The following is a 288,358-nucleotide window of genomic DNA, read 5'->3' on the forward strand; positions in this document are numbered from 1 at the left end:
TACGTAGTTCCACCGGCTTGGTGATCCACGAGATGGTGTCAGAGAGGGGTCTCCCATCTACTGAGGCAATCACGAGGGGTTTGTCGAGTGGAGTAACAGGCACCTGGTACTTGTCCACCGTGGCCTGCTGGATGAAATTGCCTGCTGCCCCAGAATCGAGGTACGCCTCGGCCGTGAACCGCGTCTCTCCCGTTGTCACTTGAACAGTCCACGTAACCGGGTCTGAGAGAGTCCCAGCACCTAGGGTGGCCTCTCCTACCAACCCTAGGCTTTGGAGTTTCCCGGCCTCTCTGGACAGGAGCGTAGAAGGTGTGTACCCTCTCCGCAGTAGAAGCAGAGACCCTTGGCGAGCCGTTCTGCTCGGCGTTGTTCGGACTGCCGCAAACGGTCAATCTGCATGGGCTCGTGGACGGAGACACCAGACGACGTTGACTGAAGTACGGCGGGCTTCTGCGGAGAAGAGGAATGCCGTATCGGACGTCTCTCACGGGACACCTCTTTGGATCGTTCCTGAAAGCGAAGATCCACTCGAGTCGCTAGGGCAATCAGGGCATCCAGGGTGGACGGCATGTCACGACCAGCCAGCTCATCTTTAATTCGACCCGAGAGTCCTTCCCAGAAGGCGGTGGTTAGAGCCTCATTGTTCCACCCGAGTTCCGAAGCCAAGGTGCGAAAACAGATGGCATATTGGCCCACCGTCAGAGTCCCCTGACGTAGCCGGAGGAGAGATGAGGCAGACGCGGAGGCGCGTCCGGGCTCGTCAAAGGTGCCACGAAATGCCTGCAGGAATTCCTGGATGTTGGTGGTCACCGGATCCTCCTTCTCCCACAAGGGGTTCATCCAGGCCAGTGCCTCTCCCTCCAGATGGGACATCATGAACGCGACCTTGGCTTGGTCGGAGGCAAACAAGTGTGGCAGCAGCTTGAAATGGAGAGAGCATTGATTGATGAATCCCCTGCAGGTCTTGGGATCTCCGGCGTACCGGAGTGGTGAGGCCAAACGAAGACTGGAGGCATCCGAAGAGGCTGCCACGGGAGCAGTGGCCGTGGATTGTACAGTGGAAACCCGAGATGCCGAGGATGTGGCCGCTGCTTGTAGCGCGTTCAGGCGGGTATCCACAGAAGTCATGAAGTTCAGCATGCGGGTCTGGGTCTCACGCTGGCGTGTGAGTTCCTGCTGCAAGGCCGCTAGTGCTTCGGCGGGATCCATGGCCTGTTCTTACTGTTAGGGCCAGGTGGACGGGCAGACCCAGGAGGTGGATCCACTGGGCCGAACACCTTACTGAAGGCAAGGGGTCCGGTAGCCGGAGCACTACAGGTAGCAGGACAGTCCGTTCAAAAGAGTGGAGTGGAGAAGTCCCTGGGACCACGGAGTCACTGATGGTAGTCCGGGTGACGGAGCTCAGGTTCGGAGGCCGAGATGTTGTCAGGCAGATTCCGGAACCGATGGAGCGAGAGGACGGGTCACCACAGGGATCAGAGATGGTACGGACTGACGGGATGGCAGACAGTCAGCGTTCGGGGTTCGGGAATCGTCAGGACCGGATGGCGAGGCAGGAGCGTCTCTAGAAGAGAGATAGGTAAGTATACCAGCAGACGCAAGGAGACCTGACTCCTAGCTTAGGAAGGCACGAAGAACAGGCCCCGCCCACTTGGACACTAAACCCCTTTATACCCTGTACCTGTGTGTTCAATATCCTGTCAGTGGACGCTGGCCCTTTAACCCCTTCACGACCGCGGGCAGTAAAATTACGTCCTATTTTAACGTGACTTAACGACCAGGGACGTAATTTTACTGCCTAAACTTCATTTGATTGCCGTGGCCATAGCAACGGCTTTCAAATGATGTCCCCTGCTGTTTCTTACAGCAGTGGACCTTTGCTTGACCCCAAGGGGGGTGGGCAGACACCGTGGCCCCCCCCTGCAGCACTGATTGGAGCGATCGTGCGATGACGCGCAATCGCTCCAATCAGTGTGCAGTGGGGCGGTCTGATCTGCCGGTGGCCGCCCTCCCCAGGCCTGTGCTGGTCTGGGGACCCTCCCCCAACATGTCTGCAGCGTGCAGCACTGGCTGGTACTAGTGGTACCACGCCACCGCTGCTGCTGCCGCTGCTGTCACGTCACGTCGCAGGAGCGGTGAGTATTGTGCTCACCTTGCAGCCCCTGCGCGCGCCCCCCTGCGATCTGCCCCCCCCCGACATCCCGATCTGCCCCCCCGACATCCCGATCTGCCCCCCTGACATCACGATCTGCCCCCCCGACATCCCGATCTGCCCCCCGCCATCTCTATGCTGCAGCTCCTCCGGTATCCCTCCTCCCCTGCTCTCTTGCAGCCCCTGCGCGCTCTTGTGATTTGCTCCTGCGCGCTCCCGTAATGGCCCCTGCCCGTGCCCCCCTGCGATCTGCCCCCCGCCATCCCGATCTGCCCCCCCACATCCCGATCTGTCCTCCGACATCCCGATCTGCCCCCCCAGACATCCCGATCTGCCCCCAGACATCCCGGTCTGCCCCCAGACATCCCGGTCTGCCCCCAGACATCCCGGTCTGCCCCCCGACATCCCAGTCTGCCAGCCTCCCCCGTGATCTCTCTTCTGCAGCTCCTCCGGTATCTCCCTCCTCTGCTCTCCCCCTCTGCTCTCCCCCTCCCCCTCTGCTGTCCCCCTCTGCTGTCCCTCTCCCCCTCTGCTGTCCCCCTCCCCCTCTGCTGTCCCCCTCCCCCTCTGCTGTCCCCCCAACATCCTCTTACCTGTCTTCACTGGCCGATCACATCTGCCTCCATCGCTGGGTCCTTCTTCCTGGGTCTTCTGCTGAGCTGTCCAACTTCCTGCCTGCTGGCTGCTGCTGTAAAGCTGTTCCTTGCCTTCTGTTCCTCCTGCTAATCCTCTGGGTACTGTGAGTATAACTTTTTTTTTTTTTCTTTTTTTTCCTCTATCCCCTTTCTATTTTTACACCTCATGCGTCCGTGCGTCCCGCCAAGCGCTGATCAGGGATGCAGATAACGTATCTGCATCCGTGGTCAGTTTTCGGCGGGACTTTTTTTCCCGTATTCCCGACGCTTTTTGTATCGCATCTGTCCGTGCGTCCCGCCGAGCGCTGATCAGGGATGCACATAACGGATCGGCATCCCTGCTCAATTTTTGGCGTGACAAAAAGCATCGGGGATACGGAAAAAAAAGTCACGCCAAAAATTGAGCAGGGATGCCGATCCGTTATGTGCATCCCTGAACAGCGCTCGGCGGGACGCACGGACTGATGCAATACAAAAAGCGTCGGGGATACGGAAAAAAAAGTATCGCATCTGTCCGTGCGTCCCGCTGAGCGCGGATCAACATCCCTGCTCAATTTTTGGCGTGACTTTTTTTTTTTTTTCGTATCCCCAGCGCTTTTTGTATCTCATCCGACCGTGCCTCCTGCAGCGGCCGATCAGTGCACTGCGTCTGTGCGTTTGAAAAGTCAAATGGCATTCCTTGTCTTCTGAGCCCCGCCATGCGCCCAAACAATTGATTTCCACCACATGTGAGGTATCTGCGTACTCGGGAAAAATTGCACCATACGTTTTATGGTGCATTTTTTCCTGATACCGTTGTAAAAAGAGAAAAAAAAAAACTACCTTGTTGCTGCAAAAATTTAAAAAATTTTTTTTTAAAAAAATAAATAATTTTCACGGTTCAACGTTATCAACTTTCAGTGGAGCCCCTGGGGGTACAAGGGGCTCACTAAACATCTAGATAAATTCCTTGAGGGGTCTAGTTCCAAAATGGGGTAATTTGTGGGGGAGCTCCACTGTTTAGGCACCATGGGGGGGGGGTCTAAAAACGTGACATGGCGTCCGCTAATGATTCTAATCAATTTTGCTGTCAAATGGTGCCCTTCTCTTCTGAGCCCCGCCATGCGCCCAACAAATACTTTCCACCACATGTGAGGTATCTGCGTACTCAGGAGAAAATGGACAATACGTTTTATGGTGCATTTTTTCCTGATACCCTTGTGAAAAAAAAAGCTACCTAGTTGAAGCAACAGTTTTGTGGTAAAAAATTTTTCTTTTTCTTTTCACGGCTCAACGTTATAAACTTCTGTGAAGCCCCCAGGTGTTCAAAGTGCTCACCAAACATCTAGAAAAAATATTTGAGGGCTCTAGTTTCCAAAATGGGGTCACTTGTGGGGGAGCTCCATTGTTTAGGCACCTCAGGGGGTCTTCAAACCTGACATGGCGTCCGCTAATGAGTGCAGCTAATTTTGCATTCAAATGGCGCTCCTTGCCTTCCGAGCACTGCCGTGTATCCAAACATTTGATTTCCACCACATATGAGGTATCTGTGTACTCAGGAGAAAATGGACAATACATTTTATGTTGCATTTTTTCCCGATACCCTTGTGAAAAAAAAGCTACCTAGTTGAAGCAACAGTTTTGTGGTAAAAAAATTTTTTTTTCTTTTCACGGCTCAACGTTATAAACTTCTGTGAAGCCCCCAGGTGTTCAAAGTGCTCATCAAACATCTAGAAAAAATATTTGAGGGCTCTAGTTTCCAAAATGGGGTCACTTGTGGGGGAGCTCCATTGTTTAGGCACCTCAGGGGGTCTTCAAACCCGACATGGCGTCCGCTAATTAGTGCAGCTAATTTTGCGTTCAAAAATTCAAATGGCGCTCCTTGCCTTCCGAGCACTGCCGTGTGTCCAAACATTTGATTTCCACCACATATGAGGTATCTGCGTACTCAGGAGAAAATGGACAATACATTTTATGTTGCATTTTTTCCCGATACCCTTGTGAAAAAAAAAGCTACCTAGTTGAAGCAACAGTTTTGTGGTAAAATTTTTTTTTTTCTTTTCACGGCTCAACGTGATAAACTTCTGTGAAGCCCCCAGGTGTTCAAAGTGCTCATCAAACATCTAGAAAAAATATTTGAGGGCTCTAGTTTCCAAAATGGGGTCACTTGTGGGGGAGCTCCATTGTTTATTCACCTCAGGGGGTCTTCAAACCCGACATGGCGTCCGCTAATGAGTGCAGCTAATTTTGTGTTAAAAAATTCAAATGGCGCTCCTTGCCTTTCGACCTCTGCCGTGCACCCAAACAATTGATTTTTACCCCATATGGGGTATCAGCGTACTCAGGAGAAAATGCATAATAAATTGTAGGGTGCACTTTCTCTTTTCTCCCTTGTAAAAATGAAAATTTTATGGCTAAAGTAACATTTTTGTGTTAAAAAGTAAAATTTTCATTTTTTCCTTCCACATTGCTTTGGTTCCTGTGACGCACCTAAAGGGTTAATAAACTTCTTGGATGTGGTTTTGAGCAGTGTGAGGGGTGCAGTTTTTAGAATGGGGTCACTTTTGGGTATTTTCTGTCACCTCGGCCTCTCAAAGGCACTTCAAATGTGATGTGGTCCCTAAAAAAAATATTTTGTAAATTTTGTTGGAAAAATTAGAAATTGCTGATGAACTTTGACCCCTTCTAACTTCCTAACGAAAAAAAAAATTCTTTCGAAAATTGCGCTGGTGTAAAGTTGACAAGTGGGAAATGTTATTTAGTAACTATTTTGTGTGACATATCTCTCAGATTTATGGCCATAAATTTTCAAAGTTTGAAAATTGCGAAATTTTCCAAATTTTCGCACAATTTCCTAAATTTTCACAAATAAACGCAAAAAATATCGGCCTAAATTTACCACTGATATGAAGTACAATATGTCACGAAAAAACAATGTCAGAATCGCCAGGATCCGTTGAAGCGTTCCAGAGTTATAACCTGTCAAAGTGACACTGGTCAGAATTGCAAAAAATGGCCCGGTCATTAGGGTGTTTTAGTGGCCGGGGGTGAAGGGGTTAAGAGAGGGTCAATGACCGCGCGCGCGCCCTAATGCGCATGCGCGAGGCCCGGGTGCCAGAAGCCAGGGCAGGGAGCGGTGAATAGGAAGCAGGGGAGCCGGCCTGGAGCAGAGCTGCCGACGGGCGCCGGGAGCGGGGACCGGGCCGCCTGGGGACCGCAGGTGATGGGGGCTGGAGGCTGTGGAGCGGGGGACGCCTAACAGAGGAGCCGGGGAGCGTGACAAGTACAGGTGGCTGCAGTGAGTGAGCGGCGCGGAGCCGGGACTGACGGGGAAAAAGTCTGGACAAAGTAGCAGGAAAGTGGGCTCGGCGGGGAGCGGGGACCCCAGGGGTTGGAGCGACCGGTGGTGGGCGGCGCAGTCGGACCGGGAGCGTGACAAAGGACCGGGTCCTTCTGCCCACTGGGATTACTACTGCTCTCTGTCACACTCCCCGGGTCCCGGCGTCGCCTGTCACTCACCGCTCCGATCCCCGGTCCTCCTGCCCGCGATGGTCCCTCTCACTCCCCCTCCTGTGCGTCCTCCGTGCCTTCCGTTCGCCGGTCCTGGCGTCTCCCTGCGACCCAGGGCTCTCTGCCTGGCTCCCCTGCATCTCCCTCAGCTTCCTCCTCGCTTCCTGCACTGGTCTCCGGCACTCGGGCATCGCGCATGCGCATTAGGGCGCGGGCACGCTCATTCACCTCTTCTTAAAGGGTCAGCGTCCCGAGAACAGGAAATGGCTGATACAGTTACAGGGTATATAAGACTTCCCTTTCCAGGTGGGCGGTGCCTGTTCAACGTGTTTCCATAGCCAGGTGTTCAGGTCCCTCTGTGCCTTGTCTCCAGAATAACACTGTCTTTTCCACAGAGCCAGTCTGCCGTCCTGACCTTGTCCAGATTGCTGATTCCCCAGGAAGTGTCTCGGTGACTGTCTGCTGTGGATCCCGCCATCATCCGTTAGCCTGATCCCGTCACCGGTCCCACCTGGTAACTTCAGCCTGCACATCTCGCTGGATCCGGATCCCGTCTGCTGTTCCTACTCGGCACCCGAACCTGGTTCCAGTCATCCTTCCTGCCTACGGTCCCTTTGGACTATAGACATCTCCTGTGCAGACTTCTGAAGGACCCGTACTCTGTACCACTAGTGTTCCGGCTACCGTGCATCTAGGCCCTCTGGTGGGGTGATCGGACAGTCCCTGTATAGGGGTTAGCTCCGGGTTGCCTCTCTGGGGGAGTCCGGTGCACGGTCCCGTGAATCCACTTCCAGGACGTTACACTCTCTATGAGTAAGCAAAATTGTAGTGGGCTAAAGGACTAAGTCCCAATTAATGTTTTTTAAAATAGACACACTTGGCTAAAAACCATGTCACCATGCCAATTGGGATTCATTCTACTGTATCTGTAGATTATCTGCAGTAGAATCATAGAATGTTATAGTTGGAAGGGACCTCCAGGGTCATCTGGTCCAACTCCCTGCTCAAAGCAGGATTCACTATATCATCCCACACAGGTGTCTGTCCAGATTCCTTTTCAGAGATCCAGTTCAAGTGATTTTTTATCAACTACCGGCAGCGAGGCAGATATCGGACCCGCAGAGGTGGGCGCTGTCGGCGCAATAAATCGAAGAACGACCAGACCAAGAAAACAAACGGGGCCATACAAGACCAGCGCCCGAGTCAGACGATAGATGAGTCCATAGAGAGCACCCAACCCAGTCATATGCAGCAGGTGAGAGATGATGCTTTACAGATCATTAATTTGTCTACCCATATACTTTCGGAACAAGAGACCAGGATACTAAAAAGGGGACTAACTTTTTCTCCCACAAATGGGTTGAATCACCTTGTCTTCCAGGTGATTCATCACAAACCAGAAATGTTGAATGACCTTTCAATTGATGACCAACAAGTCTTCCGTGACCTCTTGGACCTATTGGAAGAAAATGACGACACCCCAGGTAGAAAAAGATTTCCCTATAAAAACAAGTCCACAGTATTACCATGCTTCTCCCTAGTTCCATCGGTTCGTATATTCTTTGAACTGGCCAAAAAAGACATACTCCAACTAAAGAATGCACCCTTAACATCTAATCTAACATATCAGGAAAAAGCAGCCATCAGAAGCCTTAAACAGAACAACACCTTTGTAATAAAGGAGGCTGATAAAGGGGGCAACATTGTACTGTGGCCCATAGAGATGTATTTGGAGGAAGCCAGGCGGCAGCTTGGCAACCCCAAGTTTTACAATCGGTTGCCTTCTGACCCAACCTCGGTGTTTACAACTAAACTTCACAGGATCTTGGATACTGCTTATCATCATGGGATCATTAACAACACTGAGAAAAAATATATGTGGGTGGAACATCCTGTGATACCCACATTCTATATGCTCCCTAAAGTGCATAAGTCTGTGGAAAACCCTCCAGGGAGACCAATTATTGCCAGTATTGGTAGTCTATGCGAGAGGGCAAGTAATTATGTGGACTTCTTTTTACAACCCATGGTCACATCCATCCCTTCATATGTTCGTGACACCTCCAACTTTATAAAGATCTGCCAAGATGTACAACTCACATCGCAGTCACTTTTGGTGACCTGTGATGTTGAGTCACTTTATACCAACATTGGACACAATCACGGGATGTGTGCAGTTACGCACTTTTTGGATAAACAAACACACTCAGACCAGATGCATGATTTGATCATAACTTCTACAAACAAATCTCTGGAGTGGCCATGGGAGTGAAATGTGCACCCGCGTTCGCCAACCTATTTTTAGGATGGTGGGAAGCATTATGGGTATACAGGTTGGACCAGTTCAAAACCCGAATAACACATTGGTCCAGATATATAGATGATGTCTTTTTTATCTGGAATGGGACGGAGGAAGAGTGTCAGGAATTCATAACAAAATTGAATGACAATGATCTTAATATATATTTAACCTGCACTATATCATCTTTCAAGGTCAACTTTCTGGATTTGGAGATTATAAGAAATAACGACAAAATCATAACCAATCTATACCGGAAGACGATGGCGACAAATAGCCTGCTTGAATTTAACAGCTTTCATCCGATGCATACAAAGACTGGTGTACCAACAGGTCAGTTTCTCAGAATAAGACGGAACTGTACCAATGATGAAGAATTTCGTTCACAAGCTCAAAATTTAACCCACAGGTTTCGGGCACGCGGATACCCCAAAAATGTGATCTCGAGGACATTTCAGAGGGCGAATCAGGAGTCTCAAGCGTCATTGATTGTGACGAATTCAAAGAAACAAGATCGGCAGGTGAGACTTATTACCACATATAATAATCAGTGGGATAAAATAAGAAACATCTTACAAGATCACTGGCCCATTCTGACCACAGATCTCCAGACGTGCAATGTGGTCGGTGAACGCCCTCTTTTGACTGCACGGAGGGCACCGAACCTGCGAGATACTCTGATGAGCAGCCACTTTGTGAAACCACAAATTAAACTTAACAGAGGGTACAATCCCATAGGTTCTTACCCCTGTGGAGATTGTAACATCTGCCAATTTATGCAGATCACTCGAAACAAATTTTGTAACCCCCGGGATAACAAGGAACATATACTAACAACATATATTAATTGTAAATCGAAGAATGTCATCTATGCTATAATTTGTCCCTGTAATCTGATATATGTGGGTCAAACGTCACAAGAGTTGAGGAAAAGAGTCCAAAAACATGTCTCCACTATCAATCTGGCAGTTTCGGACCAAAGGAAGGGTAAGTCGCTTACCCCTATAGCTACCCACTTTCTTCAACATCGTAAGTCCAATCCTAGAGGGATACGCATATTGGGGTTACAAAAGTTTAAGGGCAATGGTAGAGGGGGATCTTGCCATAAATGGTTATTGCAGACGGAATCCAGATGGATATTTGAATTAAACTCTATCACACCGTGTGGACTAAATGAAGAACTTCTCTTCACAGGATTTTTGGGATAAAACAACATATATGCCCACTTGGACGATGGATACCATCGGAATATATCTGGATATGACTGTCGGAAATGCTGTATGGATCACATGTCTCATCTGAAGAAATTAGAGAAGAAAGATATTCTTCGGTCAAATATAATGGACTATATTTGTTTGTCTACTTGATTCTGGACGTAGAACAGGAAAAGAAGATAACGGACGATACTTATATAGAACATCACGCTTGGAATTTGAAGGGGAAGTGTGCACTACTGGATCACAAATGCACAATGTGTTATATGCTGGACATTATAACTCTGTCCTATAAATTCAAGATGAGTATGTTTACAGCATCTCATCTAATGTACCTAATAGAGTGTTTGGAGGGCATGGAATGATGTAGATAATTGCCCATACTATATGGCAGAACTATGGCCATTATGTAAAATAATAATCTAGGACTGCATATACATATATTTTTTTGTGCAGCAGGTAAAACCAATCTATGGATATATAGGAAAGAAATATGACATGAGTCGGCTCCATAGTTTACTTTCTTTGGACATATGAGCATAAGCATTTAGAGGTTAATTACCTACAATGCTGTGCTGGCGATCTATTATATTTCTTTCCTCTTCGGTTTGCCATAGTATTCTGAGATCCTTTTCTGAAATCCCCTATGTTATGATTCCGGCGATACTGCGCATGCGAGCTCTATGGCTTTCCTCCCCTCCTCGTATTCATCTTGTCTCCATAACGACTATAGACGCTGACTTTGTGACGGGTAGGAAAGCGCATGCGCGACATACAAGACCTCTCACACGAACCGGAACTTGATTTTGTGAAACAGATGCCTGCGCAGCATCTGCCATGGACTGGAGTTACCATGGCCGGCGGTTTGCACACGTGGGGCACTATTTGCTCCGAACTGGTCCGGACCAGAGCACACAGGTGACGTTTGGCCACATGTAATTATGTTTGCATATTATATAAGAGGATTGGGGTTTGAATTGTTACCACTGTCTGTCCCTGATGAAGCCTAGCGGCGATACGCGTGGGGCGTATCCCGGGGTCTCCATGAAGTGAGGTCGCTATACTCAGCTGGGTCCACCATTGGTCTGTAAAGAAATTGACTAGGGCCGTTTTATCAGCTTTCTCCCATAATGGGAACATGCATTGACTCTCTATTTTAGGGATTACATTATGGCCTGATATATCGGATGCATTGGTGACCCTAACCTTAGTAACAATATTGAGTATTGGGGTGTTGTGATTTATACTGCTTTGTATTATTGATTTATTGCAAGTGTACACTCCATGTAGATAATTGTGGCTTATGGAGATACCCAGGTGTGGGCTATATGTTTTTTAACTGTTTTTAATCTCCTTTTGCAATTCAATAAAATCCTATTTATTCACATGATTGTTAGGTGTGCTTCCCGTTATAAGCAGTACTTTTTCTCTTTCCTTGTGACTTATGCCTATACTGCTTGTGGCAGCACCCTGTTATGTTACTCATGTCAATACTGCTGTGCACCTTTTTTCTTAAAATAACAGATTCCTTTTTACGACTTCCATTGAAGGGGACCTCACTACCTCTTATGGTTCCACTTATTGATCACCCTCACTGTCAAAAAGTTTTTATTCTATAATCTAATCTGATTGATTGCTCTCAGTGAGAGAAACAAAATTAAAATGTTGTAGTTGTGATACCTTTTAATGGCTAACTAAAATAAAAATAAAATATGATGTTATAAAGCAAGCTTTCGAGACATCTCAGGTCTCTTCCTCAGGCATGGTATGACATAATATGAACAAGATATTATAGATAACATCATATATTATTTTTATTTTTAGTTAGCCATTAAAAGGTATCACAACTACAAAATTTTAATTTTGTTTCTCTCACTGAGAGCAATCAATCATTTTTCATCTGGCTAACACGGTACCAAAACCTTTTTCTTTTAACTAATAATCTAATCTGTAACTCCTCCCAATCAGTTTAATTCCATTGCTTCTATTCTTTCCTTGTGCAAATGAAAATAGGGCTGACCCCTCTACAGAGTGACAGCCCCTCAGATATTTGTAGACAGCTATTAAGTTTCCTCTCTGTTTTCTTTTTTGCAAGCTAAACATTCCCAAATCCTGTAACCATTTCTCATAAGACATGGTTTGTAGACTGGTCACCATTCTGGCTGGTCTCCTCTGAACTTGCTCCAATTTGTTGATGTAGTTTTTAAGACGTGGTGCCCATAATTACAGATGAGGTCTGATCAAAGAGGAGTAGAGGGTGATAATTACTTCATGTGATCTGGACTCTGTGCTTCTGTTAGTACATCCCACAATTTGGTTTGCCTTTTTTGCTGCTGCATCACACTGTTGACTCATGTTCAGTCTGTCATCTATTAGTATACTATTAGTATATTAGTAGTTCTAGATTTGATATTGTTGACATTAATTTTTTCCCATAGGCAAAGTGATGTGAAAGACTACAAACTAAGCTGTTAGGTTGCATGTACAGCAGCTGATGCAGTATCAGCTCGCCTGTGGGAATGCGAGTGTGCTCCGCAGGCGAATGCAGCAGTCCGTGCCTACAATTAGGGTTCGGCGCGCTACCACCTTTTGCTTTTTTTTTCTCCCTGTGGAGAACACTTGGGCCACAGCAACAGAAATTAACATGCTGCGGCTCGGAAAGCCGCGCCGCATGTCAGTTTATGGAGCAGAGCAAAGAAGCACCGGAGATTTCTATTAATCCATCCACTGTGCTTCTGCTGTACAACACAGCATTCTGGACACAGAAAATCACGCTACTTCCAAAACGCTGCAAACACTGACTGTGCACATTACCCTTACAGTCCCAAACCAGATTGAGCATGGTCTTCACTTCTGTCATGTTCTATGCTGTTTGGCTGCAGCTGTGACATCACTTCAACATTGCTGCAGTCAATCACAGCTCTGATGGAGCTGGAACGAGTTGCTGAGGTCAGTGATTGGCTGCAACAGACCAATGTCTTGATGAAGACACACTTCTGAACTCATGTAGTGGTTAATAAAGTTTCTTGTTGTTGTGTTACACATGGGATCGAAAGAAAAAAAAAAAAGAGTGAATCGGGACAAGACCTTTAGTTGCAGGGTGCCCTTTGCAGATTTTTATTTTCTTTCAACTCACTATTACAAACTTTGCTATGTAAGGGGATTTTTCCTTTTAAAGTGGTTATTTTATCAAATAAATCTATTCACAATGATGTACATGCTGCCATTATTATCATATAGGTCAAATGTGTCTGAGCGCAGCTTGATAGTAATGTATTCAATGCTTCATAACTTCTGTCGGGGGCCATCAATCACTAGCGAGTAACATTATGCCAGACCAGGTAATAAAATGAAGAGCTACGGCTGTGGTCAGGTCAGAGGCCGTTCTCATACCTCCTGTCCGTCTGCCACACATTACACACCGGCCACTGTGACAGGTCTTGCAAGTTGACTAGCAGCAATTCAATCTTTAGGCCCTGTGCGCACGCTGCGTTTTTTGCCACGTTTTTACTGCATGCATTGCCTTCTGCAGCAAAGTCTATGAGAATTCAGAAAGGCTGTGCGCACGTTGTTTTATTTCCTTGCAGTTATTGATGAAGAAAAAATAAGCAGCATGTCAATTCTTTCTGCATTTTAGAGAATTTCAGATCAATCCCCGCTGACTCGGGGTCATTGGGGGATTGATCCCCGGTATCCGGCAAGATGCTGGTCCCTATATAAAGTCTATGGGGACCAGAATCCGGCACTAAGGGGTAGGAGCAAGCACTTCATACTCACTGATCATGGGGCGGCTGTCACACTGCTCCCGTGGCCTCTCATTTGTCTTCCAGGCCCACTCATTAGGTTCATTCACTGCTTCCCCCGCTCACCATTGGCTGTGATTGGTTGCAGTCAGATGCGCCCCCACGCTGAATGACACCTGGCTGACTGCAACCAATCACAGCCGCGGATGGGTCTATATAGTACAGTAAAATAAATAACAGCGTGCAATCCCCTCGATTTTGATATCCAGCCAAGATAAAGCCTCACAACTGAGGGCCGTTATTCTCATATTGGGGAGGCCTATGATTATTAGGCTGACCCCCCCAATCTAAAAATATCAGCCTGTAGCCTCCCGGATCCCCACATCTATTAGATGCGACAGTCCCGGCACTTTAGCCGGATCATCCCGATTATCCTGGTGTTTTGGCAATCGAGGAGTTAATAGCAGCCCATAGCTGCCACTAAGTCCTAGATTAGTGATGGCAGGCATCTATGAGACACCATAGAAGAGAGGAAATCCAGTAACCGCTTAGGCTAAGTTCACATTTCCGCTAAAATGTATCAGTCACAATCCGCTGCTCTTGTAAACAACGGAATCCATTTAGCGGATTCCGTTGCTCCCATAGACTTGTATGAGCAGCGGATTGTGACTGATGATGCTGCGTTGCACCCTCCGCCTGACTGATCAGTCGTGGAACGACTAACCGCCGGGCGGGAGGAACGCAGCATGTAACGTTTTTTGAGCAGCGCGATCCGTTGGATTTCGCTGCGCATGCTCTCTGGCTCCCTGCACACGTCACCAGCTTTGGTTGGTTACCCGATATTTACCCTGGTTACGGTGCAAGGAGCCAGCGCTAAGCGGTGTAAGCCCGTAACCAAGGTAAATATCGGGTAACCAAGGTAAACATCGGGTGCTTTGCTACCCGATATTTAGTCTGGTTACGTGTGCAGGGAGGCCGACACTTCCCCGCTCGGCCCCGCCCCCTCCCGCACTCCGCACATGTGTGTGTGTACACACACACACACACACACACTCACACATACACTCACCTGTCCCCAGCCATGCAGACTGCAGCACTGCCACTGACATCCTCAGCGCCTGGCCCCGCCCCCTGCTTGGCTCCGCCCCCTCCCGCATTCAGCATGTGTATACACACACACACACACACACACTCACCTGTCCTGCAGTCCCTGCGGCACTGACGTCCCCCCCCCGAACTCCGCCCCCGAACTCCGCCCCCCCCGCACACAACGGAATCCGACAAAGAATTCTGTTCTTTGTCATCCGTTGTACAGCGTTGAACAGCGCATCAGTCACATGCGTCAAGCGACGCATGTGACTGATACAAAACAACGGAAATGTGAACTTAGCCTTAATTAAAAGAAACTTTAACAAAGACAGTGAAAAAGCATGATTGTGAAAAAAACGGACGCACTGTCCGTCAACGTGTTTCACACAGATGACTGCTCTTAATCATGACAATATCAAAGTGAATGCGGCCATTTCTAAAACCCACACAACCTTTGAGGGTGGGAACAAACACCGTCAATGAATTAACAAATTACCAAGACATGAGCAAATGACAACTTACAAAAATAGAAGATTACAAGAATGCATCAATACAAGCATTAATATAATTACACACTATATAATACAAAAGTACAAAGAATATATACATATAGAAATATTCTCTCTTATTTCACTTGTGGGATTCTTTCCAATAGATGAAAAACATTCATATTCAATGGATGAGGAATAATTCTTTCTTGGACCAGATTTTGCCCCGAACTCTATAAAGAAAAATGACCAATAATTAATAATAATAATGCTACAAATTAACATAAATTGTGTATAATGAATACACTGAATAATAACCTGGTAATAAACATATCAACATAAGTAACACAGATCAATTTTATAATACAGGACTTTGGGATATCTAGTTCCAGCTTTAATATCCAATGGGCTTCCCTTTTATATAGTAAGCTACTCCAATCCCCTCCTCTTGGAGGTCTATCCACCAGCTCCATGCCTCTAATGGAAAAGGACGAAAGGGACCCCAGGTGCTGCTCTCAAAGTGCTGGGATAAACCTGACATTGATCCCTTCGTAGAAAGAGGCTGAGGAGCCGCATCCCGCACAAGAGGCCTAGGAGCCGCATCCCGCACAAGAGGCCGAGGAGCCGCATCCCGCACAAGAGGCCGAGGAGCCGCATCCCGCACAAGAGGCCGAGGAGCCGCATCCCGCACAAGAGGCCGAGGAGCCGCATCCCGCACAAGAGGCTGAGGAGCCGCATCCCGCACAAGAGGCCGAGGAGCCGCATCCCGCACAAGAGGCCGAGGAGCCGCATCCCGCACAAGAGGCCGAGGAGCCGCATCCCGCACAAGAGGCCGAGGAGCCGCATCCCGCACAAGAGGCTGAGGAGCCGCATCCCGCACAAGAGGCCGAGGAGCCGCATCCCGCACAAGAGGCCGAGGAGCCGCATCCCGCACAAGAGGCCGAGGAGCCGCATCCCGCACAAGAGGCCGAGGAGCCGCATCCCACACATGTTCTGCAATGCAGTACAACTTAATATAACTTACAGATGCCACAGGAAGCGAGATATATAAGAGGAGTCGTATTACAATTAATAAATTGCTTGATAACAGAAGAACACGTGCCGTCAAAATTACTAAAGGGATTAACACACTAAATACCGGCGCGAGCTCCACGTGTTCTGACCACACTGGAAATTACCATTATGGCTAGATGGATTCACCAACTTAGTATAGGAAGAAACAAATAGACTGGGAGACAGGCAGTTCTTATTGCACTCTCTCCCCCTCCCCCATAGACAGAGCATCGCACTCTCCCCCTCTCCTCCCCGTAGAGAGAGTATCGCACTCTTCCCCCCCCCGTAGACAGAGCATCGCACTTCCCCCCCCGTAGATAGAGCATCACACTCCCCCCCTCCTCCCTGTAGACAGAGCATCGCACTCTCCCCCTCTCCTTCCCGTAGACAGAGCATCGCACTCTCCCCCTCTCCTTCCCGTAGACAGAGCATCGCACTCTCTCCCCCTCCCGCCATAGACAGTGCATTCCACTCTTTCCCCTCCCCCGTAGACAGAGCGTTGCACTCTCCCCCCGTAGACAGAGCATCGCACTCTCCCCCCTTCCCCCCCGTAGAAAGAGCATCGCACTCTCTCACTCTGTAGACAGAGCATCGCACTTGTACCACCCTACAGAGCGTTGCACTCTCCCCCCCGTAGACAGAGCATCGCACTCTCCCCCCTTCCCCCCCGTAGAAAGAGCATCGCACTCTCTCACTCTGTAGACAGAGCATCGCACTTGTACCACCCTGATGTTAGTCGGTCTGCTCTGATCCGGGATCGTCGTGGCTCGAGGGGTCTAAACCCGGCTTGGCGGACACTCTGATCCGTGAAAGGGGAATATTTACAGGGGAAAAGTTTGTGACACCACTTGCGGGTTGTGGTAATGGGAGTACTGTCGCTGCTGGAGAGAGTACCGAGGCAGATGGTGTGAAGCAGCAAGGTGTCAGTCTCTCCGCAGATAGGGAAGGCCCCGGGCTCAGGGGGATGGCAGATTTGGGAGGACAGGGTGCAGGAACCAGGGTACTCACTGCGGGTAGTCGTGGTGTTGGATACACAGGAGACACACACTGTAGGTAAACCAAAGTCTCTGCATACAGCTGCCGCTGCCGGGAGCTCGTCCAAGTACCCGGTCCCACCGGTGTCACTTAGTGATTCGGAACCTGCCTTCGTGCACAATTTGTTGTCCGTTGATGGTCCCCGTGGCTTGAAACTGTTGGGGGCCCTGCTCACTATGTGTAGTGTAGCCGTGCTCTTAAGGGTTAGCACTTAGGATCTCAGTGGGTTGCTTTGTCTGGAAAAACCCTGTCCCTCTCATTGTGCTGATGCCCTCAATCTCTGAGTGTCTAGGGAAGTTCTTGAAGATCCTCTCCCTTTCAGGTGAATTGTAAGGACACTGAATCGGCTCCTAACCTAGGGTCCTGTACCCCATCGTGCTCGGTACCAGTCAGTTCTGTTGGGCCTTTCTGGTGCCGACAGTCCCTCCAAGACTACGTCTGTCACACCCCTGTCCAACGTCCCTGCAACCGGTCCCCGACTATTCTGGACCCGGATCACTGCTTGCGACCCAATCAGTTTCCCTTAGCTCCCCAGGCGCTACTTCTCCCAGCTCCTCTCTCTCTGGAACTCACTTCTCATCTCCTCTCTTTCAGTCTGCTTAGTCCGCCAAGTGGCTGGCCCATTTTCCAGCTAGTCCAACACCCCTGGTGTGTCTGGCAGTGACTGATGTGAGGTGATTGGGTTTTGTGGTGCAGATGGGAGTGACACCGGTTTCCTAGTTACCTGGAACCATGGGGGGTAGGCCCTGCACCCTGGGTAAGGATGCAGTTCCCTGTGGCACCCTGATGTATTTAGGGGCGCCACACACCCACACACTCTCTCCCCCCCATAGACAGAGCATCGCACTCTCTCTCCCGCATAGAGCATTTCACCTACTGCTGCACACTATTGCACCAAGAGGCATTGACCTACAATACCTTTTTATTTACCCCTGAAGCTCATATGTGAAAAGCTTTCCATCAGATATAACTTACCTCCTCTTATATCATAAATTTAGGGCTGAAAAAACACATGGAAAACAACCCTGGTGCTTGAACAGCAAATTGTAGACCGACTGGCGGCAAACTAAAGGCTCCTGCCAAGAGTCCATGGGCATGACGTCAGCAGAGGTCCCTCTGGCCACTGGGATTTAGACTATCAGCACCAGACAAGGGTTGCGGCTAAATTCTAGTGGCTAGAAGGACCTACCTGTGTAGTGGGCGTGACCGGCTTTGTTAGTGGGCGTGGTCATGTTTCCTCCCGTCCACTATAATCATGCAGGCATCCCCCCCTTCCCCCCTCATTTGGGGGTCTTACCTCAGACCCTTGCTTCTATTATAAACAACTCCAGGACCACGTGGAGTTTCTTTCTGGTATCAGCTGTGTTGGCTGAGGCTCCGCCCCTTCTGATCACATGAGCATGACGTCACCACAGGTCCTTTGGCACACTGGGAATTACCATCAAACAAGTCTATGGACCATACGGGAGAGAAGAAGAGAGAAGAGTCACCCAATCATCAAAAGTAAAAGCCCCCCAGTGTGTAGGTGTCTGAGTGCACAGGATTGTGCCTGTCTTTGTGTATGCTTATTTGTATGTGAATGTTTTCAAATATGTATATGCTTCTATGTGACTATACCTGTGTGTGTGTGTATATACGGCTGTACGCTGTGTGTAGGTGTCTATTTATTTGTATACGGCTGTACCCTGTGTGTAGGTGTCTGTGTACATATGTGTATACGGCTGTATTCTGTATAGGTGTATGTGTATACGGCTGTACGCTGTGTGTAGGTGTCTCTGTATAAGACCCGCAACACACATCCGTGTAATTTGTACGTGTGCGGTACGTATTTGCACGTACCGGAGACACGTACACACGGAGACACGTTATTCAATGGAAGATGGCACACGTACGTAAAATCACACGGAACGTGTGTCCGTGTGGTAAGTACGTGTGTGCGCTTTTCTACACGGACGACATGTCCGTTTTTGGCCGGCAGCACGCAGGCACGGACCCGCTTTAGTCTATGGGTCCGTGCCTGCACGGACCGCGCACGGAGTATGTCCGTGTTCAGCACGTATCGTCCGTGTCCGTATTTCATCACAAAATTGGAAACACTTGTTACCAATCTATTGGGTCAATTGAAGGCAAACAACAACACCAGGATCTCATGATGAATGATTAAAATCGTTAATTGGGTAAGAATACGGATCTGAAAAAACGGACAGCACACGGACTACACACGTACGTAGTTTATGTCAATACGGACATTCCACACATACACACGGCTCGCATATCACCCGGATGCCATACGTACCGGAGAAACGCCCCAAAAATACGGAACACGGACCCGAAAAACGGACCGTGTCATACGGACGTTTTTTTTGCGGAAGTGTGTTTTAGGCCTAAGGCTGTACAATGTGTGTAGATGTCTGTGTATGTGTATAAGGCTGTACGCTGTGTGTAGGTGTCTGTGTATAAGGCTGTACGCTGTCTGTGTATGTGTATACGGCTGTACGCTGTGTAGGTGTATGTGTATACGGCTGTATGCTGTGATTAGGTGTCTGTGCATGTGTATACAGCTGTACACTGTGTGTATGTTTTCACCGACTGCTGAATGAGCCTTAAAGTGAATCTGTCAGCAGGTTTTTGCTCCCCCATCTGAGAACAGCATAATGTAGAGACAGATACCCGGATTCCAGCGATGTGTCACTTACTGGGCTGTTTGCTGTCATTGTGATAAAATCAATGTTTTCGCTGCTGCAGATCTAGGAGTGATACAGAGCTCATGAATATGCTGGACTACCTTCAGCATGCCAAGTAGTCCTGTAATGATAATCTGCTGATTAACCAGTGATATTATCAAAACTACACTAAGCAGCCCAATAAGTGACAATCGCTGGAATCAGGATCTCTTCCCCTAAGTTATGCTGCACTCAGATTAGGTGTTAAAAACCTGGTGACAGATTCCCTTTGAAGGGGTTGTCAGGTCTAAATTCACAAGTCTGCATTATCACAATTTGGTTTCAATTAGTTTAAAGACTGTATGTGACACATTCCCTTAAAGAAAAGAAAAAAATATACCAAAAAGGTTAGATTTAAAAAAGTAAAACAACAACAAACAAACAAAAAAAAAGTTAGAGTAGAATAGGGCCCTGCCAAAAGAGTCGTGTCGTGCCTGCCACCTTGTCGTGGTGGCAGGCTTAAAAAAATCTTTTAGCCACAACAAAATCTGATGGCTGCGTGTGTGATACGGTGTTCAATGTGAAGGGTTAATGTGTGATTGGTGAGGTTGTAGTGCAGAAGTAAAGTTTATCCAAGAGTGGCGGTGGGACTATGGAAGATTCGTGGGGTGGAGGCGGAGCTGGGGTGGAGCCTTAAGGGGGCCCCGAAATTTTGCCGGTATGGGGCCCTGAAATTCCTAGTGGCAGCCCTGCAGGGCAATGGTTTATGAGGAGGATGTCAGTTGTGTACTTTAAGCTGGCATAAAACCGAGGGGTTAGTAATGGAGAGGTGTCCATCAGACACCCCCATTACTAACCCAGTAATCCAAAAACACAGACACACACACAAAAAAAAAATAACTTATTTCAATAAACACCCCTTGAAACATATACAAATATGTAATTATATATATATATATATATATATATATATATATATATATATGCATATACATATACACATACATATATATATATATATATATATATATATATATATATATATATATATATATATATATATACACACATTATATAATATATATATACATACAGTACGGACCAAAGGTTTGGACACATCTTCTCATCTCTAGAACAACTGTTAAGAGGATACTTGTGCAGCAGACCTTCATGGTAAAATAGCTGCTAGGAAACTACTGCTAAGGACAGACAACAAGCAGAAGAGACTTGTTTGGGCTAAAGAACCCAAGGAATGGATATTAGACCAGTGGAAATCTGTGCTTTGGTCTGATGAGTCCAAATTTGAGATCTTTGGATCCAACCACCATGTCTTTGTAGAAAAGGTGAGTGGATGGACTCTACATGCCTGGTTCCCACTGTGAAGCATGGAGGAGGAGATGTGATGGTGTGGGGGTGCTTTGCTGGTGACACTGTTGGGGATTTATTCAAAATTGAAGGCATACTAAACCACCATGTCTACCACAGCATCTTGCAGCAGCATACTATTCCATCCGATTTGCATTTAGTTGGACCATCATTTATTTTTCAACAGGACAATGACCCCAAACACACCTCCAGGCTGTGTAAGGGCTATTTGACTAAGGAGAGTGATGGGGTGCTACGCCAGATGACCTGGCCTCCATAGTCACCAGACCTGAACCCAATCGAGATGGTTTGGGGTGAGCTGGACTGCAAAGTGAAGGCAAAAGGGCCAACAAGTGCTAAGCATCTCTGGGAACTCCTTCAAGACTGCTGGAAAACCATTTCCGGGACTACCTCTTGAAGCTCATCAAGAGAATGCCAAGAGTGCGCAGAGCAGTAATCAAAGCAAAAGGTGGCTACTTTGAAGAACCTAGAATATAAGGCAAATTTTCAGTTGTTTCACACTTTTTTGTTAAGTATTTCATTCCACATGTGTTAATTCATAGTTTTGATGCCTTCAATGTGAATCTACAATTTTCAGAGTCATGAAAATAAAGAAAACTCTTTGAATGAGAACGTCTGTCCAAGCTTTTATATATATGATTTTATAAACCATGCAGCTCTGCCATAGTCCAGGGAATGCCCACCAAAAAATATTAACACAAATAAAGCAAGGCACATGATAATAATAATGATAACAAAGAATATTTTTATAGCGCCAACATATTCCGCAGCACTTTACAATCAGGGGGGGCTTGTACTCACAAAAACAAAACAAAATACCACATAGTTCAGCAGCTACATTAGGAATGAGGGCCCTGCTCGAAAGCTTACCCTCATCAAGTCCCAGCTGATTCTATGTAGTCCAAAGCGAATCTGACAAGCAAAGTCTATGAAACATCAATCTGACACTCTGTAGCAGGGGTCTCAAACTCGGCTGGGTGTATGGGCCGCACAGAGAAAAAAAAATAATTTGGGGGGCCGCATTCTTTGCAGGACAAAGTGACATTTTTATTGGTACCATATATAATATATTTTATTGTTTTTTTACACACCTTGGGATCACGGATTTTGAACATTTTCACTTGTTCATTATAGCTAACGTGCACATTCTTTGTTTAAATATAAACATTTTTTTTATATTTTATTCCTTTCTTGTAACTAATAGTCTTACAATTAGCACTATATAGAAATTTTGACCAACATCTTTTAGTAATGTTCCCCATATTGTTGTAATGTACCCATCCTTTTCCCCTTGTAGTATTGTGCCCCATCCCACAGTAATGTGCTCATCCTTGTCCCCTTGTAGTATTGTACCCCATCCTAGTCCCCATCCCACAGTAATGTGCCCATCCTTGTCCCCTTGTAGTATTGTACCCCATCCTAGTCCCCATCCCACAGTAATGTGCCCATCCTTGTCCCCTTGTAGTATTGTACCCCTTCCTAGTCCCCATCCCACAGTAATGTGCCCATCCTTGTCCCCTTGTAGTATTGTACCCCATCCTAGTCCCCATCCCACAGTAATGTGCCCATCCTTGTCCCCTTGTAGTATTGTACCCCATCCTAGTCCCCATCCCACAGTGATGTGCTCATCCTTGTCCCCATCCTAAAGTAATGTTCCCCATCCTTGTCCCCATTTTGTAGTAATGTGTTCATCCTTGTCCCCATGTTATAGTAATGTGTTCATCCTTGTCCCCCATCTTATAGTAATGTACCCATCCTTTAGTAATGTGCCAACCTTGTCCCCACCCTATAGTAATGTCCCCAGCATTATCCCTATTCTATAGTAATGTTTCCCATCCTTGTCCCCTTGTAGTAATGTCCCCATCCTACAGTAATGTGCCCATCTTGTCCCCATCCTGTAGTAATGTTCCTATCCTATAGTGCTGTGCCCATCCTATAGTAATGTCCCCAGCCTTGTCCCCATTCTATAGTCATGTGCCCATCCTAGTCCCTATCCTATAGTAATGTGCCCATCCTAGTCCCTATCCTATAGTAATGTCCCCATCCTATAGTAATGTGCCCATCCTAGTCCCCATCCTATAGTACTGTGCCCACCTTGTCCCCATCCTATAGTAATGTGCCCATCCTAGTTCCCATCCTACGGTAATGTGCCCACCTTGTCCCCATCCTACAGTAATGTCCCCAGCCTTGTCCCCATTCTATAGTCATGTGCCCATCCTAGTCCCTATCCTATAGTAATGTCCCCATACTATAGTAATAATGTCCCCATCCAATAGTATTGTACCCATCCTTGTAATGTCCCAATCCTATAGTAATGTCCCCAGCCTTATCCCCATCTCATAGTAATGTGCGCACTTTTTCCCCATCCTATAGTAATGGGTCAGCAGCCCCCCTCACCTTCCACAGACGCCAGAGAGAAGCTGAGGGGAGTGGTCTGCGGCCCCAGATCCACAGTGATTGGAGAGATCGGTCACAAGGCCGGTCTCTCCAATCAGAGCTGGGGGCGGGTGAAACACAGGTCACCCAGCTCCAGCCAATAATCAGGGCTACAGCTGCACTAATCATGGCTGGATTTCAATGTTTCAGCGATTTTCAATGGCTGAAACATTAGTGGCTATGATTGGCTGAGCGGCGTTCGTCAGCCAATCACAGCCTCCGTAGGTCCGGGGAGGAGACACCACCCCTCCTGAGGTCAGGCAGAGGTCCCCTCCTCCCCGAATCTAAGGTATTTGCAGCGATCGCAGCCACCGGGGCTGCGATTTCGCCATGACGTACTGGGTACGTCATGGGTCCTTAAGTACCAGAAAGCCATAATGTACCCAGTATGTCATAGGCCGCTAAGGGATTAACCACACACACACACACACACACACACACCATTCTTCTCACCTGTCCCGCGCTCCCTCGGCTGCCTCATCTCTGCTTCGTGCGGCCCCCAGGCCCGTGCCCCCGGTCACTATCGCGGCAGGTGCAGTGTCACTGTCAGTGATTTATGTGAGATGATTGTATTGCCGGCACGAAAGCGCAGCGCCGGCAACACATTCATCTGACAAAGTGCAGACAGTGGCTGCGGCCCCTGCACCTGCGCGACAGTGAACAGGGGCACGGGCATGGGGGCCACACGAACTAGCCTGAGGGGCCGCATGCGGCCCGCGTGTTTGAGACCCCTGCTCTATAGCCTTTGCTTACAGGGGATTCCATTGTACATTACAACGCACATTATTACGCTCACAGCCTTCCCCCCCCGCTCGCTCTCACGAGCCCGCAGCCTTCCCGCTCCGCTCCCACGGGCCCGCAGCTTCCCCCTCCGCTCCCACGGGCCCGGAGCTTCCCCCTCCGCTCCCACGGGCCCGGAGCTTCCCCCCTCCGCTCCCACGGGCCCGGAGCTTCCCCCTCCGCTCCCACGGGCCCGGAGCTTCCCCCTCCGCTCCCACGGGCCCGGAGCTTCCCCCTCCGCTCCCACGGGCCCGGAGCTTCCCCCTCCGCTCCCACGGGCCCGGAGCTTCCCCCTCCGCTCCCACGGGCCCGGAGCTTCCCCCTCCGCTCCCACGGGCCCGGAGCTTCCCCCTCCGCTCCCACGGGCCCGGAGCTTCCCCCTCCGCTCCCACGGGCCCGGAGCTTCCCCCTCCGCTCCCACGGGCCCACAGCTTCCCCCTCCGCTCCCACGGGCCCACAGCTTCCCCCTCCGCTCCCACGGGCCCACAGCTTCCCCCTCCGCTCCCACGAGCCCACAGCTTCCCCCTCCGCTCTCACGAGCCCACAGCCTTTGCCTCGCTCTCACGAGCTCACAGCCTTTGCCTCGCTCTCACGAGCTCACAGCCTTTGCCTCGCTCTCACGAGCTCACAGCCTTTGCCTCGCTCTCACGAGCTCACAGCCTTTGCCTCGCTCTCACGAGCTCACAGCCTTTGCCTCGCTCTCACGAGCTCACAGCCTTTGCCTCGCTCTCACGAGCTCACAGCCTTTGCCTCGCTCTCACGAGCTCACAGCCTTTGCCTCGCTCTCACGAGCTCACAGCCTTTGCCTCGCTCTCACGAGCTCACAGCCTTTGCCTCGCTCTCATGAGCTCAGAGTATTCCCGACATCACCCTCCCCTGGTCTCATGAGCTTACAGCTTCCCCCCCCGCTCTCATGAGCTCACAGCTTCCCCCCCCCCGGTCTCATGAGCTCACAGCTTCCACCCCCCACCTCATGAGCTCACAGCTCCACCCCCCACCTCATGAGCTCACAGCTCCACCCCCCAACAACACCCCCTTCGCTCTTATGAGCTCACAGCTTCCCCCACACCACCACCCCCCCTGTTCTAACGAGCTCACAGCTTCCCCACATCACCCAGCCCCTGCTCTTCAGCTCACACCTTCTACCCCCTCACTCATGAGCTCACAGCTTCCCCCCCACCATCACTGCCCCACTTTCATGAGCACACAGCTTATTTCCCACCATCACTCTCCACTCTCATGAGCACACAGCTTCTTTCCCACCATCACTCTCCACTCTCATGAGCACCCAGCTTCTTTCCCACCATCACTCTCCACTCATGAGCTCACAGCTTCTTTCCCACCATCACTCTCCACTCTCATGAGCTCACAGCTTCTTTCCCACCACCACTCTCCACTCATGAGCACACAGCTTCCCCCACACCACCACTCATGAGCTCACAGCTTCCCCCACAACATCACTCTCCACTCTCATGAGCTCACAGCTTCTTTCCTACCATCACTCTCCACTCTCATGAGCACACAGCTTCTTTCCCACCATCACTCTCCACTCATGAGCTCACAGCTTCTTTCCCACCATCACTCTCCACTCATGAGCTCACAGCTTCTTTCCCACCATCACTCTCCACTCATGAGCTCACAGCTTCTTTCCCACCACCACTCTCCACTCATGAGCTCACAGCTTCTTTCCCACCACCACTCTCCACTCATGAGCACACAGCTTCTTTCCCACCACCTCTCCACTCTCATGAGCACACAGCTTCCCCCACACCACCACTCTCATGAGCTCACAGCTTCTTTCCCACCATCACTCTCCACTCATGAGCTCACAGCTTCTTTCCCACCATCACTCTCCACTCTCATGAGCTCACAGCTTCTTTCCCACCACCACTCTCCACTCTCATGAGCTCACAGCTTCTTTCCCACCACCACTCTCCACTCTCATGAGCACACAGCTTCCCCCACACCACCACTCATGAGCTCACAGCTTCCCCCACAACACCACTCATGAGCTCACAGCTTCCCCCACAACATCACTCTCCACTCTCATGAGCTCACAGCTTCTTTCCTACCATCACTCTCCACTCTCATGAGCACACAGCTTCTTTCCCACCATCACTCTCCACTCATGAGCTCACAGCTTCTTTCCCACCATCACTCTCCACTCATGAGCTCACAGCTTCTTTCCCACCATCACTCTCCACTCTCATGAGCTCACAGCTTCTTTCCCACCATCACTCTCCACTCTCATGAGCTCACAGCTTCTTTCCCACCATCACTCTCCACTCTCATGAGCTCACAGCTTCTTTCCCACCATCACTCTCCACTCTCATGAGCTCACAGCTTCTTTCCCACCATCACTCTCCACTCTCATGAGCTCACAGCTTCTTTCCCACCACCACTCTCATGAGCACACAGCTTCTTTCCCACCACCACTCTCATGAGCACACAGCTTCTTTCCCACCACCACTCATGAGCACACAGCTTCTTTCCCACCACCACTCTCATGAGCACACAGCTTCTTTCCCACCACCACTCTCATGAGCTCACAGCTTCTTTCCCACCATCACTCTCCACTCATGAGCTCACAGCTTCTTTCCCACCATCACTCTCCACTCTCATGAGCTCACAGCTTCTTTCCCACCATCACTCTCCACTCTTGAGCTCACAGCTTCTTTCCCACCACTACTCACATGAGCTCACAGCTTCTTTCCCACCATCACTCTCCACTCTCATGAGCTCACAGCTTCTTTCCCACCACTACTCTCATGAGCTCACAGCTTCTTTCCCACCACCACTCATGAGCTCACAGCTTCTTTCCCACCATCACTCTCCACTCATGAGCTCACAGCTTCTTTCCCACCATCACTCTCCACTCATGAGCTCACAGCTTCTTTCCCACCACCACTCTCATGAGCTCACAGCTTCTTTCCCACCACCACTCTCATGAGCTCACAGCTTCTTTCCCACCATCACTCTCATGAGCTCACAGCTTCTTTCCCACCATCACTCTCATGAGCTCACAGCTTCTTTCCCACCATCACTCTCATGAGCTCACAGCTTCTTTCCCACCATCACTCTCATGAGCTCACAGCTTCTTTCCCACCATCACTCTCATGAGCTCACAGCTTCTTTCCCACCATCACTCTCATGAGCTCACAGCTTCTTTCCCACCATCACTCTCATGAGCTCACAGCTTCTTTCCCACCATCACTCTCATGAGCTCACAGCTTCTTTCCCACCATCACTCTCATGAGCTCACAGCTTCTTTCCCACCATCACTCTCCACTCTCATGAGCTCACAGCTTCTTTCCCACCATCACTCTCCACTCTCATGAGCTCACAGCTTCTTTCCCACCATCACTCTCCACTCATGAGCTCACAGCTTCTTTCCCACCATCACTCTCCACTCTCATGAGCTCACAGCTTCTTTCCCACCACCACTCTCCACTCTCATGAGCTCACAGCTTCTTTCCCACCACCACTCTCCACTCTCATGAGCACACAGCTTCCCCCACACCACCACTCATGAGCTCACAGCTTCCCCCACAACACCACTCATGAGCTCACAGCTTCCCCCACAACATCACTCTCCACTCTCATGAGCTCACAGCTTCTTTCCTACCATCACTCTCCACTCTCATGAGCACACAGCTTCTTTCCCACCATCACTCTCCACTCATGAGCTCACAGCTTCTTTCCCACCATCACTCTCCACTCATGAGCTCACAGCTTCTTTCCCACCATCACTCTCCACTCTCATGAGCTCACAGCTTCTTTCCCACCATCACTCTCCACTCTCATGAGCTCACAGCTTCTTTCCCACCATCACTCTCCACTCTCATGAGCTCACAGCTTCTTTCCCACCATCACTCTCCACTCTCATGAGCTCACAGCTTCTTTCCCACCATCACTCTCCACTCTCATGAGCTCACAGCTTCTTTCCCACCACCACTCTCATGAGCACACAGCTTCTTTCCCACCACCACTCTCATGAGCACACAGCTTCTTTCCCACCACCACTCATGAGCACACAGCTTCTTTCCCACCACCACTCTCATGAGCACACAGCTTCTTTCCCACCACCACTCTCATGAGCTCACAGCTTCTTTCCCACCATCACTCTCCACTCATGAGCTCACAGCTTCTTTCCCACCATCACTCTCCACTCTCATGAGCTCACAGCTTCTTTCCCACCATCACTCTCCACTCTTGAGCTCACAGCTTCTTTCCCACCACTACTCACATGAGCTCACAGCTTCTTTCCCACCATCACTCTCCACTCTCATGAGCTCACAGCTTCTTTCCCACCACTACTCTCATGAGCTCACAGCTTCTTTCCCACCACCACTCATGAGCTCACAGCTTCTTTCCCACCATCACTCTCCACTCATGAGCTCACAGCTTCTTTCCCACCATCACTCTCCACTCATGAGCTCACAGCTTCTTTCCCACCACCACTCTCATGAGCTCACAGCTTCTTTCCCACCACCACTCTCATGAGCTCACAGCTTCTTTCCCACCATCACTCTCATGAGCTCACAGCTTCTTTCCCACCATCACTCTCATGAGCTCACAGCTTCTTTCCCACCATCACTCTCATGAGCTCACAGCTTCTTTCCCACCATCACTCTCATGAGCTCACAGCTTCTTTCCCACCATCACTCTCATGAGCTCACAGCTTCTTTCCCACCATCACTCTCATGAGCTCACAGCTTCTTTCCCACCATCACTCTCATGAGCTCACAGCTTCTTTCCCACCATCACTCTCATGAGCTCACAGCTTCTTTCCCACCATCACTCTCATGAGCTCACAGCTTCTTTCCCACCATCACTCTCATGAGCTCACAGCTTCTTTCCCACCATCACTCTCCACTCTCATGAGCTCACAGCTTCTTTCCCACCATCACTCTCCACTCTCATGAGCTCACAGCTTCTTTCCCACCATCACTCTCCACTCTCATGAGCACACAGCTTCCCCCACACCACCACTCTCATGAGCTCACAGCTTCTTTCCCACCATCACTCTCCACTCTCATGAGCACACAGCTTCTTTCCCACCATCACTCTTCACTTTCATGAGCTCACAGCTTCTTTCCCACCACCACTCATGAGCTCACAGCTTCTTTCCCACCACCACTCATGAGCTCACAGCTTCTTTCCCACCATCACTCTCCACTCTCATGAGCACACAGCTTCTTTCCCACCATCACTCTCCACTCTCATGAGCACACAGCTTCTTTCCCACCATCACTCTTCACTTTCATGAGCTCACAGCTTCTTTCCCACCACCACTCATGAGCTCACAGCTTCTTTCCCACCACCACTCATGAGCTCACAGCTTCTTTCCCACCACCACTCATGAGCTCACAGCTTCTTTCCCACCATCACTCTCCACTCATGAGCTCACAGCTTCTTTCCCACCACCACTCTCATGAGCTCACAGCTTCTTTCCCACCACCACTCTCATGAGCTCACAGCTTCTTTCCCACCATCACTCTCATGAGCTCACAGCTTCTTTCCCACCATCACTCTCATGAGCTCACAGCTTCTTTCCCACCATCACTCTCATGAGCTCACAGCTTCTTTCCCACCATCACTCTCATGAGCTCACAGCTTCTTTCCCACCATCACTCTCATGAGCTCACAGCTTCTTTCCCACCATCACTCTCATGAGCTCACAGCTTCTTTCCCACCATCACTCTCATGAGCTCACAGCTTCTTTCCCACCATCACTCTCATGAGCTCACAGCTTCTTTCCCACCATCACTCTCATGAGCTCACAGCTTCTTTCCCACCATCACTCTCCACTCTCATGAGCTCACAGCTTCTTTCCCACCATCACTCTCCACTCTCATGAGCTCACAGCTTCTTTCCCACCATCACTCTCCACTCATGAGCTCACAGCTTCTTTCCCACCATCACTCTCCACTCTCATGAGCTCACAGCTTCTTTCCCACCACCACTCTCCACTCTCATGAGCTCACAGCTTCTTTCCCACCACCACTCTCCACTCTCATGAGCACACAGCTTCCCCCACACCACCACTCATGAGCTCACAGCTTCCCCCACAACACCACTCATGAGCTCACAGCTTCCCCCACAACATCACTCTCCACTCTCATGAGCTCACAGCTTCTTTCCTACCATCACTCTCCACTCTCATGAGCACACAGCTTCTTTCCCACCATCACTCTCCACTCATGAGCTCACAGCTTCTTTCCCACCATCACTCTCCACTCATGAGCTCACAGCTTCTTTCCCACCATCACTCTCCACTCTCATGAGCTCACAGCTTCTTTCCCACCATCACTCTCCACTCTCATGAGCTCACAGCTTCTTTCCCACCATCACTCTCCACTCTCATGAGCTCACAGCTTCTTTCCCACCATCACTCTCCACTCTCATGAGCTCACAGCTTCTTTCCCACCATCACTCTCCACTCTCATGAGCTCACAGCTTCTTTCCCACCACCACTCTCATGAGCACACAGCTTCTTTCCCACCACCACTCTCATGAGCACACAGCTTCTTTCCCACCACCACTCATGAGCACACAGCTTCTTTCCCACCACCACTCTCATGAGCACACAGCTTCTTTCCCACCACCACTCTCATGAGCTCACAGCTTCTTTCCCACCATCACTCTCCACTCATGAGCTCACAGCTTCTTTCCCACCATCACTCTCCACTCTCATGAGCTCACAGCTTCTTTCCCACCATCACTCTCCACTCTTGAGCTCACAGCTTCTTTCCCACCACTACTCACATGAGCTCACAGCTTCTTTCCCACCATCACTCTCCACTCTCATGAGCTCACAGCTTCTTTCCCACCACTACTCTCATGAGCTCACAGCTTCTTTCCCACCACCACTCATGAGCTCACAGCTTCTTTCCCACCATCACTCTCCACTCATGAGCTCACAGCTTCTTTCCCACCATCACTCTCCACTCATGAGCTCACAGCTTCTTTCCCACCACCACTCTCATGAGCTCACAGCTTCTTTCCCACCACCACTCTCATGAGCTCACAGCTTCTTTCCCACCATCACTCTCATGAGCTCACAGCTTCTTTCCCACCATCACTCTCATGAGCTCACAGCTTCTTTCCCACCATCACTCTCATGAGCTCACAGCTTCTTTCCCACCATCACTCTCATGAGCTCACAGCTTCTTTCCCACCATCACTCTCATGAGCTCACAGCTTCTTTCCCACCATCACTCTCATGAGCTCACAGCTTCTTTCCCACCATCACTCTCATGAGCTCACAGCTTCTTTCCCACCATCACTCTCATGAGCTCACAGCTTCTTTCCCACCATCACTCTCATGAGCTCACAGCTTCTTTCCCACCATCACTCTCATGAGCTCACAGCTTCTTTCCCACCATCACTCTCCACTCTCATGAGCTCACAGCTTCTTTCCCACCATCACTCTCCACTCTCATGAGCTCACAGCTTCTTTCCCACCATCACTCTCCACTCTCATGAGCACACAGCTTCCCCCACACCACCACTCTCATGAGCTCACAGCTTCTTTCCCACCATCACTCTCCACTCTCATGAGCACACAGCTTCTTTCCCACCATCACTCTTCACTTTCATGAGCTCACAGCTTCTTTCCCACCACCACTCATGAGCTCACAGCTTCTTTCCCACCACCACTCATGAGCTCACAGCTTCTTTCCCACCATCACTCTCCACTCTCATGAGCACACAGCTTCTTTCCCACCATCACTCTCCACTCTCATGAGCACACAGCTTCTTTCCCACCATCACTCTTCACTTTCATGAGCTCACAGCTTCTTTCCCACCACCACTCATGAGCTCACAGCTTCTTTCCCACCACCACTCATGAGCTCACAGCTTCTTTCCCACCACCACTCATGAGCTCACAGCTTCTTTCCCACCATCACTGTCCACTCATGAGCACACAGCTTCCCCCACACCACCACGCTCTCATGACCTTTCCCAGGAGCCAACTGCTTCCTTAGTGATTAGGTGAGATACCCAGAAGGCTTTGTGTACGGCCTGACCTTTGACCTCACAGCACAAGGAGCCCGGGCTGTGTGACTTGCCGCCTCCTGGGAGCAGGTGGTAGTGCGCATCATGCAGTGCCGCGCAGTGGTCGCCGCCATAGCTCTGCTCCTGTGGCTGCCTCGTGTGCTGGCACTGCGGGTATACACGAATAGCTGGGCAGTGAGAGTGCCCGCGGGTGCAGAGGAGGCGGAGAGGATCGCCAGGAAGTTTGGCTTCATCTATATGGGGCAGGTGATCAGTACTGGAAAACGGCCGCTAGGGAGCGATGTGTGACTGACACTAGCGGACTGCTGGCCCATACACACGCAACATGGGCTGTTTATCACGATATATCGGACGCCAGCTGCGACATGGGAAGGGAGAAATCGGGGCTTTGCCCATAGCACCTGATGAAAGTGTGGAAAACTGGAAGCTTGATGTTGTTAAGAGCAACAGGATGGTTTTAAAGTGGGAGTGGGCTCCTGGTATAATGTCCCCCTCAGGTGGGGACTGATGCCATGCTGTGATACCAATGCCACTCCCCTCTCAGACCCTTATTGGGGGTAGAAGCATGTCTGCTCCAGGGTCTACATGACAAATCGCTCCAAAGACGCTTGGAAATGATGTGGCCTTAGGCTGCTTTCACACATCCGGCTTTTGCAATGCGGCACAATCCGGCACTTTGCAGGAAAACCGCAACCATTTTTTTTTGCTGCCGGTTGCGTTTTTCCTGCATAGACTTTAATGAGTGCCGCATTGTGCCGCATGGGCTTGCATTCGGTCCGGTTTTTGCCGCATGCGGCAGATTTAGCCGATGCGGCGGCCGGATGGAACGTTCCCTGGCACGTTTTTTTGCTCCGGCAAAAAAAAAACGCATCGCGCCGCATCCGGCCGATGCGGCGCTTTCCCCAATGCATCCCTATGGATGCCGGATGCGGCGCGATGCGGCAAAACCCGCATCCGGCCGCCGCATGCGGTTTTTGCCACTGCGCATGCTCAGTAGCATGCCGCAAGCGGCAAAAACCGGACCAGCCGCATGTAAAAAACTTATGCAAAGGATGCGGTGTTTTCACCGCATCCGTTGCATAGGCTTCACAGCCGGATTGAGCCGCACTGCTCAAGCCGGATGTGTGAAAGCAGCCTTAGAAGCCGCTTGCTTCACCTTCACATGAACGCCCATTCCTTGCTTCACCTTCACATGAACGCCCATTCCTTGCTTCACCTTCACATGAACGCCCATTCCTTGCTTCACCTTCACATGAACGCCCATTCCTTGCTTCACCTTCACATGAACGCCCATTCCTTGCTTCACCTTCACATGAACGCCCATTCCTTGCTTCACCTTCACATGAACGCCCATTCCTTGCTTCACCTTCACATGAACGCCCATTCCTTGCTTCACCTTCACATGAACGCCCATTCCTAGCTTCACCTTCACATGAACGCCCATTCCTAGCTTCACCTTCACATGAACGCCCATTCCTTGCTTCACCTTCACATGAACGCCCATTCCTAGCTTCACCTTCACATGAACGCCCATTCCTTGCTTCACCTTCACATGAACGCCCATTCCTTGCTTCACCTTCACATGAACGCCCATTCCTTGCTTCACCTTCACATGAACGCCCATTCCTTGCTTCACCTTCACATGAACGCCCATTCCTTGCTTCACCTTCACATGAACGCCCATTCCTTGCTTCACCTTCACATGAACGCCCATTCCTTGCTTCACCTTCACATGAACGCCCATTCCTTGCTTCACCTTCACATGAACGCCCATTCCTTGCTTCACCTTCACATGAACGCCCATTCCTTGCTTCACCTTCACATGAACGCCCATTCCTTGCTTCACCTTCACATGAACGCCCATTCCTTGCTTCACCTTCACATGAACGCCCATTCCTTGCTTCACCTTCACATGAACGCCCATTCCTTGCTTCACCTTCACATGAACGCCCATTCCTTGCTTCACCTTCACATGAACGCCCATTCCTAGCTTCACCTTCACATGAACGCCCATTCCTAGCTTCACCTTCACATGAACGCCCATTCCTTGCTTCACCTTCACATGAACGCCCATTCCTAGCTTCACCTTCACATGAACGCCCATTCCTTGCTTCACCTTCACATGAACGCCCATTCCTTGCTTCACCTTCACATGAACGCCCATTCCTTGCTTCACCTTCACATGAACGCCCATTCCTTGCTTCACCTTCACATGAACGCCCATTCCTTGCTTCACCTTCACATGAACGCCCATTCCTTGCTTCACCTTCACATGAACGCCCATTCCTTGCTTCACCTTCACATGAACGCCCATTCCTTGCTTCACCTTCACATGAACGCCCATTCCTTGCTTCACCTTCACATGAACGCCCATTCCTTGCTTCACCTTCACATGAACGCCCATTCCTTGCTTCACCTTCACATGAACGCCCATTCCTTGCTTCACCTTCACATGAACGCCCATTCCTTGCTTCACCTTCACATGAACGCCCATTCCTTGCTTCACCTTCACATGAACGCCCATTCCTTGCTTCACCTTCACATGAACGCCCATTCCTAGCTTCACCTTCACATGAACGCCCATTCCTAGCTTCACCTTCACATGAACGCCCATTCCTTGCTTCACCTTCACATGAACGCCCATTCCTAGCTTCACCTTCACATGAACGCCCATTCCTTGCTTCACCTTCACATGAACGCCCATTCCTTGCTTCACCTTCACATGAACGCCCATTCCTTGCTTCACCTTCACATGAACGCCCATTCCTTGCTTCACCTTCACATGAACGCCCATTCCTTGCTTCACCTTCACATGAACGCCCATTCCTTGCTTCACCTTCACATGAACGCCCATTCCTTGCTTCACCTTCACATGAACGCCCATTCCTTGCTTCACCTTCACATGAACGCCCATTCCTTGCTTCACCTTCACATGAACGCCCATTCCTTGCTTCACCTTCACATGAACGCCCATTCCTTGCTTCACCTTCACATGAACGCCCATTCCTTGCTTCACCTTCACATGAACGCCCATTCCTTGCTTCACCTTCACATGAACGCCCATTCCTAGCTTCACCTTCACATGAACGCCCATTCCTAGCTTCACCTTCACATGAACGCCCATTCCTTGCTTCACCTTCACATGAACGCCCATTCCTAGCTTCACCTTCACATGAACGCCCATTCCTCGCTTCACCTTCACATGAACGCCCATTCCTCGCTTCACCTTCACATGAACGCCCATTCCTCGCTTCACCTTCACATGAACGCCCATTCCTCGCTTCACCTTCACATGAACGCCCATTCCTCGCTTCACCTTCACATGAACGCCCATTCCTTGCTTCACCTTCACATGAACGCCCATTCCTTGCTTCACCTTCACATGAACGCCCATTCCTCGCTTCACCTTCACATGAACGCCCATTCCTCGCTTCACCTTCACATGAACGCCCATTCCTCGCTTCACCTTCACATGAACGCCCATTCCTCGCTTCACCTTCACATGAACGCCCATTCCTCGCTTCACCTTCACATGAACGCCCATTCCTCGCTTCACCTTCACATGAACGCCCATTCCTCGCTTCACCTTCACATGAACGCCCATTCCTTGCTTCACCTTCACATGAACGCCCATTCCTTGCTTCACCTTCACATGAACGCCCATTCCTTGCTTCACCTTCACATGAACGCCCATTCCTCGCTTCACCTTCACATGAACGCCCATTCCTCGCTTCACCTTCACATGAACGCCCATTCCTTGCTTCACCTTCACATGAACGCCCATTCCTCGCTTCACCTTCACATGAACGCCCATTCCTCGCTTCACCTTCACATGAACGCCCATTCCTCGCTTCACCTTCACATGAACGCCTATTCCTCGCTTCACCTTCACATGAACGCCTATTCCTCGCTTCACCTTCACATGAACGCCTATTCCTTCCCCATCACCCCCCGGGGATTTTCCGCCCCCCCCACCCCTTTTCTGAGAGCCATAACTTTTCTATTTTTCTGTCAGTATAGCCCTATAAGGGCCTGTTGTTTGGGGACGAGTTGTACTTTTGGACGACACCATTCATTCTGCTCCATATTGTACGTGAAAATGGGAAAAAATTCCAAGGGCCGTGAAATTGTAAAAAAAAAAAAAAAGTGTAATTGCATGATTGTCTTTTGTTATTCACCGTGTTCACTGTATGGTAAAGCTGAGCTGATATTCTGATTCCCCAGGTCAGTGCGGGTTCATAGATACCAAACGTAGTTTTCTCTAAGTGGTGAAAGAAATTCAGAAGTTTGTGTAAATGTGTTTTTGTCACCATTTTCCACGACCCGTAGCGTTCTCAATCTTTGGGATCTGGGGCTCTTGTGTAGCTGCGATGTTTTGGTCGCCTGTTATTGCACTTTTATGCAATGTTACGGCAATCAAAAAAATGTAATCTGCGGTTTGGAAATTTTTTTCTCCGATCAGAAAGTGATTTTTATATGTTTATAGATTTCTGAATGCGGCGATACCAAATATGTATATTTTTTATTTTATTTTCAATGAGGCAAAAGGGGGGTGATTCAAACTTTTTTTTTTTTACCTTAATATTTTTTAAGACTTTTTTTTTTTTTTTTACTTCGTTTTACTAGTCACCTGAGATGACTTTATGATTACGCAGTCCGATCATTTGTGTATGTATATGTATGTATGCTGGTGTAATGTGAAAAAAATGTGTAAATGTTCACAGGGAATGAATTCTTTTTCAAGGCCACACACACCCTTAAAAAAGTATTCAGACCCTGTGAGCTTTTCCTCATTGTTTTTAATGTTACACCGACAAGCTTACATTTATTCTATTGGGAGTTTGTGTTATATACCAAACACTATGTAGCAATTGTGACGTGTAAAGTAAATTATACATGGTTTTCTAAATATTTTACAACTATATATCTGAAAATTGTGACATGGATTTGTATTCAGCCCCCCTGAGTCACTACTTTGTAAGGCCATGTGCGCACGTTGCATAATTTCATGCAGTTACGTTGCGTATTGTACTGCAACGTAAACTCATGCGTCCTGAGTCCCCTGCACAAACTATGAAGATTGTGCATAATCCATCCGCACGTTGATTTTATGAATGCAGTGATTTGAATGCTGAAATATTGATCCAAATCGCTGCGCTCAAAAAAGCAACATGTCACTTCTTCCGTGCGCTTTGGATGCGGCTCCCGCTCTGTTTATGGGAGAGGCTGCATCCAGAGCGCATGAAATCGGCATCTATTCTGCAGACACACTGCATCCATTACACAGTGTTTCTGCAGCGATTTGAAGCGCACATGCACTGCCAAATTGCAGATTTTTCAGCATGGACACTACACAATGTGCACACATAGCCTTTAGGCTGTGTCCGCACTTTGCTTTTTTTCATGCGTTCTGCAGCGTTTTGAGCTGCAGCGTTTTCATGCCAAAATGCATGCGTTTTGATTTTCCAGCAAAGTCTATGGGAAATGGGGATTTCTTGTCCCCACTTTGCTGTTCAAAACGCAGCGTTTAATTTGCATAATTTTGGGCAAAAACTGCGTTCAAAGAAGCAGCATGTCAATTGTTTTTGCCATTTCCCATTGAAATCAATGAGTTGTTGAAAATCGCTGCCAAAATGTTAAGCAGTGCAGTTTGCATTGCATTATTATTGCGATCAACATGTTTTTTTTAACATAACAAAGGCAGGTCTTTCGTCTTTCTCTCTCGGTCGGTCTCTCTCTCTCGGTCGGTCGGTCTCTCTCTCTCTCTGTCCATGTCGGTGTGACGCCCTGGCACAGCCAGGGTGTCACAGAAAGAGTTAATCCTCCTTGGTAATCTGATCTCACACGGTGCAGCATGACAAAGCACAGCCCCAGTGTAAGGGAAAAGCAGAGGAGAGGGGAGGGGCTGGAGCAGACAGTGTGTGGAGGGCAGACAGGACGGAAGTCTGAAGTGTAGCTCCCGGCTGGGAGTGAAGGGGCTCCAAGAGGGCCGGGGCAGGCCGTAGTGAGGAAGGGGCCAGAACAGGTAGCCGGAGCCGGGCGGTGGCCCCTCGGTACCTGGGTACCCGGATCACTACAGGGGAGTGAAGTCCCCGTCCCCGGCTGAGGAGAAAGAGGAAGAGAGAGAGGAGAAAAAGGCACTTTACTGCAGGGAAAGAACAACCAGGGCTGCTGCACTGTGTGTGGGATACAAACACCCCCGTACCGAAGGCTGCGGACACCGGCAATTCTTAGTTCACCAGTGACTCCGTGTGGCTTTATTGTGAGTACACTCGTGCCCTCGGGCACTGCACTGCAGCACTGCGCCCTGCCGCCCCCTGCTTACCCCATCATCGGGCCCCGGGACAACCAACCCCCCTACCCACGGAGGGGACATAACAACTACGCTGCTCCCTGTCATCGCTCCTGGGATCCCCTTCCAGAGCAGCGGTGGTGTTCCACCATCACCACAACCGTGGGTGGCGTCACGGACAATCTCCCCTAACAAAACCCCTTTTACTGTGGAGCCTGGGATCACAGACCGGGTCACGCCACCGTGATACCCGCAGAAGTGACTCTGTGGCCCGGATCTGAGTACCCCTGGTCCCCGGGCGAAACATTTGGCGTCACGAACAGGATCGAACCCATCCAGTTATCTGGAGGAAGTGCGCCTTATTCTGGACTGTCAGCGGTGATCCGCTGCAAAAATCTTAAAGTCACCATCTTTGCCGCCATTTTGGGCGCGAAAATCTCCCGCCCAGCACCTTCTTCCCCAAGCGTTGGGCGCGAAAAAGAGGCTCCGCCCCCCGAGAACGCGGGCGGAAGTGAAGCTCCGGAGGACCGGAAGCGAAAGGGAAACTTTAAAAGTTGCTGGAAGGACTGCTCCCGAGTACCAAGGGGGAGCAGTAGAAAGGAACCGCAGCTTATGTGACAAGGACTGTAAGGGCAGGGACGCCAGGACTCTGCCAGCATTTGGTTCCTGGAAGAGGCCGCCGCAGCGATGCACCGAGCCGTTACCCCTGTTACCGGTAGCGGAGCCCGCAGCGCCTGTTGGGGAGGACCCAGACCTGGGGTCCCCAGGCCTCACCTTTGTCACCACCCTGCCACCGGCCCCGGCAGTCCGCCCGGCCGCGACGGAGATGACGACGGCTCCGGCAGTCCGCCCGGCCGCAACGGCAGCAAAGTACCGGTCCCGTTGACCAATCTGGAACCGTGTCTGGACTGGGGTCAAGGGGTGCTGCCTGGGTTTTAGGGGCAGCACCAAGGCTAGGTTGTTTGGGTGGGTGACTGAAGGAACCGTTACCCTGTTATTATTAAAAGTGTTGGACTGTTACTGCAATGTTAAAGTGATGTGCATCCCGTTTTGGGAGGATTGAAAATGTTTGATGTTTTATCTTTTCCAGTTTAATAAAATGTCGGTGCCTAGCCGGCCCGAGGACGGGCCGTGTTTTACCAAGGGGGTGTGTGACGCCCTGGCACAGCCAGGGTGTCACAGAAAGAGTTAATCCTCCTTGGTAATCTGATCTCACACGGTGCAGCATGACAAAGCACAGCCCCAGTGTAAGGGAAAAGCAGAGGAGAGGGGAGGGGCTGGAGCAGACAGTGTGTGGAGGGCAGACAGGACGGAAGTCTGAAGTGTAGCTCCCGGCTGGGAGTGAAGGGGCTCCAAGAGGGCCGGGGCAGGCCGTAGTGAGGAAGGGGCCAGAACAGGTAGCCGGAGCCGGGCGGTGGCCCCTCGGTACCTGGGTACCCGGATCACTACAGGGGAGTGAAGTCCCCGTCCCCGGCTGAGGAGAAAGAGGAAGAGAGAGAGGAGAAAAAGGCACTTTACTGCAGGGAAAGAACAACCAGGGCTGCTGCACTGTGTGTGGGATACAAACACCCCCGTACCGAAGGCTGCGGACACCGGCAATTCTTAGTTCACCAGTGACTCCGTGTGGCTTTATTGTGAGTACACTCGTGCCCTCGGGCACTGCACTGCAGCACTGCGCCCTGCCGCCCCCTGCTTACCCCATCATCGGGCCCCGGGACAACCAACCCCCCTACCCACGGAGGGGACATAACAACTACGCTGCTCCCTGTCATCGCTCCTGGGATCCCCTTCCAGAGCAGCGGTGGTGTTCCACCATCACCACAACCGTGGGTGGCGTCACGGACAATCTCCCCTAACAAAACCCCTTTTACTGTGGAGCCTGGGATCACAGACCGGGTCACGCCACCGTGATACCCGCAGAAGTGACTCTGTGGCCCGGATCTGAGTACCCCTGGTCCCCGGGCGAAACATTGGTCTCTCCCTCCCACCCCCTCTCTCATACTCACCGATCCACGATCACTGGCGCGGCGCTGCACGGTGTTCTCACTGTGGCGGCTTCTCTTTTGAAAAAGCCGGCCGTTCATTAATCCATCACTTATTCCCTGCTTTCCCCGCCCACCGGCGCCTATGATTGGTTGCAGTCAGACACGCCCCCACGCTCAGTGACAGCTGTCTCACTGCAACCAATCACAGCCGCCGGTGGGCGTATCTATATCGAGCAGTAAAAATTAAATAAATAAATAAATGAACAAAAAACGATGTGCGGTCTCCCCCATTTGGATACCAGCCAGGGTAAAGCCATACGGCTGAAGGCTTGTATTCTCAGAATGGGGAGCTCCACGTTATGGGGAGCCTCCCAGCCTAACAATATCAGCCAGAAGCTGCCCGGAATTGCCGCATCCATTAGATGCGACAGTCCCGGGACTATACCGGCTCATCCCTAATTGCCCTGGTGCAGTGGCAAACGGGAATGGGATAATGAGTTAATGGCAGCAGCCCATAGCTGCCACTAAGTCCTTGGTTAATCATGGCAGGCGTCTACCAGAGATACCTTCCATGATTAACCTGTAAGTTAAAGTAAATAAACACACACATCCAAAAAATTCTTTATTTGAATGTAAAACACCCTCTTTCACCACTTTATTAACCCCTCAAAAACACCTCCAGGTCCGATGTAATCCACGCAACATCCCACGACGCTTCCAGCTCTGCTACATCGGAAGCTGACAGGAGCGACAGTAGAACACCGCTCCTGTGAGCTCCATGCAGCAACTGAAGTGAGTCACGCGATCAGCTGTGCTGTCACTAAGGTTACTCACGGCCACCGCTCTCAGGTGGAAGACTGCAGCTGTGGCCGTGAGTAACCTGAGTGAAAGCACAGCTGATCGCGCGGCTCACTGCAGTCACTCAGGGGATTTGCGATCACAGGTGAGTCCTTCACGTGTAACCGCAAATCAAGCCGCGGCACACGCACAGAGCTGCGCGATCACAATGAAGTCAGGTGAAGTTCATCCGAGTTCATTCTGATCGCGTGGCTCTGTCCCGCAGCCAGCCATGACAGTGCGGTCCCACTCGGCTCTGCTGCAAGTCTATGGGGATGCTGCAGAGCCGAGTGGGTGCGTACTGTGAAAAATGTGCGTTCTGGATGCTTTTCCCTCTCTGGCTATGGCAGAGCAAGCATCCAGAATGCATGAATTCTCTCCAGGAATGTCCGCACTTTGCGTTCTACCGAATGCATCTCAGAACGCAGCTTTTTCGGCTGCGTTCTGAGACGCACACGCAGTGACTTTCACGCTGCAGAATTGAACGTAAAGTGCGGACATAGCCTTAAGCCTGCTTTACACGTTGCAATTAGTTGTACAATCGCATTTGCGATGTGACACGCCCAGGTCGCATACGGGATCTTATGAGATTGCACGTAGGTCGTTCATTTGCTGTCACACGAGCGTTAGTAGTCTATGTTAAATTGATCAATTTTATGTGCGATCCTTTAGATCATGTGTTCTGTGACGTATGCATTGGGCACCTTTTTTTTTTTTATTTATTGACTTGACAAGCGTGTGTAATGTGTAGGGATGCGTTTTTACTATGTCATCTGCCATTCAGCTCTGCTACATGGCCGCTAACAGCAGACACAGACAGCCATGTAGCAGAGCTGAATGGCAGATGACAGCAGACACAGACAGAGCCGCACTGTTAGAATGAACTCTGGTGAACCTCACCCGACTTCATTGTCATGCTGCGGCTCTGTCTGTGTCGCGCCCTGATTAGCGCTCACCCGTGAAGACTCACCGGTGACCGCTAAACTCCTGAGTTTAGCAGCCCTCTCTCATATACTCACTGATCCCCGGCTCTGCACGGCATTCACACTGCTCCGGCGGCTTTTACTGTTTTGAAAAAGCCGGCCGCCCATTAAACAATCTCGTATTCCCTGCTTTCCCCGCCCACTGGTGCCTATGATTGGTTACAGTGAGACACGCCCCCACGCTGAGTGACAGGTGTCACACTGCACGCAATCACAGCAGCCGGTGGGCGTGTCTATACTGTGTAGTTAAATAAATAATTAAATAATTAAAAAAAACGGCGTGCGGTCCCCCCCAATTTTAAAACCAGCCAGATAAAGCCATACGGCTGAAGGCTGGTATTCTCAGGATGGGGAGCTCCACGTTATGGGGAGCCCCCCAGCCTAACAATATCAGCCAACAGTCGCCCAGAAATGCCGCATATATTAGATGCGACAGTTCTGGGACTGTACCCGGCTCTTCCCGATTTGCCCTGGTGCGTTGGCAAATCGGGGTAATAAGGAGTTATTGGCAGCCCATAGCTGCCAATAAGTCCTAGATTAATCATGTCAGGCGTCTATGAGACACCTTCCATGATTATTCTGTAAATTACAGGAAACAAACACACACACCCGAAAAAATCCTTTATTAGAAATAAAAAACACAAACATATACCCTGGTTCACCACTTTAATCAGCCCAAAAAAGCCCTCCATGTCCGGCGTAATCCAGGATGCTCCAGCGTCGCTTACAGCTCTGCTGCATGGAGGTGACCGGAGCAGCAGAAGACACATCCGCTCCTGTCACCTCCACGCAGCTAATGAAGACAGCCGCGCGATCGGCTGAGCTGTCACTGAGGTTACCCGCTGTCACTGGATCCAGCGGTGGATGCAGCGGTGGCCGCGGGTAACCTCAGTGACAGCTCAGCTGATCGCGCTATTGCCTTCATTAGCTGCGTGGAGGTGACAGGAGCGGCGATGTATTCTGCAGCTCCGGTCACCTCCATGCAGCTGCGCTGGAAGCGACGCTGGAGCATCCTGGATTACGCCGGACATGGAGGGCTTTTTTGGGCTGATTAAAGTGGTTAACCAGGGTATATGTTTGTGTTTTTTATTTCTAATAAAGGATTTTTTCGGGTGTGTGTGTTTGTTTCCTGTAATTTACAGAATAATCATGGAAGGTGTCTCATAGACGCCTGACATGATTAATCTAGGATTTAGTGGCAGCTATGGGCTGCCATTAACTCCTTATTACCCCGATTTGCCAACGCACCAGGACAAATCGGGAAGAGCCGGGTACAGTCCCAGAACTGTCGCATCTAATGTATGCGGCAATTCTGGGCGGCTGTTGGCTGATATTGTTAGGCTGGGGGGCTCCCCATAACGTGGAGCTCCCCATCCTGAGAATACCAGCCTTTAGCCGTATGGCTTTATCTGGCTGGTTTTAAAATTGGGGGGGGGACCGCATGCCGTTTTTTTAAATTATTTAATTATTTATTTCACTACACAGTATAGACACGCCCACCGGCTGCTGTGATTGGGTGCAGTGTAACACCTGTCACTCAGCGTGGGGGCGTGTCTCACTTTAACCAATCATAGGCGCCGGTGGGTGGGGATAGCAGGGAATACGAGATTGTTTAATGGGCGGCCGGCTTTTTCAAAACAGTAAAAGCCGCCGGAGCAGTGTGAATGCCGTGCAGCGCCGGGGATCGGTGAGTATAGGAGAGAGGGGGATAGACTGACATGGACAGAGAGTGAGGGACAGAGATAGTGACCGACTGACAGAGATTAGTGAATGACAGACATTGTGAGGCGCTTCAGAACGCAGCTTTTCAGCTACGCTCTGAAGCAGACCTTTTTTAAGCTGCGGTGCAGAGCGCACACCTGCACACATAGCCTCAGACACCAAAATCGTATGAGGGATGTCACACGTTACAATTGACTAGGTTCGTGCAACAAAACGCTCAATTCTAGACAAAGATACGATGTGTTTGCGATCAACGGTTTTGCGTTCAATCCTGATCGCACGTAGATGTCACACGCAGATACCTCACAAACGATGCCGGATGTGCGTCACTTACAACTTGACCCCAACGACGGATTGTGAGATATATTGAAGCGTGTAAAGCGGGCTTTAGACCAGCTTTCACTGCAATTACTGCTGCAATTTCTTGCAATGTCTCTGCCAGCTTTTCACATCTAGAGGCTGGCGTTGTTGCCCATTCTTCTTTGCTAAATAATTGATGCTCCGTGAGATTGGATAGAGATCTTCTGTGAGCAGCAATTTTTGCACCCATCCAAGCATTAACTGTCCCTGTATACACTAGCATAGATAAAGAGATCTTTAGAAAAAGGATTTCTAAAGAACTTTTATCTTATCTTAATCATACCTCCCAACCGTCCTGGATACAGCGGGACTGTACCGGATTTCAACGGTTGTCCCGGTGTCACGATCGTGAGGCTTTTGTCCTGTGGCTCCACCCACCCGCTCTCTCCCTGTTTGACTTACTCCCCCTCCTAATGCAAATGAGCCGAGCAGAGCCGAGCGCTGCTTCACTGCTCTGGCTCTGTGCTGCCGCTGTTATGGGTGGGCGGCAGCAGCACTTTCCTGGCTGCCGTCGCTTTAAATCGGCACCTGCAGCTCAGCGTGCACTGCTCTCAGCTGAGCTGCTTGTGTACGGATGTGCATCTGTGGGCGGAGGTACCGAGCAACATGCTAAGCTCTGTCCACAGATAAAGAGACTGCAGGAAGAGGAGTTGAACACCAAGGAACGCTGTATGTGACCCCCCCACCTACCCAGAGCTGTATGCCCCAACCCCCTCCTCACCAGAGCTATATGCCTCCAGTCACCCCCCTCACCACATCTGTATGGCCCCCTCACCAAATTTGTATGCCCCCCCACCAGATCTATATACCCCCCAGCACCCCCCAGCTCTGTATGCCTCCAGCCCCCTCCCACCAGATATGTATCCCCCAGCCCCCCCTCACCAGATCTGTATGCCCCAGCAGCCCTCTCCTCACCAGAGCTATATGCCTCCAGCCACCCCATCACCAGATTTGTATGCCCCCCAGCCCCCACACCAAATTTGTATACCCCCCAGCCACCCCACCAGATCTATATGCCCCCAGCTCTGTATGCCTCCAGCCCTTTCCCACAGATCTGTATCCCCCAGCCCCCTCTCACCAGATCTGTATGCCCTAGCCCTCTCCTCACGAGAGCTATATGCCTCCAGCCACCCCCCCCCTCACCAGATCTGTATGCCCCCCAACCCCCACACCAGATTTGTATGCCCCAGAGCCCCCACACCAGATCTATATGCCCCCCAGCACCCCCCAGCTCTGTATGCCTCCAGCCCCCTCCCACCAGATGTATCCCAGCCCCCCTCACCAGATCTGTATGCCCCAGCCCTCTCCTCACCAGAGCTATATGCCTCCAGCCACCCCCCCTCACCAGATCTGTATGCCCCAGCCCTCTCCTCACCAGAGCTATATGCCTCCAGCCACCCCCCCTCACCAGATCTGTATGCCCCAGCCCTCTCCTCACCAGAGCTATATGCCTCCAGCCACCCCCCCCTCACCAGATCTGTATGCCCCAGCCCTCTCCTCACCAGAGCTATATGCCTCCAGCCACCCCCCCCCCCCTCACCAGATCTGTGTGTCCCCAGCCCCCCCATCAGAGCTGTATGTGCCCCCAGAGCTGTATAAGCCCCAACACCAGAGCTATATGCCCCTTAGTAATATCTATGCTACCAGTTATTTATATGCCCCACAGTAAAGTGTATTTCCCCCAGTAATGTGTGTACCCCTTAGTAACGTGTATGCCCCTCAGTGAAAAACACAGACGTTCTTCACTGACGTGTTAAACACGCATATGTCCCTTCATACTCCGTGATTCACGGCACACAGTGGTTGTCCATGTGCAATCCATGATACATGATCCGTACTCTGTGATTGCACATGGACATATACTCACCTGCCCCCGCTCCTGCTCTCCATGGTGCTGAAGAGTCCCGCGATTCAGCATCCATCCACCGCTCTCTCACCTCTGCAGCTACTTCCGGGTCGGCTCTAGCTGCATAAATAAATATGCATGCCATAATGAGCCAGGCAGGAAGAAGCAGAGAGCAGCAGCCGAACTCCGCATCACTGGAGAAGGTGAGTTGAAAAAGCTTTTTATTTTAAATGTCCATGTTTTTCTGGTACGTGTTTCACGGATCACACCATAGTGTGGTCCGTGCGACATCAGTGATGCCAGAAAAAAAAGACATGTTTCTGTGCGTCAATCACGGATACGCATGTAAGCCACACGGAGACACGGTCAGTGAAAAATCACTGATGTGTGTGCAGACCCATTGATTATAATCAATGCGTAGGTCAGTGATTCTGGTACGTATAAAAACTAGCACATACATACCAGAATCACTGACATCTGAAACAGGCCTAATATGTATGCCCCTCAAGTACTGTCTATGCCCCCAGCCCCTCCTGTGCTGAATATACTGTAGCCCCCAGCCCCTCCTGTGCTGTGTATACTGTAGCTCCCAGCCCCTCCTGTGCTGTGTATACTGTAGCCCCCAGCCCCTCCTGTGCTGTATATACTGTGTGTATGTGTGTATATATATATATATATATATATATATATATATATATATATATATATATATATATATATATATATATATATTATGAGTATATAAAACCCCCACCCTCCCTTGTGATACATACACAGCGGTGTCAGTGGGCACTGTGCGTGGCTAGGTCTGTTAAAGTGATGCCAAGTGATCACATGCCGAGGAGGAGCTGGATAGAGACAAGCGGGGTAAGTGAGTGCGGCTGCTGCCGGCTTCCCCATATTATTACCTCCAATGTGTGTATATGTATGATGTATATATCTATGTATGTCAGTGCAGATGACTGTGTATAGATTTGTCTGTTTATATGTATTTTAGGGAATTTGTCTTCAAATACCGTATGTACCGTATATGTGCGTATGCCTTTGCCCACGATCAGGACTCAATGTGTCCTGGAGGCAGCGGGTCCTGACCTGTGAGGCTGCACGTCTCCTCCGCAGGAGAACACAGCTGTCTGTGCCCACGATCAGGACTCGCTGTGTCCTGGAGGCAGCGCGTCCTGACCTGCGGGGCTGCACGTCTCCTCCGCAGGAGAACAAAGGAGATCGCAGCTGCCTGTGCCCACGATCAGGACTCGCTGTGTTCTGGAGGCAGCGGGTCCCGACCTGCAGGGCTGCACGTCTCCTCCGCAGGAGAACGCAGCTGCCTGTGCCCACGATCAGGACTCACTGTGTTCTGGAGGCAGCGGGTCCCGACCTGCAGGGCTGCACGTCTCCTCCGCAGGAGAACGCAGCTGCCTGTGCCCACGATCAGGGTTCAGTGCGCTGTGGTCTCCTGCTGTGTTCTCCCTACGGAGGACGCATGCAACTGCAGCAAACAATTGATATGCCGCAGTCTGGAAAGATGCTCCACAGGTCAGTGTTTGCTGCAGAAAAAACAAGCACAATGGGCAGGAGATTTCTAGAAATCCCTCCACTGCTTGTACTGTACAATGCAGCGTTTTAGACACAGCAAAAACACGCTACATCCAAAATGCTGCAAATACTGATCGTGGGCACGCAGCCTTAAACAATGTGATCAGCAGTGCTGAAAAGGATTGGATGTGGGCGTGACAGATTGCAAAATGGGTGTGGTTAGGGGCGTGGCTTAAAATTGCCGCGGCACGCTACGCGCGCCACATTCTTTGTCCCTCTTTCTCATCTTTAAATGTTGGGAGGTATGTCTTTATGAGCACAGGGACTAGTCTCAAGGGTGTTATATCCCCCGACTAGCCACCCTCTTAGCATGTTATCCCGCCCACAGGGGTGTACTAACATGTTATTCAGTGCAGTGTCACGAGCGGTGATGTTCGTACCTGTGTTTGCTGAGACTGGGCTTCTGAATGCCTGGCACTTTCAGTCAGACCAGGGGCAGACACTGACAGCTTGGGGTCCCTGTAAAACAAATGTGTTTGGGCCCCTCTTCTAGTGACCAAGCTACAGATTATACAGTGTGTATATATATTATATAGTCTCTCTTAGTATGTATATTACCTCCTCTTATTACATAGTGTTCTCTCTTATCTACAGCGCTGTCCCTTAGATATCAGATTCTTCTTATTTTTGTTACTAATGAAATGACTGTTGATGGAATATGGGAAGCCTTTTCTGGAGGAGGCTGGTGGACTGGTCTCATCAAATGCTTGTCCATCAGCCGTTATTTTATATCTAACTAAAAAGCACTCTATGTAATAGAGAGGGCGGTATGAATAACAAAACAGAATACACTCTGCAAGGCCCACTACACATGTCCGTTTAAAAAACGCACATGTTGCACAGGCCATTTTCTCCCTCCGTGTATGATCCATGTGACATGTGTTGGAAATGGACACATGACACGGAGATGAATGGTTTGGATATGTAAAAGGTGTGCAAAGATAGATAAATGATTGATAAATAATAAATATATAGCTTGTACAGCTATTTAGCTAGATAAATAATTAAATTGAAAAAACGGCGTGAGCTCCCCCGTATTTTTGATAACCAACAAAGTAAAAGCAGATAACTGTGGTCTGATATTGTCACACTGGGAAGGTTCGTGCTTATCACACCCTTCCCAGCCTAAAAATAACAGCATGCAGCCGCCACTTTGCCCAGCTCTTCCATATTGTCATGGTGTGTTGGCAATTGGGGTTATGGTTGAGGTCAGCTGTCAAGCCCAGGGGTTAATAATGAAGAGCTGTCTATCAGACAGCCCCATTACTAACCCAGTAAGTGTCAAGAGGAAAAACACAAAAACATTTTGGCTAACAGCTGGTATTTTTAGGCTGGGAAGGGCCCAATATGCATTGACCTTCCCAGCCTGATAATATCAGCCCACATATGTCTGCTTTACCTTGGCTGGTTATCAAAAATAGGTGGGACCTCTTGCCATTTTTTTACTTAATTATTTATTTGGCTAAAGAGCTGTACAAGCTATGTAGCCATGTATGCATCTGCCTGTCTGTCTATCTTTGCACATCGTTTACACATAAAAAACGTAATTTGTGTCATGCGTTTTTACATGTATGTGTCACACGGATGCCATCTGTCTGCTGTATGTGTTTCATCCATGCTGCTGGTAAAAAAATGGATATGTGTGAAGATACCCATTGATTTTAAGTAGTATGCGCATGAATGTATCTCCAGTGCATGTGAAAACGGACACCACGTACTCGAGACACAGATATGACAAGGGGGCCTAAGGGACAGTGCTATACATAACAAGAGATATTACTGTGTATTAATGGGATGGCACTGTGCATAATAGACTACTCACAAAAAGTTAGAGAGATCTGGCTTTTGGGTGAAATTTATGGAAAACGTAAAAAGTTAACGCCCCCACAGGGCCGAAAAATCCATGACGACATCCCATGATGATCCTTGGCTCTGCTACATCCAGGGGCCGCGGTGCGCAGTGACATTAAAAAATGAGCTGCTCGCTGCGGCCACTGGAACAAACTGAGGGCAGCAGGGGAGCCGCCAGCTGTGTGAAGTGGAATGGTCAGTGAGGTCACCAGAATTCACTTTCATGCTGCCCTGTGCTTGTGAGCCGGACAGCTGTTAACTCCAGTAACCTTACGAAAGTCACTACAGTTCACAGGTGGCTGGCATGAACTGCGGTGAACTCACTGACGTCACCGCAAGTCACATGGTGGGCCAGCCTAGCTCAGCCATGCCGGTATTTGGCATGGCTGAGATGGGGACTGAGGGGCCTACAGCCTGTGTTCTTGTTGAGGTGTCCGGTACGAACCCTGAACATTACCGTTCAGGTTCAACCATCGTTACTCCTCAATGAAAAATTCTCCACACTGCACCCCTGATTACAAATATGTACGACACACAATATACTATTGGCCACTCGCCATTCAATTATAAATGGATAAGCAAGGCCTGTGCCTCCAATTACCTATAATTTCTGCCACCCTACAAATATAAACTAATAAATCTCTGTGACTCTTGCTCCCAATGTATTTGAAAGCTATGTGCACACATTGCATTTTGTTGCATCTTTCTGCACGGATTTGTTGTACAAAATATGCAGCAATTTACAGTACAAATTGAATGAGATTCCTGACGTGTCATGCCTACGTTGCCTATTTTTTCTTGCAGATTTGCAGAACATTAAAATCTGCAGCATATTGATTCTTGAGTTTTTGCTGTAAATTTCACAGATATTAATAAGTGGGGAAAAAATATGTAAAAAAAACCCTGCAAAAACGCATATTTTATTCAGCATTTTTCCTGCCAACATGTAAAAATTTGTAGCAGTATTTTTTGCTCCAAATTTTGAACATGTGCACTTATCATTAGTCCCTGTTCATAGTGTCCCCCTGCCACCCCCCACACCTAAATAAATTCATTATAAGTCCCTGATAGTGTCATAAATTAGGGTCTGGGAGAAGATGTTATCAGGGTCTTATAATGAAATGGAGGTTGAGAGAGGGTGCTTAGCAAAATTTGGACCTGGAAACCCACCTGCAAGTTGGTCAGATGTATGAGCCCTTTTACCATTCTAGATCCTGTAAAGATGTGTTAGCCCCCCATATAATGATGTCCCCTGCATATTGGGCCCTTTCCTGATATAATGTCCTTCATTCTGGGCACTTTCCACTAATAATGTACCCCATACTGGGCCCCTTCCTGGGATATTTTCTACCAAACTCAGCTCCTTCTTGGTATACTGTGCCCCATTCTTGTCTTCTTCCTGAGATAATGTGCCCCATCCTCATCCTGTTCCTTGCATAATATACCCCATCCTGGTCCCCTTCCTGGAATAATGTGCCTCACGCTGGTCCTCTTCCTGTGATAGTATGCCTCATCCTTGTTCCCTTCCTAATATAATTTTCCTCATCCTGGTCCCATTCATGAGATAATGTGCCCCATCATATTCCCCTTCATGGGATAATATACCCCATCCTGGTTCCCTTCCTAGGCTAATGTTTCCCAACCTCGGCTCCTTCTTTGTATAATGTGCCTATCCTGGTCTCTTTTATGGGTGCTCCATCCTGGTCCTTTTCGTGGAATAATGTACCCCATCCTGGTCCCTTTTCTGGGATAATGTACCCCATCCTGGTCCCTTTTCTGGGATAATGTACCCCATCATGGTCCTTTTCTGGGATAATGTACCCCATCCTGGTCCCTTTTCTGGGATAATGTACCCCATCCTAGTCCCTTTCCTGTGATAATGTACACCATCCTGGTCCCTTTCCTGTGATAATGTACACCATCCTGGTCCCCTTCCTGAGCTAATGTATACCATCCTGGTCCCCTTCCTGAGCTAATGTATACCATCTTGGTCCCCTTCCTGGGCTAATGTATACCATCCTGGTCCCCTTCTTGGGACAATGTGCCCCATCCTGGTCTGCTTCCTGGGACAATATGCCCTATCCTGATCCACTTTCTGGGATAATGTGCCCCATCCTGGGCCCCTTCCTGTTTATAATATGCTCCTTCCTGGGCCCCTTTTTGGTTATAATATGCCCCTTCCTGGGCCCCTTTTTGGTAAAATGTGCCTCACCCTGGGCCTCTTCATGATATAATGTGCCTCATTCTGGGCCCCGTCATGATACAATGTGCCCCATCCTGATCATCTTCCTGGTATAATGTGCCCCATCCTAGTTCCTTTCATGGAATAATGTCTCCCATCCTGGGCTCCTCCCATGAATAATGTTCCTCATCCTGGATCCCTTCCTTTTATAATCTGCCCCATCCTGGACCCCTTCCTGGTATAATGTGCCTCACCCTGGTCCCCTTCATGATATAATGTGCCTCAACCTGGGCTCCATCATGATATAATGTGTCCCATCCTGGTCCTCTTTTTGGTATAATGAGCCCCATCCTGATCCCATTCCTGGTATAATGTGCCCCATCCTTGTCCCCTTCATGGAATAATGTCTTATCGTGTGCCCCTCCCTGGGATAATGTTCCTTATCCTGGGCCCCTTGCTGGTATAATGTGCCCCATCCTGGGCCCCTTCCTGGTATAGTGTGACACATTCTGGGCCCCTTCAAGATATAATGTGCCTCAAAGTGGTCCTCTTCCTGGTATTGTGTGCCCCATTCTGATCCCCTCCCTTGTATAATGTGCTACATCCTGATCCGCTTTCTAGGACAATGTACCCCATCACGGTCCGCTTTCTGGGACAATGTGCCCCATCTTGGTCCGCTTTCTAGGACAATGTGCCACATTCTGAGCCCTTTCCTGGTATAATGTGCCCCATCCTAGTTCCCTTCATGGAATGATGTCTCCCATCTTGGCCCTCCCTGGTATAATGTTCCTTATCCTAAGCCCCTTACTGATATGATCTGCCCCATCCTGGGTCCTTTCCTGTTATAATGTCCCTCACCCTGGGCCCCTTCATGACATAATGTGCCTCAACCTGGGTCCCATCATGATATAATGTGCCCCATCCTGGTCCTCTTCCTGGTATAATGTGTTCCATCCTGGTCCTCTTACTGGTATAATGTGCCCTATTCTGATCCACTTTCTGGTTTAATGTGCCCCATTCTTATTTGCCTTCATGGAATAATGTCTTATCGTGGGCCGTAATGTTCCTTATCAAGGGCCCCTTCCTGGGTAAAGATACCCCCTTGTGATCCCCTTCATGAAATAATGTCTCCCATCCTGGGTCCCTATATGAGACAATGTGCCCCATCCTGGTCCACTTTCTGGTACAATGTGCCCCATCCTGGTCCGCTTTCTAGGACAATGTGCCACATTCTGGGCCCTTTCCTGGTATAATGTGCCTCACCCTGGTCCCCTTCATGTGCTACAGTTACAGGCATGCAAACGTTAGTTGCTGGCCTCTGTTTGGTCAGTGGCAGCTCAGGGACATGGCTAGTTCTCTGTGCTGCAATACATTTCAGCTGAATGTGCGTGATTGGATGCAGATCTAGGTGAAATAGTCGACATTGTCGGTGGGCCCCCGTCGTCGTCGGGGCCCCATGTGGCTGCACAGGTGGTATGTCCGCTCGTGCTTTAATCGTAACTATTCCATTGTAGTGCTGACAGTATGTTTAGAGTTGTTCTCCTGCTGGAAGGTGAACTTGCGCCCCAGTCTCAAGTCTTTTGCAGTCTCTAATAGGTTTTCCTCTAGGATTCTCTGTTTTCAGCTCCATCCATCTTCCCTTAAACTCTAACCAGTTTCCATGTCCCTGCTGAAGAAAAGCATCCCTGCAGCATTATGCTGCCACCACTTTGTATGACGGTGAGGATAGTGTATTCAGGGTAATGTGCGGTGTGAGGCCATGTGCGCACGTTGCATTTTTTTTTTTGCATTTTGGTTGTGTTTTAAACTGCACTGTGTCATTGAAAAAAAAAATGCATGCCTTTTGCTTCCCCAGCAAAGTCTGAGAAGTCAAAATTTCCATCTGTATGTTATTTTTTTTTACGCAGCGTTTTGTTTGACAAATATTTGTCAGTCGTTGCCTAAAAAAAAGCAGCATGTCACTTCATTGCGTTTTGTGAACATTTTCCACCCATTGAAATCAACGAAGTGTGTCAAAACGCAACCAAAATGTTTAACATTTTGATTGCATTTTGGATCTGTTGTCAACAAAAATGCAGGTCACCAACTCTTCTCCATTCTCTTATGTCTCTTCTCTCTCTACCTCTCTCTCTCTCTCTACCTCTCTCTCTCTTCCCCTCTCTCTCTCTCTCTCTTCCCCTCTCTCTCTCTCTCTCTCTTCCCCTCTCTCTCTCTCTCTCTCTCTTCCCCTCTCTCTCTCTCTCTCTTCCCCTCTCTCTCTCTTCCCCTCTCTCTCTCTTCCCCTCTCTCTCTCTCTCTTCCCCTCTCTCTCTCTCTCTTCCCTCTCTCTCTCTCTTCCCCTCTCTCTCTCTTCCCCTCTCTCTCTCTTCCCCTCTCTCTCTCTCTCTTCCCCTCTCTCTCTCTCTTCCCCTCTCTCTCTCTCTTCCCCTCTCTCTCTCTCTTCCCCTCTCTCTCTCTTCCCCTCTCTCTCTCTCTTCCCCTCTCTCTCTCTTCCCCTCTCTCTCTCTTCCCCTCTCTCTCTTACCCTTTCTCTCTTCCCCTTTCTCTCTTCCCCTTTCTCTCTTCCCCTTTCTCTCTTCCCCTTTCTCTCTTCCCCTCTCTCTCTTCCCCTCTCTCTCTTCCCCTCTCTCTCTTCCCCTCTCTCTCTCCCCCCCCTCGCTCTCCCCCCCCCCTCTCTCTCTCTCTCTCTCTCTCTCTTCCCCTCTCGCTCTCTCTTCCCCTCTCGCTCTCTCTTCCCCTCTCTCTTCCCCTCTCTCTCTCTTCCCCCCCTCGCTCTCTCTTCCCCCCCTCGCTCTCTCTTCCCCCCCCTCTCTCTCTCTCTCTCTCTTCCCCTCTCTCTCTCACTCTCTTCCCCTCTCGCTCTCTCTTCCCCTCTCGCTCTCTCTTCCCCTCTCTCTTCCCCTCTCTCTCTCTCTTCCCCTCTCTCTCTTCCCCTCTCTCTCTCTTCCCCTCTCTCTCTCTTCCCCCCCTCGCTCTCTTCCCCCCCTCGCTCTCTTCCCCCCCTCGCTCTCTTCCCCCCCTCGCTCTCTTCCCCCCCTCGCTCTCTCTCCCCCCTCGCTCTCTCTCCCCCCTCGCTCTCTCTCCCCCCTCGCTCTCTCTCCCCCCTCGCTCTCTCTTCCCTCCCTCGCTCTCTTCCCCCCCTCGCGCGCTCTTTCCCCCCTCGCGCGCTCTCTTCCCCCCCTCGCGCGCTCTCTTCCCCCCCTCTCGCTCTCTCTTCCCCCCCTCTCGCTCTCTCTTCCCCCCCTCTCGCTCTCTTCCCCCCCTCTCGCTCTCTCTCCCCCCCTCTCGCTCTCTCTCCCCCCCTCTCGCTCTCTCTCTCCCCCCTCTCGCTCTCTCTCCCCCCTCTCGCTCTCTCTCCCCCCTCTCGCTCTCTCTCCCCCCTCTCGCTCTCTCTCCCCCCTCTCGCTCTCTCTCCCCCCTCTCGCTCTCTCTGCCCCCCTCTCGCTCTCTCTGCCCCCCTCTCGCTCTCTCTCCCCCCCTCTCGCTCTCTCTCCCCCCCTCTCGCTCTCTCTCCCCCCTCTCGCTCTCTCTCCCCCCTCTCGCTCTCTCTCCCCCCTCTCGCTCTCTCTCCCCCCCTCTCGCTCTCTCTCCCCCCTCTCGCTCTCTCTCCCCCCTCTCGCTCTCTCTCCCCCCTCTCGCTCTCTCTCCCCCCTCTCGCTCTCTCTCCCCCCTCTCGCTCTCTCTCCCCCCTCTCGCTCTCTCTGCCCCCCTCTCGCTCTCTCTGCCCCCCTCTCGCTCTCTCTGCCCCCCTCTCGCTCTCTCTGCCCCCCTCTCGCTCTCTCTCCCCCCTCTCGCTCTCTCTCCCCCCCTCTCGCTCTCTCTGCCCCCCTCTCGCTCTCTCTTCCCCCCCTCTCGCTCTCTTCCCCCCCTCTCGCTCTCTTCCCCCCCTCTCGCTCTCTTCCCCCCCTCTCGCTCTCTTCCCCCCCTCTCGCTCTCTCTTCCCCCCCCTCTCGCTCTCTCTTCCCCCCCCTCTCGCTCTCTCTTCCCCCCCTCTCGCTCTCTCTTCCCCCCCCTCTCGCTCTCTCTTCCCCCCCCTCTCGCTCTCTCTTCCCCCCCTCTCGCTCTCTCTTCCCCCCCTCTCGCTCTCTCTTCCCCCCCTCTCGCTCTCTCTTCCCCCCCTCTCGCTCTCTCTTCCCCCCCTCTCGCTCTCTCTTCCCCCCCTCTCGCTCTCTTCCCCCCCTCTCGCTCTCTTCCCCCCCTCTCGCTCTCTTCCCTCCCTCTCGCTCTCTCCCCCCCCCTCTCGCTCTCTCTCCCCCCCCTCTCGCTCTCTCTCTCCCCCCCCTCTCGCTCTCTCTCCCCCCCCTCTCGCTCTCTCTTCCCCCCCCTCTCGCTCTCTCTTCCCCCCCCCTCTCGCTCTCTTCCCCCCCTCGCTCTCTCTTCCCCCCCCTCGCTCTCTCTTCCCCCCCTCGCTCTCTTCCCCCCCCTCGCTCTCTCCCCCCCCCTCGCTCTCTCTTCCCCCCCTCGCTCTCTCTTCCCCCCCCCTCGCTCTCTCTTCCCCCCCCCCCTCGCTCTCTCTTCCCCCCTCGCTCTCTCTTCCCCCCTCGCTCTCTCTTCCCCCCCTCGCTCTCTCTTCCCCCCCCTCGCTCTCTCTTACCCCCTCGCTCTCTCTTCCCCCCCCCCCCCTCTCGCTCTCTTCTTCCACTCTCTTTCGCTCTCTTCTCCCCCTCTCTTTCTCTCTCCTCCCCCTCTCTTTCTCTCTCCTTCAAAAGCACCGATCACTGGCGCGGCTGTCACACTGCTCCCGTGGCCTCTCCTGCTTCTGAAAGTGCAAGCCGCTCATTAGGCTCATCTCATTTTCACTGCTTCCCCCGCCCATCGGCGCCTATTATTGCTTGCAGTCAGACGCGCCCCCACGCTGAGTAACAGCTGTCTGACTGCAACCAATCATAGCTGCCGCTGGGCGGGTCTATATCGTACACTACAATAAATAAATTATTAAAAAAAATGGTGTGTGGTCCCCCTCAATTTTGATACGCAGCCAGGATAAAGCCTCACAGCTGGGGGCTGGTATTCCCAGGCTTGAGAGACCCACCTTATTGGGAGTTCCCCAGCCTAAACATATCAGCCAGCAGCAGCCCGGAATTGCTGCATCCATTAGATGAGACAGTCCCGGGACTTTACCAGGCTCATCCCCATTGCCAATCGGGCAATTGGCAATCGGGGTAGTAAGGAGTTTATGGCAGCCCATAGCTGCCACTAAGTCCTAGATTAGTCATGGCAGGCATCTGAGACACCCTCCATCACTAATCTGTAAGTGAAAGTAAATAAACTTGCAAAAATCCTTTATTTGAAATAAAAGACAAAAAAAAACACCCTCTTACACAACTTTATTAACCCCCCAAACACCCCTCCAGCACTGTCACTCACATGATTTCCGTTCACAGCTGGAGTCTTTCACCTGTGACTGCAAATCAGGCTGTGACTGCAAATCAGGCCGCGACACAGACAGAGCCGGGCGATGAGAATGAACTCAGGTGAATCTGAGTCACAGCTTCGGGCCCTGCACTACTGCCTGTGTCGCAGCACTGACATCAGAGGTTCACCCGAGTTCATTCTCATTGCGCGGCTCTGTCTTTGTTTGCTGTCAGCGGCCAGTCATGCTCTATGGTGCCGCTGTGACAGGACAGGTATGTAGTAGAGCTGAATCGCCGTGGGACTGCACTGTCAAAAACGCATCCAAAACCATACGTTTTGGATACTTATTTTTGTCAAATGCAGTGTTTACAGTTGTCAAAGTCTGCCAGAGGGTGCATTTTTTTGTTAAATAAAGAACGCAGCATGAGGACATACTCTTAAGGCTGCTTTACATGCAGCAACATCATTAGCGATGTCACTTGTGAAAGCACCCGCTCCTGTCGTTTGTGCGTCATGGGCAAATCGCTGCCCGTGGTGGACAAAATCGCTAATACCCGTCACACATACTTACCTGCCTAGCGACGTCGCTGTGGCCGGCGAACAGCCTCTTTTCTAAGGGGGCGGTTCGTGCGGCATCACAGCGACGTCACACGGCAGGCGTTCAATAGAAGCGGAGGGGCGTAGAGCAGCCGCATGGAAGTCACGCCCACCTCATTGCCGGAGGACGCAGGTACGTTGTTGTTCGTCGGTGTCACACGTAGCGATGTGTGCTGCCTCAGGAACGACGAACAACCTGCGTCCAAAATCAGCAACGATATTTCGGAAATGGACGACGTGTCAACAATCAACGATTTGGTGAGTATTTTGCATCGTTAGCGGTCGCTCATTTGTCTCATACGCAACGACGTCGCTAACGAGGCCGGATGTGCGTCACGAATTCCGTGACCCCGACGACATATCGTTAGCGATATCGTTGCGTGTAAAGTCCCCTTTAGTCTTCCACCACACATAGCATTTTGCATTTACGCCCAAAAAGCTTTGTTGGCTTTACCTGACCAGAGCACCTTCTTCCACATGCTAGCACTGTCCCCTTCATGGCTTTTTCCAAGCTGCAAATAGGGCTTCTTTGGCTTGCTTTCAAAAATGTCTTTCTTCTTCCCCCTCCTCTTATAAAGACTATTTTTGTGAAGTATATGACTGAGGTTGGATTCACACGATAGTATGGCATCTGATGTGAATGCATCGGATGCAATATGTTAATAACCCTCAGCTCCCACTGTGCTGCCAGCATGAGCCGAGTGTCATGCAACTGTGATCGGATCACAGCTGCGGAGGAAAGGGAGAGATTAATCTCCCCATCTCCTCCATTGTCAGCTGATGCAATTATCGCACTGCACTCGGATGTCATCCGAGTGCAGTCCGATGTTTCACTTGCACCAATAGACTTGTATAGGTGCGAGTGACACGGCTCTAGCTGACAATCGCAGCATGCTGCAACTTTTCTTTCATCCAGAATCTGGTTGAGAAAAAAGTTGACCATCTGCTCTCCCTCCGAGTGCAAAGCAAGGTTTTCTCACATTACACTCTTCCGATTCATACGTTCATGTGAGCGAACCCTAATAGTTGTCCTGTGGACAGATTTTCCCACCTGAGATGTGGATCTCTGCAGTTGCTCTAGAGAGACCATGAGCCTCTTAACTTCATCTCTAATTAGTGCTCTTCTTGCTTGTGATGTCCATTTACGTGGACAGTGATGTCTTGGTAGGTTTCCAGTTGTGCCATACTCGTTCCATTTCTGGATGATGGATTGAATAGTGCTTAGTGAGATGTTCAAAGCTTGGGATATTTTTTGTAACCTAACCCTTCTTTAATCTTTTCCAGAACTTTATGCCACACCTGTCTAGTGTGTTCCTTGGTTTTGATGATAGCGTTTGAGCCCTAATGTTCTCAAACAAACCTCTGAGGCTTTCACAGAGCAGCTGTAGTTATACTGAGAATAAATTACACACGTGTGGACTCGATTTGCTAATTAGGTGACTTCTGGAGGCTGTCACTCAGGATTATATTTAGAGGTATCAGACTACAGGGATGCATACAAATGCACATCACAATTTTTTATATTTTAAAATATTTAGAAAACCATGTATGCTTTGATTTACACTTCACAGATACTTGCTACTTAGTTTTGGTATACCACATAATATCCCAATAAAATACATTTAAGTTTATCGGTGTAAGAAGAAAGACAGAGGAATAGTTCGCTGGTTTTGACTACATCAAGCCTGCACTAGTCATATCATATGCATGGACAATGCATGCACATATGAGTGTTTTATAATGTGGGTGGATATATATTTGTATGTACAGTCATGGCTGAAAGTGTTCCAGAAAATGAAATACTGTATTTCCCGAAAATGTTTCCAATTACACATGTTTTGTTATTCACATATTTATTTCCTTTGTGTGTATTGGCACAACTCAAAAAACACAGACAAAATGGCAAATTGGACATCACTTCACAAAAAATTCCAAAAATAGGCTGGACAAAATTGTTGACAGGCTCAACTTAATACACCCTTTGGAATAAATCATTGCAATTAATCGCTTTCTATAGACATCAACACAAGATTCTCCACTGGAATTTTGGACCACTTTTTTGCAAACTGCTCCAGGTCTCATATTTGAAGGGTGCATTCCCCCAACAGTAATTTTAATATCTCTCCACAGGTGTTCAATGGGATTTAGATTTGGATTTATTCCTTGCCACTTGAGAACTTTCCAGCGCTTTGTTTCCACTAATTTCTGGGTGCTTCTTGACCTATGATTGTAGTCATTTTCCTGTTGGAAGCCATGAACCCATGACCTAGGATGCAAACCCAGCTTTCTGACACTGGGCACTACATTGTGACCCAAAATCCCTTTTGGTAATCTTCAGATTTCATGATACCTTGCACACTGCCAAAGCACCCAGTTCCAGAGGCAGCAAAACAACCCCCAAAACATCTTGATCCTCCACCATACATGACTGTAGGTACTGTGTTTTTTTTTTCTTGTAGTCTTCATTCCATTTTCAGTAAACATTAGAATGATATGCTGTACCAAAAAGCTCTAGCTTGGTCTCATCTGTCCACAAGATGTTTTCCTGGAAGAATTTTGTCTTATTCACATACCTTTTGGCAAAGTGCAGTCTAGCTTTTTATGCCTCTGTGTCAGCAGGAAAGTGTTCCTTGGTCTCATGCCATTGCATTTAACCTTCCCCCGGCTGAGTAAGTACAATTGTAACTATTCCGTTTTAAAATTGCAATAAAATTTTTTTCCCAAAAGCCGTAGAGGGCTGAAATTTCGTGACATCTCTGCAGTTTTGGTCCAGAATACTTGAATATTTATTGAATTGGCCAAATTTCAATAAAATATCTCCACCCCCTTCCGAGATAAGGGGTCGCTGTTAACGTTGTAAAATTATGCAGCCTGACGAAGGTTAATTTCATTTAAATATCGATGGATAGTTTGCGCTTATACTGATGTACCCTGAGGCTGCAGGACAGCTTGAATTTCGTTGTACCTTGATTGGGGCAGCTTATCCACTATCCGGTCTATCCTGCATTGCAACCTTTCATCAATTTTTGTCTGCCGTCCACATCCAGGGAGATTAGCCATAGGTAGTAAACGTCTTGATTATGTTGCGCACTGTGGAAAAAGGAACATCAAAATCTCTGGAGATAGACTTGTAGACTTGTAAACGTGAAATTGTTGATATTTTTCAACAATTTTGGTTCTCAGACAGTTCTTTTCTCCTAATTCTGTTTTTCATGTTTAAGGTGAAACACAGTCACATAATACAAAGATAGTCAACTTCTCCCCTTTTTATCTGGTTTAAGGTGTGACTTTCATATTGCCCACATGTTACTTGCCACAGGTGAGTTTAAACAAGCATCACATGCTTGAAACAAAGTTTTTTACCCACAATTTTGGGAAAGGTGTCAACAATTTTCTGCACATTTTTGGGACTTTGTGTGATATTATATCCAATTTATCCTTATACTTAGGGGGGTTTTTTTCCCTGTTGTTCCAGTACACATAAATTAAATGTAAGTGTATTACAAAACATGTAATTGCAGTAATTTTCTGGAAGAATACTTTTGGCCATAGTATATTCTATATACAACAGACAAGAAAACAAGGCCAGCTGCTCAACTATGCCCGAAAAAATGGGAAGTGGGGTAAAAAAATAAAAAATGTCAGTCTGGACTGTGATGAGTCAGAACGTGAAATATTTGGCTCAACAGTGCTGGAGAGCAGTACAGTGAGTATTTGCAAGCAACACTGAAGGTTGGTGGGGATACCTGCAAGTTTGGAGCTGAATTTCAGGAAACAGAGTTGGGAAATTAAACAAGTTTAATAGTGTCCTCAACGTTGAGAAATATAGACAGATACTATCCATCATATAATATAAGGAGATGCTTGATGGGCTCAAAATTCTGTGCGAACAGTACCCTATGCAAGCCATTTGTGTGCAATTTTTATACTAAGCAATTACTCCCTCCATGGAATGGCAGTGTGTGAGTGATTGCTCCATCAGTGTTTTTTGCACCTGCTGCCTCAATTTTTATTAACCCCTTCACCATCGGCCAATTTTCCGGTTGTTGTTTTTGTTTTTTTTTTTTGCTTCCCTTCTTCCGAAAGTCGTAACGTTTTTATTTTTGCATCAGTCTTGCCATATGAGGGCTTGTTTTTTTATGGGATAAGTTGTACTTTTAAAGGAAACCATTAGTTTTACCATACTGTTTACTGGAAAATGGCAAAAAATTCAAAGTGCAGAAAAATTGCACAAAAAAGTGCGATTGAATTATTGTTTTTGAGATATTTTATTCACGGTGTTCACTATATGGTAAAACTGATGTGTTGGTGTGATGCCTCAGGTCGGTACGAGTTCGTAGATACCAAACATGTACAGTATAGGTTCACATTTATGTAAGGGGTTAAAAAAAATCAGAGGTTTGTCCATAAAAAGTGACGCACGTTTTGCGCCATTTTCAGAAACCAGTAGCGTTCTCATTATTCAGGATCTATGCCTCAGTGATGGCTTATTTTTTGCGTCTCGAGCTGATGTTTTAAACTGTACCATTTTTGCGCAGATGCTACATTTTGATCGCCTGTTATTGCATTTTGCGCAAAATTTGCGGTAACCGAAAAAACGTAATTTTGGCGTTTTGGAATTTTTTTACACTACACAGTTTACCAATCAGATTAATTCATTTCATATTTTCATAGATCGAGGATTTCTGAACATGGCAATACCAAAAGTGTGTATTTTTTTATTTTTTTAACCCTTTAATTTTCAGTGGGGCAAAAGGGGATTGATTTGAACTTCTAGGTTGTTTTTTTTTATTTATTTATTTTACTAGTCCACCTAGGGGTCTGCAGGCTGATCACTCATTAATTTCTCCCGATCAGAGCACTGCCACTCAAATCAGGAGAAATGCTCATTTCCTGCAACCTGCAGTACTCTGCTGCTTGTTACAGGACCTGAGTCATGTGAGCTACAGGAGTCATAACATGACCCTGTGCTACCATAACAACCATCAGCTCCACGTGATCACGTCACTTGTTTTCCGGTGGAGGCCGGTGAGTACAGATCTACCGCGATCATCAATAAAATGGTGCAGTCACATTTTGACAACGCCATTTAAGGGATTCACAGGTATGGGTGGATAGCGATTCTACTGGTGCCTGCAAGGCACACATGTCAGCTGTAGAAATCAGCTGACGTGCGCGGATCCCCCCTGGCTGCTTGCGGCAGCCGGTGGGGATTAACACTATGACCGCATGGATGTAATATTACTGCCCGCGGTCGTTAAGAGGTTTTGCTGCATCCTGTTAGTGCATTTAATTCTGTAGCCTGGACAGGTTTACACTGTTGCCCTTTGTTGCTGTGAATTTTTCTGAAATTTTTGGGGAAAATTTAATTCCTCTTTTTGTGGTTCAGCTCCAAATTCTGCAGCAGTACAATGACCCCAAACATACAGCCATTGTTATTAGAGGGGTTGTCCATTCTAAATCCACAGGTCTGCAGTCACGCTGTGTGACTGCAGGCTTGTGAATCCTCACATCGCACGTACTTTAAAATTATTATTATTATTATTATTACTTGGTGTGGTGAGGATTCACCAGTGTCAGAGCTGGAAATAGCAGTCACTCCTGGCCACATTCCGACTAGATAATAATATTTATTCAGTTATATAGCGCTATTCCATAGCGCTTTAAATACAGTGCCTTGCGATCATATTTGGCTCCCTTGATTTTTTTTCAACCTTTTTCCACATTTCAGGCTTCAAACATAAAAATACAAATATTAATGTTATGGTGAAGAAGCAACAACAAGTGGGACACAATTGTGAAGTTGAACGAAAAGTATTGCTTATTTTAAACTTTTTTAAAAAATAAATAACTGAAAATGGGGGCGTGCAATATTATTTGTCCCCTTTAAGTTAATACTTTGTAGCGCCAACTTTTGCTGTGATTACAGCTGCAAGTCGCTTGGGGTATGTCTCTATCAGTTTTGCACATCGAGAGACTGAAATTCTTGCCCTTTCTTCCTTTGAAAATAGTTCGAGCTGAGTGAGGTTGGATTGAGAGCGTTTATGAACAGCAGTTTTCTGCTCTTTCCACAGATTCTCGATTGGATTCAGGTCTGGACTTTGACTTGGCCATTCTAACACCTGGATACGTTTATTTGTGAACCATTCCTTTGTATATTTTGCTTTGTTTGGGATCATTGTCTTGTTGGAAGACACATCTCCGTCCCAGTCTCAGGTCTTATGCAGACTCCAACAGGTTTTCTTCAAGAATGGTCCTGTACTTGGCTCCATCCATCTTCCCATCAATTTTAACAATCTTCCCTGTCCCTGCTGAAGAAAAGCAGGCCCAAACCATGTTGCTGCCACCACCATGTTTGACAGTGGGGATGGTGTGTTAAGGGTGATGAGCTGTATTGCTTTTACGCCAAAGATATCGTTTGGCATTGTGCTCACATATTCCGATTTTGGTTTCATCTGACCAGAGCACCTTCTTCCACATGTTTGGTGTGTCTCCCAGGTGGCTTGTGGCAAACTTTAAACAACACTTTTTATGGATATCTTTGAGAAATGGCTTTCTTCTTGCCACTCTTCCATAAAGGCCAGATTTGTGCAGTGTTCGACTGATTGTTGTCCTATGGACAGACTCTCCCACCTCAGCTGTAGATCTCTGCAGTTCATCCAGAGTGATCATGGGCCTCTTGGCTGCTTCTCTGATTAGTCTTCTCCTTGTTTGAGATGAAAATTTTGGGGGACAGCTGGGTCTTGGTAGATTTGCAGTTGCATGACACTCCTTCCATTTCAATATGATCGCTTGTGATGTTTAAAGTTTTGGAAATCTTTTTGTAACCAAATCTAGCTTTAAACTTCTCTACAACAGTATCACAGACTTGCCTGTTGTGTTCCTTGGTCTTCATGATGCTCTCTGTGCGTTAAACAGAACACAGACTATCACAGTGCAGGTGCATTTATACGGAGACTTTATTACACACAGGTGGCTTATATTTATCATGATCAGTCATTTTGGACAACATTGGATCATTCAGAGATGTCAATGAACTTCTGGAGTGAGTTTACTGCACTGAAAGTAAAGGGGCCGAATAAATTGCACGCCCCACTTTGCAGTTATTTATTTTTTTAAAAAGTTTAAAATAAGCATTACATTTCATTGAACTTCACAATTGTGCCCCACTTGTTGTTGATTCTTCACCATAACATTACATTTTTTATCTTTGTTTGAAGCCTAAAGTTTGGGGAAAGGTTGAAAAATTAGGGAGCCAAATACTTTCGCAAGGCACTGTACAATGGAAACACTGTCCCAATTGGGGCTCACAATCTAAGTTCCCTATCAGTATGTTTTTGGACTAGATGGGTGCAGCCTCGCTCAGTGCAAGTTTATTGAGCGAATCCATGCCCATCTAGTTGGAATCTGGTTGGGACTTTGCATATCAAATACTCGCAGCCACTTGACCGCCGTTCACTGCTGTGATACAGGCGAATCCTCACAGCGCACAGTGTGTGTGATGGAAACTTACTTTTGAGGCACAATGCAAAGTGAAGGGAAGGAGCGCCATATTGGAGTTCAGATTTAGTTGGAATGATTTGCGGGTGCCATGTAACATTGGCAGAGCCGCTTAGAACAGTAGAAATCCCCCACAAGTGACCCCATTTTACAAATTGAATCCATCAATGAATTAATCTAGGGGTGCAGTGAGCATATTGGCAGCACAGGTGTGTCATAAACTTTTATACTATAGGGTGGTGAAGAAGAAATAAATATATTTTTCCACTAAAATGTTGTCACACGGCAGGCGGCCAATAGAAGCGGAGGGGCGGAGATGAGCGGAACGTGAACATCCCGCCCACCTCCTTCTTTCTGCATAGCCGGTGGAGGCAGGTAAGAAGATGTTCCTCGCTCCTGCGGCTTCACACACAGCGATGTGTGCTGCCACAGGAACAACATCGTATCTCCTGTTGGTGCGACATTATGAAAATGTCCGACGCTATACAGATCACCGATTTACGACGCTTTGCGATCATGTATCGGCGCATCTAGGCTTTACACGTTGCGACGTCGTTACTGGCGCCAGATGTGCGTTCCTTCGATTTGACCCCGACGATATCGCAGTAGCGATGTCGTAGCGTGCAAAGTACCCCTAAGTCTCTGAAAAACACTGATGGTGTCAAACGACAGTGAATGTTGCAGGAATTAAAAATTGCAGATAAGCCCTGTCATGGCCAGTACATTGTTGTGCCCGGTCATTGTGCTCAGCCCATGCTTCTTGGGACATACACATACACACCATAAACTAAGTGGGTTTTCCTCACTACAACAATGCCAAACGTGGATGCTAACTGTGGTATAGGTACATTTTGGGGCCCAGAAGATAGGAGGGCATGTGGATTTGGGAGCACAGATTTTGCTGGATTTCTTTTTTGACAGGGGAGCCATAGAGCTTTTTCAGAAACTTTTGTGATACCAGTAACATTGAATCCCCTATATTTCCATTAACAGATGATGGTCCGGAGTGGTAACTTGTGTTTTTGTGGGTTGAGTTTGAATGCTAATTGGTGGCGATTTGGGTACAAAACATTTTGGATAAGTTCACGTTTATTCTGTGCTCTATGTTGAGCACTTACGTCAGGGTTTCCATCTACATCTACAATGGGTACGGAAAGTATTTAGACCCCTTTAATAAATTTTTCACTCTTTCACTCTTGCAGCCATTTGGTAAATTCAAAAAAGTTCATTTTTTTCTCAGTAATGTATACTCTGCTCCTCATCTTGACAGGAAAACCAACAGAAATGTAGTCCTTTTTGCAAATTTACTAAACAAGAAAAACTGAAATATCACATGGTCATAAGTATTGAGTAGAAGCAACTTTTGAGCTAGTACAGCCATGAGTCTTCTTGGGAATGATGCAAAAAGTTTTTCACACCTGATTTTGGGGATCCTCTGCCATTCTTACTTGCAGATCCTCTCCAGTTCCGTCAGGTTGGATGGTGAATGTTGGTGGACAGCCATTTTCAGGTCTCTCCAGAGATGCTCAATTGGGTTGAGGTCGGGGCTATGGCTGGGCCAGTCAAGAATGGTCACAGAGTTGTTCTGAAGCCACTCCTTTGTTATTTTAGCTGTGTGCTTAGGGTTATTATCTTGTTGGAAGATGAACCTTCGGCCAAGTCTGAGGTCCAGAGCACTCTGGAAGAGGTTTTCTTCCAAGATATTTCTGTACTTGGCAGCATTAATCTTTCTTTCAATTGCAACCAGTTGTCCTGTCCCTGCAGCTGAAAAACACCCCTATAGCATGATGCTGCCACCCCCATGTTTAGCTGTTGGGATTGTATTGGGCAGGTGATGAGCAGTGCCTGGTTTTCTACACACATACTACTTAGAATTATCACCAAAAAGTTCTATCTTCGTCTCATCAGACCAGAGAATCTTATTTCTCATAGTCTGGGAGTCCTTCATGTGTTTTTTTGCAAACTCTATGTGGGCTTTTGTTTGTCTTGCACTGAGGGGAGGCTTCTGTCAGGCCACTCTGCCATAAAGGCCTGACAGGTGGAGGGCTGCAATGATAGTTGACCTTGTGGAACTTTTTCCCATCTTCCTACTGCATCTCTGGAGCTCCACCACAGTGATCATCTTTGGGTTCTTTACTTCTCTCACCAAGGCTCTTCTCCCACGATTGCTCAGTTTGGCAGGACAACCAGGTCTAGGAAGAGTTCTGGTGGTCCCAAACTTCTTCTATTTAAGGATTACGGAGGACACTGTGCTCTTAGAAACATTGAGTACTTCAGAAATTCTTTTGTAATTTTGTGATCTGTGCCATGCCACAATTCTGTCTCTGAGCTCCTTGGGCAGATCCTTTTTACCTCATGATTTCCATTTGGTCTGACAGGCACTGTGAGATGTGAGATCTTATATAGATAGGTGGTGTGCCTTCAAGTTCTATCAGTTTAATTAAACACAGCTGGACTCCAATTAAGGAGTAGAACCATCACAAGGAAATGGACAGAATGTGACTTAAATATGAGTGTCTGGGCAAAGGTTCTGAATACTTATGACCATGTGATATTTCAGTTTTTCTTGTTTAATAAATTTGCAAAAATGTCTACTTTTCTGTTTTTTTTCTGTCAAGATGGGGTGCAGAGTGTACATTAATGAGAAAAAATGAACTTTTTTGAATTCACCAAATGGCTGCAATGAAACAAAGAGTGAAAGTGTTTTTAAAGGGGTCTGAACACTTTCTGTACCCTTTGTATGTCGATAAGGGTTTAAAGGGAAAGTGTCGCAAAAAAAAATGTTTGCAATAACTCAAATATAAAGTATTAAATTTTAATGTTATGTTTAAATAATATTTGTTTTTAATTAAGAAAAATATAAAAAAAAATATTAAAAGTTTGATATTTTCCACTCTTAAAGACTAGGAGGAGCAGCTTCTGAAATCCTGCTGTATAGCTACTGTAGAACTAGCTCACATTACAAGGGCAGTAAGGCTATGTGTGCACTAGAAATGTGAAGTTTCTCAAGAAAATTTCTTGAGAAACTTCTGGGAGTGAAAGATTTCCGGACCTCCGGAAAAAATCCGCACCAAATCCGCATGCGGATTTGCCGCGGATTAGCCGCGGAATAACCGCGAATTTGCCGCAATTTTCCCGCGGGTGGTTCCCTGCGGATTTTGCAGGTTGTACTGCCGAAATCCACAGGGTACCTGCGGAAAAGAATTGACATGCTCATTTTCTCAAGAAATTTTCTCGAGAAATTCTTCTCAAGGAAATTTCTTGAGAAAAATCCGCATAGTGCGCACAGCTATTTTTTTTTCCTCATAGAATTTGCTGGGAAATGTCTGCACAAAGATTGCAGACATTTCTCAAGAAATTTCCGCGGCAAATCCGCGGGTAAATCCGCGGGTAAAACGCACTAGTGCGCACAGAGCCTAAAAGTGGGCAGAATCTGCTCTCCTGTGTGTGATGTCACCTCCCCCTCCTCTTCTGAGTGTTTCCAAAAGGATAAGAGAGAATGAAGTTTAGGATCGCAGTGCGGAGCCATTTTGATGGTGACCGCAAAGTGATCCTAATATGTCTAAAGTGTCACTAAAGCCAGCTGCATAGTGCACCACTGTTTTCCAATACCCCACTGACTGTTTTCCAATGCCTCACTGTATCCCGAGCACCCATATACTGTACTGCCGGCCGGGTTCGGAGGTCCGAGGTGACATGCGGCGAGGAGTGGTGCTCTGTAATGCAATGCCGCTCAGGCTGCAGATCACCGCTTCCAGCCGCATGCACTAACTTCAGACCTGCGCCCCCCGGCAGCCCGTCCTGTCAGTGAACACAGTACAAAGCAGCAAAGAGGAGAGCCCTGAGGTTAGCACACGCGGGTAGGGGGGTGAGCAGCTGGGGAGAGGGAGGGTGAGCAGGGAGGGAGGAAGAGGAGTGGGTGTGAGCGGGGTGGGAGGGGGGTGAGCAGCAGAGTGTGGGGGGGGTGAGCAGCAGAGTGGGGACAGCACACCCGGATCAGTTATGGTGGAATCACCGCTGTCTGGCACCGATACCCCATCCATCCTGGCGGGTGACATGGGGAAAGTGGAGCACACCGCATACGGTGTGAGCTCCACAAAGATGGCACTGATCTCCTCCCTCTGCTGTGATCTGGACAACCCAGGGAGGTGAGTAACTGTCGTTACACACAGCAAATTCAAGATGGCAGCGCCCAGTGCTTCAGTAAATCTAGAATTAAATGAAAACTAAATAAACAGTGAATTTAATTTTGTATTAAAAATACTTGATTTCATAATCACTATTATTAATACAAAATAAAAAAATGCGACACCTTACCTTTTAGGCTAGTAGTTGTTGAATTCTTTACATTGCGCTTACCTTCCCAAAGCTTGCTGCATAGTCCTTGGCTGTACATACACCACTCTGCTCATAGCCATATGACAGTCATGTAGACTGTAATTGAAGTCTGTGTGAGCAGGGAAGGTGTCTTTCCAAAAGCAAGAGTGCATCCAACAGCAGAATGGCCACATTTTTCCTTCGCAATATGGTTAAGGCTATGTGCACACAGTATTTTAAGACGTTTCAAGCATAAACCGCTTCAGGAAAAGCTTCTCTGACTGGCAGATTTTGGAATGGTTCTTCTTTTCCTGAGGTTCCTGAGGAGACTTTGGCTTTGAATATTTAAAACCAGCATTTTTTCATAATCTTGATGAGGGGCGTGGTAGAATCAGACACTTCTGATCCATTAAGAAATCTAGCACCATGCCACACGTTATATTCCAGTCAGGTACTGAAGTAAGATTTCTGGTGAAAGGTACGCCATAGCTTATCAAAATTAGATGAGCTGTGGCGTCACACCCCTGTCCGACTTCACTCCACCGATTTTCATGGAGTTGGGAGAAACTGCTGTGAATATGTCAAAATTCTCCAGTTTTCTGACTTAAAACCTTTGAGTTTGGGCCTTAGAATTTTGGAAGAATTTTTTTTTCTGAATCATTTTTGCAACCTTTTGATTGGACAGTGCGTAGTTTTGAGATATTGACTTTGGGATTTGCTTAAAATAAGTGACATGCACTTTCTTTTCGTCACCAGGCATTTTTCAAAACCTCTTCATAACATACACAAATGCTGAAAAAACCTCCTCATAAAAAGATTAAAGTTGATTTCCCATAAAAATGAGAAGCAATGGTTTTTCAAGAGTTTTTGAGGAGGATATTGAAGAGAATCTGTTCCAAAACACTCCTCACAGTTTGGGGCAGTGTTGTAGCTGAAAACGTCTGATGAATGGTCTCTGCTGGCTTCTTTTAACCGCTTTTGATTACCTGAAGCTGTTTAAAAATGTAAAAAAAGGTCAATCTGAACATATGAGCAACAAAGTTGTTTTTGCATATAAATTAATAGAAAGAGTCAAGTATTTTTGGAGCACATTTTAGTTATTTTAGGTATTATTACCTCTTTTAGGCCTTCAACACACATCTGTGCCGCCGGTACATGTTTGAGACTTTTTGACACGTACCGACGGCACGAACACACGTGCACCAATGTTACCCTATGGTAACAGGCACACACACACGTAAAGCCACACGGAACGTGTGTCCGTGTGGTTTGTACATGTGTGCGTTTTTTTACACTGATGACATGTCCGCGTTTCGCCGGCATCACACAGACACAGACCCACTAAAGTCAATGGGTCTGTGTCTGCACGTACGTGACACGGACCATGTACGTGTGCTGTCCGTACGGTCCGTGTGCGTTTTTTTATTTTTTATAATGGTGATATGGCTCAAGACACACGGACTGCACACGGGCATGACACGTACGTTTCTCACGCATACACTGACATTCAACATGCACGCACGGCAAGCATACGCCATCACATTGATGTCATACATACTGGAGAAACTGACATCAAAAATGGAACACGGACCTGAAAAACGAACCGCGAGACACGCACGTGTTTTCTACGGACGTGTGTTTCAAGCCTTAAAGGTATATTCCCAACTCAGACATTTTGTCATACATGTCTGAGAAATGTGAGTCTCACCTTTTGGATATGCTTGATCGTTTTTGATGTAAGGCCTCATTCTCATGGTAGAAAGAATCAGAAATTTGTAATGTGGTTATTAAAGAGCAAAATATATACTGATGCCCTAAGTGAAGCGCTCATATGTCTTTTGTACAGGTAGTACACGACAGTCATTTCTACCATTTGCAACATCGAGGCGTGCAAAAACAATCTCATAGACCTCACTGGGGAAGACAAGTCCGGCTTAAAAAAGAACCTCAGGTAATTTTGCCTATGGGCATTTTACGGAATGTGACACTGTGAATATGAAATGCTTGAAACATGTCAAGACATCGGTTGTGACTGTCCAGCTGTACATGGCATTACAAAGTGGTGATGATCAGTCCCATGAGTATCACATTTCTTATAGAACAAAAAAATAAGAGAAAAAAGGCAGTACAAGTATTAATGTGCAGTCTTATTGTTAGTATGGTGTATGTATATCCAATTATCTAATAATAAATATAATGTGTGCATATAAGGCTGGAGTCACACTTGTGTGTGACTCGTGCAAGTATCGAATTGCACTGCTTGGACCGACTAGCGGCTTTCCTGACCTAGATGTGTCAACAGCAAAGAAATACATGAAGCTGACATGCTCCTGCCAGAAGAGCCGTTGGCCGGTGAGGGCAGTGCGAACCTTATGCGAGTCACACCCAAGTGTGTCTCCAGCCTAAACAAAATAATATATAAGGTGCATGTGCCTGTGAATAGATGTAAGGTGCTAAGACACAATAATGCCAGATACAAGTGCTTCTCAAATTAGAATATTATCAAAACGTTACTTTATTTCAGTAATTCAATACTAAAAGGGAAACACACACATTATATATATATATATATATATATATATATATATATATATATAATATATATATATATAAAATCTATTTCAAGTGTTTACTTCTGTTAATGTTAATGATTATGGCTTACAGCCAATGAAAAACCAAATGACAGTATCTCAGAAAATTAGAATATTGTATAAGACCAACTGAAAAAAAAAATGATTTTTAACTCATAAATATTGGCGCCTACTGAAAAGTCTGTACAGTAAATGCACTCAATACTTGGTCGAGGCTCCTTTTGCATGAATTACTGCAGCAATGCAGCATGGCATGAAGGCGATCTGCCTGTGGCACTGCTGAGGTGTTATGGAAGCCCTGGTTGCTTTGATAGCAGCCATCAGCTCGTCTACATTGTTAGGTCTGGTGTCTCATCTTCCTCTTGATAATACCCCATCGATTCTCTAAGGGGTTTAGGTCAGGAGAGTTTGCTGGCCAATCAAGCACAGTGATACTGTGGTTATTAAACCAGGTATTGGTACTTTTGGCAGTGTGGACAGGTGCCAAGTCCTGCTGGAAAATGAAATTTCCATCTCCAAAAAGCTTGTCAGCAGAGTTAAGCATGACGTGCTGTAAAATTTCCTCTTAGATGGCTGCGTTGACTTTACTCTTGATAAAACACAGTGGACCTACAGCAGCAGATGACATGGCTCCCCAAACCATCACTGATTGTGGAAACTTCACACTAGACTTCAAGCAGCTGGATTGTGACCTCTCCACTCTTCCTCCAGACTCTCGGACCTTGATTTCCAATTGGAATGCACAATTTACTTTCATCTGAAAACAACACCTTGGATCACTGAGAAACAGTCCAGTTCTGTTTCTCCTTGGCCCAGGTAAGATGCTTCTAGTGTTGTCTATTGGTCATCAGTGGCTTGACACAAGGAATGCAACAGTTGTAGCCCGTGTCCTGGATACAGCTGTGTGTGGCTCTTGAAGCTTTGACTCCAGCAGCAATCCACTCCTTGTGAATCTCCCCCAAATTTTTGAATTGCCTTTCTTAACAATCCTATGAACGCTGCAGTTATTCTGGTTGCTTGTACACCTTTTTCTACCACACTTTTTCCTTCCACTCAACTTTGCATTAATATGCTTGGATACAGCACTCTGTGAACAGCCAGCTTCTTTAGCAATAACCTTTTGTGGATTACCCTCCTTGGGGAGTGTGTCAATGACTGCCTTTTGAACATCTGTGAAGTCAGCAGTCTTCCCCATGATTGTGTAGCCTACTCAACCAGACTAAGGGACCATTGTAAATGCTTAGGAAGCCTTTGCAGGTGTTTTGTGGTAATTCTAATTTTCTGAGATAATGATTTTTGGGCTTTCATTGGCTGTAAGCCATAGTCCTCAACATTAACAGAAATAAACACTTGAAATAGATCCCTCTGTGTGTAATGGCTCTATATAATACGTGTTTCACTTTTGTATTGAATAACTAAAATAAATTACATTTCTGATGATATTCTAATTTATTGGGAAGCACTTATATCTCGTTTCTGATGAAGCTGCCCTCAGAGCGATACGCTCTTAGGGCTTGTTCGCACGTAAATGCTGAAATTTCTGCAGCGATTTGACAGCACATGTGCGCTTCAAATCGCTATAGAAACACTGCATAATAGATGCAGTGTTTCAGCAGATTAGATGCCGATTCCATGCGCTACGGATGCTGTTTCTCCCATAGACAGAGCGGGAGCCGCATCCAAAGCATACAAATTAATTGACATATCAATTGAATGAAAAAACTTTGTAAGATCATTTTTTCAAAAAAGGAGAAAAAAGTCCTGAGTAATCGATACAATCTTTATTTAATATATATATATATATATATATATATATATATATATATATATAAAAAAATATATCAACACATACTTTAAAAAGAGATATATACAGCAACAGAACAGACTAGCAGCATAATATTATTGCACATGTACCCAATCCACTGTGCAAAGTGACTCGTGCTGAGCAAAATGCAATTAACTCCTATCTAGTGCCAATACATCGGACTTTATACCTAAACTAATTTCCAAACATGGAATAACCAGCAGGAGGCCCATAAATAATCTGGCAACAATGGAGCTTAAATTATCACCGCACAGAAAAATTTATTGAAGTCACTGCATTATGTGAACATATGAATACTATACCATGTAACCCAGTTGCAAATGAATGGTGGAGTTGTTACCCAGTTGCATCCATAGATGGCGCTAAAGTCCAACTTATAAGCGGGACCGGTACAAGTAAATACTAAGCATATAATTAGGTCAGCTGGCAGCTGCAGACAGCTCCCGAACGGGAAAAAGTATCTTGTCTAGCAGACGCCACGCTGACAAATTACTGGGACGATATCCACCACTCATAAGCATAAAGTTACCTGGGTATATTGTAGTAAGAAGCCGCCAGTCTCTTACCCCGACGTACGTTTCGCTACCCGCTTCAACGGGATGCTTTTGACTTTATGCTTTTGACTGGTGGATATCGTCCCAGTAATTTGTCAGCGTGGCGTCTGCTAGACAAGATACTTTTTCCCGATCGGGAGCTGTCGGCAGCTGCCAGCTGACCTAATTATATGCTTAGTATTTACTTGTACCGGTCCCACTTATAAGTTGGACTTTAGCGCCATCTATGGATGCAACTGGGTAACGACTCCACCATTCATTTGCAACTGGGTTACATGGCATAGTATTCATATGTTCACATAATGCAGTGACTTCAATAAATTTTTCTGTGCGGTAATAATTTAAGCTCCATTGTTGCCAGATTATTTATGGGCCTCCTGCTTGTTATTCCATGTTTGGAAATTAGTTTAGGTATAAAGTCCGATGTATTGGCACTAGATAGGAGTTAATTGCATTTTGCATTTTGCTCAGCACGAGTCACTTTGCACAGTGGATTGGGTACATGTGCAATAATATTATGCTGCTAGTCTGTTCTGTTGCTGTATACATCTCTTTTTAAAGTATGTGTTGATATTTTATTTTTTTTTATTTTTTTTTATATATATATATATATATTAAATAAAGATTGTATTGATTACTCAGGACTTTTTGCTCCTTTTTTGAAAAAATTATCTTACAAAGTTTTTTCATTTAATTGATATTGCTATAAAATGGGAGTGTCCACATATATAAAGTCAATTAATTTGTTAACACAAAAACGGTCATGCTGCTTTTCTGAACGCACGGATTTGGGTCAGAATTTTAGCATCCAAATCGCTGCTTTCAAAAAAGCAACATGTGCACGGATTACGCACAATCTTCATAGATTGTGTAGGGGACGCGGGACGCATGCATTTACACTGCAGTGCAATACGCAATGTAAATGCATGCTATTACGCAACGTGCGCATGAGCCCTTACTCTTACATTTCAGCTATTTGCTGTATTCTCCAACTGCTTGGGTCTCATGTTATGGGTTCATTATAAATCTTTTTGTGATTGACATTAGGGCATTATTTTGTCTTGGCATCTTACATTTATTCACTAATGCTTGCACTTCATTATTTTAGATATAGAAACAGAATCCTAATAATCCTTTGTTTGCTCAGCTCTGATGCTGATATTTTGTAATTTTATCTTGTATGTGCAGCTATTTAGTTGAATTGTTGCCAGATTATTTATGGGCCTCCTGCTTGTTATTCCATGTTTGGAAATTAGTTTAGGTATAAAGTCCGATGTATTGGCACTAGATAGGAGTTAGTTGCATTTTGCATTTTGCTCAGCACGAGTCACTTTGCACAGTGGATTGGGTACATGTGCAATAATATTGCACTCTATATCTATAATGTCAGTGATGGAGTATCTTTATAATTGGTTTTAATTATGAACTGTTGATTTGCTGTTTATTAATAAACTTTACATATATTTTTTTGGTGTTCACTTTGCTATTTTTATTGCCTTTTTTGACTTCTTTCTTTTTATTACACATCTTGTTACTGTTGTAGCACCCTTACTAACATTTGTACATATCATGGCCATAATATATGTATAATGTATGTATGTAATACAGTACACACCAAAAGTTTGGACACACCTTCTCATCTCTAGAACAACTGTTAAGAGGAGACTTTGTGCAGCAGGCCTTCATGGTAAAATAGCTGCTAGGTAACCACTGCTAAGGACAGACAACAAGCAGAAGAGACTTGTTTGGGCTAAAGAACACAAGGAATGGATATTAGACCAGTGGAAATCTGTGCATTGATCTGATGAGTCCAAATTTGAGATCTTTGGATCCAACCACCGTGTCAGGACTCTACATGGCTGGTTCTCACCGTGAAGCATGGAGGAGGAGGTGTGACGGTGTGGGGGTGCTTTGCTGGTGACACTGTTGGGGATTTATTCAAAATTGAAGGCACACAGAACCAGCATGCCTACCACAGCATCTTGCAGCGGCATGCTATTCCATCCGGTTTGCGTTTAGTTGGACCATCATTTATTTTTCAACAGGCTCCTCTCCGAAAGCATCAGCTGATTGTTTAGCCGGCCGGGCGGTAAAAAGCCGGCCTCACCGCTCGACTTATAGTGTCAGCTGATTCCGTCAGGTGACCGTATCAGCTGATCATCGCCAGGTCTGAGAAAGAGAGAAAGGAAAGAGAGTGAAGAGAGTGAGAAGAGAGAGGGAAAAAGAGAGACGGAGAAAAAGGGAGAGAGAAAAAAAGAGAGGGAGAGAGTAAGAGAGAGAGTAAGAGAGAGAGTAAGAGAGAGAGCAAGAGAGAGAGCAATGCAGCCTAATTCTGTGAACTGCTCCGATTTTAGAGGTGTGTCCCGTGGCTCACAGCTGATGTCTGGCTCCTCCCCTCAGTGCATAATTACATTAAATTATAATTATTAATGAATAATTATAATTTAAAAATAAATTACATTTTTTACCGGGGCTGCCGGGACTTGAACTCGTGAACTTATGCTTCTTAGGCGAGAGCTCTAACCATTGAGCCACTGGCTCTAATGAGAAACATAGGAAGATTTGGTTATCTTGACCTTTGCATTGCAGAGTGAAGTCCAGTGACAGCGCGGCTCACTTCAGGTGCTATGTGGAGAGGACACAGATTGCTCCCTGTCATCTTCATGTAGCAGAGCTGACTGTCGTGTGGATTACTTCAGACCTGGATTGTTGTTTGGGGATTAATAAAAAGGTAAATGATGTGTTTTTTTTGTCTTTTATTCCAAATAAAGGATTTTTCGTTGTGTGTGTTTCTTTACTTTCACTTACAGTTTAATCATGGAAGGTATCTCGGGGAGACGCCTGTCATGATTAACTCCTTATTACCCCGATTGCCACTGCACCAGGGCAATTCGGGATGAGCTGGGTAGAGTCCCGGGACTGCCGCATCTAATGGATGCGGCAATTCCGGGCTGCTGCCTGCTGATATTGTTAGGGTGGTGGGCTCCCCATAATGTGGTGCTCTCCATCCTGACAATACCAGCCTCCAGCCGTGTGGCTTTATCCTGGCTGGTATCAAATATGGGGGGAACCGCATTTTTTTTATTATTTATTTATTTATTTTACTGCACGATATAGACCCGCCCGCCGGCGGCTGTGATTGGTTACAGTGAGACAGCTGTCACTCATCGTGGGGTCGTGTCTAACTGCAACCAATCATGGGCACCCGTGGGCAGAGAAAGCACGGAATAACTAATTGAATAATGAAGCGGCAGCCATTTTCAAAAGAGGAAATGCCGCTTGATATTTGTGACAGCTGTGCAGTGACACGACTGTGATCGGTGAGTAGGAAAGAGAGAGGGATTGTGCTGGGGACGCATGCAGATATGCAAGGTGCGCACATACTTACTGTGAAAAGCCACACTTTTGGTGCTCGAACCGTTCTCGAACGCAACTCAAACTGCTGAACTTTTAGCAAATCGTTCGAGTTCGTTGAACAACTCGAACACACCCAAAAATCACTCGAACGTGAAATTGGCGAACCTCGAACATCGCTCATCTCTATTCATAGTACGCAACAGAGCAGATACAGGCTACAAGGCACACAGACGCCCATGTGTCCAGATATGAAGGCAATGGGTGGTCTGGCTATATGGCCATGAACTATAGGGTAGGGGCTTTTTATACTTGGTTAGACAAAGAGCTACATATTGCAAAAAAAGGTGTACATAAGTTACATCATACTGTAGCAGAAGGAGCGTATATTTTAAGACAAGGCACAAGTCCAATATGTCGATATACATGAACATTAATACCTAATTCCATTATAAACCCTAAATCTCCATGTTCTTATCCACTAACATCATTAATCACATCACTGCTCTTAGTATGCTCCCATTACTCTTAATATTGACAGGCTTATGGTTCTGGTTCTTGTATTACCCACTATATTCACTATTTTCTACCATATAATGCCACATAATTAGTCTGATAGTCCTGAGGCTGTGTCAGTCATGGATTTTTTTCTATTCTTGCTAAATGGCACTGAGGTCATTTTATGGCTCCATTCTGTGGAGAAATTTCACTTATGCATCTCATTAGCTGCAAAGTTAGTCTGTTCAAATTGTCCCATAATCTGAGTACAACATGGCTGCTCAGTACAACATGGCTGACCATCCTCTCACATAGAGCAGGGCAGGTAATAAAATGAATTTGTTTCATTCCCATTGGAGGCAGTTGCAATTTAGTTTTTGAGTAGAATTGTTAAATTGATGATTCCTGCAGACTAACTTTAGAAAAGGTAGAGATGCAATGCAACCCAAGCTCTGATGTCCCCTCGCACAACCTTACACCTCTGCACCCCCTTCAGTGTTGTAATGTTGCAGCCAACTGGACTGTGTCTGTTCTATCATTGCGACCAGCCAGCACCACCTTGAGCAGTAGTCATATGTGTTTAATACAGGCTATTCCGCCACCATCTGCCTCTAGGATAGTTTCTTCAGCAGAAAACAAGAAAACCAGGATTGAAAACAAGAATCATCCATAAGGTTGCAAAGAATTGATTTTTTATTTTAGAAGACTCCCCTTTGTTTCAAGTCTGTGGTATAATCTTAGTATTAAAGGGAACCTGTCATCACTTTTTTTTGGCTATAAGCTGCGGCCACCACCACAGGGCTCTTATATACAGCATTCTAACATGCTGTATATATGAGCCCAGGCCAATGTGAATACATAAAAAACACTTTATAATACTTGCCTAACGGTCGCTCTGCGGTGGACTTGGGTCACGGAGGCGTCTCCATTGTCCGGTGCCAGTACCGCCTCTTTCGGCCATCTTTGTCCTCCTTCTTCTGAAGCCTGTGTGCATGACGCGTCTACGTCATACACACTCCCTGGTCCTGCGCAGGCGCACTACAATACTTTGATCTGCCCTGCTGGCATAATATCTATTCTAAGATCCAGCATCACTCCTCTTATTTATTAAGCACTAGGCACTTTATTTTTGGTATAAATATTGGAATTACGCTGGATTAAGACTATTTATATGCTTTTTTACAATCCCTATTTATACTCCTTGTCATTGCCCCTCATAGATATTAATTATGAATAAGCTGTGATATATAATGGACTTTTTTTTTTACTATTTATGAGCATCATACTTGATATTCTATAACTGTTTTGCCTTTTTATAGTAGTCCCTCTGGTATTTTTTTCGCATAAAATGTCCCACAGATTTACCCTTTCTATTTACATTTTTTGCTTCCTTATTGTTTTTAATTGTCAATTTTTAATCAATTTGTGAATAAAATATATTTATTTTATCTTTATACGGTGTTTTGATTTTTAAAGGCAAGTCTTCTGCCTTCCTCGCCTTAGGGAGTCTTTTTGAGGTATATATAGGGAATAACGCAAGTAGCATATTATGTGCGTTTCATTGCGTTTTCCTGCGTTATTCCCGCGGTATTTAGCGTTTTTAGGGACTTAATGATCATCACTACCCTGCGTTTTGCAAGGAAGTGATGTCATTAGGACAGGAAGAGGAAGTTAAGCAGCGGGTAAACACATACACATCACACTTACACACAGACACATACATGTATAATACACATAGGCATCAGAAACGTACATATTAAAAATAAAAAACGAAAAAAAAAAAAACGTGGGCTCCGCCATATTTTTACCGTCCAGCCAAGGTAAGCACACAGTGGTGGCCTGGTATTCTCAGGCTGGGGTGGTTGAGGGCCATGGCTATTGCCCCCCCTCCCGCAGCCAAGAATATCAGCCTGCAGCTGCCCCAAGAATGTCGCATTCATTATGCGACAGTCCTGGCGTGTTACTGACCCTTCCCAATTGCCGTGATGCGGTGGCAATCGGAGTAATAAGTAATTAATAGCAGCCCATAGCTGCCACTAAGTCCAAGATTAGTAATTGCAGCGTCTATGACACGCCATTACTAATCTGTAAGTGAAAGTGAATAAACACATACACTGAAAAATCCTTTATTTGAAATAAAAAACAAAAAAGCCCCCTCTTTCACCACTTTATTATTTCACCAAACACCCCTCCAGTTCCAACGTAATCCACACGAGGTCCCACGACGCTTGCATACTGATCAGGCGGCGTCTGAGACATTGTACTCAATGCAGCCCCGTGGTGAACGCGGCTGCAGGGGTAACTCCAGGACATTTCTCAGTCGGTGATGTGAACACATTACCACTCGCGAGAACTTCAGGGCCTCACAAGCGGTAATAGAGTGACGTCACCGACCGGCAGTGACCCTGCAAGAACTCAGAGTCAAGGTCACGCAGGGTCACTGCTGTATGAGAAATACTGTCGGGGGGGGGGCAGGAAACACATATATATTTTTTTTTTTCAATGTGTTTTATTGCATTGAATGCATAAAAACAGAGGTACCAACCTGCGGCCAAACCGCGGTAAAACCAGATATGGTTTTTGGGTGCGGTTTGCTGCTGTTTTTTTTACCACAGGTGCGGTAATCTTTCAGAGGGTGCGGAATTTTCTTAAGAAAATTCTATTTTCTAGTGCGCACAGGGCCATGGTAATTTTCAAGTTCTTTAATGCGTAAAATAGCTAAGTTGTTGTAAAACAAGCAACTTTTCAATTTACTTATTATTAAAAATCCTCTCTATTCACAGGAACAGAGGGATTTTTATTTTGTTTACTGCATGTTGACTATTTTACCAGCCATTGCATCAGTGGCCATCAGTCATGGCAGGTTTCCTAGGAAAGCAGTGCAGTGCTTACAAGCTCTTTGCAATACAGCTAGTAATCATTGCTCTGAAGCTAGCTTAGGTCACTGGATCTGGCCAGCTTCAGTGCCACTGCACTCCTATGATGCTTCAGGGGCAAAACTCCCTGATATAGCAGAATTGAAGAATGCACAATTCAGACCAGCAATGCGACAATTTCACTAGTCTGAATTGTCAGTGAGCTATGCGTACACCACACTCTAGCAAGCAGGAAGACAGGAGGCGCAGAACTGGTGAACTACGTAATCATGACACAACCCCTTTAACATGTTTTCCTTTAACCTCCAGGTTCATTGGTTTGAGCAGCAGACTGTAAAGAAAAGAACAAAAAGACAGATCAATGTGATACCCACAGATCCCTTGTTCCATAAGCAGTGGTACATGGTAAGCAATTTTTTTCTGAGTTTGAGATTTTAGAGGGTTCAAATGTTTTAAAAGATTAAGTGATCACAGGTTGGAGTTAGAAAACCATAATGAACAGTACTAGCATAAGCAACAATAAGCCATCCATTTTCAATAAAATTCAAATTATACTGCCGAAAGCAACTATTTCTTTGAGACACCGTAATTCCTTTGTACATGTACATCAGGGTCAGGGTGTGCGTGTATGGAGTATACAGTGCAGGTGCCAACTGTGTTATACAGCCCACATCTGCCTCTAAGGGGTGCTTCACACACACAGCGAGATCGCTGCTGAGATCGCTGCTGAGTCACGGTTTTTGTGACGCAGCAGTGACCTCATTAGCGATCTCGCTGTGTGTGACACTGAGCAGCGATCTGGCCCCTGCTGTGAGATCGCTGCTCGTTACACACAGCCCTGGTTCCTTTTTTTATTGTTGCTCTCCCGCTGTGCACAGATCGCTGTGTGTGACAGCGAGAGAGCGACGAAATGAAGCAAGCAGGGAGCAGGAGCTGGCGTCTGGCAGCTGCGGTAAGCTGTAACCAGGGTAAACATCGGGTAACCAAGGTGGTTACCCGATATTTACCTTCGTTACCAGCCTCCGCCGCTCTCACGCTGCCTGTGCTGCCGGCTCCTGCTCTCTGCACATGTAGCTGCAGTACACATCGGGTTAATTAACCCGATGTGTACTGTAGCTAGGAGAGCAGGGAGCCAGCGCTAAGCAGTGTGCGCGGCTCCCTGCTCTCTGCACATGTTGCGACGTTATGATCGCTGCTGCGTCGCTGTGTTTGACAGCTAAGCAGCGATCATAACAGCAACATGCAAGGTCGCTGTTAAGTCACAGGAAATGGTGACGTAACAGCGACGTCGTTGTCCCTGTCGCTATGTGTGAACCCAGCCTAACAAGACTGGCTGGAGATAAAAAGCAGTGATTGGTACTATCTGTTTAGAAGTCAGTCATTGATGTTTTCATTTATAGGTTTGTTTTCTGATGCATGAGTATACCAGCATCCATTTTTCTCGCTTTCCAAAATGTGATTGCCGGTTTCCTATGGGTTGCCATTGACCTATTGTTGGGTTTCATAGGAGATTGTCAATTGCGGTATTGAAGTATATTCTTCATGCGATTAAATTATCTCCGCTTGAAGTTCCCTAGGAGGGCTAAAAAATAGGCAATGTTTATAAAAACATAATATTTCTATCTCCACAGCTGTGAAAGTTCATATTATGGCCGGTAAATAATTTAAAGGGAACCTGTCACCAAATTTGACCCCTATAAACTGCGGCCAGCACCAGTAAGCCCTTATACAGAGTGGCCTGGGTACTTACATACAGTATTCTAGAATGCTGTATGTACTGTAAGTACCCAGGCCACTCTGTATAATGTAAAAAAAGACCTTTATTATACTCACCAGTGGGGTGGTCAGTCTAATGGGTATTGCTGGTCTTGATCTGGTGCGTGCTCTTTTCTTGCGATTGCCGTCCTCCTTCGTGCTTCATCTGGATGACTCATCCTACGTCATTCATACGAAGGCCTCCATCGCGCTCCTACACACATGCACTTCTCTCTGTCCTGCTGAAGGCAGAACAAAGTATTGTACTGTGCATATGTGGGCGTTCTTTGACCATTCTCTGCACCTGCGCATTACATTACTTTGCTCTGCCCGGAGCAGGGCACAGAAGTGTCTGTAGGACGTGTCAACCACACGAAGCAAGGAGAATGGCGATCGCAAGAAGATAGGAGGTGTCGGACCGAGATAAGTGACGCCCATCAGACCCTATTGCGTCGCAGGTGACAGAGTGTCCTGGGCACTTATATACAGTTCAAAACTAAAACTTGTTGTACAAAAATAAGCCCTAATATAGCTCTATCAAGGGAAAAGTTACAAAATTACACTACTCACAAAAAGTTCCCCAACTTAACCTACCTTTAACTTCATGAATCATGAACCAGGGTGCTCAGGATGAGCAGATCTCTGTGCCTGCGATGTTTCCTCCTGTCCACTATAATCATGCAAAGGGGGGTTGAAGCACTCTGGCTTAAAGTACGGGGCCGTGCCCCACACTCCGCCAGCCCTTTAACACTGACAGTGCCGGCCGGGGGTTGGGGAGTGCAGCCCACACCCCCCTGCTGGTTCTGTCACTTTTAGGGTATGTGCGCACGTTGCTTTTTACCTGCTTTTTACCTGCTTTTTTGCTGCTTTTTCTTCTGCGCTGTTTAATGCCAAAATGGATGTGTTCTTCTATTCAAGCAAAGTCTATGGGAATTTGGGTTTCTTGTTCACACTATGTTGTTCAAAATGCTGCCTTTTTGTGGCAGAACTTTGGTCAAAAACTCAGCTTTGCAGTGCAAAACCCAAATGGCAAAAACAATTGACATGTTGCTTCTTTGAAAAGCTGAGTTTTTGACCAAAGTTCTGCCACAAAAAGGCAGCATTTTGAACAACATAGTGTGAACAAGAAACCCAAATTCCCATAGACTTTGCTTGAATAGAAGAACACATCCATTTTGGCATTAAACAGCGCAGAAGAAAAAGCAGCAAAAAAGCAGGTAAAAAGCAGGTAAAAAGCAACGTGCGCACATACCCTTAAAGTGCTGGACATCTATTCATGAACCAGGAGACTCAGGATGAGCAGGTCTTTGCACCCTCGATGTTTCCACTTGTCTACTATAATCATGCAAGAAGTTCCGCCCCATCTAGGAGTCTTACCCCCAGACCCCTGCTTCTTTTATAAAAAACTACATGCCCACGTGAATTTAAAAAAATGTTTATTCCGTCTGCAAAATATCGGGCTGCATTTTGAACACGCCCCCTCATCACGTGACACATCACATCATACCTGAAAGGAGCCCGCACATTCTACACTGCCACATACACACTGCCCTTATCCAAAATATCCCCCCACACAGCCCCTCTTCATAATAAACCCCAACATTTCATCTTTGGCTCCTCTCGCTTACCGCTGTCTGTGTCTCAGCCGCTCCCACAGCAGTGTGTGTCAGCAAGGTGCTTCACGTCTGTGCTTCACTGCTCAAATGTATTTATGGCTGAGAGACACAAATATATTTGATTAGGGAGGAGGAAGCTGCGGTCACCGCGGTCACAAATTGTGACAAATTGTCTAGCGTGATTCCATAATGATTTTTATACTTTATCAACTATGTCTATGTAACAATATATTATCATGAGTTCTATATCTCTCTATATATGTTTTTAAACACATTTGTATGCTACTTACTAATTGCGGACCTTTCAGGTGAGCAATTAGTAGTGGGTGGACTGCCTTCTTTAAGAAGGATCTGTTCAGTTATGGTTCAGACCATGATTAAGACAACTTGTTGAAACGCGTCGCTCTGAACTGGGGCTAGAATTTACTTTTGCACGTCCCTGGATTTTTTTATTCATTCTATTATTCTAATAAAGAAAGAAAAAACTTTTTTATTCAATACAAGTCTGCGCTGGATTTATACATCTTTATTGCTATTGCTTGGTATTCCTAACCATCCGTGCGCTGGATTTCCACTGCGGGACTGCAATATTGGTGAGCTGAACAATTATATTCTGTTTCTATTATAAAGAATTGGTCCGTTTTTCATCCAGTAAAGTGGGACCATTTTTTTCTCACTTGTCCTCCATATGCAGTCCGTTCATTTACAGTAGCAGTTATAAATAATCTACTGGACTATTTACAGTTTCCTGTGCTACAGAATTGTAATGTATCTGTATTATTCGGATGCCATACTGTGCATCTGGTTTTTTCTCTCATATTCATAGACTTCAATGTGCGAGCCTCATCTGATTTTTGGTAGATTTGTCAGCAAAATAAATCCTTCATCTGCACTGCCTCATTGAATAACATTGACCCAAGTGTGAGCTGTTTTTTTTCACGGATAGCACTTGGACCTAAAAATATATTTGTGTGAACCTGGCCTTAGAGTTGCAACATGCTTTTGGGTGAGGGCAGAGCTAAGGAGACTGCCTGAGCATGGATGAGTAAGAGAAATATCTTATGCAGGGCTGCAACTAGGAATTTCAGGGCCCTATACTGGCAAACTTTTTTGGCCCCCTTGAGACTCCGCCCAGGCTCTACCCCAGCTTCGCCTCCACCACTCAAACCTTCCACACTCTCGCCACCATGCTTGGAAAAAATGTATATGTATGTTTGTATGTATGTGTATATATATATGTATATGTATATATATATGTAATGTGTATATATATAAAAAAATCACAGAGGTAAATGATTAGGTTAGGACAGTGAAGAAGGTGGGTGTCACCGCCGAAACGCGTAGTCCCATCTGCGTTTTTGTCTGCCGATACTAATTGTTCCTGTTCCTACTGGGCCTTTGTATTCTCAGCGGAATTTGGCAATAAAAATTTGGATTACTTCGATCAGCAGCCTGCTTCTACCTTGTCATTGCTGGATCAATGCACCATTTTTATATATATATATATATATATATATATATATATATATATATATATATATATATATATATATATATATATATATATATATATATATATATATATATATATATATATATATATTATTTTTATATATATTTTTATATATAATATATATATATATATATATACATACATACATACATACACACACACACACACACACACACACACACACACACACACACACAGTCATGGGCAAAAGTGTTCGTGCCATTGAAGTTGTTGCAGAAAATGAAATATTTCCCTCAGAAAATTAATAATACACCCTCTACACTGCCCCTGTCCATAATATACCCTCTACACTGCACCTCTCCATAATATCTTGCCAACACTGCCCCATGTATAATATCCCCCAAATACTCTGCCTCTCTGTATAACATACCTGCACACAATGCTCGTGTATAATATCCCCACATGCACACTGCTCTATAATATTCCCTCCACACACACTGCTCCTCTGTATAATATCCCTAACACACACTGCTCCTCTGTGTAATATCCCCCACACACTGCTCCTCTGTATATCTCCCCCACACACAGCTCCTCTGTATAATATCCCCACATGCACACTGCTTCTCTGTATAATATTCCCTCCACACCCACAGCTCCTCTGTATAATATCTCTCCCACACACACACTGCTCCTCTGTATAATATCCCCCCACACACTGCTCCTCTGTATAATATCACCCCCCACGCACACTGGTCTTCTGTATAATACCACACAAACACACACACACACAAACACACACACACACTGGTCCTCTATATACGCATGTGGTCAAAATTGTTGGTACCCCTCATTTAATAAAAGAAAAACCCACAATGGTCACAGAAATAACATGAATCTGATAAAAGTAATGCATAAAACTATGAAAATGAACAAATAAAAGTCAGACACTGCTTTTCTGCTTTCTCAGAATCTTTAAAAACATAAAACTCATGAAACAGGCCTGGACAGAAATTATGGCACCCCTGAAAATAATGTGACAAAAGGGACATGTTAAATCAAGGTGTGTTCACTAATTAGCATCACAGGTGTCTACAATCTTGTAATTAGTCAGTGAGCCTGTATACAGGGCTACAGATACTCACTGAGCTGTTTGGTGACATGGTGTGTACCACACTCAGAGAAAGCAAAGGAAAGAGATGTCTCAGGAGATTAGAAAGAAAATTATAGACAAGCATGTTAAAAGTAAAGTTTATAAGACCATCTCTCCAAGCAGCTTGATGTTTCTTTGACTACAGTTGCACATATTATTCAGAAATTTAAGACCCATGGGACCATAGCCAACCTTCCTGGGCGTGGCTGCAGAAGGAAAATTGATGACAAATCAAAGAAATGGATAATATGAAAGGTAACAAAAAAGCCCATAAAAATGTTTAAAGAGATTAACGGTGAGCTTCAAGCTCAAGGAACATCAGTGACAGATCGCACCATCCGTCATTGTTTGAGTCAAAGTAAACTTAATGGGAGACGACCAAGGAGGACACCATTGTTGAAAAAAAAATCATAAAAAATCCAGACTGGAATTTGCCAAACTACATGTTGACAAGCCACAAAGCTTCTGGGAGAATGTCCTATAGACAGATGAAACAAAAATGCAACTTTTTGGCAAGGCACATCAGCTCTATGTTCAGATACGGAAAAATGAAGCATATCAAGAAAAGAACACTGTCTCTACTGTGAAACATGGAAGAGGCTCTGTTATGTTCTGAGGCTGCTGTGCTGCACCTGGCACAGGGTGTCTTGAATCTGTACAGGGTACAGTGAAATCTCAAGACTGTCATGGGATTCTAGAGAGAAATGTGCTGCCCAGTGTCAGAAAGCTTGGTCTGTTTCAGATCATGGGTGCTGCAACAGGATAATGACCCAAAACACACCGCTAAAAACAACCAAGAATGGTTAAGAAGAAAACATTGGACGATTCTGAATTGGCCTTCTATGAGACGTCTCATTGACCGTTACAGGAATCGTTTGATTGCAGTCACTGCCTCAAAAGATTGTGCAACCAAATGTTAAGTTAAAAAGGGTGCCATCTTTTCTGTCCAAGCCTATTTTATGAGTTTTATTTTTAGAAAAAATTCTGTGGAAGCTGAAAAGCAGCAATACCTGATTTTCACTTGTTCATTTTTTCAAATATTTTTTATTTATTATTGCTTTTGTCAGATCAAGTTATTTCTGTGACCATTGTGGGTTTTTTCTTCATTAATCGAGGAGTATCAACAATTTTGACCACGTGTATAATATCTCCCACACACGTTGCCCCTCTGTATAATATTCCCAAACACACACTGCCGCTCTGTATAATATCCCTGAAGTACACTGCCTCTTTGTATACTATTCACCAAACAACTTGCCCCTCTTTATATATCCTCACACACAAACTGCTCCTCTGTATACTATACCCCCACACATATTACCCCTCTGTATAATATCCTCCTGGTATATATGTCCCCATCCTGGTTTATTGTCCCCTTCCTACCATATATGTCCTCCTCCTGGTATATATGTCCCGATCCTGGGACCCTCCTGGTATATATGTCCCCATCCTGGAATATTTATCCCATCCTGTTATGTATATCCCCTTCTGGGCACATTCTGATATATATGTCCCCATCCTGGTTTTTATCCCCTTTCCTTGTATATATGTCCTCCTTCTTGTATATATGTCCCCTTCCAGGGCCCCTCCTGGCATGTATATATATATATATATCTCCCTTCTGGGCACATTCTAGTATAAAGACCCCATCCTGGTTTTGTCCCCTTCCTCGTATCTATGAACTCCTTCTTGTATATATGTTCCCCTCCATGGCCCCTCCTGGCATACCTGTATATATCCCCCTCCTGGGCACATTCTGGTATATATGTCCCCATCCTGGTTTTTGTCCCCTTGAATATATGCCCTCCTTCTTGTATATATGCCCCCTTCCAGAGCCTCTCTTGGTTTATATATATATATACATATATATATATATATATATATATATATATATACATATATATATATATATATGTATATATATATGTATATGTATATATCCCCTCCTGGTCACATTTTGGTATAATGTCGTTCCCATCCTGTTTTTGTCCCCTTCCTGGTATATATGTCCTCCTTATTGTATATATCCCCTTCCAGGGCCTCTCCTTTTATATTTGTCTGTCGCAAAAAATAAAATAAAACCTTTTACTCACCCTCCCCGGATCCCACATTGCGCGGCATCCTCTCTGAGCCGCCATTCGTTTAGGCTGGATGTGCACTCTCCGATGCGCATTCAGATAAAGCAAGGCAGTGGCTGGGGACTGTGGGCTCCCACCACCCCTGGTGATCTTCAACTCTTTAATTGCCTACTTTTCCCTGCCAGATACCGCGTCCTTGCCACCTCCACATTGCCCGCAGCACTGTGATGAATTGCAGAGTGATGACCTCATCACGCTGGACTGCGGGATGACGCGCTGCCTCCCTGCTCTGCTTCACTCACCTTGCTTCCGGCCACTTGGCTAATTTGCATGCGATGCCCTAGAAGGGCTTTGCATGCACAGTAGTCCTATGTAGTGGCTAAAGCAACACCGCCGGGCCCCCCTGCTGCGGCTGTGACTGGGGCTCAGTGAAGAGAGGGGCCGAGGCTTCATAAAGCTAATTATCCCGGGCACGGACGGGCCCCCCATCTTCACCGGGCCCGGTACACCAGTCATGATTGTAATGCCCTGATGGCGGCCTTGATCTTATGTGTGAAATGTGCTGGACACCTGGACAGAAAGCTGACACAGCACATTATAACTACTGGGGATGGTTAGGCTCGACTTCTGAGTGAATGAACAAAAGAATTTAGCAGTATTGTCAACATCATCTCAAAGGGTTATCCATCATTTTCTAGTATTTTTCTTATATAGCATGGGTGTGGTCAGAAGATGAGGCCCAAAATTGTACTTCCTTCTGTCTGTCAGTGATATGCTGAAGGCAATTAAAGTGCCTGCCAAATATAAAGAAAATATTCACAGTTTAGTTACACTCAGGTTTTGTAGCAATGTGTACCACACTGTGAAAATGTAAGACTAGTGAGACCCTGCTGTAAAGTAGATGCATCCAATACTGTATTGATGAAAGCCGTACATAGCTAGAAGTTCAGACTTGCATCAAAGCCTCCAAAAAGAAACAACTTTACAAGTTGTTTTTACTATATTGGTAAAAAAGCCGTATGCCGCCCACAAGACCAAACAAACCTAATTATTCTCAGTGGGTTCAACACAGACACAGTGGACACAGACAACGAAGGACTTCTGTGCAGTGGCGTAACTAGAGTTTGATGGGCCCCGGTGCAAAGTTTGAACCTGGGTTCCCCCAACCGTACACAACAGTCGGGGTATGGGATAGTGTCTCTGACACTTGGCTCTTTCCTTCAGCACCCAGGCTTCCCATGATCTGAAATCTCTCCATCAGCAGCTTTCCTATGTTCTGCTATGCATCTTGTCCTCATCATGTACCTTCCCAATGCTCTGCTATACAGCTTTCCCTCAGCACCCAACTTTCCCATGATATCAGAGCATGAGAAACCTGGGTGCTGAGGGAAAGAGCCTCTTTTCCTTAGCACAAAACTTTCCCATGTCATGCTTTATTTTTGTCACCCTCGTGTATAGTTATCCAAATACTATAATGACCCCACAAAGCCTTCCATATAGTATAATGGGTCCCACATAACCCTTCATATATTATAATGCACCTCCCATAGTCCTCCATTATTATTATACACTTCACATAGTCCTCCATATAATATAATGTAGAGCATAGTCCTCCATATAATACACATCCCACAGTCCTCGATTTAAGATAATGCACAGCCCATAGTCCTCCATATAAAGCACACCCCAAAATCCTTAATATAGTATAATGCACACGCCATAATCCTCCATATAGTATAACGCACACACCATAATCCGCCATCTAAATGCACACACCGTGATCCTCAATATGGTATAATGCACACTCCATTATCTATATATATAATTGCCTTATTCTGTCTGTCTGTCTGTCTGTCTTGCTCCAAAATTGTGTCCTTACGGTGACACAAAGCTGATTGGCCTCTGGGCTCGCCATGGCCCCGCCCCCCCCGCACGGATTGGCCGCTCGCCCAGGCAACTCGCCCACGCCCCGCCCCCCTCACGCAATGCACGCTCGCTCTGGCCCCGCCCCCCGCACGCATTTCCCGAACCGACCGACACGGAGCCACGACTCCCAGGTGAGTACTGTACCCCCGGGAGCCCACATCAGGGTACGCCGCCAACCCAGCCGACACATACCCTCGCATGGCTGGGGTTGCCGCCGTATGCTGGTGTGGGCTCCCGTGCGAGCGGGGGACGGGATACGCTGGTAACCATGGTAGCATAGTTACCAGCGCATCAAGGTCCTGCAGCGGCGGAACATGCACACACGCATGCACACGCACGCACGCACACACATCAGATCACACTCACTCTCACACACACACATCACATCGCATCCACACACTCACAACATCCTGGGATATCGCTTGCTTCTCGGCGGCGATACTGTGCAGTGAGCTTCCAGGACCTGCCGGAGGATCACATGGCCAGAAGCATGTGGTATCTCCGGATGTTGTGAGTGTGAGCGCGTATGTGCAATATCGTCAATGTGTGTGTGCGTGAGTGTATGCGATCGGGTGTGTGTGAGTGTATGCGATCGGGTGTGTGTGAGTGTATGCGATCGGGTGTGTGTGAGTGTGTGTGAGTGTATGCGATCGGGTGTGTGTGAGTGTATGCGATCGGGTGTGTGTGAGTGTATGCGATCGGGTGTGTGTGAGTGTATGCGATCGGGTGTGTGTGTGTGTTTGCGATCGGATCTGTGTCGGCAGAGGAGCATGGCGTGCTGGAGGAGGCTGGGAGGAGAGAGGCTGATCTTGGGGAAGGCTGGGAGGGGGAGGCTGAGAGAAGAGAGGCATATGCTGGGGGAGGCTGAGGCTGGGTAGGCTGGGAAGAGAGAGGCTGATGCTAGGGACAGAAAAGGCTGATGCTGGGAGGAGAGAGGCTGATGCTGGGAGGAGAGAGGCTGATGCTGGGAGGAGAGAGGCTGATGCTGGGAGGAGAGAGGCTGATGCTGGGAGGAGAGAGGCTGATGCTGGGAAGAGAGAGGCTGATGCTGCGGGCAGAGAGGCTGATGCTGCGGGCAGAGAGGCTGATGCTGCGGGCAGAGAGGCTGATGCTGCGGGCAGAGAGGCTGATGCTGGTGCAGCATGGGGTATGGAGCACGATGGGGGGTGCGCAGCATGGGGGATGGAGCACGATGGGGGGTGCGCAGCATGGGGGATGGAGCATGATGGGGAGTACGCAGCATGGGGGATGGAGCACGTTTGGGAGTGCGCAGCATGGGGGATGGACCACGTTTGGGAGTGCGCAGCATGGGGGATGGAGCACGTTTGGGAGTGCGCAGCATGGCGGATGGAGCACGTTTGGGAGTGCGCAGCATGGCGCATGGAGCACGTTTGGGAGTGCGCAGCATGGCGGATGGAGCACGTTTGGGAGTGCGCAGCATGGCGGATGGAGCACGTTTGGGAGTGCGCAGCATGGCGGATGGAGCACGTTTGGGAGTGCGCAGCATGGCGGATGGAGCATGTTTGGGAGTGCGCAGCATGGCGGATGGACCACATTTGGGAGTGCGCAGCATGGCGGATGGAGCACGTTTGGGAGTGCGCAGCATGGCGGATGGAGCACGTTTGGGAGTGCGCAGCATGGCGGATGGAGCACGTTTGGGAGTGCGCAGCATGGCGGATGGAGCACGTTTGGGAGTGCGCAGCATGGCGGATGGAGCACAATGCGGAGTGCGCAGCATGGCGGATGGTGCACGATGGGGAGTGCGCAGCATGGCGGATGGTGCACGATGGGGAGTGCGCAGCATGGCGGATGGAGCACGTTGGGGAGTGCGCAGCATGGCGGATGGAGCACGTTGGGGAGTGCGCAGCATGGCGGATGGAGCACGTTTGGGAGTGTGCAGCATGGCGGATGGAGCACGTTTGGGAGTGCGCAGCATGGCGGATGGAGCACGATGCGGAGTGCGCAGCATGGCGGATGGTGCACGATGGGGAGTGCGCAGCATGGCGGATGGAGCACGTTTGGGAGTGCGCAGCATGGCGGATGGAGCACGTTGGGGAGTGCGCAGCATGGCGGACGGAGCACGTTTGGGAGTGCGCAGCATGGCGGATGGAGCACGTTTGGGAGTGCGCAGCATGGCGGATGGAGCACGTTTGGGAGTGCGCAGCATGGCGGATGGAGCACGTTTGGGAGTGCGCAGCATGGCGGATGGAGCACGTTTGGGAGTGCGCAGCATGGCGGATGGAGCACGTTTGGAAGTGCGCAGCATGGCGGATGAAGCACGTTTGGGAGTGCGCAGCATGGCGGATGAAGCACGTTTGGGAGTGCGCAGCATGGCGGATGGAGCACGTTTGGGAGTGCGCAGCATGGCGGATGGAGCACGATGCGGAGTGCGCAGCATGGCGGATGGTGCACGATGGGGAGTGCGCAGCATGGCGGATGGAGCACGTTTGGGAGTGCGCAGCATGGCGGACGGAGCACGTTGGGGAGTGCGCAGCATGGCGGACGGAGCACGTTTGGGAGTGCGCAGCATGGCGGATGGAGCACGTTTGGGAGTGCGCAGCATGGCGGATGGAGCACGTTTGGGAGTGCGCAGCATGGCGGATGGAGCACGTTTGGGAGTGCGCAGCATGGCGGATGGAGCACGTTTGGGAGTGCGCAGCATGGCGGATGGAGCACGTTTGGAAGTGCGCAGCATGGCGGATGAAGCACGTTTGGGAGTGCGCAGCATGGCGGATGAAGCACGTTTGGGAGTGCGCAGCATGGCGGATGGAGCACGTTTGGGAGTGCGCAGCATGGCGGATGGAGCACGTTTGGGAGTGCGCAGCATGGCGGATGGAGCACGTTTGGGAGTGCGCAGCATGGCGGATGGAGCACAATGGGGAGTGCGCAGCATGGCGGATGGAGCACGATGGGGAGTGCGCAGCATGGCGGATGGAGCTCGTTTGGGAGTGCGCAGCATGGGGGATGGAGCACGTTTGGGAGTGCGCAGCATGGCGGATGGAGCACGTTTGGGAGTGCGCAGCATAGCGGATGGAGCACGTTTGGGAGTGTGCAGCATGGGGGATGGAGCACGTTTGGGAGTGTGCAGCATGGGGGATGGAGCACGTTTGGGAGTGTGCAGCATGGGGGATGCAGCACGTTTGGGAGTGTGCAGCATGGCGGATGGACCACGTTTGGGAGTGCGCAGCATGGCGGATGGAGTACGTTTGGGAGTGCGCAGCATGGTGGATGGAGCACGATGGGGAGTGCGCAGCATGGGGGATGGAGCACGATGGGGGGTGCGCAGCATGGGGGATGGAGCACGATGGGAGGTGCACACCTCCCCCCAACAGACACGCGCACTGCACAACACACACACACACTGGGAACCACAAACACCGCCCTACACAGACACCCACACATACAGACAACGCTGCAAACACACAAATACCGCGGCATACATAAATATACGCACATACCGCACAACACACACATTGCACAAAACATACCTCCCCCAAAACACACCACACACACACAAACCGCGCAACACACACACACACACACACACACAACGCTACAGACACACAGCGCTCCACAAACAACGCAACACACATACAACACCGCTCTCACCCCCCGCCACACCCAGACAACACCCAGAACATGTACAGCGCCTACACAAACACTTGGTAAGTACACACAACAACATCTATATATATATATATATATATATAACAAAAATCATACATTAACTACACAATACATAAATTCTAGAATACCCGATGCGTAGAATCGGGCCACCTTCTAGTCTTCTATATAAATGCACACACCATGATCCTCAATATACTATAATGCACCTCCATAGACCTCTAGCCACTGTTTATTCACTGATTAAAAAAAATAAAAACATGTCCTCACCAGAGGCGTAACTAGGGTTTCAGCTCAGAGGGGCCAAAACTTCAGAGTGGCCCCTAACCAGGTAAATATTTTTACAACTATGGTGTCACACCATAAGAGCTTGTGTAGACACCTGTATTTTTGGTCCAAGTGCGATCTGACAAAACATTGGATCGCACTCGGACCAATGTTATCTAATGAGGCAATGCACGTGTTCAATTTTGTCATCGGACCAAGTGGTCTGAGAAAAAAATATTGCAGTGTTCCTGTGCACAATGATATAGTTAAGTGTAGTGGCAGGGCCGTAGTTGGGGTTCATGCTGCCCCTACCAGTATGTCAGTCTAAAGCCTCATGCAGATGTGGCCAGAAGTATGCAAATCGCACACTTGTGGTCACATGACGGCCCACTCTCACCACCGGCACTGAAAAACCCTGACAGCTCGCTGTGTGCGTGCTATGAGGATTCACTAGTCTGCAGTCACAGGCCATTAAACAACTGCCAATCGGCTTCATATAACCAAATGGTCAACGATCATTTAAAAGGAATCTGTCGGCAGGTTTTTGCCCTCTAATCTGAGAGCGGCATAACATAGGGGCAGATATCCTGATTCCAGCGATGTGTCACTCACTGGGCTGCTTAGTGTAGTTTTGATAAAATCAGTGATTAATCAGCAGCAGATTATCATTACTGGACTACTTGGTCTGTTGTCAGGTAGTCCAGCATATTCAAGAGCTTTTATCTGCAGCAGAGAAAACATTGATTTTATCAAAATGACAGCAAACAGTTCAGTAAGTGACACATCGCTGGAATCAGGGTATCTGTCTCTACATTATGCTACTCTCACATGGGGGAGCAAATCCTGGTGACAGATTCCCTTTAAAGAAGGCGATTGTCCAGTATAAATGCTCCTTTAGATCCAGGTACCTTATTGGTGACTTCTCAGATTGTAATGGTCTCATCCCATTCTTCTTCATCTGGTCCAGATGCCATAATGACCTTGGACATCCACAACTTGTCTCCGCAGACTTCCATTTTCTCTGGTTTTCCACAACATATCCTAACACGATGCCCTAAAAAATAACAGTGTCATTATTACACCTAAATAAAAAATATATATACATGCTGTGCACTAAATAACCCGTATACTGTGCACTAAATAACCCGTATACTGTGCACTAAATAACCCGTATACTGTACACTAAATAACCCATATACTGTGCACTATATAACCCGTATACTGTGCACTAAATAACCCGTATACTGTACACTAAATAACCCGTATACTGTGCACTAAATAACCCGTATACTGTACACTATATAACCCGTATACTGTGCACTAAATAACCCGTATACTGTGCACTAAATAACCCGTATACTGTGCACTAAATAACCCGTATACTGTGCACTAAATAACCCGTATACTGTACACTAAATAACCCGTATACTGTGCACTAAATAACCCGTATACTGTACACTAAATAACCCATATACTGTGCACTATATAACCCGTATACTGTGCACTAAATAACCCGTATACTGTACACTAAATAACCCGTATACTGTGCACTAAATAACCCGTATACTGTACACTAAATAACCCGTATACTGTGCACTAAATAACCCGTATACTGTGCACTAAATAACCCGTATACTGTGCACTAAATAACCCGTATACTGTACACTAAATAACCCGTATACTGTGCACTAAATAACCCATATACTGTGCACTATATAACCCGTATACTGTGCACTAAATAACCCGTATATTGTGCACTAAATAACCCGTATACTGTACACTAAATAACCCATATACTGTGCACTATATAACCCGTATACTGTGCACTAAATAACCCATATACTGTGCACTAAATAACCCGTATACTGTGCACTAAATAACCCATATACTGTGCACTATATAACCTGTATACTGTGCACTAAATAACCCGTATACTGTGCACTATATAACCCGTATACTGTGCACTAAATAACCCGTATACTGTGCACTAAATAACCCGTATACTGTGCACTAAATAACCCATATACTGTGCACTATATAACCCGTATACTGTGCACTAAATAACCTGTATACTGTGCACTAAATAACCCGTATACTGTACACTAAATAACCCGTATACTGTGCACTATATAACCCGTATACTGTGCACTAAATAACCCGTATACTGTGCACTAAATAACCCGTATACTGTGCACTAAATAACCCATATACTGTGCACTATATAACCCGTATACTGTGCACTAAATAACCCGTATACTGTGCACTAAATAACCCGTATACTGTGCACTAAATAACCCGTATACTGTGCACTAAATAACCTGTATACTGTGCACTAAATAACCCGTATACTGTGCACTATATAACCCGTATACCGTGCACTAAATAACCCGTATACTGTGCACTAAATAACCCGTATACTGTGCACTAAATAACCCGTATACTGTGCACTAAATAACCCGTATACTGTGCACTAAATAACCCGTATACTGTGCACTAAATAACCCGTATACTGTGCACTAAATACCCCGTATACTGTGCACTAAATACCCCGTATACTGTGCACTAAATAACCCGTATACTGTGCACTAAATAACCCGTATACTGTGCACTAAATAACCCGTATGCTGTGCACTAAATAACCCGTATGCTGTGCACTAAATAACCCGTATGCTGTGCACTAAATAACCCGTATACTGTGCACTAAATAACCCGTATACTGTGCACTACATAACCAGTATACTGTGCACTACATAACCCGTATACTGTGCACTACATAACCCGTATACTGTGCACTAAATAACCCGTATACTGTGCACTAAATAACCCGTATACTGTGCACTAAATAACCCGTATACTGTGCACTAAATAACCCGTATACTGTGCACTACATAACCCGTATACTGTGCACTACATAACCCGTATACTGTGCACTAAATAACCCGTATACTGTGCACTAAATAACCCGAATACTGTGCACTAAATAACCCGAATACTGTGCACTAAATAACCCGTATACTGTGCACTAAATAACCCGTATACTGTGCACTAAATAACCCGTATACTGTGCACTAAATAACCCGTATACTGTGCACTAAATAACCCGTATACTGTGCACTAAATAACCCGTATACTGTGCACTAAATAACCCGTATACTGTGCACTAAATAACCCGTATACTGTGCACTAAATAACCCGTATACTGTGCACTAAATAACCCGTATACTGTGCACTAAATAACCCGTATACTGTGCACTAAATAACCCGTATACTGTGCACTAAATAACCCGTATACTGTGCACTAAATACCCCGTATACTGTGCACTACATAACCCGTATACTGTGCACTACATAACCCGTATACTGTGCACTAAATAACCCGTATACTGTGCACTAAATAACCCGTATACTGTGCACTAAATAACCCGTATACTATGCATTATATAACCCGTATAGTGTGCACTAAATAACCCGTATACTGTGCACTAAATAACCGGTATACTGTGCACTATATAACCCGTATACTGTGCACTATATAACCCGTATACTGTGCACTAAATAACCCGTATACTGTGCACTAAATAACCCGTATACTGTGCACTAAATAACCCGTATACTGTGCACTACATAACCCGTATACTGTGCACTATATAACCCGTATACTGTGCACTACATAACCCGTATACTGTGCACTAAATAACCCGTATACTGTGCACTAAATAACCCGTATACTGTGCACTAAATAACCCGTATACTGTGCACTAAATAACCCGTATACTGTGCACTAAATAACCCGTATACTGTGCACTAAATAACCCGTATACTGTGCACTAAATAACCCGTATACTGTGCACTAAATAACCTGTATACTGTGCACTACATAACCCGTATACTGTGCACCTGGAAAAAAATAATTCCCCCACTATGCACCTGACAAAATAGTGACCCCTACACTGTCCCCCTTATTTACATGGCCTCCACACTGCCCCACTCATGTACTATGACCACTGCACCATTCCTCCACCATGAATTATGCCCCCCACACTGTCTTTCCTTATGAAAAATATCCGTAAAACCGTCCCACCTCATTAACCCCTTCACCCCCGGGCGATTTTCCGTTTTTCTTTTTTGCGCCCTTCTTTGAAGAGCCGTAACTTTTTTATTTTTTCAATCTTGCCATGTAAGGGCTTATTTTTTGCGGGACGAGTTGTACTTTTAAATGAAACCATAAGTTTTACCATATAGTGTACTGACAAATGGGAAAAAAATTCCAAGTGCGGAAAAATTGCAAAAGAAAGTGTGATTGGACAATTGTTTTTAGGATATTTTATTCCTAGTGTTCACTATATGGTAAAACTGATGTATCTATGTGATGCCTGAGGTCAGTGCGAGTTTGTTGACCCCAAACATGTATAGGTTTACTGTTATCTAAGGGGCTAAAAAAATCAGAGGTTTGTCCAAAAAAGTTGCGCATTTTTTGCGCCATTTTCCAAACACCGTAGCACTCTCATTTTTCAGGATCTATGGCTCAGTGATGGCATAATTTTTGCATCTTGAGCTGATGTTTCTAATGGTACCATTTTTGGGCAGATGCTCTGTTTTCATCGCCTGTTATTACATTTTGCACAAAATTTGTGGTGACCTAAATATATAATTTGGCATTTGGATTTTTTTGCCGCTACGCTGTTTACCGATCAGATTAATTGATTTTACATTTTGATAGATCGGGCATTTCTGAACGCAGTAATACCAAATCTGTGTAGATTTTTTTTAACCCTTTAATTTTTAATGGGCGAATGTGGAGGTGATTTGAAGTGTTAGGTTTTTTGTTTTTTTTTTTTACATTTGTTTTATATAAATATTTTACTAGTCCCCCTGCTGCATTGCTCTGATCTGCAGAAAAGCTGCTCTCCTCTTACACACGGTGGTGGAACTGACTCATGATAGCTGCAGGAGTCATCACATGACCCTGTGCTACCATGACAACCATCGGCTCTACGTGATCATGTCACGTGACTCCCGATTCAGCCGGGTAATAGAGAGCTTACCGCGGCTGGGATGTACAGCGCGCTGTGACATTGACAGCACGGTGAAAGGGGTTAACAGGCACGGGTGGAGAGCAGATCCACTCATGCCTGATAGCCGCACATGTCAGCTGTTCAAATCAGCTGACATGTGCAGAACTCACCGCTGGCTGCCCGCAGCAGCCACCAGGGAGTATACCGACATGAGGCAAGACCTGCGATATAAGCAATGGCCTCCACACGGTTACATTTTCCGTGCCCCTCGCCACATGGCCCCCTCTCCATATTGTGCCCTCTTTTCACACCATACAGCCTCCACAATGTGCACTCACATTGTGCTTCATATACTGTTCCCCTCATATTATGGCCTCACACTGTGCTTACTGATTCCCATAATGTGCCATCACTTTGGATACGTCGTGAACACCCCTATTCCCCTTCCCACACTCTACAGTAAACGTCCCTTACATCTCCAGCTCCACGTTATCCCTCATCTTCACCTCCTTTGTGGTGTTCTATCCCACACACCCTGCGCCTCATACAGCCTGCACCCCCCATATGACTCACACTACACCCCCATATGTCACACACCCTGCTCCCCGTACAGCCTGCACCCCCATATCACACACACTACACTCCCATACACATCCTGCCCCACATATCTCACCCTGCCTGTACCCCAACTTACCCCTCTCAAACACTCTGCACCCCTTCACATTCTTCTGTCACAGTCTGCAGCCCTCATATGCCACTCACGCTGCACCCCCCTCCCCCTCATGGCCCCTCTTTTCTCATTACCAGTCATGTGTCCAAATCTCCTTCAGGAATTGATATCTTCTCCTGCTTTCTGCCGGCAAACCTGTGTCTCCTCCCACACAGTCACATGGGCATGACCTCATCGCAGGTCCTGGCAGGATGGATTCCGTCTTCTGTGCAGGAGCACTTCTGCTCTGCCGCAGCTCAGAAACGCCTGGTGGGCCTCTACAGGTCAGGGACCCCTCTGCTGATACCGGGCTCCCCTGACTCACAGGCCGCCCCCCCTGGCGGTCGCGCGGTTGGCCACTGAAGAGCACATCTCTTCTCTTACAGAGAGGAGCCGGCTCTGCAGAGCGGCTGCCAGGCCCCTATAACCCTGCAAGCCCGGTCGCAGTGGCGACCTCTGCGACCGCGGTCGTTACGCCCCTGCTTCTGTGCAAGAACAATAAATGGGACCTTTGCAGCCCAAGACCTCATTATAATGCATAATTCCACCTGCTTTGGAGGTAGAAATGGGATCCTTATCTTGGGCCCCTGTGCAACTCTACCAATGATATGTCCGCTACTGGTGGCTTCCATCTGATGATGTTTGTGTCTGTCATCGAACAAAGCCATTTTGTTTGGGAGTTCTGTTTTTCTGGTCCTATAACGGAACAGAAACCCAGAACTCCAAACACACACTGATGTGAACGTAGTGTAAGCTGTTTTCTACCTTCCAGAACAATGAATTAAGCCCCGACCTGAATATACTTTCTGCTTGGGATCATGGCTTCACTGGACATACAGTGGTGGTGACTATCCTTGATGATGGCATTGAAAAGGATCATCCTGACCTGGAACAGAATTTTGTAAGATATTTTCATGTACATTACATTTCCATTGCCTTTATGAATATCCTGGTCCAGTGAGACTTTGAAACTAGAAGAAAATGTGAAAAGCATGCCCAACTACCGACTAGAAGTATAAACACATAATTTTTATGGGGAGCTTGGTATCAAGCTAATTACAGTCCTGAAAAATGTAAAATCAAAGGGCTGGAAATGAAAATTCATCTCTTTATTTACAAAAATGGTCAATATATACAAAAAGTCAATAGTTAATTATTCAATGACTGCTGCCTATAATGCCACCATTTTACTTACCCTAAGGATGTGAATAATATGTGTGAACTGTATGAAATTACAAACAAGTCAATGGGACAATGCAATGTAACATACTCATCACTGACCATGTAAATAGAGGATTAAAGAAGGCTGTTATCACATAGAAAAACAAACCTGAGCTTTCTCATGTTGCTTACCCGACGCTATAATCCAGCATTACTTCAGCTGTTTTCAATGAGTCGGAGTGCAGTGAATCTGCAGGCTTGGCAGGATAACACATGGCAAAGTGAAGAAGTTCCATAATAACACAATCCAGCACTTACTTTAAAATGTTCACAAACATGTGAGTGGGGTAGAAAAAATCTTACTCTTCTCCAATCTAACTATGGTATGACTTAACTATGAATAAGAACTAGTTAAGTTCGAGATGTGTAGGTTTTGTCAGATGTCCTCATCCCCAAAGTCCTATGTCGTCATCCCTTGTGGCTGACATTCTTAACGATTTGTTTCGACCTGTATGGACTTTCTCAGGGGGTGACAAGTGTATTAACACTATATATTTGCATGTGGTGTGCTTATATTTTCAGACACTGAATTTTTGCTTAGTAATTAGTGCTGTTGCAGGTCAGCCCCTAGCCCGTCTGTAATTTCATTGAGTTCACACATATATGATGGTGGTATTATCGTACTCCGCGAATAATGAATGCTCTGTTGGGATAATAAAGAGATTTGATTTTATATATTCTGACTGGTCTGCTAGGTACGGTTCAACAGTATTTCTGCTATAATTTTGCAATAGTTTTGAGGGCTTAAAAATTACATGTGTAACTTCAGGTTTTTTTTTTTATTTTCCTTAGGATCCTTTGGCAAGCTACGATTATAATAATGATGACCCTGATCCCCAGCCTCGATATAATCCATCTGATGAAAACCGGTAATTATTTCTGCATGCATATACAGTATATCACAAAAATAAATATTTTATTATATCTTTTCGTGAGACAACACTGAAGATGTGACACTTTGATCTAATGTACAGTAGTCAGTGTATAGCTTGTATAACAGGGTAAATTTGGTTTGCCCTCTAAATAACTCCATATAGCCATTAATGACTAAACCGTTGACAACAAAAGTGAGTACAGTCCTAAGTGAAAATGGCCAAATTGTTCCCAAAATGTTGTGTGATCACCATTATTTTCAAACACTGCCTTAACTCTCTTGGGCATGGAGTTCGCTAAAGCGTCACAGGAGCCACTGGAATCCTCTTCCATCCTCCATGATGACATCACAGAGCTGATAGATGTTAGAGACCTTGTGCTCCTCCACCTTCCATTTGAGGATGCCCTACAGATGGTCAATGAGGTTTAGGTCTGAAAACCTGCTTGTCAGTCCAGAATCTTTACCCTCAATTTATTTAGTAAGGCAGTGCTCATCTTAGAGGTTTGTTAAAGGGGTCATTATCATGTTGGAATACTGCTCTGCGGCCCAGTTTTCAAAGGAAAGGGATCATGCTCTGCTTCAGTATGTCTCAGTACCTGTTAGCATTCATGGTTCCCACAATGAACTGTAGCTCCCCACAGCTGGCAGCACTCCTGCAGCCCCAAACCATGACACTCCTACCACCATGCTTGACTGTAGGCAAGACACACTTGTCTTTGTACACCTCACCTGGTTGCTGCCGCAATACAAGCTTGACACCATCTGAACCAATTAAGTTTATCTTGCTCTCATCAGACCACAGGACATGTTCCAATAATCCATGTCCTTAGTTGGCTTGTCTTCAGAGAACTGTTTGCAGGCTTTCTTGTGCATCATCATCTTTAGTAGAGGTTCCACCTGGGACGACAGCCATGCAGACCAATTTGATGCAGTGTGTGGCGAATGTTTTGAGCACTGACAGCCTGACTCCCCCTTTAACCAGAGGCAGCAATGCTGGCAGCATTCATACAGCTATTTTGAAAAGACAACCTTTGGATATGACACCGAGCACGTGCAGTCAGCTTCTGTGATTTGACCATGGTGAGGCCTGTTCTGAGTGAAACCTATCTTGTTAAATTGCTGTATAGTCTTGGCCACCATGCTGTAGTTCAGTTTGAGTGTTGGTAATCGTCAAGGCTAGTCATGGCAAACCTTTCACAGGCCGAGTGCCCAAACTGTAGCCCTAAACCCAATTTTTTTCCGAAGTGCCAACATGGCAATTTAACCAATTCTGTTATGTAAATAATTGTTTTAACCTTACCTTTGCAGTGTTCTCTTCTCTTCAGCAGGGGGACATCACGCTTATGCGTGCTTACCACACATTGAAGCTGAGCCACTCAAATTGCCCTTTCCAGACACAGCAGTTGGATTGATCTTTATGGAAAAAGAAAATGCAGAATATTAGACAGACAGACAGATTTTAGCACGGAATGCAATCAGATTTCACCCTGAAATCCACATCTATATTTCAAAGTCTGAACATCTTGAAATCCCATAAAGAGATACGCGTTTCTCCCCTCCCCCTTCATTATGTAGTTATGACCCCCTTCATAGGCCACTTCCTGGTAAACTTGTCCCCCATCCTGATATATATTTCCTACATTCTGGTATATTTGTCCCCATCATGGCCCCATCCTGGTAAATTTACCCCATCCTGCCAGTTTCCCCCATCCTGGCATGTTTCCCTCATCCTGGTAAGTGTACCCCTCCATCCTGGTAAATGTACCCCCATCCTGGCATGTTCTCCCCATCCTGGCATGTACCACCATCCTGGCAGTTCCCCCATCCTGGCAGTTCCCCCATCCTGGCATGTACCTCCCATCCTGGCATGTTTCCCCATCCTGGCACTTTCCCATTCCTGGCACTTTCCCATTCCTGGCACTTTCCCATTCCTGGCACTTTCCCATTCCTGGCACTTTCACCACCCTGGCATGTACCACCATGTTGGCACATTCCCCATCCTGGCATGTACCACCATGTTGGCACATTCCCCATCCTGGCATGGACCACCTTTCTGGCACTTTCCCCATCCGGGCATGGACCACCATCCTGGCACTTTCCCCATCCTGGCATGTACCACCATCCTGCACATTCCCCATCCTGGCATGGACCACCATTCTGGCACTTTCCCCATCCTGGCACTTCCCCATGCTGACATGTACCACCATCCTGGTACTTTCCCCATCCTGACATGTACCACCATCCTGGTAAGTGTACCCCTCCATCCTGGTAAATGTACCCCCACCCTGGCATATTCTCCCCATCCTGGCACTTTCCCCATCCAGGCATGTACCACCATCCTGGCACTTTCCCATTCCTGGCATGTACCACCATCCTGGCACTTTCCCCATCCTGGCACTTTCCCCATCCTGGCATGTACCACCATCCTACACATTCCCCATTCTGGCATGGACCACCATTATGGCACTTTCCCCATCCGGGCATGGACCCCCATCCTGGCATGTCTCCCCATCCTGGCATGTCTCCCCATCCTGGCATGTACCCCCCCATCCTGGCATGTCTCCCCATCCTGGCACTTTCCCCATCCGGGCATGTACCCCCCCATCCTGGCACGTCTCCCCATCCTGGCACGTCTCCCCATCCTAGCACGTCTCCCCATCCGGGCATGGATCACCATCCTGGCACTTTCCCCATCCGGGCATGGACCACCATCCTGGCACTTTTCCCATCCTGGCACTTTCCCCATCCTGGCATGTACCACCATCCTGGCACTTTCCCCATCCTGGCAAGTATCCCAAATCCTGGTACAGCCGCACACAGTTTACAATAAATAAATAAAAAAACATTCTTACCATCCAACACCTGCTCCACCGCTGTGCGCCGCTGGGCCCTCAGTTCACACGCGGCCACCAGACATCATTACGCTGGCGCTGCTTACTGACGCTCCCGCCGTCTCCTAGACAGCAGACCTGCGGCCTAGGAGAGGAGTGTCAGAGCGAGGAGAGAGGTCTCCTCCACTCCAACACAACTTTGAACTGCTAGCGCGGTCACACCAGCAGTTCAAAGCAGCTGGATGAGACGACAGCGCGCGTGCCCACAGAAAGGGCTCTGCGTGCCCTCATGTGCCATAGGTTCGCCATCACTGATAGGCCATCTTTATATAGAGTAACAATTCTTTTTTTCAGATTATCAGAGAATTCTTTGCCATGAGGTGCCTTGTTGAACAAAATGTAAAACACCTGGGACCTTGTAACACTAATGAGTCACATTACATCAGGAAGGGAAAATGGCAAATTGTGCACAATTTTCCCATTTTTACTTTGGGGTGTACTCACTTTTGTTGCCAGTGGTTTAGACATTAATGGCTGTGTGTTGAGTATAGAGGGCACCCCAAATTTACACTGTTATACAAGCTGTACACATTGTATCACAGTGTCATATCTTCAGTGTTGTCCCATGAAGAGATAGAATAAAATATTTGCAAGAATGTGATGGGTGTACTCACTTTTGTATACTGTACTTAAACATCATATTAGTAGATACGAGGGGCTGCTGATAAGTCTTTGGCTTTGTGATCTTTTTTGTTTCTATGGTAACGAATGTTACATCACATGAAAGCCTTATGTGTCTAATATATATTTTGTGTTTGTTGTTTATGGCAACAGTGTTCTACGCACGCGGGGAAAACAAAATGGTGGAGTCTAATGCGATATTCACAGCAACTGAGAGCAGAGGAGGGATAAAATTCTTGTTTCTGCAAGGAAAGTCTGCAAAGGACACTCATGGTGATATGTCGCAGACATTGGGGGATCAATGACCTCCATATTCCACAGTTAAGAACTGGACTGCCAAATTTAAAACGGGCCGCTTCAGCACCAATGATGAGGAACGTCCTGGACGACCAAAATTGGTTGTTGTTTCGGAGATTGTCGATGCTGTGCACAACCTCATACTGGAGAATCGATGAATTTCAGCTAAAGCAATAGCAGACATCATGGGGATTTTCCGTAAACATGTTTGTGTCATTATCCATTGGACATGAGGAAGCTATCTGCAAAGTGGGTCCCCAAATGTTTGACAACAGATCAGAGAAACATGCGAGTGGAAACTCCCCGGTTCACTTGTCACTGTTTCCGGACTGATAAGACCTTCCTGGATCGACTGGTCACTATGGATGAGACCTGGATTTATTTGTAGGACCCTGAAAACAAGAAGCAGTCAAAAGAGTGGAGGCACAGTGGTTCTCCTCATCCAAAGAAGTTCAGTGTGCAAAAATCAGCCACTAAGGTGATGGCGTCTGTGTTCTGGGATAAGGAGGGCGTGCTGCTAGTGGACTACCTTCAAAAGGGTTCCCACATCAGTGCAAGGTATTACATTGAAATCTTAGACCAATTGAAGGCAGCACTGAAGGCCAACAGGCACGGCAAGCTGTCCAAAGGAATCTTGTTCCTGCAAGACAACACCTCAGCTCACACTGCACAAGCGATCACGGCAAAACCGGCAGAGCTGGGCTTCCAGCTGGTTGACCACCCACCTTATTCACCAGATCTAGCTCCCTCCATCTATCATCTGTTTCTAAACCTGAAGAAACACCTCAAGGGTACCAAATTTTACACCATTTCTGACGCCATGGCTGCTACGGATGCCTAGTTTGAGGCACAACCAAAATCCTTCTTCTTGCTAGGCTTACAGAACTTGGACTACCAATGTAAGAAGTGTGTTGACATCATTGGAGAGTATGTGGAATAAATGTAAAGTTTCATAATCCTATCTCATTTCTTTCTGGGTAAAGCCAATGACTTATCAGCAGCCCCTCGTATTTATGGGATATATTTCAGAATATAGCTTTCCAGCATTTTTTTTCCTTACCTTTTCTACAGGTCAACATATTGTGACCTACGGGTTATTTTTATACACTTCTTAATTACAGTAGAGGATGCTATGCAAATTGCGATGATTGTAGATATAGAAGAGGAAATGGTGAACAACTTGTGGAATTAAAAACTACACAAATCACCATGATCAATAGAGAACTCTATTATACAGTATATGTTATTTCGCCTAATTATGTTACCTTTATTTATCATCAAATGCCCTAAAAATTTAGGATGTTGGTTATAATAATGTTGCTCTGCTAATAATAAAATGGCAGATAAGGTAGTGTTGAACAGTTTGCTCATCAATGTTTCTTTGTAAAAATTTAGATTTTGTTTTTTTTATTTATTTATTCCCTCTGATTCCAGTCATGGTACACGTTGTGCTGGTGAAGTAGCAGCAGTTGCTCATAACGACATCTGCGGTGCTGGGATTGCATACAATGCAAGGATAGGAGGTAATGTATAGGAGACTAGATTACCTACTTACTTTGTGCTCACATCAGTGTTCCTAAATATACTGTATAAATCATCTATTTTCAATAGGGGTGCGGATGCTTGATGGATTGATTACTGATGTTATAGAAGCTCGATCATTAAGCCTGAATCCACAGTACATACATATCTACAGTGCCAGCTGGGGGCCAGAAGATGATGGCAAGACTGTGGATGGCCCAGGCACACTGGCCACTGAGGCTTTTTACAAGGGAATTGTAAATGTGAGTTTTGTAAAATAGAGTCCATTCTCTAATTTATATTCTTAGTGCTCGCTGACCTTAAAGTAAATCTGTTATTATATTCATTCTGCTCGAACTATGGACAGCATGCATCCGAGGTGATGAAAATTCCTTCACATCCATATTTCATAAAAAGTAGCTTTATTCAAACATCCATAGGTGTATTAAAAACATCAATCTTTTGGCCAACATGGCATGATCCCTCCGTGTTTTGAACACGTCCTTTCTCATAGGCTTGGACATGTTCCGAAATGCATAAGGTAGGGCCATGTTGGCCTAAAGTTTGATGTTTCTAATACACCTATTTGTGTTTGAATAAAGCTACTTTTTAATGGAAGATCAGTGTGCCCTGATTTTCATCACCTATTGCTTAGTGTGGCTGGCAGCCACTTTCCGTGCACCTGTGGATCCTTTGGGTATTTTGGTGATCTTTCTAACTTCCCTTATCTCACTTTCTTGAACTAGCATGAATCCGAGCCTGGCTGTGCGACTGCAGCCAGGTATGTTTTGTTCTGATATGCTGCAGTCTATCAGAAAAAAGATAGTTTGAAAAGCATGCCGGGATCTGGACCCGTTACTTTTCCTTGCCCCTCTCCCCATTACTAACATGTCTCTCCCTATATATGCACAACAGAGATATCTGTTAATCATCTGGAGTGGGGCAGGGATTCGACAGTTGGGGGCGTCATTGGACTAGTCAGTTTTCTCCCTATAGTCCAAGGCCAGCTTTTCAAACTATGGCCCAAATTCATCAAGACCAGTAATGATCACAATTGTCTTTAAAGGGGGGGGGGCATGTTGGAGTCAGATGTTCTTGATTCATTGAAACGCATGCATAATAACCATAATTTTGATCAGGGTTGCTCAAACTTTTGCATGCCACTGTAACTCATCTAATTCATGACGAACTGTAGCATTCCTTATGCCAGAAATCTTACTTCTGTCTCTAGAGTAAAATCTGTGGTGAGGGGCACACCACTTATCAGATGCTCCTGTTTCATTAATGCTTAGAGATGTAGTAGGTTCTTCTCACCTCTGTTCAGTAATACTCCGGATCTTCAGTCGCTAGTCCTGTGCCTCTCTGGGTGTGACAAACGGTTCATTCTCTCACTCAGAGCGCAGTTCAAATCCAGGGACAACAACAGAGGGGCAGAGTAGAATGAGAGGTGTCTCACTGATCGTGTGTATCACCTCCACAAAGAAGCGGCCTCAGCTCCTCATTTGCTGTCTGCAAGTCAATGACAACCGCTCCTTCCACCTGGCAATTGCCAGGCAGCTGGCACACCTGACCGCTGCTGCGAGACCGCCCACTCCACCTTATACGGGAAGCTGAATGAACACACAAAGGTCATAAAAAAATGGGTCTCCAAGTCTTGCACTGCAGGTCAGGAGTAAACCAGAAAAACTCATAAAAATAAAAGTTATTTATTAGAACACTAGAAAACATAACAGCACTACGCGTTACAAGGGCGGTCCACCTCCTTCTTTACTCCTTACCTGCAGCGCAAGACTTGGAGACACCATTTTTCTTCTGACCTTTGTGTACACTTCAAAAGGGGTATCTATAGTGCAGGGGTCAGTGGTCCACTTCAATGGGGATGATGGAAACTCTTCCTTAGGTGGTATGGAGTGCACAATATGCACCAGACAAGGTGTGGGTGTGTGGGGCTCCTTCCGACTCTTTTAGGAGCCATCAGATTGCAGGTGCCCATGTTGCCTGCACCCATAACATCATGATATGGAATAACTCTGCTGCCTCATTAGTGAGTGGATCCCTTCAGGGGTTTCACCTGAATCATGTTTCATGTTTTTCTACTTTAACGTTTATCCCCATTTAATAGGTGCTCCATGGACAATGCTACCAGGTGTGTATCTTGTCAGATGTATGCATGCCTTGAGCAGCCGTTTGAGGGTGAATATGTCTGCACTCGATGCAAGCATGTTGCGTATTTGGAATCCAAGGTAACGGATCTAAATAAGCAGCTTGCAACACTCAGGGGCATTGCAAACCTTGAGAGGAGTTTAGAGCTCACTGAGCTTTCTCTGGCTGGGGCCAGTGATATGGAGGAGGGTGGAGGTGGAGAAGATCAGGACCCAGAGGTAGGTAGTTGGGTAACAGTTAGAAGAAGAGGTAGGGGGAAAAGTGTCAGGGAGCCTAGTCCTGACCTGGCGCAACCTAGTAAATATGCCTGTTTGGCTGATATTAGGAATGAAGGGCCAGGACTAGGGTCACTACAGCAGGACGTTGCTCCTAGCAACCAGGAAAACAATTGCTGTAGGAAGGAGGGAAATAGGAGTGCAGCAAAGCCCAGACAGATGTTGGTGGTAGGGGACTCTATAATTAGGCGGACAGACAGGGTCATCTGTCGCCGAGACCGTGAATGCCGAACAGTGTGTTGTCTGCCGGGTGCTCTGGTTCGGCATATTGCGGATCGGATAGACAGATTGCTGGGTGGGGCTGGGGAAAACCCAGCGGTCATGGTGCACATTGGTACTAATGACAAAGTTAGAGGCAGGTGGAAGGTCCTTAAAAATGATTACAGGGAACTAGGAGAGAAGCTGAAGTCCAGGACCTCCAAGGTGGTGTTTTCAGAAATACTACCGGTGCCACGAGCATCACTAGAAAGACAGCGGGAGCTTAGGGAGATAAATACGTGGCTTAGAAATTGGTGCAGGATGGAAGGGTTTGGGTTCATGGAGAACTGGGCTGACTTCTCAGTCGGCTACAGGCTCTACGGTAGGGACGGGCTGCACCTCAATAGGGAAGGTGCAGCTGTGCTGGGGGAGAAAATGGTCAGACGGATGGAGGAGCTTTTAAACTAGGATCTGGGGGGAGGGAGGGTAGTGGAGCAAAAAAGGGGATAGATAGAGCAGATAGAGACAGTGAGATGTTAGGGGTCAATGAAGGATTAGGGGGGGGATGGGACATGCAAGGAACGTAGGGAGGCTAGGAGTAATAAAGGTGTTAATAGGATTAAATGTCTACTGGCAAATGCAAGAAGTCTTGCAAACAAAATTAATGAATTGGAAACTCTTATGTCAACCATGGATTATGATGTGGTGGGCATTACGGAAACCTGGCTGGATGAAAGCCATGACTGGGTGACAAACATACAGGGTTATAGTACATTTAGGAGGGACAGGAAAGACAAAAAAGGTGGTGGGGTGTGTATATTTATCAAATCTAACCTAAAACCTGTGTTGAATGATGACATTGGGGGGAACTGCAACAATGTAGAGTCAGTATGGGTAAATGTACATGGGGAGGGGGATAATGGAAAAATGCTAATTGGAGTTTGCTATAAGCCTCCTAACATACCTGAACAAATAGAGGGTGAAATGCTGAAACAAATTGAAAAGGCAGCTAATAATAATAATCAGGTTCTTATTATGGGGGATTTCAACTATCCAGACATACAGTGGGACATAGAATCCTCTGGTTGTGCTAAAAGCTGTAAATTCTTATCTACCATTCAAGACCATTTCCTCTCTCAGATGGTAGATGAACCGACGAGGGGAGATAATTTGCTAGATTTGGTCCTGTCAAATAGACCGGATACAATTTCAGATCTACAGGTCCGGGAGCACTTGGGCACCAGCGATCATAATATGGTAAGCTTCAACGTAATATTCAATAGAACATTTCAAAGGGGAAATTCTAAAACCTGGAATTTTAGGAAAGCTGATTTCAAGAAATTAAGGGAAGAGCTTAAATGTGTAGATTGGGACAAAGTCATGGTAACTGCGGATACTGAACATAAATGGGGTAAGTTTAAGGATATACTGCTAGAATCCTGTAACAAACTTATACCCTCTGGTAATAAAACGTCCCGGAATAAAAAGAAACCACTATGGATAAATAAGACTGTACAAAGTATAATAAAACAAAAACAAAGGGCGTTTAAAATCTTGAAGGCTGAGAATACAGAAATAGCATTGCAGGAGTATAAACATATCAATAGGCAATGCAAAAAAGAAATCAAACAAGCAAAACTAGCTACTGAAACAAAAATCGCCAATGACATTAAAATAAATCCCAAAATCTTTTATAAATACATTAATGCCAAAAGGAAAACAAAGGATAGTATTGGCCCCTTAAAATATAATAACAAGTTAGTTATAGAGGACAAACAAAAGACTGAGATATTAAATAGGCATTTCTCATCTGTGTTCACCAAGGAACTGACTGTACCAGGCATTATTCAACAAGTGAAAAATCAAAGTTCACCACCCGATATAATTAATTTAACACAAGAAGAAGTATGCCTACGTCTGAGAAAATTAAACATTGACAAATCCCCAGGGCCAGATGGCATTCATCCACGAATATTGAGGGAATTGAGCTCCGTAATTGTGACAGACCGCTGTATCTCATCTTTTTAGACTCGCTTGTAACAGGGTTCGTGCCTCAGGATTGGAGGATTGCTGATGTGGTACCGATATTTAAGAAAGGTAAGAGGGTAACTACCGTCCAGTAAGCCTGACATCAGTAGTATGCAAAGTTTTTGAGGGCATTTTAAGGGATGACATGCAAAAATATGTTGCAGAAAATAATATAATAACTGACAGACAGCATGGATTCATGAAAGATAAGTCGTGTCTAACCAACCTGTTGGGGTTCTCTGAGGGGGTAAGTGCAAACCTGGATATTGGTAATGCAGCTGATGTGATTTATTTGGACTTTGCAAAGGCATTTGATACTGTACCACATAATAGCCTTATACTAAAGCTCCAGAAGCCAGGACTAGGGGAAAGTATATGCAACTGGGTAAGGAATTGGCTAAAAGATAGGAAACAGAGTAGTCATAAATGGAACATTCTCTAAATGGGCCATAGTCAGCAGTGGGGTGCCGCAGGGATCTGTGCTAGGACCAATTCTTTTTAATCTCTTTATTAATGACCTTGTGGATGGGATTGATAGTAAAGTGTCAGTCTTTGCTGATGACACCAAACTATGTAGGATATTAAAAACTGAACTTGATAGTATAATATTACAAAAAGATCTGGATAAGATGTCAGAATGGGCAGATACTTGGCAAATGAGATTTAATGTTGATAAATGTAAAGTAATGCACCTAGGACGGAGTAATCCTATAACTGCGTATACATTAAATGGAAGTAAACTCGGGACTACAGAACAGGAGAAGGAATTGGGTATTCTCATTACAAATAAGCTGAGCAGCAGCACTCAATGTCAAGCAGCAGCTGCAAAAGCAAACAAGATTCTAGGGTGTATAAAAAGAGAGATTAGATCCCGTGATCCCAATGTATTGTTACCCCTCTATAAATCACTTGTAAGGCCACATCTGGAATATGGGATTCAGTTTTGGGCTCCACATTTTAAAAAGGACATTCAGAAGTTAGTCAGTTCAAAGGCAGGCAACTAGACTACTACAAGGAATGGAAGGCCTCCCATATGATGACAGGTTGAAAAAGTTAGATATGTTTAGCTTAGAAAAGAGACAGCTCAGAGGAGATCTAATTTATATGTATAAATACATGTGTGGTCAATATAAAGGACTGGCACATGACTTATTTCTTCCGAAGACAATACTAAGGACCAGGGGGCATTCACTGCGAGTGGAAGAAAAGCGATTCCGACAGCTAAATAGGAAAGGGTTCTTTACAGTTAGAGCAGTCAGACTGTGGAATGCCGACCACAAGAGGTAGTAATGGCAGATACTATAACAGCTTTCAAAAAAGGGCTGGATGATTTCCTCCGTACACAAAACATTGTTGGTTATAAATGACTTGGTGACCAGGTGTAGAACTGGTGGAGGAAGGTTGAACTAGATGGACCTAGGTCTTTTTTCAACCTTAGTAACTATGTAATTATGTAACTATGTATGTAATGTATTTCAGAGATATACACTGTGTGCAGAATTATTAGGCAAATGAGTATTTTGATCACATGATACTTTTTATACATGTTGTCCTACTCCAAGCTGTATAGGCTTGAGAACCAACTACCAAATAAGTAAATCAGGTGATGTGCATCTCCGTAATGAGGAGGGGTGTGTGGTGTAATGACATCAATACCCCACCCTATATAAGGTGTGCTTAATTATTAGGCAGCTTCCTTTCCTTTGGCAAAATGGGTCAGAAGAGAGATTTGATGGGCTCTGAAAAGTCCAAAGTTGTGAGATGTCTTGCAGAGGGATGCAGCAGTCTTGAAATTGCCAAACTTTTCAAGCATGATCACCGAACAATCAAGCATTTCATGGCAAATAGCGAACAAGGTCGCAAGAAGTGTGTTGGGGAAAAAAGACGCAAAACAACTGCCCATGAATTGAGGAAAATCAAGCTTGAAGCTGCCAAGATGCCATTTGCCACCAGTTTGGCGATATTTCAGAGCTGCAACGTTACTGGAGTATCAAAAAGCACAAGGTCTGCCATACTCAGGGACATGGCCAAGGTAAGGATGGCTGAAAAATGACCACTTTTGAACAAGAAACATAAGATAAAACGTCAAGACTGGGCCAATAAATATCTTAAGACTTATTTTTCAAAGGTTTTATGAACTGATGAAATGAAAGTGACTCTTGATGGGCCAGATGGATGGGCCAGAGGCTGGATCAGTAAAGGGCAGAGAGCTCCACTCCGACTCAGATGCCAGCAAGGTAGAGGTGGTGTACTGGTATGGGCTGGTATCATCAAAGATGAACTTGTGGGACCTTTTCGGGTTGAGGATGGAGTGAAACTCAACTCACAGACCTACTGCCAGTTTCTGGAAGACAACTTCTTCAGGCAGTGGTACAAGAAGTCAGTATCGTTGAAGAAAAACATGATTTTCATGCAGTACAATGCTCCATCACATGCATCCAACTACTCCATAGAGTGGCTGGCCAGTAAAGGTCTAAAACAGGGGTCGGGAACCTATGGCTCGCGAGCCAGATATGGCTCTTTTGATGGCCGTATCTGGCTCGCAGACAGGGCTCCTACCTGTCTATGGGAAGGATCAGGGCCGGCGCCAGCACCCGGCTACTCAGGGGGGCCCGGTGGCCGCGCTGTCACCGCCCCCCGCCGAGGATCGAGCTTTCAATTGCATCGGCATCGCAGGTGCCGATACAATTGAGAGCAATGATGAGAGAGTGAGCGGCGCGCTCTCTCTCTTATCATTCTCCCCGCTGTGACTGTCGGCGTTCTTCTGACAGCTCTGCAGAGGACCGCGGTGACGTCATCACTGCGCGCCTGCTGAGAGGTCAGCGAGCGACAGCAATGGACGATGCGCCGAGGAGACCGGATCAGCGGGGGAACGAGAAGTGAGCCGCCCCTCTACTGACACTGGGCTCCCCTGACTCACAGGCCGGCCACTACACAGCGGCACTAGTACACATAGGGGCCCGGCAGCCGCTCTGCGTCTATGTGTAGTGCTGCTGTGTAGTGGCCGAACTGTGAGTCAGGGGAGCCCAGTGTCAGTAGAGGGGCCCCTGACCTGGAGAGGCCACCAGCCATGTCTGAGCTGCAGGAGTGCTAGTCCTGACCTGCACAGCAGACGGAATCTCCATCCTGCAGGACCTGCGATGACGTCACGCCCATGTGACTGTGTGGGAGGAGACACAGGATGCCGGGCAGAAAGCAAGAGAACTGAATCCTGAAGGAGATGTGGACACATGACTGGTAATAAGAAAAGAGGGGACATGAGGGTGAGGGGGGCTGCAGGGTGAGGGGCATATGAGGGCTGCAGACTGTGACAGAAGCATGTGAAGGGGTGCAGAGTGTTTGAGAGGGGTAAGTTGGGGTACAGGCAGGGTGAGATATGTGAGCAGGGTGTGTGAGATATGGGGGTGTATTGTGTGTGATATGGGGGGTGCAGGCTGTATGGGAAGCAGGGTATGTGACATATGGGGGTGTAGTGTGTGAGATCTGGGGGGTGCAGGCTGTATGGGAAGCAGGGTGTGAGAGATATGGGGGTGTAGGCTGTATGGGAAGCAGTGTGTGTGAGATATGGGGGTGTAGTGTGTGTGATATGGGGGTGCAGGCTGTATGGGGAGCAGGGTATGCGACATATGGGGGTGTAGTGTGTGGGATATGGGGGGTGCAGGCTGTATGGGGAGCAGTGTGTGTGTGGGATATGGGGGGTGCAAGCTGTATGGGGAGCAGTGTGTGTGTGTGTGATATGGGGGGTGCAGGCTGTATGGGGAGCAGTGTGTGTGTGTGATATGGGGGGTGCAGGCTGTATGGGAAGCAGTGTGTGTGTGTGGGATATGGGGGGTGCAGGCTGTATGGGGAGCAGTGTGTGTGTGTGATATGGGGGGTGCAGGCTGTATGGGAAGCAGGGTGTCTGGGCCACTGACAGATAAAATTGCTCCAGCGGTCACTTAGTACACAAAGGAGTGTTCCTCTCTGCTGCACTAAGCCACCGCTGGACCTAAACAATAATTCGCTGTAAAATAATAAAATAGATAATTGACATAACTGACAATGCGTTGTGTGACATGTCCAATATTCCAGCTTCTTTCTTCTGCGAATGCCTCAAAGCTGGCATTCTCTCAACATCAGGTGGGAAGAATGCCAGCTTCCAGTCATGCGCAGGAAAAAGAAGAAGCCAGACTGCTGGACTGATGTCATGCATCGCAAGTTCACAATGTAAGTTATTTATTTGATTTTTTTACTGCTAATTACCATTGTTTCAGTCCAGTTGTGGCTTTATACAGCAGGGAGGAGCATTCCTTGCTGTACTAAGTGAACATTGGAGCGATTGATCTGTCAATGGCCCTTTAAACATATTGTACGGCTCTCGCGGAATTATATTTCAAAATATGTGGCGTTTACGGCTCTCTTAGCCAAAAAGGTTCCTGACCCCTGGTCTAAAAGATGAAAGATTAATAACATTGCCCCCTTGTTCACCTGCTCTGAGTCCCATAGAGAACCTGTGGTCCCTGATAAAATGTGAGATCTACAGGGAGGAAAAACAGTACACCTCTCGGAAAAGTGTCTGGGAGGCTGTGGTGGCTGCTGCATGCAATATTGATTGTAAACAGATCAAGCAGCTGACAATTTATGGTAGGCTGTTGAGTGTCATCATAAAGAAAGGTAGCTATATTGGTCAGTAATTTTTTGGGGGTTTTGTTTTTGCATGTCAGAAATGTTTATTTCTAAATTTTGTGCAGTTATATTGGTTTACCTGGTGAAAATAAACAATTGAGTTGGTAATATATTTGGTTTTTATTAAGTTGCCTAATAATTCTGCACAGTAATAGTTACCTGCACACACAGATATCCTGCTAAGGTAGCGAAATCTAAAAAAAAACCTTTTGGGAGACTTCCGGTTCCTGCGCCAGCCATGTGAAGACGTGCTAGTCCTGAGCTCCGTCACTCCTCACTCACCAAACACATGTAGCGGAGCTCCTGCCCGCTGCCGACCACCTAGCAAGCTTACCGGAGATGCCTGGGAGCGGTGAGTGATCGGGACTTCAGAGTACAATCCTTGCAGGAGCAGTGCAGGTGAATTGAAGAGTCTGTCCCCCCCCAGACCCCCCCCGGCCACGAGGCAGCATGGAGCCGTGAGTGTGGAGCTGTGCCCGCCCCCCTGCTTCAGAACTCTGCAGCGTCTGCAGTGTAACAGCCTGGGACAGCCGAATAAGTAAATAAACAAACAAAAGTAAAGAAAATTAGTGACCAGAGAGGGAACGCTCTCCTGGACTCCTGGAGTGATAACAGGCTCAGCTAATTAAAGCTGGGTTCACACATGGCGACAGCGACAACGACGTCGCTGTTGCGTTACCATTTTCTGTGACATAACAGCGACCTTGTAAGTCGCTGTTATGATCGCTGCTTAGCTGTCAAACACAGCAGAAGCAGCAGCGATCATAACGACACGCGTGGCTGTGCTACATGTGCAGAGAGCAGTCAGCCGTGCTTTGTGCTGGCTCCCTGCACTCCTAGCTACAGTACACATCGGGTTAATTACCCGATGTGTACTGCAGCTACATGTGCAGAGAGCAAGAGCCGGCACTGGCAGCGAGAGCAGCGGACACTGGTAACGAAGGTAAATATCGGGTAACCAGGGAAAGGTCTTCCCTTGGTTAACCGATGTTTACCGTGGTTACAGCTTACCACAGCTGCCAGATGCCGGTTCCTGCTCCCTGCTCGCTTCAGTTCGTCGCTCTCTCACTGTCACACACAGCGATGTGTGCATCACAGCGGGAGAGCGACGACCAAAAAATGAAGCTAGACATTCAGCAACGAGCGGCGACCTCACAGCAGGGGCCAGCTCGTTGCTGGATGTCACACACAGCGGCAGCGACGGGACGTCGCTGCAACGTCACAGAAAATGGTGACGTAGCAGTGACGTCATTGTCGTCGTCGCTGTGTGTGACACCACCCTAAGGCTATGTGTGCACAGTGCGTTTTTCGCGGCATTTTTGCACGTTTTTCGGGTGCGTTTTTGGCCTCAAAACTGCAGGACTTTGCTTCCCCAGCAAAGTCTGAGTTTTAATTTTTGCTGTCCGCACACATCTGGTTTTTTTCAGCTGCGTTTTTGTGGTGCCACAAAAAAACGCAGCATGTCAATTATTCCCGCGTTTTTCACTGCGCTTTTCATCCATTGAGTTCAATGGGATGTTGAAAGACGCAATGAGAAACGCAAATAGCTGCGTTTTGGTGCGTTTCTAAGACCAAAAACGCAGCTATAAACGCAGGAGGTGGGTAGTAAAGTGACATGTACAGGAAGAGGATTCCTTCTGTCAGTCTATACAGAAGCGTGAATCCTCCCGGTACCGTCACCGCCGCTTCCACCTCCCGTCCTGTGCATGTATGCTGCCGTGCGGCGCCATGTACAGGCAGGAGGTGGAGGCAGCTGCGAAAACAAAAGTTAACAGTAGAAAAAAAAAAAAAAGTTATACTCACCTGTCTGCAGACTCCCGGTGCCATGTCCGCTCCCATCTCCTCTCACGGTATCGCCACCCCCGCTCCGGCTGTGTGCAGACGGCCGGGAAACCTCCGATGGTTGCAGGACCTGGCGATGGATCACCTGATGCAGTCACCTGACGCATCAGGTGATCGTAAGTATCGCGGTGACGCGGGCGCCCGGCCGGTATCAGCGGATGCGTCAGGAGACTTAATCCCTGATTACCGGCAGCTGCTGCAGCGATCGGACAGGATCAGACTCCCGCTCCATCACTGCAGGAGCTGCCGGTAATCAGCACATAAGTGAGTATTATTTTTTTATTTTTTTTGCACCGATGCATCTGCTGATTGTATAATCGGCTTTTATACAATCAGCTGATGTGTGATGGGATTCAGGCACTTGATCCTGACACATCATCTGATCGCTTTGCCTTCCAGCAAACCGATCAGATGATATTGGATCCGGATTGGATGGTGCGGGACCCTGACCCAGGATTACTGCGGAGGGGGGGTTCTTTATTTCAATAAAGATGGAGTCATTAATTGCGTTGTGTTTTATTTCTAATAAAAATATTTTTCTGTGTTGTGTTTTTTTTTTTATCTTTACTAGAAATTCATGGTGGCCATGTCTAATATTGGCGTGACACCATGAATTTCGGGCTTAGGGCCAGCTATACAGCTAGCCCTAACCCCATTATTACCCAGCTAGCCACCCGGCTTCAGGGCAGCTGGAAGAGTTGGATACAGCGCCAGAAGATGGCGCTTCTATGAAAGCGCCATTTTCTGGGGTGGCTGCGGGACTGCAATTCACAGCGGGGGTGCCCAGAAAGCATGGGCACCCTGCACTGTGGATTCCAATCCCCAGCTGCCTAGTTGTACCCGGCTGGACTCAAAAATTGGGCGAAGCTCACGTCATTTTTTTTTTTAAATTATTTCATGAAATAATTAAAACAAAAAGGGCTTCCCTATAATTTTGGTTCCCAGCCGGGTACAAATAGGCAGCTGGGGGTTGGGGGCAGCCCGTACCTGCCTGCTGTACCCGGCTAGCATACAAAAATATGGCGAAGCCCACGTCATTTTTTTTGTTTGGGGGGGCAAAGAAATCCTGCATACAGTCCTGGAAGGAGGATGCTGAGCCTTGTAGTTCGACAGCTGCTGTCTGCTCTCCTGCATACACTATTGGATGGAGGATGCTGAGCCTTGTAGGTCTGCTCCCCCTGACTCTCCCTCAAGCATACAGTCCTGGATGGAGCATGCTGAGCCTTGTAGTTCTGCAGCTGCTGTCTGCTCTCCTGCATACACTATTGGATGGAGTATGCTGAGCCTTGTAGTTCTGCAGCTGTCTGCTCTTCTGCATACACTATTGGAGAATGAAGAACACATTGATGAAGGAAATGACATCAGACCTTTTTTTTTTGTTCACTGATAAAAAACGCATAAAGACGCAGTGAGCAAAAACGCAGCAAAACGCAGCAAAAAAACGCACCAAATCGCGGCAAAACGCGTGCGTTTTTTGCCGCGTTTTTTTGACGCGGGTGCGTTTTTGTGCGGTTTTAGCGGCCAAAAACGCACAAAAACGCAGCGTCAAAAAAACGCAGTGTGCGCACATAGCCTTAGGGGTGCTTCACACACAGCGAGCTCACTGCCGAGATCGCTGCTGAGTCACACTTTTTGTGATGCAGCAGTGACCTCATTAGCGATCTCGCTGTGTGTGACAATGAGCAGCGATCTGGCCCCTGCTGCGAGATCGCTGCTCGTTACACACAGCCCTGGTTCGTTTTCTTCAAAGGCGCTCTCCCACTGTGACACACAGATCGCTGTGTGTGACAGCGAGAGAGCGACAAATGAAGCGAGCAGGGAGCAGGAGCCGGCGTCTGACAGCTGAGGTAAGCTTGTAACCAAGATAAACATCGGGTAACCAAGGTGGTTACCCGATATTTACCTTAGTTACCAGCCTCTGCAGCTCTCACACTCCCTGTGCTGCCGGCTCCGGCTCGCTGCACATGTAGCTGCTGTACACATCGGGTTAATTAACCCGATGTGTACAGCAGCTAGGAGAGCAAGGAGCCAGCGCTAAGCAGTGTGCGCGGCTCCCTGCTCTCTGCACATGTAGCTGCATTACACATCGGGTTAATTAACCCGATGTGTACAGCAGCTAGGAGAGCAAGGAGCCAGCGCTCAGTGTGCGCGGCTCCCTGCTCCCTGCACACACAGCTAAGCGGTGTGCGCTGGTAACTAATGTAAACATCGGGTAACCATACCCGATGTTTACCTTAGTTACCAGTCTCCGCAGCTTCCAGACGGCGGCTCCGTGCAAGCGCAGCGTCGCTTGCACGTCGCTGCTGGCTGTTCACTGGTCGCTGGTGAGATCTGCCTGTTTGACAGCTCACCAGCGACCATGTAGCGAAGCAGCAGCGATCCTGACCAGGTCAGATCGCTGGTCGGATCGCTGCTGCATCGCTAAGTGTGAAGGTACCCTAACTCTTAATGCTTAGCAGAGCAGGAGACTGGGCTGTGCTATTTGTAATCAGTGAGCCTGTAAATGGAAGGTCTTGTCATAAAGCATATCAGGCTGCAGAGATAAGGGGATGCCCTGCTGGGTGAAACTCTGAGTGTGCTTTGGTTCCTATCAAATAAAGCTAATCCCCCATTTTAATGGAAAGATATCTGCTGAGAAGTGGTACAAAAGCCATAGAGAATAAAGGTCCAGTCACACTAAACAACTTACCAGCGATCCCAACAACGATAGGGATCGCTGGTAAGTTGCTAGGAGGTTGCTGGTGAGATGTCACACTGCGACGCTCCAGCGATCCCACCAGCAACCTGACCTGGCAGGGATCGCTGGAGCGTCGCTACACAAGTTGCTGGTGAGCTCACCAGCAACCAGTGACCAGCCCCCAGCGCCGCGTGGAAGATGCTGCGCTTGGTAACAAAGGTAAATATCGGGTAACCAACCCGATATTTACCTTGGTTACCAGCACACGCAGCTACACGTGCAGAGAGCAGGGAGCAGCGCACACCGGGTGCAGCTGCACAGGGTACATATATAGGGTATAGAGTACAGGGAGCAGCGCACACCGCTTAGCGCTGGCTCCTTGCTCTCCTAGTTACAGCACACATCGGGTTAATTACCCGATGTGTACTGCAGCTAAATGTGCACAGAGCAGGGAGCAGCACACAATGCTTAGCGCTGGCTCCCTGCTCTCCTAGCTACAGCACACATCGGGTCAATTAACCCGATGTGTCCTGCAGCTACATATGCACAGAGCAGGAGCCGGCACTGACAGTGAGAGCGGCGGAGGCTGGTAACAAAGGTAAATGTCGGGTAACCAAGGACAGGGCTTCTTGGTTACCCGATGTTTACTGTGGTTACCAGCCTCCGCAGAAGCCGGCTCCTGCTGCCTGCACATTTAGTTGTTGCTGTCTCGCTGTCACACACAGCGATCTGTGCTTCACAGCGGGAGAGCAACAACTAAAAAATGGCCCAGGACATTCAGCAACAACCAACGACCTCACAGCAGGGGCCAGGTTGTTGCTGGATGTCACACACAGCGACATCACTAGCAACATCGCTGCTACGTCACAAAAGTTGTTCGTTAGCAGCGATGTTGCTAGCGATGTTGCTTAGTGTGACAGGGCCTTAATACACAGCCCATCACTCAGGGGGACAAAATGGCGTCTATACATGGGTCCGCACCTTCCACTCTGGCCCCAGAAGATAAGGTGGTGGTTGCATCTAAAGTGACACTGAGCACTCCGGAAATCTTCAGACAAATAAAAGGTATTGATTATAAACGACTGGCGGATGAGGTGGCAAATAGTATACTACCTGATATTTCTGTCACAGTTAAAGATTCAGTAAGGGCTGCACTCACGGCTTTGCAAAATCATCTGGATGAGATAGCGGAGCAAGTCACGGCCATTGAAAACAGAATATCAACTTTAGAAGACTGCCTGGATTCGGATCACACTACAGTGATGCGCTTGTCAAGGGAGAATCTAATATTGCGAGACCGGATTGACGATCTGGAGAAACGCTCTAGGCGCAGTAATCTGCGTATAGTGGGTCTCCCTGAGGCCTACCCCTATGGAGAATTGCGCAGTCTTTGCGAATCAATCATACCCAAGACCTTGGGCATTGCAGTGGGCAGAAGAATAGAGAGAGTGCATCGCATTGGGCCGCCTAGGAATAATTTGGAAGAAGACAAAACCAAACGTCCAAGACAAGTAATTACAAAATACTTGGATTACTCGGACAAACAAGAAATACTCCAGGCATACAAGATAAGACAACAGCCTCTGGAGGTGCAGGGATCGCGTATCTTGATATTTGAAGATTTCTCAGCAGAAGTGACAAGGCAAAGGAGAGCTTTTTCTTCCATCTGCTCGTCTCTATTCAAGAAAAAGGTCAGTTTTCAGCTGAGGTACCCGGCTACTTTGGTTATACTTCATCAAAATGGTTCCTCCCATTCTTTCACGAGTCTGAAGGAGGCGGAAACCTATGTGGGGCATATGAACAGTCCACCTGGTTCCAGAAAATCCCCAGGGTCTGGCCATAACAACTCATCTGAGAAGAATTCAGCGGGAGGAGCTTCGGGGAGGTCTACGCCGGCAGCATCGAAGGGGAAGAATCATCCCGGTAGGCAGCACAAAACCAGCTGAGAGAGACTCTGACCCAGCGGAGTTTTTGATTGAATTTGGGGGTAGGAGTACTCCTTTATATTTGTGGACAATTGTACAGGAACACTGTCCATTGGTTATGGGGAGGTTATGAAAGTCTTTGTACATTGAGGTGGTAAGGCGGGGGGGGAGAAGGGGAGTGATCTTTTTTTTCTTTTCTTTTCTCACTTTCTCTCTCCTTCTCTCTCCCCTTTTCTTCTTCTTTCTCCCCTTTTCTTCTTCTTTCTCCGCATCTTCCTCTCCCTCTCTTGCTCTCCCCCTTCTCTCGCTCCCCATTTTTCTGTTTCTCTCTCCCACCCTCCCTCTCCCTCTTTGTCCCTCCCTCTTTCTCTTTTATTTCTCTCTCCCTATCCCACTCGACCTCTATTTCTTTCTCCTTTTCTTTTACTCCCTTTCTCTCTTCCTTCCCCTATTTCCCTTTTTCTACCTCTCCCTCTTTTCCCATTTTACCTCTAGTTCTTTTCCTTTCACCCTATTATTATATATATTTTTTTTTTCTCTACCTCTCTTTTTCGCTCTCTCTCTCTTCCTCTCTCCCTCTCCGCCACGGCGGTGTGAATATACTCTTACAAAAGTTGTTGCATGAAAAAGTTTAGAGGTTTGACGGATCTCAGGGTCATGGTTGGAAAAAAGTGAAGTCCATGAAGTGTATGGGAGGCTGTGGTGAAGCAGCTGAATGGTTACTAGTGGGAAATGTTTTTCACCATAACGTGTTAAGTATGTTGGTTATAAACAGTGGTTTAGTCTGTTCTGATAAGATTAGGTTTAGTATTGGTTCAGTGGTAGGCGATATTGGCAAAATGAAAGGCTACAGCAGTAATACTCATTGTCATCGGGGCAAATATGCGGATAATTACTTGGAATGTTAAGGGGCTACGCTCCCCACAAAAGAGGCTTAAAATATTGCGACATCTTAGTCACTTCAAACCTGACATAGCACTCCTGCAAGAAACACATCTCGAGGGAAAGGATATACAGAGAATGTGCAAGTTATGGGTAGGGAAAGCTTACGGGGTCCCTTCAGTAAAAAAGAAAGCGGGGGTAATAACACTAATAAATAAAAAACTACAACATCAGGTTACGGATCAATATATGGATAAGGAGGGCAGGGTCTTATTTCTGGCTCTGGAAGCGGGAGGGAAGCTGTATAACATCTTTACTGTTTACGCTCCAAATGATAATAACAAACCCTTTTTTCACCAGCTTGAAATTAAAATTCTGGAACACCCACACCCAAACACAATAGTAGGAGGAGATGTGGCCTCCGTACAGGAGGATAGAAAATTCCCGGGTGGAAATCCTAAATATCACCGTAGTCAAGATAGGGTCATGGGTCCTCTGTTGATGTCTACAGCTCTAAAAGACGTCAAAAATGGTGTGTCAAGAACACACAACAGGAGTACAATTCCCATAAAATATAATAATCTTTATTTAGAAAAATAGAATAAAAACCACAAACAGGTACAGTACAATTATACATCAATTATGAAGATATAGGAGGACCTCTACCAAACATCACCCCCCACAGTAGTATATGTGTGTGCCCAGTACAGGCATATATAGCCAGAGGCAGCCAAGCAGACAGGAAAGATCAGTGTCTCCTGAGATTAAACAATAGTCAGTTCCTGGATGGCTGCTGTATAGAAACAAATAGCTCCCAAGCTGACCCAGGGTAAGTGCAGATAACATGATCAAAAAAGAACAGTGCATGAAATAATTAAATGCAACTTAAGGTCCAGTCACACTAAGCAACTTACCAGCGATCCCAACAACGATAGGGATCGCTGGTAAGTTGCTAGGAGGTTGCTGGTGAGCTGTCACACTGCGACGCTCCAGCGATCCCACCAGCAACCTGACCTGGCAGGGATCGCTGGAGCGTGGCTACACGAGTTGCTGGTGAGCTCACCAGCAACCAGTGACCAGCCCCCAGTCTCCTAGTTACAGCACACATCAGGTTAATTAACCCGATGTGTGCTGCAGCTAAATGTGCACAGAGCAGGGAGCAGCGCACACTGAGCGCTGGCTCCTTGCTCTCCTAGTTACAGCACACATCGGGTTAATTGCCTGATGTGTGCTGCAGCTATCTATGCACAGAGCAGGAGCCGGCAGCACAGGCAGTGAGAGCGGAGGAGGCTGGTATCAAAGGTAAATATCGGGTAACCAAGGACAGGGCTTCTTGGTTACCCGATGTTTACATTAGTTACCAGCCTCAGCAGAAGCTGGCTCCCTGCTCACTGCACATTAGTTGTTGCTGTCTCGCTGTCACACACAGCGATCTGTGCTTCACAGCAGGACAGCAACAACTAAAAAATGGCCCAGGACATTCAGCAACAACCAACGACCTCACAGCAGGGGCCAGGTTGTTGCTGGATGTCACACACAGCAACATCGCTAGCAACGTCACAAAAGTTGTTCGTTACCAGCGATGTTGCTAGCGATGTTGCTTAGTGTGACGGGGCCTTTACCCATAAAAGGACAGGGAGCCAAAAGGCACACACAGTGGGGGGAAGAGGAACAACAACCAATCCCGAACGCGTATCGCTATCGCTTCCTCAGCAGGACGGAGGCAGGGGTGGAAGCTCTAAAAGACGCCTGGAGATGCTTGCATCCCCAGGATAAAGAGTATACTTATTACTCGCACGCAAACAATTCATGGTCCCGTATTGAATACTTTCTCATCTCTGGAGTGCTGATGTGCAATCTGGAGGCAGTGGAGGTGGGAGACTTAGTAATATCGGACCATGCACCGGTGGTGATTGATTTGACAGATGCTTTCCCCAGAGGCTCAGACTATCTTTGGAGATATCCAACCTTCCTTTATGAAAATGAGGAGTTCTCACAGAGACTGAAAGAGTGGTGGTCCGAGTTTGTGGATCACAATAAACAACATCGAGATACTCCGATGCTATTGTGGGACACGGCAAAAGCGGTCCTAAGGGGCAAAATAATAGGTTATGTTTCCTCAATGAGGAAGAAAAATCAGACCAAATTTATTGAAACTTCCTTTAAGTTGAGACCAACTTATACGTCCTTTCAGGAAAACCCAGACAAAGCCCATAGGGATGTTTGGTTGCTTGAGCAGGGGGCTTTCAGAAGGTGGGCAGTAAGGGGGGAGCAAATATTTAAAACAGCCCAGGAGGCAACCCTTCATCGATTTGGGAATAAGGCGGGTAAACTGATGGCCAATCTGGTAAAAATTAGAGGGACTCTGCAAGGACCTATGCAAATGAGGGATCGCACAGGTGAGGTACACAATAATCCTGGGAGGATAATCGAAATATTGGGGGCATATTACAAGCAATTATACACTGGGGACATACAAGTCATAATTCCAGATAACAATATTTTGACTAAAGTGACCCTTCCTGGGATCACAGAGGAACAACGTACTTTTTTGAACGCTAAAATTTCCGTGGAAGAGATAGTTGGCACTCTCAAAAGTATGGAGAACAACAAAGCGCCAGGGCCAGACGGGTTCACGGCTGAATTTTACAAGACAATGGTAGATGAGACATCTCCTCTATTGTTAGAAATATACAACAAGGTCCTGGAGGGTGAAGCGTCTTTTCGCAATAGTAACCTAGCCTATATAAAATTAATTCCGAAACAGGGGAAAGATCCGCTATCCCCAGGCTCTTACCGGCCAATTTCACTCATTAATTTGGACATAAAGCTACTCTCAAAAATAATGGCTAACCGCTTAGCCGTAATCCTGCCCCATTTAATATCCCCAGCTCAAGCAGGTTTCATTAAAAATAGATCAGCGACGCAAAATATTCGTAAAGTCTTATTGGCCCTTGATAGGTTGAGCTCTAAGGATCTGGTCAAAGAGACTCCAGCGTTATTAACAATAGATGCCGAGAAGGCCTTAGATAATGTGGAGTGGCCTTGGCTCTATAGAGTTTTAGACACAATGCTATTCTCGGGGTCTTTCTACAATGTGATACGTGATATTTATACAAATCCTAGAGCACAGGTTTATATTCCCGGTTTCCTCTCGATTCCCTTTCAGTTGCATAGGGGGACTAGGCAGGGCTGTCCCCTTTCACCACTTCTCTTCAACCTGGCTTTGGAGCCCCTGGCGAGGCTGTTAACTGACCATCGCACTTTTCAAGTGATCCTCATAAATAGGATGCGAATACAGGCGACACTCTTTGCCGACGATGTACTGTTGTTTCTCTCTGATCCTAAAACCCAGGTACCACTTATATTGGAAATATTGCGAGAATACGGGAGCTACTCAGGCTTTAACATTAACCCAACTAAATGTGAATTGCTGTACCTGGGCAATGGGAAGGCCCATTTGCAAGAGGGTGGCCAGTGTGAGCATATTTCTATAGCAAGATCATACATCACATATCTGGGCATTAGAATTGGTAAGGGGCCGACTTCTTTATATAACGTAAACTTACCACCTCTTATAAATCAAATAGTTCAGGACCTCCAGAGATGGCAGGACCTCCCGTTGAACATCATGGGCAGAGCACAATTAATTAAGATGATGTCCATGTCTAAGTTGATGTATCATATCCAAACTCTACCTTTGCTCTTAATAGAAGTTTCTCGAGGTTTGTGTGGAGGGGGAAACAAGCTCGCATTGGTATAAGGAAGCTGACTTTATCAAAGGATAATGGGGGATTAAACCTACCAAATGTTAGGGGTTACAATCTGGCCTGTTTGTCCAGGTATTGGATGGATTGGATTCATGGCTCACAGAAACACGTGTCCCTTGGAGTTGAGAGAGATTATGCGTTTCCATAGGATTTAAAGGCCCTTCTTCACACCAGTCAAGCTAATCTACCCCAAAAAATTAAGCAGTCTTCTCTGTTTAAGGATACAATAGCAGCCTGGAGGGCAGTGAGGAAGCATTACAAGTTGGCATATAAAATTTCTAAATATCTACCCCTATGGGATAATCCAGGGTTCAGCCAGGGAATTAGCAATAAGCTATTTGAAGAATGGAGGCGGAAAGGTATACAGAGGGTCTCTCATCTTTTTCATCCTTCTGAGCCAAGATGGTTGGGGAGGGAAGAATTGGTAGACAATTATGGGTTGAATCCTAACCAAATAATCCAGTATGATCAGTTGAGGCATAAGGTTATGGCTCAATTGCAAGACATATTGTGGGAGGTGTCACTTAATACATTTGACGGCCTGGTCAAGATGGCACAAACGTCCTCGTCAATCTCATCTATATATATCAGGCAATGCGAAACCAGTTGACTGGCTATCAACCAGAGAGTTTCTTTAAGCCAGGGGAAAAGCAACTAGGGGACCCCGACATTGGAACAAAGATTAGGGAGGGGTGGAGGGCCCTACGAAAGGCAATACTGAATGAACAGTGGCGGGAGACTCAGTATAAAGTGATGCATCGGGCGATCTATGCATTAAATTTGCCCAGAAAGCTTGAGAATCCTGTCCGAAATGCAATTTAGAAGCAACGGATCTCTACTATGGATTGTGGCTGTGTCCCCACCTTGAGCCACTGTGGGCCCAAGTATCAAAGTGTGTTGCTAAACTCTGGGACATCAAACTCCTTCTCTCCCCTACTCTGGTTCTGTTCCATGCGTGGGAGGGAGTGAGCGTCGAGGGGAGGAGGAGTAAACATCCTCCTTCACTACTACATGTAATCATACTTGCAACAAAGAGGATGATACTGAAATATTGGTTGGAGTCAAAAGTACCCTTGTTCAAAGAAGTAATAATCCATATAAAACGGCATTTTAACAGAGTTAGAGAGCCTTGATGCTGGAAAAAAGTTGGGACGATTGGGCAGTCACTTCAAAAAGTGGAGGGATTTCATTATAACCTACTTTAATTCGGAGGAAATAGAACGCTTAATGTCACCATTTAAGGAGACGGCGTGGTATCACTCTGAGAAGTTAGGTGGTACACTCGGAGGACTGGAGGTGGGGGTTGAAGGTGACTAGGTGGGAGTGGGTTTGAGTAGTGGTGGTTTCAGGGGTGGGGGGAGTAGGAGAATTTAACAGGATGGTTGCAAATTCATTCATATAGTTAGTTATAAGGGTTTCCGTGAGGTATTAAAGATTCTGAGTCTTACTGTGAATACTGTGAACATTGATTAGATGTGGTAGTACTGAATTGTAAATGGAGCGATATACAATTTTTTTTGTCATTTTGTTGATAATTTTGTTGATATTATTAATATTATTTGTTCTATGTAATGATTTGTTTGCTTTTGAAAATAAATAAAAATTATAATTTAAAAAAAAAAACAAAAACCTTTTGGGTTGATTGAGAACATAGTTGTTGATCAATAATAAAAAAAAATCCTCTAAAATACAACTTGCCTAATAATTCTGCACGCGGTGCAGATGGAAATCCCAATGTAAGTGCTTAGTATAGAGCACAGGATAAATGTGAACTGATCCAAAATGTTCTGTACCTGAAATCGCCACCAAATAGCATTCAATTCAACCCACAAAAACACAAGTGCCCATTCGGGTCCGTCATCTGTTAATGGAAATATAGGGGTCTTCCATGTTACTGGTAGCACAAAGGCTCTAGAAAAACGCCATGGCTCCCCCTCTCAAAAAAGGAATCCATTAAAATCTGCGCTCCCAAATCTAAATCCCCCCTTCCTTCTTAGCACCACAATGTGTCTAAACTACAATTAATTAAAGAATGTACGTCTGGAACTCCAATGGTGTGAACAAGGTGCAAAACTCAAAAACATATAACTATACAATAAGGTAAAGAGTTGCACACTAGTCACAATGTATGGGGAAATAATGAAAAGCAGAACTGCTATGGGAATACTAGAATGAAAAATACAATGAACTATCTGAAAAATTGAAAACATTTGAAAATGGAATATGCATAATTGCTATGAGGAATACAAGAGATGTTTAGCCATTGTATTGATCAATGCAAAAGAGCCTCAAAACCACGCCAAGGTAATCTCTATTTTTGGGGTCCCTGACTTATGTGTAACCTCACCTGCAGTTACAAAAACTTGCTCTGTATGGGAAGCAAAGGACCAAGCTATATATGTGAAATGAAACACATGGCTATGGGTGGGGCAGGGTTCTCAAACAAAAAGTGCATACTAATTAAAGAATGTACATCTGGAACACCAATGGTGTGAACAAGGTGCAAAACTCAAAAACATATAACTATACAATAAGGTATAGATGTTTAGCCATTGCATTGCGTGGTTTTCGGGCTCTTTTGCATTGATCAATACAATGGCTAAACATCTCTTGTATTCCTATTATTCATAGTTATACATATTCCAGTTTCAATTTTTTTCAATTTTTCAGATAGTTCATTGTAGTTTTCATTTTAGTATTCCCATAGCAGTTTTGCTTTTCATTATTTCCCCATACATTATGACTAGTGTGCAACTCTTTACCTTATTGTATAAACTACAATTAATGTCCACATGGTTGGCATTGTTCTAGTGAGAAGAGCCTGGTTAATTTACGGGGTGCAGGTTTTCAGAAGCATGAGCTGGGTACAATGTACAGGCACTACAATATACTGGGCACGACAAGGACTTAATTGCAATTTTTAATTCTGCAATATTCACTGTGTTTGACTCCATGGGTCTTTTCCAGAAACTAAATCATCCCTACACCCATAGATGAAATCCCAGAGGGGTATAATTTCCAAAATTTGAGGGGATTTCTGATGTTCTGGCCCTTAGGGGCTCTGCAAAAGGAATCCGCAAGCTAGTCTTGGAAAATCTGTGCTCCAAAAATCAAATGGCGCACCTTCCCTCCCCAGCCCTGCAGTGCAGCCAAACAGTGCTGTACTGTTCACATGTGGGGTATTGCAACATTTAGGAGAATTTGTGTAACACATTTTGGAGGGTTTTTTTACCTATTCCCCTTGTGAAAACTGGAAATATGGGATTAATCCAACATTTTAGTAGTAGAAATGTAATTTATATTTTCTTTACTGCCCAATAGTATACCATTTTGAGCACAACTGTGGTGTCCATATGCTCACTGTATCCCTGGATGAATTCATTGAGGTGTTGAGTTTGTAAAATGGGGTCCACTTGTGGGGGTTTCTGCTGTTTTGGTACCTCAATGGCTCTGCCAATATGACTTGGCACCCCCAAACCATTCCAGCTAAATATGAACTCCAATATGGTGCTTTTTACCTTTTGTACTTGTGCCTCAAAAGTAGTTTTTGACCACATATTAGGTATTGGCATACTCGGGAGAAATTGCACAGCAAATTGTATGGTCCATTTTTTTCCATGTTACCCTTGTGAAAATGAAATGTTATGGGTTAAAGCAACATTTTTGTGGTTAAAATTATATTGTTATTATTTTCATGGCTCAGTGTTATAAAATTCTGTGATGCACCTGAGATATCAAAGTGCTCACCAAACATGTAGATAAATTCATTGAGGGGTCTAATTTCCAAAATGGGGTCATTTGTGGAGGATCTCCACTGTTTAGGCACCTCAAGGGCTCTCCTTATGTGACATGGCGTCTGCTAATGATTACAGCTAATTTTGTATTAAAAATGCAAATGGTACTCTTTCCCTTCTGAGCCCTGCCGTGCACAAAAAGTTGATTTGCACCACATATGGGGTATTGATGTACTCAGCAGAAATTGCACAACAAATTGTAGAGTGCATTTTCTCCTGTTAAAGCAACATTTTTGTTGTAAAAATGTATTATTTCATTTTCATGGCTCAACATTGCAAAATTCTGTGAAGCAGCCCAGGGGTTCAAGTTTGAGCTTCCAAGCCTTCCAAGTCCCACCCTCCGCTCAACCAGCAGATTTAAACTACATATGGGGTACTGGCATACTCATGAGAAATTGCACAACAAAATGTATGAAGAAAGGAAGAAATTCCAGCAACTTCAGGAGAAAGTAGAATTTTCTTAAAAAACAGTTTCTTTATTGGTAATAAAAATATTAATATTCCATCCAAGCAAGACAAAAATAGAGAGGCAAGACAGAGGAGCTGTTTCCTACGCGTTTCAACCTGAATAGGTCTTAATCATGGAATGCGCAGAGGAACAAAATGTATGGTGCATTTTCTCCTATTTCTCTTATTACCTTTGTGAAATTACAACATTTGGGCTAAAGTAAGATTTTTGTAGGAAAAAGTAAATATTCAATTTTTTTCCTTTTTAGTTCCTGTGAATGACCTAAAGGGTTAATAAGCTTCTTCGATGTGATTTTGAGGGGTGCAGTTTTTAGAATTGTCACGTTTGAGTAATTTCTGTCACCTAGGCTTTTCAAAGTCACTTCAAATGTGATGTGGTCCCCTAAAAAAAAGAAAAAAAAGAATCATGATTATCGAAAATCTTATCTTATGCACATCTTTCACAGATTCTGCTTGGAATATATAAACTTTTGAACAGAGTACACCTATAATATCTGAAATTCTTTATACAGATACATGTATCAATGTCGTTCATTCTCGACCTTTGTGTTTTCTCCAATTTTAGGGACGTGGTGGCCTTGGCTCAATTTTTGTTTGGGCATCAGGAAATGGAGGCTTGCATTATGATAACTGTAACTGTGATGGTTACACCAACAGTATTTTCACTTTGTCGGTTGGTAGCACCACAGAGCATGGAGATGTCCCATGGTATAGTGAAGCTTGTGCCTCAACTCTCACCACCACCTTCAGCAGTGGCCTCAGCAAGAACCGACAAATTGTAAGAAGCTAACTTTATGGCTTTATGCACCCGTAACATGTAATTTGAACTGAAGAGTGTTTCTAGAAGTAAAGGTCTGTTTGCACTGCAAGATTATTATTAACAAGTGTTCCTAGGAACAGTTGTCCTCTGATAATTGAGCAGTCTACACAGGCAGACAATCACCCGACAAACAAGCAAACAGCTCGTTCATTGAGTGGAATTATTTTTTCGTTTATACAAAATATCATCGTTTTGTGTAAACAAGACTCATGATGCAGAGAATAGTGGCAGGCAGCCTATGTGCACATAATGATCTATTAGTGATGATTCAGTGTGTATCTGAAGTGGGGTTTTCTCTGTGTGATCTGGCCATTAACAGATAGCTGATCCGCTAACGCACTCCTGTGCTTTCTATGAGAGAGCCACTGCCTGACTCGTCTGGCAGCCGCTTATGTCTCCGGAAACTGAGTCAGCAGTCTAAAATCAGACCTTCTGAATCCTTATCTCCCAGTCAAATGAGGAGTTCAGAGGCCCCCATTCACAATAGACAACTCCACCATACCTTCCTAAAAAAGAAGACCTTTCTGCATGCTAAACTGTACAACTATCCAAATAATGCATCTATGTGATGGAGGTGGTATTCATATTGCCCTTATTCTAACAATTTCCTTGTATTTTCTTTCCTGCCCCACCATATAACTTAGGGGTAAAGCCCTGTAGGCTCATCATATGATCCTTGGCTCTAGGTTAAGGTCTATTTTAACCTTCAGTTAGTTGCACCAAAATATTTACACCATTAGTCTCATAGGGTTTATGGGACCCAAAATAATTTTTACTTTATTTATGAACTTAAGGTACATCTTCTTAGCTAAATGATAATATGAAATTTCAAGTAATTTTCAACATTTAAACATCTACTAATGTGCCATGAAAAAACAAGCAATTATTTAGCACAGGTATCACATATCTTCTAGTGGTGCTGATTGCATATGTAATTCTAAGAAGCTACTGAAATGGACAGTTACATTCCATTCGTGCGGAAATGTGACGAAAACAAACTTGCTTATGGTCCAATGGACCCCATGTGACTAATAACAGATTAACTAGACCTATTTAAGACTTTTTAAACTTGTTGTGCTAATTCTATCAACCTTTTGCAGGTCACCACTGATATACGCTACCGTTGTACCGAGCACCACACTGGCACATCGGCATCTGCCCCCCTAGCTGCTGGAATTATTGCACTCGCATTGGAAGCAAAGTAAGAAATTAATGGATGAGAATGTTTCTGCAAAGATGTATAGAATTTATCCCTGATTTGTACATTTTGTGAACACAGTCCCTCCCTCACATGGAGAGATGTTCAACACATTGTGGTGCGTGCGTCAAGTCCTGCTAATCTAAAGGCTGATGACTGGGTGATTAATGGAGTTGGCAGAAATGGTGAGGCCAGAAACCATTTCCTTTTAACTTAAAATTAATCAGTTGCAAATGTGTAAAAATATTTTTTATTATTTTTTTTTTTGAGTGAGCCATCATTATGGGTATGGACTTCTGGATGCTGGAAAATTGGTGGACCTAGCACTAAAGTGGGAAACTACACATCCTCAGAGAATGTGCTTGGTGAAGCTTGTGAGTAGTCCTCAGTAAGTGTCAATCTGTTTTCTTATGTCATTCTGTTTTGCTTGACCAAAATCTATGTTTATTGTCTTGTACTGCAGAATTGGGTAGTTTTTTTATTTTTCTTTTTCTTTCTTATAGAAAAATAACCTCACATCTTGTAGTAAGTCGCAATATCAGTGGCTGCTCCGGAAGACCAAACTACATCAGGTCTCTTGAACATGTGCAAGCTCAAATCTCCCTTAGCTATAGTCGTAGGGGCGATCTTGAAATTGCCCTCACCAGCCCTATGGGTACACGTTCTGTGCTTATGGCATTACGGTAAGGTTGTAATATGAGTAAAAATGCTAAGATATTAAAGCTAAAGAAGTATAAAATGTCCCTCAATTTTCTAGACCATATGATACCAGTTCTGCAGGGTATCAAAACTGGTCCTTTATGAGTACCCACACGTGGGATGAAAATCCACGAGGCATATGGACCCTTGAAGTGGTGAATAAAGGAGATCCCCGAAACACAGGTTGGTATTACTTTTATTATTCTTACAAATACAGATGTTTGTAAATATGAAAGATTAAAAATTCTTTTATGTAACTTAGTTATTTTAAAATCTGATAGAACTATAGTAGGAGATAAAGGTTTCTTTTTATTCCATTCTTTATAAAGGAAGCTACTAGTCGCAAGATGGATTGCATCAAATGGGAGCGAAATACACTGCTTCAAAAAATTAAATCGACACTTGCACATTATAAAACTAGGCTGATTTAGTTGAATCTGTCACAAAACACTATGAAACTGTAGATTAATCTGGCAGTTAATAGTGTTCCAAAGCTGCACGGTTGCCACTCTGAAGGCCCAGCTATCGGGAGGAAATTAACTTTATTTCTCTGGATTTCTCTCATAGAGGCATGGCCTCAATCACTTCTCAGTACATAGTGAGCGGTGGCTGTATTCATACCCTATCACTGACTGACAGCTGGCTTAGTACTGATTCACTTTTAGCCAGCTGTCTGTGCCGGGGCATAGTTACAGCCACTGCTCACTATGTACTGAGCGGTGACTGAAGCCATACCGGCCGCGCCTCTATGACTGAAAGCTTTAGGCTGCCATGAGGAATAAAGTTAATTTCCTCCCGGTAGCTGGACTTTAGACCGGTCAGCTTTGGAGTACTATTAAAGTAACATAGATGTATGAGGGCTTATCTGCGGGATGAGCTGTATTTTTAAATATTACCATTCATTTTAACTTAATGTGAAAAGTATGAGCTGTACTTTTAAATGATAAGAAAAAAAGGGAAAAACAGCCAGCAATTCTCAAGATTCTCAAGATCTCAAAATTCTCAAGAATAAAAAACGTTTCTTTATTTCTTCATTTTAAAAAAGAGTGTGCAAAAGTGGAATAAAAAAAGGCAGTACCCTTACATGTTTCAGACCTCACAGGGTCCTTAGTCATAGTCAGCCTCTTGCACACTCTTTTTTTTAAAATGAAGAAATAAAGAAAAGTTTTTATTCTTGAGAATTTTGGTGCTGGCTGTTTTTCCCTTTTTTCTTGCCATTGTCCGGATGTGATCTCCGTTTTCAGGCCGTGCATCAGTGGAGCTGTGGATAAACTAAGGGGTAGGCTGAATTCAATTTTTTCTTTTCACTTTTAAATGATACCATTCAATTTAACTTAATGTGAAAGAATTCCAACTGGGTAAGACAAAAATGAAAAAAATAATTCCGCTGTTGTTTTTGCAGGTGTTTATTGCATGATAAAACTGACCTGGAAACTTATTTCTGCAGGTCAATATGATTATGGTGTTATTAAACTTGATAAGGTTTTTTTATTTTAGTGGTTATGTAAAAATTCAGAAAAAAGCTTTGTTTGCGTTACCATTTTTTTGAGACTCATATCTTTTATATTTGTGCGGTCTATGGAGCCTGAGTAAAGACGTATTTTCTAATAATCGATGAGCTGACATTTTTATTAATAACATTTTGGAGAACATATGATATTTTAATACAATTTTTCTTTTCTTTTAGGAAAGTGTGGTGACTATAAAATAGCAATGCTGTCGTTTTGATTTTTTTTCATCCTTGTTACCATTTAATGTAAAGCTTAAATACTTTTTTAAATATTTTGATATATCACAAATAACACAGGGAAAAAGTATTGAACACATGAAGAAAGAGAGGTGCTAAAAGCCATAGAAAGGCATGACTCCAACTGAAATATGTCAGTAACAAGAAAGCTATTCTGCCACTGAAAAAATCTCTAGTTCAAAATGCCAATAAAATACATTTAAGTGGGACTAACATGAAAAAAATGTGGAAATAAATCAAACCATAGATGCCCATAAATTTAGTAATGTGTAATGTGAAATGACACAGAGAAAAAGTATTGAACACACATACTGAAATTTATTTAATACTTCACACAAAAGCCTTTGTTAGTAATGACAGCTTCAAGACCCCTGTATGGAGAAACAAGTTGCATACAGTTAGGTCCAGAAATATTTGGACAGTGACACAAGTTTTGTTATTTTAGCTGTTTACAAAAACATGTTCAGAAATACAATTATATATATAATATGGGCTGAAAATGCACACTCCCAGCTGCAATATGAGAGTTTTCACATCCAAATCGGAGAAAGGGTTTAGGAATCATAGCTCTGTAATGCATAGCCTCCTCTTTTTCAAGGGACCAAAAGTAATTGGACCAGGGACTCTAAGGGCTGCAATTAACTCTGAAGGCGTCTCCCTCGTTAACCTGTAATCAATGAAGTAGTTAAAAGGTCTGGGGTTGATTACAGGTGTGTGGTTTTGCATTTGGAAGCTGTTGCTGTGACCAGACAACATGCGGTCTAAGGAACTCTCAATTGAGGTGAAGCAGAGCATCCTGAGGCTGAAAAAAAAGAAAAAATCCATCAGAGAGATAGCAGACATGCTTGGAGTAGCAAAATCAACAGTCGGGTACATTCTGAGAAAAAAGGAATTGACTGGTGAGCTTGGGAACTCAAAAAGGCCTGGGCGTCCACGGATGACAACAGTGGTGGATGATCGCCGCATACTTTCTTTGGTGAAGAAGAACCCGTTCACAACATCAACTGAAGTCCAGAACACTCTCAGTGAAGTAGGTGTATCTGTCTCTAAGTCAACAGTAATGAGAAGACTCCATGAAAGTAAATACAAAGGGTTCACATCTAGATGCAAACCATTCATCAATTCCAAAAATAGACAGGCCAGAGTTAAATTTGCTGAAAAACACCTCATGAAGCCAGCTCAGTTCTGGAAAAGTATTCTATGGACAGATGAGGCAAAGATCAACCTGTACCAGAATGATGGGAAGAAAAAAGTTTGGAGAAGAAAGGGAACGGCACATGATCCAAGGCACACCACATCCTCTGTAAAACATGGTGGAGGCAACGTGATGGCATGGGCATGCATGGCTTTCAATGGCACTGGGTCACTTGTGTTTATTGATGACATAACAGCAGACAAGAGTAGCCGGATGAATTCTGAAGTGTACCGGGATATACTTTCAGCCCAGATTCAGCCAAATGCCGCAAAGTTGATCGGACGGCGCTTCATAGTACAGATGGACAATGACCCCAAGCATACAGCCAAAGCTACCCAGGAGTTCATGAGTGCAAAAAAGTGGAACATTCTGCAATGGCCAAGTCAATCACCAGATCTTAACCCAATTGAGCATGCATTTCACTTGCTCAAATCCAGACTTAAGACGGAAAGACCCACAAACAAGCAAGACCTGAAGGCTACGGCTGTAAAGGCCTGGCAAAGCATTAAGAAGGAGGAAACCCAGCGTTTGGTGATGTCCATGGGTTCCAGACTTAAGGCAGTGATTGCCTCCAAAGGATTCGCAAGAAAATATTGAAAATAAAAATATTTTGTTTGGGTTTGGTTTATTTGTCCAATTACTTTTGACCTCCTAAAATGTGGAGTGTTTGTAAAGAAATGTGTACAATTCCTACAATTTCTATCAGATATTTTTGTTCAAACCTTCAAATTAAACGTTACAATCTGCACTTGAATTCTGTTGTAGAGGTTTCATTTCAAATCCAATGTGGTGGCATGCAGAGCCCAACTCGCGAAAATTGTGTCACTGTCCAAATATTTCTGGACCTAACTGTATGTGCCACCCCCGTGTCAGCAGCAGGGCTGCTCGGATCCAGATCCGCGGTGGCTCGAGGGGTGCCCAGACCTGGGGGTCGTGCGGTCACTCAAATGAAGGGGATATTTACAGTGGATTGTGTTAGAGTTCGTGACGCCACCCGTGGTATGTGGTAATGTGGAGTACCACCGCTGCTGTTGGGAGTACCCGGGGGTGATGGAGTGGGGCAGCCAGGTGTTAGAACCCTCCACGGGTAGGGGGGAATGCCTCGGGACTCGGTGATGGTGTTCGGGGAGTGCCATGGGGAGTGAAGGGGTCACTTGCGTACTCACTCAGTCCATAAAGCTGACACCGACAACTGGATAAACCAAAGTTCTGGATACCGCTGCCGCTGAGGGGAGCTAGTTCGGGTCCCATCCCCAATAGTGCTGCCTGGTGATCAGTGACCTGCCTCCTGGCACTAAGTTTACTTCTCTGTTGGTCCCACTAGTATGAAACTTACCGGGTCCCGCTTCCCACTATGGCTAAGTGTGGCAGCTTGCTCTCAGGGTTCACGCTTGGGATTTCCTGGACCGTTTTAGTGAAAAGTCCTATCCCCTTCATTGCGCTAGTACCCCGATTTTGGAGCCGGTGAAGAGCGGATCTTGAAGCCTCCATTCTCGTTGGGTAAATTGTCAGGTTGCCTGAAGCTACTCCCTGACCTAGGGTCCACGTACCCAGTCGTGCCCTGGTCCCAGCCTGGTGATGGTACAAGGCCGCCGGCTGTCCTCCTCGACAGTTCCGTGACCCTTGTCATGATCCCCTGCGACCGGGGGTCCAGTTCCTCTAGGTCTAGACCACCGTCTGCTACCTAGATGGCTTCATAGGAGCCCTGCTCCTGACCTCCTCTCTCGTTCACTTCCAAACTACTTCTCCACTTCTAACACTCCTGACCTCCCCTAACCAACCCCCCAAGTGGGCGACCCTATTCCACTCAGGCCATCTACTGGTGCGTCTGGTGGGTGTGGTGCAGAATGTACCTAGGATTTTAATCAGCTGATGTAGGCAACACTATGTAGTTGGGGACCCATAACCAAGGAGGTGGTGGATATTGCACAAAAGGGCAGATTGCACAATACACTGTGACGACCTGATAGTCCAGGGGCGTCACATTCCCCCTTGGTTAAACGTAGCTCGTCCTCGAGCTACAAGACATCAGAGGTTTATTATTTTAATTTATTTTTTTTTAACTGCAAAAATAGAAAAAAAGGAACATTTTTATTTACAAGATACATCCCACATTAGAGAGGCTGGGCACTTAAACGTTACGAACTTTAGAGTTTGTTAAACCAACGGTGGAACGCTACTGATTAAGTTAGTAGCAAAGGCTCAACCTGCTCCGTTGCAGCCTCTTCCTGCAACAGTCCAGTTCCAATGTCCCGGATCCCATTAACCCGCCACCCAAACAACTTGATCCACTGCATACCTTTTGTGGGTCCATGACCAGATTAAGGTCCCGGGTGTTGCAAAAGACGACTCTGGTGGGCACAGGAGGTGCAACTAGTTACAAGAACACAAGTCTGTGTTGGTCACAACCAGTCCCATGACCATGGTCCATATTTACTATAAACATTGGCGCATAATTATAACGGAGTCCATGCACCGGGGTACACACTATAAAAATCTTCTCGTTAATCAGGTAACGTCTTCTGTTCATTCAAACTTTGTTGATTAAACCCTTATCTTCTAGCATTTTCTCTATATGAAAAACGACAAATTTTGAAAAATAACAAACGAAATACAGACACCTAACAGCTCTGTAATAAGATCTACATATTACTGGTACCGCTCACTTGGAGGCTGGTAATCAACGGTGGTGGCTGGAAAAACCCGCTCATCAACCATAGCGAGCCGATTCACATCTAGGGCGTACCAGACCCTCTCACTCCAATGCCGAGTGTAGGTAACCACCTCTCCTGGCTCCAGGTTTTGGTCCGGGTGGTCCCTCGGGAGATGTTGCTCTATATCTCTCCGAGTGACAAACACTTCTTCAGAGAGGCTCGCCTCCCAGAGGAAACCCCACCCTTTGTCGGGGTTGAACCGCTTTACACGGCTTCTGCGCCACGGCCCTCTGACACGGAAGGTAGCCTTCCTTAAGTGTTCCTTTTTTCTCTGGGCACAGGCAACCATATCTCGTTGCCTCTGGTCTTGATTTGTCATCTCCGGTTTTAGCTTTGGCTGATGTCGTTCCCTGTAGGGGCGTCAGCGTCCAGCCTCGGCTCCCTAATTGGCACTGGCTTTAATCGTGCTGTCGTGGCCCCAACAGCCGTTGGGATGCCGCGCAGTGGCGGAACCGGCAGCTCTCCAGGCTCCACCTCTGCGATGTGGGCAAAATAACCGGCTGCTCTGCAGCCGGGGTTGCAGAGTCCTGGTGCTCTGCCTCTTGGGCAAAATAACCGACTGCTCTGCAGCCGGGGTTGCAGAGTCCTGGTGCTCTGCCTCTAAGGACGGGCCCGGTGATGCGGCCGGGTCTGGTCGGGCCGGTGTCGGGGTGACCGCTGTCGTGACCGGGTCGAGTTACGGAACCGGGGGTTCTGCATCTGCATCTTCACTGGGGCTGAAGGTTCCGTTGCCATGGTGAGAGCAGGCAGCTCGGCGTCCGCCGAGGACGGGGTTGGTAGCGGCGGAGTGTTTGTCGGGACTGCTGGGGGCGGCCCGGATCCCTCAGCCGTATTGGCCGGATTGGGGTAATCATTAGGGACTGGGTAACCGCTTACCCTCTCTTCTCGTGGGATCTCAATCTCACGGGCTCGCACCGCCACCGCCAGGCTCCTCATCTCTTCCCTCCAGTGATCCAGTATGAATAGGAACTGCATCCGCATCCTTCAGCAAAGCTGCTCCGTCTCTTCCTCAATCCAGGTCGCGGTCCCAGGAACAGCACGTTCCGGTGACCAGCTCCGCTCCGCCATCTTTCCTCTGCGCTATCCAGGAACGTTATGGCAGAGTCCTGGCGTCCCTGCTTCTCTTCCGCTGCTACATGCTGTCACGCCCCTCGGTTTTCACTCAGCACTCTCTCGCTGCTGTGATTTTTATATTTAACCCTTTACTGTAGTATGTGATCGATCGGTACTTTTTGATTACTCAGTCATGAGAATTGGTTTCTAACCCTATATTGTTACAGGTGACCATGTGACATTGTGGTCCTTCTATCTAATACACTACTTGAGTTGCCCCCTGTCTCAATATACAGTGGTGGTACTCGTACTTAACTATTTATTAAGGTACCTATTTTCCCACTCTAATGGGTAGCTGATACCAGGTCTATATACAATAACATCTGTTACTGAGTAGGCAACGGATACTAGGGGGTTGTGTGTATGTATGTACCCATTTGGGCTTATTCGCATAAATCTATCATATACATTGTCTAGTAGTTAAAAAAAAATCCTTTTATATGTGGGTAATGATGTGAGTTATTGATAAAAGGCACTTTTGTCCTATATATCACACTTGTATTCTGTTGGGGGACGGCGTGTTTGGGGATATAAACCATGATTGGTTTTTTAGTGTTTTTAATGTCTATTTGTTGTGTGTCTTGATTACTCTCTGAGCCAGACAAATGTGTGTTCTTGATATGTCATCACAATAAAGTTTTGTATTTTTCTATATAATGACTCATTGGTGATCCCTGTTGAGTATACTCTTTTTCTTTTTGTTTCATGTGGTTATATGTATACTGGAAGATCCCAATGGGTGGTGCCCTTCGTCTAACTTAAAGGGAACCTGTCATCAGAAATTTAGCTATAAAGCTAAAAGTTCCCCCCTCTGCAGCTCCTGGGCTGCATTCTAGGAAGCTTCCTATAGTTCTTGTGGCCACTTTTATACCAAAATAAACACTTTGTAAACTTGTACCTTTTCTTATGCAAATTTCGTAAATCTTCCATGGGGGCGGGCTGCCTGGGGTCCGTTGCTGTCCTCCTGCCGATTTACGCCGCCCCCGAACGCTGAATTTCAAAGCTCAGGACGCCGCCCCTGGGTGCCCGTGGTCCCGCGCATGCGCTGTTCCACTGTAGCGGTGCCGTGCACTGTGTGCACGTGTGACCGCTGGTGACGCTTTGCGCGGGCACGAGGTTATGGGCGGCGCTGTGCGTGTCATCAGCAAGTGCCGCCCATAACCTCGTGACCACACTTTCCCCTATTACTCCAGCGTTATGCGCAAGCGCTCGCTGGCCAGATGACCGGACGTCACCTCTTTCCCATCCTGCTCAGCAGCTCCGTATAGAGCGATTCGACATCACAAGAGACTAGCAGGGAACCCTCGCCCACGTGCAAAGAGTCGATTTTTTTGTTAGAAAGTTACTCGTATCCTTAGTATGCGAAGGAAGGGACTCCACTAAAGGCTTAAGCAGGGAATCTATGTAAATGCATACCCGCTCCAAAAAATTACCCACCCCCGACACGATGGGTCTGCCCGGTGGTGTATTCACATCTTTATGCACTTTGGGCAATAAATATAGTGTCGGTACCATCGGCTCGACCACAAGCAATGAGTCGAACAATCTCTTCTCAATGACCCCATTATCTAAGGCATCCTTCAGCAAGCATTGCAGTTCTTTCATAAACTTGCTGAGGGGGTTAAATGTGAGGCGCTGGTAACACTCACTGACCCTAAGCTGTCTATATGCCTCTTTTTCAAAAAACGTACAGGGCCACACACCCACCCTTGTCGGCAGGTTTAATCACTATATCGTCTAATTTCTTGATCCTGTCAATGCAGCTCCTCTCCTCCCTTGTTAAGTTGTCATTGTATATATTGATGGGAAATTTAGAAAATTCATCAGAGACGAGCTGCACGAACAGGTCAACATTAGGACTAGCCGACAAGGGGGGGAACTTTTTAGATTTAATCCGTAACCGTGAAGGAATCTTACCTAGGGCATTGGTGGAATGTTCCTCAGATAATTCTTCAAGAATACGCAGGGCAGTTTGTTCAGTCTCTGTTGGAAAAGCTTTCTGTAGATCCTCGTCATGAAACCACCTTTTCATTATCAATGCCCGGGCGAAAATATGTAGATCCTTCACTGCTGTGAAAGGATCAAATCGTGAACTGGGTGAGAAGGTAAGGCCCCTGGCTAGAACCTCATTATCTAGGGCTGAGAAAATATGTTGTGATAGGTTTATTACCTTGGGAATCCCAGCCGGTTTCCCTGCCGCTGGGGGTTTCCTGCTATTATTGCCAGTCGTTTTCAGTTGTTCCCCCTTTCTCTTGGTCCCGAGCCGCGTGGTCATAGGGGACAGAGACTGATCCGACGCTTCACCCGCGGAAGAGACCGAGGACACCGACACCGACCTTCCACGAATAAACCGTGGTGCTGTCTTACGGCATCTGTAAACTTTAAGTTGTTGGTAATCCATCATGTCACGTGCAATCTTTTTCGAATGGGTCTCTGTAATTGATTTTTCCCATTCTTCGGAATTAGTCACCATCATTGCGTCAAAAGCTGCAATCTCCTCAGCCAAGGGTATTGCTTTCAATTCTAAATAAGTCTTGTCCAGCTCCTTCTCCACTTCCTCCCAGGGTTCTAGAGTTAAAACCAACTAATAATTCCATGAGCTTAAGGGAGCTGGTGGAACAGACTTCCTCCCATTTATTAATAAATATGGTGTCCTCTACCAGAAACGAAGGGAACACCTGCATCCTCAATCCTCGAGGGACCATTTGTTTAGAAATGTATCCCTCGAGGAAGGCCCTGTTCCACCACACCTTGGTACGCCTGTGCAACAGGCGCTTCACATTATTTTGTAGCTCAATGCGTCCCCTATGTTCAACACCCGTACCATCTGGCAGGTTACCATCAAAGGCTCTACTACATGTAAGTCTCCAGGACATATCCCTGGTCCTGTAATCCATTATTGGTATGGATACACACCTGTGAAAATACACAGAAATTCATATAAATAAACAATACCAAAAGACACGGACAAAACCATGCCATATTTGCAATATGGAAAAAGCCATATACAGAGATTGAAATGAAAAGAAGAAAAGATTCTGTACAACGACTTATTTGCAAAAGGTGTATAAATAGTTTTATTAAATATTATGAAGGCATTATAGCAAGCAAAGAAAGTTACATAGAATGTAAAAAACCGTAGAGTCAGACGGTGAACGCCAGCAGATGGCGACCTCACAACACACTGGCACGCAAGACCACACTGAAAATAAGCCAACAATTTTGTCCCCATGGTTGTAGCTGGACGCGCTTGCGGTGGCGTGGTGCTCCCCGGGCGTTCACTTGGGCGCCGTAGAGTTTACCAGAGAGTATATGTAAAAGCCCCCCCTTGTGACATTGCAGAGATGCTGCTGTCACCTCTTGTCTTCCTTGGCTATGCCCCCAATTGATCGTACCTACTTGAATAGGTGGGCTCACTATGTGGGCTGTAAGGGACAGGACAAATGAATGTGCAATAAGATTTGCCTTGACATCCATCTCAAAAAATATGTATACCATCAGTGGCTATCTGTGATGGTGTGCTGGCTCCTCCTCATGACGCGCTAGACATTTTGCGGTATAGGCACTGTTCTACCGGCTATTTTCTATTGGATTGTGCACACTTTAGTGGGCCGGTTATGGAGTGGGGCGTGACGTGCGGGACACATGGACACAGCAGGAATTATCCTGTTGTTATGTAAACATATGCACCGTAGTAACATCAGAGGCTGTGTGCGTCCACGTGATGTGTGTGACGTCCTGCTGTGTGTTCACTCCCCTTCACTTCCTCTGGCCACTCGTTTACTTGAATAGGCTGGCTTCTGCTGTGTGACGTATGGGACACGTGGAGATAGGGCAGGACTCATCTGGGAGGTGTGATGTTCACTCCGATGCGCACGCCCACGCTATGGGTCCCATGCGCACATTATGTGCGTGTCTATTAGTCAGGCCCCCTCCCTGCCTCCATGATGGTGATGCGATGCCGATGTCATTGGACTACCGGCACCACGCTGTTCAATGGGGAGTATGGGTTTTTTACATCACAAATGTTGACCAATGACAGCAGGCGTCGCATATTATCATGGAGGGGCATTATGCATTGTGAATCTTGATTGGCTCAGATCGACATGGATCTGATTGGAAGGCTACCATTTATAAGCATACACTTTTTAATTTGAAACCACCCCCCGGAAGAAGGATCAACACCGAAACCTATAGGTCGGGGCTTGGAACCCTCACTTCACATTTAGGTACGTTGGGCTGCACACTGTCGTGACCTCTCATTGATCTGTATATTGTTACATGGATTATTGTATTTATTGTTATGGTCACGGTGGGATATTGACTGTTTGTCAAACACATTCCCGTTCTTGAAATACCTGAGTCCTTTCACGGGTGCTTCTCAGCTGGATCTCTATAATTGTTGGCTTATTTTCAGTGTGATCTTGCGTGCCAGTGTGTTTGTGAAGGCGCCATCTGCTGGCGTTCACCGTCTGACTCTACGGTTTTTTACATTCTATGTAACTTTCTTTGCTTGCTATAATGCCTTCATAATATTTAATAAAACTATTTATACACTTTTTGCAAATAAGTCGTTGTACAGAATCTTTTCTTCTTTTCGTGTAATGTATGTGTAGACTGCCTGTGCTTCAGCGACGGGAGTCCGCTCCCCGGCTTTGTATATGTCGGAGGAGCCCGTTTGCCCGCAGACACTGGCCCGTGGGATCTCTCTGCCTGTGCGGTGGCTTTATATCCCCCTTGGTGGGCTGTTGTCTTCAGTCGGGACTTGGGTGGGAAAGGACCTAAAGTCCAGACCGCAATCAGTTGATTAACTCAGTCCAGTGGCTTCTGGACCTCGTTACAGGGTTTGAGTACCCCCCTGTGTGCTCCGATTTCCGAGTCGGTTCCCCGGGTCGGTACCGGCGGGCCACTACCCTGTCCCGGTCCACCACAGTTCCACCGAGCCGTCTTCCCGGCTCCTGCAGGCTAGGCCACCGTATGCCTCCTAGCCAAGGTACCAGGGCTCCGACCCCGGCACCTGTCAGTCTCCTTCACTCAACTCCACTCCAGACTCAACTCTCTGTCAAACTGCTTTGTTCAACTGCTCTGTCAAAAACTCCTCAGTGTTTCCTACCTCAGGCCCTCTGAACTCCTCGGTGGGTGTGGCCAACCGCCTGGCTACGCCCCTCTGGTGTGTCCATCAAGCTCAGCGGGAGGTGACTAGGTTTTTATGTGGTTGGCTGGTGTTACCTTGTGTGGGACTGGTGTTGTGCGGGGCGCTATCTGTGACTACCTGGCTAGTCCATATATATATATATATATATATATATATATATATATATATATTCGGTACAATCACTGGCAGCCCCACAATAACCCCAAGCGATATACTCACTGCCACCACCAATCATTTACAGGTGGACTGGACACCCATTACAGATGGCATAAGGAGTATTTAGGTTCTTGGTTTATATAGGGCAAGAGGAATGAATCTATTTAATGTTATGTTTTTAATTCAAAAGAATAGACAGTTTTTATAAATAAAATATACAAGATTTTACAAAGGAAAACAATACAATACATATACCGTGTTTCCTCAAAAATAAGACATCCCCCGAATATAAGACATCCCAGGAGTTTTCAGGGAAGCTTTAATATAAGACATCCCCTGAAAATAAGACATAGCTGTGGTCAATAATGAAGTGTCATGCAGCGGTGAAAGAGTTAAAGACACTGCAGGACACTTCATTATAGGCAGCGGACACCCCCAGAAGAGAGAAGACAGAAGAAAGAAAACCCCGATCATACTCACCAGAAGCCGACCGGGAGCAGGTGAGGTGAGCGCATCAAGGTCCTGCAGTGGTGGAACTCACACACACACACATCAGATCGCATTCACACACAACATCAAGTGATATCGCTTGCTTCTCGGTGCCGATACTGTGCATGCAGTGACCTTCCAGGACTTGCCGGAGGATCACATGGCCGGAAGCATGTGGTATCTCCGGATGTTGTGAGTGTGTGAGCACGTATGTGCGATATCGTCAGTCTGTGTGTGAATGTATGCGATCGGATGTGTGCGTGTATACTGTCTGATGTGTGACTGTGTGTGAACGTAAGCGATCGGATCTGTGAGTGTCGTCAGGAGGCAGAGGAGCACGGCGTGCAGCACAGCTGCTGGGATCGTGGGGTGGGTGGGAAGAAGTGGGGTGGGTGTGTGTTTGTGTGTGAGTGAGTGTGATCTGATGTGTGTGTGTGTGAGATCTGATGTCAGCCAGACGCAGGGGAGCACAGCTGCAGGGATTAGTGTGTGTGTGTGTATGTGATCTGATGTCAGCCAGACGCAGGGTAGGCATGCAGCACACCTGCTGGGAGATCACAGGAGGATCTGGGAGCCATACAGACGCCCTGGGCTGGTAAGTATGACGATCCTGGGATGGGGGGGGGGTCTGCTTTTTGTGGGGGGTAAACTTACCCCCAACAGTGTCTTCTCGAGAATAAGACACCCCGTGAAAATAAGACACAGTGCTTTTTTCAGGGCATAAAAAAATATAAGACAGTGTCTTATTTCCGGGGAAACAGGGTAGACAATTACATAAAATAAAAGGGAAAAATGAAAGAAAATAACTATACCTGGTGACGGATATCGCTCCGATATAGAGGGAGAGGCATCCCAGAAGAATTCGGACAATCCAATACACAGCTATGTATTCCTCTAGGCATTGACCAAGATTATAATGTGACATTTGCTTTTATTTACTATGTCATGCCCACAAAACCTCCCCTCTGGTGACCTATGACAGGGCTGGACAGGAGATGTTGCTTCAGGTTCCAGAGAATTATGGAATAGTCACTTTCTTCATAACTCAGGCATATTTTTTATGATGATTTTAGCAGATAGATAGTAAACATGACATGGCTGGTATTTTCTAGTTGGCAGATATTTAATTTGGGTTCATATGTACAGTATATCCTACAGCTAAAATAAAATGTCTTACGGGCATCCCAAAATTCTGATTCCTAAGGTATGTTCGCGATATTCGTGTGATTTATGTACTGCTCAATATTAATACCTTTTCCTAGGTGCCAGATCGACTATGAGAGCCGTTTTCATCCCAGGCTCTGTATTTGTGAAGGAAGCCACTACTCCGCTTTCATATACACAAAATCCAGCCTGACTGTCTTTCTTGGCAGTTTTAATTACTGGTGGCCACCAAGGTTCTTAAGCTACAATGAGTCTTGATTCCTTAATTACGTTGGTCACATATTTGCTAGGTGAACATTTGCTTGTGCCTAAAGTTCCTGAGAGGGAGGGGGTCACTCATAGATCTTGGAGCAGTGAAAACCTATTTGCTTACTATATTTTCATGACAATGTTCAATACCTATTTCAACCTCTGTATAGCCTCCATTCAGGAAGATTCATGTGGCTATATGAAATAATGGACTTATGCCTTTTTGCCCTGATGCCTCTAACACTTTGTCTGCCTTTTATAATAACATTTTTGTGCTCAATTTATTATTCATGGTAGATAACAGCTTTAACTGAACTTATTTCACTGCCTGTTATATGTGCATAGCAAATCTGAGATTTTGTAACTATTTATTTGTGCTGTGAGAGCACAGGTCTGATTAATACTATTAATCTCATGGTGATCCTTCTACTTATGAAGGAAGATAGAGCTGCTTTTTCAATTTTTTTATGTCATTGTGTAATTATGCACGCTCTGATAATGCTTGAATTTTCTGATAGTCTTTTGTAGTCATTTTTATAGGTTGTGACATTATGTATTAGTGCATTGGACACCACAAATAAGACCCACAGATGTACTAGACCCACAGATGTACTGATTCCCTGAACCAAGTCTATGAGGAGATCCCCATGGACACCAACTGACACGTCCACCAGGGCCATGGGGCACTTGGAACCGGGACAGTTCTGTTCGGAGGTCACGGTGGCAGGGCCCGACTCCGTGACCCTGGCGGTGTAATTTAAATGAAGGATATTTACAGGGCATAAGGCGTGATGCCACCTGTGGTATTTAGCAATATATGGCTGACACTGTTGGATGGGACCGCTGGGGCAGACGGTGATGATGGCAGCAATGATGGTACAGCTCCCCACAGGTAGAGCAGGGCCCCAGGACAACCGTTATAGTCTAGGATAGAGGAATTAACATTGGGGTGCAGGACCGAAGACACAGCCAATAACTGGATGACACAGGGACTGTAGTTTCCTTTTACCTTTTTACTTGGTAGTGGATGCTGCAGGCCAGGGAAACTAGATCAGATGGTAATGGAGGTCCGGGCAGCCTGGAAGCAATTGGGGATCCACCTTGCCAGATGGGTTTAGAGGCCTTCCTTCTGCACTGTCCTGTGTAGGTCCCTGCTGCTTAAAGCTATGCTGTGGCGTTCTTCCTGGTGTTGGTACAGTTTCTCACCCATATGGCAGGCAGTGCGAGACTTTTACAGGTGCTGCTCCTTTGGCAGTGGCTCCGGGCTCTAGTCTGCTGCTGTGCCGCCGGGCGTCTGGTGTGGCCAGAAGACATGCAGTCTCCTGCCCTCTGGATTCAGCTGCCGTTAATTCAGTACCTGAACAACTAAGGACTCCGGCGTCCTGTCTCTAGCGCTCTGCTCTGGGGCGAGCTCTGTCACTGCTCCACTCCCCAGGACCTATCTTAAGAGACTGTCTGCTTTATTGTCCTCTGCGCTTCCCTGTTTCTGACCCTCCCCCAGGCCAGAATGTATAGGGAAGCTCCCCTTATACAGAGTTCTTGAGCGCCCCCTTCTGGTCTGAAGTCAGGAAAGTGTTGACTGCTGGTTCTACCTAGCATGGGCGACTCCCTTCTTGCTTTCAGGTATAACATTACCCCCCTGTGAGGAGGGCAATGCTACTGTGGCAACCAGACCACTGGGTTGCCAAATATCCATTATCTCATCAAGGGCATGCCCAGACATTGTCAAGAGTGCATACAGGCAACACATTACTGAGTCACGTTATAAATTGTCATGATAAAATTCAAAGTTTGGAACCACCAGTTAATTCAATTTTTCCTTTGATTTTCAGTATGATTTGGAATCAAGCCCTCGGTTGATAAATTTGACCATTGATAAGTTATTTGTTCTTAATTAATTTATTGTACGGTACAAACATTGTAGTCAGGTGTGGAAATAATTCCTCAGACAATGCCTCAAATTAAAAATGCTTTCAAAAATAGAAGTGTTAATGATTTTTATAAAGTAACTGTGGTTACAAGATGTTTGGAATAAACTCCCTGCTTAGAGTCTTCAAAATCTGCCTTCAAAACAGCATCAGTTCTTCCAGATACAGTTCCAGACAAAGGGTGGTCACTACAAATATGGATTTGAATTAGATTTTTATTTTATTTATTCACTTTGCCTTTTAGTTAATTGCTAAAAATAACCCATTAAAGCTATGTGCACATGTAAAGTATATGCTGCAGAAATTTCTGTACCATTTCTTCATCTCTTGGCAGGAAAATTGCAGCAACAAAAACTCATGTTTTTGCAATATTTTTGCCGCTTGTTCTTGGTGCAGATTTTTCTCATACATTAGTGTGGGGGAAGTCTGCAACAAAAAGGCTGAAAGAATTGACATGCTACAGACTTAAATCTGCACCAAATATGCAAGGAGAAAATACACAATGTGTGCACTATACTTCAAGAGTCTCATTCACTTTGCTGGTATCAGGAAACTCTTCAGATTTGAGACATCTGCACAGAAAAAAGCATTAAAAATGTGACAAATCTGCAACGTGTTCACACAGACAATCACATCTACCGTATTTTTCGGACCATAAGACGCACTTTTTCCCCCCCAAATGTTGGGGGAAACTTGGGGGTGCGTCTTATGGTCTGACTGTGGCTGCGGGGAATGAGGTGCTGCCGTTGAGCGGGTCATCGGGGGCACGAGCAGGCTGTAGCAGCCTGCTGTGACCACGTGGGCCCGCTCATTACATATGCACGCCCATCCTCCCGCCCATTTCTCAGCGCAGAAGCCGGCGCTGACAGGTGGGTGGGGTGACGAGCGGGGACGCGCACATAGTAAAGAGCCGGCCCGCATGATCACCCCTGGCAACTACAGCCTGGAGTGATCATGTGCGGCTGTGTTCACTGCCCCCCGCACGTCATCATCAGCGCGGGGTGCAGTGAATCAGTGTACTCACCCGTCCCCGTGTGTGGAGCCGTCCCCCTGCAGCACGCGATGTCTTCCTGTCTGTGCCGGTCAGCTGATCTGTGCTGATCAGCTGATCGGCACAGACAGGAAGACATCGCGTGCTGCAGGGGACCGGCTACACACACACACACACACACACACACACACACACACACGTCAGTGGTGCAGAGAGGAAGATGATCGGCTGCAGGGAGTGAGGAACAGGTGAGTATAAACGTTTGTTTTTTTTCTCTGTGCTATAGGATACAGGCCATATACCAGGATAGTATATGAGCACGATGGGGGCATATAGCATGATGGGAGTATATGAGCAGGATGGATGGGGGCATATGAACAGGATGGGGGTATACGAACAGGATGGGGGTATACGAACAGGATGGGGGGTATATGAGCAGGATGGGGGTATATGAGCAGGATGGGGGTATATAGCAGGATCATATACAAGGCAGGAGGATCATTACCAGGATGGGGTACCTTAGAAGAGAATTTGGGGACATTACCCCCATAACAGTGTCAGCAGCAGATCCTCGCCCCATAACAGTGTGTCATGACCACATTTTTTTGCTTAAAGTTTTATTTTCCTATTTTCCTCCTCTAAAACCAGGGTGCGTCTTATAGTCCGGTGCGTCTTATAGTCCGAAAAATATGGTATTTCTTTTTTTTTTTTTTTAAACAATACATTTATATGAAAGATTTTAACATGTTACAGTTATTATACATGAGAATTATTAATACAAACCTTTAAGGTGGATATAAGGGGACAAACATGTAAAGGGGCGAGAAAGTGGGAATGATAGAGGATGGGGAAGAGGAGCCTGAGAGGGGGGCCTGACAGGATTCATGAACATTTAGACACTTTCTGGAAAATTGGGTATGACAGAATTTTTTTTGGCAAAGTGGTAGTGTGGTGAAAAGGGTATTGTGAGGTAAATCCGGAGATATGACGATAAATCATGATATTCAAGTTATGTCAGGAAGCCCTCTCCTGGTGTCACCCCCCCCTTTCCTTCACACAACTCCTTCAATCAGAAAATTTACCACAGGGATAAACGGTTTGTTTAGCAGATAGGTGTCAAAGGAACTGGTCTGTGTTCCACTTACACCTCCATGGCCATCTCCTGTGATATGGAGATTAGATGATGTGGGAACAATGGACACAGGATGACTCCCTGCCGTGACCCTGTGGTAGGGGCTGCTATCTAATTAGCAAGCTTGGAAGTATCCAGACAGAACGACTCCAGGAAAATATGGTTCATATCTCGCAAGCCATATTTCCGATAAATATGGCAACCATAAAAATGGTGTCTCTGCATGCGGACGATGCTGGCACACCTTTTTTATGGGAGTAGGACATCGGGAAGTACCCCAGGCGTGATATCCGCCAATGGGGAACTAGTAGACAAGTCATGAGTCCTCTCGTTCTGTAGCTAAATTCATAACTGTCACAATGAGAGCGTTGGCGTCCGCCTACGACGCTCCCAGGCAAAGTTATGGCCCATATTCCATGTTGTGGATATTGTCCATAACTCCAGCCAGGGGTGGAGCAGTGCTCCCTCTGAGGTCACTAAGGTAGGAGGGGACCTGGATTTGCCCAGGTTGATAACCCTACTTCGGCCATTTTCCAGTGTTCTTTCGCCGGGGGTCACGTGTAGGAAACATCTGTGGGAAGGATCCTAGAAACCTGGTCTACAGCGCCCCCCTGTGGCCAGACGCACAAGGTAAATGCTGGAACTGCGTATGCCTGTTTGTAACCCATGCTTTGATTGTAACTGTACTCTGACATATGTATATTCTGTAGATTCCCTATTGTATATATTGTAGTTTCTAGTGTGCTTTAGGCTGATTAAATTATATAATTAATCTTGGGCTGTTCTGTTATCTCGATCTTGAATCCCACGTCTGTGTGTTCGGCTAATAGTTACCGTGAAGCGGTTGGTGGCAGCGAGTTGTGCCAAGGATTATTGTGGGGAGGCCAGTGAGATTCGGGGAGGTTTTATATATTCCGCCCGCGGAGGTCGGGGGAATATATACCCTACTCTCACCGGGGACCCTTCAATAATCGGCATAAGTAGTATAGCGGCCTCCTTGCTTATTGTCGGGCAATTCCATAATTGGCCTGACTATAAGAGGGGCGCTAGAGAGCGCGTCACGTGCTCTGTCTGTCGGTCGGGAGGTATAAAGGAGGGGTGACCTCCACTTGTTACCCCCCGATTGTGACGTACTGGTAGCCAGCGCGGGGGATTTCTGAGTGACCCCCCCGGTGGTTCGTGACAGGTATAATTAGCATATTTTGCCCAGGGAAGCAAAACTTTCTTACATTTGTGGACTTCATCTGTGACTATGGCTGATAATTTTTCATTAACCATGTACTATGAGAGATGCCTTTTAATCTCCGAAAAATTGAGGCTTGATTTATTTTCCAGGCCGAGACTATAGTTTGTTTAGTCGCTAAAAATATAAAAGAGACTAGAGTTTGGGAGTGTTCGGAGATATTAGAGATACACTTATTAAGTAAAGCTTCTCAGAATTTTTTTTAGGTTAATGTCAGTTACCTATAGAATTAGAAAGTATACACTAATCCAGAGTCTGCGAACTTTGTGACATTACCACCATATATGGTATAAATCATCAATAGAATCATAGCTTCCACTCTAAAATAGTTAGGAGAGTATTTGGGGACTGCTTTCATCATTGTAGCTGGGGTTAGGTTCCATGTAGTCAATACCTTTTATAGTTTGTTTCCACTTTGGTATCCTTCCAGTGGAGGAGGACCAAATTTGGGACCATTCTGAGTCAGAGTGGCTCCCAATGGTTAGTATAGTTGAAGTTATGTCTGTGAGAAGTAGGGATACAGACACACTTAGGGACTCCATCTTTATTACGCCCTCTTACTCCTCCATGATTCTGTCTTCTTCAACCAATGTAGCTATGCTATATCAGACAGCATGGGATGGGAGGAAAAACACTTCTCCTCTCCGTGCAGTCTAATCACTCAAAGAGTGAGCAGAGGCTGCGGGTTGGTAAGCGGTGACTTCACCACTGCCACCGTTGCCATAGTAACCTAACGAGCGGGTTACTATAGCATTGGTGATCTACGATCACCTGATTCCCGGCACCGCTATTCCCCCGGCTGTGGCATTGCAGTGTGTGGCAGCCAATGCCTACATGTGGGCCGACTCTGTAAAGAGCACCAACATGCAGGGAAGGGTAGCCGAGCATGTGCCCGAGCATCTCGCCGGTACAAGGCGGTCGCCGAGTATACAGAGTGCTCGGGTGAGCACCGAGTACCGGCGACCATGCAGACACTACAGGACCTTGAATGATGTCATAGTCATGTGACCCAGTCTGTAGTCAATGAGATAATACAACATTCCCACATGACTTGTCACATGCTATGACGTCACGGAAGGTCCTTTGGTTACTGGGAAGGCACAGCGATAATCGGGCACGGAAGCAGAAGCAGCGGGAGACAGAGTGCAGGACACGTCGCGGGACCTGTAAGTATAATGACAATGCTTATTATTAAGTGTATTCTTTATTTTACAGCCCCCTCGCCCCATCACATAACTGTAAAGCTCAAGATCGGTGATCGTACGCAAGATCGTGTTATCTCGATCCCGAACATGATCTTTACAAAATGATCGGATGAGTCTCCTCGATCCCGACCATTGGGGGATTGCCCGTTACTATTCGGCAGGCCTCTGATGTGTATATTACCTCTGCGAGCACGTTTTTTGAAATCCTTCAATTTACTATTGAGGGAGTATATTTCTTTGTGAAGAATCGCCATCTCTATTTCGTGGGTAATGATGGTGGCAATGGTAGAGTCCATCTTGTCTTCAAGATTGGATTTGCGAGATCCCAATTCTCTGATTTCCTTGGAAAGTTCTTTAGGTAATTTATCAGACATTTTGGACAGTTCTGAATGTAGGATAGACTGTAACTGTGATAGTAAGGTACCAAATCTTCAGACCTGGGGAGTTCTATTTGGAAGGCTGTTGGAGGACCCCTGCAATAGTCTCTGAGTGCCAGGTGACTGTGGGCAGGAGGCAATTAGAGGAGTGCAGTCAGGAGTCCAACATCTCTATTAAGGTAGCTGGTGGGGAACTCTTCCGTATAGGGCAGAGGTGGACACTTACTTTTCCCGAGGGGCCACATGAAAGACAGTGACTGGTGTGGTAGTCTGAACCAACAGGCTGAAATTAATTCTGCTCAATACTAATATTAATATATTCAGCATAATTATTTTTATAACCTATAACTACTAGAGATGGGCAGACCCGGACTGTAAAAGTCTGAATCTGTGCAGTTGCTAGACGCAGGCCTGAGATTCCGGCTGTTTGATCTGGATCCGGCACACGAGAAATTTAAAAAAAAAAAAAAAAGAATGAAGCAAGCGCTTCATACACACATGGTTAAAATTGTTGGTACCCCTCGTTTAATGAAAAAAAAACCCACAATGGTCACAGAAATAACTTGAATCTGACAAAAATAATAAATAAAAAAAAAATCTATGAAGATGAACAAATGAAAGTCAGAATTTTTTTTCTCCTCCTATATATATATTATTATATATATTATTAGCGCCACTTAGCCTCGTAAATACACCATAATCCCGACATAGCCTTCTCTATACATTTCTGAGCTCCCACATAGCCTCCTATATACATTTCAAAGCCCCTACATAGCCTGCTAAATACTTCATGGGCCCCACATAGCCTCCTTTACAGTATATACTGTATTATGAGCCCCACATAGCCTTCTAAATACAGCATGAGTACCACATAGCTTCCTAAATACATTGAGCCCCACATAGCCACCTAGCTATATACTTTGAGTTTCCACATAGCCCCTATATACAGTTTGAGCCCCCTCGTAGCCTCCAAAATACAGCATGGGCCTCACATAGCCTCCTATATATATGATAAGCACCACATAGCTAAATACATTGAGCCCCACATAGCTTCCTATATACTTTAGATTCCACGTAGCCCCTATATACAATATGAGCCCCCTCATAGCCTCCAAAATACAGCATGGGCCTCACATAGCCTCCTATATATATGATAAGCATCACATAGCTAAATACATTGAGCCCCACATAGCTTCCTATATACTTTAGATTCCACGTAGCCCCTATATACAATATGAGCCCCCATATAGCCTAAATATATTGAGCTCTATATAGCCTCCTATATACTTTATGATGTCCTACATAGCTTCCTATATACTCACAGCTTCAAATACATACATTCAAACATCCCATAGACATGAAAAAAAAACAAAACACATATCACCTAGCTCCCGTTCCTCGGCTCTCTGATCCACCTTCCAGTGCGCATATGATGATGTGACGTCTGCTGTGCCTCACGCTGATTAGTGAAAGACTGAGCCAACGGCACCATCCTCCACCAATGTGTTCACCACTTTCTGCATTCTGAGCATGCAAATAGCATTGACATTGGGAAGCAAGCGGCGGTGGACCGACAGCGGTGGAGAGCACGGTGCACTGTGTGACACGGATTTCAGCCCTTTAGCTGTTTCGGTCCTCGGGCCAGACTGGAACAGCATGAGGGTCACATTTAGCCCATCCCTACTGTAGGGGATTACTCACCCCAGCAAACACTACAAACAGGAGGGGGGGACCCATCAGAAACAGGCCTCGGCCAGCATCAGTGCTGACCCCGTGGTCCAAAACATCAGGCCATGGGAAATCCCCCGCCCCTCAGTGAATCGCAGGGATTTCTCACCTCCAGAGCTCTGGTGTTCGACAGGCGCTTGCCAGAGTCTTCCCACTGCCGGAGGAGAAGGGAAAGAAGTTCGCTGCCAGAACCAAGCAGGGCAGGCATACAGAAGACCGCAGCTTCAGGCCCTCAAGTAGGCCGCAATGTCAGTGGCGCCTCCAGGAACTATGAGCTGGCTCAAAAAGGCCCTACATTTTGTGGATTAAATGGGATTTAAGGTGATGTTCCCAGGCTCGCACTAGTGCATCTGGCGTGCTTAACTTCTAGTCACTTCCCTCTAGCACATCTATTTTTTTTTTTAAAGAATTCTTACTTTAAAGCATTTTGTCCACATAGATTTCATCTAGAGATGAGCGAATACCGTAATATTTGTATTCGCTATATTCGTAGCGAAGACTTTGTAATATTTGTGTATACATTATGAATGCAATGCAAGTCAATGGGAAACTCTAGTAATTTTCTGCTGGATCCAACAAAGAGGTCTGAAGGCCTGAGAAAAGGCTGAAATGGATGGGAAAGTGATTAAACAATGGGGAGATGCTGGAGAATATTCTTGCATGCATTTCTGACTCATATATGGTTTCAGGGATCCCATGAAGCCACATGGCAGAACTTCCGTGTGGCTTCAGTCTATCAGTGACCCTGCAGTCTATGTCTCACTGCCCGGCCAGCCCCACAGCTGCTCACACAGCAGTGTGCGAGCAGCTGCAGGGATAATGAGTGCCGACTTCAGGAAGTTAACTCAGATCATTATCTGCTGTGATGATCTCTGCTGAACTCGTGACCTCAGCGGTCGTCACTGACTACCTTGACGCTGCGTTCTCACATCAAGTCTCGTGGGTGGCCCGAGACTGTGACTAGCAGTGATGTCACAGGCTCCCGGGATACTTTGTGTGAGAACACGGCGGCCATGGAACTCAGTGAAGAGCGCTGACGTCACGAGTCCAATAGAGTTCATCACTGCAGGTAATGAACTCAGCTAACCTCATGACGTTGGCGCTCGTCATGCCCTGCAGTGACCTGGCCTGACCTAATGATGTTAGCTCAGGTCAGTGCACTGTTCTACCAGCCAATGGGGAACATTCTGTTCTTCATTGACTGGGACAGTGAGTATGGGTCGTCGTAGGACCCCCTTATTGGATTACGCCAGACCCAGATTTGTTTTTTCTTTTCAATAAATTGGTGAAAGAGGGAATGTGTTGGGGAGTGTTTATTCAAATAAACATTTTTTTTGTTGTTTATTTTTGTTTTTATTACTGACTGGGTTAGTGATGTCAGATATCTGATTAGATACCGTGTCATCACCAAGCCAGGTGACATTACACAGCTGGTATCAACACCATATATTACCCCGTTTGCACCCGCACAAGGGTAAAGGGATGAGCTGGGGCAAAGCGCCAGGATTGGCGCATCTGATAGATGCGCCACTTCTGTGGTGGCTGCAGCCTGCTATTTTTAGCCATATGAAAGGCACTAAAGGGTGCAAGATTACAAAATGCAGTGGAGTGGGACATTATATATATATACAGTATGCCTTTCTTAGCTATCTACCTATCATGAAAAATGAGGACTGGCAGCAATTACCATAATGTGAATAGTTGCGTATCTTGTTCATGATGTAAAAATATAATGAAGAAAAAAACAGTCGCACACTATAATGGCAAATATAAACTACTAATAAAGTTTTTAGAGGTGTTTAGAATATTAAAATGGCCATTGTAATACCAGCTTAGTGCCACGTCTTGGCAACCTCCTACTCTACACTGCATCTGTACCGCCCCTGCAGCAGTCTGACTGCTCGAATCCAGGGTTGCTGTGGCTTGAGGGTCTCCAGACCCGAGGGCTTGGGGTCACCCGAAAGTGAAAGGGGGGGCTATTTACAGGGGATTAATGTTTGTGATGCCACCCGTGGTTCGCGGTAAGGGGAGTACTGCCACTGCCGATGGGAGTACCCGGGGGAGATGGAGTGGGGCAGCCAGATGACGTTCCCTCCACGGGTAGGGGAGGCCCCGGGACTCTGGATAGTGGAGGTGTAGGGGAGCAAGGTGCAGGCCAGGCAGGGAGATTCATGGGAGAGCAGCGTACTCACTCAGGCCGTATGGATGTTGGTGCGACCATTAAGCAGACTCTGACACAGAAGTTAACCAAGTATCTGGGTGCCGCTGCCACTTCAGGGGGAGCTCCTCCAGGAATCCATCCCTGTGGGTATTGCTGATGGTTCAGGACCTGCCTCCATGCACTAAATTTATACTGTTCTGGGTGACCCCTCAGCCTGAAGCTTTTGGGGTCCCGCTCCCTATGGTTTGTTAGAGGAGCTGTGCTCTCGATGGTTGACACTTGGGATCTCAGTGGTCCGCATAAGCTGGAAAGCCGTATCCCACTCGTGTTGATGCCTTCGATCTCTGAGCACTTGGGTAAAGTTCATAAAGAGACTATCCTCCACAGGTTAATTATCAGGTTGCGTGAAGCTACTCCCTGATCTAGGGTCCAGTACCCAGCCGTGCTCAGTACCGGTTCGGTTACTAGATTTTCCGGTGCCGACCGTTCACCCAAACTAAGTCTGGCACCCCTCTCTAATACCATGCCACTGGGTCTCTGACTCCTCCGGTCCCAGACCACCGTCTGCGACCTAGCCAACATCTTCCATGGAGCTCCAACTCCCTCCAGCTCCTCACTCTGTGAGGGCTACCACTCAACTAAGTCCCTCCCACCAGTCTGCCTGACCCCTAGGTGGGTGGCCCTGTTCCAGCTAGACCACCCACTGGTGTGCCTGACAGTGTGTGGTGTGAGGTGTGGCTAGGATTTGAATGCTGATGAAGCAATACCAAAGGTTAGGATCCCAGAACCATGGGGGGTTGAGCTCTGCACCAAAAGAGAAAGGAGTGCAGGAACCTGTGACACCCTGACTAGTTCAGGGGCGTCGCACATCTGACTGGGCTCCTTTAATTTTCTAAACGCGTATAAAAACTTTATTAGTAGTTTATATTTTGACATTATAGTGTGCGACTGTTTTTCTATCTATCCATCCATTCATCCATCCATCCATCCAGTTATTTATCCATCTTTCTAGCTTTTGACTGTATGTAACCCTCCTTCCATTTTTTTTTGTGGTCCGCCAAAAAAAACAAAAATGGAAGGCACACGTATGTAAAACGGACCGTATACGGAATGGAGCGGATGTGGTTGTCACATGGATGTGCATTTTTTCCAAAAATTAGCCCTATGGCCTGAGTCATGGTTGATGAAGGGAATCACCATCACAAGGTCCTCAAATAACACTAGTAGTTAGGCTGGAATAGGAGTACTGTCCTGATTTGTCCGCCACGTCACAATGTGCAAAGTGTTTTAAAAAATTAGCCCTATGGGCTGAGTCATGGTTGACGCAGGAAAGAAACGACTTTGCATGGCAAGGGGTGGACGTTAACAGCAGTAGTCAACATGAACAATTTGGGGGAATTTAGTTTGGCTTGCTCTCATCTGGAGGGATTGCAAACTGTGGAGAAATCCAGTCCTTGTTGAATTTAATCAGAGTAAAGCGGGCTTTACACGCTACGATATCATTGCCGATATCGCTAGCGTGCGTACCCGCCCCCATCTTTTGTGCAACACGGGCATATCGCTGCCCGTCGCGCACAAAATCGCGCACCCCCGTCACACAGACTTACCTGCTCTGCGACGTCGCTCTGGCCGGCGATCCGCCTGCTTTCTAAGGGGGCGGGTCGTGCGGCGTCACAGCGACGTCACACGGCAGGCGGCCAATAGAAGCAGAGGGGCGGAGATGAGCGGGACGTAAACATCCCGCCCACCTCCTTCCTTCCGCATAGCCGGGGAACACAGGTAAGGAGATGTTCGTCGCTCCTGCGGTGTCACACACAGCGATGTGTGCTGCTGCAGGAACGAGGAACATCATCACTAATGAGCGTTAAACGATTTTTGGTTTTAGGACGACCTCACCACGGCAAACGATTGTGGCCACTTTTGCGATTGTTTTAGGTCGCACAAAAGTGTCACACGCTGCAATATCGTTAATGACGCCGGATGTGCGTCACTAACGGCGTGACCCCGACGATAAAACATTAACGATATCGTAGCGTGTAAAGCCCCCTTTAGTCTGTCTGCATTTTCTGTGGAGAGGCGTGAGCACCTATCCGTGATGATTGCCCCAGCAAAACTGAAAACATGATCTTGTGCCGCCCCAGCGCAAACTGGGTGCTGGGATCCAGGGTGGTCGTGGCTCGAGGTGTCTGGACCCGGGCTCGGCACTTGCTCCGATCCTTGAAAGTGGATTATTTACAGGGGAGAAGTTCGTGACACCACCTGCGGGTTGCGGTAATGAGACTACCGCCGTTGCTGGAAGGAGTACCGGGGCAGATGCTGTGGAGGAGCAAGGTGTCAGTGCCTCCGCAGGTAAGGAAGGCCCCGGCCTCTGGGGTTTTTGGTGGATACTTGGAAGCGCTGGGTGCAGGGGAACCAGGGTACTCACTGTGGGTAGTCGTGGTGCAGGATGAGGAATATAAAGCAGACACGCACACTGAAGATAAACCAAAGTCTCTGTGCATCACAGTCTCTACAGGGGAGACCGTCCAGGTGTCCTCTTCCACCGGTGTCACTTGGTAATCCGGAGCCGCTTCCGTGCACAATTTAGTTCTCTGTTGTGGCCCCTCGGCTTGAAGCTGTTAGGGCCCCGCTCACTATATTTTAGTGTAGCTGTGCTCTTAATGGCTGGCACTTGCAATTTTAGTAGGCCGCTTTACTGGAAAGCCCTATCCCCCGCGGTGTGCTGTCGCCTTCAATCTCTGAGCTCTTAGGGAAGTTCATAAAGAGACTCTCCCTCCCAGGTTAATTATCAGGATGATTGAACCGGCGCCTGACCTAGGGTCCTGTACCCCGTCGTGCTCGGTACCGGTCAGTTCTTTTGGGGTTGTGTTGCCGACAGTCCTCCTAGACTATGTCCGTCGCTCCCTTTCCAATGTCACTGCCAGTGGTGCCCGACTCCTCTGGTCCCGGACCATCGTCTGCGACCCAACCTCGGTCTCGCTACCATTCCATCTCCTCACTCTTTGAGAGCTCTCACTCAACTGACTTCCTTCCTCCCACCAGTCTCCCTGACCCCTAGGTGGGTGGCCTTATTCCGCTTAACCAACCCACTGGTGTGTCTGACAGGTCATGATGTGAGGTGTGATTGGGATTTGTGCTGATGGTAGTGACACCGATTGTTGGGAACCTGGAACCATGTAGTAGGTTGTGCACCCTGGGTAAGGATTGCAGTACCCTGTGGCACCCTGATATACTCAGGGGCGCCACACTCTGATATCACACTAGCAGCCGGGCAGGTCAGCACATCCAAGGTGTATAAGAGGTCGGGCCAAGTGTTCAGCTTGGACACCCAATAATTAAAGAGAACTGAAGCGTCAAAAAGGACGCAGGTATGGTCACTTAAGTACCCCTTGACCATGTTGTGCAACTTCTCCCTCCTTGGCATTGTTACAGGCACAGATAGCCCTTGCTGATGTACTGGTTTATTGAAAATTCAAATCTTTGGATCTTTTACAGTCTCTATTTTCCTTCTGGGAATTTTATTCTAAATGATTGATTATTGGATTTTAGCAGGAATTTTGGAATGAAGCTGCTTTTACCACTTTGAAGCTGGATTTTTTCTTTCCATTTAGATTTTTGCCTGCCACATACCTCTGCACATTTCTTTTAGTGACTGGAAGATAAAAAAAAATAAATAGAAATATATTATATAATACCTTTTAAGTTTACAGATTTTTCTTATAATCTGCACATTCACGCCAACTAAGAATTAGTTTGTATGTTTCCTAGGAATTTTGCACAGCATTGTACTTATTCTGTATGGGACTAATGAAGACTTGATGGCTAGACAAATACGAAGTCCTGTGTTGACCAAATGTTTGAGCCGAGATCCCAATGGAGTATGTCAAGGCAAGTTAGAAAAACATAGTTGTCCATTGCACTCCCCAATGCATACACATCAATATCTGGGAACAGAGGCTGTATATTTGCACTTTGAAGTAAGCAGTTTTGTTTAGTCAATCAATTAATGTACTTTTTCACCTATTTTTTTTTTTTTTTCAAAAAAAATAATATATTTTTGGGTTATATAATAGTGCCATCAAAATATTTAGTCTAGGGCTATATTGCCACTTTGCCAATGCAAACGGCACACCGTAACCCATACACTTTCATTGTGTTCTGATATACAATTACAATTCTGGAATCTGTTTCACAATGAATCCCTAGACTTAGTTTCGTTGACATCAAGCTTTGTAAACGGTCATAAGAAAACTGCAGAAGTCAAAAGAGGCGTTTTCATAAAGAGCAAGAATATGGATCTTGTAGAGGGTGGTCCCCGGCTTCAGACCATTTCTATTGTTAACACAGATCGTCTCTGTGAGGCTCAGTCTTTTCATGTACTGTATTTTATGTAAAAGTTACAAAGAAGTATTAATGTAACTTTTTCTTTTCCGTTAGATTGTGAACCTCCATTTTATACATTTGGAAACCACTGCATGTCCTATTGTCCACCAAAGTACTTTAAGGCTGTACAATCATTGGAGACATTGGAAGAAAAGCCTCAGAACCCCAGAAGTACTCGTATTTGTGCCCAATGCCACCCTTCTTGCTACACTTGCAGAGGTGATTCTGCTTATAATTGCACTTCTTGTCCACCGTTTTCTATTCATGATATCCAACAATGGTCCTGCTCACAGCTTCAATTTCCAAGGACATATTCTAGTGCGGACTCTGTGGCAACTCCTGGAATTGCCTTATTGGCAGTTTTTGGTATAGAAGTCTCTATGACTATGTACTTCTTTCTTTCTTCCCTCTTCCTCCTCCCGAGTAGAGCATCCATGGACATTTATGCATTTTCTATGTCTTCTCATCCACCTTTAGTAAAAATGTAAATTAGAAAGAAAACCTATATAACAAAGATTTTTCCCTTTTGCTCAGTGTTGAGAAGGATGGTACTTTATAAGAACATTGAGGGAGAAAAATACATTTTGACGCTTCTACATCAGAGATGATTTACTTCTGTGCCTAAAATAAAACAATAACTTATAGACAAAAATATTTTGCAATTATTGACTATATATGTTGTAATATAAATATAAATATATATATTTGTAATATATTCTAATGGCCTTCTCATATATAAATGAATGCAACAATAAAGCCATGTTTGCTAGCAGTAGATTTGATGCCAATAAGCAGCACTAGGTTATTGGGTTACAAATTAAATGGAGATGTCTATGGTTTGTTTTTATGTTCTTCTTGTATTTGCATGGGTTTCCTCCTGCACCAAATATTGGCAAGAGGACCCAATGGGTACAAATATAGTTAAATAAAATGGTGCAACAAGGAGCCTTAGGTTCCTGCTCCACTTTTCAACCTGTGCAGCGGCAGAGCCAAAGTTCGGAATATATCAGTAGAAGAACAGAGCAGCAGATCAGGAGAATGGGTCTAGGTAAGTTATTTTTTTTCTTCAATCAGCATGTGTGGGGGTGCTGTGAGGACATTATTAGTGCGTGGAGAGTCTGTTGGGGCCATCGTACTGTGTAGGAGAGTCACAGTGGACTATACTGTTTTGGAGGGGGGGGCAATAAGCAATCATACTGTGTGGTGGTTATCAAGGTAGGGCCCTTGTGTGGGTGACTCTGGGTGCCCTTGTTGGGGGGAAGATTGTGGAGGCCATCATACTTTGTGAGAGATGATTGGGGTCTACCTACTGTGCATGTGAGAGGTACCGTGGAGTCCCATTGCATGAAGCAATTCACTGGGGTGTCAAGTTGTGTGTTGGATGCATTTTGGGGGACATCATAATCTATGCGGGCCTTGAAAGGGGTGTCTTATTGGGTATGTACTGCACTATATCCCTTTCAGTGTACTTAAAAGTTATTAGGGTATGCCCTTTTATGACTGCATCTACAGTGCCTTGCGAAAGTATTCGGCCCCCTTGAATTTTTCAACCTTTTCCCACATTTCAGGCTTCAAACATAAAGATAAAAAAATTTAATGTTATGGTGAAAAATCAACAACAAGTGGGACACAATTGTGAAGTTGAACGAAAGTTATTGCTTATTTTAAACTTTTGTAAATAAGAAAAAACTGAAAATTGGGGTGTGCAATATTATTGGTCCCCTTTACTTTCAGTGCAGAACTTTTCCAGAAGTTCATTGAGGATCTCTGAATGATCCAATGTTGTCCTAAATGACTGATGATGATAAATATAAGCCACCTGTGTGTAATCAAGTCTCCATATAAATGCACCTGCTCTGTGATAGTCTCAGTGTTCTGTTTAAAGCACAGAGAGCATGATGAAGACCAAGGAACACAACAGGCAGGTCCATGATACTTTTGTGGTGAAGTTTAAAGCCGGATTTTGTTACAAAAAGATTTCCACAACTTTAAACATCCCAAGAAGCACTGTGCAAGCGATCATATTGAAATGGAAGGAGTATCATACCACTGCAAATCTACCAAGACCCGGCCGTCCCTCAAAAATGTAATCTCCAACAAGGAGAAGACTGATCAGAGATGCAGCCAAGAGACCCATGATCACTCTGGATGAACTGCAGAGATCTACAGCTGAGGTGGGAGAGTCTGTCCATAGGACAACAATCAGTCGTCCACTGCACAAAGTGGCAAGAAGAAAGCCATTTCTCAAAGATATCTATAAAAAGTGTCATTTAAAGTCACCTGGGAGACACCAAACATGTGGGAGAAGGTGCTCTGGTCAGATGAAATCAAAATCGAACTTTTTGGGCACAGTGTCAAACGATATGTTTGGAATAAAAGCAACAGAGCTAATCATCTTGAACACACCATGCCCACTGTCAAATATAGTGGTGGCAGCATCATGGTTTTGGCCTGCTTTTCTTCACCAGGGACAGGGAAGATGGTTAAAATTGATGGGAAGATGGATAGAGCCAAATACAGGACCATTCTTGAAGAAACCCTGTTGGAGTTCTCCCTGAGACTGGGATGGAGATTTTGTCTTTCAACAAGACAATGATCCAAAACATAAAGGAAAATCTACAATGGAATGGTTCACAAATAAACTTATCCAGGTGTTAGAATGGCCAAGTCAAAGTCCGACCTGAATCCAATCGACAATCTGTGGAAAAAGCTGAAAACTGCTGTTCACAAACGCTCTCCATCCAACCTCACTCAGCTCCAGCTGTTTGCAAAGGAAGAATAGGCAAGAATTTCAGTCTCTCGATGTGCAAAACTGATAGAGGCATACCCGATGTGACTTGCAGCTGTAATCGCAGGAAAAGCTGGCGCTACAAATTATTAACTTAAAGGGACGAATAATATTGCCCGCCTCAATTTTCAGTTTATTTTTTATATAAGTTTAAAATAATCAATAAATTTCGTTCAACTTCACAATTGTGTCCCACTTGTTGATTCTTCACCATAACATTAAAAATTTTTTATCTTTATGTTTGAAGCCTGAAATGTGGGAAAAGGTTGAAAAATTCAAAAGGGCCAAATACTTTCGCAAGGCACACAGAATTCAAAAAAAGTTGATCCAGCACGGTTCCAGTAATTTAAAATAAAAGTCCTTTATTGAAGAAATATTAAAAAATCCATCATGCCATGCTAGGACGACGCGTTTCGGACTAGTTGTCCTTAGTCTCAACACATCTCACAATGAATCCAGACTAAAAACATATGGCACAGGATATGATGTCAGCAATCAGTACAAAATTTAAATATGTAAAAATCCATTTCATTCATATTTATAAATGCAACCAAACAAGTGAGCAACAAGTAAATTCTCAATAGAAATACATTATATCATTTCTTATGTTTAATCCAGTAGGAACCCTTGTTTCCATCTCAAAAATCCATTTTATCTCTTTGTCTTGTAACATTCTTTTTATATCTCCTCCCCTCCTAGCGAGGTAGCAGTATTTTCTCTATGCCGCTCACCTGCAAACTACCCAAATCACCACCATGGACACTGAAAAAATGCTGGGGGGCTCCTGAGGGACTCCTGGTTGATTTATTTAAGACATCGTACACATGTTCCGATATTCTTTTTCTCCGTGTCCTAGTGGTGTGACCTATGTACTGCAGTCGACACATGGTGCAAGAAATTACATACACAACATTTGTAGAACTACAATTTATCATTGTTCAGATGTCAATTTGTTTCCCATTAGTATACGATAAAACATTCTTTGTACTAGTAACATATTTACATAAACCGCAGGTTTTTCCACCACATTTGTATGAACCGTTCACTGATAACCAGTTCGATTTATCCATTTTCTTTGATTTATTATTATGACCACTGGGGGATAATAACGCACCCAGTGTGATATTTTTCTTTGAAACAAATTTGACACCTCCCTCCAATATGCGATTCAAAGTTTCATCCGCAGTCAAAACCGGTAGGAATCTTCTCACAATGTGCACTATGTCATAATAATTTTTGCTGAATTTGGTTGAAAAAACTGGTTGCACATTGTGAGAATTTTCCTCCCTGCCCTGTTTTAAATATTGCTCCCTAGTTTTGGAGTGCACTTTTATTTTGAATTTTTCAAGATTTTTTTGGGAGTAACCCCTAGCAACAAATCTCCTGTCTATTTCTTTATACTCCTGCTCTAAATCCGACATTTTTGTACATGTTTTCTACTACGAACCTCGGGTGACAGCTAGTCGCATGCAGGATAGAATTTCCTGCTGAGGGCTTACGAAATAACTTGCAATCAACAGTACTCTTTTCCTTATTTCCCATCAAAATCATATCCAAAAAATGGATTTGTAGTGGATTACTTTGATGTGTAAACCCTAAATTATAGGGATCCTTGTTAATAAATGAAATAAAATTTTCCATTTTTTTCGTCTCCATTTTTCCATATGATCAAAATATCATCTATAAATCTGAGGAAAATTAATATGTTTGGGCTTAAAGGATTTTTTAAATTAAAAATAAACTCCTCCTCCCACCAAAACATATAAATATTCGCCAGGGATGGTGAAAAACGTGAACCCATCGAACAACCTTGTGTCTGTAAATAAAAATCCCGCAAAAAAGTGAAGTAGTTGTTTTTTAACAGAAAAAAAGTTACATCCAACATGTACTGCTGCAAATCATGAGAAAAATCAGAATATTTTTCCATTTGCGTTTTTAATACCAAAATGGCAAGGTAGTGCAGGATGGACGTGTATAACGTACATACGTCACACGTTAACCAGTAATTATCATCCCGCCACTCCATGCCATTCAATACATTAAGCACGTGTTTACTGTCCTGAACAAAACTCGGCGAGGCTTTGGCCAGAAATTGGAGATGTTTATCCAGCCACTCCGAGAGATGTTCAGTGACAGACCCTATGCCCGAAATAATGGGACGAAAGCTTGGTGGCAACTGATTTTTGTGGGATTTGGGTAGTGCATGCAGGAGGGGTGTCCTGGGTGCGTTATTATCCCCCAGTGATCATAATTATAAATCAAAGAAAATGGATAAATCGAACTGGTTATCAGTGAACGGTTCATACAAATGTGGTGGAAAAACCTGCGGTTTATGTAAATATGTTACTAATACAAAGAATGTTTTATCATATACTAATGGGAAACAAACAAATTCACATCAGAACAATGATAAATTGTAGTTCTACAAATGTTGTGTATGTAATTTCTTGCACCATGTGTCGACTGCAGTACATAGGTCACACCACTAGGACACTGAGAAAAAGAATATCGGAACATGTGTACGATGTCTTAAATAAATCAACCAGGAGTCCCTCAGGAGCCTCCCAGCATTTTCTCAGTGTCCATGGTGGTGATTTGGGTAGTTTGCAGGTGAGCGGCATAGAGAAAATACTGCTACCTAGCTAGGAGGGGAGGAGATATAGAAAGAATGTTACAACACAAAGAGATAAAAATGGATTTTTGAGATGGAAACAAGGGTTCCTACTGGATTAAACATAAGAAATGATATAATGTATTTCTATTGAGAATTTACTTGTTGCTCACTTGTTTGGTTGCATTTATAAATATGAATGAAATGGTTTTTTGCATATTTAAATTTTGTACTGATTGCTGACATTATATCCTGTGCCATATGTATTTGGTCTGGATTCATTGTGAGATGTGTTGAGACTGAGTAAGGACAACTAGTCCGAAACATGTCCTCCTAGCATGGCATGATGGATTTTTTAATATTTCTTCAATAAAGGACTTTTATTTTAAATTACTGGAACCGTGCTGGATCAACTTTTTTGGAATTCTGGATGCCAAGGGAGGGGGCTCACTCCAAATGGATCCCTGCATGGTGAGATGATGGTCTCCTTCAGCAGTGAGGTGAGCTGGATACACCCTTGTATATGCTCTTGTTGCAGTTCTATGCGGCCATAGACTCCCTGCTCCCTCTAATTCAAAGCGGTGAACCTGGAATTGTTTTATACATTAAGGTGATATTAAAAACCGCTATAATGGAGAACACCAATATTATTACGGAAATGAATATTGGTCCTGTTGATGATTTTTTTTTACCTCAACAGTAAACAACAGTTGGATAAGGCAGCCAGAATTTTTTCAGGAAAGAAAAATTGCAACCAAATGGTGGAACAGAGTGATTTAAATGGAATTATGTGGGATCTGGAGAAAACCATGGCATCACGTATTAGAACATGGTGGGACACTAAAACCTTACATGCTTACCTTGATGCCGATATGGTACCAAGGGGTTTAAGAATCAAAAAAAGACCCACCACGGAATTCAATGATGCATTTATAAATCAATGGAATACAGTGTTATCTGAATGCTCAAAAAAACTGATTTATTAATTGTTGAGCAGGAACAAACAAAATTAACTGAATTGGATAACAGTCAAAGAACTGGAGAATGTATTATTGAAGTATAAAGAACTGGATTCCTATAATGCTATGAAAGAAAAAATCGATGTGAACCTTAATAAATTGGAGGATTCTAGAACTGCAACCAAAGAAGATAAATTCCAGAGGGATCTCATGGACTATAAGCAGGATAGAATCTACACCTGGCATCATTACCGATGGAATTTCCCCAGATCTATCATGAGGAAAAAAGGAAAAAACAAATGGGGAGAAAATAAAGTAATTTTTTCCTCTACGGAACCTGAAACATCTGATGGCAATACGGACTTATCAGAGACTGAAACAACTATGCCATCCACCTCTGTCCTATCGCCAAAAAACGTTTTTTCAGTTTGAAAAAATTAAGAAAAGAACAAGAAGGGCTGGCAGGAAACACCCTAATAGAACAAAACTACCAGCACGGGTATTACACCAGGAAGCAGAAAACATATCCTCAGTAATCAATTTGTCTGCTACCATTCTTAATATAAATGAAATCAAGGTATTGGAAAAAGGTTTATCCTTTGTGCCTAATACAAAATTTGACTTGCTGGAAACTATATTTGACGTGAACCGGTTTGTAAGGAGATTGACTGTAAAAAAACATTTCTATGATGAAAATGAAAGTGCATTGCCAATCATGTGTCAAGATGATTTAACCCCAATGATTTCCTTTCAGGAACAGATGGCATTACAAAATGTGCGAGATTTGGGAGATAATGATATAACTGATGGGGATATGAAAAATAGATATGCATGCAACAAAGTGCCTAATCCATCTTTCTACCCCACCCAGACTCGTTGTCAACAGATGGAGGACTTCCAAAACCTTGTAGAAAAAGCGTTAACTAAATTAGATAAATCAAATAACACAATGTCCCGTAATTTAACATCAGGGGAAAGGAGGGTATAAAAACCTTAAAAAATAACAACAATATAATAATAAAAAACTCTGACAAGGGGGGATCGATTGTAATTATGGATATGGGGTTATATGAAAAGGAGGTACAGGGGATGCTGAAAGATAGCAATATTTATAAAAAATTATCCCATAACCCCATAAAGGAGATTAAAAAAACATTGGGAGGTTTATTGGAAGAAGGCGTTTCATTGGGTTTGATTAATCAGAAACAGAAGGATTATTTTAACCCTTCACATCCAATGACACCCCTCCTGCATGCACTACCCAAATCCCACAAAAATCAGTTCCCACCAAGCTTTCGTCCCATTATTTCGGGCATAGGGTCTGTCACTGAACATCTCTCGGAGTGGCTGGATAAACATCTCCAATTTCTGGCCAAAGCCTCGCCGAGTTTTGTTCAGGACAGTAAACGTGCTTAATGTATTGAATGGCATGGAGTGGCGGGATGCTAATTGCTGGTTAACGTGTGACGTATGTACGCTATACATGTCCATCCCGCACTACCTTGCCATTTTGGCATTAAAAACGCAAATGGAAAAATATTCTGATTTTTCTCATGATTTGCAGCAGTACATATTGGATGTAACTTTTTTTTCTGTTAAACAATTACTTCACTTTTTTGGGAGATTTTTATTTATAGACACAAGGTTGTTCGATGGGTTCACGTTTTTCACCATCCCTGGCGAATATTTATATGTTTTGGAGGGAGGAGGAGTTTATTTTTAATTTAAAAAATCCTTTAAGCCCAAACATATTAATTTTCCTCAGATTTATAGATGATATTTTGATCATATGGAAAAATGGAGACGAAAAAAATGGAAAATTTTATTTCATTTATTAACAAGGATTCCTATAATTTAGGGTTTACACATCAAAGTAATCCGCTACAAATCCATTTTTTGGATATGATTTTGATGGGAAATAAGGAAAAGAGTACTGTTGATTGCAAGTTATTTCGTAAGCCCTCAGCAGGAAATTCTATCCTGCATGCGACTAGCTGTCACCCGAGGTTCGTAGTAGAAAACATGTACAAAAATGTTGGATTTAGAGCAGGAGTATAAAGAAATAGACAGGAGATTTGTTGCTAGGGGTTACTCCCAAAAAAAATCTTGAAAAATCCAAAATAAAAGTGCACTCTAAAACTAGGGAGCAGTATTTAAAACAGGGCAGGGAGGAAAATTCTCACAATGTGCAACCAGTTTTTTCAACCAAATTCAGCAAGAATTATTATGACATAGTGCACATTGTGAGAAGATTCCTACCGGTTTTGACTGCGGATGAAACTTTGAATCGCATATTGGAGGGAGGTGTCAAATTTGTTTCAAAGAAAAATATCACACTGGGTGCATTATTATCCCCCAGTGATCATAATAATAAGTCAAAGAAAATGGATAAATCGAACTGGTTATCAGTGAACGGTTCATACAAATGTGGTGGAAAAACCTGCGGTTTATGTAAATATGTTACTAGTACAAAGAATGTTTTATCATATACTAATGGGAAACAAATTGACATCTGAACAATGATAAATTGTAGTTCTACAAATGTTGTGTATGAAATTTCTTGCACCATGTGTCGACTGCAGTACATAGGTCACACCACTAGGACACGGAGAAAAAGAATATCGGAACATGTGTACGATGTCTTAAATCAACCAGGAGTCCCTCAGGAGCCTCCCAGCATTTTCTCAGTGTCCATGGTGGTGATTTGGGTAGTTTGCAGGTGAGCGGCATAGAGAAAATACTGCTACCTCGCTAGGAGGGGAGGAGATATAAAAAGAATGTTACAACACAAAGAGATAAAATGGATTTTTGAGATGGAAACAAGGGTTCCTACTGGATTAAACATAAGAAATGATATAATGTATTTCTATTGAGAATTTACTTGTTGCTCACTTGTTTGGTTGCATTTATAAATATGAATGAAATGGATTTTTGCATATTAAAATTTTGTACTGATTGCTGACATCATATCCTGTGCCATATGTTTTTAGTCTGGATTCATTGTGAGATGTGTTGAGACTAAGGACAACTAGTCCGAAACGTGTCGTCCTAGCATGGCATGATGGATTTTTTAATATTTCTTCAATAAAGGACTTTTATTTTAAATTACTGGAACCGTGCTGAATCAACTTTTTTTCAATTCTGGATGCCAAGGGAGCGGGCGAACTCCAAATGGATCTCTGCATGGTGAGATGATGGTCTCCTTAAGTAGTGAAGTGAGCTGGACACACCCTTGTATATGCTCTTTTCGCAAGGCACTGTATGTGCTGTGAACCGGCCTACACTGCCGAATAAAAAGCTCTCCATTAAATTTAATGAAGATTATCTATACCCTTCAGCAATATGGGCATATCTTGCATAAATCTAGGCATTTCTTATAGTATAGCAAATAGCTAAGTACAGGCACCCCTACATTTATCCAGCTTAGTCACACCTCTCAACATGTCTTTGTCTCAATGAGTTCTTGTGAATATTACCCCATCCTATGAAATTTTGGCGGGCCTGAAGATACTAACCCGTTTTTCCTTTTTTAATCTAACTGGAGGGAGGCTGGTGATTTTTATGTATGCTCATGTTCTGTGCACCAGAAACATATTTTTGGTCTATTTTATAGCATGGAAATTGATCTGTGTATGTGTGAGAATATATTGTGCTATATAAACCACAGAAAATTAAACCTGCCAAATTTACCTGTCTTAAAGACTAATTACCTTTATTAGAAACCACCTTTATCCTTTGTAAGATATCTAATCCATCATATAATTAAATGCTTCTGACATGACGCATCTATCAGGGATAAACGGGTCTCCAATGTAAAACTCCCCTTCCCAATCTATACTTAAAATAATGACACAACAACGACTGTATTGCTCGAATGGCCACAGCTTTTATTTAATCATATATATATGTACCCAAAACTCATGGCTCAACATGCCACCCATTGTTAACACATAACCTGTACACATATATATATATATATATATATATATATATATATATATATATATATATATATCCAACACACCTGATAGATCCGTCCTAGAGGCCAACCATCTTTCCTATCCCCCGGCCGTAACCTCCAACCAGCCCAGAGGACCACCTCGGCCGTGACCAACCGACCCGAGGTGTGGGGTAACAACGTTCCATCGTTAATTACCCCTCCCCAGAACCTGCAGGACCTCCGCCCACAAATTCTAAACCAATCCGAAGCCACTCCCCCTGAGTGACTTCATACCAACCAACCGACTGTCGGTACTCCCAACCTCTCTGAACGGACCTATCACACTGCCACAGACCGGCCAAGTGGCACCTTACTTGGCCCGGGCCCTCCACACCCCCATCGCTTGCTCCAAACCATCCCTCAAACCCAACATCCACAAATCCAAACCTATGTCCGTGAGATGGACCCCATCTCGTCTCAGATACTGCTCAGTGGACTCCTCCAGCTCTCTATGTTGCACCACCACACCCCCATTTCACGCCACAAACCTACCAATCGCCCAATTCAATTTGACCCGGGCCCTGTTGATCTGATCAACCGACCTCGCAAAACGCCACCGCGTCCGGGCTATAATATCGGACCAGACAATTCCAATTCCCGGGAAAGCCCTCCACAAATGCAACAAGTCCATCTTAATATCCCTCTTCACATCCCTCGCCGCCCTCACTCCAAGGTCATTTCCTCCCACATGCAGAATTAAAATATCCGGTTCACGATCAATGCGGCTATAATACGCCACCTCAGGACGCACTCTCCCCCAGGTCATGCCCCGAACTCCGAGCCATTTCACACGGGCTTCCAACATCGCCATTCCGAGCTGCCGACCTTCGCGACGAACATCCGCCCGCAACGCTCCCCAATAAACAAAGGAGTGCCCCAGAATCCAAACGAGGCATAGACCTATGAAAATATAAAACCATAAATAACAGACCGAACAAGGAAAAAACACACTCCAAGACCCTAACTCAAGCCATTTAACCCCCCACACCAACCCTCACCTGACCAGGTGTGGTCTAACATACAGGCGAAACCTGGAAGATTCCCATCTCCCAATCGGCCGAATCCAGTCGTCACTCAACCCCCACCGGGCAGCCTCCGTTGCTGCCCCAATCCGGAAGGAGTGAGATCCGTAATCCCTCGGCTCTTCCCCCGCCCGCGCCAAAGCCATCTTCAGCACTGCAATGAACTGAAATCGTGATAACGCAGTTCCATCCACATGCCTAAGGAAAACACCGGGATAACCACCTTGCACCTTCAAAACCTCAGACACCTGCACCACCGGGCATAACTGGTGCCCTGGCAATTCAAACAACACCACAAGGCGACCCTGGCCCATCTGATCCGTTTTAGAAAAACGTAGCCGGCATTCCACTCTGTCCACCCCAAGCATCACGTCCTCCATCAACAGACCACCAATCGCTTGCCTAGCAGGGCTAACCAATTTGCCAATGCGAAAGGCACCAAAAAACGCCAATACGAACGCTACCGAAAACAATGCCCGTTCATAAGTGGACGAATAGAGCTCCCCCAAACACCACACCAAGCGAACCAACAAAGGAAACGATATAGGCCGACTCGTGTCATGTGACCGTACCCCTTTTCGAAAACCCCTCATCGCCTGCCGCACCAAGAAATCCTTTGTCGCATCCCGGACCCCCTGCATTTTAAACAAGAAAGCCAACGCCGCCAACTTGAAACCTATCACCGCGACAGACCGACCTGCTGAAAATTCCCCACTAATCAATGTCAAAACCCCCAAAACCCGACCAGTGTACCCGGGCTCCATAAATTCCGACCTTTCCAACTCCTCTCATGCATGCCACACCGTCTGATAATGGCACCAAGTAGCCTCGGCCATCGATCTCCTAATTCCTTCAAATGCTACACTGACGCCAGGTCCCACAGCCATTCTGGGCACGGTTCTCCATCCTCTTCTGCTCCTGGCACCAGTCTCCTGAACCTGTGAAACTGAAATCGAGATAGCGCGTCAGCCACCTCGTTTTGAACCCCGGGAACATGCCGCGCCACCACACAGATGTTTAGAGCCAAGCAACGTAACACCAGATGCCTCAAATACCCCACTACTGGAGGTGATTTGGCCGACAGTGCATTAATAGAATGCACCACCGCCATGTTATCACAATGCATGCAAACCTTCTTGCCTGCAAATTCCGGGCCCCACAACTCCACTGCCACTATAATGGGAAACAGTTCAAGCAGTGCCAAATTCTTTACCAACCCGGTTTCCATCCACAGCCGTGGCCATTTCCCAATGCACCAACGTGTTTGGAAGATCGCTCCAAAACCCGTCGCTCCTGCAGCGTCCGTAAACAATTCTAGCTGGCTATTCGACAATGCCCTGCTCATCCACAACGTCTTTCCGTTATATTGGTCGAGAAAAGTATCCCACACCAGCAGATCCCCTTTCATCACTTTTGTCACTCTGACAAAATGATAAGGAGCTGACACCGCACTTGCCAATCTCCTATTAAATATCCGCCCCATCGGCATAATACGACAGGCAAAATTAAATTTTCCAAGCACCAACTGCAAGTCCCGCAACTGCACCTTCTTAGACCGATATAACGACCGCACCGACGCCTTCAGATCACGCAGCTTGCCCTCCGACAACCTGCATTCCATAGCCACTGTATCAATTTCGATACCTAAAAAACACAGGGCCGTCACCGGCCCTTCCGTTTTTTCCTTTGCCAATGGAATACCCAGACTCCGTGCTATTCGCTCTAACGTAAATAACAACAAGGAGCAAACCGAGGAGCCCGCCGGTCCAACGCAAAAGAAATCATCCAAATAGTGAATCACTGAATGGACTCCTGCCACGTCCCTGACTACCCATTCCACGAAAGAACTGAACGCCTCAAAATAAGCGCACGAAATGGAACAGCCCATGGGCAGGCAACGATCCACGTAGTATCCCCCATCCCACATGCACCCCAAGAGATGAATACTCTCTGGGTGCACCGGAAGTAAACGAAAAGCTGCTTCCACGTCCGCCTTCGCTATCAGGGCCCCTCGCCCGGCTGCGCGCACTAACTCCAAAGCCTTGTCAAACGATACATAACAGACCGCTGACAACTCAGGTGAGATCCCATCATTTACAGACAAACCGGCCGGATACGATAAATGATGAATGAGCCGAAATTTATTCGGCTCCTTCTTGGGTACCACCCCCAGTGGCGAAATCCTTAAGTTGGAGAACGGCGGGTCCTTGAACGGGCCCGCCATCCTCCCCAACTCCACCTCCTTTTGCAGCTTTTCCCTTACCACCTCCGGATGTTCTGTTGCGGATCTCAAGTTACTCGGGCGAAACACCGGCGCTTCAGATTCGAACGGAATCCGAAAACCCTCCGTAAAACCTTGCAACAACAGCTCCGCCGCCCGCACATCCGGATATCTATTTAAATAGGGAAGCATCACCTCTACCCTCACTGGCGTCCTCCCTTTTACCAGACCCCTCTCCTGCCTTTCCTTTTCCTTTTTTGAAACACCTGGCCAAAGAGTGGGAACCTCCACAACCGGAACACTCGTGTTTAAACCGACATGACGCCCCAAACTTACATTGCCCTTCATTAAATTGCCAACAGGCACCTTTTCTCTGGCCAGCCGGGGACCCGCCACTCGCACCCGGGCTCCCGGCACCTCCACGAAAGGGCTGAGCCGGAGCCGTCATCAATCGCATCCACAGAGAAATATCCTTGTGGTCCCACCGTTTCCGGAACTGCTCGTCATATCTCAGCCACCCTAAACCACCATACACTCTATACGCCTCCCCAATGGAATCCATGTAACCAAAAAGGGCGGAGCAATGCTCCGGCTCCTTTTCCCCAATCATGCTGGCTAAAATCGCAATTGCCTGTAGCCAGTTAGTAAAAGTTCTCGGTATCAGCCTGTACCTCCTCTTCTCCTCATCCTCCTTTTCTTTCTTGGAGTCACTTGGCTTCACTTTGTCCAAGTTAAACTTCTCCAAGGGGAGCAAGGAAAAAAGTTCCACATACTCCCCTTTCCATATCTTCTCCCTCACCTCCTTTTTCAAATGCACCCCTAATGGACTTTCAAAGCACACATAAACTTCACTTCGTGCCCTGTCATCCAACCGCACAACCTCGTCCTCTTTTTCTGCGCCCTTACTCACCACCGCCGCAGCCACTACGCCGTCCGCCTGCCCCACCACAACCGCCGACGCAGCCTCTGGAACTTCAACCTCTCGCACCGGCACCACCGGCGGCCCACCAACTGGGGGGCCCACCCAAGCCCCCGCCGGAGACCCAGGCCCGCTCTGTCCCAACCTCTCCGCCGACAACCCCTGCAACACCCCTAACAGCTGACCCCAAAATTCCGACCCCGGTAACCCCGACTGTCCGACCGTACCTGCGCCCTGCATACCGCCCCCCGCAGAGGAACCCACGCCCCCGCCCCCATTCCCCGCAACATTAAACATATCAGTCGTCCTCTCACCAAGGTGCCTCTGAACCGAATCCGGAGCAGCCGTGCCACGAATGTCCCTCAGCCGATCCATCCGTCCTGCCGCCTCCTCCTGTCCTTCTTACTCTCCAGAATCCGAAACGCCGCTGAGGTCCTCAGGGGGGACCAGCGAGGGGACAGCCTGCACCTGGCGGCCGTCGACCCCCACGGTCACCGCACCCTGCGCCTCCGGGCGTCCCCTGCTGGGCCTTCTCCTCTTGAAACGACGTGGCGTCCTGCCGCCACTCTTCTGTACAGGTCCCACGCCTGCCTGCTGCGCTGTCATCACCACGCTTGAGGATCCTGTGAGTCTCCCACCCTGCCGACTGCAGGGAGGCTGTGCTGCTCCCGCTGCTTGTAGGGAACTCCCCCCAGCCCGATCCTCGCTGGGGGGGACCGTGATCTCTGATCGCCGCGCAGGGCCCTGCGGACTGCAAGACCCTGCCTCCGGACCCCTCATGCTGCCACCCCGATCTGTGCCGCCGCTCCGTTTGCTCCATCTCCCCTGCCGTCTGCAGGGAGTCTCCACCTCTGTCTCCCGATGCCGGGCACCACCCCCAGCCCGCAGGTCACTGGGGGCTGCCGCCGCTCCGGTCCAGGGCCGTGGAGGCCGCAAACCGGAAGTAGGCCTTGCCGAAGATCTGCCCACTTCCGGCCCACGGGATCTTCGGCGAGGATTCCTCCCGGCGGCCGGTGCCTCTCCCAGAGATAAGTAAGGAGGGCTCCGCTGCCCCGGAGGGTCCCCAAAGGGGGCTCCTTGATCTTGTTCTTTTCCCCACGCCGGGGGAGTAGCGCTCCGGCGGTCGCGCCCGCCAACGCGCAGCACCGGCCCGGGTGCTGGAGCAGCAGGCATTACCGCTCCAGCCCCGCAGACCGCCGCCAGCTGCTCCCGCAGCGCATCCACGCCCAGGACCGCCGAGGCCCCGCGCACCATATCCAGCAGAGCTGCCAAGTCAGCCATTGTCCCGTCGGCGAGCAGCAGCACAGGTGGGACACACAGCTTGGGCAGCAAAGAGGAGGTCACCAGGGCACAGCCCCCTTTATACCCCCTAGTACCACCCCACCCCTTCCTTAGTTCCCCCCAATCACCTCCACCGACACTCCCACCAATCCTAAAGCCCCGTACACTGCCCCCTAGCCAAATCCCTTAACCCCTTCCTACCCTGACCCTTCCGCTCGTCATGGGGCCTATTCACCCCTATGGGGCTCACTGCCCATCTGATAGTTTCCTTAATTTTTGCTTTTTTTTTAATTTGCACAAGCAAAAGGCCCGGACTAATAATCTGGCACAGCGAGCATTTGCCTGCTGGGCTGTAGTGTGAATATGCATAGTAGGCCACAGCGCCCGCTCTCCTGGCAGCCAGCCCTTTAAGCCTGCGGAATAGGTCCTTGCCTATGTGTATGCGCCGTAGCGGCCTGTTCCTGGCTCTATCCCGGAGTCTCAAAGGGCTAGCGACCCACTTTGTCATTCAATGCCACTAGCCCTTTAAGTGTGTGTGCGCACTTGCTCTGACATTTGCTGCTGCAGCACTCGCACACAGATAAGACCCACTACGGCGCCCACAAAGCTTTTTGTCTGACGCTGGCCAATACCAGCATCAGAACATCTTTTTGTGGGTGAAGTTTGCCCTCTTCTCAGCAATCCCAGGGATTCCAGTCGTCTGCATGCCCCAAGACCGTCACCCTACGCTTGACCCACTACAGCTCTCCATCTACCTTTTATCTCAGAGCAGGGGCATACATAGAAATCATGGGGCCCCATAGCAAAATTTCTAATTGGGCCCCCCCCAGAAAAAAATAATAATATTTGTCTGGGTCACAGAAGAGCATATATTACAACATTACAGTCCTTACTAAGTAATTTTCCTGCTATTAAAGCCCCTAGATTCCCCTTTCATTGCAGCCATAGAATATGATGGCAACAAAAGTGCCCCACAAACACTGTATAATCCCCCACAGTAAATTCTTCCACAGTACCCACTACACACACAGAATGATGATCCTACTATCCTCCAAATCATATAATGGCTTCCACACAGCCCTCCGCACAGTATTAGGGACCCTACACAAATCTTCACACTGTATATCTGCTTGCATACAGTATAATGGCCCTCATATAAGTCTAGATAAAATATAAAGACTCCCTTATAGCCCTCCAAATAATATAATAGGCTTCGCAAAGCCTTCCATATAGTATAATGGGCCTCACATACTCCTCCATATAGTAATGGGCCTCACATAGTCCTCCATATAGTATAATGGTTCCACATAGTCCTCCATACAGAATGGGTCCCACATAGTCCTCCATATCGTCTAATGCACCCCATAGTCCTCTATGTACTATAAATACACTCCCCATATTCCTCCATATAGCGTTATGCCCCCCCACATAGTGTTATGTATGCCCATATCGCATTATGCAGCCACCAACATAGCACTATGCACCCTACATAGCGTTATGCTGCCCCACATAGGGTTTTGCACCCCGACATAGAATTATGCTGCTCCACATGCAGTAGTATTATACACCCCCATATAGCATTATACACCCTCACCATGTACTGAATAAATACATACAGTGTTGGACTGGGCTGTTTGGGGCCCACAGGGGGAATTGACCCTAGGGGCCCATTCTACAGCTATTTGCAAATATCTGTTAGCCTTTATCTCTGTTATAGTGGAGCAATGACTGTAAAACACAGGCGGCTACTGGAAATCTACTGTGCGCACACAATAACTGATGTACAATTATAGAAGTTTGCATTAAAGGGGATCTTTGGTGAAAACAAGTTATCACTGATCCCCAGGTTAGGTAGGTGATAACTTATCGATCGGTAGATTCCAACAAGTGGAAACTCCACCGATTGGAAGAATGGGGAACTTTTATCCCTGCACTGCACTTTTATCCCCATTATAAAATGTAACAGCAAGTGGGATGTGTGACCGCAGCTCCATTAAAAAAAATAAAAATAAATCTTTATTTTTATATAGCGCTACCATATTCTGCAGCGCTTTACATACATCAGGAACACTGTCCACATTGGGGCTCACAATCTAAATTCCTTATCTGTATGTCTTTGGAATGTGGGAGGAAACCGGATAACCCGGACGAAACCCACACAAACACAGGGAGAACATACAAACTCCTTGCAGATGGTATCCTTGGTGGGATTCGAACCCAGGACCCCAGCGCTGCAAGACTGCAGTGCTAACCACCGAGCCATCGTGCCACCCTAATCCTCTCTGGCAGAGTCAGAAAAAGCCAAGAACAGCACTCAGCAGTCACTAAGGGAATGAATGGATCAGGAGTCGAGACGGACATGAGCTCCAGTGTAATGGGAGATAAAAGTTGCACATTTTGCCAATCAGTGCAGCTCCCAGCAGTCAAACCCCCACTGATCAATAAGTTATCATTTATCCTTAGGCCATGTTCACACAGTCAATATTTGGTCAGCATGATGCATCAGTATTTGTAGCCAAATTAAGGAGTGGGTTTAAAATGCAGAAGTGGTGCCTGTGTTTCTATTATACTTCTTGTCTATTTTAACACTCCTAGATTTGGCTACAAATACTGCTGTAAGATACTGACGAAATACAGAATGTGTGCATGTGGCCTTAGAAAAGATCATTACTTGGTTTCAGTGGAGAACCTCTGTAAGTGCATATTTGCTACAATGTAACACTGGGCAATAATTTGTTTTTCATTTTCTAATGTTTTACAACTTTTTCTATAGATTTCTGCATCGCTGATTCCAAATCTGAAATTCGTAATTTGGTGCATGCTCTAGTTTTTTTGGCAATTTTAATTTCTTTTTGTTACAGTTTATGGCATGCATTGTTTTTTCAATTGGAGTTAAAGGGCAAGGATTCTTGGATTGAACATAACCACAAAGCAATTAAAGAGGACCTGTCGTCACATTTTCGTTATAACACACCCACTTAATTTTGTTTTTAGATTGAATCATGGCTTCCTCGAGTAGGCGTAAATGTAAGAATAGTCCTGACACCTTCTGTTATATATGTGGCTGTTATACACTTCAACGTCAAAGGCGCAATATTTCATGCTTTTTGACACGTGGATATATTGCCTATTTTCAAGTTCCCTTGGCGATATTGTGTGTCATAATTGTGAAGAAATTCTTCGTGACTGGACAAAAGGAATATGCAAAGGAATGCCTTTTGATTTTTCCATGGTTTGGTGTGAACCTAAGGACCACAGCAGTGACTGTTATTTCTGTCTGATCCATACAAAGGGTATCGGCAAGAAAAAACGGCATATGATCACATGTCCTAATATTCCTTTAGCAATACGACCTATCCCACACTCTGAAAACTGGAACCGGGAGTGTTTTATTTCTTGTAAGGACGAAGAAAGTGGACATGGAGATCAAATGTATTTTGATAAGAAGCATGAGGAAATGAATGTAGAATCTGATGGGTATCCTTCTGACGCCAAGCAGTCATTAACCCCTCAGCAGTTTACCCAACCTGAATTGAAGAGATTTGGGCCTATCAAAGAAAGCAGCTGACTTATTAGCCTCCAGACTTCAAGAAAAGAATGTACTTCACAGGTCAGCTAAAGTATCCCATTTCAGGAAGCGTGAACAAGTTTTTGTGGTCTTTTTTTTCCGAAGACACACACTTTGTTTTCTGTCATGATATCCGTAGTCTTCTCAACCAGGTAGGTGTTACCACCAACAGAATGGTGGCTATTTCTTGACAGCTCTAAACAGTCTGAAATGTGTTCTCCTATATAACGGTAATGTTTATGCAGCAGTTCCAATTGGTCATTCAACTCATCTGTGAGAAGATTATAATGACATAAAAATTGTCCTCAACTTACTGAAGTATGAGGAGCATAATTGGATAATTTGTGTAGATCTTAAAATGGTATATCTGTTGCTGAAACAGAAAGGTTTCACAAAGTTTTATTATTTATTATTATTATTTATTATAGCGCCATTTATTCCATGGCGCATTACATGTGAAAGTATCCTTGTTTTCTGTGTTTGTGGGACAGCCGAGCTCGGGAGAAACACTGGACACAGAAGGAGTGGCCGAAACGTGAAGCTCTGGAAGTAGGGATGAAAAATATTGTGAATGAACCTATAGTTGATAGAGACAGGGTCCTGGGTCCACTTCACATCAAACTTGGTTTAATTAAGCAGTTTGATTAGACTTTGAATAGAGAAAGTGAATAACTTCAACATATTATTTCTGCTTTTCCTGCCTTGTCTTTCCAGAAGGTAAAAGCAGGTGTATTCCATGGACCTCAAACTCGCACCCTCATACGTGACGAAGAATTTGCCAAGAAGATGAATAAGGAGGGAAAAGCAGCATGGCAGTCTTTTGTGTCAGTTACAACTTCCTTGGCAACAAAAAAGCAGAAAACTATGAATTTCTGGTTCAAAGGATGCTGTTGGCTTTCCCCGACATTGGATGTAACATGAGTGTTAAGATTCACTTCCTGAACAGTCACCTTTAGTGATGAGCGAGCATGCTTGTCACTACTCGGTACTCGCACGAGTATCACTGTACTCGGGCTGCTCGGCGGGGACCGAGTAATCTCGCGATACTCGTGCTTTACTCGTGGTCTTCATTTCTGCATGTTGGCGCTCTTTTGAGAGCCAGCCCTCATGCAGGGATTGGCTGGCAGACCACTGCAATGCCACAGCCCTGTTAGTTGTGGAATTGCAGTGATTGGCCGGCCTGCACAGCGTCACCGAGCCTTTATATAGGCCGGCGCGCTGTGCTCTGCTCACAGCTATTCTGACAGTGAGTGTAGGGAGAGTGTCGCTGATTCAGGGAAAGCTTTGCGGCCCTTTATAGCTTTTTCAGTTGCAGGGCTGCAAACAGTGTGACCAAAAGTCCTTCTCAGGACTATTCTAGTTGTATACAGGCAGGCAGGGTATAGCCAGGTCGGCGTACAGTAGCAGAGTCCTTCTCAGGACTATTGTTGCTATATACAGGCAGGGTATAGCCAGGTCTGAATACAGGCTAGTGACCAAAAGAGTCCTTGTCAGGACTATTGTAGCAGTATACAGGCAGGCAGGCAGGCAGGGTAGTGGTGACCGTATACCAGCCTTCATATCTGGGGCTGGTGTACACAGTGTAAAACAGTCCAGATAGTGTCTGACTTGTCTGTACTGTAATTGTCGCTCCCCAAAAAAACCTGTTAGGTTATTATTGCGTCCGTGCTTGGTTTTTAAAACCGCACGTGTGTGCCTGTTAGTGGCAGCGTACAGGTGCACTGGTGTGCGTTTTTACCAAACTATTATATAACGCACAAGTGTAGTGTATAATACACGTCAGTCAGCAGTGGCTGATAGTGTCAGAGTTCTTAATTTTTGCTCCTAAAACCTGTGTTAGGTTATTATTGCGTCCGTGCTTGGTTTTTAAAACCGCACGTGTGTGCCTGTTGGTGGCAGCGTACAGGTGCACTGGTGTGCGTTTTTACCAAACTATTATATAACGCACAAGTGTAGTGTATAATACACGTCAGTCAGCAGTGGCTGATAGTGTCAGAGTTCTTAATTTTTGCTCCTAAAACCTGTGTTAGGTTATTATTGCGTCCGTGCTTGGTTTTTAAAACCGCACGTGTGTGCCTGTTGGTGGCAGCGTACAGGTGCACTGGTGTGCGTTTTTACCAAACTATTATATAACGCACAAGTGTAGTGTATAATACACGTCAGTCAGCAGTGGCTGATAGTGTCAGAGTTCTTAATTTTTGCTCCTAAAACCTGTGTTAGGTTATTATTGCGTCCGTGCTTGGTTTTTAAAACCGCACGTGTGTGCCTGTTGGTGGCAGCGTACAGGTGCACTGGTGTGCGTTTTTACCAAACTATTATATAACGCACAAGTGTAGTGTATAATACACGTCAGTCAGCAGTGGCTGATAGTGTCAGAGTTCTTAATTTTTGCTCCTAAAACCTGTGTTAGGTTATTATTGCGTCCGTGCTTGGTTTTTAAAACCGCACGTGTGTGCCTGTTGGTGGCAGCGTACAGGTGCACTGGTGTGCGTTTTTACCAAACTATTATATAACGCACAAGTGTAGTGTATAATACACGTCAGTCAGCAGTGGCTGATAGTGTCAGAGTTCTTAATTTTTGCTCCTAAAACCTGTGTTAGGTTATTATTGCGTCCGTGCTTGGTTTTTAAAACCGCACGTGTGTGCCTGTTGGTGGCAGCGTACAGGTGCACTGGTGTGCGTTTTTACCAAACTATTATATAACGCACAAGTGTAGTGTATAATACACGTCAGTCAGCAGTGGCTGATAGTGTCAGAGTTCTTAATTTTTGCTCCTAAAACCTGTGTTAGGTTATTATTGCGTCCGTGCTTGGTTTTTAAAACCGCACGTGTGTGCCTGTTGGTGGCAGCGTACAGGTGCACTGGTGTGCGTTTTTACCAAACTATTATATAACGCACAAGTGTAGTGTATAATACACGTCAGTCAGCAGTGGCTGATAGTGTCAGAGTTCTTAATTTTTGCTCCTAAAACCTGTGTTAGGTTATTATTGCGTCCGTGCTTGGTTTTTAAAACCGCACGTGTGTGCCTGTTGGTGGCAGCGTACAGGTGCACTGGTGTGCGTTTTTACCAAACTATTATATAACGCACAAGTGTAGTGTATAATACACGTCAGTCAGCAGTGGCTGATAGTGTCAGAGTTCTTAATTTTTGCTCCTAAAACCTGTGTTAGGTTATTATTGCGTCCGTGCTTGGTTTTTAAAACCGCACGTGTGTGCCTGTTGGTGGCAGCGTACAGGTGCACTGGTGTGCGTTTTTACCAAACTATTATATAACGCACAAGTGTAGTGTATAATACACGTCAGTCAGCAGTGGCTGATAGTGTCAGAGTTCTTAATTTTTGCTCCTAAAACCTGTGTTAGGTTCTTAGTGCGTCCGTGCTTGCATTTAAAAACTGCACGTGTGTGCCTGTCGGTGGCAGCGTACAGGTGCACTTGTGTGCAATTTCCAGAAACTTTGATATAACGCACAAGTAGTGAATATACACGTCAGCAGTGCACAGCATTGCAAAATGCGCAAGGGCATTGGCAAGGAACAAGGAAGTGGACGTGATGGTGGTGCAGGCAGAGGCCGAGGTCGTGGGCAAGCTCTAATTTCGCCACAACAAAGGGCCACATCTAGTCGCTCGCACGTCCTGTCCCAAATTCTTGGGGACCGCAGCAGTACACCGCTCTTGAACCAAGACCAGTGTCAACAGGTTGTTAGTTGGATAGCGGATAATGCTTCCAGTCAGATTGGCACCACCACAAACACTCTGTCTTCCACACGGTCAAGTGTCAGTAGCCGTGATACTGCACCGCACATTTCTGAACCTGATCCTCCTTCCTACCACCAGGCTGAGTACACGTCCTCCTCGGACATTAATGATCCCACACTTGGACACTCGGAAGAGCTGTTCACGTTTCCATTCACACATTCTGGCCTCTCGCCAGCTCATATTGAAGTGGGTCATGAGGAGATCGTCTGTACAGATGGCCAAATATTTGAGCAGCCACGTTCTCACGAAGTTGGCAACGTGTCTCAACAAGTGGTGGACGATGATGAGACACAATTGTCAGCAAGTCAGGAGGAGGAGCAGGGTGCGGAAGAGGAAGACGACGTGGTGGATGATCCAGTAACTGACCCAACCTGGCAGGAGGATATGCAGAGCGAGGACAGCAGTGCACAGGGGGAGGGAGGCGTAGCATCACAACAGGCAGTAAGAAGCAGGGTGGTGGCCCCAGGCAGAAGTCAGGCAACCGTTCCCCGGAACAACACGACGACACAAGGTGCCTGTACAAATGTTAGGTCTTCACGAGTCTGGCAGTTTTTTAAGTTGGATCCAGATGATTCAAAAAAGGCCATTTGCAACACCTGCCGTGCCAGCATCAGCAGGGGTACCAAAACTAGCAGCCTGACCACCACCAGCATGATCAGGCACATGTCAGCCAAGCACCCGACTTTGTGGGAAGTACAACAGAGTCGAGGAGCAGTGCTTGCTGATGTCACTGCTACGTCTTCGCTGGTTGTGCATGCGAGCCAATCCTCTGTCCATGCTGCCTGCGAACAAGCCTCCTCCACTCCTGCACCTGCAGTTGCCTACGCAGAAAGAACACCATCATCAAGCACGTCCTTGTCCCAGCGCAGCGTTCAGTTATCCATTCAGCAAACCTTTGAACGCAGGCGCAAATACACTGCCAACACCCCACATGCCACAGTTCTAAATGCTAACATTTCGCGACTGCTTGCGCTGGAAATGTTGCCTTTTAGGCTGGTGGAGACAGAAGCATTCCGTGACCTGATGGCGGCAGCTGTCCCACGTTACTCGGTCCCCAGCCGCCACTATTTCTCCCGGTGTGCCGTCCCCGCGTTGCATAACCACGTGTCACAAAACATCACACGTGCCCTGAACAACGCTGTTTCACCCAAGGTCCACCTAACCACAGACACGTGGACAAGTGCTTGTGGGCAAGGCCGCTACATCTCGTTGACGGCACACTGGGTTAATATTGTGGAAGCTGGGACCCAGTCTGAGCGAGGGACGGAACACGTCCTTCCCACACCAAGGTTTGCAGGCCCTACCTCAGTCAGTGTTTCACCCACACTCTACAGCTCCGGAATGTCATGCTCTTCAGCCTCCTCCTCCTCCTGCGCATCCTCATCCACTGTGCCCTCCACACCAGTCACAAGCTGGAAGCACTGCAGCACTGCCTCGGCGAAGCGGCAACAGGCTGTGCTGAAGCTAATCTGCATAGGTGACAAACCCCACAATGCAGAAGAGCTGTGGACAGCTCTGAAACAGCAGGCAGATCACTGGCTCACACCTCTGAACCTAAAGCCAGGAAAGGTCGTTTGTGACAATGGCCGGAACCTGGTGGCGGCTTTGAGGCGAGGCCAGCTGACACATGTTCCATGCGTGGCCCATGTGCTCAACCTCGTGGTTCAGCGGTTTATAAAGTCATACCCAGAGCTGTCTGATCTGCTGGTAAAAGTTCGCCGCCTGTCTGCACATTTTCGAAAGTCACCTACTGCTTCAGCCGGCCTTGCCGGCTTTCAGCGCCGTTTGCATCTTCCGGCTCACAGACTGGTGTGTGATGTCCCCACGCGTTGGAATTCAACTCTGCACATGTTGGTCAGGATATGTGAGCAGAAGAGGGCAGTTGTTGAGTACCTGCATCACCTAAGCCGTCGGGAAATGGGTCAAACTCCACACATAACACCTGAGGAGTGGAGATGGATGTCAGACCTATGTACCATCCTCCAAAACTTTGAGGACTCCACCAAGATGGTGAGTGGTGATGACGCCATTATTAGCGTCACCATACCGCTACTCTGCCTTCTAAAACGGTCCCTGCTGAAAAACAAACATGATGCATTGCAGGCGGAGCGCGATGAGTTGCAGCAAGAAACAGTAGTGGGTGTGGGTGATAACACACAGCCCAGCCTCGTCTCATCACAACGTGCAGTGGAGGACTATGACGAGGAGGAGGATGAAGACATGGAGCAACTCTCCGGCCAAATTGAGGATATGACATGCACACCAGTCATATCCTCGATTCAGCGTGGCTGGCCAGAGGACAGGGTAGATGAGGAGGAGGAGGAGGAGGAGGAGGAGGAGGACAGCATGTTCAGTCATCTTGTTGGTCAGGCTACTGAAGTCCTGGCTGTTAAGAGTCTGGCGCACATGGCTGACTTTATGGTAAGCTGCCTGTCTCGTGACCCTCGCGTTAAGAACATCTTGGCCGACAATCATTACTGGTTGGTAACACTGTTAGACCCACGCTACAAGGAGAACTTTTTGTCTCTTATTCCCGTGGAGGAGAGGTCAACCAAAATGCAGCAGTTTCGGAAGGCCATACTCACGGAAGTAGGCAAAGCATTCCCCTCACAAAACGCTAGCGGCATAGGTCAGGAATCAGTGGACAACCGAGGCGTACAGCCGAGAGAGGCACAAGTCCAATCCGCCAGAGGTAGGGGAACAGTCTTTAAGATGTGGGACAGTTTTCTCAGCCCCTCACGTACCACAGCCCCTGAGGTGCGGGGTAGTGCCACAAGAAATCCTAAGTTTGCCCAGATGCTGAAGGAGTACCTTGCAGATCGAACAACTGTACACCGACATTCCTCTGTGCCTTACAATTATTGGGTATCCAAGCTGGACACGTGGCATGAATTGGCTCTCTACGCCTTGGAAGTCCTGGCCTGCCCTGCTGCTAGCGTTTTGTCAGAGCGTGTTTTTAGTGCCGCAGGTGGAATCATTACAGATAAACGCACCCGCCTGTCAACTGAAAATGCTGACAGGCTGACTCTGATAAAGATGAACAAGGGTTGGATTGGGCCAGACTTCACCACACCACCAGCAAATGAGAGCGGAATTTAAAGTTTGCCATGTACCTCCACTCACCCATGGGTACACTTCTCGACTTTGGATAATCGCTGGACTGCTCCTCCTTCTCCTCATGCGCCATCATGATGACCGTTACAATAGTTAGGTCTTTGTTTCAGGTATACCCCCAGTGGTAAATTTTTTCGCCCATTCTTTGCAGAATGGACATTACAACGACAGGAGACCCGCTCCTTTGCAATGGGAACAATGTTTTGAGGCCCTCATGCACGTCTCTACCCAGGGACAACGTGGAGCCTCCCAATTTTTGGCTGCCCTGCCTAAGGGCTATACTGAAATACACCCACTTCCTTAAAATGGACACTTAATGTTTTGAGGCCCTCATGCACGTCTCTACCCAGGGACAATGTGGAGCCTCCCAATTTTTGGCTGCCCTGCCTAAGGGCTATACTGAAATAGACCCACTTCCTTAAAATGGACACTTAATGTTTTGAGGCCCTCATGCACGTCTCTACCCAGGGACAATGTGGAGCCTCCCAATTTTTGGCTGCCCTGCCTAAGGGCTATACTGAAATACACCCACTTCCTTAAAATGGACACTTAATGTTTTGAGGCCATCATGCACGTCTCTACCCAGGGACAATGTGGAGCCTCCCAATTTTTGGCTGCCCTGGCAAAGGGCTATACTGAAATACACCCACTTCCTTAAAATGGACACTTAATGTTTTGAGGCCCTCATGCACGTCTCTACCCAGGGACAATGTGGAGCCTCCCAATTTTTGGCTGCCCTGCCTAAGGGCTATACTGAAATACACCCACTTCCTTAAAATGGACACTTAATGTTTTGAGGCCATCATGCACGTCTCTACCCAGGGACAACGTGGAGCCTCCCAATTTTTGGCTGCCCTGGCAAAGGGCTATACTGAAATAGACCCACTTCCTTACAATGGGCACTTCAGGTTTACAGGCCATAATGCACGGCTCTATCCAGGGACAATGTGGAGCCTCCCAATTTTTGGCTGCCCTGGCAAAGGGCTATACTGAAATAGACCCACTTCCTTAAAATGGACACTTAATGTTTTGAGGCCCTCATGCACGTCTCTACCCAGGGACAATGTGGAGCCTCCCAATTTTTGGCTGCCCTGCCTAAGGGCTATACTGAAATACACCCACTTCCTTAAAATGGACACTTAATGTTTTGAGGCCATCATGCACGTCTCTACCCAGGGACAATGTGGAGCCTCCCAATTTTTGGCTGCCCTGGCAAAGGGCTATACTGAAATACACCCACTTCCTTAAAATGGACACTTAATGTTTTGAGGCCCTCATGCACGTCTCTACCCAGGGACAATGTGGAGCCTCCCAATTTTTGGCTGCCCTGCCTAAGGGCTATACTGAAATACACCCACTTCCTTAAAATGGACACTTAATGTTTTGAGGCCATCATGCACGTCTCTACCCAGGGACAACGTGGAGCCTCCCAATTTTTGGCTGCCCTGGCAAAGGGCTATACTGAAATAGACCCACTTCCTTACAATGGGCACTTCAGGTTTACAGGCCATAATGCACGGCTCTATCCAGGGACAATGTGGAGCCTCCCAATTTTTGGCTGCCCTGGCAAAGGGCTATACTGAAATACACCCACTTCCTTAAAATGGACACTTAATGTTTTGAGGCCCTCATGCACGTCTCTACCCAGGGACAATGTGGAGCCTCCCAATTTTTGGCTGCCCTGCCTAAGGGCTATACTGAAATACACCCACTTCCTTAAAATGGACACTTAATGTTTTGAGGCCATCATGCACGTCTCTACCCAGGGACAACGTGGAGCCTCCCAATTTTTGGCTGCCCTGGCAAAGGGCTATACTGAAATAGACCCACTTCCTTACAATGGGCACTTCAGGTTTAAAGGCCATCATGCACGTCTCTATCCAGGGACAATGTGGAGCCTCCCAATTTTTGGCTGCCCTGCCTAAGGGCTATACTATAATACACCCACTTCCTGACAATGGACACTTAATGTTTTGAGGCCCTCATGCACGTCTGTATGCAGGGGCATTGGTGAACCTCACAATTTTGGACTGCCCTGGCAAAGGAAAATACTACAAAGACTCACTTCCTCAAAATGGGCACATTAGACTCAAGAGGCCTTCATGTACGTCTCTTCTCAGGGACATCGGAGTGCCACACAATGTTTTCACGTAAAATCTTTCATGTATTAATCTCAAAAAGTAACATACACCAGATCTATCTCACTATTGGGTATGTGCCCTTAACATTTCCACCATGAAAAATCATTTTGGGGTCATTTTGGAAGGTTTTCTGGTGAGTCCGTAAAAATGGCGTAAAACGCGGACAAAATTGTTCACAGCTGTGACTTTTGAGTGATAAATGCTTCAAGGGGTCTTCCCCATGCTGTTGCCATGTCATTTGAGCACTCTTCTGAGACTTTTGTGCCATTTTTAGGGTTTCTCCATGCTGCCGGGAGGTCATTTCACAAAAATACTCGGGTCTCCCATAGGATAACATTGGGCTCGTTGCTCGGGCCGAGTACACGAGTATCTTGGGAGGCTCGGCCCGAGCTTCGAGCACCCGAGCTTTTTAGTACTCGCTCATCACTAGTCACCTTGATAAGTTTCTCAAAAATCTTAGAGCTGTTAGTGATGATCAGGGAGAACGCTTTCATCAAGATCTGAAGACGATGGAAGAGCGTTATCAAGGGTGATGGAACAAAAATATGATGGCAACTACTGCTGGAGCTTCAAACGAGATTGTCCTTAACAAGTGCACAAACGCAATGCTACAAATGCACATTTTTGCCTGAATAGAATTTAAATAAGTTTTGTGCAAATTTTATGATTAAAATCAGTGTTGTAATATGTTCTATTTCAAAACTGTAGACAAATTCTGATGCAATCATATATTTTAATGTATTAGTGTATTTACTGCATTACATAATTAAATTTTTCAGCTACAGAGAGATATAGATAGATACTGTTCCTATAAAACTGCTATAAAGAAATGAGAGAAAAAAAGACAAGAATATAAATTGATTTTTGAATCAAACCAACAACTTTCAAACACATTACAGCAGCCCTAGCTGTGGAGCCACAGGACCTGTTGACACCAGAGAGGATTTTATATAGATGAAGCAACAGCCACTACCTCCACAACAGATTACACAGGACATAGAGCTCCATTGTATAGAGCAGCGTCTCTGTGTGCTGTTTTCTTGAGGGAGAGGAAATCATTTTTTTTTCTTCTAATAACATTAAAAATAAATAAAAAAATAGAATAATGTAATTTTGTTTGCGCATTTTTAAAAAATAATAAATATCCCAAATCAACAAATAACAAGCACAAATTTGGTGTCCCTGTAATCATAACGACCCGCACAACACAGCAAGCAGCTTATTTATGGGAATCTATAAATGGCATAAAAAAATTGTACAACTAATTATCTTTCTCTATTAACACCCATACAAAATATTACACTGAGGCTGTATTCACACATAGCGTAAATTCTGCTTTTTTTCTGCAGGTGACCTCACCATGCAATGCAATAACAATCTTCTCTGATTTGCGTGTTTGCTGCATTTTTTTATGCGTTTTCCATGACATTTGATACATGTTTGGTGCAGATGTGAGTCTGGGTTTTAGGGTTCATTCACAAAACCATTTTTACACGGATGCATCCGTGTGGCATTCATGTAACAACCTCATTCGTCCCGTTCCGTTCTGTACATGGTCCATGGGTCATCCGTGTGACTTCTAGGTTTTTTGCGGACCTAAAAAAAATGGAAGGAGAGTTACATCCAGTCCAGAGTATCTGGCTAGATGCTGGTCCCCATATAAAGTCTATGGGGAACAGAATCTAGGGCAAAAGGGGTAGGAGCAAGCACTACATACTCACCAATCACAAGGGCGGCTGTCACACTGCTCCCACGGGAGCTTTGATCTTGCCGAGCCGGTTGCTCATTAGGCTCACACATATTCACTTCTCAACCCGTCTGTGATTGGTTACAGACACACCACCTTGCTGAGTGACAGCTGTCTGCTTGCAAGCAATCACAGCCGCCGTTGGGTGGGTCTATATCGTACAGTACAATAAATAAATAATTATAAAACTGCGTGAGTTCCCCCCAATTTTGATACCAGCCAAGATAAAGCCCTACAGCTGTTGGCTGGTATTATCAGGCTGGGGAGACCCACATCATTAGCAGCCCCACCAACCTAACAATATCAGCCAGCCAGAATTGCCGCATCCATTAGATGTGACAGTCCTGGGACTTTACCCAGCTTATCCTGTTGCCCTGCTGTGGTGGCAAATGGAGTAATATATTGGGTTGATACCAGATGTGTAATGTCACCCGGCATCAAGCCCAGAGGTTGTGATGTTACAGCATCTATTAGATACACAACATCACTAACCCAGTCAGTAATAAAAAAAAAAATAGAGGACAAATTTTTATTTGAAAAAACATCCTTTAAAACATTCCCTCTTTCACCAATTTATTGGAAAGAAAAAAACAAATCCAGGTCTAGCGTAATCCAATAAGGGGGTCCCACAACTATCCATACACACTGTCCCAGTCAATGAAGAACAGAACATTCCCCATTGGCTGGGAGAGCAGTGCAGTGACCTGAGCTAGCATCATGAGGTCAGCCCAGGTCACTGCAGGGCATGACCAGCACTGAATTCAGGAGGTTAGCTAGGTGCATTACCTGCGGTGATTGAAGACGCTGCACTCCTGATGTCAGCGCTCGTCATGGAGTTCAATGACTATCGCGAACTGCCCGTGACATCACCACTAATCACAGTCTTGGGCGACCTGTGAAATGTGATCTGAGAACGCGGTGGGCATGGAAGTCAGTTATGAGCGCTGACGTCAGGAGTGCAGGACTTCATCACCGCAGGTAATTAACTTTACTAACCTCCTGGCGGCAACGCTCATCATCCCGCGGCTACTTTCACTGCTGTGCGGGCAACTGCTGACACACTGCAGTGTGGGCAGCCACGAGGCTGGTGCGGGAGCGGGACACAGAGTGCAGGGGCACCCAACAGAAGTCACACGGAAGTGCTTCCGTGTGGCTAATGGGGATTTTGCGGACCCAATTACTTTTATGGAGTCACTGTCCATTTTTACGGAACAGAATAGGGCATGTTCCATAATAACGGAATGGACATACGGCATCCGATGTTTTTTGTAGGAATGGATGCACACGGAAGAGCTACCATGTGCCATCCAATCTTATACAAAAGACATTGAAAATATGGTCCTGTCAGTAGTTCCATAAAAAACCAGGAACTGACCAGGACAAACGGAACAGTCATCTGAATGAGTCCTTAATTGCATTTTAATACTACAGAAAAGCTTTGATTCTGCATTTAAAAATACGTCATTTTTTTCGCTTGCTGTTTTTTTCAGGTTCCACAAAAACGTCTATAGAGAAATAAAAGCACCAAAAGCGCACAGTTCAGCTGTGTCTTTTGATGCTCAACGTGCGGAGATTACATGAAATCCCATCCTCTCTGCTTGGACATTTAGTCCGTGTTCACATGTAGCGTAAATGTCGGGGTTTTTTTTGCTGCTTTTTTTGCACATAAATTCTGCTGTTATATTCTCCAAGCAAAGTGGATGTGATTTTACGAAAAGACGCTGCTAAACTCTTCGGTTTTGATGTTTTTTTTCTCTCTAGAGGTTTCTATGTGGAACTTAAAAAGCGCATTGAGAAACCTGCAGTTACTTGTTTAAGAGCAGAATCAAAGCTTTTCTGTACTATAAAACACTAAAAAAAAAACGCAGCTTTACATCTGCACCACAAACGCATGAAATAATGGGGAAAGGGCATAAAAAAATGCAGCAAAAATGCAATAATCAGAGAAACTTGTTATTGTATAATTTGGTGCGGACAGCGGCAGAAAGCAAAGAACACAGGATTTCTGAAACGTGAACATGGCCTTATAGATAGAGATGAGCGAACCGGCTGTGGTTCGGCTCGAGTTCGGTTCGCCGAACGGAGGTCTCGTTCGAGTTCGGTTCGGCAAACGTTCGATGAACCAAACTCGAACCGCATAGGAAACAATAGGAGGCAATCACAAACACATAAAAACACATTATAAATGTACACATACAGTTAATAAACATTGCCATAACACTTACCGGTCCCCGCGAACCCTCCTGCACTCTGTCTCCTGCCGCTATTCCATCCGATGATCGCTGAATCCTCCCGGTAACCAGCACTGCCAGCAGTGATGCAGGACCTATCGTGACGTGAAAAATAGCCATGTGACCAGTCATGTGCCTGTTATCTCATTGGCTACAGACGCGTCATGTAGGACCTGTTATTGCATCTCTCTGTTACACGGTGCACGTTTGTGTATCGCCGTGTACCGGCGACATGCTCTAGTACACGGTCGATTCCCCGCTCTGCTTCCCCATTCCCTTAAGGTACAGTCACACTAAGCGACGCTCCAGCGATCCCACCAGCAACCTGACTTGGCAGGGATCGCTGGAGCGTCACTACACGGGTTGCTGGTGAGCTGTCACACAGGCAGATCTCACCAGCAACCAGTGACCACAGCCCCCAACAAGCAACACGTGTGGAAGCGATGCTGCGCTTGGTAACTAAGGTAAATATCGGGTAACCAACCCGATATTTACCTTGGTTACCAGCGCACACCGCTTAGCGCTGGCTCCCTGCACTCCTAGCCAGAGTACGCATCGGGTTAATTTAACCCGATGTGTAGTCTGGCTATGTGTGCAGGGGGCTGGCACTGGCAGCGTGAGAGCGGCGGACGCTGGTAACTACGGTAAACATCGGGTAACCAAGGAAAGAGCTTCTTGGTTACCCGATGTTTACCGTAGTTACCAGCGTCCGGAGAAGCTGGCTCCTGACCGGCTGACACAGCCGGTCAATCATGGAGATCACCGTTGCCATAGCAACATGCTTGGTAGCGGTGACGGGGACGTCCCGCTACCAGCACGCAGCGGCACCGGAATCACGTGATCGGAGCAGCGTTGCTATGGCAACCCGTGCCACCGCTTACAGCCGGGAGCCTGTGGTCACTCTCACAGAGTGATTTCTGCACGGAGCACAGCGTCCTTTATGTGTTGAAGGGGAAAGAAGACAGAAGAGCAGGATCGTGGAGGGGTGACAGGGGGTAATAAAGATGGAGTCTCTAATGTGTCTGTGTACAGTTAGGTCCAGAAATATTTGGACAGTGACACAATTTTCGCGAGTTGGGCTCTGCATGCCACCACATTGGATTTGAAATGAAACCTCTACAACAGAATTCAAGTGCAGATTGTAACGTTTAATTTGAAGGTTTGAACAAAAATATCTGATAGAAATTGTAGGAATTGTACACATTTCTTTTCAAACACTCCACATTTTAGGAGGTCAAAAGTAATTGGACAAATAAACCAAACCAAAACAAAATATTTTTATTTTCAAAATTTTCTTGCGAATCCTTTGGAGGCAATCACTGCCTTAAGTCTGGAACCCATGGACATCACCAAACGCTGGGTTTCCTCCTTCTTAATGCTTTGCCAGGCCTTTATAGCCGCAGCCTTCAGGTCTTGCTTGTTTGTGGGTCTTTCCGTCTTAAGTCTGGATTTGAGCAAGTGAAATGCATGCTCAATTGGGTTAAGATCTGGTGATTGACTTGGCCATTGCAGAATGTTCCACTTTTTTGCACTCATGAACTCCTGGGTAGCTTTGGCTGTATGCTTGGGGTCATTGTCCATCTGTACTATGAAGCGCCGTCCAATCAACTTTGCGGCATTTGGCTGAATCTGGGCTGAAAGTATATCCCTGTACACTTCAGAATTCATCCGGCTACTCTTGTCTGCTGTTATGTCATCAATAAACACAAGTGACCCAGTGCCTTTGAAAGCCATGCATGCCCATGCCATCATGTTGCCTCCACCATGTTTTACAGAGGATGTGGTGTGCCTTGGATCATGTGCCGTTCCCTTTCTTCTCCAAACTTTTTTCTTCCCATCATTCTGGTACAGGTTGATCTTTGTGTCATCTGTCCATAGAATACTTTTCCAGAACTGAGCTGGCTTCATGAGGTGTTTTTCAGCAAATTTAACTCTGGCCTGTCTATTTTTGGAATTGATGAATGGTTTGCATCTAGATGTGAACCCTTTGTATTTACTTTCATGGAGTCTTCTCTTTACTGTTGACTTAGAGACAGATACACCTACTTCACTGAGAGTGTTCTGGACTTCAGTTGATGTTGTGAACGGGTTCTTCTTCACCAAAGAAAGTATGCGGCGATCATCCACCACTGTTGTCATCCGTGGACGCCCAGGCCTTTTTGAGTTCCCAAGCTCACCAGTCAATTCCTTTTTTCTCAGAATGTACCCGACTGTTGATTTTGCTACTCCAAGCATGTCTGCTATCTCTCTGATGGATTTTTTCTTTTTTTTCAGCCTCAGGATGTTCTGCTTCACCTCAGTTGAGAGTTCCTTAGACCGCATGTTGTCTGGTCACAGCAACAGCTTCCAAATGCAAAACCACACACCTGTAATCAACCCCAGACCTTTTAACTACTTCATTGATTACAGGTTAACGAGGGAGACGCCTTCAGAGTTAATTGCAGCCCTTAGAATCCCTTGTCCAATTACTTTTGGTCCCTTGAAAAAGAGGAGGCTATGCATTACAGAGCTATGATTCCTAAACCCTTTCTCCGATTTGGATGTGAAAACTCTCATATTGCAGCTGGGAGTGTGCACTTTCAGCCCATATTATATATATAATTGTATTTCTGAACATGTTTTTGTAAACAGCTAAAATAACAAAACTTGTGTCACTGTCCAAATATTTCTGGCCCTGACTGTATTTATTTATATTAAAGTATTTTTTCTCTGTGTGGTGTTTTTTTTAACCCTTTATTGGAGATTCTTAATGGCCGGGTCAAACGTGCCTGACATTAAGAATCTCTGGCTTAATACTGGCTAGTAAAACAAAGCCAGTATTAACTCATGATTACCCAACAAGCCACCCGGCTCCAGGGCTGTTGGAAGAGTTGGATACAGCGCCAGATGATGGCGCTTCTATGAGAGCACCATTTTCTGGGGCGGCTGCGGACTGCAATTCGCAGCAGAGGGGCCCAGAAACCTCGGGCTAACCTGTGCTGTGGATTCCAATCCCCAGCTGCCTAGTTGTACCCGGCTGGACACAAAAATGGGGCGAAGCCTACGTCGTTTTTTTTTTTTGTTTTTTTTTTTAATTATTTCATAAAATTCATGAATTAATTAAAAAAAGGGCTTCCCTATATTTTTAGTTCCCAGCCGGGTACAAATAGGCAGCTGGGGTTTGGGGGCAGCCGTACCTGCCTGCTGTACCTGGCTAGCATACAAAAATATGGCGAAGCCCACGTCATTTTTTTTGTAGGTTTTTGGCAAAAAAAATAAAAAATGCTTCCCTGGATTTTCCATTGCCAGTGAAGGTAACAGCAAGCAGTGGGGGTTAGCAGCCAGTAGCTGCTTGGATTACCCTTAGCTAGCAATACAAAAAATGCAGCGGGAGCCCATATATATTTTTTAATTATTTATTTAAATAACTAAAAACAAAAAGGGCTTCCCTGTATTTTGATTGCCTGACATGACAGTGCTGTAAAAATAAATCTTTTAAAAAAAATGACGTAGCGCTCCGCGGTATTTTTGATTCTCAGTGCAGATAAAGCAGACAGCTATGGGTTGCCACCCCCATCTGCCTGGCGTTACCTTGGCTGGCAATCAAAATACAGGGAAGCCCATTAATTTTTTTTATAATTATTTTATAAATAATAATAATTACAAAAAAAAGTAGGGTCCGCCCTAAATTGGATCACCAGCCAAAGTAAAGCGGACAGCTGTGGTCTGGTATTCTCAGGGTGGGAAGGTCCATAGTTATTGGGCCTTCACAGCCTAAAAATATCAGGCCACAGGCACCCCAGACGTGTCGCATCCACTAGATGCGCCAATCCTGGCGCTTCACCACAGCTCATCCCGTGCCCTGGTGCAGTGGCAAATGGGGTAATAACTGGGGTTGATACTAGTTGTAAAGTCACCTGACATCAAGCCCAGCAGTTTGTGATGTGATGGTGTCTATCAGATACCCGACATCACAAACTGTCAGTACTAACAAAAACAAATCGACAAAAAAAATGTATTTGAAAGAAAACTCCCCAAAACATTCCCTCTTTCACAAATTTATTGTAAGGAAAAAACGGCAACGTATCCCCCATTTTCTAGGAGTGCAGACCCTCCATGTGAGGAGTGTGGGTGCAATGAATCTGCACCCACTCTCCCCGGGTCCACAGCAGCAGAGTCCATGTCGTAACGGTTGCTACCAAAGCTGCAATGCCCTGCTCATGAGGTAAGGGCATGCCTAATCAGGAGAACTATTCTACATTTCCAAATATTGGTATTTGCTGATATTATTGCTATTCCAACTACTATATATTGGGGATAGGATCTTGGAGATGGAATTCCCCTTTAAGTCCAGTTATCCAGCTGAATGAATACTAAACAACAGAGCTCGCTATTTAGATGTGTTTTCTTGTGGCGTATAACAGACTCTCATGTTTGGTAGTCATTCAGGGCAACTATAAAATCAAATGCCTCCATTTGGAAATGTAGTATATAGCTCTCCTGATCAACTATGTTCCTTACCTCATGAGCAGTATAGAAAAAAGATTCCGGTCTTTGTGAGCACTAGCAATAGATCTTTGGTCTTTGATCTTTTAAGCAAGGCATTGCAGTAATAATAATAATTTATTCATTTATATAGCGCTATTAATTCCACAGCGCTTTACATACATTGGACACACTGTCCCCATTGGGGCTCACAATCTAAATTCCCTATCTGTATGTCTTTGGAGTGTGGGAGGAAACTAGAGTACCCAGAGGAAACACACGCAAACATGGGGAGAACATACAAACTCCTTGCAGATGGTGTCCTTGGTGGGAATTGAACCCAGGACTTAAGCACTGCAAGACTGCAGTGCTAACTACTGAGCCACCGTGCCGCCCATTTAACCTACAGATGCATAACCACCACTCACTGTGTCTGAACACAGGAACTTGAGCTGACAGCCGCTCTGTGCATGCGGCAGCGTCTATTGTGAAGGAAAGGGCCGCAGGGGATCAACGCTGCACAGGTACCGTGCGACACCGGGGAACACCGGTGGGGTTATAGGGGGTGACCTGACAGGGCCTGGGGAGGTGTTTTCTGTCGCATGTGTCATGGCACATGCGACAGAAATCAGAGGAGTAGGGTGAATGCGGCCGGCGGGCTGCTGTGCGCGCGGCCATCTTGGATTTCTGGGAGGGCATCAGGGGGGGCACTTTGGTGACACCTGGGGACCGGAGGGGACCGGGGAGGAGATTTATCATGTTTGTTCATGCCAGATGGGAGATAAATAATTTTTTACATGTGTGCAGAGTTCCATGTGGGCGGAGCCTAGCGGGACCATGTGTGCAGAGTGCCAGGTGGGCGGAGCCTAGCGGGACCATGTGTGCAGAGTGACAGGTGGGCGGAGCCTAGCGGGGGTAATGTGTGCAGAGTGACAGGTGGGCTGAGCCTAGAGGGGCAATGTGTGCAGAGTGCCAGGTGGGCGGAGCCTAGCGGGACCATGTGTGCAGAGTGTCAGGTGGGCGGAGCCTAGCAGCGCCATGTGTGCAGAGTGCCAGGTGAGCGGAGCCTAGTGGGGTAATGTGTGCAGAGTGCCAGGTGGGCGGAGCCTAGCGGGACCATGTGTGCAGAGTGACAGGTGGGTGGAGCCTAGCGGGGTACGGTGTGCAGAGTGTCAGGTGGGCGGAGCCTAGCGGGACCATGTGTACAGAGTGACAGGTGGGCGGAGCCTAGCGGGGTAATGTGTGTAGAGTGACAGGTGGGCTGAGCCTAGAGCGGCAATGTGTGCAGAGTGCAAGGTGGGCGGAGCCTAGCGGGACCATGTGTGCAAAGTGCCAGGTGGGCGGAGCCTAGCGGGGTAATGTGTGCAGTGTCAGGTGGGTGGAGCCTAGCAGGACGATGTGTGCAGAGTGCAGGTGGGCGGAGCCTAGCGGGGTAATGTGTGCAGAGTTCCAGGTGGGCGGAGCCTAGCGGGACCATGTGTGCAGAGTGTCAGATGGGCGGAGCCTAGCGGGACCATGTGTGCAGAGTGCCAGGTGGACGGAGCCATGTGTGCTGGCGGCGGAGTGCGAAGTGGGTGGAGCCTAGCGGGGTCATGTGGCGCTGAGGACGTCAGTGTCGTGGACTGCTTGGCTGGGGACAGGCGAGTGTGTGTGTGTGTACACGTACATGCCGCGTGCAGGAGGGGGCGGAGTGAGCTCAGCGGGGAAGTGTGGGCTTCCTGCACACGTAACTAGGATAAATATCGGGTTACTAACCAAAGCGGTTTGCTTTGATACCCGATGTTTTTCTTGGTTACCAGCTTCTGGCAGGCTGCCAGCGATGGCTCCTGCACACTGTAGCTGTAAAAAGCCCTGCTTTTTGCTGCTAGAACCATTCTCGAACGTAACTAGAACTATCGAACTTTAGCAAAAAGCTTGAGTTCTAGTTTGATCTAGAACACCCCCCCAAAATCACTTGAACCGCGAACTGGAGAACCTCGAACCTAGAACCGCGCTCAACTCTACTTATAGACACAAAAGTAAAGCTTATATAAAGATCAGAATGTTCTGGCTGAAACAACTATGAATGAATAGCGTCTGCTGAACACACCTTACTGCCAAATGAGTGTGGCTTAGGGTGTGGCTAGCGTCTGGTCAAAATTTCCTGCAGCGCCGCATACTTTGTCCCTCTTTCAGTTCTTCAAAAGTTGAGAGGTATGCTGTCAGGTCTGCTGTACTGCCCCTTCTCCACACTGCTCATCCTGAGATAAGAGCTCAAAGTGACAGTAGCAATCCAACAATGGAATTGAAAGGGTTAATTCCTGTGCTGTCTAGATGAAGACACTGCTGACAGCATAGCTCCCGACTGGCCAGGGATTCAACAGGACTGTCTCAACTCGTCCTCTTTGTACATTGCATAAATTACATATTCTCCTTCGCTCTGCTCTTGTATCCTCATGACAAAAACTGTGAACTGCTTGTCCATAGGCAGCAGCTCTACCATTAAACCACTGCCAGGACTGAGAGGTATTTGAGGATTTGGTAATCTTGACTTGTATTGCAGGCAAGGAATCAAGAATCAAATTATTCAAGTACATAGAGATACATTGTAAAAAAAATATCAGATTTTTGTTCCTATAAAACTACTATAAAAGAAAGACAAATGATTACAAAAATTACATTTTGTTAAAAAACAAAAAAACCCCAACAAAACAAAAGTCATTCCTCCCTGAGACTCAAGCCAACAACTTTCAAAAACTTTAGCGGGCAGGCACCCTAGCGTTTGAGCCACAGACTCTGCTGAAGTCACATGGACAATATAGTGAACTTGAAGCTGCAGTGCAGCCTCTAACTTCACAGGCAGATTATAAAGATCCATTGTTCAGAGCACCACCTCTATGTCCTGTATTCTAGAGGGAGAATAAAGGGGTTTTTTTTTCTTCTAATAAAATTACTAAATGTAATTAAAAAAAAATTAGAATGTTATTTGTAATGTGGATCACAAATCAGCAAGTAACATGGACATATTCATAATAACCCACACAACACAGCCAAAACATTATTTATGGGAATCAATAAATGGTGTAAAAACATGGTGTGATTGATTAAACTCAATTAAACCCATTAATAAAATGTAATAAAAATGTAATACTGAGACAGTGTTGCAGCGCAAATGCTTCATTTTTTTCTCCAGGTGACCACACCATCCAACGTAATAATAATCTTCTCTGATTATCCTGTGTTTGCTACATTTTTGTATGCAGTTTCCCTGATATTTGATACATATAGATGTGAATTCTGGTTTTTAATAATACAGAAACCTTTATTCTCCACTTAAAAATGCAACACATTTTCTTCTTGTGTTTTTTTTTTCTTTTCAAGTTCCATATAGAAGATTATAGAGACAAATAAAAGCACCAAAAGCGCACAGTTCAGCAGCGTCTCTAGACACTCAGCGGGCAGAGTTCAGTGGCGTTTTTTCATAAAATCTCATCCACTCTGCTTGGACATGTAGTCCATGTTCACATATAGCATAAATGCCAGGTTTTTCTGTTGCTTTTTTTGCACAGAAATTCTGCTGTTTTTAACTGTCCAAGCAAAGTGTATGTGATTTCATGAAAAGACACCGCTGAACAATGCGGTTTTGATGTTTGTTTTTTTTTTTTTTTCCTCTAGAGGCTTCTGTGTGGAGTTTAAAAAAATCGCATGAAAAACTGCAGTTACGTTTTTCAATGCTTATTATTAAACTTCTTGGCATGTTATGCCCTGTTGCTTATCCTACCAATTTTTTTTTAAAAAAAGTTGTTGGGAGTACCTTGTGATGCAGTGCTCCATGGTGTCTGAACCATTACACCCTAGGGGAACTGAATTTATTAAACTCCTTGGCATGTTATGCACTGTTGCTTATCCTTCCAATTGTTTTAAAATAAGCTGTTGGGAGTAACTTCTGTTTACATATTTTTTATTTTAAAATTTGGTTCAAACAAAAATTGTTCACACAGTAAAATTTAACAACAATTAGTCAAATTACAATCTAAAGTTAAATTAACATTCAATTTTTGAAATAGAAAAAGTGGAGCACGGGAAAGGGGGAAAACAAAGAAAAAGAGGGGGGAGAGGGAAAGGCTATATTAAAGAAAAAAGTAAACTAGAGTTATAGTAGAGTTTTGGCTGAAAATTTAAACTGAATCTCTTAACACATAAATTGCTAAACGTAACTATTAGAATAAAAAAAAGACGGAGAATATAATTAAATCATTTTTACAGCTAGTAGCTTTACTAATTCAAGGATTTAATATAATAAGATTGGGATTGAACTTGGGAGTACCTTCTGATGCTGTGCTACATGGTCTTTGAACAATTTTCCCCTGGGGATTTTTTTTAAATCCTCGGTGTTAGCTAGTGGAATAAAGCCTGCGGTCCAGAGTGAAACAACTGCCACTTCCACGGTGCTGCATGCTTCAGAAACTGCTGTCTAGGAAGCAGGCGATGATGCCTCCTGCTCTTAACCTGCTTTTGGTCAGATGCAATCATCATCAACGACATCAGCTTTGATGTCCCAGCGTGGCATTCATTTGTCCATAAAACTTACATTTCTCAATCATGTGAATAGAATTTGAATAGAGGGCCACTTTAGCCGGTGGTGTTGGTGGAGGAGGAGGTCAAGGCCAACACCCAAATGCCCACATTTGGCAATAGCACTGTAAAGTATTATGGAGTACATATTCCAACTTACACACTAATGATATAGGGGACGCAGAAAACTACAAATTACTGCCATCCCTCCCCAATGTATGTTACAGGGCCCACCTGAGAGCCCTAAGAAGTCTGAGGTTTGAGGACAGCCAGTGGCCCTTCCTACATTTGAGTAGAGAGCCACTGGAGCCGGTGGTGCTGGTGGAGGAGGAGGAGGAGGGCAAGGTCAACATTCCAATGGGCACATTGTAGCTGACCTTTTAAAGTGCTGTCAAATATGTCCCAAAAAAGGAGGTGCGAGACAGACACCAATATAATGTATAAGTTACAGCCCTTTCTAATCGAAAAAGAAGGAATAATGTAAAAAACGAAACGTGTGAACATATAAAGTGGTAGGTCGCGGCTTGATTTGACGTTTTATTACAGTGATTAGGCACTAGAAACTGTTTCTTAGCAATTTCCCCTCTTTTACTTTGGTTTGAGAGCTGTTCTGGCGAATACGTAAATGCACCGACAGGTCCGACGTAAAATTATTCTGGTTTCCTATAGACTTACATTGGGGGTCGAATATTCGCGAATACTGGCGAGGTATTCGTTGGATATTCGTCGAATCGAATAATAGAGTTTTCAATCATCCCTAATATTGACTCGAAGCCACTGTGTCCCACCAATACACAATCCATTTGGTCAAAGAGGAGCTAAGTGGGGATGTTTTCAATGTGGGAATTGCTCGGCGTGCAAGTATGTGCAAAGATGTACAACATGTGAGAACAGTGCAGCAAAGAAAAGCTATTCCATTAAATTTAACATCACATGTAGGACAGAAATGGTGGTGTACCATGCAAGCTGTTCATGTAACATGATATACATAGGCATGACCACCAGACAACTAAGAGTAAGAACCCTGGAGCACATTCGTGACATCATCAAAGCCAAAGGATGCAAGGACATAAGGGAATTAAAAACAATACCGCGACATTTTTTTTGTCCACCACAATTATAATCCAAATGGTTTTAAAGTAAAAGGCATTGATCATGTCAGTTTGGGCGCCAGAGGTGGAAATTACAAAAGTGAATTGTTAAAAAAGGAAACCAAATGGATTGTGGTTCTCGATACCGAAGGGACTAAATGAGTCCTTGAGCTTCAAGCCCTTCGGACCTGTATAGCGCAAATTTTAATATGTGCACAATTTTCATTGTACAACATTTTAATGTTTCTCTCTTGTTTTTGTTCTGTGTCCCTGTTTTTGTTATCAAACAATGTTTGATCCTATGAATATCTATCTGAGATGTCATTTATTCCATATTTACGGAAATCCAATACCCTATACATATGACGAAATGAGTGGTGACAATCTGATACTACAGTCAAGCCTACATGTATATGAAGATATTCTGAAGGCAACACTGTCTACAACTGTATTGATACAATTATTGAATATCCGGTTTACTATATGAACTGTAACACTGGTTTCTCGGCGATGGTTACAAAATAGTACCTTTAAGATATAATGGATATAGTGACCTAATTAGCAATGTATTATAGATGCTAATACAATGATCTCTTATGAGTATCGGAACCGATCTTAGGTTTATCTATAAATGGCATTTTGATGAAATATTGCAGGCTAACTTCTGTATTTGGATCCGGGCGCTGCTCGGATGTCGGGGGACGCGCGGGTGGCATACGCTGTGCACTTCCTGTTTGCGAGAGAGTGGCATGGTGACCGGATGATACATCCGGTCTCCATGCTTGCTCCGTGTCATGTGTTCTCTAACCTCGTGACTCGCGGTCATGTGACATATGATGCGCTCGATGGGCGACTTGTGCACAGTATGCACATCATGGCACGGCGTGCGCCCACACACCGGACCGAGAGCATGCGCCTGAATCCAAGTATGGGGCTTTTAAAAGGGACACACACCACATTATGGATACGCCTCCTGATGAAACCAGCAGTGCGGTGAAACGCGCAGGTGGGGGTGGAATATGATGCAGTGCTGCATAAGACTTTTCCGATCTACTAATGGCCACAGGTAATTAGATGGTTCCATCCATGGAACACTAATACTAAATATAAAATACCCCGAAGATTTTTGATGTGTACTTTTTCATGGAATTACCTGTAGATGTTAGATATTAACTATCTAATGACTTGTTAAGAGATATTTGACATTCCATTTGTGGCGTTGTTTGCTATATGTGACATGTGACCATCAGTGGCTAGCTTAGTTACATCTCTAACCTGTTGTAGCATTTGTATTAAATATACCACCCTTTGTGGTGCGGCTTTATATCCCTCCCAAAATCCAAATATATGTTAGCCTATGTATAATGAAATTTTATTGTTTGCACTGGCACTTTGTATAAATAAATTTCTACTTTGAATATCATAATCTGTGATTCCTGAATTTTTATAGGTTATAACAGTTGATGATCGGAATCTATTCATGAATTTGAGAGGCCACCTATAGGTAATATGGTAAAGTGTTTTCTTGTTTGGATATTGATTGATACGCATGCGTTTTACACACTCATGTCTCTGCCGACACACTGTATACACACTTATATCACTGCCCACATGCATTTTACACACTCACGTCCTTGCCCGCATGCTATTTACACACTCACGTCTCTGCCCACATGCTTTTTACACACTCACATTCCTGCCTGCTCACTTTTTTTACACACTTACATCGCTGCTTGCATTCTTTTTACACACTCGCATTCCTGCCTGCTCACTTTTCTACACACTTACATCGCTGCTTGCATTCTTTTTACACACTCGCATTCCTGCCTGCTCACTTTTCTACACACTTACATCGCTGCTTGCATTCTTTTTACACACTCACATTCCTGCCTGCTCACTTTTCTACACACTTACATCGCTGCTTGCATTCTTTTTACACACTCGCATTCCTGCCAGCACACTTTTTACACACTGATGTCTCTGCCCACATGCTTTTTACACACTCATGTCTCTTCTGGCACACTTTTTACACATTCATGTACTTGCTCACATACTTTTTATACACTCACATCTCTTACTGCACACTTTTTATACACTCATGTCTCTGCTGGCACTTTTTACACAATCAGGTTTCTGCACATATGCTTTTTACACACTCACATTCGTGCCGCATGCTTTTTGCACACTCATGTCCCTGCCCACACACTTTTCACACACACATCTTTGCCCGCATGCTTTTTACACACTCACGTCTCTGCCCACATTCTTTTTACACACTCATGTCTCTCCTGGCACACTTTTTACACATTCACATATCTACCTTCATACTTTCTACACACTCACGCACCTGCCTGCATGTTCTAATGAACCTGTCCGCATGCTTTTTACACACTCATGTCCCTGCCCGCACCCTTTTTACACATTCTTGTCCCTGCCCACACACTTTTTAAACACACGCTCCTCTTCCCACATGCTTTTTACACACTCGCTTCTCTGCCCACATGCCTTTTACACACTCGCTCCTCTTCCCACATGGTTTTTACACACTCGCGTCTCTGCCTATATGCTTTTTACAAACGTATGTCTTTTCTACCATACTTGTTACACACTCATGTACCTGCTCACACACTTTTTACACACTCACATCGCTGTCCGTATGCTTTTTATACACTCGCATCCCTGCACACAAGCTTTTTACACACTCATGTACCTGCCTGTACACTTTTTACACACTCAAATTTCTGCCCACATGCTTTTTACACACATGTCTCTTCTGGCACACTTTTTACAAACTCACATTTCTGCCGGCACACTTTTTACACACTCATGTACCTGCCTGTATGCGATTTACACACTCACATCTCTGCCTATGCACTTTTTAAATACTCAAATCTCTGACCACATGCTTTTTACACACTCATGTCTCTTTTGGCACACTTTTTACACACCCATTTTCCTGCTCACATGCTTTTCACACACCCATGTCCTTGTCCGTACACTTTTTACACACTCCCATCTCTGCATGCAAGCTTTTTACACACTCAAGTCTCTGCCTGTACGATTTTTACACACTCACGTCTCTGTCCGCATTCTTTTTACACACTGACATTGCTGCCTGCAAACTATTAACACACTCATGTCTCTGCCAGCACCCTTTTTACACACTCACGTCCCTGTCCACACATCTTTTGCACACTCCCGTTTCTGCTCAAACGCTTTTTACACACTCATGTCCCTACCTGCATACTTTTTGCACACTCATGTCCCTGCTCAAACACTTTTTACACACCAACATCTCTGACCACATTGTTTTTACACACTCACGTCCCTGCCTGTATGCGTTTTACATACGTCTATGTCAGCACACGTTTTACACACTCACGTCCCTTCCCGCATGATTTTTTTTACACACTCCCGTTTCTGCCCACATGCTTTTTACACACCCATGTCCCTGCTCAAACACTTTTACACACCCACATCTCTGACCGCACTGTTTTTACATACTCTCGTCCCTGACTGTATGCTTTTTACATACTCATGTCTCTGCCAGTACACTTTTTACACATTTATTTCCCTGCCCGCATGCTTTTTACACACCTATATCCCTGCCCGTACACTTTTTACACACTCACGTCTATACGCAAAGCTTTTTACACACTCACGTCTCTGTCTGCATGCTTTATACACATCCATGTCCCTGCCAGCACACTTTTTAAACACTGACATCGCTGCCCACACACTATTAACACACTCATGTACCTGCCTGCACATGTTTTACGCACACATCTCTGCCTGTACACTTTTTACACACACATCTCTGCTCACATGCTTTTTACACAAGTTTTTTCTAGCACACTTTTTACACACTCATGTACATGCTCATATGCTTTTTATACACTCACGTCTCTGCCCGCACACTTTTAACACACTCACGTCTCTGCCCTCATGCTTTTTACACACTCATGTCTTTCCCGCCACACTTTTCACAAACACTCAGTCCTCACGCTTTTTAGACACTCACGTCTCTGCCTGTATACTTTTTACACACTCAAATCTCTGCTCACACTCTTTTTACACACTCCCATCTCTGCCCGCATGCTTTTTACACACTCACATTCTTGCCTGCACAGTTTTTACACACTCGCATCTCTGCCTACATGCCTTTTACACTGACATTTCTGCCTACATGCTTTTCACACATTTCTTTTCTGGCACACTTTTTACACACTCATGTTCTTATTCACATGCTTTTTACACAGGTCTCTGCCAGCACACTTTTTACACACTCAAATCTCTGGCTTGACGCTTTCACACATTGACATCTTTACTGGCACATTTTTTTACACACTTCTGTCTTTGCCGCCACACTTTTCACACACTCATGGCTCTACCGCCACACTTTTTACACACTCACATCGCTGCCCGCATGCTTTTTACACACTCACATCCCTGTCCACACGCTTTTTACATGCTGACATTTTTGGTAGCACACTTTTTACAAACTCATGTACCTGACCATATGCGTTTTACACACTCATTTCTCTGCCTGTACACTTTTTACACACTCAAATGTCTGCCCATATGCTTTTTACACACGTCACTTCTGACACACTGTTTACACACTCATTTTCCTACCCGCATGCTACTTACACACCCATGTCCCTGCCTGTACACTTTTTATACACTCAAGTATCTGCCCTCATGCTTTTAACGCATTTTTTAATACTTAAGTCTCTGCCACCACACTTTTTACACACTCACATCACTCCAGCATGTTTTTTACCCTCATGTTTCTGCGGCACACTTTTTACACACTCATTTCCCTACTTGCAAGTGTCTTAGACACCCATGTCCCTGTTTGTATGCTTTTTACATACATGTACCTGCTCGTACACGTTTTTCACGCTCACGTCTTTGCCCACATGCTTTTTGCACACTCATGTCTCTTCTGATACACTTTTTACACACTCACGCCCCTGCCTGCATGTTCTAATGAACCTGTCTGCATGCTTTTTACACACTCATGTCTCTGCCTGTATGCTTTTTATACAATCACGTCCCTGCCAACACGCTTTTTACACACTCATGTACCTGCCCATATGCGTTTTACACACTCATGTCTCTGTCTGTACGCTCTTTGCACACTCACGTCATTGCTGGCATGCTTTTTGCACACTCGCATCCATTCCTGCACACTTTTTACACACTCGCGTCTCTGCCCTCATACGTTTTACACACGCATGTGTCAGCAAATGGTAATAAAAAATAACTTTTAATTAATATATTAAAAGGATAATAGTCCAAAAAACACCAATGAGATCAAGTACTACAAAAGTGAAGATAAAAAACAATTGGGTATTAATTTTCATATATCAAAGGGTTATTTTTGGTTGAAATACACCTAAACCAATGAAATGCAGTCAGCTATTATTTTATCCAGACAAAAAGTGTCATATAGTACGCAGAACGACTGACTGTGTTACCTCAAATTGTTATACGTACATCTGGCAGGAGTGGGATGTCATATTGTAACCAGTCATTTCTGCCAGATTATGTGGATATTACCTTAGATTTGGGGCATAGAGTCTTGAAATTTCTCACAAAGCCCGCGGCAAGAGTCCACATAGCTGCTCAAACGCTTTCCTCTCCTTCCCGATGCATTTCCTCAAAATTGATTCATCAGGGGAGATCTTTGGGAGGCTTGTCCACCTCCACGCCACAGGAAGCACGGCCCCTGATATAGTGGGATGGCTTATGCACAGGGAAAGATAAGCTCCATGCTCCTCTGACAAGCCTCCCAAAGATCTCCCATGATCAATCTATTTTGAAGAAACACGTCGCGTCGCGTTTAAGCACCTATGTGGACTCTTGCCGGGGGCTTTGTGAGAAATTTCAAAAAAATATCCACATAATCTTTCTGGCAGAAAGCACTGGTTACAATATGACATCCCACTCCTGCCAGATGTACGTATAACAATTTGAGGTAACACAGTCAGTCGTTCTGCGTACTATATGACACTTTTTGTCTGCATAAAGTAATAGCTGACTGTATTTCATTGGTTTAGGTCTATTTCAACCAAAAAAAACCTTTAATATATGAAAATTAATACCCAATTGTTTTTTATCTTCACTTTTGTGGTACTTGATCTCATTGGTGTTTTTTGTACTATTATCCTTTTAATATATTAATTAAAAGTTATTTTTTATTGCCATTTGCTGACATACTCTATTCTGGTAATTTCCATCTTATCCTTTTTACACATGCATGTCTCTTCCCGCATGCATTTTACATACTCGCGTCCCTGCACACACACTTTTTACACAGTCGCGTCTCTGCCCACATGCTTTTTACACACTGACGTCTCTGTCCATATGCTTTTCACACAATCACGTCTCTGCCCACATGCTTTTTACATACTATCGTCTCTGTCCATTTGCTTTATGCACACTTCTCTTCTGGAACACTTTTTACACACTAAAGTCGCTGCCCTCATGCTTTTTACACACTCATGTCTCTACCCGCACACTTTTTACTGTACACCCTCATGTTCCTGCCCGTACACGTTTTACACACTCATGTCTCTGCCTATATGCTTTTTACACACTCAAATCTCTGCCCACATGCTTTTTAAACACTCTTTTCCCTACGAGCATGCTTTTTACACATGCGTGTCTCTGCCCGTACACTTTTTACACAACTCCCTTCTCTACTTTCACATTTTGTACACACTCATTTCTCTGCTGCCACACTTTTTACACACTCGTGTCTAATGGCACACTTTTCATACACTTACATCACTGCATGCACACTTTTTACACACTCGTGTCTCTGCCCACATGCTTTTTGCACACTCACATATATGCCTGCATGCTTTTTACACACTCATGTTCTTGCCAGCACACGTTTTACATACTCAAATCTCTGCCCAAATGCTTTTTACACACTCACGTCTCTGTCAGCACACTTTTTACACACGCATGTCCCTGCTCGTATACTTTTTACAAACTCATATCCCTGCCCTCACACTTTTTACATACTCACATCTCTCCTTGTACACTTTTTACGCCCTCGTGTCTCTGCCAACATGCTTTTGCACGCACATCTTTGCCTGCATACTTTTTACACACTCATGTCTCATCCGGCACACTTTTTACACACTCACATCTCTGCCCACATGCTTTTTACACACTCAACTAACAATACCTAGAAATTTGATTGACTGCATAATTTTGAGCACTCAATGAAGCTGCCAAAACCTTTTTACCTAGTTCACTAGCAAATTTACAGCAGGCAGTACTAACAATACCTAGAAATGTGATTGACTGGCTGATTGGGAGCAGACAGTAATAAGTAGTATTGCTATCTAGATCCTTCACTGGCGACTTTTTAGCAGGCACTGACAAGTACCTATCCCTATTTCTATCACTAAATGCCGATTTATGGCACACAGCTTTCCCCACACTGCACGTCCCCATTCTACATTATTGTTCTATCTAGCTCAACCACCTATCATTAAACCCCTAGCTAAGCTGTCTAGCAGCACCAGCGGCAGCACCTTCCCTAAAGTTTCACATTCACAAAATGGCACCAACACCACATGTCCACATTTTATGTGCAGATGGATTTTACTTAGGCAGCCAATGACACAAGCCCTTGTGTCTGAACCTTGTGAATGTTTGCTGTGCTGTGATTGGCTGCAGGAACATCCGCAAATAAAGGTAAGAGAAAAAAAAATTGTGTTGCGCGTGTTTGGCTTCTCCCGAGTCTCCATCCCCTCCACTCATTAAACACATCCCCCCTTTCATCATACAGCACCACCAGGGTTGGCATCAGCACCCGGCGCACCCAGGCACGTGCTGGGGCACTGGACAGCCGGGTGGCCCATTCACCATCAAAGATGGTGATGAATTCTGTGGGCCCCAGGCAGAGGTTCCTGGGACCGCAGTTCTCAGGCCAGCATGCACACTTTCCTGGCTGCCGACCCTGCTGTTGCTCTCAGCGTTAACTGCTGAACTCTGTGTGCATTTGTACAGAAGATACTCTGTGGAGCTTCCCATCCTAGCTGTATGGGCCCCCAGAGCTGTATGAGCCCACCCTCTGAGCTGTAAGGGCTCCCTCAGAGCTGTATGTTCCCCCCACCTCCCAAGCTGTATGTGCCTCCCCAGAGCTGTATGAGCCACCCCTGGAGCAGTATGGGCCACCCCCAGAGCTGTATGGGCCACCCCCAGAGCTCTATGGGCCACCCCCAGAGCTGTATGGGCCACCCCCAGAGCAGTATGAGTCCCCCAGAGCTGTATAGTCCCCCTAAAGTTGTATGGACCATCCCCCAGAGCAGTACGTGCCCCCCCAGAGCTGTAATGTTCATGTCCCACAGTAACGTGTATGCCCCCAGTAATGTTTATGCCCCAGTAAAGTCTGTGCCCCCCAGTAATGTGCATGTCCCACAGTAATGTGTATGCCTCACAGCACTTCATGTGATGTATATACTGTAGACCCTAGCCTCCCCTGTGATGTCTATACTGTAGGCACCAAGCTCTTTTGTGATGTATATACTGTAGCTCCCCGCCCCTCTTGTGATGTATATACAGTAGCACCGATCCTTTCCTGTTATATATATATATATACAGTAGCCCCCAGCCCCTCAGCAATTTATACAGCAGTTTCACTGTGAACAGCCATGTCTGTTAAAGAGACGTCCATCATGCAGTGTATGCTGCACAGCCACATGCCCGGGAGGCGCTGGATGGAGACAAGAATGAGAGGTGAGTTAGGCTGCTGACGACTTCCCCATTTTAAAAATACACTGGAGTTCAAACTTAGAGAACAATGCATGATCACTAGCTATTTCAGAAATAATGTAATTTATATTAATCAACATTTGAAGATTTTTTACAAGTGGTACACCATGCCACTAGAAAAGTGTTTTACTGTACAAAAGATCCAAAGTTTATCAACATAAAACCTTTATTGTGCCCAAAACATGATGATCATAATTAGAGAACAACAATGAGTGCAGCACAGAGAAAGATTATGATAAATCTGTTTTTATTGAATTTTTTCATCAAAATACAGTTACATAAAGAAAGCAACAAAGAGTATGAATAAAGTACTGAATAATACATTAGGCACATCCTCCTTATATTATCGACCTGATAACTGAATATGACAATCGCAACGGTTTAACTCTATATCATATCACAAAACCACTTAATACTTATTGGAAGCCTCTAGGTCGGTTTGATACTTTCCAACCCAACCTGAATCACCTTAAGATATGGCTAACTAGACTCCGAACAACAAAGAAAAAGAAGTATTCCCAAGAGCATTAAAAACAGAAGAAAAGAGGGGGGGAGGGGGGCAGAGGAAAATAAGAGACCAAGAGGGTTTAGACAAAGGATTTGAGGGGAAGGTAAGGAGGGTGTGTGGGTATGTGCTGTTACCGAAACAAGGCTTGGAAGTCCGAGGACTCCTTGAACAACACCCAGGGTTGCCAGACCTTAATAAATTTCTCATTACTACCCATCACCATCGCTGAAAGTTCCTCCATGTGACAAATATGCAACAGCTCCATCTGCCACTCCCCGATACTGGGAGCCTCTATGGCTCTCCAGTGCCTAGGAATGACTGCTTGGGCTGCTATCAAGCAAAATTGTAAAAGGCTCCTCTTTTGCTGCCTTACCGAGCCGGGTAGAATTAACAGAAGTGCTATTTTAATTGAGGGGGTGATGTTCTCACCAAACATTTGATTATACACTTGAAACACTTGAGACCAGAAGTTTGACAATTTCTGACATGCCCACCATATATGGGTCGGTGTGCCTTTGTCAAATCCGGATCGCCAACAGCATTACGGGACTGATGGAAAGACTCTGTGTACAGTGGCAGGACACTGGTACCATCTTGCTAACAGCTTGTAGCTCTTTTCCTGAGCACTACAAGCTACTGAAATTTTGTGAGAGAACAGGTAAACCTTCCGCTTTTCCTATTCCGAAAAACTGAGGCAAAGTTCCGTTTCCCATATTCGGATATACCCAGGGTCCTCTGAACAACGGGCCTCATTAATCAAACAATATATGAGTGAGATCGAGTGTGTGGGTGGCGAAGACTGAAAAAATAAACGTTCAAATGGCGTGGATCCGGGGGAAGTCTCCCCCCAAGCCATGACCGCACAAAAGAGTGCAGCTGCACATATTCAAACCAGTTCAAGTAAAGGTCTGGAAATTTGGTCTGTATTTCTGCAAAAGAAGGCAGTTGTTTACCCTGTAAAATCTGCCACATTCTGATATCCGACCCTCTCTCCCATCCGAGAAACCTGTCCGTGTTGCATCCCGGACGGAAGCCTGGATTATCGAACAGGAGAGCCAATGGGGTGGGACTATCCGAAAGGCTGCCATTGTAGTTTATGTCCTCCCAGGCTTCCAATGTCACCCTGAACAGAATCCCATTTGGGTCTATCTGTTTCTTTACCGCATCCATGTCCTCTTTCTGAATCCATGGGAGTCCTCCACGAGGGACCTGGAAAAAAGTCTGTTCCAACTCCACCAACTGTTTGGTCTCTTTGTGGTATCACCAATCAATCAAGCGGGCAACCAGGAAAGCTCTATGATAGGCCTGTAAGTCCGGCAAACCAGCTCCTCCCCTCTGCTTAGGTCGGACCAGTGTTTTGTAACTAATCCGGGGCTTACCTCCTTTCCAAGCAAAACGGATCAGTGCGGACCTCAGGGTCTTAAAAAAGGCCGAAGGAGGATTTATGGGGACTGTCTGAAAAATATAAAGGAACCTCGGGAGGATATCCATTTTAAAAGAATTTATCCGACCAAACCACGAGAGGGGTTTCCTATTATAGGTCTCTAGGTCTTTGAGAGTTTTATTTAAGAGGTTCTGGTAATTCAAAGAGTACAGCAGGCTTAACTTGGAAGGGACCGAAACTCCAAGATACTTGATTGATGTGTTTTGCCATCGAAAGGGGAATTTACTTTTTAGGATTTTAACCTCAGCCGGGTTCAGGGATATATTTAATGCCTCTTTTTTGGAGTAGTTTATTTTGAAATTACTCGTTACTAAACCGTTCATATTCCTTTATTAATGAGGGGAATGAGACCAGAGGTTGGGAAGTGTACAGCAGAAGGTTGTCCGCATACATAGGTGTTTGGTATTCCTTGTGCCCAAGGCTCAGACCACGTATATTGGGGTTCCCTCTAATTGCCACTGCAAGGTGTTCCATTACGATGACATAAAGAAGGGGAGATAGGGGGCAAACCTGTCGGGTGCCATTTTTGATCGCTACCTGGTCAGACAGGGCACCGTTAGCCCTGACATGAGCTTATGGTCTGGAATATAGTCCAAGAAAATTCGGGCCCAACCCTATCTGACTCAGCGCAGATCTCATAAACCCTCAATGCACACGGTCAAATGCCTTTTCTGCATCTATTGACAAGAGCCCCAAGGGCAGCGATTGAGACATGGTTCTTGCTATTAAATGTATTGTCTTGTTCACATTGTCTCGGGTCTCCCTTCCCTGTACAAACCCAACCTGGTCCATGTGAATTAAAGAGGGTAAAAGGGGGGCTAGTCTATTCGCCAGGAGTGTAGCAAAGATTTTTACATCTATGTTTATTAATGAGATCGGACGGTAGTTAGAAACCACCGACTGATCTTTCCCAGGTTTTGGCAGTACTGCGATGTGGGCTTCCAGTGATTGAGGAGCAAAAGGGGATGTGTCTGATACTGAATTATAAACTTTCGTCATAAAAGGGGTAATTTGGCTTTTGAATAATTTATAGAAAGCAGGCGAGAATCCGTCTGGACCCGGACTTTTCCCGTTTGGGGAATCCCCTATTGCTGCGGCTATTTCATCTTCTCCAAATCTGTCATCTAACTGTGTGGTGGTCCCCATGTCTAACACTGGAAGAGGAGTTTCTGCGACGTAGTCATCTATGCGTTTTTGGAGGTCCTGAGGAGCCATATCAAAGTATTTCCCCTGTATATTATAAAGTTCTGCGTAGTACTCCTTGAGAATACCCAGAATTTTGGTGGGGTCGTATGTATCGGTATTTTTCTGGGACTTCAGTTTAGGGATATATAAAGTGAAACCGACCTTGAAACTCTACAAGAAATTTTTAAAAAAACAATATTTATCTTTATTAACAAACTTCAATAAAATCTGATTAACATTCAAAGGAAAAATGAACACAGAAATACCATGGTCTGAGCGGTAATTGGATAGCAGAGGTATTCTAGAATTTAACACCCAGAATAATTCACATAAATAATGCAATATGATGCAATAATTAATAATACCACAAGGTGGCAGACAACACTAAATTATATGCAAGATTAAACATACAATGCATAAATTCCTAATGCCACAAGGTGGCAGTATATACCCAGGACATGCAAATGTCAATAAGAAATGCAATATAATGCAATCATTAATAATACCACATAATCTTAGCTCAGTGCGGCACCCCTATCAGGGAAAAAACACTAGGAAAGTTGGGGATTTCACACAGAATCAGGGGAAAGAGAGCAAGTATGAAGACACATAGGTGAAGTGAGAGCAAAACTTTAGTATAGAGAGCAGAAAAGAACAGAAAGAAGAGAAAAGAGAATAAGAGAGAAGGAGAAATAAAAAAAAAAAAAAGGGGGGGTTAAGAAAGGTTACTTCAGGAATAGAAGAGAGAAAAGAATGATATAAAAGAGTAGAAAAATCACAGTACCAGACCAAGAATTAGTTATACAAATAACCTTTCTATGAAAATTACTCTTAGGGGGGCTTTACACGTTGCGACATCTCTACCGATATATCGTCGGGGTCACATCGTTATTGACGCACATCTGGCGCCGGTAGCGACATCGCAACGTGTAAATCCTAGGTGCGACAATGAATGAGCACAGAAGCGTACAATATTGCTGATCTGTGTAACGTCATTCATTTCCATAATGTCGGTTCGACCGCAGGTACGATGTTGTTTGTCGTTCCTGCAGCTCCACAGATTGCTGTGTGTAAACAAGCAGGAGCGACAAACATCTCCTTACCTGCGTCCCGACGGCAATGCGGAAGGGAGAAGGTGGGCGAGATGTTATGTCCTGCTCATCTCCGCCCCTCCTCTTCTATTGGCCGGTCGATTAGTGACGTCACAGTGACGTCGCTGTGACGCCGAACGCACCTCCCCCTTAAAGAAGGGATTGTTCGGCAGTGACAGCGACGTCGCCGACCAGGTATGTGTGTGTGAAGCAGCCATAGCGATAATGTTCGCTACGGCAGCAATCACCACATATCGCATGAGCGACGGGGGCGGGTGCTATCACGCTGGACATCGCTAGCAATTGCTAGCGATGTCGCAACGTGTAAAGCCCTCCTTAGAGTGAGCAACAATTAACAGTTAATAATTGGGGGACAGTATATACTACACCTGCCTGCAGCGTGTAAAGCCCCAAGGGAACGTAAACATTCAACGGAGGCATGCTCCTCGCCGGACCGGCCCCATGCCCAACTTAGCTGCATAGGTAAACTTTAATGCACACAACCCATCAATCCTAAAACACAATAAACGCTATGAAGACATGAAACCAGAATTATCAATGCTGACAGTAGAAATATTGGTTCATGACAACGCCTGCATAAACCAGTGAGCCCTGAATGGCACAACCATCACGCCCTCCACACATATCAGTGGATCCCATTTGCGATAGTCCAGGGACTCTCAGTCTCCACTTGGCGGTAGTGCTCCAGACTTTGCTCCACTCCTTCGCCGCGGCCCCCGATCCCTCTTACGGACCCACTGCGACCGAGGAGTTACCGCTACCACCCCAGGGACCCCATGGACGTGTGGCCATTAGGAAACTGTGATGTGCACCATGGGAATCCCAAGGGCCGAGCAGAAGGTCGGTATGTCTTTCGGGGATTGTAGCATATGTGAAGAACCACCATGTCGGACTTGCAGCTTAAAAGGGAATCCCCACGAGTATAGGATGTTTCTCTGTCTCAGAGCATCCAATAAGGGCCTTAGAACCCTGCGTTTTTGTAATGTATGCCGAGATAAATCCTGAAGCAATTGAATCGGCGTGTTTTTGAATAAGATGGGGTCCTTCTGTCATGCCTTTCTAAGGATTTCTTCCTTTATCTTGTATTTATGGGCTTTACAGATAATGTCCCGTGGACTGGATCTTTCAACTGGTTTAGGGCCCAGAGATCTGTGAGCCCTATCTAATTCCAAACGGGAGTCCCGTGGAAGGCCAAATATTGAATTAAAGAGATGTCGCAGTGACTCATCCAGATCTTGGGGGGCTAGGATTTCTGGTATGCCCCTTATTCTAATGTTATTCTGCCTCCCCCTGTTTTCCAGGTCATCAAGCAAATCTGTTAGATGTTCTATCTGTAGAGCTTGGGAAGATAATGCTTGTGCCTGTGTATTCAGCTGCAGTGAGATAGAGGTAGTGCAGGATTCGGTTGCCGTCACCCGCTCTGAAGGTTGTTGCACCTCTCCCCTGATGGAAGCCGATTCTGCTCTGTAAGAGGCCTCTAATCTGGAGATGTAGTTTTCCATTTCCTCTCTGGTAGGAATAGTCCTTATTCTGGCTTTGAGGTCATCCCACACACAGTCCTCTTGCATTCCTTCCTGTATACTCCCATCCCCCTGACCAGACGGTGATGGTCTGAACACAGCAGGGGCCAAGCGTTTTTCTGGGAAGGAGGGAGTCTCAACTGTCAGGGCACTGCTTTGTAAGGGTGACAGCGACCTATGGACTGAGGGGGACCCATCTCTGACTGTGTGAAGTGCTGTTCACTTAGAGACATTGAGGGATGATCAGGAGCGGGTGTAGGAGTCCCAGCGTCAGCATCCACATATTGCTCAGCAGCGTTTAGGTAGCTAGGGAGCGCGCAAACAACGGCGTATGAGAGTGGGATGTCAGTGGGGCTGGGGATTTGAATTTCCTATCTATTCACAAAAATATCTGCGGAGGCTGCTGTGGTCGGCAAACCCTGCTGCAGCTGCGGGTCTGCCTGATGCCTCCCACCCTCTGCCTGCGTTTCTGAACCACCGACCTCTGTGACTGCGATGCCGTCCATCTCGTTCTCACTCCTCCATTGCCAGGCCACGCCCCACAGAGAAAGATTATAACAAAATTTTCTGAAGGTAACAACAGTCACCAATCAGTAGGACGTGTACAGGCCTTAGAATAACTTCAGCACATCTGCGGCCAGGGTCAGACTGTGCTTCACATGGGGTCTCAGGCTGGTAACCGCTGGCAGGGCTAGGGCCCCCAGGCGGCTCCGCCAGCGTTAGTGTCGGGGCCCCGGGCGGCTCCGCCAGCGGCAGTGTCGGGGCTCCGGGTGGTTGTGCCAGCGGCAGTGTCAAGGCCCCGGGCGGCTGTGCCAGCGGCAGTGTTGGGGCCCTGGGTGGCTGTACCAGGGCCGTAGGGCTGCTTTTTTCTTTATGTCGGCTGGGTCTGCATTGAGTCTTCAGTTGTTCGTGTGCCGCCCCGGCCATGTCACAGTTAATAGATGCTGCTGTAAGGCTCAACACTGCTGCTTCCCACCAGAGAGGATTATCAATGGAGCCTGCTAGCCAGACCGGAGACCAGTAGGGGGAAGGTAAGAACTCCTCGTGTGTGTGTGTGTGTGTATATTTCTGTTTATATGTCTGTTTATATGACTTTCTTGTATAAAGGGGTACAATCTGTGTGTGTATGTATGTATGTATGTGTGTGTACATTAGTGCACTACCTTTCTGCGTTCTTCGGCATGCCTGTGCATGCTTGTGCCTGTGTGCCTATGTATTTGTGCTTGTCTGTGCATGGGCCTGACTGTATTCTGTGTGCATGTACAGAATGTGCCTAAGTGTGTGTGCCTGCTTCTGTCTGTGCATGTGTCTACATGTCTACATATGTGTCTGTGCGTGTGCAGGTGCCTGGCTGCGTTTTTCTGCATGTCTGTATGTGTTAGCCCATCTGCATTTTTATATATGTGTGCATGTCTGCGTTCATGTGCATGTCTGTATGAACATGTGCATGTGTCTGTACGCGTTCAAGTGTCCAGTGCATGTCTATGTGTCTGCCTACGTGTATGTACATGTGCCTGTCTGTGTGTGTGTATGTATATTTACACCGTGTGCAGAATTATTATGCAAGTTGTATTTTAGAGGATTTTTTTTATTATTGGTCAACAACTATGTTCTCAATCAACCCATAAGACTCATAAATATCAAAGCTTAATATTTTTGGAAGTTGGAGTGATTTTTTTTTAGATATGGCTATCTTAGGAGGATATCTGTTTTTGCAGGTAACTTGTACTGTGCAGAATTATTAGGTAACTTAATAGAAACCAAATATATTTCCATATCACTTGTTTATTTTCACCAGGAAAACCAATATAACTGCACAAAATTTAGAAATAAACATTTCTGACATGCAAACACAAAACCCCCAAAAATTAGTGACCAATATCATATTATCAGTGACCATCCATAGATTCTGTCAGTTGCTGCCTCCCAGACACTGTTCCGAGAGGTGTACTGTTTTCCCTCCCTGTAGATGTCACATTTTATGAGGGACCACAGATTCTCGAAGGGGTTCAGATCAGGTGAACAAGGAGGCCATGTCATTATTTTATCATCTTTTAGACCTTTACTGGCCAGCCACGCTGTGGAGTAGTTGGATGCATGTGATGGAGCATTGTCCTGCATGAAAATCATATTTTTCTTGAATGATTCTTCTTCCTGTACCACTGCTTGAAGAAGTTGTCTTCCAGAAACTGGCAGTAGGTCTGGGAGTTGAGCTTCACTTCATCCTCAACCCGAAAAGGTTCCACAAGTTCATCTTTGATGATACCAGCCCATACCAGTACCCCACCTCCACCTTGCTGGCATCTGATTCGGAGTGGAGCCCTCTGCCCTTTACTGATTAGCCTCTGGCCCATCCATTTGGCCCATCAAGAGTAAAGCGGGCTTTACACGCTACGACATCGCTAATGCGGAGTCGTTGGGGTCACGGAATTCGTGACGCACATCCGGCCGCATTAGCGATGCCGTTGCGTGTGACATCGATTAGCGATTTTGCATCGTTGCAAAACAGTGAAAAATCGCTAATCGGCGACACGGGGGTCCATTCCCAATTATCGTTACTTCAGCAGTAACGAGGTTGTTCCTCGTTCCTGCGGCAGCACACATCGCTGCGTGTGACGCCGCAGGAGCGAGGAAACTCTCCCTACCTGCCTCCCGGCCGCTATGCGGAAGGAAGGAGGTGGGCGGGATGTTACATCCCGCTCATCTCCGCCCCTCCGCTGCGATTGGGCGGCGGTTCAGTGACGTTTCAGTGACGTCGCTGTGACGCCGCATGGACCGCCCCCTTAGAAAGGAGGCGGTTCGCCCGTCACAGCGACGTCGCCGGACAGGTAAGTATGTGTGACGGCTCTGGGCGATGTTGTGCGGCACGGGCAGCGATATGTCCGTGTCGCGCAACAGATGGGGGCGGGTACGCACACTAGCGATATCGGGACCGATATCGCAGTGTGTAAAGTAGCCTTTACTCTCATTTCATCAGTCCATAAAACCTTTGAAAAATCAGTCTTAAGATATTTATTGTCCCAGTCTTGACATTTCATCTTATGTTTCTAGTTCAAAGGTGATCATTTTTCAGCCTTTCTTACCTTGCCCATGTGCTTTTTGATACTCCAGTAATGTTGCAGCTCTGAAATATGGTCAAACTTGTGGCAAATGGCATCTTGGCAGCTTCACACTTGATTTTCCTCAATTCATGGACAGTTATTTTGCGCTTATTTTGCTCAATACGTTTCTTGCAACCCTGTTGACTATTTGCCATGAAACACTTGATTGTTCGGTGATCATGCTTCTTGCGACCCTGTTGGCTATTTGCCATGAAACGCTTGATTGTTCGGTGATCACGCTTCAAAAGTTTGGCAATTTCAAGACTGCTGCATCCCTCTGCAAGGCATCTCACAATTTTGGACTTTTCAGTGCCCATCAAATCTCTCTTCTGACCTATTTTGCGAAAGGAAGTTGCCTAATAATTAAGCACACCTTATATAGGGTGTTGATGTCATTACACTACACCCCTCCTCATTACAGAGATGCAAATCACCTGATTTACTTAATTGGTAGTTGGCTCTAAAGCCTATACAGCTTGGAGTAGGACATGTAGAAAAAGTATCACGTGATCAAAATACTCATTTGCCTAATCATTCTTCACACGCTACATATATAAACATATATATATATATATATATATATATGTTTATATGACTTTTTTGTATAAACGAGTATAATCTGTTTGTGTGTGTATGTATGTATGTGTGTGTACATTAGTACAGTGTCTTTCTGTGTTCTTCTGCATGTCTGTGCATGCATGTGCTTTTGTGCCCATCGTGAGGCATCAACTGGCTGCATTATAAATGGCCGGTATGTTTTGCAGAAGCGTTAGTGCTCTGCAATGTGAAGCTGGCTGGGACCTATGGTTCCACAGATTGCATTACAAGCAATGCTGGGAAGGGTGTGAGGCTCATTAAACACTCCTTACCACCTGCGAGTGTGTGTGTGTGTGCTGCAGAGGGTGAAAGCAGAAGCAGGGTGTTTGCTCTGCTCAGGATACCTTCTGGAGAAGGTATGGGCTGGGAAGTCCAGGGGTAAAGCCTGGCTGGAGCCAGGGGGGACCTGGTAAGGATGCTATCCACTTTCAGAGAAAGGTAACCAGGGTGGAATCCAGTTTCTGAATACTGACAAGGGCCAAGGAGCTACAGGAGGTCCTTAGAGGAATAGGTTTTCACAAGGGGGTGGAGCATTCCACATTCGAGCAGGTGGACTATAGCAAGGGGCAATGGGGTTCACCTTACATATGTCCTACTTGCGGTATGGGCTTTCCATCCGGTATGAGGCCACAGGAGTGCTCCGTGGACTTGAATGGGGTAAGAGTGTCTGGTCTGTTAGACCCGGGGAGCTGGCTGACCTTAGTGAGACCCATACCCAATCTCCATTTTATGGTCGGTAGGAAAATAGAAGGAAGTTGTGTGCATGGGACCACTAAAGAATATCCACTGGCCAGAGTGATGATTTAGATGGCCAAGCGTCTGGCACGCCCTGATGTGGGTGTGGTTCCGCATGTGCTCTATTCAGTTATCATAGGACGGGACTGTGAGTTATTTAGGGACTTATGGAAGACAGAGGCCGGGATCGATTGTTCAGGAATGAGTCGGCCTCCACCTAAGGAAGCCTTTCCTCCGTATGAGGTTATACAGATTCCCTGTGGTATATTGAGAGGTAATGAGGGGATGGTACCTCCTAAAAAAGACTGTCCAGAGTTAGTGGTTACCAATGGAAATAGAGGGTCTACTGTTATGATCCGGTAACCTTGGAAGATTACAAAAAACTCCCACTAGTGGAAAAACACCAAGACTAGTTGGAACCTGGGCTGACCGCAGTACCCTAACTATCAGACCACACTAGAAGTAGCCTTCCTAAACACCTACATGCCACGTCACAGCCAGAGAAACTAGCTACACCTCACAGAAACGAGGAAATCTACCTTGCCTCAGAGAAGTACCCAAAGGAGTAGATAGCCCCGACATATAAAGATTACGGTGATGTAGGAAAACACGATACACAGATAGGAAAAATAGATTTAGCAAAGGCGAGGCCCAACTAACTAGATGCAAAGGAAAGGAAAGGAAACTGATTGTGGTCAGTACAAAAATCCTGCAGAAAACATACCAATCTGCTGATGGTAAAAATGGCCCTTGAGGTCGAACGACCTCACCCCCACTATATCAGGTACTCTTGTAAATAATGAGAGAGACAAAATACCAAAAAGAACACAAAAATACAAAAGTGCAAATAATCAAGTTAGACAGGGAGAAACTCGCTTTTCTTGCAGAAGAGCTAGCAAAGGGGGAACCCCCATGCTCACCAAACTAGAAAGGCAAATCTTCACCTGCAAGAAAACAGATACAAAACAATTCCAAGAAAAACAAACAACCTAAGGTGTAAACCAGGAAGCAAGGAAAAACCTAACAAACCTATCTGCAGAAGTCTTGCACAGGGAAACAGGGAAGGACAGAACTCCAAGCCAGGTCTAGAGACTGAGGAAAATTCAATTATAACTGGAACCAGCAAGGAAAAAAGTGCTCTCCTATATACACCAGGCTTGTCTGCAATAGAACTTCCTTAATTCCCAATTAACACTGACACCTGTCTGAGTCACAGACTCAGACTCAGCTCCACTACCATTCCTGGCCACTAGAGGGAGCTCCAAAAAGCACCCACACAAACGACATTCACAATAGTCTCCCCAACTTAGTGACGTGACGTCTCCAAAGGGAAGTGACAGTGTGACCACTAAAATCCAAGTAGTTCTAGGGGAGGGGACTGATACCTGATTAAGCTGGGACGTCTTAGTCCAGGACACCAGGGGGAGTGACGATGACTCCAGTAAAGACACTGACTCAAGAAATAGTCTATAAACAATAGTTGATCAGCTCACCAGATCCATAGTTCATTCAACGTCCTGCAGGATAAGGTGTGGTGCTCGGACAAAGATCTCTGGGCCAACTCCCAGGTAACACAGACTAGTATACTTAACTCCCAAGTGTCCAGAATCCAACAAAAATATTGAACGAAGAGGAGTGTTCACACCAAAGGGATATTTTCCATAGCTTTTATTCACATTAAAAGCATCGCTGACACGTTTCGAGCAGATAGTAGCTGTCAGTCGTAGCATCGGGACAACAGTGGTCCAAGGGATGAAGCCATGGAGAAGGAGCCGGCCCCAGAGTTTACAGTGGTATCCCCTCTCTCTTCTAAGCAAGCTGATGAGCCACCCATCTGTGAGGTGGCTGATGGTGAAGCAGCTGAGACCCAAGAGAGGATTGACTATGATATAGTCGCGCCCCATGAAGAGGCCGGAGGTGTAGAGGTGGAAGAAGCCTCTGAAAAAGTGTGTCGTGGACCAGAGAGCTCCGCAAGTGAAGACTCAATCAAGGGGATGCTCAAAGACCATGTGAAACAAGAAATGCTTCTTAGGCAGGCTACTGAAAGTCGAGTAAGTGAGCCGGAGAAAGAAGTGGCAGAGCTCCAAAGTCGCTTGGCAGAGCGCCAGTCCAGGTCCCAGGTAGCCTTGGAGCAGATAAAGCAGCGAGTGTCGATCCTGACCAAACTTATTGAAGCAGGAGAAGCCTAAAGAGAGCGGACTCTGGAAGCTACACTGGACAATCATGTGGAAGCGGCAGGGATGAATGAGACTTCCGTAGTCAAGTGCACGGTGGATATACCTGAGGACTTAAGAGAAGCGTGTGCCACCGAGTCCATGCATGAAGAATTTAAGAAATCTGTGGGAGCGTGTGAGGTCTACTGTACTCCAGAGGCTGAACAGTTAGTGATATTGTCCACCACTGAAATTACTGGGCAGCGGTTGACTATTCTAAAGGACATGCACTTCAGATGTGTTCATGTGAAGTAGAAGGTCCAGATGAAAAATGAAGAAGCCACTAGACAGCTGGAGTATAAAAGGAAAGCGCAGAGTCTGAGTGAAGATATTGTCCAAGTACCCTGTGCTCTGGTGGGGAGAGTCATCGGAAAAAACTGACGAGTCATGCAAGACATGGTGAATAAGTCGGGAGTGGGGAGATTGAGAATCCCTGATGATAACGAGAGCAAGATACCCAGGGAAGCTGGTATTGTTCCGTTCGTCGGCGTCGGGACTGTAGAGACTCTTGGAAACGTACGAAGTCTTCTTGAATATTGGGTGAACCATATTTGGGACATGGAGCAGTTGAGGCAGGAAAACTGAAAATTGAGCAGCAGCTTTGCCAATTGTGTGGAGGATATCAGCCGCCTTCCACCCGTTGTTCAAGGGAATGAAGAAGAAAGTGGTGGAGTATCGGTGCGGTAGTTAGGACACGCGATAAAAGAAATCGCCAACAGAGTACCAACCTACGATATCCTGTTGGTAGTGGACACTATGGGCTTAGAGAAACTCCTGTCAGCTTGCAGCTTAGAGTTCCCGACAGTAGCCCTGGAGGTACATGAGAAAACCTAGGTTCGGACAAGACCATAAGTTTGCCTGGGAAAAAGTCTCTCTATGGCGGTGACCCTGGGAGGGGGTCAAGGAGAGAACGGTCCGCGAATGGGACGTCCCTTGAGCCTAGGTTGACAAGACGGGGTTTGGTGACAGTGCTGGACGATGTCTCAGGAACTGATGCTCTTAGGCGACTGATACGGCCCTCTTGACTGGTGGGGCACAGCAGCATGGATGCTCTGTCTCGAGGCCCTGGGTCATTGGCAGGTGTTCTCCACTATGGGTTTAAACAGAGAGGGAGGGTATGTGAGGCATCAACCAGCTACATTGTAAATGGCCGGTATGTTTTGCAGAGGCATTGGTGCTCTGCAATGTGAAGTTGGCTGGGACCTGTGGTTCCACAGATTGCATTACATGCAGAGTCATGGTTGTGTGCTGGGAAGGGTGTGAGGCTGATTAAACACTCCTTACTACCTTTGAGTGTGTGTGTGCTGCAGAGGGTGAGAGCAGAAGCAGGGTGTTTGCTCTGCTCAGGATACCTTCTGGAGAAGGTATGGGCTGGGAAGTCCAGGGGTAAAGCCTGGCTGGAGTCAGGGGGGACCTGGTAAGGACACTATCCACCTTCAGAGAAAGGTAACCAGGGTGGAATCCAGTTTCTGAATACTGACAAGGGTCAGGGATACCTGGGTGGGAAATCCAACATTGTTTTGACTTTAGGATATGTGTTGGTCTTTGTTGAGAAAGCCAAGGAACGGCATATTTTGGAGTATGTAACCTGGTATGGTTTATGGAGTTGTAAAATAAACCATATGGACTGTTAAAGTGACAAATTGCTCTGGTGTGCTTTAATCTTGCTACCTGACGCGTGATCCCCCATACGTTTGGGGCACACGTCGTCACACTATGTATTTGGGCTTGTCTGTGCAAAGGCCTGACTGTATTCTGTGTGCATGTATGTGCCTACGTGTGTGTATGCTTGTGTCTGTGCTTGTGTTCATTCTTGTTCATGTGTCTGCATGTCTACATATATGTGTCTGTGTGCGTTCAGATGCCTGGCTGCATTTTTCTGCATGTCTGTATGGGTGCGTCCGTCTGCGTTTTTATACATGTGTGCATGTCTGCATTCATGTGCGTGTCTGTATGAACATGTGCATATGTCTGCATGTGTGTACATTTTTCTGTGTCCAGTGCATGTCTGTGTCTGCCTATATGTACGTGTGCCTGTGTGTGTCAGCAAGTCTGTATGTGTATATTTGTCTTTCTGTCTACGTATGTAAGCATTAGAGATGAACGAACCGGTCGCGGTTCGGCTCGAGGTCGGTTCGCCGAACGGAGCTCCCATTCGAGTTCGGTTCGTCGAACGTTCGACGAACGGAACTCGAACTGCATAGGAAACAATGGCAGGCAATCACAAACACATAAAAACACCTAGAAAACACCCTCAAAGGTGTCCAAAAGGTGATAAACAACTCACAACACAACACAAACACATGGGAAAGTGACAAGGACATATACTCATGCGAAAACAAAAGAGCTGGACAAGGAAAAAGAGGAGGAGACACAGATATATGAGTATATGCAAGGAAACATCGATGCCATTACTGTGCAACTTGAGCCCTGCTCATTTTAGGCTTCCAATCTGGATAAATTGCCTGAGCTTGCCACGTACGCCTTGGGGATCTTGTCGTGTCCTGCAGTCAGCGTTCTCTCGGAACCTGTCTTTAGTGCTGCTGGGGGTCTGCTGGCAGATAAGCACACGTGTCTGTCCACTGACAATGTGGACATGGCTCTCAGAGGACTTTACTTCCCCTGGGTCAGCCAGGGGAGGTGAAAGGCACGCGTATTTTTCAGAGTGCTTCATGCAAAGCATCTTTTTCTTTTTCAAAAGGGGGTCAAGTGATGCCAGGCAAGTGGGGTGTGTGTGGTCCAATTAGTGGCAACGAGGAAGACTGTGGTTGGAGTTCCCTCGCTGTGTTTCTAAAAGAACCAAGATGAACAAGTCATGGCTCTCAGAGGACTTTTCTTCCCCTGGGTCATCCAGGGGATGGGAAAGGCACACGTATTTTTGAGAGTGCTTCATGCCAAGCATCTTTTTCTTTTTCAAAAGGGGGGTCAACTGATGCCAGTCAAGTGGGGTGTGTGTGGCCCAATTAGTGGCAACGAGGGAGACTGTGGTTGGAGTCCCCTCGCTGTGTTTCTAAAAGAACCAAGATGAACAAGTCATGGCTCTCAGAGGACTTTTCTTCCCCTGTGTCATCCAGGGGACGGGAAAGGCACGCGTATTTTTGAGAGTGCTTCATGCAAAGCATCTTTTTCATTTTGAAAAGGGGGGTCAAGTGATGCCAGTCAAGTGGGGTGTGTGTGGTCCAATTAGTGGCAACGAGGAAGACTGTGGTTGGAGTCCCCTCGCTGTGTTTCTAAAAGAACCAAGATGAACAAGTCATGTCTCTCAGAGGACTTTTCTTCCCCTGTGTCATCCAGGGGACGGGAAAGACACGCGTATTTTTGAGAGTGCTTCATGCAAAGCATCTTTTTCATTTTGAAAAGGGGGGTCAAGTGATGCCAGTCAAGTGGGGTGTGTGTGGTCCAATTAGTGGCAACGAGGGAGACTGTGGTTGGAGTCCCCTCGCTGTGTTTTACATGATTTTCGAAGGGCATGACGTGCCTAAGAGGTTGAGTTTCATCATCTGCAACTTGTTGGCAACAGAAAGGCTGCCTTTACACCCTTTTGAGACCGAGGATTTTCGAGACCTTATGCCCATTGCAGTGCCCCAAGAGCCGATGGCCAGTCGTCACTCCTTCTCCAAGAAAGGCGTGCCCGCGCTACCACAGCAGGTCGCACACAACCTCACCGATTCCTTGAGAAACTCTGTGTGTGACAGGGTGCATTTCACCACAGATACTTGGACCAGTAAGCATGGACAGGAGAGTTACATGTTGCTGACTGGGCACTGGGTAACTATGGTGAGAGATGGAGAAGGGTTTGCTGTACAAGTCTTGCCGTCCCCACGACTTGTGTGTCAATTTTTCCTCTGTATGTATAAGTTCCTCCACTGCTTCTGCCTCCTCAACCTCGTGTGGGTCCTCCACCTTGGCCCAAACCCTGTGTGGTCAGGCCACCCTTCCTTGTAACTGCGCCCAAGGAATCCCACACACCTCCTTACTATGCTGGCAGCAGAGCTCAAGGCCATCATGCGGTCAAATGTTTACTTTGAAATGTAGGGGAAATGTGAGACACCGCTGAGGAATTGTGGACGGGTAGCTCTGGAGAGTGAGACCGAGTTTGATCAATGGTTGTCTACACTCAACCAGCAGTCAGGGAAGGTCGGGTGCGACAATGATGCAAACCCGTCTGCGACCCTTCTTCGGGGCAATGTGACACACGTGCCTTGTATGGCTCACGTGTTGAACCTGGTTGTCCAGCAATTTTTAAAACACTATCCCGGCCTACATGGCCTTCTGCAGAGGGCACGGTGTAACGCCTGCCTGGATCGACACACTCAGATGGGCTGTAAAGTATAGGCTAGAGGCAAGCCACTCACCAAGCTGGACACCCAGAACCCTGAAACCCTTTAACCCATATACAGTGATTTGGAATTACACAGGGCCCAAGTTGATCAATACCTGTGGAAGGCTGCAGTTCCAGAGAATAGTAGTCATGCAGGGTCAAAAACATTAATTGAGGAAGAGGAACAGAATGGGATGGCCAGGACTTAATCAGAAAACAAGCAGAGGTGAAATGTGGATCGGCCAACGAGGTACATAAACAGCAAGCAGGAAAAGTAGTCAGGTAACAAGCACACAAACTCATAAAACTGAACTGGTGGTAACAGTAACAAGAGGTTCATAGCTTTGTCTGGCAGTGGTCTGCAGACAGGAGGGGCCTAAAAAGGGGTGTGGTGTCTTCCCATTGGTGGTAGCTGAATGATGGTACTTCATCTGTGAGATACCCACCACCTACATTCAGAGTGTGGTTCTGTATCTGTCAAGGTAACGCAACCCAGTGGGTGACCATAACCTGCGTCCACCTGCGCCGCAGGCATCGACTCCTTTCCCATCATCAGCACTATGCACGAAAGGAACACATTGTCACCTGGCGACCGGAGTACAAATTGATTGAGTGGCCTACGTTGTTGACTTAACAGCCGTGTGCGGCAATGATGCAAACCTGTCTGCGGCCCTTCGGCAGGGCAATGGGACACACGTGCCTTGTATGGCTCACGTGTTGAATCAGAATCTCCAGCAACTTTTAAAATACCATCCCGGCCTACATGGCCTTGTGCAGCGGGCACGCTGCTATGTGCTCACTTTCATCCTTCGCACCCAGCAGCTCAACAACTTTCATCGCTCCTGAAGTCTTAGGGTCTGGCGGTTAAACGCCGGAAATGCCATGTTCCGACACGCAGGAATTGGAATCTGCACATGTTGCAGCGTGTGTGGCAGCACCGCAGAGCCCTGCTGAAATACGGTATGACGTATACCCTGGGCTAACTTGATCCAGAGGTGGTGCAGATCACGCTGCTGGAGTGGTGTCAGATCAAGGACCTATGCACCCTTCTACACAGTTTACAAATGTCGACGAAGATGTTTAGCACTGGCGATGCCATTCTCAGCGTGACAATTCTGGTCATCTACAAGATGGAGCACACTGTAAGCATTATTCGGAGTCAGGTGTTGGTCCAAGAGGAAGGGGAGGAAGTACAGGAGGAGTCATATGCAGAAGGGATAATAAGATCTACAAGGTCCATACGGTGAGCGGCACCTAGGCGGCAGTCATGGTGGGGGATAGGGATTAACAAGGGCGCATAGTATCAGCAAAAATTGTTGAGGAAGGTGCAGGAGCCCATGAAGAAATGGAGGACGAACTTGCGATGGGCATGGAAGACTCAGCTGATGAGTGAGAGCTTGCTCACATTTTGGTTGTGCGAGGTTGGGGGGAGAGGGCAGAGGAAGGAGGCACGATTTTCACCTCTCTGCCACCAACACACCAAGGACTTGGTCCTCCTGGATGCACAAGACACATGAGCACCTTCTTGCTGCACTACCTACAACATGACCCTCGGATTGTACGAATTCGAAGTAATGCTAACTACTGGGTTGCCACACTGTTAGATCCCCGGTACAAGACAAAATTTGGCGAAATAATTCCTGCCATAGAAAGGGACGCACGTATACAGGAGTATCTGCAGAAGGTGGTACGGATTCTTAGATCTGCTTTTCCAGTAAACACCAGTGCTGCACAGAGTGAATCTCAATGCTTTGTCATGGATAGGAGTAAATAATCTTTTACTTGTCCACATCTGAGGGACCGAGGGCTGGCTGCTGTGCTGAAATGGCATTGAGTACGGTGTCCCTGCAGAGTTGCACTTTTGGTCATATACCAAATGAGTTGAAAAAGGACAAATGCTGGTGGAAAGGGGAACAGGTGTGTTGGAAAGGGGAAAAAAGTTTTTGTCCGTGGGTTTGTTGGTTAAGCAAAAGTAACATTTGATGAAGAAACACCATCTGTTACGGTGGGACTGGCAGATTTGGATAAGGTGGTATATACTATGTTACCACTATATAACGAAAATTAATAAGAAAAGAAAGAGAAAGGTATATATCCCCATCAGCAGTCAATGTCCACCGTGCTCCCAGATGGAAAAGGAGAGGTTGGCAACTGGAAGGTTAGGTGGAGGATACAGATCTGTGTGGCTATGAAACTAATAGTTGCCTGAACCGAGTTAGACGCCACTCGGATATGGAGACTGGGAGCCCTGTTAGCGTCACAGGGTCCACACGCCCACCCAGCCCAGGAACTCCCTGTTAACATCACAGGGGCCATTGAGTACACTGACCGTGTGCATTGGGGCCACACCTGTGGACAGCAGGCGCATCAGCAGAAGCAGGCCTGTTAATGCCACTGGGCTGCACAAGCAGGACTTGTAGGACAGGAGCTGGTCTTAACCGTTCTGCGTTACCAACTGTGGTGGCGGCCTGCATCGACGCCCTATCCCTGCCTACCTCTGGCCTAAAGCCGCAATGGGTTCAACACATGGAGGTGTGCTCTTTCGGAGCATAATAGAAGACTGCGCACCTCCTTGTTGGCTCCAGCCCGTTTTATAACCTGGGTCCGCCCCAAACCAGGGTGGACCACAATGCACCTCCTGGAGACAAAAGCAGAGTGACACGTCATGAGTGGCATAACCAGCGTCCTATTTGGAACCGCAACTTCAATGATGACCTCATGGCTGTCATGACCCAAACACCTCACCAGTCATCGTCTGACCATCAATAATGAGGTGACAAGTCATAGGGGCGGGCCTCTGCAAGCCATTTGGGAGTGGCCTGGCCACATTGTCAGGACACCTGATGCCCTGTGGTCTATATGGGCCCCTCACATCAGGGGCAGGGCCAAAGAGTTCATTACCGGACCTAGTCTCTGATGCAGTAAGTGCCTGAGCATGCTCAGTAGCATGAAATACAGTCTCTGAAAAAAGACTATTAGCTTTAGCATGGTGTCTAGGCACAAAACAGGACTTAGACCCGGCACGGAATGCAAGTACCTGTGCAAAGAGGCTTTTGGCACTAAGTGTGGGAGCATGCGCTGTATCCTGAAATGAAGAGTTAGCCTCAGGAATGGCACAGTCAGGCTGAGCATACTCACTAGGCAAAACACTGTAGTTAGGCTGCAGCTGGGGTAAATCTGCACACGCATGCGCACTAGCTGCCTCTCCACACTTAGACGTGGAGGAGAAATTGCTCTTCGGGTGTGGACTTGGAGATGCTGTCTATGAACAGAAGGAAAAGCTAAAGGAAGCCTCACTTTCTATCCCTCCGAATTATCAAATGCATCAAAGAATTCCCTGAGTTTGCTATAAAATTAGCGTAGCAAAATGTGCATGAGGGTGTCATGCAGAGGTGCTGCACATAGATTTTCACCAGTGGGGCACTAATGGAGTCCAACAGCCCTTTCTTGTATGCCACTAAATGGCAGCATTTTTTTCTATCATTATAGCTTATTAAAAACAGAGCAGGAGGGTGTCATGCAGAGGTGCTGTAAATAGCTTGGCACCTGTGGGGCACAAATGGAGTACAACAGCCACTTTTTGTATGCCACTAAATGGCAGCATTTTTTTCTATCATTATAGCTTATTAAAAACAGAGCAGGAGGGTGTCATGCAGAGGTGCTGCACATAGATTTGCACCAGTGGGGCACTAATGGAGTACAACAGCCACTTCTTGTATGCCACTAAGTTGCAGCAGTTTTTTCTATTATTATAGCTTTTAAAAACAGAGCAGGAGGGTGTCATGCAGAGGTGCTGCACATACGGTAGATTTGCACCAGTGGGGCACTAATGGAGTCCAACAGCCACTTCTTGTATGCCACTAAATGGCAGCATTTTTTGCTATCATTATAGCTTATTAAAAACAGAGCAGGAGGGTGTCCTGCACAGGTGCTAGAAATAGCTTGGCACCAGTGGGACAATAATGAAATACAACATCCAGTTCTATGATGCCACTAAATGGCAGTATTTTTTGCTATCATTATAGCTTATTAAAAACAGGGCAGGTGGGTGTCATGCAGAGGTGCTGCACATAGATTTGCACCAGTGGGGCACGAATGGAGTACAACAGCCACTTTTAGGATGCCACTAAGTTCACTGAGTGTTTGCTAGTATAATGGCTTAGTTATAATGAGTTGGAGTGTGCAATGCAGGCAGACGTGCTGCAAATATCTTTGCACTTGTGGGACGATACAGAAGTCCAATAGCCACGTTTAGGATGCCACTAAGTTCACTCAGTGTTTGCTAGTATAATGGCTTAGTAACAATGAGTTTGAGTGTGCAATGCAGTTAGATGTGCTGCAAATATCTTTGCACTACTGGGACAATACAGCAGTCCAACAGCCACGTTTAGGATGTCACTAAGTTCACTCAGTGTTTGCTAGTATAATGGCTTAGTAACAATGAGTTTGAGTGTGCAATGCAGGCAGACGTGCTGCAAATATCTTTGCACTACTGGGACAATACAGCAGTCCAACAGCCACGTTTAGGATGCCACTAAGTACACTCAGTGTTTGCTAGTATAATGGCTTAGTAACAATGAGTTTGAGTGTGCAATGCAGGCAGACGTGCTGCAAATATCTTGGCACTACTGGGACTATGCAGAAGTCCAATAGCCACGTTTAGGATGCCACTAAGTTCACTCAGTGTTTGCTAGTATAATGGCTTAGTAACAATGAGTTTGAGTGTGCAATGCAGGCAGACGTGCTGCAAATATCTTTGCACTACTGGGACTATACAGAAGTCCAATAGCCACGTTTAGGATGCCACTAAGTTCACTCAGTGTTTGCTAGTATAATGGCTTAGTTATAATGAGTTTGAGTTTGCAATTCAGGCAGACGTGCTGCACATAGATTTGCACTACTGGGACTATACAGAAGTCCAACAGCCACTTTTATGATGCCACTAAGTTCACTCAGTGTTTGCTAGTATAATGGCTTAGTAACAATGAGTTTGAGTGTGCAAAGGGCAGGAGGGTACAGTGGCAGGGTTGTGGGTCTGGGTAGAGGAAAGGAAGCCTGCCTTTCTATCCCTCCTAATGGGGAAATGCAGCGAGGAAATCCCTGACCTTAGCTACACAGACGCTGTCATCTTGTGTAGCTGTTAAACTCTGTTTTCACGGACCTGTCATCTATGGCTCTGACCCTGCCGGTATGAGCCCTTAAAAGGACTGATAGAAAGTTCTATCCCTAAGCTGTCCAGCGCTGTGTATGGAGCGTATACAGCTGTATCGGCGATAGGAGCTGCGCCAGTGATGTCTGACACCAAGGACGCAGAAGAGATAATGGCGTCCGGACGGGCAGATACTCGTTTTTATAATGCAGGGACATGTGACATGGACATCCTATCACACATGCCGGTGCTTCTCTGGCTAAAAGTCCACTTAGCTGTGTGTGTGTCTGGGATTGGCTGACATGCTGGCCCGCCCCACTACACGCGCGCGCTTAGGGAAGGAAGACAAGGGAAAAAAAAAAATGGCGATCGCCATTATCCAAACAGCAGTGATCTGAATGCGCTGTTCCCGCACACTATACACTGAAATGTCATAATAGTGTGGGTGACAGAGTGACTTACACTATTACAGCGGAAAGCCAGCTAGGAATTAGCTGTTTTTTTTTGCTGCTAGAACCGTTCTCGAACGTATCTAGAACTATCGAGCTTTTGCAAAAAAGCTCGAGTTCTAGTTCGATCTAGAACAGCCCCCAAAATCACTTGAGCCGCGAACTTTAGAACCACGAACCGCGCTCAACTCTAGTAAGCATGCACGTGTTTATGTGCATATTTCTGTGTCTACATATGTGTGCCTGTCTTCATGTCTATTTGCATGTCTTCATGTTCATGCCTGTGTGTTTGCATACGTATGAGTGTGTGTTCTTATCTGCATAAGTGTGTCTGTCTGCATGCATTTATCTGAGTGTCTGCGTATGTCTATGTATGTGTGTGTGTTTGCATGTACGTGAGACTACATACGTGTGCATGTCAATGCATCTGTGTATGTGTGCATGTGTCCGTGTGTGTGCATGTCAGTGTGCCTCACATCTTTTAACATCACTGCCATGTGCCGCGCTCTGACGTCTGTGCACGGCCTCAGATGGGTGGGGTGGATATTTGACCACATTATTAAATAAAGGCGGCTAGGATGTGAGACATTATTAAATAAAGGCGTCCAGGATGGGAGAAATAATTACTATATGGGGCCAGAACAAGGAGCATACATTATTGGTTTATGTTGGCAAATAGAGATAATTACTGTAGGGGCAAATTAGGGGACATTATTACTAGGGATGATCGAATACCAAAATATCCGACTTCGCGAATATCTGATAAATAGGTCACCGCTAGTCGACTATTCACGAATAATCGACGCGCAATGCAAGTCTATGGGAAACCTGAATAATTTCACATTGGACCTAACGGTAAGCTGTGGTGACTAAGGAAAAGGCCGAAATCTCTCTCTCTCTCTCTCTCTCTCTCTCTCGAGAGAGAGAGAGAGAGAGAGAGAGAGAGAGAGAGCTGGAAGCCGGAGCAGCGGGGACTATATATGTATCATTCCTGGAAGCTGCACCAACGTGTATGTAGATGACGCTGTGCGGCCAGACCAATCACAGTAACACCTGTCATGATTCGCCTCCCTATCCACATGGTTAGGGGGCGGAGCCTTCTCTCGGGCCTCACTTCCGGCCCCTGGATGCCTTAAAAGCTGACACTTCCAGTGAACCAGCGCCGGCTATAAGCTTAGCTCTGCTTTGCCTGTGATTGCTGGTCCTGTGAGTGATATCCTGATCTGTCTGTTCCTGTGCCCCCGTGCCCTTGTCTGTGTTCTGTCCCCTGGTTGTCCCTCCTGTCCTGTGTCCCCCCTCTTATTTCCCCACTCGGTTGCTTCCTCCGGTACTGACCTTAGCCTGACTTTGACTTCGCTTCTGCTCGCTCCTCCGGTCCTGCTTCTGCCCATACGGTGTTTGACCCAGCCTGTCTGACTATTCCTCACATACCCTGCAGTTCTGCCTCTCAGCTGTGCATTTCCTTCCTGGTTCTCATTGCTCTGTGTAGTGTCGTCTGCTGCAGAGCTCTGGCTCCCCCTGGTGGCAGCATTACAACACCACAACAAAGATGGCTGCGGTGTTACTGTGAGAGCAAGCAACATCAGATGTGTTAATTGGCTGGAAAACATGCGCCAGGAAGTCAGAAATGAAAATGAAAGTATCAGAGCGGATGTTGTTTTATCCGTCGGATACCGAATAGTGCGAATAGCCTGTTATCTGTCAGATACTGAATAGTGTCGAATATATTCGCTCATACCTAATTATTACTGATGAAATATCATTTAATTTTGAGGATACTGTCTTCCATGGGGAACAAAAGTTTGACAGTGTAGAAATTGGGGAAAAAGTGTGGAGTGTGCTCGGAGAGTGATCGGCTATAGATGACTTTGTGTTATTTTCTGCAGAGTCACGTCATGGCAGGAAGAAGTGATGGCGGTCAGTGCCGGATGAAGAGGAAAAGTGAAGATGAATCATTTCAACTAGAGACGTCACTGGTAAGTCAGTGTATTACATGTACACACACACACTATACACTGTATACAGAGCTCCTGTGTATAATATCGCTGGTGATCACTGTATTAACTATACATTATATACAAAGCTCCTGTGTATAATATCGCTGGTGATGACTGTATTAGGCCTAAAACACACTTCCGCAAAAAAAAGTCCGTATGACACGGTCCATTTTTCGGGTCCGTGTTCCGTATTTTTGGGGCGTTTCTCCGGTACGTATGGCATCCGTGTGATGGCGTATGCGAGCCGTGTGCACGTGTGGAATGTCCGTAGTGTCATGAAATACGTACGTGTGCAGTCCGTGTGCCGTCCGTTTTTTTAGATACGTATTTTCACACAAAACACCTTGTTAGACCTTCATAATGTGCTCCTGGTGTTAAATTGGTCAATTAACTACCCAATTTGGTTAGTTTGCTTAAATAACCTTAAAAAGCATGGCTTCACCACCCCTACACTTTTTGAGAGATTATGCAGAGCTGGGGTCTCTACTAAAGGCCTCATCTCAGATATATATCGTATTTTAATTACCCCCTGCCCAGAAGACAAGCCAAATCATACATATATGAGGAAATGGGAAGATTTCCTTGGTGAGTCCATTCCCTTGTGTATGTGGAAACGGATCTGGGATACTGCCTCTAAGACATCCTCATGCTATGTCTATAAGGAAAATCAGTATAAATTACTTATGTATTGGTATCACACCCCAGCACTACTACATAAACTAAACCCAGCTATACCTGACAATTGTTGGAGGTGTGGAGCCACAGGAGGAGACATACCGCACATATTCTGGGTATGCCCCAATATCCAGCGTTTCTGGAGGTTGGTGCAATCCCTTATATATAAAGTAACTGACCTTCGGGTTTCCCTGGATCCTAAATTCTATCTATTAAATATACCACTTGTTCAGCTGGGGAAAAAAGTGAAGCGGTTATTGTTACATATAACTACAGCAGCTAGATGTCTGATTGCCCGCAACTGGAAGTTAGCTCATCCACCCTCACTTACCGATCTCCAATCTCGGATCCAAGATGTGAGAAGGATGGAGTGTCTATCTGCCTTGTCAAATAATACAGTAGATCATTTTGAGAGTGTTTGGTCACTTTGGGACACTTATTGGGCCAATAAAGAATAATAGTGAGGTATGGTCTTGATGGAAGCCTGATATATTCACCCTCCCCACTCCACCCCCCCTTCCTTAAACTTCCCTGTTTAGTCTTGTATTGTTTGTCTTGTCACATCCCCTGTTTTTATTGTATCAGTGGATAATAAGATATGTATACTGATTTTTGGTTTACAGTTATTGCTCACATGCTTGTGAGACATACCTATGCATCCATGTACTTTTTCCATGTCTGTTAAAAAATTTAATAAAACATTCAGTTATAAAAAAAAAAAAAGCATGGCTTCAAAGCTCTTGCTCACATTAGACACACTCCAAAATGTCTCTCTCCAATGAAGCAACCATGTATTTGCTCTGGTTGATATCTAGGAGATTTGGGGTTAGGCGACATATGATTAAAGAAGAGCCACCACTGGAGAAAAGGATGTGGATTCACTCCCTTGTGAAGCTCAGGAAAACACATGGCCATTTTAATATTTTATATGGGGAAATGCGGAAATTTCCACCTAAATTCCAAGCCTACTGCCATCTCACCATTAATTCATTTGACAACATCCTTGGCCTTGTGTACCAACGTTTGAAGCATCAGGACACCTCTATGCGCCTCAGCATCTCCCCTGAGGAACGACTGTTGGTGACTTTACGGTAGGTGTTGTCATGTATACTCATGCTTTATCTGTCACTTTGAAATACATGTTAAGTTGCAAAAGCATCATTTTGTAGAAATTATTAAATGTAAAAATATGGTCTTTGTAGAAAACATATATTGATCACTTAACCACATTGCAACATCAAATTAAAAACTGAGAAATCACTTCTTCCATTCTATATTTACCAAAATTAAAGAAACAAGAGGCTTAACTCAAACAAACTTGTTTATTAAACACAAAATTAGATATTTTTCCAATATGGAAAGTAAAGATCACATATGCTTTTCCCAACCAAAGAAATTATAAAAAAACATACACAGTATCTCGCCAGTCATTGGATGATACAAATATTTGTTGTGAAATATAAATTACATGAATAGACAAAGTAATGTCATGTTTTTATTCTATTTCAGCTACCTAGCAACTGGCCAATCCATCAGCAGTCTACATTTCGAATTCTTATTGGGAAGGTCCACAATTGGCAAGATTATCCTGCATACCTGTACTGTGCTATGGGAGACCCTTAGGCATCATGTCATGCAGCTACCTTCAACACAGGAATGGATGCACATTGCAGATGAATTTTTGGAGAAAACAGCTTTTTCTAATTGTATTGGTGCCATTGACGGAAAACACATTAGAGTGAAGAAACCACCAAACTCTGCATCAAGAAATTTTAATTATCATAAGTTTTTTTCTGTAGTTATTTTGGCCATGGTAGATACAAACTACTGCTTTTTATTTGCGAATATTGGGGCCTATGGCAGTGCCTCAGATGCACGCATTTTCAGAAGCTCACGTTTAGCAAGACGATTAATGTCTGATAGTTTAAGTTTGCCTGCACCAAGACCATTGCCTGGTACTAATGGCCCTATTGTCCCTTTTGTAATGGTTGCAGATCAGGGGTTTGCATTGTCTAGGCATTTGATGCATCCATTTCCCAGAAGGGGGCTGGACAGATCAAAAGCCCTATTTAATAGCAAATTGGCAAGAGCACGTTGCTATGTTGATCGTGCCTTTGGCATTTTGGCCTCAGAATGGCGCATTTATCAAACCACCATACAACTCCAACCAACCACCGTCAAGGCTGTCATTAAATCGACAGTAGTGTTACATAATTACTGTAGATTACATGAAAGCAATGACGAAGATATTGAGGAGTTGCCTGCTTTAAATGCACCATTTGTAGAGAATGGTAGTGTCAGAACCACTGTGTCCACTTCTGGTCTACAAGTGAGGAATCAGTTTAAAGATTTTTTTCGTTTAACCTCATAACGACGGCCGTACGACTTAAAGCGGCGGCAAAACAGGGTACTTATTCTGTTCCGCCGCTTTAAAGCGGCGGCCCGAAAAAACCCTGTAGCGCCCCCCAGCGACCGAAAATCTCGGGGGTTTCAGCTACCGGGGGTAGCTGAGACCCCCCAGATTATGAATCGGGGTGTTTTTTTTGGACCCCGATCATGTGATCGGCGGTATACACCGTATACCGACGAACACATGAAAAAAAAAGAAATGGCCGGTAAAACTGATTTCTTTTTCATCTGACATGATCAAACATGTCAGATGAGAAAGAAATCTAACCCCCTAGTGCCCCCAAAGCCCCCGGTACCGGAGAGTCCCCCCACCCCCACCCCTACCCCCACCGGACATCCAAAATGGCGCCGAAGCGCACAGAAAACTGCCGCCGGCGCCGGCTCTGCATTCATTTCCCTCCGATCTGAAATGATCAAACATTTCAGATCTGAGGGAAATGTCCTCCCCCTGACCCCTCCTCCGGTCCACCGGAGCCCTCTGGTCACCGGAGCCCCCTCCGGTTCTCCAGAGCCACCACCCCCCTCCCCCCTCCGGAAGATGGCGGCGCACAGCGCGCGGCCGCATTCATTCTGCTCTTTCTGCCGCATGTGACACGTCACATGCGACAGAAAGGTGTCCCCAGGTCCCGCTAGGTCACCCCCCGTCACCTCCCCCCCCAAGCCCCCGGTTATACGTTACCTGTCTGCCGCTCCGTCCCGCGATCACGCCGCCTCCTTCTTCTTCAATGCTGGCGGCGCATGCGCAGACAGCGGCTGTCAGCTGGATCCCTGCAAGCAGGGATCCTGCTGACGTCGCAACTGCACAGGCTACTCCACTGTGGACCGGGGGAGGGTGAGTGCGGTAATCTGCAGTCACACTCCTCACATGGAGAGACTGCTGTTCCAGAAAATGGGGGGTACGTTCTGTGAGCGTGCCCCTCATATTCTGGAATGAGGTTACTGCAGGTCACTCTGCCCTAGGTTGGACCGGGGCAGTGTGAGTGCAGTATTCTCAGATTACTGCACCCACACTGCTCATGGAGAGCTTGCTCTTCCAGAAAATGGGGGATACGTTCCCTGAACGTGCCCCCCATATTCTAGAAGATCCAGAGTCGGCGTGGGACCTCCTCCAAAATGGATTACAGCGACCGGAATTTCTTTATTTTCAATAAATTGGTAAAAGAGGAATGTTTCGGGGAGTGTTTTTTCAAATAAATTTTTTTTTTGTCTTTTTTTTTTCTATTACTGACTGGGTTAGTGATGTCGGGTATCTGTTCAGATGCCGTGACATCACTAACCCCAGGGCTTGATGCCAGGTGACATTACAGCTGGTATCAACCCCATATATTACCCCGTCTGCCACCGCACCAGGGCGCGGGATGAGCTGGGGCGAAGCGCCAGGATTGGCGCATCTAATGGATGCGCCACTTCTGGGGCGGCTGCGGCCTGCTATTTTTAGGCTGGGAAGAGTCCAATAACCATGGCTCTTCCCACCCTGAGAATACCAGACCCCAGCTGTCCGCTTCACCTTGGCTGGTGATCTAATTTGGGGGGGACCCCACGTTTTTTTTTTTTAAAAAAACGCCTGGGGAGCCCTCCAAATTGATCACCAGACAAGGTGAAGCTGTCAGCTGTGGTTTGCAGGCTACAGCTGTCTGCTTTACCCTAGCTGGCTATCAAAAATAGGGGGGACCCCACGTCGTTTATTTTAATTATTAATTTTTTGGGGGGCTAAATACAAGGCTAGGCACCCTTTAGTGCCACATGAAAGGCACTAAAGGGCGCCAGCTTAGAATATGCAGGGGGTGGGACGTTATATATGTTTGACATCTATCCATTCATCCATTGTAGCATTTTACGCTGTGTGCCCACAATCAGGGTTTGCAGCGTTTTGGGCGCAGAGTGTTTTCCCTGTGTCCATGACGCTGCGTTGTGCTGTAGAAGCACAGTGGAAGGATTTTTAGAAATCTCATGCCCACTGTGCTTCTTTTCTCCGCAGCATAAACCGACCTGTGGCGCAGCTTCCCGAGCCTCAGCATGTCAATTTATGCTGCGGAGATGAGTGTTCTCTGCAGGTAGCATAGAGCTCCACAGCGGCCTGAACCCAAATCGTGGGCATGGGCAGCTGCGTTCTCCCGTGGACAACACTCACATCTCTGCAGGAAGGTTGACACTTGTATACTAGACGCCGTGTCGCTGGATCATGGCCACATAGCCTAAAAGTGAGACATTTGTTGCTACAGCAACATTTTTGTGAAGTACCTGTGGATTCAAAATGCTTACTATACTCCTGAATAAAATCCAGTTTCCAAAATGGGGTCACTTGTGGGGGTTTTCTGACGTATAGGTACCCAAGGGGCCCTGCTAATGTGACATGGTGCGCGCAATTTATTTCAACTTTTCCAGAATTCAAATGGTACTCCTTCCATTCCAAGCCCTCCCATTTATCCAAACAGAGGTTTTTGGCCACATGTGGGGTATCCCTGTGCTCATTAGACATTGGATAACAACCTGTGGGGTCCACGGTTTGTTGTTGTCTCTTGAAAAAGTGAGAAATTTGATGCTAAAGCAACAGTTTTGTGAAAAAAATGAAAATTTTCAATATGGCAACCTAAGCTTATCAAATTCTGTGAAGTACTTGTGGATTCAAACTGCTCACTATACACCTAGATAAAAGCCTTGAGGTGTCTTGTTTCCAGAATGAAGTCACTTGTGGGGGACCGCCACTGTTTAGGCACCTCAGGGGCTCTCCAAATGCAACCTGGCGTCCGCTATTGATTCCAGCCAATTTTGCAGTCAAATGGCACTCCTTCCCTTCCGAGCCCTGCCATGCGCCCAAACAGTTGATTTCCACCACATATAAGGTATCGTCAAACTCAGGAGAAATTGCACAATAAATGTTATGCTGAATTTTTTCCTTTTACTCTTGTAAAAAAAAAAGCTACCTGGTTGAAATAACAATTTTGTGGTAAAATTTTATTTTTTTTTTTTCATGGCTCAACGTTATAAAATTCTGTGAAGCACCTGAGGGTTCAGGGTACTCACCAAACATCTAGATAAATTCCTTGAGGGGCCTAGTTTCCAAAATGGGGTCACTTGTGCGAGGTTTCTGCTGTTTAGGTACCTTAGGGGACCTCCAAATGCGACATGGTGCCCGCAATCTTTTTCAGGCAAATTTCCTTTCTAAAATTCAAATATTGCTCCTTTCGTTCCAAGCCCTCCCATTTGTCCAAACAAAGGTTTCAGACCACATGTGAGGTACCACCGCGCTCATAAAAAAAGTGGTTAACAAACCTTGAGGTCAAATTTTTGGAATTACCTCTTGAAAAAGTGAGAAAATTGATGCTAAAGCAACATTTTTGAGAAAATTATTAAAATTTTCAATATGACAACGTAACGTTAACAAAATCTGTGAAGTACCTGTGGATCCAAAATGCTCACTATACCCCTAGATAGAAGCCTTGAGGGGTCTAGTTTCTAAAATGGTGTCACTTGTGAGGGGTTTCTTCTGTTTAGGTACCTTAGCGGACCTGTAAATGCAACATGGTGCCCGCAATCTATTTCAGCCAAATTTGCTTTCCAAAATTCAAATATTGCTCCTTCTGTTCCGAGCCCTCCCATTTGTCCAAACAGAGGTTTCTGACCACATGTGGGGTATCAGCGCGCTCATAAGAAAGTGGGGAACAAGTTTTGGGGTCCATTTTGTTGTGTTATTTCTTCTAAAAGTGAATAAATTTGGGTTAGAGCAACATTTTTAGGTAAAATTTAATTTTTGCTTTTTTTCATTCCACATTGCTTTTGTTCATGTGAAGCACCTGAAGGGTTAATAAACTTCTTGAATGTGGTTTTGAGTACTTTGGGGGGTGCAGTTTTTAGAATGGTGTCACTTTTGGGTATTTTCTGTCATCTAGGCCTATTGAAGTCACTTCAAATGTGATGTGGTCCCTAAAAAACTGGTTTTGTAAATTTTGATGTAAAAATGAGAAATTGCTGATAAACTTTGAACCCCTCTAACTTCCTAACAAAAAAAAATTTTGTTTCCAAAATTGTGCTGATGTAAAGTAGACATGTGGGAAATGTTATTTATTAACTATTTTGTGTCACAGAAATCTCTGGTTTAACGGTATAAAAATTCAAAAGTTGAAAATTGCTAAATTTTCAAAATTTTTGCCAATATTCAATTTTTTTCATAAATAAACACAAAAAATATTGTCCTAAATTTGGTACTAACATGAAGTCCAATATGTGACGAAAAAACAATCTCAGAATCACCGGGATCCGTTGAAGCGTTCTAGAGTTATAACCTCATGAAATGACACTGGTCAGAATTGCAAAATTTGGTCTGGTCATTAAGGTGAAAATTAGCTCCGTCACTAAAGGGTTAAATAGCCATAGTCATGTATAATTTTGACATTAATAAAGTTTGTTAACACTTGGTTACATAAGCACAAACACATATGTAATACAAAAGAGAAAATGACCATACATAGGTATAATTTGTGTTTTTTTGGTTGGTTGGTTGGTTATTTGTGGTCCCCTTAAGCTATTGTGATATAACTATATTGTTATGACATCAGGATTTTTTGTTATTCTAAAAACAGTACTACTGAATGTACATGACTAATTAAATTATGGCAAATTTGTTTAGAAAAAGTTAGTTCATAATTATTATTTTACGTATGTGTGTATGTTCTCTTTTGCAAAACACCCTGTATTTTTTTTTATATACAATTTTGTCAGGGACTTTAGCCCATACAAAACACCATCCTTTATTATGCAATAATGTCATGCAAACATAATTTGTTTGACACTATTGGAATTCAAGTATGGGACCAGACAATATGCAGATACTGCATAGTGGCTGGATTTTTAATAATTAAGGTGTCTGAATGTTATTGTAGTAGTTTATGTGCGTGCATCTTATTCCTAAACCCAGTTTATTCTAATGGATGGTCCAAACAACATGTCCAGAGCAAGGCAACATTCTAACAGGCAGGTATTGTTTTTGAAGTGATAGAGTAATTGCTACTGTTTTTTTGTAAATGAAAACAAACATATGACCACATGCATATAGAGTAAGTAATGTGTTACATTTTGAAATGTTTTCCCACCAGCAATACCCTAGAAAACATACCAAAATGTAAAATAAAACATACAATATCACATTATGATTCAACTAAATCCTCTAGGCTAGTGATGTTTTCCTGTGTAGGCTCCATTGCATTGACATCTACAGAATATGTTTGCTGCACAACAGTAGATGTTGTAATGAGTGTCTGATCAGTGTTTCCACTAGTAACAGTTGTTGTACTTGGAACAAATAAGGAGGCAGTTGTTTGAGCAGATGGGAGACCAAGTGTAGGTGGTACATATTGATGTGTTGAAAGAGGCTGAGTATGTGTGTATGTGAAGTTAGTTGGGTAAGTCTGTTGTTGAAAGTACTGTTGTTGTGGATTATTAGGAACATGGTAGGCTGTTGGTTGTTGAAAAATTTGAGGTAGTCTATGAACATTACTAACAATACTAGGATAGTTAAAAGAGGTTTGCATTGGTGTTTGTTGGGCTACTTGTGGGACAAATGTTGGCTGTTGAGATGGCCTTTGTGTCATTAATGTACTTGTTTGTTGTGGGACAAATGTTGGCTTAATTTGTACATCAGTTACCATAGAAGAAGATGGACACTGTATATGTGTTTGTTGCACTACAGGATTAAGTTGAAAATTAGAGAAATGTTCTTCTGTTTGGGTTTCCACAGTTTGTTGAGTTGTGTTTGTGTGTGGACCACGTGGATTGGCTCTCCATTGTTCTGTCACTTCAAAACAATAAATGGGTTCTGGCTCACGTTGGGTAGCAGATATTAGTGTTATTAAGGACGCCCTCAATCTGTCCTGCCTATCAGGTGCAACCAATGCAAGAGAGGGAGAAAGGGAGCTTCAAAATCTCTCTCCATCACGCTCTGGTATCAGTGAATTCATCATGTGAGTAATTCTGGTATCAATGATATCTGGCAGGGAACGTAAATCTTCATAACGCCTATGTCGGCGACCACGGATAGATTGGGCTACTGTGTGCATGGTATTAGTTGATATTCTTGGCTGTGTGCCTGCATGTTGCTGTGGACTACTCTCTGCAATAATTGGTGAAGGGCCACTTTGTTGCCCTGTAGACTGGCCCCCAATTACATTAGTGGATTGACTTGTGCCCAAACCCAAATCAGAGGACATTTCTTCTGCGTCTGGCTGGCAAATACGTACCGCACGTGCAAATACGTACCGCACACGTACAAATTACACGGATGTGTGTTGCGGGTCTTACCTGTACACTGACTCTATATACAGAGCTCCTGTGTATAATGGCAGTGATGGTAATATTATTGTCCACTCTTCTTACAGTCTCTTCCACAATTCTTTTACTGTTGTGGGTTTCTTGGCCATAACTTTGCCACCAAGGATTTTCCAGAAGTTTCCTATCGGGTTTAGATCAGTACTCCGGGCTGGCCATTTCATTGTTTCAATGTTTTCTGCTTCAAGAAACTGCTTTACCAGTTTTGCTGTGTGACGGGAGCATTGTCCTGCATGAAAATTGCTAGCTGATTGAGTGATGAACGCAAGTAAGGAACCATGTGTTTTTGAAGACGTTTCTGATACACACTTACATTCACTCTGCCATGAAGCTATATCAGATGTCCAACTCCTGCAGCAGAAAAAACATTCCCCAAATCATGACACTTCCTCCACCACCACCTTTCACTGACTTCTTAACACACTTTGGGCTCAGTCTTTCCCCTGTTTGTCAATGAACATAATGTTTACCATCTTACCCAAATAAATTAAACTTGCTTTCATCACTAAAATGAACTGTGGACCACTTCTTCTCTGCCCGCATAACATGTGCCTCACGAAAAGCGAGTCTAGCATTTTGAATCTTTCTGCTAATGAGGGGATTGGTTACTGCAGAGTGGGCTTTCAGTCCAAATGCTCTTAGATGTTGTGACACTGTATGATGAGACAGATCCTTACCTGTTCAGTGCTGAACTTGCAAGAAATTCCAGCTGCAGTGTTGAAATGATATTGATGGAGATTCTCCTCCTTATCCTGTCCTTTCTTGAATTTGTCTTTTGAGGGTGATCATCCTTCTTGGGGGATTTGAAAGAGTTTGTGATGTAAAGAAAGATGCAATATTCTCGAAATCACAGATTTGGAAAGACCAACTTCTTTTGCTATGGCTGATAGGGCCACCCCTTTGGCATTTATCTGCACAACCTGCTGCCGGAGGGTTAAAGTCACTCTGGAACAGCACACCATTTTTGCAAAGACAGTGCAAACTGGAAAGCTAGGCTGCAAGTTAAATAGGGTTTGTCAGATAGGAAATGAAGCACCAGGTGCCAGATTAACACCAATAACCTGCAAGTATCAAAGTGTTCTGTAATTTTGTGAGGAAAGTAAGAGTTTCTCACTATATAAGACCATCCCTTGCCTGAATAATGGCCGGTTATCAAATCCATGCTTTGGTATTCACTTATGTGAAAAGAGATATCTAGTGGGACTCAGACATTTATCATATGTGCTTTTGAAAGTGAACATAGACATCCAGAATTTGCTGGAGGGGTGATTATCTTATCCTATTGTGGGACCCACTACCAAGCTCTTAATAGTGAAAGAGTATGTGGTAACGGGAGATTATCTGAAATGCATAATTATAGATGACAGCTTGTCTGGCATTTATGAAGGGGATAGCCCCTCCAAGAATGATCTGGATATTGATGGCTAATCTGCTTAAACATTCCACCTAATTTGTGTTGCCTTCATGAATGAATCATGTATTGATGGCTAACTTCCTTATAGACTGAAATTGATATCTGAAATGCTCTGTTTATATTCTTTATTATTTGAATTTGGACAATAGCAACTATAAATACCCCTAAAGAACCTCTGTGGAAACAGAAATGCGTTGGGTTGTCTGCTACATTTGGGTTGTCCTCTATATCATCCCCGTTAGGTGACACATATTTATCGTTTGGATTATATGCTATATACGTGTTGTGGAGAAGGTTTTCTGTTCTCCCTAGAACTGAGCTAGGGGTTATTGTCCAGCTCAGTGAATGTCTATATTGTGTATATATCCCATAACCCAATATGGAGTGACTATATTTGAAGAACTATTTCAGTCAACAATTGATTTGACTTCTGTTCCCTTAGATAGGATTCATGTGAGACTATAGAGACAAGGGACAGATGGTTAAAGGGATAGTGTGTGACATTCTGAATCGATGTTAATGAATATACATTTTGACCTCTAGGGATTTATATGTGTCTGTGTATAATGTGTATTTACCATTTTTGATGTTTATATCCATATTTATTTAAAAGTTTTGTCTGCACTGTATTGCTAGATTTTTATATATAATTTTAATACACCTTAGTAAAGATTGAAATTTTAAAGTGTCTTTTTATGGTAATTTAGCTTAATGCAGCGCTTGCCATCCACTCTAGCACATGCTGTTTCTGGTCCTCATTTACAAGTTCAAGCAATGTGCGGTTGCCAAAGAAATAGAGTGAAGTAGCCCATCCAGTAACGGAAGTTGTTCTCAGTTCTCTTGGGATAGGACAAGCCGGTGTTTGCTCATTAGAGCTTTGACTAACATTAAAAATATCCCCCATGTATACATCAAACACTCCTCCTATTTCCCCTTCAACCACAACCTCGTGATTTCCCACTCATGTTTGATGTACTCTTCCCCTTTGAAACATGTTTCGCAACCCTAGGCCGACACCTGTCAGACACATGACACAAAAGTAAAATTCTGCATTTCTTGGCTGAGATGGAAATATTGGGATGGCCCACAGAAGTACCAATACCTAAGTTAGATGATTCACTGGCATTTTTTTTTTTTAACAGACACTAAAGAGTAACAATACCTATTGAGATGGTTCACTGGCAAATTTTTAGCAAGCAATAAAAATTAGCAATATGTATGGAGATGGCTCACTGGCAAATTTTAAGCAGGCTATAAAAGGTAGCAATACCCATTTATATTATGAAATTCCGATTTGTGGCACACACCTTTCCCTACACTGCATGTCCCTATTCTATATGATCGCAATTACCTAGGATTAAACCCCTAGCTAAGCTAACTGTCTAGCAGAAGCAGCGTGTTCCCCAAGCTTTAACAATAACAAAATGACGCCAACGCCGTATGTCCGAATTTTACATGCAAAAGGACATGTGACATAGGCAGCCAATGACAAAAGCCTTCCTGTTTGAACCTTGTGGATGTTTTCTGTGCCATGATTGGCTGCAGGAACATCTACAAATAGAGTTAAAAGAAAAAAAAAAAGTACGCCGCTCCTCTGGCCTCTCCCCATCCCCTCCTGTCATTAAACAAATCCCCCACTATACAGCACCAAAATCCTACCCAAAAGCATCATATGTTATTATACAGGCATTTTGGGAAACAAACATAGCTGATTATTATCAGGTTTTTCCAAAAATGCTTGTGTTGATGACCTAGAACTGGATAGGGAAATGCTCTTACTGAATTTGAATTTTGAACAAGTTAGCTCATCTCTAATGCTGACTGCACCACTTGATGATTTCATTAAGAGGTATAGTTCATAAAATGGGGTCACTCATGGGAGAGTTCTGTTGTCCTGACATCTTAGGGGCTCTGCCAATGTGACATGGCACCCGCAAACCATTCCAGCTAAATCTGCACTTTGTTTTGGCACTCCTCATCTGAGCTTTGCACTGTGCCTGAAAAGCAGTCTCTAACCACTTATAGGGTATTATCGTACTTAGGAGAAATGACGTAACAAATTTTGTGGTTCATTTTCTTCTGGTACCCTTGTGAAAATGAAATATTTAGGATTCAGCATCATTTACGTTGATAAAACCCCCTAAGATTTCATTTTCACAGCTCAAAATTATAAAACTCTGTGAAGCACCAATGGGTTCAAAATGCTGAACACAACCCTACATAAATTTCTTGGGGGGAGGTCTAGTTTCCAAAATTGGGTCATTTGTTGGGGATTTGCAATGTTTAGGCACATCAAGGGCTCGGCAAATGAGACTGTCATGATCCAGGACCGGGATTCTCTGCTCTAGAGTTTCCCAGACCCGGCCTGGTCAAGTCAGGGGTTAATTCCCATCAGCCTCGTTCTGGTTTCAGGAGACACTATATCTGATCTCTGCAATTGCATCCTGGTGCTGGTTATAGTTTTGCTCTGCAGCCTGTGACGTGCTCTGGTGAGATTTCCTGTTTGATCTGACTCCTTTTACCGTGCCCTGACCTGTACCCTTTCCCATTCGTCCTTCTGTCCCAGTCCCTGACTTCCCACTCCTGTCTGTTTGTGTTTCCCTCTGCGTACCTGATCTCCCGACTTCTGACTCGGTTCTGTTTACTGACTAGATTTTGATCCTCCCTCTGCGCTAACTTGACTTCCCGGCTAGACCCTGACTGTTTGACTACTGTATTGCCCCTTGGTGGTTCGCCTGTTAACTGCCTGCTAAAGTTACTCTGCTGTACTTCAGCTGCCTTTCTGTTACAGTGTTACTTTGTCGCTCCTTCGCTACTCTGCTGCCACCTAGTGGGGACTACACTGTACTACGGCTTACCAACCCTTTGTACAGCGTGACAGAGACATTGCGTCTGCTATCTATTCCAGCTAATGTTCCACTTCAAAAGAGAAACAGCACACTTTCCCTTCCAACTTCCGTACTCAGGTAAAATTGCCCAACAAGTTGTACTGTGCATTTTTTCCTATTAATTCTTGAATTGTGAGCATTTGAGGGGTGCAGTTTTTAGAATGGTGTCACTTTAGGGTATTTTCGGTCACCTAGGCCTCTCAGTTACTTCATATAGGATGTGGTCCCTAGAAAAAATGGTTTTGTAAATTTTGTTTGAAAAATGAGAAATTGCTGATGAACTTTGATCCCTTCTAATTTCCTAACAAAAAAAAAAGTTTCATAAATGGTGATGTAATCAGTGATGTAAAGTAGACATGTGGGAAATGTAATTTATTAACTATTGTAATGTGGTATAACTATCTGGTTTAAGTGCATAAAAATCAAAAGTTTAAAAATTATAAAAATTTCAAAAACATTTTTACCAAAGTTTTGCTATTTTCATAAACGTACATAATATCAACCAAAAGTTCCCACTATCATGAAGTACAATATGTCATGAAAAAACAAATTCCCACATCACTAAGATATGTTGAAGCATTCCAGATTTATTACCATATACAGTGACACTGCTCAAATGTAAAAAAAAAAGGGGGTTGGTTAATTAATGTACAAAATAGCTCGGTCCTTAAGGGGTTAAAGTGGCATAGGGCTGTCTCAATTCCACATGCCAAAAAATTAACACAGGATCATTTAGCAGAGACTAGCAGTGAACTGGGCAACATTGGGACAAAAGTGGCAACAACTGGATAGGGCGCATATGTCTTAGATTTCATAGACTATTATTAGCGATTTTATGTCCATTTTATTTTTTTTACTGAGCACTTTTTTTTATTAAATATCCTTCATAGTGTTGAAACATTAAGTGTGCCGCCCCCGTGCCAGCAGCCAGGCTGCTTGGATCCGGATCCGCAGGGTGGCATGAGGGATTTTCCGGACCCGGGGGTCGCGCACTTCGAATAAAAAGGGACGTATTTGTACGGGATTTACCGTAATCACTCTGTGACGCCACCCACGGTGTGTGGTGAGGTGTGGCACCACCGCTGCTGTTATAGGGTACCCGGGGGAGATGGAATGGCAGCTGGATATTAGCCCCTCCGTGGGTAGGGATGGATGCCTCGGGGCCCAGTGTCTCTGTGCTGAGGATGGTGAATGCAGGGGCCGGCGCGCTCGGTCAGACTGGGGGATATTGGTGTACTCACAGTCAATGAATCACACAAGTCCAATCACTAAACCAAGGTGTCGGTGGCCGGCCACCGCGGCCGGGTGTATTCTGGTCCCTTACCTGGGGTGATGGTCTGTGTCACTTTCCTCTGCACTGTTTTGGTGTTTGTGGACTTTCCAGTATGGAACACGGGAGTCCGCTCCCGGTACTTTTGTTAGGAGTCTTGCCCGCTGACGCTGGCCCTTGGGATCTACCGGGCCCGGGAGGATGCCCTATCCCCCGCGGTGGGCTGTTGTCTGCTTTTGGGACTTTGGTTGGGACAGGACCTATAATCCTGCTCTCTAGTTAATTGACTAGGCCGTTGGTTCTGGTCCTGGCTTCAGGGTCCAAGTACCCCCTCTGTGCACGGTTTCCGGGTCGGTTCTCCGTTGTCGGTAATGGCGGGCTCCTACCCTGTCCCGGGCCACCTCGGATCTCCGGCTGCCGTCTTTCCATCTCCTGACAGACACGGACCACCGTCTGCCACCTAGCCAGTACGCCGGGGCTCCTACCCCGACGCCTTTCCTTTCTGTCTGACCCTGCACTCTCTGAGTTCTCACTTTGAGCTCCCACTTCTCTCTCCACTCCAACTTCAACTCTCACTCTCCACTTCAGACTTAGACTAGACTTTGACTTAGACTTCGACTGACTCTTTTCCCACCCCGCGTTCTCCAGACTCCTAGGTGGCCGTTCTCCATCCGCCTGGTCCCGCCCACTGGTGTGCCTTTCCTTCCTAGTCACCCTAGGGGGGTGACTAGGGTTTTTGTTGGCATGATGTAACCTTGTGAGGGATGGTGTTATGCGGGGGCCTATTCTATGTGTGACCACCTGGCGGTGCCAGGGCGTCACATTCCCCACTTGGTTTAATACAGACCGTCCGCGGGCTGTCCGACCACCATCATTTATTTTTCAGCAACTGTGGAATGCAAAAGGGATAACAAGAATAGTAACATTTAAACATGTCTTCCCTTTACGGGAGGCACAATTCTTAAACGTTGCAAAAACGTTGGGGGTTGAAATGCCGGACCTGTCCTTGGTAGGTCGGGCCCCGCACCCGGAAGCTTGCCTGCCGGAGATTGTCCTTCTCCCGGTAAGTGCGGGTTACCACTTCCGTCTTCTGCTTTTCTCGGGCAGCGATTTCGACCTTCAGCTGCTGCCGTTGCTGCTCCCAGTACGGGGCACTGGTTCCGTGCTTTGCTTCCTGCTCAGGGGATGGCTCATCCGGATACCCTCACTGCCGGCTACGATCGACCTCCCTTAAAGTGGAGGGCGCCGATGACTCGTGGCCTGCTCTGCCGCCCTACAGGTACATCCCGGCTGCGCCTCAGCCGAAATCGGGTACTGGGGAGCAGTCGGCGTCTTTACTGTGGCCGACTTCCGGTCACGCGTCGCCTCTGATGCGGCCGGGCGGACTGCTGGAGCCGACATCATCAAGCTCGGGGCCAGAGGGGATGTCTTCCAGACTTTGGCCTTGCGCAGGGCTGGTACGGGTGCCAGAGAGGTGGCGTGCTCATGGCCCGAGGACCCCGTTGCCGGGTTCTAGCGGGCAGATGTAACGGCTACCGCTGCCGTAGCTTGGAGCAGCGGACCGAGCGGGGCAGTAGCTACAGGCACGGGCAGCGAGGGAGGCGACTTGGCGGACGGGTTCAGACCGAGCTCCTCAGCTGGTTGGGCCGGTTCCGGTGGAACATAGGGGCGTGGGTCGCTTAAACGCTCCTCCGAAGCCATCTCCTTTTCACGTGCCTGGACGGCTGCAGCCAGATCCCTCATCTCGGCCATCCATCTTGCCAGCAGGAAATTGGCTTGGGCCTGGATCTTGCGGCACATCCTCGCGGTCTGGGCTTCTACTCAGTCAGCAGTCCAGGGAGCAGGTTCCTCCATGTTTAGGTTGCCGGACTGGGCAGACATCCTCTCGAGATGGTGTCCAGGAACAGACGCTGGCAGAGTCCTGGTGTCCCTGTCTCTTATCTCCTTGGGTCACATGCCGCAGGTTTCGCCCTCCCCCCTAGTTTTTCGGGAGCAGTCCTTTAACGCGTCTCTCTAGTTTCGTTTTTAGACTCCGGAGGCACTTCCTTCCGGTCGTGTTCCCAGGGGGCGGGGCTTCCTTCTTCGCACTCTTTCTCGGGGAAGAAGACGCTAGGATATCGTTTTTCATGCACAAAAATGGCTGCAAAATAGTAGTTTTTCAAATTTTTTGCAGCGGAGCACCGCTGACAGTCCACGGCAAGGCGCACTTCCACCAGGTAGGTGGATGGGTTACAATCCTGTTCGTGACACCAGGTTTTGAAGTGTGCCACCCCCGTGCCAGCAGCCGGGCTGCTCTGATCCGGATCCACAGGGTGGCTCGAGGGATCTTCCGGACCTGGGGGTCACGCGGACACGTCAAATAAAAAGGGGACGTATTTGTACGGGATTTACCGTAATCACTCTGTGATGCCACCCAAGGTGTGTGGTGAGGTGTGGCACCACCGCTCCTGTTATGGGGTACCCGGGGGTGATGGAATGGCAGCTGGATATTAACCCTTCCGTGGGTAGGGATGGATGCCCCAGGATGGTGATTGCAGGGGCCAGCGCCCGGTCAGATATTGGTGTACTCACAGTCAATGAATCACACAACTCCAATCGGTAAACCAAGGTGTCGGTGGCCGGCCGCCGCGGCCGGGTGTATTCTGGTCCCTCACCCGGGGTGATGGTGTGTGTCACTTTCCTCTGCACTTTTTTGTTGTTTGTGAACTTCCCGGTATGGAACACGGGAGTCTGCTCCCGATACTTTTGTTGGGAGCCTTGCCCGCTGACGCTGGCCCTTGGGATCTACCGGGCCCTGGCGGATGCCCTATCCCCTGCGGTGGGCTGTTTTCTGCTTTGGGACTTTGGTTGGGACAGGATCTATAATCCTGCCCTCAACTGGTTAATTAGCTAGGCCGTTGGTTCCGGTCCTGGCTTCAGGGTCCAAGTACCCCCTCTGTGCACGGTTTCCGGGTCGGTTCTCCGTTGTCGGTACCGGCGGGTTCCAACCCTGTCACAGTCCACCTCGGATCTCCAGCTGCTGTCTTCCCGTCTCCTGACAGACATGGACCACCGTCTGCCACCTAGCCAGTACGCCGACGCCTTTCCTTTCTGTCTGACCCTGCACTCTCTGAGCTCTCACTTTGAGCTCCCACTTCACTCTCAACTCCAACTTCAACTCTCACTCTCGACTTCAGACTTAGACTACACTTCGACTTAGACTGACTCTTTTCCTGCCCCGGGTTCTCCAGACCCCTAGGTGGGCGTTCTCCATCCGCCTGGTCCCGCCCACTGGTGTGCCTTTTTTTCCCTGGGGGGGTGACTAGGGTTTTTGTTGGCATGATGTAACCTTGTGAGGGATGGTGTTATGCGGGGGCCTATTCTGTGTTGACCACCTAGCGGTGCCAGGGCGTCACACTAAGCACTAGAGAATTCCCCACGTTACAGACTGATAACTTATAGAGCAGGGTTTTTAGGGGATAATGGCTTCACAATATTGTACCTTACAGAAGCATCACTTCCTGGTACAGGACTCCATATTGCAGGGCGTTAGACTGGTGTGCCTTGGATGTCCCCTAAATCACATCCAAAAATAAGGAAACATATGGACATGAAACATCCAGCCACTTCATTGGGTTGCACTCTTTAGAACCAACATTTATATTTCCATGGGAAATAATTTAACTCAGGCAATTAAAAAGGTTTAAAGAGGCGTGTACCTTAGTGAATTATTTTGTTTTTACTTAATTGCATGCATTTGTGGTTAAAATAAAATAAATAAATGATTCTTGCATTTGGGTTTCATTTCACATTGTGTAGTTTGTCTTTTATAGAATCCGTGTGTTGACTCGTTCAGATGAGCTTATGATATTGACTTGTGCTGCCAGAGATAAAATTGAACAGAACAATAACCGCACACTGACCAATCCTTCAATAAGGGCGCTTTCACACTTGCGTTGTGCGGCATCCGTCACAATGCGTTGTGTGACGCGACGCATGTGACTGATGCCTTGCAAATAGTGTGATAATAAAGGCAACAGATTCCTGTGAAATAATGCGTTGCGTTATGTTTTCTTTAGCCGAGAGAAAGAGAGCCCCCAATCATCACCGCACACACCTCGGCACTACTGCACCCATCATCACTGCACACATCCCAACACTACAGCCCCCATCATCACCGCACACACCCCGGCACTACTGCACCCATCATCACCACACACACGCAGGCACTACCGCCCCCATCATGACCGCACACACCCCGACACTACTGCACCCATCATCACCGCACACACCCCGGCACTACTGCACCCATCATCACCGCACACACGCAGATACTATCGCACCCATCATTACCGCACACATGCAGGCACTACCGCACCCATCATCACTGCACACACCCCGGCACTACTGCACCCATCATCACCGTACACGCAGGCACTACCTCAGTGATGTCCCTGCTGACAGCGCGACTCCCTTCAGTTTCTGTGTGGAGCTCTCAGGATCGGCGGTGTTCTACGGCCTCTCCTGTCAGCTTCATGTAGCAGAGCTGGATGCATTGCGGGACCTCGAGGGTGTTTTTTTGTCTTTTATTCCAAATAAAGTATTTTTTCTGGTGTATGTGTTTATTTACTTTCACTTAGAGGTTAATCATGGTATGTGTCTCATAGACGCCTGCCATGATTAACCTAGGACTTAGTGGCAGCTATGGGCTGCCATTAACTCCTTATCTCATTTGCCACCGCACCAAGGCAATTCGGGATGAGCCGGGTAGAGTCCGGGACTGTTGCATCTAATAAATGCCGCAATTCCGGGAGGCTGCTGGCTGATATTTTTAGGCTGGGGGGCTCCCCATAACGTGGGGCTCCCCATCCTGAGAATACCAGCCTTCAGCCATGTGGCTTTATCTTGGCTGGTATCAAAATTAAGGAGGACCGCTCGCCGTTTTTTTTCATTTATTTATTTATTGTACTGCATGATATAGACCCGCCCACTGGCGGCTGTGATTGGTTGCAGTGATACAGCTGTCACTCAGTGTGAGGGCGTGTCTGACTGCAACCAATCATAGGCACCGGTGGGCGGGGGAAGCAGGGAATAAGAGATGGAATAATGAGCGGAATCCGTCAGCATATTCCACCGCTTAGTGCATTGCGGCAGAATCCGTCCCCATAGACAATCATTAGACACATTGGCGGAATCCGTCAAGGTGCGTTATTTTAACAACCCAAAAAACGCTACATGCAGCGTTCCCTCCGCCCGACGCTGCGTCAAATTAACAACTCTTGCATTACAGTGCGTCGTCACTACAAGTCTATGGAGAATAGAGCAGTGCGTTAACAGACTGCGCTATTCTCCATAGCGGCGGATTGCGCTGAACTCAAATGTGAAAGCGCCATAAGGCTTTTGGGATGACAGTTTTCCACAGGTCATATATAAAATAAATGTTTTTATCCCATACGGATCATCCGTACGGCATCATTTTTACGACTACATTGCCATAATTCACTTAGAAAATTGTATTTGATCATGTACATTTTAAACGCAGACTCCACATGGATGTAAATGTGACGCTCTGGCCTATCAGGTCGTCACAAGGGTGCCGTGTCTCTTTGGTGTTGCTAAGAACAGGTATACACAAATCCTGAGGAATATTCTGCACCACACCCATCAAACACCCATTGGGCAGCCTGAGGGGAATAGGGCCGCCCAGATGGAGGCATGGTAGAAGGAAGGCCAGAAGTGTCAGGAGTAGGTGAGGAATAGGGGGAGAAGTGCCAGTGAGCAGTGACAGGAAAGTTCACGCTGCGGAGCTGGGCTCCTGTAACCATCCCAGTTGCCAGACGTTGGTCTGGCCTGGAAGGAGCTGGAACCCCGGTCACAGGGGGTAGTGACAGGGGGCATGGTACTGCCACGGAGGGCAGACCGGCGGCCTTGTGCTACAACCAGTCAGGGACCAGGGCACGACGGGGTACGCGGACCCTAGGCTGGGAAGTAGCTTCATGCAGCCCAGTAATTCACCCGACGGGAATGGAATCTTCACGAACCGCTCTCCACCCGCTCCAAAATCGGGTTACTAGCGCAACGAGAGGGATAGGACTTCCCAAAACCGTCCAGAAAATCCCAAGCGTGAACCCTGAGAGCAAGCTCACTCTGCTAGCCATGCAGGTGAGCGGGACCCAAGTAGTCTTAGGCGAAAGAGATCCACCAAGTGTAAACATGGTGCCAAGGGACAAGGCTTGAGACCAACAAGCAACACCAAAAGGGCACGGACCCAACATGTTCGGATTAAGGCTGCAGGGCGTTCAAGACTTTGGTTTACCTGGTGTCAGTGTCAGCATCTCTGGACTGTGTGAGTACGTTGTGCCCCTTTGCTCCCAACGAGTCCCCAGCCTGCCAGCACCGAGCCCCGGGACACCTTCCCCTGCTCATGGAGGGGTTAACATCAATTGCTGCCATTCCATCGCTCCCGGGCGCTCCCCTCTCCCCTAAGGCAGCCTCGGTGGTATCCCAATTTTTATCACGAACCGTGGGTGGCGTCACGAACATTATCCAATACACCCTTTCTACCCCCCTTTTATTTTCGAGAGGCCACACGACCCCGCTTCGGGTCCGAGACCCCTCGAGCCACTGCGGATCCAGATCCAAGCAGCCTGTCGGCTGTCACGGGGGTGGCATACCCTCGAAAAACTTGGCGTCACGAAAAGGATGCGAGCAGGACCCACTAACCTGGGTGACGTGCGCCTTCAAAAGTGAAGTCCGGGAATCTAAATTCTTTTTCCCGCGACGTCCGCTATTTTTCCGCTGTTTTCGAGCCAAAAAACGCCATCTTCCTCGGAAAGCGCGCAAAGCCAAAGCCCCGCCCTTCGTCCTCAGTCTGAATCGGAAGTTCCCAGAGGGCCACAGCGCGCAAAAGAGTGCTGGGAGAAAACCAAGGGGGCGCGCGAAGATGTCGGCTCCACCCGACCAGGGTAATGCCGGTGCGGTGGACGTCGGTTCGGTCGCAAGAGTGACTGCGCCGTCACCTGACGCCATTGTGCTCATAATGCCCATAACTCCACCCTATGTGCCGGACGCTGCCTGGCTTCCTCAATATGATGGCCGGCCAGATGCGCTGCAGGGATTCAGGAGGAAGATTTGTAATGTGCTTGACATGTATGTCCTGAATGGACGGCAGCGAGCGTCGATGGTACGGCAGCTGACCGGCGCGGCTGGACTAGAGGTAGAGACGTGGACTGAGGCGGATCGAACCTCAGTGGCCGCCATTTTCCAGAGACTGGGAGCTGCATTTGAGACCCGCACCGAAGCAGAGTTGCGGATGAGATTTTACAGCTGCAAGCACGGCCCCAAGACAGCATTAGGGACTATGCCTTAAAGCTACAGGCAGCACTGCGGACCCTGAGGCTGACCAACGACATCGGAGAGCCGGGGGGAAATAGAATGCTAGTGGAGCAATTCCTGCAGGGCCTTGAGTCAGTGGAGGACCGCAAGCAGCTACGACTGTGGGCCCTAGAACACCCTGCTTTGGACTTTGCTACTTTGAAAGAACGGGCAATTAAGGCCCTGCAGCCCCCAGAGATTCCTGACTCCAAACTCCCAGCTCGGCAGGCGGATGCATCCCCGTTACAAGTGAGGACACCTGCAGGGAAACTGTCATCAGAAATTTAGCTTGAAACCTAAACGTTTCCCCCTCTGCAGCTCCTGGGCTGCATTCTAGCAAGGTTCCTGTTGTTTATGTGCCCCCTTTCTGACCAAAATAAAGACTTAATAAAGTGGTACCTTTTTGTATTGAAATCTTGATAATGGTACACAGGGGTGGGCTCTCTGGTGGCCGTTAATCTGCCTCCTGTCGCTTTAGGCCATCCCCCATCGCTCCATTCCATACTCCAGGACGCCGCCCACTGTGCCCGAGGTGCTGCGCACGCGAGGACCACTGGTCACGTGTGTCGCAGGCACGAGATTATGGGCAGCGAGGTGATTGCATCACAACTGCCCGCCCATCATCTCGTACCCGCCCTTTCCCCTCTGCCTCCAGCGTTCTGCGCAAGCGCTGGCCAGATGACCCAACGTCACCTCTCGTAACCGGTGGTGTCCTGCTCCGCTCCTCCCATCTATTTCCTGCTGCAGGGTAAGATGGGAAAGAGGTGACGTCGGGTCATCTGGCCAGCACTTGCGCAGAACGCTGGTGGCAGAGGGCAGAGCGTGGCCACGAGATGATGGGCGGGCACTTGCGATGCAATCTCAGCACCGCCCATAACCTCGTGCCTGCGCACACGTGACCAGCGGTCCTCGCGTACGCAGCACCTCGGGCGCAGTGGGCGGCGTCCTGAGATATGAAATGGAGCGATGGGGGACGGCCTAAAGCGACAGGAGGCAGACTAACGGCCACCAGAGAGCCCGCCCCTGTGTACCATTATCAAAATTTCAGTACAAAAAGGTACCACTTTATAAAGTCTTTATTTTGGTCAGAAAGGGGGCACATAAACAACAGGAACCTTGCTAGAATGCAGCCCAAGAGCTGCAGAGGGGGAAACATTTAGGTTTCAAGCTAAATTTCTGATGGCAGGTTCCCTTTAACCCTGCCTGAACAAGCCCTTTCAACAATGTCCGGGACAGGGACCAGCGAGTTGTCTACCCAAGTACAGCAGCTGACCAGAGATGTTGCCCGGATCCTGGAGGCAGCTAAAGTCAAAGACTACTTTGTCAAGGGAGATCCATTTGGCTGACTGTCCAGAGGTCGTACCCTGGATGTGGAAGCAGACCTCAGCATATAAAGGACGGAGCGGCGACCAGTACAGCCCACCTGTCTGTTACAAGTGCAGTAAGACCGGCCACTATGCAAAAAGCTGTCCTTTAAATGGGCAACCCCTGGGGCCAAGGGCCAATCCCCAGGAATAAATTGCCAAGGCCCAGCAGATTGGAGAGAGCGGTATGTAGGGGGACGTCCCATCATTTCTATCACCCTGGATGGGATCCCAACCTCTGCACTCCTCGATACCGGCTCCCAGGTAACAACTATTCCTTATGTACTATATAAGTGTGCCACCCCCGCGCCTGTAGCAGCCAGGCTGCTCGGATCCGGACCTGCTGTGTAGCTCGAGGGATCCTCCGGACCCGGGGGTCACGCGGACATGCCAAATGAAAAGGGGGACGTAGTTGTACGGGCCTGGCCGTATTCAGTTCATGACGCCACCCACGGTGTGTGGTGAAAGGTGGTACCACCGCTGTTGTTGTGGGACACCCCGGGGGAGATATAATGGCAGCTGGATGTTAACCCCTCCGTGGGTAGGGATGGTTACCCTGGGGCCCAGTGGCTCTGTGCAGGAGATGGCGATGGCAGAAGCCTGCACGCCCGGATGTACCAGGGGATGTTTGGTTAATCACAGTTGAATAAATCACACGAGTCTTTTGGTAAACCAAGGTGCTGGTGGCCGTCCGCCGCGGCCGATTGTACTCTGGTCCTCCACACGGGCTGGTGGTCGCCGTCTTTTCCCTCTGCACTGTGTTTGCTTGTGTTGGACTTCCCGGTATGGAATACGGGAGTCTGCTCCCGGTTTGTTGTGTACCTGAGGAGCCGTGCCCGCTGACGCTGACTTGTGGGATCTACCGGGCCCTGGCGGTTGCCCTATCCCTCTCTGTGGGTGGTTGTCTGGTTTGGGGACTTTGGTTGGGACAGGACCTATAATCCTGCCCTCAATCGGTTGATTAGCTAGGCCATTGGTTCTGGTCCTGGCTTCAGGGTCCGAGTACCCCCTTTGTGCACGGTTTCCGGGTCGCTTCTCCGGTGTCGGTACCGGCGGGCTCCAACCCTGTCCCGGTCCACCTCGGATCTCCGACTGCCGTCTTCCCACCGCCTGCTAACGGGGACTACCGTCTGCCACCTGGCCAAGGTACCAGGGCTCCGACCCTGGCACCGGTCAACTTGAGCTTCACCTCCGCTAGAGCTACACCTAGCCCCAGCCTCCACTCCTCTCAACTTGAATTCTGAACTACTGTTTTTCCCGCCCCGGGCTGTCTAGACCCCTAGATGGGCGTTTCCTAACCGCCTGGTCCCGCCCACTGGTGTGCCTGTCTTGCCCTGAGGGGGGTGGCTAGGGTTTCAGGTCAGCTGAATGTAACCTAGGTGAGGGAAGGTGTTATGCGGGGGCCTATGTGTGACTACCTGCAGTGTCAGGGCGTCACATAAGAAGTTCTGGCTGGAAGACGACTTGACCCCACCAGACGACGGCCTGACTATCTATGCTGTCAACCGCTTACCTGTGACTCAAATTGTGTTCAAGGAGGTGACCATTAAAGTAGGCCGTGTAGAGTTGTTCCGGCAAGGCCTTATTGTAGTCCAAAACTACCCTAGTGATCGGAACCCAAAGATCATTCTAGGAACAAATGTGATAGAGAATTACATGGGTGAGGTGTTGTTTTTGCTTCAACAGCTATCTGAAACTGCAGGGGCAGGGCGGCAGAGAGTCCTGCAACATGAAATCCGAGCATTCCTGCAGCGGCAACAGGTAAATCTCTCTGGAGGTGAGATAGGTGGTGTACGGGTAATGGATGTAGCTCCTCTAGTGGTACCCCCAAGGAGTGAAATGTTGATTTGGTGCAGGGCAGCTGTAGGCTCCAGGGGACAGGATTATCATGCAGTGGTGGAACCCCTGCCCTCAGAGCACTGGCTTACCATGTTTACGGCCAGAGGGGTAGTTAATGTCCAGAAGTGGAGGGTGCCCGAGCGAGTACTCAACTGTGGGTAGGAGGAAGTGATACTACCCAGGTATGTCACCATAGCCAAGCTGTTTACAGTAAATTCAAACGACAGCCATGCAACCTGCTCTCCGGACATGCCCCATCAGACCCCCAGGGCTAGTTCTCAGGATCCAGAAGAGAAGTGGTATCAGGAACTACATGTGGACACTGACTCTACACCTGCACATCACAAACAAGGGGTCTACAGGGTTGTCAGGGAGTACGAGCAGGTTTTTAGCAAACACCCATTGGACTTTGGGCGAATTAAAGGGGTACAACACCACATACCCACAGGCACTCATCCACTCATTAAAGAAAGGTATAGGCCCATACCACCTGCCCATTACCAATGTGCTAAAGACATGCTCAGACGTATGAAGGAGGCAGGAGTAATCCGGGATAGCTGCAGTCCCTGGGCCGCCCCATTGGTTCTTGAAACGAAGAAAGATGGGACCATGCGGATGTGTGTGGACTACCGCCAGATTAACAAAATCACCCACAAGGATGCTTACCCTCCACCCCGAAATGAGGAGTCATTAGCTGCCTTAAAATCTGCCACTTATATTTCCACTCTTGATCTTAACAGTATGTACTGGCAGGTGGCAGTCGCTGAAAAGGACCTGGAGAAGACCGCGTTTGCGACCCCGATGGGCCTGTGTTAGTTTAACAGCATGCCATTCGGGCTGCACAACGCGCCCGGGACATTCCAGAGGTTGATGGAGTCCTGTTTGGGCCACTGTAACTTCGAGACCATCTTGCTGTATCTGGACGACGTCATTGTCTACTCCAAGAGATACGAGGCCCACCTGGAGCATCTGGCGGAGGTATTTGAAGCCCTGTCCAAATATGGGATGAAGCTCAAGCCGTCCAAGTGCCATCTACTCAAACCGAAGGTACAATACCTGGGGCACGTGGTGAGTGCTGAAGGTGTGGCACCCAACCCCGAGAAAATCACAGCCATCCAGAGCTGGCCGCGGCCTACCACCATCAGAGAGGTGCGGCAGTTCCTGGGCCTTATGGGGTACTACCGAAGGCTCATCAAGGTGTATACCCAGATGGCGGCCCCCTTGCAAGACCTCCTGGTAGGCCAAACCACACACAGAAGGCCCTCAGGGCCCCCCCATTCCAATGGGGTCCGGAACAAGAAAAATCTTTTGAACGGATGAAGTCTGTCCAGACTGGGGATGAAATCTTGGCCTACCCTGATTATGGTCTCCCGTTCGTGCTGTACACAGATGCCAGTAATTTGGGACTGGGAGCTGTCCTGTCCCAGGTACAGAAGGGTAAGGAAAAAGTTATTGTCTATGCCAGCCGGAAGTTGAGGCCTACTGAGAAATACCCGTAGAATTATAGCTCCTTCAAGTTGGAGTTCCTGGCGCTCGTATGAGCTATGACAGAAAGGTTCAAGCACTACCTTGCCGCTGCTAAGTTCGCTGTGTAAACGGACAATAACCCGCTGACTCACCTGGATACAGCGAAGTTAGGAGCCTTGGAACAACGATGGGTTGCGCGACTGGCTAATTATGACTTTACTATCAAATATAGAGCTGGCCGCAAGAACACTAACACAGACGCCTTGTCCAGAATGCCCCATTTGCTGGATGAAGAAGGGGACGAAGATGACCTGGAAGAGGTTGAGCTACCAGCCTTCCATCAACCCCCTTCGGGAGAACGGCGTTGAGCAAGTGTTCACCAGCAAGAGATAACTTGTGACCCATTGCCCCACCATGGCTGTTGAGAAGCTCAGGACCGGGATCCTGCAATCAAGCTAGTTAAGTTGCTGTTATCCAGAGCCGATGCCCGTTTGGGACAAGATGCCCCAGAAAAGGCCAGAAAATTGTGTCAAGACCGGAGTCGGCTGTACTTACACCAAGGCAAGTTGAGCAGGAATCTAGTCAACCCCAAGACCCATGAGAAGATCTGCCAGATTGTGGTCCCCAAATTGCACGTCTTAGTGGTGCTAGAGGCCTACCACGATGAGACTGGGCACTTTGGGTGGAAGAAACTGGAGATGATGCTAAGAAGTCGCTTCTACTGGATTGGAATCAGGGACTCCATCGAAGCCTGGTGTAGGAACTATGGTCCCTGTGCCTTGAGGAGGCAAGACGATACAAGTCAGCGAGCGCCACTCCAGCCAATCGTCACTCAGCAACCTCTGGAGATTGTGGCTCTGGCCCATGTTAAGTTAACCCCCATTCGCAGTGGATATACGTATGCACTCACCATGGTCGTTCACTACTCACGGTTCCTGGTAGTAGTACCTGTCAAGAACTTGACTGCCAGCACGGCGGCGAAGGCGTTCCAGGCCCATTTCTGTATTGCACATTGGTATCCCGACCCAGTCCTAACGGACCAAGGCCCCGCTTTCAAAGCCGAGATCTTCCAAGAGTTCTGTAGTCTGTATGAGTGCAAGAAGATCCGCACTACCCCTTACCATGCACAGACGAATGGGATGTGCGAGAAAATGAACCACATGGTGATTAACTTGTTGAAGACCCTTCCGCAGGAGGAGCGGAATTTGTGGTCTGAGAAATTACCAGATCTGGTAGACATGTATAACCATATCCCAGTGGGATCCACCAAGTGCACCCCAGCGTACTTGATGAGGGCTCGGCGTGGAAGACTCCCAGTGGACTTGGAGATGAGGGTTGAACTAACTGAAACTTATCCCCTGGAGAAGATTGGGACTCACGTCGCCAAGCTCAGTACAAGCAGATTCAGAAGTGTGTCGAGGAAAGTTTGAGTCAAACTCCGGAGCGGCAAGAGAGAAACTTTAACAAACAAGCTAAGGCAGCCTCCTTCGCTACCAGAGAAATGGTGTTGAAAAGAAAAAGGAGACAGCACAAGCTCGATGATCAGTGGGAAAAGGAGCCATATGTGATACAGCCGTGCAACTTTGATAACCACAAAACCTGTTTGATCAGTAAGGACCATGGAAGAACCACGACTAGGGTATCTTTGGACCATCTAAAGAGGTATCCAGAACCACCCAGGGCGACAGAAGAGCCTCAACCCCAGCCTCCAGTGATGGAAAGGAAGAAGAGGGTAATCCGCACTATCCTAGGTGACTTTCCGGAAAATTGGCCTATGCAGAAAGGAGCAGTATTAGTCCCTGTGTTAACATTCCCACAACCAGTGGAAGAAACAAAACAGGAAGGGCATACTGACACTGCACCTACTCCAGCACCTACAGTAGCACCTATTCCCTTGTCACGCACACGTAGGGTCTTACCTGCAACACCCAGTACAGAGGGCGAGGAAGCTGAAGGGAGCATAGCCATGTCATCAGAAGGGAATGAGAGTCCAGAGTTAAGAAGGTCCACTCATGTTAACTTTGATTAACCTCCAGGGAGGTATAGAGAAGAGTGTTAAAGTAAAAATGTTAATACTGAAAAGTTAACGATGACATAGAATTGTTAGGTATCGGTGCTTTAGTTTGCTGTTTTTCACAGTTTGTTATTTTTCATATAGAAACTACTAGAAAATGTATGCTTTAATGAAACGGTTTTAAATGAAATGGGAAAGTAACCTGATTTTCCTCTAGATTTGCTACAAGTGTACAACCGGTACATGGACTTTGTCGACTTTTTCAAGGACTTCGTAGTTTTAAATAGTTATGTAAAAATGGACCATGGTCACAGGACTGGCGTGACCAACACAAAACTTGTGTCTTGTACATAATTGCACCTCCAGTGCCAAAGAGTCATCTGGCACATCCCGAGACCTTAACCCGACCAAGGACCCATTTAGGTTTCCAGGGGAAACAGGTTATTTGGGTGGGGGTTATTGGGATCCGGGACGTTGGGACTGGACTGTCCCAGGAAGGGACTGCAACGTGGTAGGTTGGGTCCCCGCTGCTATCACAACCGGTGGCGTCCCCCTGCTGACAGGTGAACTCTAACTTTGGTAACGTTAAAGTATAAGTACCTCCCTAATGTGGGATGAACCTGTTGAATAAATGTTATTAAAGTTAACCTTTCTTTCTACCAGTTCAATAAATACTTGGAGTTCTGTAGCTCGCGGACGAGCTACGCTTAACCAAGGGGGAATGTGATGCCCTGGCCAATGAGGTTGTCACAAGGGTGCCGTGCAATCTGTCCTTCTGCATGGTACCCACTCCTCCTTGGTTACGGGTCCTGTCCCTTTGGTGTTGCTAAGAACAGGTATACACAAATCCTGAGGAACACTCTGCACCACACCCACCAAACACCCATTGGTCAGCCTGAGGAGAATAGGGCCGCCCAGATGGAGGAAAGGTAGAAGGAGGGCCAGAAGTGTCAGGAGTAGGAGAGGAGTAGGGGGAGAAGTGCCAGTGAGCAGTGACAGGAAAGGTCACGCTGCGGAGCTGGGCTCCTGTAACCGTCCCAGTTGCCAGACGTTGGTCTGGCCTGGAAGGAGCTGTAACCCCAGTCGCAGGGGGTAGTGACAGGGGGATGGTACTGCCACGGAGGGCAGACCGGCGGCCTTGTGCTACAACTGTATGCAAATTCAAACACTGCACTCTCATTCAAGGTAAGGTAGAAAAAGAAACCAACAGATTCGTTTTTTCAAAGTCAAAAAAATTTTTTGGATTTTATTTGTGAACAAATTCAAGTGGAGAGGGGACGTTTCGACCTAAACGTAGGCCTTCTTCACGCCACTTTACACTGAGAAATGGTAAAACAAATGTAATCACTATTTATAATATAATACATTTTCACTTATCTATAGACAATATACATATATACATAATAGAGAAAGTTCCATGTCGGGGTTGAGTCTTTGCAAAAGACAGTACAATATATATCAACAGTTACTCAAAGGATATCAGGTTATAGATGAAGTGCAACAGCCTCAGTATGAAAAAAGTGAACAGCATACCTCCATAGAAGAAGAGAACTAATTCTTTAAGCTGAATACTGCAAGTGTAGATAAAGGAGAGGAAACCCCGGGTATTGCCTTTTTGTATAGTAGTCACAGAAAGCAAGTCCTGTGAACAAAGCGTATGTAAATGAGTGGGTGACAGGTATAGGTACGCCTGTTTGCATACCTATGGTATGGTAATGGGCAAGTGTATTACATTACCTGGATGGTATTAGTATAAGGTCTCACAATGTGAGTATTCTGAAAGGGTTTGTAAGGGGCAGCCGTACCAGACTTGTGATCTCTTGGCATAAACCTCCAATCCCTTGGTATGAAATAAAGAATAATGATCAATTCCTCAGGAGAATCTGCCAACAAGCATGTAGATCGTTTGAACGCCTACCTCATAAATTTTTCTATAATCAAATCAGCAAGTGTAAGGATGATATGAAGATCTGTCCAAGGTACAGTCAGGGCCAGAAATATTTGGACAGTGACACAAGTTTTGTTATTTTAGCTGTTTACAAAAACATGTTCAGAAATACAATTATATATATAATATGGGCTGAAAGTGCACACTCCCAGCTGCAATATGAGAGTTTTCACATCCAAATCGGAGAAAGGGTTTAGGAATCATAGCTCTGTAATGCATAGCCTCCTCTTTTTCAAGGGACCAAAAGTAATTGGACAAGGGACTCTAAGGGCTGCAATTAACTCTGAAGGCGTCTCCCTCGTTAACCTGTAATCAATGAAGTAGTTAAAAGGTCTGGGGTTGATTACAGGTGTGTGGTTTTGCATTTGGAAGCTGTTGCTGTGACCAGACAACATGCGGTCTAAGGAACTCTCAATTGAGGTGAAGCAGAACATCCTGAGGCTGAAAAAAAAGAAAAAAATCCATCAGAGAGATAGCAGACATGCTTGGAGTAGCAAAATCAACAGTCGGGTACATTCTGAGAAAAAAGGAATTGACTGGTGAGCTTGGGAACTCAAAAAGGCCTGGGCGTCCACGGATGACAACAGTGGTGGATGATCGCCGCATACTTTCTTTAGTGAAGAAAAACCCGTTCACAACATCAACTGAAGTCCAGAACACTCTCAGTGAAGTAGGTGTATCTGTCTCTAAGTCAACAGTAAAGAGAAGACTCCATGAAAGTAAATACAAAGGGTTCACATCTAGATGCAAACCATTCATCAATTCCAAAAATAGACAGGCCAGTGTTAAATTTGCTGAAAAACACCTCATGAAGCCAGCTCAGTTCTGGAAAAGTATTCTATGGACAGATGAGACAAAGATCAACCTGTACCAGAATGATGGGAAGAAAAAAGTTTGGAGAAGAAAGGGAACGGCACATGATCCAAGGCACACCACATCCTCTGTAAAACATGGTGGAGGCAACGTGATGGCATGGGCATGCATGGCTTTCAATGGCACTGGGTCACTTGTGTTTATTGATGACATAACAGCAGACAAGAGTAGCCGGATGAATTCTGAAGTGTACCGGGATATACTTTCAGCCCAGATTCAGCCAAATGCCGCAAAGTTGATCGGACGGCGCTTCATAGTACAGATGGACAATGACCCCAAGCATACAGCCAAAGCTACCCAGGAGTTCATGAGTGCAAAAAAGTGGAACATTCTGCAATGGCCAAGTCAATCACCAGATCTTAACCCAATTGAGCATGCATTTCACTTGCTCAAATCCAGACTTAAGACGGAAAGACCCACAAACAAGCAAGACCTGAAGGCTGCGGCTGTAAAGGCCTGGCAAAGCATTAAGAAGGAGGAAACCCAGCGTTTGGTGATGTCCATGGGTTCCAGACTTAAGGCAGTGATTGCCTCCAAAGGATTCGCAACAAAATATTGAAAAAAAAAATATTTTGTTTGGGTTTGGTTTATTTGTCCAATTACTTTTGACCTCCTAAAATGTGGAGTGTTTGTAAAGAAATATGTACAATTCCTACAATTTCTAGCAGATATTTTTGTTCAAACCTTCAAATTAAACGTTACAATCTGCACTTGAATTCTGTTGTAGAGGTTTCATTTCAAATCCAATGTGGTGGCTTGCAGAGCCCAACTCGCGAAAATTGTGTCACTGTCCAAATATTTCTGGACCTAACTGTATATCATAATTCGTAGTAGTCCCAGAGTATGTGTCCTGTAGATCAGGAAATATATATGACTAGCAATCATATGTTGGGATTATGGTAGATCTATGTAGGAAATACGCTCAATCACCTTATTGGACTTCACATGGAGTTTTTTAATATAGTTTTTCATATGTGATGAGTCAAATCCTGTGACTTGTAGTCCCTTTAGGGAGATAGGAATTAATTACAAGTTTGTATCCATGTGTGGACATATCAATATGACATATGATGTCATTACCTTAGGACAGTAGTGATTATTTAAAACCACGTGCTGCAAGGAATTGCTGATGACAGATTTGCTACCATCTGAAAGTGAGTGTTAGTAGCAGGGGTTAGTATACTTCAGCTAGGTTGGAGATAGAGTCTCCAGGAGTAGTACATATTACCTGTATAGTCCTCATTCAGTAAGTATATAAGAAGAAGGGGGGTTGAGGATCCCTCTATAGGATAAGGAAATTAGTGCATAGTTAGTTGATTATAAAAGGGTAGAAAACCGGAATGGAAGCGTTAGATCAGAGACATACCTGGTGTGCCGTCTTCCCAGACTGTGGCAAAATGCGGTATATAGCCGGGCTTGCAGGCTATTTAACTCTGCAACCCGGAAATAGCGTTAGACGCCCGCGCATGCGCAGTAGCGATCTGCGCTTGTATTAGGGCATAAAGGGTACCGTTAGGTATGTAGTAGGAGCGCCTGCGCATGCGCAGTACGCAAACTTGTATACTTGAGAATCTAATAGCGCTGGGAAGACGTTTAATGTGTTTCTAAGTGGTTTGTCTGTATGGCTGTTGCAAAAAGAGCGGTTAGGAGAGTGAAACTGGGAATATGCTTTATTTGCTATTGTATATCCACAATCTTGCTGCTATATATTATCTACCTCTTTATTTCTGTTTCTCTTTACAATTCTCCCTAGGATTCTATTTTCCTATATATTCCCAGTTTCACTCTCCTAACCGCTCTTTTTGCAACAGCCATACAGACAAACCACTTAGAAACACATTAAACGTCTTCCCAGCGCTATTAGATTCTCAAGTATACAAGTTTGCCTACTGCGCATGCGCAGGCGCTCCTACTGCATACCTAACGGTACCTTTATGCCCTAATACAAGCGCAGATCGCTACTGCGCATGCGCGGGCGTCTAACGCTATTTCCGGGTTGCAGAGTTAAATAGCCTGCAAGCCCGGCTATATACCGCATTTTGCCACAGTCTGGGAAGACGGCACACCAGGTATGTCTCTGATTGAACCCTTTTCATTCCGGTTTTCTACCCTTTTATAATCAACTAACTATGCACTAATTTCCTTATCCTATAGAGGGACCCTCAACCCCCCTTCTTCTTATATACTTACTGAATGAGGACTATACAGGTAATATGTACTACTCCTGGAGACTCTATCTCCAACCTAGCTGAAGTATACTAACCCCTGCTACCAACACTCACTTTCAGATGGTAGCAAATCTCCTGTCATCAGCAATTCCTTGCAGCACGTGGTTTTAAATAATCACTACTGTCCAAAGGTAATGACATCATATGTCATATTGATATGTCCACACATGGCTATGTCGCGGGCGGGGAGGAGGGTGTCGGCACACTACGCTCACCCCTTCTGCTCGGGTCCAGCAGCTGCTCAGTGGTGGCTCGAGCTGTGGGCCGGATCCCGGGGTTTTCTCAAGCGACACTCCTCGCCCGTGAGTGAAAGGGGGTTGTTGTGGTTGGGTGTGGGGGAATTGTTATAGTTCGTGACGCCACCCACGGTTGTGGTGATTTCACCACCGCTGCTCGATTCGGGGATCCCGGGGATGGTGATGCGGAGCAGCCAGGTGTTGTGTTGCCCCTCCGTGGGTAGGGGTTGGTGATCCCGGGGCCCGGTGGTGGAGAAGGAGGTGCGGGGCCTGGTGGGCGCAGGGACGCGGGGGCAGCGCTGTGCCTTGCGGCACTGTGGTACTCACTCAGCCTGAGACACGGACACAGTTTGTACGGTAAACCAACGGCTGGTAGGACGGTCCAACAGACGGCTGCACCTGCACTCCCGGTAGGTGACGGTGACGTCTCTCTTCCTTGCACCTGTGTTGTCTGATGGTAGCGGTGTATTCCCTCCGGTTACCCGCTCCCCGACTGCAATCTGGGCCGGAGGAGCTCTACACTTTGCCCGCAGGCGCTGGCCCTGGGGAAACTGGTGCCCTGGCGGTGGCGGTGTCTCCCCTGTAATGGTTGGGCTGTTGCCGTCAATCGGGACTTGGTTGTTGGGGGATCTACGTCCCCTTCCCTGACGGATTCGGCAAATTTGGCGACTCCTAGCCTTGCCGGGGTCCGAGAGGCCCCTGCCCTGGTGCTGACTGTCCTTCGGAACACTGCTCCAGACCACCGGGCACACAGCCAACGGGGTCCTTCCAGGAACTTCCAAACGGTCCCCCTCCAGACAGTCACCGCCGTCGCTGACCTTGCTGATCTGGCCCTACACACAGCTGGACCCTTCAGGCTTTCTTTCTTTACTCTCACTTCACTTACTTTCTCCTCTTCCACTTTTCTTCCTTCACTTTCACTTAGCTGTTGTTTACTCTCTCACTTTTAGCTCCTCACACTTGCCCTGCCTGGGCTAATCTGCCTGGTTACTTCCTGCCTCCAGAGCTGTGAGCTCCTTGGTGGGTGAAGCCAACCGCCTGGCCCACCCCCTGGTGTGCATCATCAGACTCCTGGAGGAAGGCAACAAGGATTTGTAGGTTAGCATAGATGTGCCTACCTGGAGTGTGGGGTGTGGTGGTGTTGTGACCTGTGTCCCCTGGCTTGCCCAGGGCGACACATTCCCCCTTAGCAAAAATGCAGACCGTCCGCGGGCTGCCGTCCTACACCGGTTTTATTTTTCTGTAAAAAGGGGATAACAGGGTTAAGAAAACATAAATACATTTTTAATCAAAACTCTTCCCAAGACGGGAGGCACATTTACTTTAACGTTGCAACGGTTTACGGCTACGGTTTCCGCTCTCTCCCACCCAAGCAACCTGGCCCTGATGCTGCCCCTAAAGCCCAGGCAGCACCCCTTGACCCACAGTCCAGCACAAGTTACCCGAGCGGGATCTGTCCTTCCCCTCCAGAGGGTAGCCACCGGTTCCTTTAGTGGCTGGGCCCTAGCCTGCTCTGCTCAGGGCCCTCCCTCCAACCTGCCTCTCCGGAGACGGCATTGCGGAAACGGTAACGGTAACCAACATATTTACAAGCCACTTAACGTTTGTGGTGCCCTGCAAGTTCACGGGCTTGTCCATGGATAGTTCCCATGCATTTTAAACGGTCCCCACGGGGACAACGGTGCCGGCTCCAGCCGGTTGCAAATCAACAAACAAATCAGGTGACTTCTTCGGTAATTTCACTTATCATTTCAAACTTTTAAACAAACAGACAACTTCAGTGATGGTCCCAACGGGGACGGTGCAACGGGAATCCGCTGCCCTACTCCGGTCCTTTTGCTGCTACATCCGAGGGAGGGGATGCAGAGCTCACCTTGCTCTCCGGGCTGCCCTTCAGCTTTACATCCAGGGCAAACCACCCCCTCTCTCCGCAGTGCCGGGTATAACGCACCATGTCCCCCGGTATGAGATTGCGGCCAGGATGCTCCTCGGGCAGATGGGCATTCACGTCCCGCCGGGCCACAAACACCTCGGCCTCCAGGCCCGGTTCGTATATGAATCCGTAGCCCCGGCGGACATCAAACCGCCTCACCTGCCCCTCGTAGAACGGGCCCCGGACACGGAAGGTCGCTTGCCGCAGGTTTTCCTTTTCCCGAATGGCTCGGGCCACCAGCTCGGCTTTCCTTCTCTCCCTCTCCGCGATCTCCAGGCCCAGCTTTGTCGGCTCCCTGTCCCAGTATGGCGCTGCTGCCAGCAGCAACAACCCGGCGCCACCTCAGCCGAGGTGTGGGGGATGGGCACAGGGGCTTTCCGCAGTTGGGGTTCGGCTCGGAGCGGGTCATCGGCTCCGGCTCGGGAAACTGCTCGGGGACTGTCTCTGGCACAATCTTCGGGGCCTTCCAAGGTAATGCCTCCGGTTTGGTACGGGCTCCGGCTACAGGTGGGTCCGCTGGGGCGGACGGGCTGGGTATCGCTACCGGTTGCGGTGGTAGCGGGCCTAGTGGCGGGGTCACGGCCTCCGAGACGGGTGGCGAGGGAGGCAACGGGGGGAGAGAGCTTGGACCGGGTCCCTCAGCCGCAGCGACCGGTCCCTCCGGGACATAGGGGCGTGGGTCACTCACCCTCCCTTCCTCCGCTTCCTCCTCGCGTCTCCGCACGGTGGCTATAACGTCCGCCATGTCGGTCTCCCACTCCTCCAAGAGGAGCTGCATCTTGACCTGCAGCCTTAGGTGGAGCTGCGCGGTCCGGATCTCCACCCACGCTGCGGTTCCCGGTGCGGGGGCCACGGTGTTTCGGGACGGCATCCACATGGTGTCTTCACTGTTTGTTTCCAGGAACGGTCTTCTTGCAAGGTCCTGGCGTCCCTGCTTTTATAGCGGCGACTACATGCCGCCAGCCGCCATCGCGTCCCCCTTAGCTCTTTCCGGCCCCTCCTCTCTCGGGGCGGGGTTTTGGCCTTCGCGCCTCTACTGCTCGAGAAGACGCTCGAGCGGGAACTTTTCGCGCCAAAGATGCCGGCTTCTGAAATTTTTCTGCCGGATACCTCCGGCGGTAACAAGGCGCACCTCTACCAGACGGCAGAGCGGTAAGATCCTGTTCGTGACGCCAAGTTGTCGCGGGCGGGGAGGAGGGTGTCGGCACACTACGCTCACCCCTTCTGCTCGGGTCCGGCAGCTGCTCAGTGGTGGCTCGAGCTGTGGGCCGGATCCCGGGGTTTTCTCGAGCGACACTCCTCGCCCGTGAGTGAAAGGGGGTTGTTGTGGTTGGGTGTGGGGGAATTGTTATAGTTCGTGACACCACCCACGGTTGTGGTGATTTCACCACCGCTGCTCGATTCGGGGATCCCGGGGATGGTGATGCGGAGCAGCCAGGTGTTGTGTTGCCCCTCCGTGGGTAGGGGTTGGTGATCCCGGGGCCCGGTGGTGGAGAAGGAGGTGCGGGGCCTGGTGGGCGCAGGGACGCGGGGGCAGCGCTGTGCCTTGCGGCACTGTGGTACTCACTCAGCCTGAGACACGGACACAGTTTGTACGGTAAACCAACGGCTGGTAGGACGGTCCCACAGACGGCTGCACCTGCACTCCCGGTAGGTGACGGTGACGTCTCTCTTCCTTGCACCTGTGTTGTCTGATGGTAGCGGTGTATTCCCTCCGGTTACCCGCTCCCCGACTGCAATCTGGGCCGGAGGAGCTCTACACTTTGCCCGCAGGCGCTGGCCCTGGGGAAACTGGTGCCCTGGCGGTGGCGGTGTCTCCCCTGTAATGGTTGGGCTGTTGCCGTCAATCGGGACTTGGTTGTTGGGGGATCTACGTCCCCTTCACTGACGGATTCGGCAAATTTGGCGACTCCTAGCCTTGCCGGGGTCCGAGAGGCCCCTGCCCTGGTGCTGACTGTCCTTCGGAACACTGCTCCAGACCACCGGGCACACAGCCAATGGGGTCCTTCCAGGAACTTCCAAACGGTCCCCCTCCAGACAGTCACCGCCGTCGCTGACCTTGCTGATCTGGCCCTACACACAGCTGGACCCTTCAGGCTTTCTTTCTTTACTCTCACTTCACTTACTTTCTCCTCTTCCACTTTTCTTCCTTCACTTTCACTTAGCTGTTGTTTACTCTCTCACTTTTAGCGCTCCTCACACTTGCCCTGCCTGGGCTAATCTGCCTGGTTACTTCCTGCCTCCAGAGCTGTGAGCTCCTTGGTGGGTGGAGCCAACCGCCTGGCCCACCCCCTGGTGTGCATCATCAGACTCCTGGAGGAAGGCAACAAGGATTTGTAGGTTAGCATAGATGTGCCTACCTGGAGTGTGGGGTGTGGTGGTGTTGTGACCTGTGTCCCCTGGCTTGCCCAGGGCGACACATTCCAAACTTGTAATTAATTCCTATCTCCCTCAAGGGACTACAAGTCACAGGATTTGACTCATCACATATGAAAAACTATATTAAAAAACTCCATGTGAAGTCCAATAAGGTGATTGAGCGTATTTCCTACATAGAGCTACCATATTTCCAACATATGATTGCTAGTCATATATATTTCCTGATCTACAGGACACATACTCTGGGACTACTACGAATTATGATATACCTTGGACAGATCTTCATATCATCCTTACACTTGCTGATTTGATTATAGAAAAATTTATGAGGTAGGCGTTCAAATGATCTACATGCTTGTTGACAGATTCTCCTGAGAAATTGATCATTATTCTTTATTTCATACCAAGGGATTGGAGGTCTATGCCAAGGATCACAAGTCTGGTACGGCTGCCCCTTACAAACCCTTTCAGAATACTCACATTGTGAGACCTTATACTAATACCATCCAGGTAATGTAATACACTTGCCCATTACCATACCATAGGTATGCAAACAGGCGTACCTATACCCGTCACCCACTCATTTACATACGCTTTGTTCACAGGACTTGCTTTCTGTGACTACTATACAAAAAGGCAATACCCGGGGTTTCCTCTCCTTTATCTACACTTGCAGTATTCAGCTTAAAGAATTAGTTCTCTTCTTCTATGGAGGTATGCTGTTCACTTTTTTCATACTGAGGCTGTTGCACTTCATCTATAACCTGATATCCTTTGAGTAACTGTTGATATATATTGTACTGTCTTTTGCAAAGACTCAACCCCGACATGGAACTTTCTCTATTATGTATATATGTATATTGTCTATAGATAAGTGAAAATGTATTATATTATAAATAGTGATTACATTTGTTTTACCATTTTTCAGTGTAAAGTGGCGTGAAGAAGGCCTACGTTTAGGTCGAAACGTCCCCCCTCCACTTGAATTTGTTCACAAATAAAATACAAAAAAAATTTTTGACTTTGAAAAAACGAATCTGTTGGTTTCTTTTGCTACCTTACCTTGAATGAGAGTGCAGTGTTTTAATTTGCATACTATAGTCTGGACCCTGGTCCACTCACTAGCACCTCAAACCCTCCTCATTTATTGCTGTGTGCACACCATATACCTCTTGTGCTACAACTGGGCAGGGGCCAGGGCACAACGGGGTACGCGGACCCAAGGCTGGGAAGTAGCTTCATGCAGCCCAGTAATTCACCCGATGGGAACGGAATGTTCCCGAACCGCTCTTCACCTGCTCCAAAATCGGGGTACTAGCGCAACGAGAGGTATAGTTCTTCCCAAAACTGTCCAGAAAATCTCAAGCGTGAACCCTGAGAGCAAGCTCACTCTGCTAGCCATTATTTTTAATCTTCTCAGATTCCTTAATAACAGGGTCGGTACCGCAGGACTGGCGCATAGCAAATGTGGTGCCAATATTCAAAAAGGGGACAAAAACTGAGCCGGGAAATTATAGGCCGGTAAGTTTAACCTCTACGGTTGGTAAAATCCTTGAGGGTTTCTTGAGAGATGCTATACTGGAGTATCTCAAGAAAAATAACCTTATGACAGAGTATCAACATGGGTTTATGAGGGATCGATCCTGTCAAACTAATTTGATCAGCTTCTATGAAGAGGTAAGTTCAAGTCTGGACCAGGGAAATGCAGTGGATGTTGTGTATATGGACTTTTCAAAAGCTTTTGATACGGTGCCACACAAAAGGTTGGTACATAAAATGAGAATAATGGGGATAGGGGAAAATATGTGTAACTGGGTTAAAAACTGGCTCAGTGATAGGAAACAAAGGGTGGTTATTAATGGTACGTACTCGGACTGGGTCTCAGTTCATAGTGGGGTACCACAGGGGTCAGTATTGGGCCCGCTTCTTTTCAACATATTTATAAATGACCTTGTTGGGGGCATGCGGAGTAGAATTTCAATATTTGCAGATGATACTAAACTCTGCAGGGTAATCAATACAGAGGAGGATAATTTTATATTACAGGGAGATTTATGTAAATTGGAGGATTGGGCTGAGAAGTGGCAATTGAAGTTTAATGTAGATAAATGTAAGGTCATGCACTTGGGTAGAGGAAATAACATTTATGATTATGTACTTAATTGTAGAACACTGGGTAAAACAGACACAGAAAAAGACTTGGGTGTATGGGTGGATGGTAAACTTCACTTTAGTGGACAGTGTCAGGCAGCTGCTGCCAGGGCTAATAAAATAATGGGATGTATTAAAAGAGGTATAAGTGTTCATGAAAAAAATATAGTTCTACCTCTGTACAAGTCACTAGTGCGACCGCACTTAGAATACTGTGTACAATTCTGGTCACCGATATATAAGAAGGACATAGCTGAACTGGAGAGGGTGCAGAGAAGAGCGACCAAGATTATTAGAGGAATGGGTGGGCTGCAATACCAAGATAGGTTATTAAACTTGGGGTTATTTAGTTTGGAAAAACGAAGGCTTAGGGGGGATCTAATCACAATGTATAAATATATGAGGGGACAGTACAGAGACCTTTCCAAAGATCTTTTTACACCTAGGCCTGCGACTGGAACACGGGGGCATCCGCTACGTCTTGAGGAAAGAAGGTTTAATCATAATCACAGACGAGGATTCTTTACTGTACGAGCAGTGAGACTATGGAACTCTCTGCCGCATGATGTTATAATGAGTGATTCACTACTAACATTTAAGCAGAGCCTGGACGCCTTTCTTGAAAAATTTAATATTACCAGTTATGTATATTAGATTTTATGACAGGGTATTGATCCAGGGAACTAGTCTGATTGCCGGATGTGGAGTCAGGAAGGAAATTTTTCCCCATTGGAACCTGTTTGCCACATTGGGTTTTTTTTTGCCTTCCTCTGGATCAACATGTTAGGCTACGGGTTGAACTAGATGGACTTAGAGTCTCCCTTCAACCTTAAAAACTATGATACTATGATACTATGATACTATGACCCGAGTAGTTCTAGGCAAAAGGGATCCACCAAGTGTAAACACGGTGCCAAGGGACAAGGCTTCAGACCAACAAGCAACGCCAAAAGGGCACGGACCCAACGTGTTCGGATTAAGGCTGCAGGGCGTTCAAGACTTTGGTTTACCTGGTGTCAGTGTCAGCATCTCTGGACTGTGTGAGTACATTGTGCCCCTTTGCTCCCAACGGGTCCCCAGCCTGCCAGCGCTGAGCCCCAGGACACCTTCCCCTGCCCACAGAGGGGTTAACATCAATAGCTGCCATTTCATCGCTCCTGGGCGCTGCCCTCTCCCCTAAACGCAGCAGCAGTGGTATCCCAATTTTTACCACGAACCGTGGGTGGTGTCACGAACATTATCCAATCCACCCTTTCTACCCCCTTTTATTTTTGAAAGGCCGCGCAACCCTGCCTCTGGTCCGGAGACCCCTCGAGCCACTGCAGATCTGGATCTGAGCAGCCAGTCGGCTGTCGCGGAGGCGGCACATAAAATACGGACAAGAATGACTAGAGAGGAAAATCATCTGATTTTCAGTCAAAAAATGTGGACAATTTTTCATATGCTCACATGTCCTAGGTCTTAAACTGTCTATTGGTGGCTGCAGAATGAGTTATCAGAGACTGTAAGTGACCTCGTGCTGACAATTCTGTCAGGAATATTTGTAATCCCTTTGTCTTTCTGAGCTCTAATAAGCTGATTTATGGGAAAAAACAAGTTGGTATATGCACAATTATTGGAGCACGTTCAAATTGTGCCCATTTCACAGACAACACCCAAGAGAACACCACAAAATGAACAAATCTGTCCATTTTGTGAATCATAGAATATTAGAGTTGGACCTCCTGGGTCATCTAGTCCAACCCCCTGCTCAAAGCAGGATTCACTAAATCATTCCAGACAGATGTCCATCCAACCTCTTTTTAAAGACTTCCATTGAAGGAGAACTCACAACCTCTCGTGGCAGCCTGTTCCACTCATTGATCACCCTCACTGTCAAAAAGTTTTTTCTAATATCTAATCTGTGTCTCCTCCCCATCAGTTTCATCCCATTGCTTCTAGTCTTTCCTTGTGAAAATGAGAATAAAACTGATCCCTCTACATTGTGACAGCCTTTAAGATATTTGTAGACAGCTATTAAGTCTCCTCTCAGTCTTCTCTTTTGCAAGCTAAACAATCCTAAATCCTGTAACCGTTCTTCATAGGACATGGTTTGCAGTCAAGTCACCATTCTGGTCACTCTTCTCTGAACTTGCTCCAGTTTGTTGATGTCTTTTTTAAAATGTGGTGCCCAGAACTGGACACGGTATTCCAGATGAGGTCTGACCAAACAGGAGTAAAGGGGGATAATGACTTCACGTGATCTAGACTGTATGCTTCTGTTAATACATCCTAGAATGGTGTTTGCCTTTTTTGCTGCTGCGTCACACTGTTGACTCATGTTCAGTATGTGAACTATTAGTATACCTAAGTCTTTTTCACACATCCTTTTGGATAGCTCTATTCCTCCCATGCTGTATATGCTCTTTTCATTATTCTTGCCATGATGTATGACTTTGCATTTCTCCCTGTTAAAAACCATTCTATTAGTTACTGCCCATTGTTCCAGCTTGTTTAGATCTTGTTGAATCCGCTCTCTCTCTTCTAGTATTAGCTATTCCTCCTAACTTTGTGTAATCAGCAAATTTAATTAGTTTACCCTTAATACCTTCATCTAAATCATTGATAAAAATGTTGAACAAAATAGGGCCCAGGACAGAGCCCTGTGGTACCCCACTTGAAACAGTCTTCCAACTGGATGTGCAGCCATTTATGACCACTCTTTGACTCCGATCACTATGCTAGTTACAAATCCATCTAACAGTTGCCTTGTCCATTCCACACTTGGTCATTTTTTCAATAAGGATTGTATGAGATACTTTGTCAAATGCTTTACTGAAGTCAAGATATACTATATCTACTGCATTTCGCTGATCCACCCAGTCAGTGATTTTGTCATAGAAGGAAATTAAGTTAGTCTGACATGACTTATTAGTTACAAACCCATGCTGGCTCTGGTTAATCACTTCATTCTCATCCAGGTACTTGCATAAATGCTGTTTAATAATTTGTTCAAAGATCTTTCATGGTATGGAAGTCAGGCTCACAGGCCTGTAGTTCCCTGGGTCCACCTTCTTCCCCTTTTTGAAGATAGAGACAACATTTGCTCTTCTCCAGTCTTCTGGAACTTCTCTTGTTCTCCAAGAATTTTTAAAAATTATGAAGAGTGGTTCTAATATTTCCTCTGCTAACTCCTTCAGTACTCTGGGGTGTAATTCATCTGGACCTGGGGACTTGAATTCATTAATGTTAGCTAAGTATTCCCTCACTATCTCTTTGTTTATTGATGGCCTGTATTCTTCTAATCCTACAATAAAACGGTGAAGATCAGTTGATTTTACTTTTTAAGAGATAACAGATGCAAAATAACAATTTAAAAGTTCGGCCTTCTCAACATCATTTTTTACAACTTCCCCATTCTCATCTTGTAAAATTCTTATAACATCTTTGACTTTTCTTTTATTTTTGACATAACTCCAAAATCCATTTTTACTGCTTTTGACATTTCTTCCAAGCCTTATTTCATTATCAGCTTTGGCTAATCTGATGTGTGCCCTGCAGGTTTTGCAGACTGTGTTATATTCTTCTTTAGATACGCCTCCCTCTTTCCATTTAATAAACATTTCTTTCTTCCTTTTTAGCATCTGTTTAATTCTGTGTTCATCCAACCTGATTTCCTTAAATGTTTCTTATTCTTCCCTCTTTTAGGGATTGTTAACGATTGCGATTTGAGAATCTCATTTTTCAAGATGTCCCACCCTTCCTGGACATTTCAGCCCTTAAGGACATACTGCCATTGAATCCGTGCTATTCTCTTTTTGAGTCCCTTAAAATCTGCTTTTCTAAAATCCAGCCTTGAAGTCTGAGTTTTCACTGGTCTTCCTCCTCTAGTTATCCAAAACTCTATGATAGCATGGTCACTGCTTTCTAGGGTCCCAGCCACCCTTACCTCCTCAACCATTTCCTCCCTGTTTGTAAGGATTAGATTCAAGGTAGCAGATCCCCTTGTTTTCTCCTCTACCTTTTGGAAGATAAAAGTGATTTCCTATAGAGTTTTGTCTGTGAAATGGCCACAGTTTGAACGTGCTCCTATTGTATGTATACAGGTGGCTGCAATTGGAGCCCCAATTTTTTCTTTCTCTGCCCTAACTCACATTGATGTCACTGACATAATACTAGAGTAGGACCGTCCAAACTGGTTACACCTTGTTGTGGTGGGATTATTCGCTTTTCTATCAGCAGTGTTAACCAAGTACCCCATGTTATTTATGTGCCGCCCCTGCAGCGGATCGAACCGCTCGAATCCGGGGGTGACGATTACTCGTGGCTCGAGGGTCTCCGGACCCGGGGGCTAGGGGCCACGCTCAAATGGAAAAAGGGGTATTTACATGGGACAGATATAGTTCGTGATGCCACCCGTGGTGTACGGTAATTGGGAGTACCGCTGCTGCTGTTGGGAGTACCCGGGGTGATGGAGTGGGGAAGCAAGATGACATTACCCTCCACGGGTAGGGGAAGGCCCCGGGACTCTGGATGGTGCTATGGGTTGCAGGGGGAGCACAGCAATAAAACAGACGCTTTCAACAGGGTAAACCAAGTCTCTGACTGCCGCTGCCTCTTGAGGGGAGCTCATCCGGGTCCCGTCCCCTGCAGCACTGCCTGGTGGTCCGTGACCTGCCTCCTGGCACAAATTTAGAGTGTCCTTTGTGGCTTGTCAGCTTGGAGCTTTCAGGGCCCCGCTTCCCACTATGGCTTAATGAAGGAGCCTGCTCTCAGGGGCTCACGCTTGGAATTTCAGAAGGCCGTTTGTTTCGAAAGCCCTATCCCCCTCGTTAGGCTAATGCCCCCGATCTCTGAGCTTGGTGGGAACAGTCCATATAGGCCCTGTCCTCCACAGGTAATTGCCTGGTCGTCTGAAGCTTCTCCCCAACCTAGCGTCCGTCTACCCAGACGTGCCTTCAGTTCCAGACCGGTGATAGGACCAGGCTGCTGACTATCCTCCAAGACAGGTCCAAGGCACCTAGCCTCAATCCCCTGCAACCATGGGTCCGACTCCTCTAGGTCCAGACCACCATCTGTGACCTAGTCTGCTTCTTCCCTGGGAGCTACAACTCCCAGCTTCCTCAGAGCTTCTCACAGCTCGAGAGCTACCACTCGACTCACTTGACACCTCTCACCTCCTTGTCTGACCCCTAGCTGGGCGGCCCTATTCCTGCTTAAGCAGCCCACTGGTGTGCCTGACAGGTGTGGTGCAAGGTGTATCTAAGATTTGTGAATACGGATGGAGGCAGTACCGCAGGATGGAGACCCAGAAGCATGAGGGGTTGAATCCTGCACTAAGAGCGTGCAAAACCCTGTGACGACCTGAATAGTCCAGGGCGTCACATTTACATGTACTACAATTATTTACTCATTATAGTGTATATGCTCATTCTTTGTTTTTCTCTTGGGTTCAGCTGATTTATAGCCACAGACCACAAAGTTGAATGCTACATTTTTAATGAAACCAAACTGCAACAATCATTTGCGCTCCATTTACTAGAAGCTGTTTTAACTACAAATGGGGAACCAACATCATATTACTGCCTAAAGATTTGGAAGACATGTCATAAAAGCCCCTGTGGGTGTAGGGTCCAATATGTAGCGTCCCACAGGGCCTTTGGGTACTCGTCACCGGGCCAGTGGTTCCTTAGGGTAGCTGTGACTGGCCTGACCCGGTTCCGTGACCCAGTCAGCTACATGAAAAACAAACAAGTGTCCAGTAAAGATGGGGATGGAAGGAGGGCGACGGGCCCCTGGGAAGCATGTCACAGTTTGCAGCGGTGACTGGGATCTCTGTCTCCTCCGCTGCTGACCCTTGCTTTGACTAGTCCTCTCCCAGGGGCAGTACTGGATGGGGAATGGGGATGCTTCGCAGCGCCACCCATGGTATGCGGCCCAGAATTAGCCACCGCTGTAGTCTCTCTCCGGGGCAGGTGTGAGGTGCAGCCGGGTATCGCTCCCCACGGGCGGAGCAGGGAACCCTGGGAGGTTGGTAAGAACGGGGGCAGCAGTCCACGGGAGCACCGGAGTGCAGGGCGGCGGCAGTTACTCACAGAGTCACCACGTCCAGTCACTTTATTTACTGGCTCAGGTGGTATCGCACCCTGGGTGCTGGTCCTCACCATCAGAGACTCCGGTCGCTCCCGGGCAGGTCAGAGACTGCATCCGGTTTGGTAATCTATGGCATTTCTTCTCCATGCACAACTCTGTACTCTCCCCCGGTCTTGGCCTGTATGGGCGGCAGCCTGGGCCTCTCGTGGGTCAGACCTCTGTCCCATCTCCCAGGCTCCCTCTCTGCTGCAGTGCTCCGGCCACCCGAACTAGAGCTCTGTACCTCTATTCTGCTCAGTCCCATGCTTTGGCGACTGTTCTTTTAGTCCACGATTACAGGTGCTGGGTCCAGTCTCTCCAGCCCCGACTTGGTTGTGCTGTCTCTATGGTGTTACATCCAGACAGCTCTGTTTTGCCTCCCTGAGGGGCCTGGCAGCCCTCCCTCAGGGAGCTACACACTGTGTGTTTGCTCTGTCTTGTGTCCAAGCTGTTCTCCCTCACTAAAAGTGAAACTGCTTTGTTTCTACTCCTCACTGCCCATGCCCCCACCTTTGCAAGTCGCTATGGCAACCACTCTTGTCCTAATTAGTGGAGGGCACCTGGCGTCTTCCGGGAACTGTGCGTGTATAAACATTGTTAACCTTTTCCTAGTGACTGCTTCTCCCTGCTGTATGGTGGCATGAGGTGTGTGTAAACTTACTGGGCCAACCTCTCCCTGACCGAGAAGAATATAATGATATACCCTGTAGCAAC

At 46.4% G+C, this 288,358-nt stretch overlaps 1 protein-coding gene and 1 long non-coding RNA gene across 2 annotated transcripts; both read left to right on the forward strand.

Moving 5' to 3' along the window:
- Nucleotides 1-6,949: 6,949 nt before the first annotated feature.
- On the forward strand, nt 6,950-11,097 carry LOC142294729 (uncharacterized). The gene is made up of 5 exons (XR_012751307.1): nt 6,950-7,531; nt 7,658-7,760; nt 8,770-8,908; nt 8,985-9,096; nt 9,770-11,097. It is a non-coding gene; the product is annotated as an uncharacterized LOC142294729 (long non-coding RNA).
- A 21,428-nt stretch (nt 11,098-32,525) lies between these two features.
- PCSK4 (proprotein convertase subtilisin/kexin type 4) lies at nt 32,526-165,814 on the forward strand. The gene is made up of 15 exons (XM_075353171.1): nt 32,526-32,730; nt 71,751-71,855; nt 81,912-82,007; nt 101,989-102,117; nt 103,230-103,306; nt 108,555-108,643; nt 108,732-108,904; nt 133,894-134,106; nt 135,249-135,349; nt 135,428-135,531; nt 135,617-135,734; nt 135,850-136,029; nt 136,104-136,228; nt 164,561-164,680; nt 165,230-165,814. Exons 1-15 carry the CDS (start codon nt 32,569-32,571, stop codon nt 165,661-165,663), a joined length of 2,226 nt encoding a protein of 741 aa, XP_075209286.1. The 5' UTR covers nt 32,526-32,568; the 3' UTR covers nt 165,664-165,814.
- Nucleotides 165,815-288,358: the final 122,544 nt, after the last annotated feature.

The sequence above is a fragment of the Anomaloglossus baeobatrachus genome, chromosome 1, assembly GCF_048569485.1.
Source record: "Anomaloglossus baeobatrachus isolate aAnoBae1 chromosome 1, aAnoBae1.hap1, whole genome shotgun sequence".
NCBI lineage: Eukaryota > Metazoa > Chordata > Amphibia > Anura > Aromobatidae > Anomaloglossus > Anomaloglossus baeobatrachus.

Coding starts and splice junctions, on each gene's coding strand:
- PCSK4 (XM_075353171.1), top strand. CDS start 32,569: ATGCAGTGCCGCGCAGTGGTCGCCGCCATAGCTCTGCTCCTGTGGCTG. Junction 134,107..135,248: donor TCAGCAAGAACCGACAAATT/GTAAGAAGCTAA, acceptor AACCTTTTGCAG/GTCACCACTGATATACGCTA. Junction 136,030..136,103: donor TCTGTGCTTATGGCATTACG/GTAAGGTTGTAA, acceptor TCAATTTTCTAG/ACCATATGATACCAGTTCTG.